This window comes from Epinephelus fuscoguttatus, linkage group LG6 (assembly GCF_011397635.1).
Source record: "Epinephelus fuscoguttatus linkage group LG6, E.fuscoguttatus.final_Chr_v1".
NCBI lineage: Eukaryota > Metazoa > Chordata > Actinopteri > Perciformes > Serranidae > Epinephelus > Epinephelus fuscoguttatus.
In genome coordinates, this window is record NC_064757.1 from 46,111,039 (window position 1) to 46,381,838 (window position 270,800).

Sequence of the window (270,800 nt, forward strand, 5' to 3'; positions counted from 1 at the left end):
TTCAGTTTTTCTTTCCTCCTCTGAGCTTCAGGCGGCGGCTCGCTGACTCCTCCAGCCGGCTCTGAGCTCTCCTCCAGCGGCTTCACCTCCGGCTCTCCCCCGCCGCGCTCCCCGGAGCTCCGTGCGTAACGGCTCCGTGCCAAACACGGAGGCTGCGCGCTTTTGTCCCGCGAGACAGAGGCGAAGAAAGGAGAGAAAATCCGGGAATAATGGCAGATTTGCAAATGTTTTTCAATTGATTTGACTCAATGAACGCTGGACTTTCTTTTCTCCGTCTCTTTCTTTCTCCAGCAGCGGAGTTTGGCTGCAGCCGCCGCGCACGCGGGCCGAGCGGGAGTTTATTAATGGAGAGGCGCGTCTTTATTGAAGGAGGACACGCTTTAATGAGCTTTGGACAACAATAAGCTCTCAGTGAGTGTGTCCCCCCCCGTCCCCCCTGTCCTCTATACCCCCCCCACAGCCAATAAGAATCCACTTTAACCCCGAAAACACGACGGGAAGTCAGAAGGAGGAGGGAGCGGCAGGTGACTGGCACGCGTAAAGACAAGAGGAGAGGAGAGGAGAGGAGAAAAAGTCAGGTGGATGAGCTGATGGAGAGGAGGTGAATGGTAAAGAAAGAAGTGAGGAGAAGGTGATGGAGGAGGAGGTGTAGGCAGAGGAGGAGGTGATGGAGGAGGAGGTGGAGGCAGAGGAGGAGGTGATGGAGGAGGAGGTGGAGGCAGAGGAGGAGGTGATGGTGCTGGGAATGGAGATGATAGAGGAGGTGCATGAGGTAGACGAGGAGGAGGAGATGATGGAGGAGGTGGTGGGAATGAGCCCAAATGGCGCGCTGATATTGTCCGCGTGACGTGATGAAGTCTCGCGCTGCGGCCTCATTAGTATTCATGTTAATAATCCTCCTTTAAAAAGGAAACACAGAAGCTGTCAGCTGCTCCGAGGACAAATCTAACCCTCCTCCTCCTCCTCCTCCTCCTCTTCTTCTCCTTCTTCTTGTTCATGGGTTCTTTTTTTTTTTATCAGCAGCCGTTTTCTCGCCACTCTTCATCATCATCATCATCATTATGTTTTAATTGGCCTGAGAAACTTCAGCTGCAGTTTGTTCTGAGACACGTTGATTTATTCATTTATTTAAATGCGCCACAGATACAGATCAGTAGTTTCTTATTTTTTTTAAAGAAATATTTTTTTCAACAAGAAAATTATTTTTTACAAGAACACTTTTTTTTTTTTTTTACAAAAAAGTTTCCTGTCTTCTTTTTTTGTTGTTGTTTTTACAAGTAAAGGTTTGTTAAAAATAGTTTTATATTTTACTAGAAAAAAACTAGAAATTTTTTACAAGGAAAAAAAATCTTCCTCTCAAGAAGCTTCCCGTGCTGTAACCTGACACTCATATTTTATGTTATTTGATTTTTACTTATTTTTATCTTTTTTCTGGTGTGGCATCAAAACGCTTCTGTAATATTTAATATTTATAAATGTGTGAAAACATCATGTTGTCTGAAATCTGTCGTTAAAACCTGAACTTGTTAACGACTGAATTAAAAACTAAATTCATATTTAAATCATCTGCATGTTGAAGGTTTATTCATACGAAGAATCTGCTGCACAACAGATCAGTTATTTTGTTTTTATAAAAATCCAGAGGAATTTAAATGAAGACAAAATGAAAGTGCAGGACGTCATAATTTAACCTTGTTTTTATGATCATGTGGAGTCAGTGATATAAATCAGTTCATGTGTGTTATATATTTCATTCAGACACGTTGTGATGTTTCTGTGTTAAACTGTTAATCAGACTGAGATCAGCTGATTAATGAGGAGTCTACTTAATGTGTGAGACAGGAAGTGATGACAGTGACACCAGTTACAGCTGATGTCAGTGTTAAATACCTGCTGACAGTCGGGGGTTTGACTGGGAGCTACTGGGAGCTACTGGTCTGTAAACTGGTCTGAGTGATGTGGATCAAATGCTCTGCATACAAATTATATTCAAAGTTAAATCTGTATGTTGTGACTTACTGAATTTAACTAAGAAAGTGTTCTGGACGGATGAACCTGGTCTGTCTGTTTTTAAATATTCCAGTTAATTAAATTCCTGACAAATTAAAAGTATTTCACCATAAATCACTTCTGATTATTGACCTCCAACGTTTTCAACACACAGAAACTAAAGGAAGACGAACTGAAAATATTCAGTGGTTAAAACACAGCTCTCAGAGAAATACATGAAATGGACACAAAATATTAACACTGCATTACAAGGTGGCTGGCACCAAATATGTTAAACTTTCATACTGACAACACAGAAACATCGGCAATGCGGAGTCAGCGAGGGCGGTTTGTTGTGGTGGACACACCGATGAAGTATGACCTTTGAACCTAAACCTGTTTTTGTTTCCCTAAACTGAACCAGACCACAACTGTTTCACACCCAAACTGTGGACGTACGTTATAAACTGTTTTCGTGCTGCTTACACGGACTATCATCACAGTTTGTGCCCACCACCACGTAATGTGTTGTTAAAAGGCAACGTATCCTCATAAAAACGTTTGTATATCCAACGAATTAACACCCAATGAACGGCCTCATTACGGTACTCACTTAACATACAGTTACATATTTAATGTAAATTCACAGAGGTCAGGTTTAGGCGAGTAAAGTTAAGGTAGGTTTAGGAAAATAAAGATAGTTAGGTGCTGTCACATTATGTGCTTTAACAAAGTTACGTAGGTTAGGTTCATGCACGTTAAGTTACGTAGGATAGATTTAGAAGACAAAACATGACCGAGCAGCATCACCTTACTTTAACGTGAGGTTTTGTAGGTTAGGTTTAGGAAAGTAAAGTTACGTAGGTTAGTTTTAGGAAAAGTAACATTATTGGGCGCTGTCATCTTACGTACTTAACATTAAGTTACGTAGGTTAGGTTTAGAAAAATAAACATGTGACGGTGTACCTTAAACTAACTCAAAGTTCCCTTGGTTTTCAACGGGACATGATCGCTGGTCGCCTGAGGTAAAGTCCTGTGTTTGTTTGACCGACCTCCTGATGCAGATTTTATTCTTCATACTACATCCTTCTTTACACGTTTCAGCATTCAGCATGTCGGTGAAGTGATCAAAACCTTCATGATAATGTGAATTATTTACGAATTACTGTCTCATGATTTTGTGGTTATACGAAGTCGGGTGGTGGCTAATATCCGGTGGGTAATGATGGTCTTTGGGGGCAACAGCTGGTTATGACTGGATGGTGGTTATTAGTTGGGAGATTTACACATTTTATTCTAACTAATTCTGACTCCTGAAAATAACATGTCTTTGTAACTAATTAGCATGAGTAAATATGTTTTGTATGAATGTAAATGTCACCAGGGTTACATCTCATTAACGCAACCAATGGACAAATCTGAGAACACATTTTAGTGTGTGTCCGTCACCATCTCCTGACAGCTGAACCCTGACTCAGAGCTCTGGTTTAAGGTTCAGAGAAGATGGTCTTTGGCTAAATGTTCAAGCACGAGACAGGAAGTGTTGACTTACTCTGTGCTGAAAGTCCGCCATCTTTTCTGAACCAAAGTGTTTGAGTATTGTAAAGATAACAGCACCTCTATAATATCCTGTGTACGTTAGCAAAGCATGTTTGTAACTATGAACAGGAAATGGGATTTTTCCCTCAATAATAAAAATGATTCGTCCTATGGAGAGCAGGAATATCCACCACAACTTTCCTGAAAATCAGCCTGGTAATTTTAAAGATTTTAACAAAACTGAAAGTAAAGAATGAGTGAATGTGTGAGTTGTGTCTCTCTGCTGTATGTCTGTTGTCATAGTGACAGCAGTGTGTTGTTGTACCTGGAGTCAGTTGACACACTCGACACAGCTCAGACGTCCCCTCTTCGTACAGGATGTAGCAGATCCGCAGACTGATGGGCGGGGCCATGGAGGACGTTATCTTGGAGCTCAGAGTCCGTCCATGAGTCCATGAGTCCATCACCTGGTCCAGTTCGTCCTGATGCAAGTACAAAAAGTCTTAATATATAAAGGAGATCATCCTCTGAGGAGCAGGAATGTAATCTGAACATCTGATGAAAAATAATCCGATAGTGCTAACCTGATAGTGGACAGTTCATCCTCTGACCCCGCTGGAATACAGTGACACGTAGCTACAAAACGCAGTGATTGGTGCCTGAAGTGTTCAAATCAAATCAAACACAAAAACAGCTTGTTGTGGCCCGCAAGCCTTTTATTTATTTATTCATTTATTTACCAAGATGTTGCTGTATCACAAGTTTTAGGCAGTAAATGTGAGTGTTTTGTAGCGACCTGCCGCTGTTCTTCCTGCCAGGATTGTCCCCCGAACAGTGTGTATTTTAAGCCAAAACATGATCTTATGCGAATTATAACCAAGAGGTATTTTTGCCTAAACCCAACCACACGTTACCCGGTGCTGATGAAACGTAAAATTACAAAGAATCCACTACATAACAATATTTAAACGTAATATCTCTGTGGTTTTGTATGAAATTCGTACGAAGTTTCAAACGACTATTAAAACATGTTTGTGATTTAAACCCTGAGAGCATCAGAGGAGGCTGTTAATGAACACAGAGTCACATCATGTGGTCAGCCGTCCACATACTTCTGTCCACGTGGTGCGGTTGATTGAGACGGACAGTTTATTGCTCCTGTTGGTCCCAGAGCATCATGGGAACATTTGGACTGGATCCAGATCGCCATCACTTTAATGTTTAATCAGCTCTGACACACACACACACACACACACACACAGTTCATCTGTACTTACAGAGCTGCTTCCTGTACTTTATCACCACCGCAACACACACACACACACACACACACACACACACACACACACACTGCCAGTAACTCTCTTCAGACTCTTTAGTTCTTGTTGCTTCCAGTCTGATTTCTGCATCAGTCATTATCTCCATCATTCCTCCATCTCATTCCTCCTCTCCTCCATTTCACCCATCTTTCACAATAAAAGTCCTTTTACCTCTCTGTCTCCATCAGCTGTCATTTTAATCTCTGTCCTTTCAAAATAAAAGTCCCCCAGTAGTAACTAACTCCTTCAACAGATTTCATCTGTCTGTAGTCAATAATGAAGTCTCAGCTGCTGTTTGAAATACGGTCAGTAAAAAAGGACGAAGACCAGTGACCAGCTTAATTTCACTTTAGCAGTTGCACAGAACCCCTTAAAAGGATTCCTTAGGTAAGGGAAAATCACTTACTGTGTTGAAAGAGATTTTACAGCAGTAACAGTTTCCATGGAGACTGTTTGTTTGTGACACCTGTTATCGTCTCACAGAGTCGTCTCACCGTTTGAAAGTGAAAAACTGTCCTAAGAAAAGAAGAAAACCAGACAGAGGAGGAGCAGATGAAACTGACGGAGGAATACAATCAGAGAAAAAACAAACTACAAAGTAAATCTGATCCTAAAATCAGGAATCAGAAACTGAATTCAGTCAAATCTAAAGTGTAAAATCAGAAGTGTATCCGTCAGGTTCTCCTGGTCTCAGAACTCTCTGCTCAGGGTGTGTTAGTGATTTATTTATCACCATAAACTCATGTTGCAGTTAAGACAGAGTCAGAGGGGCCTTAGGGTTTTTTTAACCTTGCTTTGGTTGCTAAGGCCTTTTGTGCAAGTCAAGGGATTCCTTAAGTATAAGACCAAGACAAGGAGGAAACCATAAATACTTAAGTGAACATTTTAAGGAAACCTGGAGGAGAAGACTTAAGGGTGTTCTGTGCAACTAACTTTGTTTTGAAGAAACCTTAACTAGGATTTTTAGGAAAACTTTTAACTTAAGGTGTTTTGTGCAACCAGCCCCAGAAGTCCTGACCTGCAGGTTCAGTCACAGCTGTTAGCAAGGTGCATCAGTAACTCATGATAAGTGTGGAGTCATGCTGGGCAACATGAATAGATGAAAATGAATGTGTGTAACGAGTTGAAATGTTTTAACTTTAGCAACAAATGAGTGCAGAGCTGATCGACACTGCGATCTGGTTGTGAGTCTCCTGAGAGAATCAAAAATGGAGGACAAATTATCGCAGCCTCAGGACACCCAGAGCATCATCAACTCAAGGTCAGGGTTTAGGCAACAAAAACATGTGGCTGGGTTTTGGAAAAAAAACAGGATTTGGCTTCACAATCATACGGAAAGCAAACACCGACCTCCCACCTGAAAGTCGGTGGTTGGTGCACCCTCCCACCCACCGTACCTGGGCCTCTGCCGCTTTAACTTGCATTGTTGTCCAGCCCTCCAGCCCTCCCGATTGACATCGATCTGAACATGTGACTCTGAGAGAAGAAGAGATACTGACTCAGGTGTGACACATTAACCTGAGTCAACACCAGGCTGAACTAACAGAAACCTTCAGGAGCTGCAGAAGAAGAGCTGCAGGCTGATAGCTCGTCTTCCTCCCTGTCTGCTGTTTCATTGATCCCCGGAGGTCAGTAGGTGTGTGTGTGTGTGTGATTACAGTAATGTCTTAATGACAGATGACATCACACCCTCAGTCAGACCATCTGTCTCCGCTCTGTGATTACAGTAATGTCTTAATGACAGATGACATCACACCCTCAGTCAGACCATCTGTCTCCGCTCTGGGAACATGAATAAATGATTAATCCCACTTTTCATGTAGGAGAGATGCTGCGATGGCAGCTCAGACACACTGACCCTGAGTCAGTCTGCGCACACGCGCACACACACACACACACACACACACACACCTCTATCTGGAGAGCTAACTCTTAACATGCTAACACTCGTCGGCCACAGTATCTCTGAGCTTCTCGGTGCTGCTCTCATCACTCCGTCACATTTTGTCCTCAGGATTGTTCTTCGTTTCATTAAAACCTCCTGTTTATACTCTTCATAAAGTTAAACTCATTAAATAAATAGAATTTTTTCATTTGCTCAGAGGTTGGCTGTGTCAGCACTCCGAGAGGCTCAGGGATGGAGATGGACGAAGCTGTCTGTTTGTTCTCTGTATTAATTACTTATCACTATTATTATTTTTAATAATAATAATAATAATAATAATAATAATAATTATTATTGCACATATTTGTGCACATTTTCTGAAAGCTTACGGATACAGACAAGACAGAGCAGAAGCACTGCAGATTGTGGAGGCAGTGTAGTGTAGTTCAGGCGAGATGCGACTGTAGGAGGTGACAAAGAAGTTTAAATAATGGCAGAGCAGAACAAATTGATGATATATATAGTAAAAACACTTTAAAAAAAATATCTGTCCACGTGCATGCATGGTGTGTCCATCCATGTTTGCCTTTCCCTGCTTTGCCAGAACTGCCAGTGAGCCTCTCTATCTCTCTAAAGCCATTCCCCTTCGCAAGTTAGCATGCTAAATGAGCTAGTTGTCAGTTAGCTAACACTCAATCTGGAAATCCATCGGTAAAAAAATTATTATTTTCGTCCTTTACCTCTGGAGGCGCAGCCCGGAGTTTTTCAACTAACAGAAGTGCAGGGGCCTCACGCCCTTCACTTCCGGCGGTGCCCCCAGGGAATCGCTGTGTTGTTTACAAATACTCTGGGTAGGAAACCAGCAGAGTTTAGCTATATATCACATTTTTCACGTCACTATATCACCGTGTAGACTAATCTGATGTTTGTAAAGTCTATTAACACAATGACTGAACAAACGTTACTATTTCCGTGTGCACATTTTGTAATTAACATGGTTATCGTAGAGTAGCTGTGCTCACTGTTAGCTGTTAACGTTAGCCGTTAGCTGTGTCTGTAATAACCATAGACTGTATAAATATAAGGTAATAACTCAATAAACAGTCCATGAATAAAATATTTTTCCAGCAGATATCTTAGTTACAACATGATTGAGCTAGCAAAGCAGTTTTGTGTTGCTATGTGTGGTATTTATTCAGTTTTGGGAAATCACGATGTCTAGAAAGCATCAGTGGCTGCAGCTGACAGGGACAGCTAACAGCAGCAGCAAAGCTAACATCAGGACGTCATCTGTTTAAAGCCTCCCATTGTCGGATACGACATGAAACTACTCCAGTTAGCCAGACATCCGCTGGAAATTTTTTTTTTTTTCACATTGACGAGACGGTGTTTTGGGTGGAGCGGTTGCTATGGACGCGGAGCTTGCTGTTTCTGTAGGTACACATTTCCTGGGGACACCTGCACGTCTCGGCCACGCCCCCTCCATTGTGATTGGCTAAAGCGCAGCATTGTTCAGACTCAAAGCCCCGCCCTCCCCCCTCTCTAGTCGCGTCTTTCACACAGGGCTGCCGACTGATTCTACAATGTAGATTGCAGAATCTGTCTTGAGAGATTAGCTAACACTATACAGGTGTGGAACGAGCCAAAATAATTTGTTAGCAGGGCTAAACAAGTATCTGTTAGCTGGGCTAAAGGACAGTGTGGGGGGCTAGTTAGCAAGCTAAAAAAGCTTGGATAGTGACGTCCTGGTTAAGGAGCTCACCCCCTGGTGGACCATTAAGGCGATAGCGAGAGTAGCTAACAGGTTTGATGAGGTTAAGTAAAGAAAGATTGAAGAAATGAGACTGTGTCTTTCTTCGTCTGCAACAGTAGATCTTGCGAGGACGTAACCTCCAACCATGTGTCATACCAACCAGAAGGGAACGCTCTGAGAGGCAGATTTCAATTAATGAATGCACTCTAATTATGATATTCACTTATAATAACATCTCATTTAGCCACTTGTTAGCAACTGCCTTTTTAAGACATATTAAAGTTACAATGTGTAATTTACGTGGTTGTTTATTAGCAAATATCAACTATTGCTTTCATAAATATATATTTACTAAAGTGTAATGCAATTCACACACAAATGGAAGCTTTCTCATAGGCTTAGAATGATTTCTCTATATATACACAGGCAGGGCGCGGCCTGCTGGAGGCTGCTTTCTTGCGTCGCCATATTTGAATACAGTGGCCGAAAGGGATATACGCGCTTCGCCTTTCGCGTTTACCTAGAACTTGATGTCACTGGGGACGGTTAAGGTGAAGATCAATCCGGGGCGCTTCTGCGTGAACCTGCTTTGTACTTTTATGATTCTGTCGCACTTTAAATGGAGGAGCACACACGTTTTGCCCCGTAAGAGGGAAACCACGCCACCAAATAAAAGAAAAAGATCAGATAAGCGAGGACGGGACAAAACGCGAGAGAATATCGGCGTTGGTTATTCCAGGTGGAAAGAACTCCTGAAGGAGAAGGATTTCACAAGGGATGCGGAGGTTGCCTGCTTTCTGCTAGACAGGTAATTCAATCTGATGTTTTAAACTCATTTTGGCTTCATGTTTGCAACTACTTTTCCCTCTCGTCTAAGTTTGAGTGACAGCTACATTTACGTGCTAACGTTATCCTACCCTATCCTACAGCCTAATCTGTTGATTCCTCTGGCGCTGCTGTGAAGGCTGCCACCCTCTCCTCCTCCTCTTCCCTCTGGGGAGCCGAGACACACCTCTTCGCCTGGCCGGTCCTGCACCGCCTCTACCCCCTCGCCCCCTTCCTCTCCCTGGTCTTCCTCATCTCCCTGTGTCCTGTGGAAAAACACTCTGGAGACGCATATATTATAATCGTACCAACCTATGTTTGCCGCACTGCGCCGTGACTATCACATAAAACGTGTTATTTTAGGATCACTGTGCTAATGTTTGTTTGTGTTACCAAAACAATTAGAAATAAAACACTCCTAACATGTATCTCACAGATAACCTATATCTCACTGGTAAGCTATAACATATCATAACATGGTTTAGATTCCTAAATAAATATTCACCTCGTCGCTAGATACTCATGAAAAACTCTGTCTGCGCAAGGCTTTTTGTCCTACGAGGCCACCGTCACTTACCCAACGGGAGGGGTGAGTGAGCGAACGCTGCAATCTAGAATTTGACCGCTGATGTCACTGTTAGTCACCATTTTTACACACTGAGGCTTTAAAGCTTCTAAATTCACAGTGGGGTGTTCACTGAGGAATTTTCTGTTGTAGAACAAAACTTCTCTTCAGCATCATTCTCTCTTAACAGGAAGTGCTCACATGCTAACTCTTTCCTGGGTTTTAGGACTCATAGAGTGCCGAAGTCACGCCCCTTCCCTTCAACAGTTTTACCACAAAGTATGACTTTCTTGACCTTAAAATTTATGTGTTAAATTCATTAACAACATATTTGGATTTCATGTCACAACTCAAACGGGACCAAAAGATAACATTTCTCTCCTCGTTCACTGCCATTCATATTTTTACCCATCTAAGGTCCCATGAGCTTCACCGGAAGGGGCGTGACTTCGGCACTCTATTCCTAAAGCGCTCTGTTGGGATTGGACCTCTGACTTAATGTAACGTCAGTAAGATGAAAACAGACATAGAAGTCAGAGACTTATAGACGTCTGGCTTCAGCTTACTGACTTTAAAATAACTACACAATTAAAAACATAATTTGTTTGTCTTCAGCTTTATGTCGTCCTCAAACAGAAGAAGCTTCTGTGGGGACACTGGATAGAAACAAGTTTAGGAATTCAAACAGTCATGTGATCATTTTGTTGCACATTAACAAGTTTTTCATTCTTCAGGCAACGTTAGCTAAACCCCAGAGCGTTTTATTTCCTATCTTCAGTGTTTCTGAATCTTTGGTGAAATGGATAAAAACACAGCCAGTCAGAAAGAATGAGCCTGTTTATTAGCCCTCATGTTAATCATCATCATCATCCATCTTCCTCTTCCTCGGCCACCGACAGTCTTGTGGCTCGGGTTCATACACAACTCTATCTGTCAATAGAATCTAATAGAAAAATCTGCAGGTTACAGTTAGGACGTCTGTCCATTAGAAAAACAACAGAAACCAAGAAACCAAAAAGCTCCCCGCCACCCCTGCAGGACGAGGGGTCGGGACTAGGAAGATCTAAACCAGAGTGGACAGGTGACGTCGTGTCCAGTCCTGGTTCTGGGACGTCTCAGAGGCTCGGTGTGATTGGTTTGGACCCAACGCGGGTTCAAACAGTCCACACTGAGCTTGACCTGGGGCTGGACACCAGGACACCGTCCACTCCAGTGATTTATAATTATTTTTCGGGGAGTAAAACCCCCTCACTACAGCTCTCCTCGTCTCGGAGCAGCCACGTTAACAAGCTGTGGGACTGTTCAACACGCCTGCGACGATAACGCTCAGCTGTAATCACATGGTCCGATTACAGACGTGTTGAAAAGTCGCCAACTTTTTAAATGTGGCGAATTCCGGACGCACGGAGACAGACGGACAAGAAGAGATAGAGACAGTTAGCCTAGCAGTCTTGAGAAAATAACACATACTCAGCTTCTCTTTGCAAATTGGTTAGACACAACATGTGAATTAAACAATATCATTTTTAACAAAGTACATGTTTAACTGGAGAGCACCCGCCAGAGAGTGGAAATTTACACAAACCATATTATCTTATCCACAAACTGAATATTCAAAACTGGATAAAGAGATTTAAATAGACCCCTGTACAGGAGAACTCATTATTATCGTCGTCATTATTATTATCATCATCATCATCACACATACAAGAAGAAGCAGAACCACTGATTCAATATTCAACTCAACAGCCGCCAGATCGCCCTCAACGCAAGACAAACCTCTCTGTGGTCCGACACAACGCTCAGATAACAAACACACAACTCTCAGATAACACACAATGCTCATTTAACGTACACACAACGCTCAGGTAACACACAACGCACAAACAACAAACGCACAATGCTCAGACAACAAACGCACAACGCTAAGATAACAAACACACAACACTCCGGTAACAAACACACAACGCTCAACTGATGCACAAAAAACACACCAGACATACGACCCACGATGCTAACATACATACATACATACAGCTCAGGCTGGATTACATCTCTACGAAGATACGAAAATGTCTCTGTGAATTTATGATGTTCTGGGTAACTGTATTCTAACTAGCAACTTTTACAAATTCTAAACATAAACAAGTTGATTCGTAGATTTACAAAAAATCCTGTTGGTAAGGAAAAGCTAAAAAATACTTTCACAGTCATACATGTAAAAAACAGCCACGAAAACATCTCCAAAATCACAAATGTGCATGTTCGCAAGTGTTACACGTTTTAAACAAGCTAACTGGTAAATCCAAAATCCCGTTCAGAGGTGGGTCCGATAAGGAAAAGCAAAAAATTCGTTTCCATTTGAATAAAAAATTACCATGACGTTTTCTTCGAGAATCTTGTCTAGCCTCGATGGACACAACATACAGCTAACATACACACCGTTTGGCTAACACACAAGTTTAGCTACAAGTTACCACACAAAATAGTCAAGCTAATGAACATGCACCATTTAGCTAACGCACATTCAGCACCATTAAGCTACTAAACACAGTTTTGCTAACGTGTAGTTTAGCTAGCCTGTTCTTATTGCCTGCACACTAGCTACTGAATATTCAGCTAATGCTGCATCGTGCCATGTGGGGAGAATCAGGGATCAAATTAAATTACTACAAGGTTGTTGCTCCCTTTGTTAGCCATTTAGTTACAGTAGGTAAATGGATAGAAGCCTAAATTTTCCTATTGTTTTACACTGTTACGACAGATTGTGTAAAATTAGATGCTATCACACAACTTAAAGTAGATTTTTGTTCAGAAAGTCAAAGAAACGAAAATTGATGTTTTGAAATCTTTTGTTTTTACAAGTATGTTTTGTTGTATTGCTGTGTTTTGTGAAAATTAATTATTACGCTATTATTCATTGTTTTGTTTCACTTAACATTTCACGTGTCTCGTTTTACTGACACCGTTTAATTTTAATTTTTATTGTTTTTGTGTGGTCCTCAGGACGACTGGCGACCATTTTGTGGAAGCTAAGAGGGATCCAATTACAAGAATAAATTCACGTTAATTGATTTTATTTAAATGTTAATGGTAGTGACGGTTCTTTGGAACAATAATTTAATGTTTCTCTTCTCTAATCAACATGTGGAATATCTTAGATGTACAAAATTCACAGTATCTCCAATCCAGAATTACAACTACGAGGCTGACATGAACACGCAATGTTGTAAAATGTCACAACTGTGGCAAATTTAGTGCACGTTTAGCTTACAGCGACACAACCAGCAGACTCTGCTAACAAAAGGAAACAGTTCAGCCTCTATTTTCATTCAGCAAACAAAAATCTGTAACGTGCATGTTCAGTAAAAGCTAACTTTCACCGCTAAGCTAACGCATACAGCTAACATTAACACATATTGTTCAGACGACACATCTTTTCACAAAGAGACACCTTTCAGCTAAAAAACACCGCTAACTGAAACAGTTCAACCACCACACATTCATCCAGCTAACAAACAGTTGAGGTAACGCACATCTTTTTGCTAACAAACATCGTTCCTTGAGCTAACTAGCGCGTTTAGCTAACACGCTAGTTTAGCCACTACATTGCTAATAGAATCAATAACTTCATTGTTCAGCTCCTAACACTTCTTCTACAAACTAATCAGCAAAGTAGAAATGCAGAACTAAGATACAACAACAATAATAAAGTTTCACTTTGTAAGAAAATAGTCTTTCCCCCAGTTTTTGTAATGAAAGTTGAGGCGGGGAAACGCGGTGTCGGCTGGAGGTTTAAATCCTGTGTAGGAGACAAACTGTTTGACCACAGAGAGATCTGGCTTTAGACAACGCAATATAAATCGTCATTTATTCATCATTACATCATAAAAACTAAAGAATCACTATAGAGATACAGGAATAAGAACTATCATCAAACCAAAAGAAAACAAACGCGTCATTGCACCTCCAAGATGGCGACTAAACAGGTAAAATTAGATAAAGAACAAACAGACCCAGCGAGCACAAATTTAGTACAAAAAACAGTTTTGTCTTTGACGGTAAAACATTGAATTTCCATCTGACGCTATTAAAATATTTCTATGCCAAAATAAAAAAAAATAATAACTGAGAGTCAACACACACAATCTGACGCATGCTTTAAAACATTATCATAAACAAAATAATAATAATAATATCTGATTTTCTTACTCAAGACTGCTAAGCCTTATACCGTTTTCTTATTGGAAAATAAACTAGACAAAATATAGATTATACTGGATTTTTTTTTGTTCAAAGCCACACTGATACATCTTTAAGTTCAAGTTTGATAAAAAATAAAACAAAAAGAAAAACCAGGTCTACACTGTGGAGAGACCAGAGGCTAGTCCAAAAAAATCTGCCCGACAAAATATCAACTTTGTAAGGTTAAAAAACAGAAAGAAAAGAGTTCGTGATTTTTCAGTTAATCCTTAGTTTTTCTCTACAAAAGGAAGGAGGAAGCGGCAGAGCGTTGCTAGGAAACCCCGATTCGGTTGCCGTCGACGACCATCCGATGAGGGAGGAGCCTCTAGTGATCCTGAAGAGATAGGAAATTACATCACTGTTACATGTAGAGTTGTTTACATGGTGCGAAAATGTCATCACACATTCTAAACATGATAAATATAACACTGAATTTATCGAAAATTTTTTGATGTGTGTTATTACAAACATAAATGCAAAATAAAAGTTAACACCAATTTCACTGGATTTTCATTTGACTCTAAAGAACATATTCAGACTCAAACTAATGAACACTGAAAATGAAATGAAGAATAATGTGTTTCTCTAAATTTAAGTGATACGTTTATCTAAATGATTTTTAAAAATGTATTATTTTAAAATATTTATTTAAATTCCTATTCTTGTTTTTTGTTTTTAAGTACATGTTTGCAAATTGTTTTATATGTCGATGCATTTCAGTAAAGATGGAAAAAAAGTGACGTTTGTGTTAAAATTCCGCCGATGGTGTCGGCAGAACTTTCTTCTGTATTTAACATTTTACAACACTGATCAAAACACACACAATAAAACAGGAGGAGAAAAATAGAAAAGAGTAATGCATAAGAAATAACAATAACAGCACAAAGAGACAAACCAGGGCCTGTACCAGGTGAGGTACAGGTGTGCTGCAGCTTCCTGTGTGTTACCTGTATCTGGGCGGGGTTCCACAGGTAGGGCTGCTGTCTGTAGTATTCTGCTAACGCTGCAGTGTAGTCTGGCACCGAACTCTGCTGAGACGACTGACCTGCAGACACATTCATGGACATGAGGACACGTCAGCGTCTCTGCTGGTGTTTTAATGAATAAAGCAATCTGTGAACACCTGAACACATCATCACCTTTAAGGTAACATGTCGAACATGTGATTTCACTGTTAATTTCCTCATCCAGCAGCTACAGATCAACATGATGATTCATCAGGACTCTGTGTTTGTGTCACCTGATGAATGTCAGTCCAATATTCTCTCTATTAGCTCTGAGTTTGGTCTCCACCAACTCCTCAGACAAATATCTGTTTATGTAGCTGCTGAAAGCTCCACCAGCTACAGCGTACCTGAGCAGGTAGAGTCTCTGTGAAGCTGAGGGGAGCAGTACAGCACATATATCAATTTGAAATAGCACTGGGCCTACGCTGGCTCAGAGGAAGAGCGGGTCACCCACTGATCAGCAGGCTGTTCCATCGGTGTGTGAGTTTGATAAATGCTGCCTTGTATGGCAGCCTTGGCCACCAGTGTGTGACTGTGTGTGTGTGTATGTGTGTGTGTGTGTGTGTGTGTGAAAAAAGTGCTTTGAGAAGTCAGATGACTAGAAAGGTGCTATACAAGTGCAGACAGACAGACAGACAGACACAGGTGTCGTACTCTGTTTCTTGTAGTAGTCCTCCCAGGCCTTACTGTAGTCTGTCATCAAGCTCTGCGGCTGGCTCTGCTGACCTGCAGACACACAAACACACAGACAGTGTTCATGTCCTGGACTGACTCCATTACCTCCCAGTTCATCCAGCTCCAAACCTCCAAACCAGTCACACCAGTCCATCACAAACAAACACGTCGGTCATTTCTGCCAGCCTGTTGGGACTACTGTGTGTGTGTGTGTGTGTGTGTGTGTGTGTGTGTGTGGACTTGCCTAGCTTCTTATAGTACTGCTCCCATGCTTTAGAGTAGTCCATCTGTCCTGTCTGAGCCACACTGTGACCTACACACACACACACACACACACACACACACACACACACAAAGAGAGTCTTAATTGTAGGACTCAAAACCAGTGTGTGTTTAAATATGTGTGTGTGTGCATGTATGTGTCTATGTACAGTCTACTGTGTGTGTATGTGTAGGTACACACCTCAGTACACACCGTGCAGCTCCTTTTATTGTATTCTTCTTATAGACACACTGACTGTCAGTAAACAGTGTGATGTTTGTTGGTGGGCGGGGCTTAGCTGGAGGCAAAACAGTTCTCCACAGACGTTAGCTAGCGCTAGCTAACAAGTTCTGTTGTCTTGTTTTAGACGATGGAGGAAGATGATGTGAGTGGTGCGTTCAGAAACACTCATTGTGAGTGTGGGAGCGCACTCTGACACAAACTGGAGCGTTGATAAATTGGGAGCGCTGTCTGAATGTAGCGTTGGGTTATCCAGAGCAGCGCACTCTCAGAGTGGCAGAGCGCACTCTGGACACTCTGTCTGTGGAGACGGAGCAGCAGAGCGCCGAGCGGAGTGAATGTGTGATTAACTTAACCGTTGGTTCATTCATGTAGAAATATAACGCTGCGTTTCTTCCACCAACAGGGCTCTCATTTTAGTGTAGAGCGTCAGACTGAATTTACCAACGCACCATGTCAGGTCACTCACTCTCCGGGACCGCCAGTGTTACTGGAATAAGTAAACACTGACCAACGGGACCAGACTGGCCGACCCGTATGCTCTCACTCAGTGGATGGATGATGTCACAGGAAGCCAATCTTACAAAGGAGGACCACACTTGTTTGTTTTGCTATGGAAGCTAACGTTAGCTAATGTGCTAAAAAGTTAGCGTTGCAGAGAAATCCAATCTTCCTCTTAATCCCTCCCCAGTTTCTGATGAGGTGGACATGATAACCCTTAATACACATAACCTTATTCATCCCTACAACAGGAAATACTTTTTCCCTAACCTGATATGAAGTGTGCGCTGCACATGTGAGCATTTTTGATGATGGCCTCCGTCCAGTCCTTTGGTCTTATCACATTTAACCATAGTTGTCTTTGTTTTTGTTGACGGGCAGTGGCGGCTGGTTTTGAGCCATGACTCCTTCTATTCTGGCTCCCAATAACACAACAAGACAAACACATTTTAACACTCCTATGGAGCCTACAGCCCTGTGGGGGAGAGGCAGCTGCACCTCCAGCTGATAACATGAGGTCACTGTGATGTCGGCCCTAAAGGGTCTATTTAATATTTATTATATATATATATTTTATATTAGGGTTGAATCTAATACTTGGATGAAGCCAGTATCCTGGACAGATAACAGACTTTCAAGTCAAGTACCATCTGAGTAGAATGACAGCAGCTGTGTTTAATGAAAAAATAATCTGAGGCTGATCTATAAATACTTTTCTCAGAGATAATACATATTGTAACTTCTCATTAGGCCCAACCCAGTTTCAGTTTAAACTCCACCCACTTCTGATTTAGACCCATCTGTTCTGAGTAGAGATACAGATAATGGTGTCCTCGCTCATCTCTAAATGTTCTTCGGCACAATGCATGATGGTTTAAAGAGCTTGGTTGGTGGTTGTACTTTGCACAGTGCATTGTGGGATACCTTGAGTACACGAGGGTATGATAACACTCACTATACATCAGAAAAGCACTAAACAAAATCAGGCGTTGGTTGCACAGAACACCTTAAGTTAAGATTTTCCTTTAAGTCCTAGTTTAAAATAATTTGGTTGAACACAAGTGTGTGTGTGTGTGTGTGTGTGTGTGTGTGTGTGTGTGTGTGTGTGTGTGTGTGTGTGAGAGAGAGAGAGATAATGTAAACAGGTGCTCTGATATTTATTTTGTAGCTGTGAGACTTTTTATCTGGACAGATGTGCACATGTTGATGATCAGCCTTGAGCGTGTTTCACCACTTTGACTACTGAGTGCTTCTGTTCTTATTCAGCTGTTGTTCAGACGGATCTTTGTCTCTTTGCATCAAATCATTGTTCAGCATTTTGTTCTCATTTTACTAAACTAAATAACATCTGTTAATGAAGACAAGTTTCTACTGAGCACATCAGAGAGCATTCAGACATCTGGACACATCTTGGACCACAGCAGCTCTGTGACATTATTCACTTTACAACAACTTACATATATAGATATGTGTGTGTGTGTGTGTGTGTGTGTGTGTGTGCGTGTGCGTGTGTGTGTTACCAGGGTCTTGTTGTCCAGGGTTCTGCCAGCTGGTCTGATAGGTGTTTCCCCAAACGCCAGTCAGGAAGGTCTGACCGCTGCCACAGCTACACACACACACAACATGACAAAACACACACATCAATAGAACACACTGCTCAGAGTACAGGTACTCACACACACTGCAGGATTAATATCCGGTGACTGCTGCTACAGACTACAAACCAACCAATCAGAACACAGCAGGAGGCGGAGAAGAACACACACAGTGATGAAACTTTAAAGACTTTGCCACTGAATCAAGTTTTAACAGAAAAATCTTCTGCAGTCAGATATTTCTGTTGAAGCCTCACAATTCAGCTGCATTCATCATCATCATCATCATCACATCTCAATCAGATCAGTATGAGACGTTGGATCTTACTTCTGGTGTGTGGCGGGGCCCTGGGTGAAGGGGCTGAAGCCAAACCCTCCGTTACTCATAATACCTGAACCCTGAAGAGGAGAAACAGGAAGTACAACTGATTAACACATTCCACCTTAAATCTGTCACCTCTCATCATCACATTAACATCAACTGTACCTCACTGTAACAGCTGTGAACTAGAGAGACCTTTTTATTTATTCATACAGACTGATGTTTGTTTTTGCTGATAAATCATCACTTAAACTGTCTGCTTTGTGGGTGGAGCTTCACACTCAGCTGAGCTGAAGGTGCTCGGGCCCTAATAATGAGGACACTAATAAAAACAATGCAGTCAAATTCATCACAGCGCTCAGAGGGTCTGCAGCTGTGAGGTGTTTCAGTCAGAGAGTTCAGGTTTCAGACTGAAGTCAGACTCAGCAAACATAAACCTGGATCATGATGAGGTCACACTGGGTTGATTTAGGACTCAGCTGCAGAGGTACTAGCTGAGTAGACAGTTTGAGATGCTGTCTCTGTGAGGAGGTGCGTTTGGGTTTGCGTACCCCGATCTTGTCGTCTATGAGCTGGCGGGCCAGGTCCATCTGCTGGGCGGTGCCTCTGATGGTGAAGACTCTGGTGTTGGGGTCGGTGGAGGGGGGCGGGTTCCTCTGCAGCTCCACGTGAGCTCCAGACTGCTGGTTAATACTCTTGATGGTTTCTCCACCTGCGGACAAACAGACAGGAACTCTTTATACACAGAGGAGGCGCTAGAGAGCCGCTACGATGTTCCTTCATGCTGCCTTTACATTTTTACACAAACAATGACATCATCATGTGGCTCCAGTGTGAAGTCAGACAGCAGGATGACATCACAGAATCAAACAAGGGGTGACATGTAACACAACAGCATCAGCCTCTAGTGTGACATATAACATATGTGTCAGCAGCACTTTATAAACAATAACAATGACATCACATGTCAATAACAATCATTTAGCGTCCCTGTTATATGGCGGCTGATCTCGTCCTCTGCTCGGAGGGTAAGGAGCTCCTGGACCTCATTGTTTAAGTTAGCTGCTAACAGCTGCTGTTCTTCTTCTCTGAGTTAGCTGCTAACTGCTAACAGCTGCCGATTAAATCTTCCGCAGTGGGTTGCACACGTAACACGTTGTCAAACGTCACACCCGTCCTGCCCATGATCCCGTCCTGGAGGCTGTCCCTCTAAACAGACATCATTTCAGTGCTGACGGCTTAAAAACGAGATAACTCCGCCCCCACATTCTGCGATCGGAGCTTTTACAAAGACCAATGAGGTGGAGTAATGGTGCAAAATTCTCACAAAGAAAATCTGCACTGTTTTCAGTCTTGAATTGTGCTCCTGTGTAGATGTGAAAGTCTCAGCTGGTCTGACTGAGATGAATCAGTGTTATGTTTAATGGCATGTTCTGTTTTTATGAACAGTTCTCACAGCGTCCCTGTGCTTTCTGGAATCAGGGTTGTTTATTAACTAATTTTTACTTTTAGCTCCAAGAACATTTTAGTTCATCTTTTAACTGAACCTGAGGCCATTGAGCACAACATATTTTAGGGTTAATGACACGTTTGAGATTTCTGTGAACACCTTAAACAGGCTGACCTGTAGAACAGTCTGAGGACAGATTCAGTGGGAGAGACTATTTTATGTCTCAGGAATATAATCTGAAGAAGTGTTAAAATACTTAACCTGCAAAGTGTCACAATGTTGAAAACATTTGATTGATATTTAAATAAAAAAAAAAGATTTAAGGAAACAATAGTTTGATCTGCAGCCCGAAAACTGGACGCTGAAACCTTTAAACCTGAGTCAGATGATGGTTGAACCAGTGAGTCTGAAACCAGGGCAACCATCACCACCTCCTCCTCCTCCTCCTGTTCCTGCTCCTCCTCCTCCTCCTCCTGCAGGTCAGCCGAATATCCTGCCATCATTAACTCTTTGTTAACCAAATGAGGAGACGTTAATGGACCTTTTATGAGGCAAGAAGCAGAGTGAGTCAGTGAGCAGGATATTTAAAGGTTTTTAGAATAAATCTCCTCATTGTTCAGACTTCATCTGTTTATATTTGTTCTGCTTTTAGTCCTTTAAATTTCAACAGATTTTATTTTCAGCACCAGTGTTTTACATTTTAGGTTCTGACTGTTGATTCGTTCTGAGTTTACAAAACACTGATGTGTCAATTTGAACAAACTTAAAGTCAGATTTTACCTGACTAAATTTCCATTTGTTCTAATTTCAGAATCTTATGTCCTTTTATATTGCATCACTTTTGCCTGAACACCGAATCACACATTTGATGATCGTTATATTCATGTGATTAAAAATCATGTTAAAATCATTTTTGTTGACGTGTTCAAAGTGTTTTAAACCGTTTGCCCTGTTTTCTTTTTTTGGTGTTGTTTTGTTTTGTTTTTTTGTTTTTGTGCTTTGTTGTATTTTAGGTAGTCCTGTGTAACATCTCAGCCGAGGGACGACAGATGAAGAAGAGCCATATGGCTAATTCTGGCATTTTTATACGTCTGTATTTATTAATTTGCCCTGTTCATTCTTAAATAAACTACACTAAACTTGTCATAAAAACTCTGAATACATGTATCTGATGTTTCTGTATGAGTACTATTCCAATGGATTGTCTACATAATTAAAGGACAAGTCAAATTTTACTTTAAAGATTTATAATTATTAAACTAATTCTTAGTTTAAGTTCCAGTTAAAATATTTGTCATATAATCCTTATTCTGTTTAATCTTACTTCAACACTGAATCTGATGCCTTTAAATCAAAAATCATTTGTTTAATTTAGTTTAAATGTGCTGTGAAAAGGCTGCAGTGTGTGTGTGTGTGTGTGTGTGTGTGTGTGTGTGTGTGTGTGCATGCAGACAGTAGGACATTCACAGGTCCAATAGAAAGTCCCAGTGAACAATGGGCCACCAGACGCACACACACAGACCATATGGTGTCTAAACATCGGGTACTTGACATTTCTTTTTTTTTCAGTTGCTTTTATTTTGGAAGCTGCTGCTCGACCCTCTTGACCTCCACACACACACACACACACACACACACTGATGAATGGTTGATGTTTCTAAATAGAGACGGAGCGAGGCTGATGGGGCTCGTTGTTCTTCGGTCATGTGACTTTGTTCTCAGCTGTTTTCAGAACACACTGAATCATCAGCTGGATCAGTACGACTGATTATTAATGAGGAAACTGCTGAACTGCACAGAAACAAAAAACAGTTAAACTACTGCCGAAATAATCACACAAATGTGTTTTTTTTTACAGCACTCTACTAATTCTTTACTTTTGTACTTTTGTCCTCTCTACTGTGTTTTTTACTCCACCGTACTGTGTTTTTTACTGCACTGTACTGTGTTTTTTACTGCACTGTACTGTGTGTTTTACTGCACTGTACTGTGTGTTTTACTGCAATGTACTATGTTTTTTACTGCACTGTACTGTGTTTTTTACTGCACTGTACTGTGTGTTTTACTGCACTGTACTGTGTTTTTTACTGCACTGTACTGTGTTTTTTACTGCACTGTACTGTGTTTTTTACTGCACTGTACTGTGTTTTTTACTGCACTGTACTGTGTGTTTTACTGCACTGTACTGTGTGTTTTACTGCAATGTACTATGTGTTTTACTGCACTGTACTGTGTGTTTTACTGCACTGTACTGTGTTTTTTTAATCCACGGTACTGTGTGTTTTACTGCACTGTACTGTGTTTTTTACTGCACTGTACTGTGTTTTTTACTGCACTGTACTGTGTGTTTTACTGCACTGTACTGTGTTTTTTACTGCACTGTACTGTGTGTTTTACTGCACTGTACTATGTTTTTTACTGCACTGTACTGTGTTTTACTGCACTGTACTATGTTTTTTACTGCACTGTACTGTGTGTTTTACTGCACTGTACTATGTTTTTTACTGCACTGTACTGTGTTTTTTACTGCACTGTACTGTGTGTTTTACTGCACTGTACTATGTTTTTTACTGCACTGTACTGTGTGTTTTACTGCACTGTACTGTGTGTTTTACTGCACTGTACTATGTTTTTTACTGCACTGTACTGTGTTTTTTACTGCACTGTACTGTGTTTTTTACTGCACTGTACTGTGTGTTTTACTGCACTGTACTATGTTTTTTACTGCACTGTACTGTGTTTTTTACTGCACTGTACTGTGTTTTTTACTGCACTGTACTGTGTTTTTTACTGCACTGTACTGTGTGTTTTACTGCACTGTACTATGTTTTTTAATGCACTGTACTGTGTTTTACTGCACTGTACTGTGTTTTTTACTGCACTGTACTGTGTGTTTTACTGCACTGTACTATGTTTTTTTACTGCACTGTACTGTGTTTTTATTTACTGCACTGTACTGTGTGTTTTACTGCACTGTACTATGTTTTTTTGACTGCACCGTACTGTGTTTATTAGTGCACCGTACTGTGTTTTTTACTGGACCATACTATGTTTTTTTTTACTGCACTGTACTGTGTGTTTTACCGCACTGTACTATGTTTTTTTACTGCACCGTACTATGTTTTTTTTACTGCACCGTACTGTGTTTTTTACTGCACCGTACTATGTTTTTTTTACTGCACCGTACTGTGTTTTTTACTGCACCGTACTGTTTTTTTTTACTGCACCGTACTGTGTTTTTTACTGCACCGTACTGTGTTTTTTACTGCACTGTACTATGTTTTTTTGACTGCACCGTACTGTGTTTTTTACTGCACCGTACTGTTTTTTTTTACTGCAATGTACTATGTTTTTTACTGCACCGTACTGTGTTTTTTACTGCAATGTACTATGTTTTTTACTGCACCGTACTGTGTTTTTTACTGCACTGTACTGTGTTTTTTACTGCACCGTACTATGTTTTTTACTGCACCGTACTGTTTTTTTTTACTGCAATGTACTATGTTTTTTACTGCACCGTACTGTGTTTTTTACTGCACTGTACTGTGTTTTTTACTTCCACCGTACTATGTTTTTTACTGCACTGTACTGTGTTTTTTTACTGCACTGTACTGTTTTTTACTGCACTGTACTGTGTTTTTTACTGCACTGTACTACGTTTTTTTTACTGCACCGTACTGTGTTTTTTACTGCACTGTACTGTGTTTTTTACTTCCACCGTACTATGTTTTTTACTGCACTGTACTGTGTTTTTTTACTGCACTGTACTGTTTTTTTTTTACTGCACTGTACTGTGTTTTTTACTTCCACCGTACTGTGTTTTTTACTGCACTGTACTGTTTTTTTTACTGCACTGTACTGTGTTTTTTACTGCACCGTACTGTGTTTTTTACTGCACTGTACTGTGTTTTTTACTTCCACCGTACTATGTTTTTTACTGCACTGTACTGTGTTTTTTACTGCACTGTACTGTTTTTTACTGCACCGTACTGTGTTTTTTACTGCACTGTACTGTGTTTTTTACTTCCACCGTACTATGTTTTTTACTGCACTGTACTGTGTTTTTTTACTGCACTGTACTGTTTTTTACTGCACTGTACTGTGTTTTTTACTGCACTGTACTACGTTTTTTTTACTGCACCGTACTGTGTTTTTTACTGCACTGTACTGTGTTTTTTACTTCCACCGTACTATGTTTTTTACTGCACTGTACTGTGTTTTTTTACTGCACTGTACTGTTTTTTTTACTGCACTGTACTGTGTTTTTTACTTCCACCGTACTATGTTTTTTACTGCACTGTACTGTTTTTTTTACTGCACTGTACTGTGTTTTTTACTGCACTGTACTGTGTTTTTTACTTCCACCGTACTATGTTTTTTACTGCACTGTACTGTGTTTTTTTACTGCACTGTACTGTTTTTTTTACTGCACCGTACTGTGTTTTTTACTGCACCGTACTGTGTTTTGTACTGCACTGTACTGTGTTTTGACTGCACACTGTTGCATGTATCTGTGCAGTACTGTTCCTTGACTATACTTACTCCATAGTTCTGTTTATGAGCATCATTTAACGAACTCAGTTTCCCATAAGCCCCAGACATTCCCCTGCTAAACATCAAGGCTCAACATGGAGGTGAGTCCAGAGTGTCTGTGGTCAGTTCTTGTTTATATAAACTTAACATTTCAACAGACTGAACATGTGACCTTTGTCTACACCATCATCACACAAACACACCCTGTAACACTGACACACACATTTCATTACACCCTGGTGCTGACAATGATAAACGCTCCTGTCGTCAAAGAGGTTTCCGAGATATCAGAAAACATGACCACATCAGGAACACGACACCAAAACAAGCCGTTAGCATGTTCTGTCAGACTTTAGTGGACAGAACACACAGACGAAGGTGTGACACTTTCAACAGCAGCACCTCGAGTTTTCTGATCGTGGTGAAGACAGATTTCTTCTCCTACCTTTGCCAATGACCAGGCCGCACTTGTCAGCAGGGATGGTGTAGGTCACTTCCTGTAGCGGACCTGGAGAGCCCATGGTCCAATCACCACGACCTCTGACCCTCCCACCCCGCAGGGCCGAGCCGAAACCATCACGCTCCTACGAAGACACAAACACACAGAATGAGGAGAGGACTGAGAACAGCATCACACCGAGACTTAGAGGCCGTTTACACGTTGCCGGCTATTTTCATAAACGGACATTTCACCGTCTCCGTCAAAAAGATCTTCGTTTACACTTACCCGTGTATATATACACAAGAGCATGCCACACCTGTAGGTGGCAGTGTAACGAGAAGCTCAAGCCTTCCATGTATCCATTGTCACCATAGCAACATAGGTCGCACTTTTAACACAGGCGCAAGTTACGGCGCATACTGTGACGTCGGCTGCCTATAACTCCGTTTATCTCCGTTTATCTCAGTTTCCATGCAAACGCGCAACCGGAGTTTTCCAAAATCTCCACTCTGGCCGGAGTTTTTAGAGAAACTCGTTTTCAGAGGAGAAATCTCCGTTTGCGTGTAAACGAAGGGCACAAACGAAGGAAGATGTCTCCGTTTATCAAAATCACTGTGTACGTGTAAACGGCCTCTTAGACTCATCTGTAGGTGTGTGTGTGTGTGTGTTACCTGTGCGGTCTGGATGAGCTCGTTAATGAGGTGGACAGCATGCTGACAGCGTTCTGGCTGACCCATCACCATGGCAACACGCTCTGGACTGATACCATCATCTGGACATAGAGAGAGGTCAGAGGTCAAATGGTGGTCAGGTCAACTTCCCTTAATGGTGTAAACTAATGTAAACGGACCTGCTTTAAACTGGATTCACTGGTGTAAACGGACCTGCTTTAAACTGGAATCATTGGTGTAAACAGACCTGCTTTAAACTGGAATCATTGGTGTAAACGGACCTGCTTTAAACTGGAATCATTGGTGTAAACGGACCTGCTTTAAACTGGAATCACTGGTGTAAATGGACCTGCTTTAAACTGGACTCACTGGTGTAAATGGACCTGCTTTAAACTGGACTCACTGGTGTAAATGGACCTGCTTTAAACTGGATTCACTGGTGTAAACGGACCTGCTTTAAACTGGACTCACTGGTGTAAACAGACCTGCTTTAAACTGGACTCACTGGTGTAAACGGACCTGCTTTAAACTGGACTCACTGGAATCACTGGTGTAAACAGACCTGCTTTAAACTGGACTCACTGGTGTAAATGGACCTGCTTTAAACTGGATTCACTGGTGTAAACGGACCTGCTTTAAACTGGACTCACTGGTGTAAACAGACCTCCTTTAAACTGGATTCACTGGTGTAAACGGACCTGCTTTAAACTGGATTCACTGGTTTAAACAGACCTGTTTTAAACTGGACTCACTGGAATCACTGGTGTAAACAGACCTGCTTTAAACTGGATTCACTGGTGTAAATGGACCTGCTTTAAACTGGACTCACTGGTGTAAATGGACCTGTTTTAAACTGGATTCACTGGTTTAAACAGACCTGCTTTAAACTGGATTCACTGGTGTAAATGGACCTGCTTTACACTGGACTCACTGGTGTGAACAGACCTGCTTTAAACTGGATTCACTGGTGTAAATGGACCTGCTTTACACTGGACTCACTGGTGTGAATGGACCTGCTTTAAACTGGATTCACTGGTTTAAACAGACCTGCTTTAAACTGGATTCACTGGTGTAAATGGACCTGCTTTACACTGGACTCACTGGTGTGAACAGACCTGCTTTAAACTGGATTCACTGGTGTAAATGGACCTGCTTTAAACTGGACTCACTGGTGTAAATGGACCTGCTTTAAACTGGATTCACTGGTGTAAATGGACCTGCTTTACACTGGACTCACTGGTGTAAATGGACCTGCTTTAAACTGGATTCACTGGTGTAAACGGACCTGCTTTAAACTGGATTCACTGGTATAAACAGACCTGCTTTAAACTGGACTCACTGGTGTAAACAGACCTGCTTTAAACTGGACTCACTGGTGTAAACAGACCTGTTTTAAACTGGACTCACTGGTGTAAACAGACCTGCTTTAAACTGGATTCGGACTCCTGCATCATTCTGGATCTTCTTGATCATCTCTCCGTTCCTGCCGATCACGATGCCGACAGCGAACCGGGGGACTGGGACCTGCAGAGAGACGGACTAGACATGAATGTACCGTTTAAAAGGGGATTCAGAGGACGCTCATACGTGCTAGCTGCTGCTAACGAATGCTAACAGTGTGCATTTGTTTGTGTTTGTCGTACGTCCAGACTGGTTCCTCCCAGGCGGGCGCTGAAGTCGTTGCGTCCCGACCTGAAATCTCCGTCCTTCTCTCTGATCACCTCCAACACCAACTCCCTCGCTGCCTGCAGGTGGAGAAGAGACAACGTCAGCGTTTAGATGAAGAAGGTTTGAGTGTTAGATTTAACTTAAGTTAAAGTATGTTTGTACTTTTGTCTCTGAAGGGACTCGTGAGTTTTAAACCTGGAGACTAAGGACATTTTTAAAGAGCTCTGATTGGTCCAGACTTGGTTTCAGGGTTTTGAATGACTGTAGGTTTAGGTTAGCGTTAGCTGCTACGATACTATGTCAGTGCTGGTGTTTCTTGATAGTGATACATGCACCTAGAACACAGAGAAGGTTTAGTCCAGAATACAAACTGTGTGTTTGTACCTGCACTTTGTACGGGTCCCCGGAGATGCGAAGAGGTTTGTCAGCGCCCGTCGGCATCGGACCGTCCTGGATCATCATCATCTTCACCCCCGCTCGCTCCTGACACACAACACACAACACACAACGGAGATATTAAAGACACACACACCTCAGCAGTCATAACCCCGCCCCCTGCTGCAGCTGTCAGTCACTCTACCTGCAGCTGTTTGATGGTGTCTCCTCCTCGGCCAATCACCAGCCCCACCTTACTGGCCGGGATCAGCATCTCCTGCACAGAGGCTCCGCCTTCACCATCGCCGTGGAAACCTGGACCATTTCTACAGCGATCCACGATCTGGACCAACAGCCGCTTTGCCTGCCTGGAAACACAAACACACACACACACACACACACACACACACACACACACACACACAGAGGAGGTGAGTGGCAGGTGGAGGTGAGCAGTGATGTCATCAGAGCAGGTGAAAGGTGAATGTTTAGAAACTCACTCGATGCTCTCTGGAGTTCCAGTCAGGGAACATGGCCGCTCCAGCAGACCTCCGCTGTCTGCACACGCACATGCACACAGACACACACACACACACACAGACGTTTGTAACTGTTTACTTGCAGTAAGTCAACATGTGTCCACACTGCCTGTTATCTGTCTCAAACACACCCGGCCGGTTGGTCGTTGTTCTGGAAGGCGTCTGAAGTTTAAGCATCAGTTTTTATTTTCAACAACTAACCAATCAGAGGAGAAGTCACTGAGGAGCAGAAGTCAAAGAGTCAAACACCAGACTCACCTGCAGCGATCTGGATCTTACAGCCAGACTCCAACTGGATCCTGGTGATCTGTTCACCTCCTCTTCCAATAACTGCAGAACAACCAGAGGACAGAAACATTACGTCACTGTTACAGAGCAACAAATTATACTTAAAGGTCCAGGTTTAGGTGTCTAGGTTCCGGTTAAAGGTTCTAGGTCAGAAAAAGAAGGTTCCAAATCAGCTAAAAGGTTCAAGGTTATAGAAAGATGCAGACTCACTTACAGGTTACTAGTTACAGGTTCCAGGTCTGGTAAAGGGTTCTGGATCAGGTTAAAGGTTCTAGCTCAAGTTAAATGTAGCTCAGTTGCAAAGGTTTAGGTTGGGTGACATGTTGTAGCTCGGACATAGGATCCAGGTCATCTTAAAAGGTTCAAGGTTGGTTTAAAGGTTCTAGGTCAGATAACAGGTTCTGGATCAGGTTAAACTTTCTAGGTCAAGTAAAGGTTCTGGCTCAGGTTTAAGTTTCTAAATCAGGTAGAAGGTTCCGACTTAAATTAGAGGTTCTAGGTCAGTATGAGAAAGGTTCCAAATCAGCCAAAAGGTTCAAGATGATAAAAAGATGCACGCTCAGAGTTACTGGGAAGCCAGGTGCAGGGATTTACATTACATGACAAGGTTCTATGTCTTATGCAAAGTTTAAGTCAGGTAAAAACGTTCTAGCTCAGGAGAGAAAAGGTTCTAGCTCAGCTTAAATGTAGCTCAGTTGCAAGGGTTTAGGTTAGGTGATATGTTCTAACTCTGACACAGGATTCAGGTCATCTTAAAAGGTTCAGGGTTGGTTTATAGGTTCTATGTCAGGCAAAGGGCTCTGGTCTGGGTTAAAAGTTCTGTCTTAAATTAAAGGTTATAGGTCAGGTAAAAGGTTCTGGCTCAGGTTAAAGCTAGGTCATTTGAAGACTTTAAGTCAGCCAGAAGATTCTTGATCTGTACAACAGCCGCTAGGCTTGTAGGATGACCCTTAGGTAGTAAAAAGACTGTACATCAGGTGAAAGTTCTAAATCAGGGAAAGGGTTCTAGGTAAAGTGGAGGGTTCTGGATAGTCTTAAATGTAGTGAGTCAGGTAAGAGGTCCTATATAAGCTCAAAATGCTCTGAGACAGGAAAGGTTCTGGGTCAGGTGTAAACATTTCTGATTTAGGTGAAGAGTTCTTGTTAAATGATCTAAGTCAAATGGAAACGTTCTAGGTCAGATTTAAAGGTTCTATGTGACATGATTGTTCTAGGTCAGCTGAAAAGGTTTCAGGTCATTGGAGAAGGCTCTCATTTCGGATAAAGAGTCTGCGCTCGGCGAATAGGTTCGTTTTTGGGTAAAAAAGTTCCATCTCAAGTGAAAATGTTCTAGCTCAGATGAGGAAAGGCTCTTGGTCAACTGACAATGTTCTAGCTTTGGTTAAATATCAAGAATAGGAACAAGGTTCTAGAGCAACTTAAAGGTACTAACACAACTGGTAAGACTAGTTCAGGTTAAATGTTCTAGCTCAGGTTAAAGGTTCTAGGTTAGGCAGACTGTAGGTTATGTGAAAAAGTATTACACCAGGTGAAAAGGCTCTAGTTCTGGATAAAGGTTCTAGGCTAGTCAAACACAAATACAGCTCGAGCTACAGGCTGTAGTTCAGATTAAGGGTTCTAGCTCAGGTAAAACGTCCTCCGTCAGGTTAAAGGTGTTAATTCAGATTAAAGGTAAACAGTTCTAGAACAGGTAAAAAGGTTCTGGATTAAAACATCAGAACTGACACATAAAGGATGACAATGATAAACAAAATAAGGTAAACTGAGAACTGGAACTCAGTTGGTCCAGACCTCAGATCAGCTGCTCTGTACAACTAAATCTGATTGGACGGCGGAACCTTCAGACACCCTACCAGCAGGAAGCACTGAGAGGTCGGAGGTCATACTCACTGAAGCCGACCATTCTGTCAGGGACCTTGTAATCCTCTGTGATTACCCTGCAACACAAACACACACATTAACATCCCAGTCACACAGAGTGTGTGTGTGTATATATATATATATATATATATATATATATGTGTGTGTGTGTGTGTGTGTGTGTGTGTGTGTGTGTGTGTGGATAAATGATTATGCTGATGCCGACTGCAGGAGAACAGATCTATAAACACTTATCTATGGTTACACTCTGACACACTGGTGTCTATTTGCAAACAGGAATATGATGCTGAACACACGTCAGTATGTGTGTGTCATTATCACCCTGCTGAGTGGGATCAATACGAGCTGCTGATCGTACCTTTGATGGCCCATGGCTGCTAGCTGGTTACCTACTGAGAGACAAAGACACGCATCAGACATGAGGACATTTGTTCAGTCCAGTTAAAGTCACCTAATGGAGACAAAACTAACAGACGTGTTTCTGCACCACAGAAGAAGAAACAAGAGCAAAGAACCTATCAGAGCCAGGCTGGTATTACTCTGTTTTTAACAACAACCCATAAAAACACCCAAACTAACAAAGTGTTGGTCCGTCTCTAAATACTGTCTGACTCCCACGAGCTCACTGGTTCCTACTGAAGACAAAAAAAAACATCTTTAAAAACACAAATATACAGTTTCATGTTTGGGGAAAAAAATCAATCGAGCACAGTGTCGTATCACTGCCTGTGGGAGTGTGTTGAGATCAAAACATTCTGTAGGTCGGTGCTGCAGTTTGGGTCTGAGATGACCAACTGAGCTCTGCTGGAACACTGTGTGTCGCCCCTCTCTGGGCCGTTGGTTGAAGGATTTAACAGCTCTTGAAAAACTCACCTATAAAGTGAGAAATAGAGCCTCTGAGTTTATTGATAATTGGGAAATGTTTTTGGAATTTGTAATAAATCGTGACATTGAAGATGCCTTGAAAAGGCAGTAGCGGGCGGCAGTGGCTCAGTCCATAGGGACTTGGTTTGGGAACCAGAGGGTCGCCTGTTCAAGTCCCCGTCCGGACCAAAATATGGAGCGTGGACTGGTGGCTGGAGAGGTGCCAGTTCACCTCCTGGGCATTGCCGAGGTGCCCCTGAGCAAGGCACCGAACCCCCAACCGCTTGGAGCGCCTGTCATGGGCAGCCCACTCTGACATCTCTCCACTTAGTGCATCTATAGGTCCAGTTTGTGCATGTGTGTGTTCAGACCTGTGTGTAATTAACAACAGAGTGAAAAAATTTAATTTCCCCTCAGGGATTAATAAAGTATATACAATTAAAAAAAAACAAACAAAAAAACCCTAATGCTTAGATAAAGCATGGAGGATAATGTGCTTGAACTGTGTTTTTTGATTTACTGTAGCATTATTATTATCGTTATCGTTATGTAGCTGTTTTATGATTTTACAATTATTATTATGATTATCATTTTAATAACTATTATTCCTTTTTATACGTAATGCCGTATGTTCATGTACGTTCGTGCATGTGTTAAATGTTTAAAATCAATAAACATACATTTACAAAAAAAATACAGCACAGTATTGCGATGTTTCGTGTGGCAATATTGTTTTGTTAGACAACAAATATGGATTTTTTACTTGTATAACTTAACTTTATCTTGAGCACTTTATCTTCTTTGATAACAGACGCTGTCAAAGTTTTTCTTTGGAGACTTAATTTCCAAGTGAAAAAGGTAAATACCATTATATGTTATCACAAAATGTTTAAAATCAGTGTTGTATTCTGATTTGTGATGATGTTGTATCATAGGTTCTCTGGTGATTCCCACCACTGGTAGTTTCCTAAAACAGCGGCCGATGTAGCCTGTAGCCCCCCAGGTCAACAGTTGTAGGTGAGATTAAAAGGTTGTATATCAGTGGATCAGGGGAAAAATGCTTTATCTTAGATTAAAGGTTTAAAATCAACTCAGGTTTGAGGTTCTTGGTCTGATGGGAGGTTCCTGGTCAGGTGAGACAAAGTTCTAGCTAAAGCTTGAGGTTCTAGGTCAGCTGAAAATATTTTTGACCAGGGGGAAATTTCAACCTTATGAAAAAAAGTAAAAATGAACCAGCTCCCATTGAAGGTTTTTTTATTTGTGCTAATTCCAACCTTAGCCAACCTAAAAGGTTCAAGATGAGGTGATATGGTTCCAGATTTTAGATCAGCCAGAAGGTTCTTGCTCTGGTTAAGATTCTTGGTCTGGTGAGAGGTTTCTAGTCAGGCTAAAAGATTCTATGATCAGGTGAGAACAAGCTCTTGATAAAGCCCAAGGTTCTAGGTCAGCTGAAAAATTTCTGGACCAGGTGGAAAGTTCAACCTTAGCTGGGGGGTTTAGGTTAGCCTAAAAGGTTCAAGATGAAAGATTCTAGCTCAGATGAAAGGTTTTAGATCAGGTGGAAGGCTCTTGTCTTGGTCTGGTGGGAGGTTTCTGGTCAGGTCGAAAGATTCTAAGACAGGTGAGAAAAGTTCTCGCTAAAGCTCAGGGTTCTGGGTCAGCTGAAAATGTTCTAGACCAGGTGGAAAGTTCAAACTTATTTGGAGGGGTTTAGGTTAGCCTTAAAGGTTCAAGATTAGGTGAATATTCTAGAACAGTTTGAACGTTGCTGCTCAGCTGGAGGGGTTTTAGTTGGCTGAAAGGGTTCTCAAAATACAATGAAAAGGTTCTAGCTCAGATATAAAGGTTTTAGATTAAGTGGAAGGTTCTTGGTCAGGTTTAAGATTTGTGGTCTACTGGAAGGTGCCTGGTCAAATGAGAAAAAGTCTGAGCTAAAGTTAAAGGTAGATGGTGGATCTGAACAAGGCTAAAAGGCTCTTGGTTGGGTAGAACCCTCACACCCTCCCTCCTTCTCCTCCTCCTCCTCACCTCCGTCCTCTCCTGGTCGTTTCTGCCCGGGGTAGTACAGCGAGGGCTCGACACTTCCTGAGGAGCTGTTGAGGTGAGACATTGCTTCTCCGCCCATCTTCCCCACCATCTGACAGACAGAAACAAACAGCTGTTAACACCTGTACCTATTAGAACAGGTAACGTCCTGACGGGAGGAGCAGCTCGGTGCCAACACAGGATGGAAACACGTAATGACCGAGCAGGTGCGGGTACTCGGTACTACAGGACTCGGATTGGGGCTAAAGACTTGATTAGAACGTTGATGATAAACACCACAGATGACATGTTTATCATATTTTTCGCTGTGTTTTGGTCTTTCGTCCATGCAAACTGTGTTTCCTGTCACTTGAAACAGATCTTTTGTAAAACTGTGTTTCTAATGATGACGTGCAGACAGGAAACATCTGAGCATGTGCCGTTATCTCCTCTGTGAGACTTCACAAAGGAGGTGACATTTTGTTCAGTGGTGGATGTGATGCTGGCTCTAACCTTGTTAAGAGCACTTTTTTACCTCTGCTGACACCACAGCCCCAAAGTGTAGTGACATTTTGGAGGAGGCTACGTGGTGGCAAAACCTCAGAGCTGACACACAACAACAGACACCACAGGTTGCCTGTTAATGCATGGTGTATAAATCCATCTTTAGTTTTGAACTAATCCAGGAAACCTCCAGGAAAAACAGACGTGATGTGTAAAGAGAAGCTGTTGAAGTAGATATCAGGGCTGCACAATTACATCCATTTTTAATCAGGATTTGGGCCTCCCACAATTACACGAATGCGATCAGCTGCAATGTTTAAAATGCTCATAGAAAACTGTGCTGCACATTAAATCAAGCGCTCCCTGAACTAACAGCTGACCGCTGCATGGTCACCCTGCAGCAGCAGCAGCAGCAGCAGCAGCAGCAGCAGCCTGTGACGGACAAAACAAAAATTATCCATCATCAGACATTGTTGAGGAATATTTTGGATTTAGGAGAGAACAAATCAAAGCCAAGAGTAAATGACATGTGTGTCTGCACCGCAGAGCAACACAACCAACCTGTTCAACCGCCTGAAAGAACGCCACAGCCTGCAGTACGATGAACACATGAAGGCTGAGGAGAATGTCGCTAACGTTACCTCCCTGGCCCTAACCAAGACATCCATGACAGCAGTGTCACAGTACTGTGACCGCTGTAAAATAAATAAATAAATACAGCAGCATTCATATCCATACGAGATGAACTGAATTCAGGTGATAAAAAATCTTATTTTAAATCTTATTGTGATGCAAAGATCAGTAAATTAGCAGGAAGGTAGCACAACATGAGGTGAACGCAGAGCTCTGTTGGTTTAAATGTGAAACTGCAATAAAATTATTTTGCCCCTGAAAACAAAGAATAATCCTGATCTCAACATCGATCAAAATAATGCTGATTGTCATTTTGTCCATAACGGTGCCGTCGTTACATAACAGTACAGCCCTGGTGGACGTCAGCGTGATGAGGACGGTGAAGACAGCCTTCAGTTTACAACTAAAGCTGAGATGCAACGACGTTCAAGAGACGATCTGATGTGTCATCAGACATTAATCTTCTATTAATGTCATCTTCTCCCTGTGAAGGACACTTATCAGGTTTACAAGTTTATCAGGTGATCAGCGTCTGGTCGCTGGATTCACTCCGAAATATGTCTGAGTCAACAGCTCCTTCACAGCTATCAGCTTCAAGCTGCGAGCTGACCTCACCTTGACTGACAACACAATGAAAAATACAGCCTGCCTACGCAGACACACACACACACACACACACACACACACGCACACACACGCACACACACACACGCACACACACACACGCACAGCGAGGTAACCTTGAGCGTCTTCATGATAAAGAGAAGAAGAAAAGAGCAGCAGAGTGAAGGAATCTGCTGCAGTCACACACTCACACAGGACAACCTAAATCAATGATACACCTGTACACACTCATACACACCTGTACACACCTGTACACACCTGAGCTGAATTATCCTGAGGAGTCTCCTCCTCTCCAAATCACACAGACGAGCTGATTTAAACCAGGAAAACACTGAATAAAGCAGTTTCATGTTATTATCTGTTTTTCTGACGCTGCTCGTCGTGAAGGAGCTGCTGACTACTGTGACCGCTGCAGAAACATGAATGTCTCTATCTAGAGTCAGTGTTTGGTTTGTCCCTTCTGGGCTACTGTAGAAACATGGCGGTGCAACATGGTGATCTCTGTAGACGAGGACCTGCTCCCTGTGGAGATATAAACGCGTCATTCTGAGGGAACCAGAACACAACCATTAGATCAGATTTAAACTGACACACTGGAGCTCTAACTCTAACACATGAAACACACCTCACATCTCTACTTCCTGGTGATTTAAAGAGTTACAGGATTCCCACACATCTTCACTATTAATTTTCGTAACTTTTCCACAATATTTTGCCCAACTTCCATGACGGTAAGTAGTTTACAGCAGCCTGCCTGAACACGCCTCTGACAACAGGTGATTTAAAGTAGGGCACATTTCCAAGCGTGCAGAGGTACGCTCTCTTTGTTACCCTACAATTACATTTGGACCCTGTCCTGCACCAAAACATCAGACGTCCTGTCACAGAGTGTCTGTCCAGTGTGGTGAGGGCCTCTCTCTGGAGCCATGAATTCAATTTGCCATTTGGAAGCCATACATTATTAAACACACACTTCCAGGTACTTACAGATAAGCACACTGCTAGCGCTATCTAACACCAGCTATCTGCACACACCAATGTGTATCACATGATACAGGTGACATTTCCACAGTCACACAGCACAGCACTTGATTTTAAATCAGTAATACAGGCAACATATTTCACATATTGTCAGGGTTTCCCACACGTTCAGTTATTTGTGGCGGCCCGCCACGATTAAAACTTCTGCTGCCACATTATTTGTTTCTATTTGTGGAGTTGAGCCGTTCATTAGGAGCTCTGCTGGAATATGTACAGTCTGGATATCACTGCTCTGCACTCAGCACAGAGCGACTCTGGGCACAGGCGGAGCAGCAGATCGTCACGGGCAGTGAAAGTGAAAGCTTAGTGTTCGTAGCGCTGGGTCAAAGTTTGCTTTCACTCACAAACAGCTGCTTCTCACTTCCATTGATCTGATCAGATCAGCTGTGACTGGATCGACTGATCAGTTATTTGACCCGGAAGTCCAATAGCATTAAATGTGTAAGAGAAGAAGAAGCCGGTAACAACATGGAGAAATCTACATCCAGAGCCGTGACTTTTTGGACGGACCAAATGTACAGAGCTGTAAAGTTGTCCACCATGGTAGCAGTTAGCTGCTAGCTAACCGTAGCTAACTTGTTTGTCCATTGTTTGGTCTGTGACGTAATAGGTCAACAGGAAAAAGGTCCAATACTAACAAGCTGAAAGGGGGCATATCTCCACCTATCGTAGAGGAGTCGCACATACTTGGCTCAATAAATGGATTCCCCTCCCGTGCTTGTATACTGGGACAAGGACAGTAGGCCAGTTAGATGTCCTCGTCCAGCTGGGACTGGAGCTCCACTTCACTGTGACTGGAGACACACTGAGTGACTGATACACAGGAGGCGGCAAGAAAAAGAAACGGAAAGTTGGTGGGCGCCCACCGCCTCCACCTCGTCTCCAGCTACCACCACACACAGGATCTAATTCTAATTCTAAGGTTTTGGGATATTTACAAACATATTTTCAAACAACAGCCAAAACAACTAATATTCAAAATGTCCCCCAACATTCTGTTAACTACAAACCATTTCCAGGCCTGGAAAACAGTTCTTCTCTTTTTATAACTTTTCCAGAGAATTCCATGACCGTGGGAACCCTGGAGTTACAAATATGTCATATGTTGGTGAGGGCTACGCTTCACACTTCAAACTGCAAATAACTGAACAGATATGAAAGTTTTAGATGCAGTTTTGTAAAATGGGTTCAGCTACTGTGGAGATATCAGTGTGCAAAGTCAAGAGCACTACAAATCTGAAGGTGCAGGTCTCAGTGAGCATAACGTCAGTTGGCTATAGACCTTTCTAGGGCTGACGTCACGATGACATCATGTTATCAGCTGGAGGTGCAGCTGCCTCTCCCCCACAGGGCTGTAGGCTCCACAGGAGTCTTAAAATGTGTTTGTCTTGTTGTGTTATTGGTAGGCTTGTCACGATACCACAATTTCAGTAGTTGATACCAGTACCAGTGAACTTCCACGATTCTCGATACTCATTCGATACCATGATAAAAATCAAATGACAGAACTCATGTATTTCTAAATTCACTACTTTATTAAAACTGTTTCAAACTTAAACTTTAACTCTAAGGCCTCATTTACACCGCAAGTGATGCAGCAGCACACGTGTATTCACACCAAAACTGAACAGACGCGTTGCGCAGCGGCCACTGCTGTCCCATCAAAATGCACCGTGTTTGCAAATCTCCAATAAACCCTAGAGAAGAAGAAGTGAGCTTGGACCCAAAGCCCAGGGTGGACAGGTTCGCGCACCAGTGATTATTCCAGCACTTGGAGAATTAATATTTAGCACTACAAATGGTTAAGTACATGAAACATGCGCCTGTCAGGTCTCGCTTGGTCAAGGGGGAGATGTCTACGGTGGCCGAGAGAGACTCGCGCAAAAAAAAAAAAATTAAAAAAAAAAAAATCGGTGTCTCTTCTATTTTCGAGCTTGCTTGCGAAGGCAGCGTGACTCGAGCAGAGCATAGAACGGATGTGGTGTGAATGCTCTAACCTGTTAACATGCTCGCTGAAATGAAAACAGAGACCGTTGGCAAGCGCTATGCAAACGCATCGCTTGCGGTGTAAATGAGGCCTAACCCTAACCCTCTCCACACACAACTCCTACTGCCTGGCTTTTTAACAAGCCGAGGTGTTGTGGCTCCAGCACAAAAGCCACTGTTTCTAGCAAAGACGATGGAGAACAGGCGTTCTTATTCGGCGCTCGTCCTCTGCACCGACTGACGCGCGTATACTGCCCCTGTCAGTTCCGACATGAATTGACACGGCCCGCTGAGGACAAAGTTGTATCCTGTACTTATGGTACCGAAAAAAAAAAAAAAAAAAAGGTACCAATGTATTTTTTGCGTGTTGGCATTGATTTGGTAACCAAGTAACGCTTCTCATGACAACCCTAGTTATTGGGAGCCAGAATAGAAGGAGTCATGGCTCAAAACCAGCCGCCACTGCCCGTCAACAAAAACAAAGACAACTATGGTTAAATGTGATAAGACCAAAGGACTGGACGGAGGCCATCATCAAAAATGCTCACATGTGCAGCGCACACTTCATATCAGGTTAGGGAAAAAGTATTTCCTGTTGTAGGGATGAATAAGGTTATGTGTATTAAGGGTTATCATGTCCACCTCATCAGAAACTGGGGAGGGATTAAGAGGAAGATTGGATTTCTCTGCAACGCTAACTTTTTAGCACATTAGCTAACGTTAGCTTCCATAGCAAAACAAACAAGTGTGGTCCTCCTTTGTAAGATTGGCTTCCTGTGACATCATCCATCCACTGAGTGAGAGCATACGGGTCGGCCAGTCTGGTCCCGTTGCTCAGTGTTTACTTATTCAAGTAACACTGGCGGTCCCGGAGAGTGAGTGACCTGACATGGTGCGTTGGTAAATTCAGTCTGCAGGAGGTTATAGGTGTCACGAGCCTGTTTGAATCCGTATAAAATGAAAAAAACCTTAATAGCTAAAGCTTCCTTTTTTTAGCAGCAGGAAGCTAAGGCTTCTGTCTTCTGTGTCATGATGTTGTACATCTTCATGGCGTCATTACATTATGTCACGTGCAGTGCAAAACTATGGAACGTGGTTCTAAATGTCTATTTTGATGTTGGTATTAATAATGAAATTTGTTTGCGCTCTAGGCGTTCAACTCAGAGAAGAAAATGCCCACGTCATTGCAGCTTTTTCCCCATTGTCCAGTGGAATGATGTGAGAGGCGGGGCTTCTGTGGTGGTCACGACAACAAGTTTACAGCTGGTAAACAATGGAGGAGAAACTGGTGGTAGTGGTTGCTGGATACCCAGAGCTATACGACTTTACAAAGCACAGTTAGCACCATCTGAATAGAAAACAGCAGATAAGTGCAGTACTGTAAACGTCCATGATGGAGGAGAAGCTCCTGGACCAACTGGTGGTACTCCCCATGATCCAGCCTCTTTTTTAGGGTCTCATGTACCCACACAGATCTCTGTTTATCTGCTGACAGCCTCTCTTTTTGCCTGTGGCATTAAATAATAAATGAGGTGCGCCTCACGTTTTGCAACCTGCAAAATGCTTCCTGTGTGATCGGGGCCTAAAAGTCCATTCTCACTGGGGGCGAATATCCGCACGGATTATTTTTGTGGAAAAATATAAAAGTTGATTTCATGGGTTTTATGGAAGTTTGCACACCGGGCGGAACTTTTGTGCGGTGAAAAAAGTTTCCGCCCAGACTTTGACCCCCCGCGGAATTCGCTGGCGAAACTTCACAGCTGGGCCAATGAAATTGTTTGTTTATAGTCGCGCAGACCCGGGAGAGTCCAAAATCCAGCCAGGCAGGACAGTATGGGAGAACCTCATTTCACAGCACCCTGTCCTTTTTGATAACAGACGGGATGATTTTATGAACAATGAATTAAAGGACAACGTCTGGCAGTCCATTGTCCAGCTTGGTGGCTGCGGTGAGAGTAGTAAGTGCTAAAGAAAGTTGATGTTGATGCTTGTTGAACGTTAGCTTGCTAGCTCGCTGCTGCTACTACTCTCGTCCATGTTCACCCACACCCGTTCACACTGCGCGGAATTGGAACACAACAATGCGAAATTCTGTGCTGCGCCTGTGTGTATGGTTTAAACGCGAAATCCGTCCCGCATTTCCGCATCGTGGCAGTGAGAATGAACCTTAAAGCTTCCATGTCATTGGCTGGTGTCAACATACTCGCCCCTTTGTGGCATAGCGACTGCGTTGGCCAATGTGATCTCCTGTTAGTGGGTGCGATTTCGCTACGTAACAATCACATTTTCCTACACAACTTTAATTTAGTATTTAGTATATGATGTGACACACCCCTATCACACAGTGTAGCTGCACTATGAGAGTACTAAAATCTGTTGGAGGCTTTAAACATGTAAACAGCTCAGTAGGAATATGATCTTTTCAGAATGAGGGCAAAACCAAGAATATTTAGTGCGTGTAAACGTCACCACCGACCAATCAGAGCAGACTGGACTTTTTCTTTTCCTGTCTGTCTCTGTGAGCTGAAACCATTTCCCTCAGTGGAAACAAAGCTTTGATTTACTTTAATTTCACAGGTAAGAAACAATAAACTGTGAAGACAATAAAGCCTCCACACACTGTGTGTGATTTATCCTGGCTGAAATATGAGCAGAGCAAATCTCTGCTAGCTGCTAGGCTAATTTATACAATGTAAAATGCCATAGGCTTGTGCTAATAACATTAGCATGTTGTATTTGTTTGGAAAACGTGTTTAGTATCAGACAGTTGTTTTGTCAGTGAACCTTGTGAGTTGTAATGGAGCTGAATTTTGTAACGTTACCTTTGTTAAATGTTGCTGTTGTCCCTGGCTTCATATGAGAAGAGAGAAGTCCGCTAGCCGCTAGGCTAATTTATACAATGCAAAACGCCATAGGCTTGTGCTAATAACTTATCGCTATCATTGTGAACGAGATGATGTGACACACGTCTATCACACAGTGTAGCTACACTATAAGATCACTATAATCTGACAGTCTGTGGGAGGCTTTAAACATGTCAACAGCTCAGGGAGAATACTGTCTGACAACTGAAATATCTAGTGTGTGTAAACGTAGCCACCGACCAATCAGAGCAGAGGAGGAGGGTTTAAAGATACAGCAGCTAAGACGCAGCGCTTCAGACAGACGGTGAATACATGAATATTCTTAAAGACGGTACGAGTTAAAATAAAGTGTTTTTGAACATTAACTGATGTAAACATGTCGTCATAGAAACCACAGATATAAGAATGAACCTGGAAATAAGTGTCATACGTGCTCATTGTCGCTGTGGGTGACAGTGTGACGTCAGTATGTCAACACATGGGCTCTTGGAAGATTAGCCAATGACTGAAAGAGACCCAAATAAAATAAAACCAACAAGTTCAAATATTATCACAATACGGTGCAAATTTTTCATATCATATTAAAAATGATGTCAGTGTTATCGTGAACGAAAGGTCAAAAAACAGAATGTGTAGTGCGTGTACACGTCGCCACCGACCAATCAGAGCAGACTGGACTTTTTCAAGAGGAGGGTTTGAAGGAGAGAGTTTCAAACAGACGGTGAGTACAGGAATATTCAAACAGACAGTACGAGGAAAAATAAAGTGTTTTTGGACATTAAATCGTGTAAACATGTTGTCATAGAAACCACAAATACAAGAATGAAGCTGGAAACAAGTGTAACATGGAGCTTTGAGAGGAAACAGTCTGTGTGACACAGATATGAGCTCATAATAACATCACACAGAGAGTGAGACACCTGCAGAGGTGCATCAGAGTCAAACCGTGCTGCTGGTTAAATGTCCTCCCTGTCTGTCTGTCTGCGTGTCTGTCTCACTACCTGTCTGTGTGTCTATAGGAAGCAGACACACCTCCAGCCGGCTGTATATGGCTGTGAGGCTGTTGCATAACGTCAGCCTAGTTTCTAACCAACTTACAGTAAACAGCAGCCTATAAGGGGAGGGGAGGAGGGGAGGAGGGGGGCAGCTCTCACTTTAACTGTTGCTCAGCGGAGAACTCTCCACCAACACCCGCATATGAGCGCTCTGGCCCCGGCCTGCCCGGGACACTGGCCCGGCTCCCCGGAGCAGCGCACAGAGGGGACTCGTTGTCCTCCTCGGTGGGTTTGCACCGTGTTTCTGTCCCGCAGCCCAACAGGTTGTCTGCCTGCCTCAGTGACACGTGTGGACAAACTTCTGTCCTGTCCTCCCCCACCTCCTGCACCTCCTCCCCCGGTCCCACTGCGCTCCCCTCCGGGTGACAGCTCCACAAACTCCCCCTAAACTAACTCCCGGACCGTGTCAGGCCGGACAAAGTGTCCCAAAGCGGCCACAAGTCCGACTCCGAACTGCTTTCTGAGCTAGTTAGCATGCTACTCTCTGAGTGTGTGTGTGTGTGTGAGAGTGTATGTGTGTGTGTGTGTGTGTGTGAGTGTTGACGGAGCGCATAAGTTAGGAGTTAGCAGCAGAGACAACACGGGCGAATCCGAATAAAAGTGCTTTGGCTCGATGGAAACGACCCGGAACGGAAGTGTGCGGAGCCCCAGTGTTGTTGTTACCTGCCGGGCCCTCTGTAAAACATCGGCCAGGCCGTCAGACTTCAGCCCCGGCTGGTTCATCGAGGCCTGTCCCTGCACCAGCTCCGCCATCATAGCGCCACTAGCTAGCCGTTAGCCGTTAGCTGTTAGCCCGGATTAGCTGGGGCTGCTAACTGTGCTCAGAGAGCGCAGAGAGCGGACAGAGGTCTCACTCTGACCACGTTTTCACACACCGGAGAGGAAGTGAGCTCTGACACTGGTTCCACTGGTTTGACCGGTCCCAGTATAACTCACACTGCTGCTGCACGTGGACACTGACTGAACTGGATTTAGTTTCATTTATACAGAACTTAAAAAACAGGTTTTGCACCAAAGTGCTGAACAACAACAGATATAAACATATACACGTGCACAGATGAGTTCAGCAAGATAAAAACAAAACAAGTTAAAACAAGTTGAAATTAATTAATTAAAAAACAGAGAATAAAAATGTGTCTTAAAAGCATCAACGGACTGAGCCTGACCTCATGACAGAAAAATATAAAATGACATAAAGATGAAATAAACATTAAACTTCAACACTGAGACCTCTGAGGACTGGTCACTGGTTATATCTTTAAATACATCACGTGCTTATGGGAAATGTGGCTTTTAGTTTCTTCAGAAACTCAAGAAAAGATGATATATATTTCAATAATTAACACAAATTTAAATACAAATTTTTAAATATTAAATTAATAATGATGCTGACAAAATTCCCACTGACAACACATTAAATGGAAATTAGGAGAAAACAGATTATTTAATTATAATTAGTTAATCGCAGGTAAAACTAACAACAACTTTCCTACACGTGATCATTAACTTCATGTTTCAAGCAAAAATGACAAATTCAGGCTGCAGCTTCTCAAATGTTCAGATTTCATCTGTTATATTAAGAATTAATTATCTTTGGATTTTGGACCTTGGTCAGATTAAACAAGACATCTGAAGAGGTCACCTCCACTGTGGCAGGATTTTATCACTGTTTTAATATCACATAAACCAAACAGTCTATAAATGAAGAACAGGTGTAACTGGCAGATTTATTGATAACTGATAATATAATAAATCTGCCTGCAGCTGAGAGTTATTAAAACATGATGACAGAGTTTATTGTAAAGAAACATTTAAGAATATTAATGCGCTTTAGGTTTTATTCACTTCATACTTTTCACACATTCTGTTACATACTGTGAACTTTTGGTCCTGCTTGGACGATATTCTGCACAAAACAGCCCAAACTGTAGTTCTTTTATTTATATTTACACATATTGCACAGATTTTATAATTCTTCATATTCTTTGTGATGATCTTCTGCTCTGAATTTATGTTTGCGAATTTTGTGATACGTACATTTGTTTTTTATTTCATTGTCTCTTCACATGTTCATGTTTTGCACCAAAGTAAAAAAACAAAAAAACATATTCAGATTCTGAGTCAATAAAATGAAATGGAACAAACAAACAGAGGTTTCAGTTGTTCACCATGGAAACAGTGTGACATATAGAGGTTATTCTGTCTAATATAATCTGCTGAGGTGGAATAGCTCTTTTACTTCTGCTGGTTTTTCTGCAGTAAAATCAGATCAGAGTTCTGATCCCTCCGTGTTTAACATCAGCTGTTTCTGCAGTTTGGCTCTGTGTCACTTTATAACCGCAGAGTGAGTCCTCCTGTTCATAGAGGATCTCCGCCGCTGCTCAGCTGTTGGCAACTCGCTGCTCTGTTTCCGCTTCCGCGTTCAGTCACGTGCTCCGACCAGCTCCACAGGTGGAGAGCGGAGTGAACTTTTACAAGGAGAGGAGGAGGAGGAGGAGGAGGAAGAGTTTGATGAGTGTGATCGATCAGTTATGAATCAGCTGATGTCCACTGTGACATCAGGGTGGTGTTTGTGTCAGTGACCTCTGACCTTTGACCTCTGTGTTGTTGAAGCTGCTCACAGTGACTCTGGGCTCAGTTAACACAGTTTGTTGTGTAACTCTGAGATCAAATAAAGTCACAGCTTTTATTTTCTTCATCTATTAATCTGCTGATCCTCTTTACTTTCTTTATTTATCACTTTATTAATCAAACACAGTGGTGGAATGTAACTAAGTACTTTTATTAAAGTACTGCACAGTCTGAGGTGCTTGTACCTCACCTGAGTGTGTCCTCACCTGAGTGTGTCCACAGCTGCTCCTCCACAGGTGTCAGACAGCTTCAGTTGATTTACAGAATTAAAACATATCAGTAGTTTATAGAATAAAACTGATTAGTGAGAAGCAGTTGATCAGAGAGCTGAAACTATCGGGCCAAAAATCAATCAGTGAAAAAAAGAAATGTGAAACTATCTTCATCCTGTAAAAATATTTCATGGTTCCATTTTCATAAACCTGTTCTGTGTTCAATGTTAATAATCAATAATGTCAATATTTGTAATGTATCAATAATAATGACTAACATATTGATCACTGTGTTAATCATCGTGATGTATCAGTGATAATGTTGACGTGATGTTGTGACTTTGGGCTCTGAACATTACTCACTATTTTTTTTTTTAACCATTTTCCAAACCAATCAATCGATTAACAGGAAAATCAATTCATAATGAAAATAATCATCATTTGAAAACGAGCTCCAGCTCAACAGTAAAATCCTGCTTTGACATTAATGAGTCAGAATCATGTGATGACATCACCGATATAAAACAGTGAAGAACTTCACACACAGTGAAGCTGAGGTCTGATTTAACCTGAAACATGGAGGATCAGTTCAACTCTGATGACCTGCAGTGACCTGTGACCTCACTGTGACCTCAGATGACCTCTGTCTCATGCTCACACACACCTGGCAGGTGGTGTCAGATGTTTCCTCCTCCTGACGGAGCTGAAAACACAAACGACTGTTTATCAGTCAGTCAGGACTTAAAGGAACATTACACTAATAATAATTTTATTTGTGTCAAACTGCTGCTGACGGTGATGTCACGTGATGTCACATGATGTCATGAAATAGCTTGACGTGTTTCTTCTTCTTCTGATGTAGTAACTGTTTTCAGTTTTAGTTCCTCAGACTCACAGACTCAGCGTCCACACTCATGGACTCACAGACATCCATCCGTCAGATCATAAACTACATGAGACTCACCTGTTCTCGCAGATATTTTGAGTCCTTCATGAACAGTCTGTATCTCTGCAGCCTGAGGGAATCACCCACAATTCATAGCTCTGTGACATCAGAACACTGCGTTACCACAGGAAGTGTTGAAGGATAAGCAGTACAGAGGGAGGACAGTGTGACGGGTGTTCAGCCTGGAATATTAACTGTGCACAGAAACATCAACATAAAGGCTCCTGTTGACCTGCGTGATATGGTGACAGTGTCTCACAGCTCAACTGTCACTGTTAGTTTCAGACCAACACAGTTAACGTCAACACGTCAATGTAACGTCAGAAACGTATGAATGAATGAATGAATGAATGAATGAGTGGCTATTTCGAACCAAAATAAAAAAAAACCTAATAAAAACAAACAAGACAAAGATAACAGTGTCTGAAAAGCAGCAGGTAGAAGTAAACGTATATGTCCCCGCCCCTTTCTTACATTTCTTATTTCAACAAATTCCCAAATTTATTTACAACTAATATTCAACTATCTACAGTCTGTTTACCAGAAAGACTCCAACGTTTATCCAGCAACAAGCTGCTCAAAAAAAAAAAAAAAAAATCAATGATGTTTGGTCAAAGTAACATTTAAAACACCTCAGATGATTACGACATATTTGACGTTTTGGTCTCCGTACATATAATGTATTCAGACGTTTGGAAGACGTTGGATTTTGGTCTCTTAACAATGCAACTTAAAACCAATAAAATATCGTCAGTCGTCAGTATTCGCGGTCAAACTGACGTTGGCATTAGACGTCCTGACGCTGAATTTTGGTCATCTGACATCATAACCTTTAAAATAGACAGACTTCTCTACAGCAGCCGCGATATAAAACACGCCATTAAATGATTTTATTTATCACTCACACAGCTCATAGTTCGGCCCCACCAGTGCTTACAGCCCTGACACACACACACACACACACACACACACACACACACACACACACACGTGATTTATACACTAACAGCTCCCAGTTTTCAACAGGTGACACTAATTCTGCCTCGACTGTTCAAAGTTAACAAAAGAACTCAGGTCTTTATGTGAATGAATGACTGATGAATGAATAATGTTGTGGACAGAGAAAAAACAGGGAGATTAATTTGCTCTAATGAGATTATCAGATGTACACTGAACAAAACGCAACACTTTTGTTTTTGCTCCCATTTTTCATGAGCTGGACTCAAAGATCTAAAACATTTTCTATGCACACAAAAGACCATTTCCCTCAAATATTGTTCACAAATCTTAGTTAGTGAGCACTTCTCCTTTGCCGAGATAATCCATCCCACCTCACAGGTGTGGCATATCAGGATGCTGATTAGACAGCATGATTATTGCACAGGTGTGCCTTAGGCTGGTCACAATAAAAGGCCACTCTGAAATGTGCAGTTTTATCACACAGCACAATGCCACAGGTGTCGCAAGTTTTGAGGGAGCGTGCAATTGGCATGCTGATTGCAGGAATGTCCACCAGAGCTGTTGCCCGTGAATTGAATGTTCATTTCTCTACCATAAGCCGTCTCCAAAGGCGTTTCAGACAGTTTGGCAGTACATCCAACCGGCCTCACAACCACAGACCACGTGTAACCACACCAGCCCAGGACCTCCACATCCAGCATGTTCACCTCCAAGATCGTCTGAGACCAGCCACCCGGACAGCTGCTGCAACAATCGGTTTGCATAACCAAAGAATTTCTGCACAAACTGTCAGAAACCGTCTCAGGGAAGCTGATCTGCATGCTCGTCGTCCTCATCGGGGTCTCGACCTGACTGCAGTTCGTTGTCGTAACCAACTCGAGTGGGCAAATGCTCACATTCGATGGCGTCTGGCACGTTGGAGAGGTGTTCTCTTCATGGATGAATCCCGGTTTTCACTGTTCAGGGCAGATGGCAGACAGCGAGTGTGGCGTCGTGTGGGGGGGCGGTTTGCTGATGTCACTGTTGTGGATCGAGTGGCCCATGGTGGCGGTGGGGTTATGGTATGGGCAGGCGTATGTTATGGACAGCGAACACAGGTGCATTTTATTGATGGCATTTTGAATGCACAGAGATACCGTGACGAGATCCTGAGGCCCATTGTTGTGCCATTCATCCACGACCATCACCTCATGTTGCAGCATGATAATGCACGGCCCCATGTTGCAAGGATCTGTACACAGTTCCTGGAAGCTGAAAACATCCCAGTTCTTGCATGGCCAGCATACTCACCGGACATGTCACCCATTGAGCATGTTTGGGATGCTCTGGATCGGCGTATACGACAGCGTGTTCCAGTTCCTGCCAATATCCAGCAACTTGGCACAGCCATTGAAGAGGAGTGGACCAACATTCCACAGGCCACAATCAACAACCTGATCAATTCTATGGGAAGGAGATGTGTTGCACTGCGTGAGGCAAATGGTGGTCACACCAGATACTGACTGGTTTTCTGACCCCCCCCCCCAATAAAGCAAAACTGCACATTTCAGAGTGGCCTTTTATTGTGGCCAGCCTAAGGCACACCTGTGCAATAATCATGCTGTCTAATCAGCATCTTGATATGCCACACCTGTGAGGTGGGATGGATTATCTCGGCAAAGGAGAAGTGCTCACTAACACAGATTTAGACAGATTTGTGAACAATATTTGAGGGAAATGGTCTTTTGTGTGTATAGAAAATGTTTTAGATCTTTGAGTCCAGCTCATGAAAAATGGGAGCAAAAACAAAAGTGTTGCGTTAATATATTTTTGTTCAGTGTATATATAATATATATACCTGAGAGCACAAAAGATTATTGGCAAACAGCTTCTGTTTTAAAATCCCACACCTGAAAAGAGACACAGAAAAGTACTTTGTAGTTATTGACACTCAGTTACAGGGTGTGAAATATTTTGGTATGAATGAAAATGTGGTTATTTCTGAGTCATCATTTATGAATCTTGATCCAGAACCTTCAAAGTGCTGATGTGGAGACATAACTGTGTTTATTTCAGGGACAGAACTCTGCTGATGTTAAAGGTCCAAGGTGGCTGGTCCAGGTCACGTCGTGGTCCTGATGTGGAAAACAACAACAAAACTTGGACAGAGAGACCTTTAATGTTGCAGAGCCGTTATGACCACACGATGTTACACAAGGATGTGTTGTCACACATGTCCAATAAATGACAGCTGAACACAACAAAGTACAGTATTTGGAATCCGTCCATCCTGGGCCACTGCCATGAGCCCAGGTGTTTCAGCAGGTGTTTCTGTACCTGGGAAACTGACCATGTTTAGTTTAGTTTAGTTTATTTAGTTTATCAAGGGACAGTGTGCAATAGCATTAATCATTTACAAGAGATGAGGAGATGGTTGCACCAGATTTAGCAATAACTGCTAATTTCCATCTGTAGTGCCAACATATAATTTACAATTTACACAGACCACAATCTAAAAAACAAAGAAACCTAAAATACAGATGAACAGAGGACAGCACAGAGACAATACAGTGTTACAGTGCAGGGAGGAACAACTTACAAAACACTAAAAGGCAGTCCAAGTAGCAGCTCCTGATATAAAGTGCAAGGCAGGAATGTGCACAGTTAAAGTGCTGGTGTTGTTCTTGGTTGTCGACAAAGTGCTCGTAGCAGCAAAAAAAGATTATGTGGATTATCTTTTACCTTTGAGCTGAGAATATGTCAAGTTGTTCCTGAGCGTGCTGCAGAATGAAAGGTAAAGTCCTGATAACTGCTCCAGCTGCACCTTCACCTGCAAACAAATCAATTAGTCTGTTTATATTCAATGAAAATAAAGTTCACGACCAAGGTAAAGAAAAAAATAAATAAATCAACATCTAAAAACGTTGGCCAGCTGGGAAATGTACCCATGCCCATCTGTGTGCTCATCTCGCAGGTGTGCAGGTCTTAAGATGAGGTGTGGTCAGGTGCATTGTTGGTGTGTTGCTATTCTAAGGCAACAGAAAGCAACTGATTCATTGACCAACAAAAACACAGTCTAAAGTCGGATCAGAGCTGTATTTTTCTATTTAAAGGACAAATTATTCAGAGTCAGATGCACCTCTGGAGGCAGGTTCACAACCCATCATATCCTGCTTGTTACACAGAGACGAGCGGATGGGTGAAATAATTCAACAATAAAGAGGAAAATCTGAACGACATTCTGTAAAATGTGAACGTAGCAGAGATCAGAGCAGAGCTGTCGTCTCCACACTAAAAGAGACACTGTGCACCTTAACGCACAAGGAGCAGCGTAACTTTATTATTTCAGAGGCTAAGTGTTTAGTTCTGTTTTCTCTGTCAAGTTTATAACTGCAGTTTTAGTTTTGATATTTGCTGCAGCGACATCAGCGCTCTGACTGCTGCACGCTCAGCAGGAAACTACTCACCGCTCCAATCTGCAGAATCCGTCATGTATGTGTGTGACACACCTGGGGCTCAATCTCAAAATGTTTTGCCACTGTTTTGCGGTGCGTTTTCTGATTTGGCGGGTGTGTCAGAGGTGTTAGCCAATCAGCAGCGCCTTGTTTATAAACCAGATTCTGGAAGGTCTTTTCTTACTGTACTTACAGTTTTGTTTTTATTTCACACTTGCTTTGGTGATGGAAACACAAGTTTCCTGTGCAGATAAAACCTCTTTGAGTAAAACTGAATGAAACACTGCTGTATCAAAAGGCCACAACATGATGTTTAAGGCTCCACGTCTTTGGTCAAATAAAGGTTTTGCCGCGTTTTGGCTGAACGCAGCCCTGCTTGGTAAAGGGAGTGGGAGATGACACTCTGAGCTGGTTATTGAATGATGCATAAATACAACCCCTCCGCTTCTTGTGTCTTACTTTGGTCAAGATTCTGCTCCGTTAGACCAGATACAGAGTTGGAGACCCCTAAATGATCTTTATGGGCCCAATGTTGAGTGAGTGCGGGCCCCGGGGTCGGCTGCTGTTACCTCTGACTCTTCATCATCTTCTGCTGCAGAGCGCAGCGACCTTCTGACAACCAAGATCAAACTCATGTCATCCAGTGCTGGAGACAGTGAACGCAGCATCTTCTCTGATGTTGCGTTCACTGTCTGTTAAGCTTTTCCACGTGACAGAGTTACAGGTCTCACAGATGCAGAGACTGAAATTTTCCTCCGTTCTTCTCGACAGTGAACTCATCACCATCGTGTTCAGTCTGGAGGAGAATCTGATAAATGTGTGTTCGTCGTGTTTCAGCGCGTCGAGTTCAGATTCTGACTCACTGACCTTCGTTAAGACCTGATGGTGATGATGATGATGATGATGGTGATGATGATGATGATGGTGATGTCAGGAAACACTGAAAAATCATCATATAAAGATGATTTATGTTCAAATACAGACGAAACATCTCTGTTCAGATTCTCTCTGCTACCTGCCTGTGTGTGTGTGTGTGTGTGCGCGTGTATTGTGTGTGTGTGTGTGTGTGTGTGTGTGTGTGTGTGTGTATAAAGAGCTCTGCAGAGTGGAAAATGATTGCTTGTGAAGAGGTTGTTGTTGGACGTCAACAGGAAACACTAACAGCCTTAAGTGGCATTAAGAGTTTGTGTGTGTGTGTGTGTGTGTGTGTGTGTGTGTGCGTTGTAATAATGGGGGTCCTGTTTGTTGGACCATCTGGGGCTTTTCTCTCACACACACATTAAAGCAACTTAATAGAAAATATAGGACTGTGTGTGTGTGTGTGTGTGTGTGTGTGTGTGTTGGAGCCAGAAGCAGATAACTATAAAAAAACATTTAAAGCTCCAGTGTTTCAGATCTAAAGTGAATCTGATCTAATGGTTGTGTTCTGGTTCCCTCAGAATGACACGTTTATATCTCCACAGGGAGCAGGTCCTCGTCTACAGAGATCACCATGTTGCACCGCCATGTTTCTACAGTAGCCCAGAACGGACAAACCAAACACTGACTCTAGATAGAGACATTCATGTGTTCACGTTGGACACTGTAGTGAGAAACCAGTTTAAATCAGCTGGTGTGTGTGTTTCTGAGAGGAAGAGACCTCTGAGGATAATTCAGCTCCTCAGCAATCAACACTGAAGGAATTCTAACCAGGAGCAGTTTCAGCTGGTTGTAATCTGTAATCTGTAATCTGTAATCCTCACTGATCAACGACACTGAATCCTCCTGAGTCTGACACACTGGACCTTTAAATTCTGAGCGTTTTTTTTTTGTTGTTTTTTTAATTTCAGTTTAGATTTGAGGACATTGTGACATGTAAAAAATATACATAAATTTAGGGCTAAATATATTTGCAACATTTGAGCAAAACTTGGGCAGAATTTGGAGCTATATATGTTTTATATTTATGCAAAATTTGGAGCTTTAAATGTGCTACATGTGGGCAAAATTTCAGGTCTCCTTCCAGAGTGATTACATAGACCTGGACGGTCTGGAAAAGAGTGGCATGGAGGAAAGGAGGAGCAGATGAGGCAGGTGAAGCTACACCTATACCATTACTTTCTCCTGTGTCTGTAGCTGTGTCTCAAATCACATTCTTCTGTTAGTACCCTTCCATGTAATATACTGTGTGCACTATGTGCTTATTGGCATAGCAGGCGAATTTCGACAGGGTAGTGTTGTCTCAAACCAAACACGGACGTTGTGCACTCATCGGAAATGACGACCGCAAATTAGCTAGTTAGCAAACTAGCATTAGCATTCACGTTATCATTTGTGGTACCAAATCATTACAGACTGAATTAACCCAGTAAACACACTGCTGGCTTATACCTGACAACAGTATAGTGGTGCTTAGTGCAAAACACATGTATTTGTACAATGCAGCAACGTTCACGGTCGCACAGTCCTCGGCCGCCATTTCCAGTTTGAATAGTGGCCCCTCCCCTTCTGCTACGTAGCCAAGATGGCGACCATTGAGGGCGAGAAGTGTCCATAGTTCCACACTCAACTTCTTGACCGTTTTGAGTGCACCATCCAGGTACTCATAGTGCACTGCATTTTCCATACTTCCCAGTGTGAACGCACTCATGCACTCAAAATATTAAGTGTAAGTACAGAAGTACGCGATTTGAGACACAGCATAAGATTAAAGTGACTGAATTAAAGTACACAGTGGGAAACATCTGGTTATAAAGATAAACCATAGCTCAGCTTTTGTTACAGAGAACCTCCTCATCAGACGAGGGGCTTCAGGCAGTGACGCTTGAGGTGTTGTTGGATATAAAAGTGTCATCAGCATACAGACTAATGTTGGGCTGTACAGAGGTCACTGATAGCTGCATGAAACAGCTCTGGACTACAGGAACACTGCTACTTTTGGAGATATATTTGTGCTCTTATGTCTATTTTTCCAAGAGTTGGTGGTGCTTTTTGTGGCTGGTGTTAGAGTTACATTTTATTTTACCATTAAAACACTTTGTGACCTCGGATCTAAACTCAGTGAGAAAAACCTTATAAGTGACGGTCGCAGCAGAGACAAGAGAATAAACCTGAATTATCCTTCAAATCATTTCAGTTCACTTCAGTGTCTCAGAGAACACACACACACACACACACACACACACACACCGAGGCTTTCAGTTCACGGACCATTTGACTTTAGTACTCCCTCCTCTTTATCTTTAACCCCTGCTGAGCTCAACTCGTCTGAGCTGCTGATGGAGACACACAGACACGTGGCCAAAAGTATGTGGACAGCTGACCATGTGTGTCCATCACTGTGCTGCTCTGACAGCAGAACGTCAGAGAGGTCCAACCGTGATGACAGTGATCAGCATCACAGTCTCTGCTCTGGTTCATCTCACAGAGGCTCAGATCAGGACTCTGTGCAGACCAGTAAACTTCCTCATCAACAAACTGGAAACCATTAAGATTCAGTCCAGACTCCAGAGTCCTCAGACGTGCGTGGACGAGGCTGAACTCAGACAGGCGGTGATCAGAGCGTCTGTATTACTGCAGGCTGCTGCTTTTAGACGACTCATTACTGCGACCTCCTGCAGACTGAATCCATCACACATCTAAATGTATGGAGCCTCAAACTTTCCTCCCTCAGTCCACTGAGCACGCTCACAACACAGTACACGCAGCGCTGCGAGGTGATGATGATGAAGGTTATCAGTCGACACAGAGACAGAAAAACATCTGCAGGTTTTCTGTTCAATGTCAAGACGACATCAGATTTAAAGATTAGCTTCACGTCTCAGGTGAACTCTCCAGAGTCACATGTCTCATGTCTGAGGACAAAGACACATCCAGGACACAGACAGACGTCATATTGATGATGGTGGTGATGATGATGAGGTCAGGTGTAACTTAACATGCAGCACTAACAGGAGACAGTCGGTGCTTCTCAAAGTCAAGGAAGAAACAGGTTAGAAAGTGTGAGGTGCACTGTGCTGACTGTTTTTAAAACAACTGAACGCCACCGGGAAAAAAAAACACTTTATTGTTGCCAGGCAACCACCCCATCACCTCCGTATCCTAACCTTCCCGTGTGATGAGTTGGACTTTTACCGTTTTTTACTTTTAACAACAGCAGCCAGCAGATGAGGTGGCCGAGTGGTTAAGGCGATGGACTGCTAATCCATTGTGCTCTGCACGCGTGGGTTCGAATCCCATCCTCGTCGCAGGTTCTTTAGTCTGTCCTGAATGTGAGATGTCAACAAGATAACATGCTCCATTATCAGTGAAACAATCAGCTCAGATCCTCCAGACCTCGTCCAAAGCAGCCATCTGATATCTAACATACAGTTTCCATGTGAAAACAACATGTGTCTACACCAGAGTTTACTGATGGCTGCACTAAACGCACCACACACACACAGGAGGTGGGCGGAGCTACATGAGACATTCATTCACAGGGGAATTAGCTCAAATGGTAGAGCGCTCGCTTAGCATGCGAGAGGTAGCGGGATCGATGCCCGCATTCTCCACAAGACTTTACTTTCTCCTGAGTTTGTGATTAAAGTGACTGAACTAAAGAACACAGTGGGTCAGTATATGAAGGTCTGATGTAGCTCCGCCCACCTCCTGTGTGTGTGTGTGTGTGTGTGTGTGTGTGTGTGGTGCGTTCAGTGACTCAGATGTGGTTCCAGTGAATGCCACAGCTACAGTAAAAGCTGTCTTGTCAGTCAGACGGCTGATCAGCTGTTCATGGTTCTCTCTGAAGAACTGTGATCACAACCAACACACAGCTGCAAGTTTCCCGTCCTGTCAGAATCAGAACACCTTTATTCTCACTGTATCATTAAAGAACACGACAGCATTAGGAGCGCTGCTGCTGTCAGGTGCTGACAGTTAAAACCTCTTCCTCTATACATTCAACCATCCAATCCATCTAATGAAGCAGGATGTGGAGTTACGAGGTAACTTCAGGGTTAACTCTGGGTTTCAGTTCTGTGAAGCTGGTTCTCTTTTTCCAGGGATAAATCACCATGGTAACAGATGCTGAACAGGTGATCTGATCACATCCTGTCAACATCCCGACCTCTGACCAATCAGATCACTGAAGACAAAAGTATCCATGGACAAAACTCTGCAGTCTCAGGTAACAGGGAGAAAGTAAAGTCGGGCATCGATCCTGCTACCTCTCACATGCTAAGCGAGTGCTCTACCATTTGAGCTAACTCCCCTGTGTGAAGATTAGCATCCATGCTACACACTTCCAGTCTGAAATCTCGATGCTTGCGATGCTTCACGTTACTAGCCAAGTTTGAACACTAGAATATTTTATGTTGATGCGTGTCACACACATTAATCGATGAATGAACTTCGTCCAGTACGTCCTCGGTGTCATACGTCCCCAGAGGATCTCAATGCTGATTGGCTATCGCGGTGCGAATTGGCGCTGAAGTTGAGATTTTTCAACTCCCACGAAAGCGTATGACTCAAAATTGTGCTACTCGCTTCATTTGCACTGCTCAATTTGCATATTTCACATAACTTGTGCTCATCACACCCTTCGCGCTGCCTGGCAGGAATTTGCGACTCATCACGTCGTTACAGTGACTTTACGTGTAATTCACTTACGGCAATTGTTTTATTTGCGCCTGGTGTGAACACGTAACATATGTCATTTTGTGAGTCGTTGGCAAACAAGCTATGTTGTGTTTTGTGCATGAGAACATGTCGACCTCCTGACACAGACGGGGTCGTATCAGACGACAGGAACAAATGTGGTCGTACAGGCTGAAGGTCTTGTTGACGGTTGTTGGTGTCAGTGTTGCTACAGAACAACAATTTGTTGTTTCCAGAATTAATTTCAGGTGTTTTATAGATTCTTTGTATTTTTATTTGTGTCTGTGAACGTGCTGAGTTTCAGTGAAAGTTTGACAGACTGTGAAGGAGTGTGAGAGCTGAGGGTGAACGTACAGACGGTATAATGTCAGACTGATGGAGGATGAAGACAGAGGGACGGAGGAGGAGGAGGAGGAGGTGACGAAGAGGACTCATGTTTATCTGATGGATGTCAGACTGAATACAAACAGCCTGATTTCACACAGAACCAACCATCAGCTCCTGTGTGTGTGATATTAAAGGAAAGTCTTTACCTCCTGCAGAGACCCCTCACATCATCACACGATGTCATCATGTCGCCGCTCTTTTTCAATCTCCTCCGTTTAAACGTTTCTGCTGCTGGCGAGAGACAGAAAATATAGATCTGAGACCGACAACAACAACAACAACATTATCGCAGCTCTCAGACACACTGCGGGGTCCTGTCCTCTCACTGCTGTCCTGTCTCTCATTCAAACTTCACTTCTCTGCAGCAGACGGACACACTCATCTTTATCTTTCTATCAGACACGTTCAGCGAGACAAATCTGAAACCTGAGACACAATTTAAGTTTGTCACATTGTTTTCTGAGTTTAAAGCTGCGTCAGTCATTTCTGAGCCCGCTGACATTTTATCATCTCAAACAGTATTTAATCTGCGTCCTCATCCAGCAGTTACAGACCAACATCACGACTCATCATCGTCTACAGCCTGCTTATTTTTCAGAATAAAACACAGTAAACAGATGTGCAGTTTCTGTGTGTAATATTCTGACAGTTCCTTTTATTTTAGGTGGCAGCCTGCATCGAGTTGAAGACACCCAAGGAGGATCCTTTGGAGGTTTGATGGTGGTGGAAGATGGGATTTAAAACTTTAATCACAGAGCCTCTCCTGATTTGATTTAGCTTTAATTTCGCTTAGACGGCCTTCAGTTTCCTCTGTGTTTATACACTGAACTGTTTTTTTTCCTAAAAAGAGAAACTTTGTGAGGCCCTGATCACACAGAGAGAGTTAGACTGAAGCTTTGTGCTCACTCCTATTTGTCTGTTTTATCTCCATTATATGTATTTTACACTGCCCTTATTGTAAAGACCTTTGTGCAGCATATCTTGTATGACAGGTGCTAATATACATCAAGTTCATTATCCTATACAAAATCCATTCGCAAGAGTTGGTATGATCTCCTACGAGTGACGTTACATCCTTAACTTACAGTTACAGAGAGTTACAGAGGTCAGGTTTAGGAGCAGAGACATGTTGAGGACGTTCCTTAAAAAGTGTGTGTCCCATCCTCCACCCGACCTGCCTCCTCACAGTCGCTCAGAGTTGCTTCCTTGTTTACTGCTGTCAGCTCAGTGGTCACCTGATCGCAGCCGTTCAAAATACGTGTGATACGTACGAATGTAAGCGCATTGCCTTCCATAGGAAAACATGAAAAATTAGTGAATGCACTGCACGCACTCCTTCCTGTTTTCCGCCGTCAGTGTTGGTTTCTTTAAACTAACTTTAACCAGCAGATTCTTACTGTAACCATGACGACAAAGCTCTCCTAACCTTTACCACAAAGTGTGTTTATCTGAAACCAACTTCCAATCACTCAAACCGAGTCGTAAAGCAACCAAACCTCATCAGAAAACAGTTGTATTGTTGCCACAGTGACTGAAGTTACTGATGAACGACGACAGAGTTTTATTTTGGAGAAAAAGCAACATGTTGGTGTGTGAAGATGTGGAGAGGGTGAGACCTGAGACAGACAGGCAGACAGGCAGGAGGCCGGCCGACAGGCAGCTCACCGCCTCCGTTCACTCACACACTTCATTTATTTCAAGTTTTAATCTAATTATGAAGTATTTTGGGGCGGCGGGCTCTTTGTGTCGCAGCAGGCCCGGTGCTGAGGGGGTGTCGCTGACAAAGCCCCCTGTCCAAAAACATTTAGTCCGATGTTTTGGTGTCATTTAAAGGTGCAGTGGGGGGGACGCAGGGGGACGCAGGGGGACGGCGGTCATGAATACGAGCAGCAGCAGCAGCAGATGGATGGCAGATTAGCACCACCCGTCACTACCCATTCTCCACACTCTCTGCCTTTCTTCTCCACAAAAGTTTCTCTCTTGTCTCCCTAAATCCACCCTCCGCCTCTCCCGACTCTTGTCACCCCTCGCCCGCCTCCCCCGCCCCCCCCGTCCCTCCCGTCACCTCCCTTAAGTCTCTTTTATTGCTCATTTCAGCGCGATAAAGACGAGGCAGCGCGCCTCCTCGGCCAGAAAGCAGCCGTAATGAATTCATGGGCTGTAAAGGCCTTGATCCTCCGCCGCCCCCCCACCACCGCCAGGGGAGGGGCGCTATTGTTTAGGAGTATATTGGCTTGTCTATTACCCACACACACACACACACACACACACACACAGCCGCTGAAAAGAGCCATTTGTTGCAAAAGAGCCATTTCATAGAGACAACCCGCCCCCGCCCCCCCACCCCTGCCCCCCCACCCCCCACCCCACTTAAAAACACACTTTCATTCATTCAAACACACACACACACACACACACACACACACACACACACACAGTTACAGAGCTTGACAACAGTAACAGAAGGTGGCGAGCCTGTGACAAAGACAGGCCATGAAATTCAATTAGCAGTTTTGAATCTGAGTTTGTGTGTGTGTGTGTGTGTGTGTGCGCTCAGCAGGTCTGGATCACTTGTCTCTCTAACAGCCTCACATCAGCTGTCATGTGTCTGCTAATGGGGCGAGCTGTTCTCAGACCGGCTGAAAAATATGTCGACCTTCTTCTCTTTTTAAATAATATTAATAATCATCATCATCATCATCATCATAATAATAATGGTTCCACTTCCTGAATGGCGGCCTTTCAGGGTCTCCGCCCGGCTCTGGAGGACAAAGTCAGTTCAACGGCGTCAGAAACATATTCTTCTTTCCTTTGTGTGTCGAGGCTGAAAATGAAACTCAGACGATGTCGGGGTGAAAACTGATGATTGAAAATGATTCTTTACAGATTAAATAAAGATCATGAAAGGATAATAAAAAGATTCAGTCGGAGAGAAGTCAAACTGAGACTGAGCATGTGCAGTTTGTCCTGATGGTGGCGCTGCAGGAAACATCATCAACATGTACAGAGCTGATCTTCAGGAGAGCAGGAGGCTGATTCAGGACGTGTTTGAAATATTTCTTGTTTAAAAAGTTTCTGGTGACTGAACAGATGCATCATGGGGTTTTCTAACTTCAGACAAACATCAAGTTTAAAAAATATTCTTTGTTTTTATCTGAAATCTTTTTGTTCTGTAAAGTTTGTTTCTGCAGACACAACAGGGACACGAACGCCTTGAACTTCACAGGATCCATTTCATGCATGTAGAGCATCGACTGTAGAATAATGTTTTCATGATTGATTCATCTGCACAATATTTTCTCCATTAATGGATGAATATTAATATGATGATGATATGATAATTTAAATGTCCAAGAGCGTTTGTTTCATCTGACAAACAGTTGAAAAATCCAAAACTGTTCTGTTTGTCATCAGGTATGAAAAGCCTCACATTTAAAGGGACACTTCGCAAATTTTCAACCAGGTCTGTGTCACAGCAGTGTGTGTGTGTGTGTGTGTGTGTGTGTGTGTTCCTCACAAGCCACCAAACGTTAGTCGACCGACCAGAGAGGTCATTAGTCAGCAAGATTTCATTGGTCGCTCAGTTGCAGAAACAACAAACAAACATGAAACTCTATGAGGAGCTGCGCCTTGTCAAAATAAATCCAAACCTATATGACTGGAGCATGTGTGACTTTACTTTGAAAGGACAGACACAGGAAGTGTCCACGCTCAGCAGTCAGACAGGAGTCAGGTTAATCTCCAGGGCTGGTACCTGCGGTTATTCCACAGGCTAGTTAATAACATGTCGGGCAGGAAATCCAAAGTGTGGGATCATTTTGAGAAGGTGAAGGACGAACCCAAGGTGATATGTAAACTCATCTTCATTGGTCGACTACAAACATGACGTATCATGTGAAACATGGAAGTAGCTACATGCCCATTAGCCCACAGCGTCATTAACAGGCGGCTCGCTCAGTGTGTGACGTGCACTTGGAGATAAAATATAGGCCTATATTAATGAAGGTTCATTAGTACGGTTTTGTCTGACAGACAGGTGGGGAGCTCTGAGACCTGCTGGCTCGGGGGAATATAAACCCCGCCCACAGAGTGGTGACACACCTGGTGGAAACATCGACTGTAAATGCAACGCATGCAGCCACCGTAGCCTTCAGCATTTCAGCCGTCACCATCTCGGTCTTCTGGGTGAGAGGGTGGAGTTGTGGAGGAGCACGGGTGGATCCACTGCTGCCCTGAGCGCACACAGGACGGGTGGCGCTGCACAAAGTCATTAAGATCTGAACTTCCTCCTCTGCATCAGCTTTGAATCATCTGCAGACAGATGCTGATCAAAAGTGATTTCTCTCCTCTGAGTGTGTTTGATAAATGTTTGTTAGAAGTTTGAGTCAACAAATAAATGACCTGCAGTCACCTCCTCCTCCTCTCTCCTCCTCCTCCTCCTCCTCTATGTCAGGAGGTGTCTAACATCACTGCAGGTACTGAGCACCAGCTGCTCTTTGTGCTGCTATAATACAGACTGTGTGTGCGTGCAGCCGTGTGTGTGTGTGTGTGTGTGTGTGTGTGTGAGAGAGAGATGCATTTAGGGTCACACTGTAAAAATGTGTGTGTGCAGTCTCAGTCTACAGCTGAGTCCTCAGAGGGGAGGAGTGTGTTGATGTCCACAGTCACATATGGATCAGTTATAACATGTCACTGGTTTCAGCTCCACAGCTCCCAGTGTGCTCCCAGTATGTTCCCAGTATTAATCAATCAATCAATCAATCAATTTTATTTATAAAGCCCAATATCACAAATCACAGTTTGCCTCACAGGGCTTTACAGCATACGACATCCCTCTGTCCTTATGACCCTCACAGCTGATCAGGAAAAACTCCCCAAAAAACCCTTTAACGGGGAAAAAATGGTAGAAACCTCAGGAAGAGCAACTGAGGAGGGATCCCTCTTCCAGGACGGACAGACGTGCAATAGATGTCGTACAGAACAGATCAGCATAACAAATTAACAGTAATCCGTGTGCTCCCAGTAAACCCAGTATCTCTGAGAGCACGTTAATGTTCACTGACTTGTGTTTAAAGGTTCACCCTCAGTCGTCACCTTGAACACACCCCAGCAGAGACGAGGTGGCCGAGTGGTTAAGGCGATGGACTGCTAATCCATTGTGCTCTGCACGCGTGGGTTCGAATCCCATCCTCGTCGCAGGTTCTTTAGTCTGTCCTGAATGTGACATGTCAACAAGAAGAGAACCATGAACAGCTGACTGACAAGACAGCTTTTACTGCAGCTGTGACATTCACTGGAACCACATCTGAGTCACTGAACGCACCACACACACACACACACAGGAGGTGGGCGGAGCTACATGAGACTTTCATTCACAGGGGAATTAGCTCAAATGGTAGAGCGCTTGCTTAGCATGTGAGAGGTAGCGGGATCGATGCCCGCATTCTCCACAAGACTTTACTTTCTCCTGAGTTTGTGATTAAAGTGACTGAACTAAAGAACACAGTGGGACTCCTCAGGGTCGTCTCAGTCGGGTTGAACTCATCTCATCTTCTGTTACGGTGTGAAAACCTCCTCATCAGCTGAGGGACTTCACTGTTGTTGGATATAAAAGTGTCATCAGCATACAGGCTCATGTTAGACTGTATGGAGCTGCTCTGGAACCTGCTGATGTCACTGTTTAGTTTCATCATCAGGGTCAGAGGTCAGAGGTCAGCTCACACCACCTGTATGTCAGTCTGTCTGATGTCTCTCTGTCTTTCACTCATTATCAACTGAGAATAAAGTCTGGTGGAGAATATGGGCATCGATACTCTGACAACAAAAGTCCAGTTAGAGTCAACAGTGTTTGCTTTTCATGACATCACGCTCAGTCATCACCTTGAACACACCCCAGCAGAGACGAGGTGGCCGAGTGGTTAAGGCGATGGACTGCTAATCCATTGTGCTCTGCGCGTGGGTTCGAATCCCATCCTTGCAGATCAACTTTACTTTCCTGCCGTAGCACAGGCCTCCATAGAAGACAAAAGGCGTTTATGCTCATTGTGTTGCTCGTTGCAGAACGCTATGAATGTCAGGTTGCTTACAAACAAAACCTTCTGTGGATGAGGAAGAAGTCAGCGAGTGTTACTGTGAGAACGTTACCAGAAAAACAGGCTGCCTGGCAACAGTAACCAGACTGTCAAACATGACATCTGTGTGCTGTAATTATCACGGCCTCTGACCTCCAAGTAGAAATGATCTCAAACCTCTTTGTTCCTGTGGGTCACCACTCTCTGCATCACGCTGTGTTCAGCTTTACATCAGTCTCTCATGTTCTTCCACAGCCTGCAGCTAAAAGCCTCTTCTTCTGACATCAGCAGGTTCCAGAGCAGCTCCATACAGTCTAACATGAGCCTGTATGCTGATGACACTTTTATATCCAACAACAGTGAAGTCCCTCAGCTGATGAGGAGGTTTTCACACCGTAACAGAAGATGAGATGAGTTCAACCCGACTGAGACGACCCTGAGGAGTCCCACTGTGTTCTTTAGTTCAGTCACTTTAATCACAAACTCAGGAGAAAGTAAAGTCTTGTGGAGAATGCGGGCATCGATCCCGCTACCTCTCACATGCTAAGCGAGCGCTCTACCATTTGAGCTAATTCCCCTGTGAATGAATGTCTCATGTAGCTCCGCCCACCTCCTCTGTGTGTGTGTGTGTGTGTGTGTGTGTGTGTGTGTGTGTGTGTGTGTGTGTGTGTGTGTGTGTGTGTGTGTGTGTGTGTGTGTGTGTGTGTGTGGTGCGTTCAGTGACTCAGATGTGGTTCCAGTGAATGTCACAGCTGCAGTAAAAGCTGTCTTGTCAGTCGGCTGATCAGCTGTTCATGGTTCTCTTCAAAGCTGTACTGTGGCTCTCTGGATCTGCCAGTAAGGCTCCATATCTCAACACCTGCCTGGAGCTGATTGGTTGGTTTCTGATCCCAGTTTAGTTTTGTAGCATGTTAACAGAGGATGAAGTTGAGATGTAGCAGTGTTCCTGTAGTTCAGAGCTCTTTAATGCAGCCATCACAGACACATGTTGTTTTCACATGGAAACTGTATGTTAGATATCAGATGGCTGCTTTGGACGAGGTCTGGAGGATCTGAGCTGATTGTTTCACTGATAATGGAGCATGTTATCTTGTTGACATGTCACATTCAGGACAGACTAAAGGAACCTGCGACGAGGATGGGATTCGAACCCACGCGTGCAGAGCACAATGGATTAGCAGTCCATCGCCTTAACCACTCGGCCACCTCGTCTGCTGGCTGCTGTTGTTCACAGTAAAACTCCAATCCAGGTCACCTTCCAGGCCTGGAAAGTCTGGAAATGTGTGGAATGTAGAGTATGTATGACCATGCAGCATGGTAACATGTCGAGCATCGTTAACTCAATTTTTGTCGCCATGGCAACACACAATCATACACAGGGGAATTAGCTCAAATGGTAGAGCGCTCGCTTAGCATGTGAGAGGTAGCGGGATCGATGCCCGCATTCTCCACAAGACTTTACTTTCTCCTGAGTTTGTGATTAAAGTGACTGAACTAAAGAACACAGTGGGACTGGTCAGTCACCTGTCCTCTCCACAGAGAGCAGTGTCAGAGAAACACCAGCATTGTTACTGGTTTAAATCAGCTGTTGTCTCATTAATAACTTGACAGGAGAATGTGTGCAGCTGTGAAGAAACTGACCCCTGCGTACAAACATGTAGGAGACAGCTGTACTGTCATTATATATTAAATATAATGAGGTTACAGGTGTCGCTCCGTTTGTGCTTTTAAAAACAGCTAAAAAAAGACAACCAGCTAAAACATGACAGACACACAGCTGTGTATAGCTGTAGATGATAAATCCCGTTGAGCTAGAGCACGCGCACACACACACACACACACACACACACACACCGTCATCTTCTGCAACCCAACCAAAGCTGAAGCCAAACTGTAGAAACCAAATGTGAGACATTATCTTTATAGTTGTGTCTCTCACACCTTTAATTTCACCTCACATCACACGTCACATTCACATTAGATCCAGTTCAAGACAAACACTTGATCCAGAGGTGTGGTCAGTGCTCGTGAGACACAACTTTTACAGAAACACCTTTCACTTGTAAAAATTAAAGCCAACTCATTATTTCACCATCACGTTGCCCCAGAGCTCAGAGAGCAGCTGACACTCGTGGTCAGCGGGAAACTGAGCATCAACAGTTTGATAATATCTTCCAACACTGTAAATACACATCTCCAAATATGATTTAAGTTCTCAGATAGTTTCTGTGTAAAATCACTGCAGTGAACACAACTGTGCTGTCAGATGCACAGAGCGTAGTGGAGACACCGCAGTGCTGCCACATGTTTCCTTCTCCAGTCACCTAACGTCCACCTGCACCAGCAGCACATGTGTTCTGGGTGAAAGAGTGAAGTCTCTCTCACAGCTCAAACTCCACGTCCTCATTTTGAATCCAAATCATAATGCAGGCTGAGATCCCCATAACAAACTTAGATAGATAAATAAATAAATAAACAAACTGTGTTCACGATCAACCTTTATCTTCAAATAATATCCCAGCGTCATTTTGCCGATGTGTGACTCAGTCTAAACTCTGCTCAGCTCATTTCTAACATATCAGTGCTCAACAGGTGTTTTATGACCAGTCATGGTTAAATGTGGGCGTGTACAGTGCAGGACATGAGGCGGATCCATGTGCGGACAATTCCTAATTGATTTGAGATTTACAAAAGGAAACTGTGTGCTGGCAGGCTTCTAATTACTCTATATTTTTTATATACTTTATATATTCTTTGTTATGCACCAATACACCAAGCCAGATTCCTTGTATGTGAAAACCTACTTGGCAATAAAACCGATTCTAATTCTGATATCGGCATCAGCCCAAACATCAAGTATCACTGAGGCTCTGATCTCTGAGGGCCTCTGAAGAGCTGAACTTATGAAGTTTACTTTACTGCCACAGCTCAGCCGACACCTGCAGGTGCTTTTGTTTTGCTTCCCAAAATCGCACAGGCTCAATTGACCTATGGCTAAGCCCCGCCCCCAAACGTGATGAGCCAATCACAGTGCGTATAGCCATTCCCATACACTGGGACATTCTCTGCCTGGACGTCCATTGAAATGCATTACAGAAAGTCAGTTTGTTGGGTTTTATGAGCTTTTTCTGAGATTTGAAGTTTAAAAATGGTCAAACGGTGTGCATGGGGTACATGCAACTCTGACACAAGGTATCCTGAGAGGCTGGGCGACCAGGTGTATTTTTACACTTTAAACCACATCTCAAGCGAGAAAAGTGTCTCCTTTGGATAAAGTTGTGTGGTAACGTTAGACCACAACATCAACTCAACGTGAATAAGATTAACAATGATGTCTACATCTGTTCTAAGGTAAGTCAACATTGTGTTTGAGGCAACATATTGTCACTTTGCTGGAAAGAAATATAAAGTTATCTTTAACATCTCTAGCTAACGTTAGCTAAAGTTAGCCTAACGTTAGCTCCTAGCTGCGTTGTTCATCATGTCACCTTGTTTGCTGGGAGTTCATTAGCCTATTTTGTTCTAGTTTTGTACTTTGGTGATGGTACATCATTGTTAGCTGTTGTCCAAAGGGCTCTAGTTAAGCTAACGTTAACTTCTGGAGCTTAGCTTCATTAACTTATCTGTAATGGCAGAGATAACAAAGGTTGGCAAACGTTATGCTGAATGATTCAGTGTAAATACTGTAGCACCAAACTAACGCAGAGACACTCTTGGTAAAGATGGTAAAAAGGCCGTTATCCTTTTCTCAGATTGAAGGATTAAAAAATTGCTATGTGAAGAACTAGAGGTGTAATTTCATCTGGAGTATAGCATGACCTCACACACCCTCTCTCTGTGTTGATCTCCAGCCCATTGTTTACAAGCCGGTCCGGCTGCGCGTTCATGTACGTTCATGTAAACTAAGTTTAGACATGGCGAGTGGGGGGGTGGAGAGCAGAGTAAGAGGGAGGTGTGGCTCATGACACACTTTGTTTTGGTCTGCAGGCAGTGCACAACAACGAACCTAGCGGTGAAACAATTTTGCTTATTGCCCCTTTAACTTGTTGTCTTTGATGGTGACGGCAACCAGATGCGGTTCACAAGCATACACTGTGACCTGTAAATGTTGGCTTGTAATTTAAGCTTTTCATCGACCTTCTCAACAATAAAATGATGAATATATCCCTCCAATGCGTAGTTTAGGCCCTTTTGGTTACTTCTCAATGACATCTGATCGTTATGTCTCCAAAAATCATCAGTTGCCTCCTGTGAAATGCCGTGTACTGTGACACCTGCCATAGCGCCACTCACTGAATGTTGATAGTTTGTCCAGGTGAGTGGAGGGGGCGTGGCTTAGCCATAGGTCAATTGTCGGGTCGTCCAACAGGACAACAGCAGTATTCATGTTGACACTGTACTTATGTTGATCTTTTCTAAGTTCTTATTATTTATTAGGAATAATCATATAAATGCATATCTTAAGCAGATGTCTGTAGCCCACTGAATAATAAAGTTAACTGCATATTTATATTTTACAATATAAATATTATATTTTACATCATCTTTAAACTGACTGTTATTGAACTGAACTGAAAGTTATTATATCATCAGCTGCTCCTCTTCACTGTAAACTAAACACGCCTTAAACACAATGTTACTGTCAGTTAAAATAATCACAGAAATATGCTGCGTTTAATGTCTGCAGTAATAAACTGTGAAAGGTGAAACAGTACAGATCCTGTAAGATGACGGCGTACTGCTGACGTCTGTGCTGTTAGTTTACTGTGAAATCATTTACAGTCTGCATGTTTAATTTGGGTGAAATGACCCTTTAAAGTGACAGACGGGTTCAGGTGATGTTCAGGTGCAGACACAACTTCATTTACAGACTGAAGTTCAATGTGTTCTCCTCCTCCTCCTCCTCCTCGTCTTGTCTTTTCTTTTTTCATCAGTGCACACACACACACACACCTGAGCTCTTTGTGTCCTTTGTCTGATGATGAAGATGATGATGATGCATTCAGTTGATGAAAAGACCCTGAGCAGCACAAACATCTGTCCTCTTTTCTTCTGTGAATCAAACAATCACAGCTGCGTGTGTGCGTGTGTGTGTGTGTGCGTGTGTTTGTGTGTGTGTGTGTGTGTGCTGTCATCAACATGTTTTGTGTCTCTTAATGACGAGTGTGTTTATCGCTCGTCCTCTGATTCTTCTTTTCATACATAATGACTGTTTGTCTTCGTCGTTCTTTGTGACTTCATCCTGATGAAGAGGAGCAAAGTAATTACTGGGAATGTTTCTGCGTCTCTTCTGTTGTGTCTCAGTCTGACTCTCAGCTCTCATGTTTTCAGTTCAGTTTAACATCATGAAGGTTTTTATTCTCCCGCATCACCAGATATTCACAGACCGCTCACCAGAGGAAGTGTCGCCATCATACGTGTCTGCAAACTGCTGCTGCTGCCATGTTATAATTGGATGTTTCATATGTATCAGTGTTTCTGAAGGGACGTAGTATCTGAGCTGACCTTGTCGTCAGGAGGTGGAGGTGATGGTGCAGACATACCTGTTCAACGCCAACAACTGAGCTGTTTGTGTTTCACCGAGCCGTCGCTGTGTTTCCAGATGCTTTTTGGCCAGACTGATAATTAGGGATGGGAATCGAGAACCGGTCCCTGTTAAGAACTGGTTCAGTTCATCGACGTCATTAGCCTTTATACTCGATGATTCCCTTATCGATTCTTTTCATTATGCCGAATCTTTACGTCACGCTCGTCAGTCAGCAGTACATTCAACGGAGGGTGGCTGGTTGATTTTTATTTCATTCATTTATTTTATTTTGATCCCCCCTATGTTAATCACTTATTGATGCTGGTTTTGAAGTATGAATAAGTCTATCAATCAATCAATTTTATTTATAAAGCCCAATATCACAAATCACAATTTGCCTCACAGGGCTTTACAGCATACGACATCCCTCTGTCCTTATGACCCTCACAGCGGATCAGGAAAAACTCCCCAAAAAACCCTTTAACGGGGAAAAAACGGTAGAAACCTCAGTAAGTAATTTATTCCATTGAAATATCATTGATGTATTATAGAAAAGTGATTTATCTGTGGTATCGTGACAACACTAACAGACTCTGTAACATTATTTGATGTAGATGAAACAAATGCTGTACAAATATTCTTTCATTTGCTCCATTTTAGATGATAGCAGTGGACCAATTTCATTTTGTTTACTTACTTAGCACTAATCTCTTGTTTAAAATAGAAACTCAATAAAATTTATGTTGTTGACACCAAAAACTTGTAAGGTCTAAAATTCACAGGAGGAATCGATAAGCAGAATCGATAATGGCATTGATATCAATAAAATCCTATCAATTCCTATCCCTATTTATAATGATCTGATTTTTTGTTAGATTGTTCTGTGATGTTTGGTTTTTAATATTTTCTTGTCTTACTGTTGTAACTGTCTTTGTGTTCAGTTGTTTGTGTCCTCCTTTAAACTGTGTCTGTGTGTTGCCGTGTGAAGCACTCAAAGGCGCTGTATTAATAAAGTTAGTGTGAGATCTGATCAGCTGTCAATACATTTAAACGTCCAGTATTTTTTTTAAATGACAGAATATATTTTATTCTCAGTATCTTAAATACTAGTGTTACAAAATGTGGCACAGTGTTCATTTATGTTTTATATTATTACTTATATTTACACACACGCGTTTCATGCTCTTATTCTTTCTCCTTATAGTTCATCAGATGAAAATATCAGGGGACAAAATGTCTGGTGGAAAATCTGCCAAATAAATAAATAAATTAAAATTATTTTAATTAGCCTGGTATTGTGTCATCTATCTGACATGTTGCAGAGAAAACTTAAATACAAACAGATTTTATACAGACCAGATTTGAGGGTTTTATTTCAGATGGATCTGTTTTTATCCGTCAGTCGTACACAGAGCTTTGGGCCATTAACGATGAAGGTGTTATAGCTTCAAATCACCTCAGTGAGCGCGCGTACACACACACACACACACACACACACACACACACGCACACACACAGGTCTGTGGTGTGACAGGTAGTGTTTTGGACCTCAGTGTTTAGCTCTGACAGCGAGCTCAGCGAGGGCTGTGATTGGTTGAAGAGCTGTCAGCTGTCAATCAGAGCAGGATGTGGAGAGAAGAGGGAGGGTCGGGATCATTTATAGCTCAGACACACACACACACACACACACACACACACACAGTCGAACATTCAGGTTTAAAGGAAATCAGAAGAAGAAACAGTAAAATGTTCCTCTACAAAAAGCAAAGCACCCAAACTCATACACATCTCATGTATTTTGAAAGGCTGCGATCATGTGACCAATGAGCTGACGGCTGTAACCAAGGAAACCGTCCTCAACAGCAAGTTATAACTTTGAGTAGTTTGAGTCGCAGGGTTAATAACTGATGATTGGATCCGATCAGAGCTGATCAGAGCTGATCAGATCAGGTGGACGAGAGGAGCAGCTGCTGCAGACGTGAGTGAACAAAAGCAATAAATGGTTCAGCTTCACTGAGCTGATGTTCTGCTGCTCCGTCTGTGCCCAGAGTCGCTCTGCACTGCGCTGGCTGCTGCAGTGAATCACTGGATCCTATAAAGTCTCCAACAGAGCTCCTGATGAACGGCTCAGCTCCAGAAATAAAAATGAATATGCTGTGTCAGATGCTGACATCATGGTGGGCCGCCATGAATAAATGAACATGGATCACCTGCAAATAATGCAGAGCTCTGTCTGTTCCTACAGTCTGTGTGTCACATCAGCTGATGGTAGAGTCATGAACACGTGCCGTGACCTGGCCGACAGACATGACACACTACATGCTGGTCCACGACCAATCACCAGTGGGCGGAGCTACATTTGAAGTACCACGTGACAACTATGACAGTCACTGAATCCTCCACAGGAAGTTCCTGCAAATGTTTCACAATAAAAGCCTTTTTTTAGAAAATACTGAAACGATGAGGGGCTTTTAATTTGAAACAGAAACAGGAAGTGCTGAGTGTGAGAACGGTGTAGTGATAAATAAATGTGGTGTGTTTGAGATGCAGCTGGTAGCCTCTGCAGCTGTGCTGAGTAAAGGCCCAGACACTATCTGTGAGTTTGATTCCTTTATATCCTCCATTATGAAGACAGAACATTGTTTGCTAGCTTGATGCTAATGGCAGTACTCAGCGGGTTGATAAAGTGCCTCTGCTGTTTCCTCTTTACTCTGTGTGCTAACGTCCCTACAGGAAATATCTGAAAGGCTGGGCTGTTGTTGTCCTACAGTTTCCATGGCAACAGATCGCTCTGTGTTCCTATTGGTCAAAGTGACGGCTGTGACGGGAGAAGTCGTGGAAGACAAAAAGGACATCAAACATGCTAGACTTCCTGTCGGGACGTCATGGGGTGTCTCAGACGTGGCGTCGGTTGTCGTCTACTATGACACACTACACCAGATGAAACCATGGATCATCACATACGATATTCGTTGCTGTTCACAATCGCGCCGACACCGTGCAGTGTGTCTGGAAACCTTAACTTGGATTTAAAGGTAAATCTTAACTGAAGGTGTTTTGTGGCTCCGACCACAGATCTGAAAACAAATCTGACCTGCCTGCAGTCTGAACGTAACCTGACTGACTCTCAGCTCTCGTGTTTGTCACGTGATAATTAAATACTGTTTGTTTTTATCCTGCAATTCAAATTTCTATATTCTAATCTCTTTAAATTATCTTGTTTCTTTTTTTAACCCTTTCTGTGTGAAACTCTGACCTGTTATTAAAAGCTGAGGAACAAATAAATCTGCTCATCAGACTCACTGGATATTTTCTTTACCTCCGTCTGCACACAGAATATAAATATAACAGACAGACAGACAGACAGACAGCAGTAATTTGGCTCTGTGGGGTTCGGTCATTTTAAACGGCCTCTTTATAAATGACACAGTAATGAATTCACAGCTACCTGCTCCATTAGAAACCCCTACTGAGACACACACACACACACACACACACACACACACACAGTGGTGTAGTGGATGTATTTCAGCTCTCAGGTCAATTAGCAGCTAATTGGTGGACGAGCGCTCATGTTTGATTGGATAATTCACCAATTAGAGCTGACAGGAAGTCACTGACCCTCCAGGTACCACACAGGTACACACCAACTACACACTGAGTACACAACAAGTTCAGACCAGGTACACAAAAGGTCTGCACTATGTAGAGAGCAGGTTCACTCTGGGTTTCCTCCTCTCCTCTCCTCTCCTCTCCTCCTCCTCTCCTCTCCTCTCCTCTCCTCTCCTCCTCTTCTCAGCAGTGTGTTAATTGCAGGGTAGCAGTGGAGGTGGAGGGAGCGTTGGATTTGCGGTGCGGGGCGTCCAGGAGGAGTCAACCCTGTCATTTAGCTCTCTGGCTCTGGGCTCAGACCGGCAGGGAAGCTGAAGATTTTCCCAGCATGCCGTGGGCCAGAGTGGACCGAGCCTCGCCACGGTGAGCGCCTAATGGCAGCGCGCGCGCACACACACACACACACACACACACACACAGTTACACACCACAGTGGGCCTTAATGACAGCTGCCTTTTAATGCTGCACTGAGAGGGAGGTTACCTCAGTGTGTGTGTGAGTGTGTATAATGTGTGTGTGAGATAATGTGTGTGTGAGTGTGTATAAAGAGTGTGTGCGGTGTGTGTGTGTGTGTGTGTGTGTGTGTGTGTGTGAGCCGCAGGGGTACTTGTCAGGCTGAAGGGGGATCATTTAGCGGCTGAATGTGAATGAATTCTTTGTGCTTCATTGGAGCAGCAGGTTGGAGGCTGACAGCGCTCCGTTTTACAGGAAACACTCAGAACAAGTGAATTACACCTTTTTGATCAAACCTGCTGCTGCCGCCACTTAACGGTGCGCTGAGCACGCTTCACACATCTGCACAGCGGCGCTCTGATGCGGAGCTTTATTACAGAGTGACATGTGATAAAGTGCTCTGGTTCACGTCTCTTAATGTGGATGTTGAACCTGTGGTCACATGACCGCGGGGTGAACGCTGAGAGCAGGCACACCTGAAGAGAGCGGCGACCACAGTCTGTGGAGGTGAGGAAAACGTTAGCCAATCAGCAGCATCAGAGCACAAAGCAGAGCTGTGATTTGTCCAGAGGGTCGTCGATGGTTCTCATCGATGATGTCTGACAGGTTGGTGACATCCTCAGCATCACATCCTGAACACATCCTATCCAGACTCCGCCCCCTCTTTATATAAACGTACTGTCATGAAGCATTACGACAAAAATGAATAAAGTTGTGACACCTGCTTGAGGAGGTCTGACATCGTCTTTAAAGAGAGAAACAGGATCTGGAAACACGTGACAGGAAATATGAAGCGGTTCCAAACGGCTCCGTCAGAATCGTTCACCTTTAGGTTATCGCTTCTTCTCACTGATGCCGACATATTTTCACTTCATGAAGAAAGATGACAGCAGACAGGTGAGCTGCAGACAGGTGAGCTGCAGTCAGGTGAGCTGCAGTCAGGTGGGCTGCAGTCAGGTGAGCTGCAGTCAGGTGGGCTGCAGTCAGGTGGGCTGCAGTCAGGTGAGCTGCAGTCAGGTGGGCTGCAGTCAGGTGGGCTGCAGTCAGGTGAGCTGCAGTCAGGTGAGCTGCAGACAGGTGAGCTGCAGTCAGGTGGGCTGCAGACAGGTGGGCTGCAGACAGGTGAGCTGCAGTCAGGTGGGCTGCAGACAGGTGGGCTGCAGTCAGGTGAGCTGCAGACAGGTGGGCTGCAGTCAGGTGAGCTGCAGACAGGTGGGCTGCAGTCAGGTGAGCTGCAGTCAGGTGAGCTGCAGTCAGGTGAGCTGCAGTCAGGAGGGCTGCAGTCAGGAGGGCTGCAGTCAGGTGGGCTGCAGTCAGGTGAGCTGCAGTCAGGTGGGCTGCAGACAGGTGGGCTGCAGTCAGGTGAGCTGCAGACAGGTGGGCTGCAGTCAGGTGAGCTGCAGACAGGTGGGCTGCAGTCAGGTGAGCTGCAGTCAGGTGGGCTGCAGTCAGGTGAGCTGCAGTCAGGTGAGCTGCAGTCAGGTGAGCTGCAGTCAGGTGAGCTGCAGTCAGGTGAGCTGCAGTCAGGTGGGCTGCAGTCAGGTGAGCTGCAGTCAGGTGGGCTGCAGTCAGGTGAGCTGCAGTCAGGTGAGCTGCAGTCAGGTGGGCTGCAGTCAGGTGGGCTGCAGTCAGGTGGGCTGCAATCAGGTGGGCTGCAGTCAGGTGGGCTGCAGTCAGGTGGGCTGCAGACAGGTGGGCTGCAGTCAGGTGAGCTGCAGTCAGGAGGGCTGCAATCAGGTGGGCTGCAGTCAGGTGGGCTGCAGTCAGGTGAGCTGCAGTCAGGTGGGCTGCAGTCAGGTGGGCTGCAGACAGGTGGGCTGCAGTCAGGTGAGCTGCAGACAGGTGGGCTGCAGTCAGGTGGGCTGCAGTCAGGTGGGCTGCAGTCAGGTGGGCTGCAATCAGGTGAGCTGCAGTCAGGTGAGCTGCAGTCAGGTGGGCTGCAGACAGGTGGGCTGCAGTCAGGTGAGCTGCAGTCAGGAGGGCTGCAGTCAGGAGGGCTGCAGTCAGGTGGGCTGCAGACAGGTGGGCTGCAGTCAGGTGAGCTGCAGTCAGGTGAGCTGCAGTCAGGAGGGCTGCAATCAGGTGGGCTGCAGTCAGGTGGGCTGCAGTCAGGTGGGCTGCAGTCAGGTGAGCTGCAGTCAGGTGGGCTGCAGACAGGTGGGCTGCAGTCAGGTGAGCTGCAGACAGGTGGGCTGCAGTCAGGTGAGCTGCAGACAGGTGGGCTGCAGTCAGGTGAGCTGCAGACAGGTGGGCTGCAGTCAGGTGAGCTGCAGTCAGGTGGGCTGCAGACAGGTGGGCTGCAGTCAGGTGAGCTGCAGACAGGTGGGCTGCAGTCAGGTGGGCTGCAGTCAGGTGGGCTGCAATCAGGTGAGCTGCAGTCAGGTGAGCTGCAGTCAGGTGGGCTGCAGACAGGTGGGCTGCAGTCAGGTGAGCTGCAGTCAGGAGGGCTGCAGTCAGGAGGGCTGCAGTCAGGTGGGCTGCAGACAGGTGGGCTGCAGTCAGGTGAGCTGCAGTCAGGTGAGCTGCAGTCAGGAGGGCTGCAATCAGGTGGGCTGCAGTCAGGTGGGCTGCAGTCAGGTGGGCTGCAGTCAGGTGAGCTGCAGTCAGGTGGGCTGCAGACAGGTGGGCTGCAGTCAGGTGAGCTGCAGACAGGTGGGCTGCAGTCAGGTGAGCTGCAGACAGGTGGGCTGCAGTCAGGTGAGCTGCAGACAGGTGGGCTGCAGTCAGGTGAGCTGCAGTCAGGTGGGCTGCAGTCAGGTGGGCTGCAGTCAGGTGGGCTGATATTGGCAGCTTTACACACTCTCCCATGACAGTGAACTAAAACCCTTTGGCGTGAGCATGAAACAAGACATTAGATGACGTAATTTTGGGTTTTGGGAGAGACAGACCGACATTTTTCAACATTTTAACACATTTTTTGATTAAATGATTAGTCGACTAATCGAAGAAATAATTGACAGATTAGTCGACAATGAAAATAACTGTTAGTGGCAGCTCTACATGACAGTCACACAGGACGTGATGTCATGACAGTCACACAGGACGTGATGTCATGACAGTCACACAGGACGTGATGTCATGACAGTCACACAGGATGTGATGTCATGACAGTCACACAGGATGTGATGTCATGACAGTCACACAGGACGTGATGTCGTGTTTGAAGATGAAGAGATGAAACGTGTCATCTCTGTGTGTTACAGTGACAGAAAACATGATGATGACCTGAAAGGAATCCTGGGAAATAAATTAACAACTGCTGCTGCTGAAACCTCCTCTCCTCTCCTCCTGTTTCCTCCTCTCCTCCTGTTTCCTCCTCTCCTCTCCCCTCCTCTCCTCCTGTTTCCTCCCCTCACCTCTCCCCTCCTCTCCTCTCCCCTCCTCTCCTCCTGTTTCCTCCCCTCCTCTCCTCCTGTTTCCTCCTCTCCTCTCCTCTCCTCCTGTTTCCTCCTCTCCTCTCCTCTCCTCTCCTCCTGTTTCCTCCTCTCCTCTCCTCTCCTCCTGTTCCCTCCTCTCCCCTCCTCTCCTCCTGTTCCCTCCTCTCCCCTCCTCTCCTCCTGTTTCCTCCCCTCCTCTCCTCCTGTTTCCTCCTCTCCCCTCCTCTCCTCCTGTTTCCTCCTCTCCCCTCCTCTCCTCCTGTTTCCTGCCCTCCTCTCCTCTCCCCTCCTCTCCTCCTGTTTTCTGCCCTCCTCTCCTCTCCCTTCCTCTCCTCGTTTCCTCCCCTCCTCTCCTCCTGTTTCCTCCTCTCCTCTCTTCACCTCTCCTCCTGTTTCCTCCCCTCCTCTCCTCCTGTTTCCTCCTCTCCTCTCTTCACCTCTCCTCCTGTTTCCTCCCCTCCTCTCCTCCTGTTTCCTGCCCTCCTCTCCCCTCCTCTCCTCCTGTTTCCTCCCCTCCTCTCCTCCTGTTTCCTCCTCTCCTCTCCTCCTCACTGACTCTCTGACTGACAGACTGACATTATAAAGCTGTTAGACTCTCAGTGGGTAGAAACTACAGACCAATTACACACACACACACACACACACACACACACACACACACACACCTATCAGCAGACAGGTATCAGAATAAAAGCTTCAACCCAGAATAAAACACAGAGATCAGACAGAGAGGTATTTAAAGAGAGGACAGGAACAGGAGGAGGGAGAGATGGAGGGAGCAGGAAGGAAGTAAAGGAGAAGAGAAAGATGGAGGAAAGGAAGGAAAGAAGGAAACTGAGGAAAGGGAAGAAAGGATGGAGCAAAAGTTGGGAGGAAGTGAAAATAAAGGAAGAGACACTTCAGGTTATTTTCAGACATTTTATTAATGATAATAATAATTAATAATTAATAACGTGCCCCTCTATGCTGAGCTCCACAGTTGGAGCAGTAATAACCGTGCAGCATCACTCAGTACGTGAAGCTGTTATGTCGTAGCCTGTGACATCACACATGAGGTCATAGTTTATCAGATCCACGTGTCAGAGTCGCTGCTCTAAACTTAGACTGACCAGAGCTGCAGGAGACATTACTGGGACAGTAACAGAGAAGTTGTGTTTCTTCTTCTCCTCCTCTGTTGGCACAATAAACTGATCCTGAGCAGCTCTGAAGGAATATTCACCGCTCAGACTCTGATGAAGGCCTAAAAGCTCCGACGCCGTTTTATAGAAACAAAGACGAGACGAGAGAAGTTCAACAACCGCCATTAAAGAGACAGAGCGGTGCAGACGTACAGAGCTCTGCTATTAGCATTAGGAGCTGCTGACAGGTTGCTCTCCATTATGAAGCAAAGTGACTCTGAAGGACGGGACCAACTGAATGTGTGTGTGTGTGTGTGTGTGTGTGTGTGTGTGTGTGTGTGAACTAAAAGGACCAGTGTGCATCACAAGGCCAACTCCTGCGGCCTTGTACATAATTGTTCGTCACTAATAATGACTTTCCCTGATTGAGCTCTTCATTTAGAAACAAACAAACACACACACACAGATGGAGTGTGTTCTGTACCTGACGGATACATTCAGATGCAGATAAAGAGAATTAAAAGCATCATTGAGAGCTCTCGGCTCTCGCTGGCCTTGTGTCGGAGCCTCAGCAGCAGGTGGATAAATGCTTTTATCTTCATCGCAGCGCCGAGCGGCAGGAGACGAGAGGAGACGCTCGCAGCAGGAGGAAACGCTTTAATGAAGATTTACTGAAGATAATAACACAGACTGACTCCTTCAGGCTGCCGCTTCACCCAAACCACACAATAACACAAACATGCTCTGGTTTAACACACACACTCACACAGAGGGCTGACTTAAAGAAGCACCAGTGACCCTCTACAAAAATAAACCTGTAGCTCCAGTCAGGAGTTCAGTCAGTGAACTATACACACAGGCACAGTCGTAAACAGTCAATGGATTGACATGGATTTTAAACAGTGTCCTGTATTTACAGTGTGAAGGATTCAAACTGACAGTGATCGGCCGCGTATCATGCCGACGTGAAAGGATGGCTTTTTCTGTCGGTGTCTGACACAGAAGTCTCTGCCCGAGCACCAGTGTTCAAAGACTTCTGAATGAGACCGGGTTGGTTATGTCTTTGCTATCGTTTATAAAAAGCTGCTGGCACATATGTTATATGTCACAGGCCAACGCTGTTGTGTTACAGCTCACGCCCTCTGTTGACATCAGCAGCAGGAGAGCTAGTTATCGTTAGCCATTAGCTGTTAGCTGTTAGCAACCGCTGGAACTAACAGCTCAACAATAAGCACAATTTAGGCCTTGTTTACAGATACCGATACAAATAAAAACAGATCCGGGTTTACTCGATCAGTTCTGAAAACAATATCTCTGTTTACACGAAAACGCAACAACAGCAGCTTTTTGCTGCAGTTAGCACGCCAGGCCAGCAGGTGGCAATTCGCCATATGTCAAACACCACAGAAGAACGTTCTGCACATGCACAGTGATTTGTTTTCCTCTTGGCGCTAGTGATAAAAACAATGATAAACTACATTTTAACCTTATGTAGCATAGTTAGCTGCTATGCACTGACTAATATTGGGCACAGCAGACGTCTTTGTGCGCCGATGTAGCGGTGATGTTGATGCAGCAGTGCTAAGTTCATTTGTAAGCTCGTAAGTAGTCCCAAAAGTGCTAACAAAACATAAACAACCCGGCATATATCAGCCATTGTTGTCGTAGTTCCCAGGAGCCTAATGGGCATGTGTGAACTGGGTTGCAACGTCATCGTTTTCCAAAATCTTCGTCCATCCTGTTTACACGTCTCCATAGAAACGGATATTTTTTAAAAACTTTCACTTTGGAAGCCGTTTTTGAAAATCTTCGTTTTCGCCGAGAAAAACACAGGTTACGTGTAAATGACAGGTGCAAACACAAAGACAAATACCCTTTTTCAGAAATTCACAGAACTGTAGAAACAGACAAAAAATGTAAGTATCTGCCTACTCAAAATACACTGTGCTGTCAGATTAACATGTTATTAATGTTCATTTAACATTACATCGCTGTCAGATGAAAAACACGTATCTCCACTTTTGACAATTTTGACTTTCTACAGTGCATGGAGTGTCCATAATATTCCCTAGCAACTGTTAGCATTGGGTATCCAAATGACCAATGGAAAGACGTTTTATTGCATCATCTATTCAACACGTATCTCCATTGGGTGTCAGAAGTGTCCATCAAAGCGCGTAAAAATTCAAAATCATCAAAAGTGGAGATACGTGTTTTTCATTGGACAACGACAAAATAACATTTTAATAAATAAAACACCAGATTTTTAAAGAGTTTTTAGACCTTCGCCTACGAACCAAACTGATAATGAGACAAATCAGGATCTGAGTTCACCACACTAACCGCCATGCTACAACATGCTAACCACTATGTGAAAACATGCTAACCACCGTGCTACAACATGCTAACTACTAGGGCTGAACCCAAATATTCGGATATTCGAATATTCGTTTCTATGGGTAGGTATTTGTTATGAAAATGTGGTATTCGATATTGTGGTGTTTTGAAAATGGCCGCGGACTGTCACCTGCTCAACGCATCAGTACCTTCGGATGCCATGACAGTAATAGCCAATAATGTCAAAATATCATTTACAGACCGATTTAACAGACGATCACTGCTGCCCGACCCGCAGGTCCATTTGCGGGTCCCGTGGGTTACGGGTCGACCCGCGCATCACTACTCAGCTCAGCCTATAAGGCTGTACACAACAGTAAGGCTATAGACATTATATTCTATTCAGGCCGGCAGAACCAGCAGCACATCGGCTCTACAGTGCACGGCACTGCTGATTAACCATTTTATTGCAGCACAGAGTGTCTGCCAGCAACCAGTTACTTGCAGAGGCTTCCTACAACTTGTTTCAACGGTTCCGATTTAATCAGAAGACAAATTAAACAGGATGACTAGCCAATGTGAAAATCAAAAGAAAGCATAGAATAATGTACTGAAGGAGACTGTTGTGCCATTACATTTATTTGTGGTTTGAGAGCAAAGATCTGGTCGCTGCTGTGCAAAACTCCGCAATACAATTACAGGGTTTATACAGAAATTATTAAGTTGAATTTAATACTTTTTAATACCTTTTTTAATACCGTCACAATATTTTTTAATACCAACACGACTTCAAGGTGCAACTGTAGTGGCAACCTTTCGAACTTCAGTGTTGGGGGTAACTAATTATAAAGTGACGGATTACTGTCATTTTCTTACTTAACTTTCTGAGTGAGTAAGTGCAATGCTTACAATTCAAATCAAGTACCTATTATTACAGTTACTAGATACTTTGTTACTTTTTTGCCTTAATAAAAACACTGACCTATACACAATTATTTGTTATTTTACTTTAACCCAAGACAAAAAGTTATTTCATTGTTATGTGTAGGAAGAGCACACACCACTTCTCCAGTGCTACACTCTTTCTTTCACCATCATTCTACCTCAATGAAGACAGAATGACAAATGAAAATCAGAAAAGGTTTAAAAAGTTAAAAACAGAAATGTCTAATTAAATGAATTCAACATTTAACACGTGCACAGTTCAAACAGAGAGAGAAAAACTGTCCAACACTGAGATAAAATCAGAGATGAATTAAAAGGGGGGGTAGTTGGGAGATTCCTGCACAGCTCCATAAAACTGAATGATGTTCTTGTGACTCAGGACACTGAGAATCTCAGCCTGGATGAGGAGACGAGGAAAGGAGAAACTAGAGGGTTATGAAGAGCTTCCTTAGCTGCCAGCTTAACACTTCGAATATCTGACACTGATGAGGAAACATGACCTTTGAGAAAATAATCATCCCTTATTGGATGTAAAGCTAAAATCTGTAGCCTTTGATTTAAACCTGACAGTGTCTCCAGGATGTCTGAACCTTTCTCATAGGACGAACCATTCACACTGCTGTGACAAACATGCTATTAATCTCAACTGACATATAGGTCATAACCTCTGCATAATGTGGAATCCGTAACTGTTGCCAAGCAACACAATAACTAACCATCAATTTGATAAAATTGTACAACAACTGCAATCAAACACCAAAAATATTAACAGAGTAACACAATTTTCTAACAGAAAAAAACCACAGAGGTCTCACTGAGTCCAATAAAAATAAATAAAAGTATTTCTATTTGTATTCGAATAAAATTCAAATTAGGTCTACAAATGCAGGTTTTTTGAGTAACACTTCTAATTAAGAATATGTCAGTGTAAAAATAAGTATTCTTTAATTAGCCATTATAAGAATTATGGATGTATATGCAATATTGGTTGATGTTTTTTCATAAATACAGCAATAAACATGTAACGAGGAACATCACTGAAAAGAAAATAACATACTAACAGCGATTACCTCATCAATGCTTAAACCAACAACTAATAAATTTCCTTTGAATGAATGGGGGTGAGGGGCTTTACTGTTGGTTCTCTCTCTCTCTGTCTCTCTCACTCACACACACACACACACACACACACACACACAGTCCCTTTACTGTCTTTCTGCTCGAGTGGGCTGCTTGTCTGTTCTTCTGAGCTCCCAGATGTGATGGATCTGTATGGGCTCGGTCCGAACCGAGAATTACATCGGGCCCGTCAAGTCTGGGCTTCAGTGCCCGTGTGACGGGCCGCGTCTGGTTTTAATCAATACGGGGATAAATATGGCACACGCGCTCAACAGCATAATTAATAATTATTAGAAAATATACTTACTTTGATGTGCTACAACAGCTCGTCTTGTCTTTGCCACACGCAAAGTTTTTTGCTATCTCTGAATCTGTAAACATGTTCCTGAAGAGCTCTCCTATCCCCTCATTGGAGCCATATGAGTGGTGTTTCGTTGCTGTTCCCAGGCACCACAGCACCTCAGCTCGCAATGTTGAAGTGGGGCATAGAGTTACGTCTGTCGTCGTAGGTCTACTCACGGTGCTACCGCTTGCAGTGGCTTGCAGGGGAGCGGTGGAGGTTTGCGGTGATGTAGCCGTCGCGCTAGTGCAAAACATGGAAATTGGCAGTTGCTCACTACGTCAGTGCATTCTTGATTGGTGGCCACTGGACTCCATGTGGGACCTGACAGCATTCACCCCCAACCAGGTGATATTTATTGTCTTTTTACAGACATGGCAATAAGCCTCTTGGCTGTTACCAACTACTGGCCTGAGCCAGTCTTTGAATTTCGCGTCCCCTAACCAGAGGTCCGAAAACTTACATTTCCCCATGATGACTGTTTTGGCAGCAATCTGCAACGGAGCATACTGTAGACTGACTGAGGCGCGAATTGTTTGTTTTGGGGGTTTTTTTCCTGACACTGACTGACATCACATCCTTGATATCACTCAGGTCCTACTCGCACATATAATTTATATAATAAATAAAATCACAGGATTTTTAGGATTTTTAGCCTGCACTTAACACAAATGGAAAAAAACTCATAGTTGGATCGTGGTTTGAAAATTTAATACCACCTCAGATGACATTTATTACCTTTTAATACTTTTTAATGGCCTTAATTTTGGTAAATTTCATTTACTACCTTTTAATACCTTTTACAACCCCGCGGATACCCTGAATTAGGTCCGAAAAAAACCCCGGAGGAGTGCTTCGCAAGGAGTCTTTGAAAGGAGCCGAGCCTGGTGTAAAACCGGAGAGAGCAGGCAGCACGGCCACAGGCCGACCTGTACTGTGTGCAGAGCAGTAAACTGAAGGGTAATGAAATTCACCTGTGGACGGACATGTGTAGCCGGGTTCACTACAAACAGACAAACTGAGGACACGTCGGGTCCTGACGCCACTGTTTCAGCTTCAGATTAAAACATCAGGTTTTCTTCAGTTGATATTTTCAGTTTGATTTTAACTGATAAACGACTTTAATGATTGCGTTTATTAATTATGTTTTGAAAACTGTTTTGTGATTTTATCTGACTGTCTCAGTGTCTGTCTCACTGTCTCTGTCTCTGTGTCAGTGTCTGTCCCCTCCTGTGGCTCTCTGATTGTCTTCCAGATGAACAGGTCTCTGTCTCTGTGTTGTCTCATTGTTTCCGGCTCACTGAAGAGATTGAATATCGACCGCCGCTGACCCCGGACCAGCCGGCTCCGCCCACTTATAGAGGTGGTGGCAGCCATGTTGGTGGTCCTGAGCTCCATCAACAGCTGTCTGTCTGTCTCAAACCTGTCTGTCTGTCTGTCTCATACCTGTCTGTCTGTCTGTCTGTCACTCCAGTAGCTCTGTAGCTGTTATAGACAAACTGCATCACCTCCTCTCTGAGTGGAACAACAAAGGCTGCTTTCCTCACCTGGAGATTTTACATATGGATAAAGTCAGATTACCCATATGACACGGTGGATCAGCTGTAGGTCAGGGTTAGGTTATCTGGACCAGCTGCTTTCTCAGATTCAGTTTAGAGCTCTGAGCCGTGCTGTGGTAAAAGGGTCAAATGAAAAAGCTGAGCGCTGACAGTGGTCGAGCATTAAACAGAGTTAAACAAGAAACCAGAGGAAATAAAATAATTATTAGTGTTCCCCTGAGACCTTCAGTGAGTGGGTGGAGGATTGATCATGTGACCTTGAGCAGGTGAAGGTCTCATCGGTCTCCAGACGTTAATTGTTTTTTTTTAATCCTGCCTGTGCTGTGTGTCAGAGACATGAGTTCTGTCTCTGTTAGCTATTTACCTGTGCAGGTGTTTGGTCACTAACTAAAGTATTGGACACATCAACATGTTGATGGGAACACCTGGGGCCTGTATCACGAAGCAGGATTAATGTCTTAGCGAGGTAACTTCAGGGTTAACCCTGGGTTTTCGGTCTCACGAAGCCGGTTCAGTTCTTATCGGGGTAGATCACCATGGTAACTTACTCTGAACGGCTATCCTGCTCCGGAGCAGGGTAAGTTCAGGGTTGAATCTGATCCTATAAAACGCACCACCCACTGGCCAATCAGCTGTTGATGGCTGACAGAAATGCAGCCCAGTCATGACGGGAAGTTTAATTCATTTGATTGATTTTGATTTGAAAGTTTATTTTGAACATTAAAAAGAAAAGAAAGCAACAACAACAGACAATGAAAAGATTGTTCAAAAAGGAGTGGAAAGAAGTGGAACTTTCATCCCAGCCCTTCATAAGAAAGAAACTGATCATTAGCGGACACTTAATAGCACCATTAATTAGTGCCAACATTTTGTTTTGTTGGAGGAAATGATCCCTGTTAAAGATAATGGGCCTAACTGACAGCTTTGCTGCTGGAAATGTGGAAAGTAGCCTATCATGTCTACACTTCATGGTGTTTGAGGATTTTCCTTTTGTTTCTTAAAGAGGGACACTAGGTATATTTCTGCACAGCTGTTAATTTCTAACACAGCTCAATATCAGGATGATTTTATTCAGACTATCAGTTTGGTGTTGATATGATTTAACTGTGGCGTCAGCTTTAAGCTTTATTGTAGCATATATAACGTTATGACAAAGAAGACCAGTTTATCAGACGCAATGATGTTAGACGATAATTGTAATACACGCAATTCATCTGCGCAGCATTGATTTCATGGGATTCAAGGGTGTGATCAGTGTCAGATGTACAGGTACAGGTACTGTAGCTACTTGAACCAGTGATGAGTCATTTAACCTACACATCATTTTATTTGCTGCCTTGTGTTGTCTTGATTTTTCCCTCTCTCCTCCTCTATTTCTTCTTTCCTCACCTGTTTCTTTTCTTCTCTATGATGTGATTTCATTGATGTTTTGACAGGGGAATTTCTTTGATAAGCTTTTAGTGGCTTCTAACCTCTCCGGCACTTTTCTTTTTTTAATCTTGTAAATGTTATACTGTCTGTTTTTAACATTATGTGCAAATAAACTAATCTAAACTAAAACTAAACATTATTCATCCCGTTATGCGTTGCCACGCATGTTTCCTCCTCCTGCAGCTGCCACGGTGTTGGCCTTTTCTCTAATGTTGCTTTTCTCCTCCTCATATTTTAGTAGAATTAATCTCTGATCCTCACATGAGAAATACTTTTTCCCCTCACATACGGCGCTCTGTGAGGACGCTCAGTGACGCTCAGTGACGCTGCGCTTCTCTCATGATTGTGATTGGTCCGCTGCGTGCGCGTTCACGGCTCTTGATAAAGCAACCCTGGGTTGAGATACCGAGTTGATATCCAGCGTCGTGATACCGATTATCCTGATTGCCATTGTTAGGGTTAGTCAACCCAGGATAGGTTGATCTCGCTTCGTGATACAGGCCCCTGGAGATGGAGACAGGTAACAAGTCAGAGCATCGATGAACCACATCTATCACTGTCCATCCAACAGGTGATGAGATGAGACAGTCTGGACCAAAGTGAGGGACAGACAGACAGAGAGACAGGGAGACAGGTGTGTCTGACTCACCTTACCTGCACTCCTCTGGTCCCTTCTCTCCTTCCTGGAGGTGAGCCTCCTCCTGACCTCTTTTGTTGTTGTGACGCCATTTTGTTTGTTTACTGACGGAACGCGTTTCCCGCCACTTAGAAAAACGGGCTAACTTCTTGTTTGACTGAAGCTAACTGTTCCCACTGTTTCACTTCGTATAATGAACTTTTCGACACTAACTTCTGTGTGACTCCACAGAGACACCGACCTCACCGAGTCCTGACCGGTAACAGCTCCAAACTGACGTCACCATCACCGGATCAAACCGATCGATCCGTGACGATCAGAGTTTAATCACCTCCACCTGTGCGCGCCTTCCTCCGGTCTACACTGGAGCTGCAGTACCGAGTCTGGCCTGTACAGAGCCGTTAGAGTCCAGAGGGGCGCTGTTTCACTCTCATACCAAGAGTCTCAGTGAAAACACGAGACAGAAGAAGAACCACTTTTAAATTAAATTAAATTAAATTAAATTAAACTAAATTAAATTAAATTAAATTAAATTAAATAATAACTTCCCTTCTGATGTAGATAAATATGAATTAGATAGATAGATAGATAGATAGACAGAGTATGCACATATTAAACAAATAGAGAAAATAACCTATATAAATGAAAAAATAAACCTTAGCATATTCTCTAAGGATAAAGAATATCTACTGAATATACAACACAAAGAATAAACAATAATACACTATAAATAGGCTATACAAAAATACAAATACTAAAATTAAATTTAAAAATTTGCAAGTTTTACATACTGTAACATATATACACATATAAGTAGATGAGTATTAAGTAAGGATAAATAAATATGCCAAGAAGTTCAGTAGAGTAAAGGAGTCTATAAATATATTTTAGAAAGTTAATAAATTGATTATCAATAAAAGATTATAAAAGCAATAATAAAAAATTACAGAGAATTTAAAAGAGAAATTGCAGACGGAGATTTTGAAAAAAAAAGGGGGGTTTGAAGCAGGTAAAATGTAGTGAGTGAGCAGATTTGTTAACTGCAAAATTTGGTCAAGTCCCTTTGAGTCACTCCTGTGATGTATACATATATATACAGTACAGGCCAAAAGTTTGGACACACCTTCTCATTCAATGCGTTTTCTTTATTTTCATGACATATTTACATTGTAGATTCTCACTGAAGGCATCAAAACTATGAATGAACACATGTGGAGTTATGTACTTAACAAAAAAAGGTGAAATAACTGAAAACATGTTTTATATTCTAGTTTCTTCAAAATAGCCACCCTTTGCTCTGATTACTGCTTTGCACACTCTTGGCATTCTCTCCATGAGCTTCAAGAGGTAGTCACCTGAAATGGTTTTCCAACAGTCTTGAAGGAGTTCCCAGAGGTGTTTAGCACTTGTTGGCCCCTTTGCCTTCACTCTGCGGTCCAGCTCACCCCAAACCATCTCCATTGGGTTCAGGTCCGGTGACTGTGGAGGCCAGGTCATCTGCCGCAGCACTCCATCACTCTCCTTCTTGGTCAAATAGCCCTTACACAGCCTGGAGGTGTGTTTGGGGTCATTGTCCTGTTGAAAAATAAATGATGGTCCAACTAAACGCAAACCGGATGGGATGGCATGTCGCTGCAGGATGCTGTGGTAGCCATGCTGGTTCAGTGTGCCTTCAATTTTGAATAAATCCCCAACAGTGTCACCAGCAAAACACCCCCACACCATCACACCTCCTCCTCCATGCTTCACAGTGGGAACCAGGCATGTGGAATCCATCCGTTCACCTTTTCTGCGTCTCACAAAGACACGGCGGTTGGAACCAAAGATCTCAAATTTGGACTCATCAGACCAAAGCACAGATTTCCACTGGTCTAATGTCCATTCCTTGTGTTTCTTGGCCCAAACAAATCTCTTCTGCTTGTTGCCTCTCCTTAGCAGTGGTTTCCTAGCAGCTATTTGACCATGAAGGCCTGACTCGCACAGTCTCCTCTTAACAGTTGTTCTAGAGATGGGTCTGCTGCTAGAACTCTGTGCGGCATTCATCTGGTCTCTGATCTGAGCTGCTGTTAACTTGTGATTTCTGAGGCTGGTGACTCGGATGAACTTATCCTCAGAAGCAGAGGTGACTCTTGGTCTTCCTTTCCTGGGTCGGTCCTCATGTGTGCCAGTTTCGTTGTAGCGCTTGATGGTTTTTGCGACTCCACTTGGGGACACATTTAAAGTTTTTGCAATTTTCCGGACTGACTGACCTTCATTTCTTAAAGTAATGATGGCCACTCACTTTTCTTTAGTTAGCTGATTGGTTCTTGCCATAATATGAATTTTAACAGTTGTCCAATAGGGCTGTCGGCTGTGTATTAACCTGACTTCTGCACAACACAACTGATGGTCCCAACCCCATTGATAAAGCAAGAAATTCCACTAATTAACCCTGATAAGGCACACCTGTGAAGTGGAAACCATTTCAGGTGACTACCTCTTGAAGCTCATGGAGAGAATGCCAAGAGTGTGCAAAGCAGTAATCAGAGCAAAGGGTGGCTATTTTGAAGAAACTAGAATATAAAACATGTTTTCAGTTATTTCACCTTTTTTTGTTAAGTACATAACTCCACATGTGTTCATTCATAGTTTCGATGCCTTCAGTGAGAATCTACAATGTAAATAGTCATGAAAATAAAGAAAATGCTTTGAATGAGAAGGTGTGTCCAAACTTTTGGCCTGTACTGTATATATATATATATATATGTATATATGTCTGTCACCCTAACACTTAGGGGATTAAAGCTTGTCATTATAGAAGATTAAACAATAAAAGAATAAAGTTAAATACAACGTTTGTAATGTTCAGGTGTAATATATCTCCACTAATGCCAAATAGATTATATGTATTTCTTTATTTAGACAGAAAGTTTTTTCTTTACAAATTTAGATTAATGTATATAAAATTTATCAAAATAAAATTCAGCAAATGAGCTCCATGAAACTGTGAGCAGAGATTCCTGTCATCATCAGTGAACCCAGGCAACGTGTTAAAGTAAATCAGTGGAGGTAGAAATCAATAAATCATGATTATTTCCTCCACAGGTGTTTTGTACGTGAGCGAGACAAAGACAAGTTCAGCAGCGTCTCTGTGAGCTCGCCAGTTTGTGGATAAAACCTGTGAAATATTTGAATGTCTTTGACTTTCTTTGTTCAAAAAAACTCCTGCAGCGTCCAATCAGCTCCGTCCCTGCTGTCAGAGACTCTGTGATGACATCATTAGCGAGTATTAGCTTCTACGCTACATGGTGATGGATAAAGAGCTCTGCCTTATCTGATACACACTCAGGTAACTCCCCAGGTGTGTGTGTGTGTGTGTGTGTGTGTGTGTGTGTGATGTTATCTCAGTTTCTGTGTGTGACCTCTGTCCTGACCCCTCCCACCTGTGCCATCATCAGGTAACTCACCTGAGCACCAGCAGGAGTCAAAGGTCAACTCACTACTTTCCCATGACCCCTGACCTTTGACCCCAACGACCTTTGGACCTGTGTGAGTCTAAATATGAGCAGAGCGCCACCTGCAGCAGTTTCCTGCCTGAACACACTCTGTTGTTGTTTAATTACTTCTCACAAACCTGAAAATGAATGAATCAAATGATCTGTTTATCACGGCGTGTGTTCTGGTGCTGTTCACAGAGAGACACAGGTTCAATAATATATTTATCAGTTTTCACACACAAAGCAAAATAAAACAGATCAATAGACACAGACAGCATGAAGCAGTCTGTCACATGATCACATTTCATCATCAGACAGTAAAGTGTTGCCTTCAGGTGCTGCAGGAAGTGTCTTGTTACGTGAGATGGAGTTTGGTGTGTGTGCATTTCCTGAAGGTCATTTAATTAGCTTTAATTATTGAATTACATTCATTCATTATTCCTTTACTTTATTTTCCATATGATTTAAATCGTTCTTTTTATCTGAACAAATATGAACATGTATAAGGCTCATCTGTCCAGTCGCTCCAGGAATTTGTGATGTTCTGATGATAACAACTGATGCAAATTCAACCAGTCTCTGTGAATTCTGCACGACTGTCCGATTTTGTCCAGTCATCGCAACTGATCGTCTATTCTGACCAGCCTCCTGTGAGTTCCACCAATCAATCAAACGTAATGGATGTATGTCACCAAATTCACTTCCTTGTTTATGGTATGAAGATGCAGACATGTGATTCTGGCGTCTCACAACACTACGTCAGTCAACAACAGTGACTGCTACACACTGTGCCAAACTGTTCCCTGATGTTCTTCATGAAAGGCAGAGCTAAACTGTTGTGCGTCCTGTGCAACACTGCGGTGGAACACAAACGCAAATCATAGAGTGACAAACACTTTTCTACCGTCAAACATATTTGGAGAATGAGTGAAACTAGCGGACCACAGACCGGACGTCCCACAGTGACTGAAGCTGCTGCATCCAATCTGTCTGAATGAGATTAAATATGAGTGGCTGGACGTAACGTGAGTTTATTACATTTACAATGTCAGAGAGGTGACCAAGAAAGCAGCTGCTGTTGTCTTTGTCACCTTCATTATAACATCAGTGACTTTACTTGCTCATAATCTCTGTGTGTTTCTTGTTTGGTGCTTCATCTTCATCTTTCCTCCACCTGCAGATAAAAACATCTCTCTGCTGCTCTTTTCCATGTCGCCCTGCACCCTGTCACATATAATCCATCCTTATGATCCAGCAGCATGTTGTTGATACACAAGCATACAGACGTCCTCCTTCATCCTCTTCACATTCATACTCCCTGTCTAAAGAGGAGGAGGAGAAGGAGGAGGAAGACATAAAGGAATGAAAGGAGCTGAAATAAAGCAAAGAGTCAAGGTCACATACGGTGTCAGAGGAAACTGTACAGCAGCTGCAGGTGTGATGCAGATTGTTGTCCATCATCATCCTCACTGTGACCTCGTCACATGTCCACGTTTGGTCGTGGACTTTCCACGTCCACATATGACGTCCAAGGTACCCTGGGTGTGTTGGTTGTTGACGTTCTGGGACGCCGTGTCAACTTCAGCCTGTTACATGCATTGTCTGTTTTCAAAATACACTTCTGTTTTCACAGGAAATGTACAGTTTGATACAGTCTCTTTCAAAATAAAAGCACTACGTCAGGACAACACCACCAACTGATGTTTTTTTCCTTCAACAACACACACGCACGGTTACATTTAGCCAACGCACATGTGGTTACGTTTAGCCAACACACACGCGCGGTTACGTTTAGCCAACACACATGTGGTTACGTTTAGCCAACACACACGCGCGGTTACGTTTAGCCAACGCACATGTGGTTACGTTTAGAAAAAAAGAACAGGGACACTAAACTATATAACTATAACATCAGCTGTGTATCACGCTGATGGTAAAGGACGCCTTTGTTCATTGGTTTCCAGTGCCACAGCTCACTGATCAAGAGCCAGATTTCACCGTCTTCAGATTGAGACCAGGCTCTGTCTACAGACCCTGAACACATGATCTATACAGAGAAACATCCCATAATGACCACATAAAAGTTTCACTGTCGATGAGACGCTTAAATTTATTTATCCAAACATTTGTAACATTTAGAATCAGCAGAGAGTTCATCTGCAGCTGTTTCAACTATCGGTTCATAGTTTTAGTTTTATGAACTGCAGCGTCTCATCTGATTGACTGATTTTTTTTGCAGCAAACTGCTTTTTTCATAATCAATAAATCTTCAGATTATTCTCTTGGTTGATCGATTGATCGTTTGGTTCATAAAACATCAGTAAACAGTTCAAAGATGTCAGAGAGACGTCTTCACACGTCTCCTGTTGTCTGTCCAACAGTCCAGAGAAACTCAGTGTGTGATCACGCAGAGAAAAGCAGCACACTGTCACATGCAGAGAGATTAAGATGAGCACCCATCGCTCTGTACCCAGCATGCCTTGCTTCACCTCTCACCGCCTCTTCAGCATGATTTCTGAGGATCAGTGGGAGCATCGATTGTCTGATTTCATCATCACGTCGACACCTTCGCAGATCGATGCAGCTGAGAGGGAGAGTGATCAGTGTCTAATGGAGACGCTCACGTCAATAATATGATGATTATCTCAGAGAGGGAGGACACACACTGTGGAAATACACACTGAAAACACACACTCACAGTACACACACACACACACACACACACACACACACACACATTCAGTGAGGCGAGATGAACTCTGAAGGAATCCAGCACAGCGACGCGACTGAGCAGAGTCCTGATGTTCTGATCACTGACTGTCACACACGTCACACACATTCAGACTCACAGTGTGATGAAGCCTCAGTCTGACAGCGCTGAGCTGATCCTGAGTCAGATTCATTCAGACTCAGCTCATGTGGAGAAGTGACAGAATAATTCCTCTGCACAGAGGAAAGTGAGGAGCTGCAGAAGGTTAAAGATGATGATGATTAAATACTGCTCATATCTCTCACTCAGATTTCTGACAGTTTTCAAATGTTATTAGATTTTTGTCTTAATGTGATGAAGTGCTCTGATTTGTCAGAAATGTCATTACAAAACGAATCCAACAGTCCTGTTCATTTTTTTCATTTATCAACTATTTATCGTGTCGGCTAAACGTAACCACGTGTGTGTGTGTGTGTGTGTGTGTGTGTGTGTGTGTGTTGGCCAAATGCAACCACATGTGATCAACAACCAACACACCCAGGGTACCTTGGATGTCATATGTGGACGTGGACAGTCCATGACCAAACGTGGACATGTGACGAGGTCACAGTGAGGATGATGATGGGGGACGACCTGCAGCTCTGTACAGTTTCCTCTGACACCATGTGTGACCTTCACATTTTAGTTTTCACGTTTCAGTCTCAGGTTTACTTTTAATATTAGTATGAGTCTTAGTTTTGGTTTTAGTATAAAACTGGGCCTCAGTGGTGTGTTGGAGGAAGATGGAGGTGATGATGATCAATCAATCAATCAGTTTTATTTATAAAGCCCAATATCACAAATCACAATTTGCCTCACAGGGCTTTACAGCATACGACATCCCTCTGTCCTTATGACCCTCACAGCTGATCAGGAAAAACTCCCCAAAAAACCCTTTAACAGGGAAAAAACGGTAGAAACCTCAGGAAGAGCAACTGAGGAGGGATCCCTCTTCCAGGACGGACAGACGTGCAATAGATGTCGTACAGAACAGATCAGCATGATAAATTAACAGTAATCCACATGACACAATGAGACAGAGAGAGAGAGAGAGAGAGAGAGAGAGAGAGAGAGAGAGATGCAGGTAATGACAGTATCTTACAACAACATTAATGAAAGTAATAATATTATAGTTATAGTTCTGGTTACTGTGGTACAATATGTTGAAAGTATGTATTAATACCTGGCAGTATACATGTGTGACAATAGTCATATGTGTATAATAACAGTAGAAGTATGACTAATGACTAATGATGGCAGCAGCAGCAGCAGGAGGCATCTGGCAGGACCACGGCAGCAGCACAACCACACACGTCACGCTGTCCAGGCACCGCTGTGATATGAGTTAATCTGAGAGACAGTGGAGCACAAAGGCTCCGGAGAAGAAGCCGAGTTAGTGACATCCAGAATGGCCAAGTTAGCAAGATGCAGTAATAGGATACGAGAGAGAGAGAGAGAGAGAGAGAGAGAGAGAGAAGGTGCCCGGTGTATTATAGGGGGGTCCTCCGGCAGACTAGGCCTAAGTCAGCCTAACTAGGGGCTGGTACAGGACAAGCCTGAGCCAGCCCTAACTATAAGCTTTATCAAAGAGGAAAGTCTTAAGTCTAGTCTTAAATGTGGAGACGGTGTCTGCCTCCCGGACCGTAACAGGAAGATGATTCCACAGGAGAGGAGCCTGATAGCTAAAGGCTCTGGCTCCTGATCTACTTTTGGAGACTTTAGGGACCACGAGTAACCCTGCGTTCTCAGAGCGCAGTGTTCTGGTGGGATAATATGGCACTATGAGCTCTCTAAGATATGACGGAGCTTGACCATTTAGAGCTTTATAAGTTAACAGTAGGATTTTAAATTCAGTTCTGGATTTTACAGGGAGCCAGTGCAGAGAAGCTAAAACAGGAGAAATATGATCTTGTTTCTTAGTTCCTGTTAGTACACGTGCTGCTGCATTCTGAATTAGCTGGAGAGTTTTTAAGGACTTACTAGAGCTACCTGATAATAGAGAGTTACAGTAATCCAGCCTTGAGGTAACAAAAGCGTGGACCAATTTTTCTGCATCTTTTCGGGTCAGGATAGGCCTAATTTTCACAATATTACGCAGATGAAAAAATGCAGTCCGTGAGGTTTGTTTTAAATGAGAATTAAAAGACAAATCTTGATCAAATATTACTCCGAGGTTTCTTACGGTAGTGCTAGAGGCCAGAGCAATGTCATCTAGAGAAACTATGTCATCAGATAAAGATGTTTGAGAGTTATACCAAGGAGCGAACTTTCTTTGCTTTGTTAACTTCTTTTTAAGAGGAGCTACAGAGTCGAGTGTTGTTTGCAGCGAGCCTACGGCGCTATTGACAAGATGATCAATTTGGGAGAGGTTAAAGTCGGTACGGGAAACCTCTGTTACTGAAGGACATAGTATTGAATTTAACGACGGAGGAATCATTTCCTTAAATTTAATGACGGTGATTCACAGTAAACAAACAGGAGACTGAAGACGAACACAAAGGCTGCTGGGAAATCAGAGTGGCTCGGGTTCCATCCTGAAAATTCACTGAAGCTTTTAACATTTCACCTCCACACACACACACACACACACACACACACTAATTGCTGTGAGTAATTAAGAAGAATTAAAGGCGTCCCTGAACCTGTCGACCTGAACACACTTTCTTCTTCTTTGATGTTAAATCTTAGAACAGAAATGATTTATGTATTTTCTATGGAGCGTTTTAGATGCAGGAGGTCAAATAAGGAGCTGCAGAACAGACTCAGACCGATTATTGATATAAATATGTATCAGTTCTGTGATCGGGGTCTATGAACATATTCTGCAGACACTGTTCAGTGATTGTGATAAAGTGTTGAATTATAGAGCTGTCAGTATTTACTGAGGATCAGATTCAGTGAGACAGAGATGCTGTTTGAGCTCGTCCACAGACTGAGACATAAAAGAGACAAAGACAAGACAAGGAAAATATCAAAACTGTGACAGACGACGGATGAAAAAAATATCAGACTGAAATCAATAAATCTGAATTAAATTTATGAGCAAAAAAAAGAAAAACAGAGATTTGCTGGTGTGGTGTTCAGGTGAAATATCTTCTTGTGTTGTACGGACGGTGACCAGAAACACATCCAGCATACGAAGATCTGACTGTGACACCAGCTGATCAGGGATGAGACAGAAACAACCTGTGTTTATTTCAGAGGCCGGTACACATCATTTTAACTGTTACTCTGAGACACAGCAGCAGCAGTGACACTGAAGTCAGTGTCATGTTGGAGACCAGAGAGTGTTGAGCTGCAGTCAGACGGTGCAGACCTCCCTCTGCTCGCTGTTTCTCAGAGGACACAAACTAATTGGTCAGCTGGTCAATAAAAAACAGACCTGATGAGTTTGGTCTGTGAGTGGCACAGTGGCATGGTGGCACAGTGGAACAGTGGCACAGTGGAACAGTGGCATGGTGGCACAGTGGAACAGTGGCATGGTGGCACAGTGGAACAGTGGCACAGTGGAACAGTGGCATGGTGGCACAGTGGCATGGTGGCACAGTGGAACAGTGGCACAGTGGAACAGTGGCATGGTGGCACAGTGGAACAGTGGCATGGTGGCACAGTGGAACAGTGGCACAGTGGAACAGTGGCATGGTGGCACAGTGGCACAGTGGAACAGTGGCACAGTGGAACAGTGGCATGGTGGCACAGTGGCATGGTGGCACAGTGGCACAGTGGAACAGTGGCATGGTGGCACAGTGGAACAGTGGCACGGTGGCACAGTGGAACAGTGGCACGGTGGCACAGTGGCATGGTGGCACTGTGGCACAGTGGCATGGTGGCACAGTGGAACAGTGGCATGGTGGCACAGTGGAACAGTGGCACAGTGGAACAGTGGCATGGTGGCACAGTGGCATGGTGGCACGGTGGTTAGCACTGTCACCTCTCAGCTGGAGGGATCAGGGTTCGACTTCACTGACCGTGTGTCAGCAGCAGTGTGATGTACTGAAACATGTCAGGTGGTCTGTAGCTGATCAGCTTCAGTGTTAAATAAAGGGAGTCTTTGCTGAAGACACCAGATCAAATCTCCTCAAACAAACTGAGTGTGAAATGTTTCCTCACATTTACTGAGCAGATTCTGCTGCTGTGTTTTCACACTGTATTCTCACTTTGATATCATGAGACATTATTTTGATTAACTGTCACTGTTTGAAGATCAGATTTACGTATGTTTATTTTGTCACACAATTTGCGTTCAAGGATCGTTGGACATTCAAAAATCCAACAATAATTCCAGTTCTACAGTTTCTGGCTGATAGATGCTGCAACTTTGGTGATTTTTGAAGAAAACATGCTGAAACTACTTCACAAAGATTTCTGAAAATCACTTAAATTGAGAAGGAATATTTTCTTTCTTTCATAAAATACCAAAATGTATCACCACATGTTATCGCCAACATTTGGAAAATTGCCAGAATTTGGGGTCATGTTTTCTTTCAGTGGTAAAATAAATACAAAATACAACCTTTTACAGTATAAAACAGTCCCTCTGCAGAGCTTAAAAAATCATTTGACATGCCCCCCCCATAAATAATGAACAGTCCCTAAATGTGAATCGTGTAAACTGAGCCTTGAGGAAAAATTCTGTCACTGTGGAGACCGTTTTCACATTCATCACCACAATCTGGAACATTTCCTTAAAAAATTGGCACAAAAATAAATAAAAATAAAACCATTTAAATCTGTGTCCTGAGCTTAGAAATGATTTCACATGTCTCCCCGTATAAATTACAAACAGTCCCAAATGGTAAAAACATTTTTACAGTCACCATATTCACACACACACACACACACACACACACACAGTGACTGCAGTGAAGATTATTAAGTGTACAAACAGACCGACGGACAAAAGAGAACAGAGCGTTTCTTTAAAAGGTCAAACAGAAAGAAAAACATTCAATAATACACACAGAGACCTTCACACACACACACACACACACACACTCACAGTGACCGGTGCATTTTGTCCAGGTCCTCTAATAACCTGCAGACTGCAGCCAAGGGCAGCACCTGAACACCACACACACACACACACACACACACACACACACACACTATAGAAACATACACACTGCAATTATGAGTTATTGATTTCTCCAAAAAGCAGCAGCTGTATCTGTGTGTGTGTGTGTGTGTGTGTGTGTGTGTGCGCGCGTGTGTGTGTGTATGTGTGACAGACTGGCACTGAAGCAGCTGCTGCAGGTAAACAGCTCCACCTGCTGGACAGTTTCAATAATCACCAGTGTGTCACACACAGCTGATCTAATGGTTGTGTTCTGGTTCCCTCAGAATGACGCGTTTATATCTCCACAGGGAGCAGGTCCTCGTCTACAGAGATCACCATGTTGCACCGCCACGTTTCTACAGTAGCCCAGAAGGGACAAACCAAACACTGACTCTAGATAGAGACATTCATGTGTTCATGATGGACACAGTCAGCAGTGAAGGTCTTTGCACACACAGTCAGTTTTTCTTGTCCACGCCTCTCAAAATAAATCCGACCTCACGTTGTGTCACGTTCACACACTGCGTCTGACATCACAGTTTCACATCATACAGGACTGTGTGTGTTTTCCTCCTCCATCACAGCCTTCACATACGTTTGACCGAGAATCAGTGAAGACGTGTGGCGATGGGACGAGACAGAGAGACGCATCGCACAGAATCATTTCATGACTCAGATAGTGATGTTCAGTATGATGATGAAGAGGAGGAGGAGGAGGAGGATGTAGAGGGTAGCTCCGCCCCTTCATGATGCCACAGTGCCAAGTGAAAGACAGGGAGGAAGTGATGTCAGTCAGATAAATAACATGAATGAGTGAGGCCTTCACACTGATCTGTGATGTAACGATGATTTATTTGTGTTTCTAAATCAGCTGTTCAGAGACAAAGAGACGTCTGAGGACCAGCCTGCTCAACGTCTGGATCTGATGTCATCAGAGGAAAAGGTGACGTAGTGTACAGTCGTCAGGACGGGCCCCAGTGGTCTTTGTTACGATGGGCCCCCGTGGTCTTTGTTACGATGGGCCCCAGGGCCAGATTTTGTCTTCAAACAGCTACTGTACATTCTATAGTATGGTCACATGATCAAATACAGACTCGACCCTGAACAACATGCAGGGGTGTAAATAAAGATAGTGTGGGCAGAGTGGTTGCTCTGGGGCCCCTGGGGTGGGGGGGCCTACAGGACACGTCTGTGTTAAAACAAGAACTCACGTTAAACTACACTTTCAGCTGCTGTGTGGGGCCCGTCACAGTCATGACCCCTGGGGCCCGTCTGAACCTGTGTACGTCACTGACGACACCAACACACACGTAACCAGTCGTCACTGCAGATCAGTGTCTGACACAAACACCAAATAAAGTCAGAATTTATTCATTAAGTGAATGTGTTAAAGTGTATTTATAGTTTCTATGTGTCTGTGAAATGAACATGTGACTGTGTGACAGCAGAGAAACAGTCAGAGGTGAGTTCAGCTTCTGGAGGACACACACAGCAGTTTGCGTTTTAACATGAGCTCTTCTTCTTTGAACACGACGATCGTCTGAGGTGGTGAATAAAAACTAAACTTTCTCCTGTGTCACAGGAACTGATCTGAGGTCAGACTGTCTACTGGAGCTCATCAGCCTGTCGTCACGTCATGTGGCGTCTGAATTTCACCACCAATATTCTCACCACGGCTCATCAGTGACAGTTAAACAGATTCTATCTTGGTTTTTATCACCAAGATCGATTTTTAGCTCGTCGACTTGTTTTGTCATGAAAAAAAAAAAATATATCGTTGACTAAAAATGTTCATCGTAGTTTTTGAGATTAACACTGTGATATTTTCTGAGCTGGTTATCGTATCATCGCATCACGTCAGAGTTACAGCACAAGTTCAGGATGTTTCTGAGTCTGATGACGTCAGTGAGTCACACTTCACTGGTTCTTTGGAGTCGTGTCATTTATCTGCAGGTATGTGATGTCATCTTACCTGAAGGTCAGCTGCAGCTCCTCCTCCTCACCTGTCTCTGTCTCTGATTCTCTACATGAACTCCTCTCAGAGAAACGCTGGCTACAAACACACACACACACACACACACACACACACACACACATCTCAGTGTTACAGGAGGAGAGTTGACCTGTGTGTGTTCAGCTGGGGTCGTTTGTTCATGTGAAGAACACACATCACTCTCTCACATTAACCCTCTGAGTGCAGTGGCTGCATCTCTGTAAACAACACATGAAGAAGACAGCGAGCTACGAAACACACGACTCAAAGAATGTCAAGAAGATTAGTAAAAAGATACAAGAGAGGAAACAAGGAGAGAGGAGACAAGGAAACAAGGGAGAGAGAATGAGAGGAAAAAGAGGAGGAGGGCAGTAGAGGAAGGAAACAAGAAAGAAAAAGAAATAAAAGGAAGTAAATGATCAAAAAAAAAAGGAGCAAGAAAATAGTAAAAAACAAAAACAAAGACAGAAAGAAGCTTAAATATCAAATAATTCTGTGACATGATTTTAAAATGTGATAATAAAGTTTTTCCTGTCTGCAGTTTGGATGGGCGGCTGCTCAGCAGGTCGCTCACTGACCTTTAACCTTATGTATTTATTTGAGCTTTACTGGACGGAGACGCAGCAGTTTATCAGCAGAGTGTGACCCTGAGGGGACACCGTCCCTACTGACCTTTGACCCTGAGGGGACACCGTCCCTACTGACCTTTGACCCTGAGGGGACACCGTCCCTACTGACCTTTGACCCTGAGAGGACACCGTCCCTACTGACCTTTGACATGTTGACCTCAAACGTTAGTTTATTTCAACCCTGACTGCAGCTGACGAGACACGTTTGTTAGAAAAACATGTTTTACTTTGAAGTACAGTGAATTTGTGGCCCAGAGCTTTTATTTTGAAGTTCTGTTGCCTGCTGTAGAGGAAGTGACTACTGGACAGACACCAGTATGATGCAGCCTGTGTCACACTGACTGAGGACAAGTGTGGACCCTGTGGGCGCCGCTGGTTTAAACACGTGTGAAAGGCGTCTGACATCATCAGGAGAACAGTGATGTCACTGCGGGATTCAAAGGGTTAAAGATGAACCAAACAGCAGCTTCACAATGCGACTGATTTATTAAACATCTCCTACAAAAACACATCATAGAAAATTATTTCACTTTGTCACAACTTTATAGATACTGAGAGACAAACACAGGAGCAGACGGCTCGTCACACTGACACGCAAATAAAACCAACAAACCAGAACACAGGAGAGTAAACAGCTCCACCTGCTGGACAGCCTCCGTCACTACAACTGGATTATTCAGACTGCTGATGGGAAGGATTTAAAAACACACACACACACACACACACACACACACACATATCATGTGACACGGAGAGAATCTCTGATTGGTCGCTCTGAAACTGAGGATGAGGAGGAGGGCGTGGCTCTGACCTGGACTCAGGTGTGTAAATGAAGCGCACACCTGTACGTGACCTCAGAGCAGCACACACACACAGGTTAACACACCTGCAGGTGGGAGGAGCCAGTCTGAACACCAGGGAAGCTATGACATCATTTGTTTACATGTTTACATGTTTATCTGATTGATGTTGTTTTAACCTGATTTTTAATAATTTGATGAATTTTCTCCTGTTGATGTTTGGCTGTGATGTCATCAATAATCAGCTGATGACTGATGATGACAACAGAGAAGCTGATGTGACATCATCACTAACAGGTGTGTGATGACATTAGACCTCCTCAACCACTCCTGGAGCCTCAGCTTCACCTCCTCCCTCCTCCTCCCTCCTCCTCCTCACCACTCCTTCTCTTTCGTCCCTGGAGCCTCAGCTTCACCTCCTCCCTCCTCCTCCCTCCTCCTCCTCCTCACCACTCCTTCTTCTTCTCGTCCATGGAGACCCCGCCGGGCCCCAGGGCCACGACCAGCAGGAGGCCCCCGATGACGGAGGTGGTCTGGAAGAAGTCGTACTTGAGGAAGTCGTGCATGGGTTTGTACGACGGGATGTTCCAGAAGGCGTTGAAGGTGAAGTTGATGACGAGCAGCCAGACGACCAGAGTCAGAGCGGCGAGCTTCGTCTTGAAGCCGACCGCCACCAGCACGATGAGCGCCGTGCCCACCAGGTTCTGCAGGATCTGGACACAGGGTCAGAGCGTTACCATGACGACACACACACACACACACACACACACACACACACACACACACACACACAGACGCTGACGGTCGCTCACTCAGAGAAGAGGAGGTGTGGACTCACGCTGAAGAGGCTGAGGTCAAAGTGCAGCAGCGTCATGAACATGAGGACGAGGAGCACTCTTCCTCCCAGCTGAAGGAGGTGCTTTGGAGAACTCTGATGGCCGAGGGACGGAACTCCTGCAAACACGCTGCGAGCCTCCCCGCGACACTCCGCCAGGAGGAGGAGCAGACCTCCACCCAACGCCAGGTTCCTACAGGAGGGAGGGAGGAGGGAAGGAAAGGAGACAGGGAGAGGAAACAAAGAGGGAAGAGGACACAAGGAGAGGGAAAAGGGAAGAAGAAAAGGAGGGATAGGAAACGGGAAAAAAGGAACAAGTAAAGGAGGGTGAGGAGAGGAGGTCAGCAGAGAGGAGGTCAGCAGAGAGGAGGTCAGCAGAGAGGAGGTCAGATTTAAAAAGTGACTTCCTGTTTGTTCGTCAGAGAAATAAAAAAATCATCCTGTCATTTATTATCAAAGGTCAAAGGTCACACACTCACCTCATCAGGAACTTTGGGTCCCACAGAATGCTGTAGGCCACTGTCTGCACAGAGGAGGAGGAGGAGGAGGAGGAAGAGGAGGAGGAGGAAGAGGAGGAGGAGGCATTAGAGGGTCATCCACATCAAGAACCAGAATTTAAATATATAGTTTTAAAACTGTCTGAGTGTCACCTGAGTGTGAGTGTCACCTGAGTGTCACCTGAGTGCGAGTGTCACCTGAGTGTCACCTGAGTGGGCACCTGAGTGTGAGTGTCACCTGAGTGGGCACCTGAGTGTGAGTGTCACCTGAGTGTCACCTGAGTGTGAGTGTCACCTGAGTGGCACCTGAGTGTCACCTGAGTGTGAGTGTCACCTGAGTGTCACCTGAGTGTCACCTGAGTGGCACCTGAGTGTCACCTGAGTGGGCACCTGAGTGTGAGTGTCACCTGAGTGTCACCTGAGTGTGAGTGTCACCTGAGTGGCACCTGAGTGTCACCTGAGTGTGAGCGGCACCTGAGTGTGAGTGTCACCTGAGTGTCACCTGAGTGCGAGTGTCACCTGAGTGTCACCTGAGTGGGCACCTGAGTGTGAGTGTCACCTGAGTGTGAGTGTCACCTGAGTGTGAGTGTCACCTGAGTGGCACCTGAGTGTCACCTGAGTGTGAGCGGCACCTGAGTGTGAGTGTCACCTGAGTGTCACCTGAGTGTGAGTGTCACCTGAGTGTCACCTGAGTGTGAGTGTCACCCGAGTGTCACCTGAGTGTGAGCGGCACCTGAGTGTGAGTGTCACCTGAGTGTGAGTGGCACCTGAGTGGCACCTGAGTGGCACCTGAGTGGCACCTGAGTGTGAGTGGCACCTGAGTGTGAGTGGCACCTGAGTGTGAGTGGCACCTGAGTGGCACCTGAGTGGCACCTGAGTGGCACCTGAGTGTGAGTGTCACCTGAGTGTGAGTGGCACCTGAGTGTGAGTGGCACCTGAGTGGCACCTGAGTGGCACCTGAGTGTGAGTGGCACCTGAGTGTGAGTGGCACCTGAGTGGCACCTGAGTGGCACCTGAGTGTGAGTGGCACCTGAGTGTCACCTGAGTGTGAGTGGCACCTGAGTGTGAGTGGCACCTGAGTGTGAGTGGCACCTGAGTGGCACCTGAGTGTGAGTGGCACCTGAGTGTGAGTGGCACCTGAGTGGCACCTGAGTGGCACCTGAGTGTGAGTGGCACCTGAGTGTGAGTGGCACCTGAGTGGCACCTGAGTGGCACCTGAGTGTGAGTGGCACCTGAGTGTCACCTGAGTGTGAGTGGCACCTGAGTGTGAGTGGCACCTGAGTGGCACCTGAGTGGCACCTGAGTGTGAGTGGCACCTGAGTGTGAGTGGCACCTGAGTGGCACCTGAGTGTGAGTGGCACCTGAGTGTGAGTGGCACCTGAGTGTCACCTGAGTGTGAGTGTCACCTGAGTGTGAGTGTCACCTGAGTGTGAGTGGCACCTGAGTGGCACCTGAGTGTGAGTGTCACCTGAGTGTGAGTGGCACCTGAGTGTGAGTGGCACCTGAGTGGCACCTGAGTGTGAGTGTCACCTGAGTGTGAGTGGCACCTGAGTGTGAGTGTCACCTGAGTGTGAGTGTCACCTGAGTGTCACCTGAGTGTGAGTGTCACCTGAGTGGCACCTGAGTGTCACCTGAGTGTGAGCAGCACCTGAGTGTGAGTGTCACCTGAGTGTCACCTGAGTGTGAGTGTCACCTGAGTGTGAGCGGCACCTGAGTGTGAGTGTCACCTGAGTGTGAGTGTCACCTGAGTGTGAGTGGCACCTGAGTGGCACCTGAGTGTGAGTGGCACCTGAGTGTGAGTGGCACCTGAGTGGCACCTGAGTGTGAGTGGCACCTGAGTGTGAGTGGCACCTGAGTGTCACCTGAGTGTGAGTGTCACCCGAGTGTCACCTGAGTGTGAGTGTCACCTGAGTGTGAGTGGCACCTGAGTGGCACCTGAGTGTGAGTGTCACCTGAGTGTGAGTGGCACCTGAGTGTGAGTGGCACCTGAGTGGCACCTGAGTGTGAGTGTCACCTGAGTGTGAGTGGCACCTGAGTGGCACCTGAGTGTGAGTGTCACCTGAGTGTGAGTGGCACCTGAGTGTGAGTGGCACCTGAGTGGCACCTGAGTGTGAGTGTCACCTGAGTGTGAGTGGCACCTGAGTGTGAGTGTCACCTGAGTGTGAGTGTCACCTGAGTGTGAGTGTCACCTGAGTGTGAGTGGCACCTGAGTGTGAGTGTCACCTGAGTGTGAGTGTCACCTGAGTGTCACCTGAGTGTGAGTGTCACCTGAGTGGCACCTGAGTGTCACCTGAGTGTGAGCAGCACCTGAGTGTGAGCCTGAGTGGCACCTGAGTGTGAGTGGCACCTGAGTGTGAGTGGCACCTGAGTGTCACCTGAGTGTCACCTGAGTGTGAGTGTCACCTGAGTGTGAGTGTCACCTGAGTGTGAGTTTCACCTGAGGGTGAGTGGCACATGAGTGTGAGTGTCACCTGAGTGTCACCTGAGGCACCTGAGTGTGAGTGTCACCTGAGTGTCACCTGAGTGGCACCTGAGTGTCACCTGAGTGTGAGTGGCACCTGAGTGTGAGTGTTACCTGAGTGGCACCTGAGTGCGAGTGTCACCTGAGTGTGAGTGTCACCTGAGTGTGAGTGTTACCTGAGTGGCACCTGAGTGCGAGTGTCACCTGAGTGTGAGTGTCACCTGAGTGGCACCTGAGTGTGAGTGTCACCTGAGTGTCACCTGAGTGTGAGTGTCACCTGAGTGTGAGCGGCACCTGAGTGTGAGTGTCACCTGAGTGTGAGTGTCACCTGAGTGTGAGTGGCACCTGAGTGGCACCTGAGTGTGAGTGGCACCTGAGTGTGAGTGTCACCTGAGTGTGAGTGGCACCTGAGTGTGAGTGTCACCTGAGTGTCACCTGAGTGTCACCTGAGTGTGAGTGTCACCTGAGTGTGAGCGGCACCTGAGTGTGAGTGTCACCTGAGTGTGAGTGTCACCTGAGTGTGAGTGGCACCTGAGTGGCACCTGAGTGTGAGTGGCACCTGAGTGTGAGTGTCACCTGAGTGTGAGTGGCACCTGAGTGTGAGTGTCACCTGAGTGTCACCTGAGTGGGCACCTGAGTGTGAGTGTCACCTGAGTGGCACCTGAGTGTCACCTGAGTGTGAGCGGCACCTGAGTGTGAGTGTCACCTGAGTGTGAGTGTCACCTGAGTGTGAGCGGCACCTGAGTGTGAGTGTCACCTGAGTGTGAGTGTCACCTGAGTGTGAGTGTCACCTGAGTGTGAGTGGCACCTGAGTGTCACCTGAGTGTGAGTGTCACCTGAGTGTCACCTGAGTGGGCACCTGAGTGTGAGTGTCACCTGAGTGTCACCTGAGTGGCACCTGAGTGTCACCTGAGTGTGAGTGGCACCTGAGTGTGAGTGTCACCTGAGTGTCACCTGAGTGGGCACCTGAGTGTGAGTGTCACCTGAGTGTCACCTGAGTGTGAGTGTCACCTGAGTGGCACCTGAGTGTCACCTGAGTGTGAGTGGCACCTGAGTGTGAGTGCCACCTGAGTGGCACCTGAGTGGCACCTGAGTGTGAGTGGCACCTGAGTGTGAGTGGCACCTGAGTGTCACCTGAGTGGCACCTGAGTGTGAGTGTCACCTGAGTGTCACCTGAGTGTGAGTGTCACCTGAGTGGCACCTGAGTGTCACCTGAGTGTGAGTGGCACCTGAGTGTGAGTGCCACCTGAGTGGCACCTGAGTGTGAGTGGCACCTGAGTGTGAGTGGCACCTGAGTGTCACCTGAGTGTCACCTGAGTGTGAGTGTCACCTGAGTGTGAGTGTCACCTGAGTGTGAGTGTCACCTGAGTGGGCACCTGAGTGTCACCTGAGTGTGAGTGTCACCTGAGTGTCACCTGAGTGGGCACCTGAGTGTGAGTGTCACCTGAGTGTCACCTGAGTGGCACCTGAGTGTCACCTGAGTGTGAGTGGCACCTGAGTGTGAGTGTTACCTGAGTGGCACCTGAGTGCGAGTGTCACCTGAGTGTGAGTGTCACCTGAGTGTGAGTGTTACCTGAGTGGCACCTGAGTGCGAGTGTCACCTGAGTGTGAGTGTCACCTGAGTGTGAGTGTTACCTGAGTGGCACCTGAGTGCGAGTGTCACCTGAGTGTGAGTGTCACCTGAGTGTGAGTGTCACCTGAGTGTCACCTGAGTGGGCACCTGAGTGTGAGTGTCACCTGAGTGTCACCTGAGTGTGAGTGTCACCTGAGTGGCACCTGAGTGTCACCTGAGTGTGAGTGGCACCTGAGTGTGAGTGCCACCTGAGTGGCACCTGAGTGGCACCTGAGTGTGAGTGGCACCTGAGTGTGAGTGGCACCTGAGTGTCACCTGAGTGGCACCTGAGTGTGAGTGTCACCTGAGTGTGAGTGTCACCTGAGTGTGAGTGTCACCTGAGTGGGCACCTGAGTGTCACCTGAGTGTGAGTGTCACCTGAGTGGCACCTGAGTGTCACCTGAGTGTGAGTGGCACCTGAGTGGCACCTGAGTGTGAGTGGCACCTGAGTGTGAGTGTCACCTGAGTGTGAGTGTCACCTGAGTGGCACCTGAGTGTCACCTGAGTGGCACCTGAGTGTGAGTGTCACCTGAGCGTGAGTGTCACCTGAGTGGCACCTGAGTGGCACCTGAGTGTCACCTGAGTGGCACCTGAGTGTGAGTGTCACCTGAGCGTGAGTGTCACCTGAGTGGCACCTGAGTGTCACCTGAGTGTGAGTGGCACCTGAGTGTCACCTGAGTGTGAGTGTCACCTGAGTGGCACCTGAGTGTGAGTGTCACCTGAGTGGCACCTGAGTGTGAGTGTCACCTGAGTGTGAGTGGCACCTGAGTGGACACTGGAGTTGTCACCACATCTGTTACCATGACAACTACATAACTGCAACAAAAACTATGAGTTTTGAGTGAGCAACAACAGAAACAGTGACGACCAATCAGAATCTGAGTTTTCTGAGCTGATGTCACATGAGTGTGAGTGTCACCTGAGTGTGAGTGGCACCTGAGTGGCACCTGAGTGTCACCACATCTGTTACCAGTGTGTGTGAACTAAAAGTTCCCTATGAGGACCAACATGAGCAACCTGCAGACAGACAGACAGACAGACAGAGAGTTGTTGAGTGTGTTTACATGTTCATTTCATGGCCAGAACTCAGAGCACTGACAGGCCCTGAAGGTCAGTGAACGCACCATCACATCAACCAGGAAACAATGTCTCAGGACAAAGTTCATATTTTACAGACTTCAGACAGTTTAATGTCTGTTTTCATCCTCACATCTGGGACCAACACACAGCCATCCTGCAGACATGACAGACAGACAGACAGACAGAAAATTGTTGAGTGTGGGAAATAACTGTTCATTTCATGGCCTGATGAACTCAGCAGCACTGATGAGCAGGCCCTGAAGGTCAGATGAAGAGCAGCAGTCCTGAGTCCTGATCAGTCCTGATGAAGAGCTGCAGTCCTGATGAAGAGCAGCAGTCCTGATGAAGAGCTACAATCCTGATGAAGAGCTGCAGTCTTGATGAAGAGCTGCAGTCCTGATGAAGAGCAGCAGTCCTGATGAAGAGCTGCAGTCCTGATGAAGAGCAGCAGTCCTGATGAAGGGCTGCAGTCCTGATGAAGAGCTACAGTCCTGATGAAGAGCAGCAGTCCTGATGAAGAGCTACAATCCTGATGAAGAGCAGCAGTCCTGATGAAGGGCTGCAGTCCTGATGAAGAGCTGCAGTCCTGATGAAGAGCAGCAGTCCTGATGAAGAGCTACAATCCTGATGAAGAGCAGCAGTCCTGATGAAGAGCAGCAGTCCTGATGAAGAGCTGCAGTCCTGATGAAGAGCTGCAGTCCTGATGAAGAGCTGCAGTCCTGATGAAGAGCTGCAGTCCTGATGAAGAGCAGCAGTCCTACAGTCTTGATGAAGAGCTACAGTCCTGATGAAGAGCTGCAGTCCTGATGAAGAGCAGCAGTCCTGATGAAGAGCAGCAGTCCTGATGAAGAGCTGCAGTCCTGATGAAGAGCAGCAGTCCTGATGAAGAGCTGCAGTCCTGATGAAGAGCTACAGTCCTGATGAAGAGCAGCAGTCCTGATGAAGAGCTGCAGTCCTGATGAAGAGCTACAGTCCTGATGAAGAGCAGCAGTCCTGATGAAGAGCTGCAGTCTTGATGAAGAGCTACAGTCCTGATGAAGAGCTGCAGTCCTGATGAAGAGCAGCAGTCCTGATGAAGAGCTACAGTCCTGATGAAGAGCTGCAGTCCTGATGAAGAGCTGCAGTCTTGATGAAGAGCTACAGTCCTGATGAAGAGCTGCAGTCCTGATGAAGAGCAGCAGTCCTGATGAAGAGCTACAGTCCTGATGAAGAGCTGCAGTCCTGATGAAGAGCAGCAGTCCTGATGAAGAGCTGCAGTCCTGATGAAGAGCTACAGTCCTGATGAAGAGCAGCAGTCCTGATGAAGAGCTACAATCCTGATGAAGAGCAGCAGTCCTGATGAAGAGCTACAATCCTGATGAAGAGCAGCAGTCCTGATGAAGGGCTGCAGTCCTGATGAAGAGCTGCAGTCCTGATGAAGAGCAGCAGTCCTGATGAAGAGCTACAATCCTGATGAAGAGCTGCAGTCCTGATGAAGAGCAGCAGTCCTGATGAAGAGCAGCAGTCCTGATGAAGAGCTGCAGTCCTGATGAAGAGCTGCAGTCCTGATGAAGAGCTACAGTCCTGATGAAGAGCTCTGTTTGAAGGGCTGCAGTCCTGATTGTTTCTTGTTTTTGTGCAGTCCTGATGATTGTTTCCTGTTGCAGTCCTGATGAAGAGCTGCAGTCCTGATGAAGAGCTACAGTCCTGATGAAGAGCAGTGTTGTTTCCTGTTGTTTCTTGTTGTTTCCCGTTGTTTCCTGTTGTTTTCATTTGTTTTCATTTGTTTCCTGTTGTTTCTTGTTGTTTCCTGTTGTTTCCTGTTGTTTCTTGTTGTTTCCTGTTGTTTCCTGTTGTTTCCCGTTGTTTCCTGTTGTTTTCATTTGTTTTCATTTGTTTCCTGTTGTTTCTTGTTGTTTCCTGTTGTTTCCTGTTGTTTCTTGTTGTTTCCTGTTGTTTCCTGTTGTTTCTTGTTGTTTCCTGTTGTTTTCATTTGTTTCCTGTTGTTTCCTGTTGTTTCTTGTTGTTTCTTGTTGTTTCCTGTTGTTTCCTGTTGTTTTCATTTGTTTTCTGTTGTTTCTTGTTGTTTCCTGTTGTTTTCATTTGTTTCCTGTTGTTTCCTGTTGTTTCTTGTTGTTTCTTGTTGTTTCCTGTTGTTTCTTGTTGTTTCCTGTTGTTTTCTGTTGTTTTCTATTGTTTCCTGTTGTTTCCTGTTGTTTCCTGTTGATTCCTGTTGATTCTTGTTGATTCTTGTTGTTTCTTGTTGTTTCCTGTTGTTTCTTGTTGTTTTCATTTGTTTCCTGTTGTTTCCTGTTGTTTTCTGTTGTTTCCTGTTGTTTCTTGTTGTTTCCTGTTGTTTTCTGTTGTTTTCTATTGTTTTCTATTGTTTCCTGTTGTTTCTTGTTGTTTCCTGTTGTTTCCTGTTGATTCTTGTTGATTCTTGTTGTTTCCTGTTGTTTCTTGTTGTTTCCTGTTGTTTCCTGTTGTTTCCTGTTGATTCTTGTTGTTTCCTGTTGTTTCCTGTTGTTTCTTGTTGTTTCCTGTTGTTTCCTGTTGTTTTCTGTTGTTTTCTGTTGTTTCCTGTTGTTTTCTGTTGTTTCTTGTTATTTCCTGTTGTTTTCTGTTGTTTCCTGTTGTTTCTTGTTGTTTCCTGTTGTTTTCTGTTGTTTCTTGTTGTTTCCTGTTGTTTTCTGTTGTTTCCTGTTGTTTCTTGTTGTTTCCTGTTGTTTCCTGTTGTTTCTTGTTGTTTCCTGTTGTTTCCTGTTGTTTCTTGTTGTTTCCTGTTGTTTCCTGTTGTTTTCTGTTGTTTCCTGTTGTTTCCTGTTGTTTCCTGTTGTTTCTTGTTGTTTTCTGTTGTTTCCTGTTGTTTCTTGTTGTTTCCTGTTGTTTCCTGTTGTTTCTTGTTGTTTCCTGTTGTTTTCTGTTGTTTCCTGTTGTTTCCTGTTGTTTCCTGTTCTCCATGAGCATCTGACACAAGGTTTTGATCTACGTGTGATTACACAGAGCGACCAGTCGTCTCTCTCTGTTCTTTAGGATGAAGGGTCATTGAAGTATGCAGTACCTCAACATGTACTGAAAACTACACAAAGACAAACCCAGTGTGTGTGTGTGTGTGTGTGTGTGTGTGTGTGTGTGTATGTGTGTATTACCCAGCTGCCCCAGCAGGTTGATTAGGACGAAGACGTTGGCGATGAAGTGTCCGCAGCTCCAGGTGGACTCGATGTACTCGCTCTGCTCCGCCCACTGGAACCACATCCTGACGCCGTCCTCCAGGAAGGTGCTGACCAGGCACAGCCGCGCCACGTGGGGGAGGTAGTGTTTGGTCACCCGCAGGAACTGACGCCGAAGACACAGACGCACTCACAATATGTCATCATACGTTAGGATATTATTGACATTTTAAATATACTGTGATGTGTATCATACCGTGCTGTGAGAAAATACACTGAGATTTATGATTTCATTCAACAGCTGCTCCAACCAGCTACAGTCACATGATCGATACAGCAGGTCAGCTTCATTACTGCAGAGTGGGAATTAATGAGGCGTTACCATGGAGACGCAGCAGTTTATTTACTACTGTGGAGGACATTTACTCGACTGTGAGACTGAGCCTGATTATTCATCTGATTCATAATGTTTGTGTCTGAGTTCACATCGTTAATCTGGTGTTAGAAAACATTCAGATCTACATTTCATCCAACAGGTGAGTTCTTAAAAAGCACAACCTGCAGGTGTTTGTTGGTGTTTCTGCTCCTGTCTCACTGCATCTGATTTATTGTGCGTCACATTAAAACTCTACACTGAAACGTTCAAACTGACCTCAGAGGTTAAAGCTCCAGTGTGTCAGATTGTTGTCGTCTGTCAGTGAGGATTACAGATTACAGATTACAGATTACAACCATCTGAAACTGCTCCTGGTTAGAATTCCTTCAGTGTTCAGGAGCTGAATTATCCTCAGAGGATAACGTACACTGAGTCGTATGTCACTTCCCACGCTGAGGCCGTGAGGGGAGGAACTCTCTGACCCACGCTGACCAACATTTTGAAGACAGGAAATTGGCGACACAGACGGTGACGTGGAGCCTGGTGGCAGAAACTCTCAAATATGTTTTGGCACATGCCATTTTTAGGTTTCATCCATTCCTACATTTTCAGTCTGGATCCTGCTCGTTGTTTCACACATGAGACCTCAGCTGATTGAGACAGGTACAAACACTGAACATGTTAACAAAAAAACAAAACTGTGTTTATCAGACGCTGCGTCACAGAGGAGCTGACGTGAACACATGAATGTCTCTATCTAGAGTCGGTGTTTGGTTTGTCCGTTCTGGGCTACTGTAGAAACATGGCGGTGCAACATGGTGATCTCTGTAGACGAGGACCTGCTCCCTGTGGAGATATAAACGTGTCATTCTGAGGGAACCAGAACACAACCATTAGATCAGATTCACTTTAGATCTGAAACACTGGAGCTTTAATCTGACGTTAACATGGACGTCATCACCTGTTCTCAAACGTCAGACACACCTGTGACATCATAACAACACCTGTAACATTATAACACCTGTGACATCATAACAACACCTGTAACATTATAACGACACCTGTGACACATAACGACACCCGTGACATCATAACACCTGTGACATTATAACGACACCTGTGACATTATAACGACACCCGTGACATCATAACAACACCCGCGACATCATAACACCTGTGACATTATAACGACACCTGTGACACACCCTTGACATCATAACGACACCTGTGACACATAACGACACCCGTGACATCATAACACCTGTGACATTATAACGACACCTGTGACATTATAACGACACCCGTGACATCATAACAACACCCGCGACATCATAACGACACCCGCGACATCATAACGACACCCGCGACATCATAACGACACCTGTGACATTATAACGACACCCATGACATCATAACAACACCTGTGACATCATAACAACACCTGTGACATTATAACGACACCCATGACATCATAACAACACCTGCGACATCATAACGACACCTGTGACATCATAACGACACCTGTGACATCATAACAACACCTGTGACATTATAACGACACCCATGACATCATAACAACACCTGCGACATCATAACGACACCTGTGACATCATAACAACACCCGTGACATCATAACGACACCTGCGACATCATAACAACACCTGTGACATCATAACGACACCTGTGACATCATAACGACACCTGTGAGGATCCAACCTGCTGAAGAACAGGTTAACTGCTGTATTCTGATGTTTCTCCAAAAGACTGCAAACACATTGTGACACAGTGACAGACGCTCCTGGACAAACTTTATCTTTACATGTCTGTGTGGTTTCACTGCTGCTGATTAACAGCTGACTGTCACAGAGCTGCAGGCTAACATCATCATCATCATCATCATCATCATCAGAGTGTGTATGTGGCAGCCAGTCAGCTTCAACATCCTCATCAAACTACTTCCTGTGTGAAGCTGCAGCACAGCCTGACTGTCCTCGAGCTCATTCAACACAAACTTGCTCAACACATTTCATTTCCGGTCCTGAGAGACAACACTACGACCTGACGCAAAACAAACCCGTGCTGATGATAATCAATGATCCATATTTACACTTCCGGTTCGTTTTTGCTTCATTCCATGACACAGAGTTACAGTCAACTACGGCAACTTTCGGTTCTTGTGACATAACAATCATTGCACCAGACGCAATTTAGAAATCTGACAATTTAACACATTATTCTGCTGTGCAGAGCGACACATCCGGGAACAAACATATAAACACCTCAGTTACATTAATAAGACTTATATTTAACTTTCGGCACACATGTAACTGACCGTGACGTCTTAAAATACCCACAAATGTGACTTTACTGTTGTTCAAACTCTTGTGCGGTACAGACTGTATGGATGTACTAAAGAAGTAAATTATAAACAACAGTAATAATTCTGTTGGTAATAATCTGAACGTGCTTTGAACTCAGCAACGAAGATGAACCACTTTACTTTTTTGCATCATGATCTCCGAGAGATCCAAAATCTGATTACTTCCGTCCTCACACATGAACACCGCACCAAACTCCGTTAAAAAAATCGGTGATTTTTTCAGTTCTCCTCAAAACCCGCCGACATTTGTACCGCTGGAAACACCCGAGGGCTGCAGAACATCACCAGGAGTCACTCTTTCCTTCGGCGCACAAATAATTCAGGTAAATCTTATTTTGGCGTTTCATCATAACTTAATTATACTTGCACAAGACTTTGAGGCTACACCCTTCCACACTGCACCGACTCACAGTCTCAACTTTAAAGAAAGTTGATCTTTATTACAACAAAGTTTTGGTTTGGTTCAATAATCTTTGCGCCGAGTTCACCGACAGTGAACTGTGACACACGGTGTGTGTGTGTGTGTGTGTGTGTGTGTGTGTGTGCGGAGCGCGCAGCTCCATAAAACCACCAGATTTCTGAATGGAATTCGGAAGCGGCGGCAGAGAGGTCCCAGCCCTGTCTGTGGCCGGCTCAGGGTGTGTGTTTCCCCGCAGAGAGGAGCTCACCTGGTCCGCCACATCCTCCGCCTGGCTCATCAGGTCTCCGTGTCCCATGGCTCCGCTCTTAAGGCACTTCAGCGGCTCCCGGCTCGGTACAGTCCGCTCACAAGAGTCCCGGTCCCGGCAGTGATGATGATGATGCTCCGCTGCTGCCTCCTCCGATCCCACAATCCTCTGCGCTGAGCGGGCACAGCGCCCCCTGTGGCCACAGCAGGGTGACGCATGCCACGTGGACTGGAAGCAGCTCCACAGTCAGAGGCTCGTTAAATAATTAAAGGAGATGATTTTAAAGTGAGGAGGTGCTCAGCAGGTCAGGGTCATTAAACCAAATATGACACAAGTATGTGGACACCCTGTCCCTTTCTTCTTCTTTACTTAATACAATTCAACTGATCAATCAATTCATACTTGATTAATTAAACTACATTAACAGCATTTCACAGAGAACTGAAACATTTACTGATCAACAAAAGATTATTCAATGATTACTTTGATACGATAATGTTTGTTTGTCTTTTTTTTTCTCTTTCTCCACTGTCTCGGATTTGTTTTCCTCTTTAAGACTTTGGACAGCAGGAAACTGTGATTTTTATACAGTGCACAGATAAAACAAATAATCGATATCCTTAAAAAAAACAAATCAGTGATAAAAACACGTGTACCATATATGTATATGTAAAATATAACCATCATTAACTTTGTTTCAGAGGCTTTATTTGAATTTGTATCATTTTATTTTATTGTCATTCATTTGTATTATTGCTGTTTTTATCATTTTAATTTTCATTACTATTATTTTTAGTATTTTTTGCCTTCCACATTTTTTTGTAAATTCATTTTGTAACATTTGAAAAACATAAAATAGAATATATTTTTGCACATACCTGACAAGTGCTTTCATTTTTATTTTATTTGTAATTATTTAACCAGAAAAACCTCCCGAGATTAAAAGTCTCCTTGTCAACAGTGTCCTGGCAGAGACACAGTGACGTGAAGTTACAAACACAGAACATAAATACTAAGTAAAAATATACAGCTCTGAAACAAACAATATGAAACACAAAATACACAAATATTGTTTTTGTAATTTTTTTCCTTTCTATTTTTATGTTTTTGTCTCTGCACCAAAACACTGAAGCAAATTCCTTCCATCTAAAAACCTGACTGAGTTAAAGCTGCAGTTCATCTGACGGCCACCAGGAGTCAGTACAGAGACACACCTCTGTCTGAGACGCGTCCCTGATGAGGACAGATGTGACCCTCTTCAATAAGATTACAGACACTGACGGAACAATCCAGCAGAGAACCATGACCTCAGACTGGGAGGAGCTGACCTCCACAGGTCATGATGGAGGTCACGGTGAGATGAAGCCAACAGAACCACATCATCTGCAAAGAGCAGAGACCAGACCCCTCCCCCCGGCTGCACCCTGAGATCCTGGCCACGAGTATCACAAACAGGATCAGAGACAAGAGACAGCACCCACTGAGGACGTGTCTGACACTGTGCCGAGTCTCACTTTGGTCCTTCAGGGACCGGACGGCTCGTAGTGACGACCCCACACACAGGACTCCTGACAGGACTCCCCGTGGGACACAGTCCTCTCCAACTCCACTAACACATGTAGCCTGGATGGACAAACTCCCACAACCCCTCCAGCAGCCCTGTGACAGTAAGGAGCTGCTCCACAGGTCCAGGTCCAGGACCAGGACCAGGTCCAGGACCAGGACCAGGATCCACATCATCCTCCTGAATCTGAATCTGAGGCTTGACACTCAGTCAGTTTCCTCTGCAGCTCCCTCAGATAAACTCTCTCATATTCAATGTGTGATACTTTATTATAAATCAAACTGATGTACTGAGCATCATCCTCACCTTCATCATCCTCACCTTCTTCATCCTCACCTTCATCATCCTCACCTACATCATCCTCACCTCAGAGATACTGTTGATTTCTTTTTGTTTACTGTCTGAATAATCTGTTCATAAATACAAAGTAAAAAACAAAATTCAGAGAGCAGGATGATGTCATCATCATCATCATCATCATCATCATCAGTCCATCAGCTGGATACACAGGTGCATTGTGGGACAAAGTGTGAGCAGGTCAGGTGAGAGCAGATCTGTCCTGGTCCTCGTGTGTCCTCTGAGCTCTGCGTCTCTGAAACACAAACAAACAACAAATATTACAACACGTGGGCAGCTGCAGACACAGAGAGGTGATGGAGCTGGTGGCTGGATATGTGCTGGATGAAATGTTGCTCCATGAGTGACTGTGCGCCTGTCAGACGGATCTCTGGGGACAGGAACGCTCACAGGTAACTGAAGACCTCCAGGTGAAAAGAAGCTAGCTAGCATTAGCTTCACTTAGCAGTGATCACTGTGACGTTCACACAGAGACACACAGGAACCAGTTTCATGAGGGGTAACGGAAAAGTAATATAACGAGTTACTGTGGGCAGGGAGTAATGAGTAAAGTAATGTTATTACTTTTAAAAAGGGTAACGAGTAATATATTACATTTTTAGAGTAACAACACTGCTGACAGGTAAAGCAAGACAGGTGTGTGTGTGTGTGTGTGTGTGTGTGTGTGTGCGTGTGTGTGTTACCTGCAGGTTGAGGTAGTGTGTGTGTGTCCGGCAGTGTGTGTGTCGTGCTGTCGTCTCTCTGTAGAAGAACTTGTTACACAGTCGACACAGGAAGCCAGAAACGGGAAGCACAAAACTACTTCCTGTAGAGACACACAGAGACGTACTCTTTATACATCATCGTCATTTCTGTCTCTTAGTTTGAATATTTATTATTGATTATTGTTCAGCTCATTGACGGGTTGATGATGATGATGATGATGATGATGATGGTGTGAAAACACACAAACAGGAATTCTGTCATGAAACAGATTCTGATTTAAATAAAAAACATAATTTTTCAGTGAACATTAAGTATAAAAATAATTTTAAAAAACGTGTTTACGGCGTCAGAGCCACACACACACACTTTGTATTTACTGTGTGTTTACTGAGTGAACTCAGACGTCAGTCGTCCACTGAGAGGCGACAAACCACCGTCAGACAGAACTAACAGTTACCATAGTAACCATAGGAACATACCATATATGGTGTGGGGGTCATACTGCTCACTGTCTGTTTCCTGTGTGTCAGCTGCCTGTAACACACACACACACACACACACACACACACACACATTATTGTGTTGTGTGAAAAATCATCATCATAAATTAAACCATGAAAAACTATTTAGAGCTTTCAGCTGTTAAACGATTATAATGTCATTTAACACAAACTCTGGTATTTTAAAATGTTACGTAATTATTATTATTTTGTTTGTTGTTATTTGTGTATGGATGGATATTCTGTAGAGGGTTAGAAAATATAAAATATAAAATGCACAGAAGTTTAGAGAATCAAAATTCTGACTTTGTTTTCTTAAAAACTCTGAAACTGTTATTGATCAGTTATTAATTAAACACTAATCATCGGCTGAAGAGCCTCGTGGAGCTGTGGAGACTCAGGTCGGACTGAAACTCACCAGCTGAACACGAAATGACCTTTTTTATTTCACCACCTTCACAACATGTTGAACATCATGTAAAATCACACGTGACAGAGAGTCGGATTGATGAAGCCAATCAGTGAGCACGAACATGAGGTCATGAGGTCATGTGACAACGCTGTCACCTGCTGCTCACCTCAGCGTCTGGTTGTTCCTCCATCACTTCCTTCTTTGCTTCTTCTTCTTCTACACCACCCTCCTCTTCTTCATCTGCTACATCTACCTCTTCTTCTTCATCCTCCTCCTCCTCTTCCTCCTCTCCCTCGAAGCAGCCGACAGCGTCCACAGTGATCAGCTCCTCCTCCTGAGCCTCCTGCAGGTGCACCTGGGAGGAGACAGACACAGAATCAAACTCACCCTGACTTTAATTAACGGGTCGTTCTGGTGCTGAGCTTTACAGGTGTGTGCCCGTGCAGGCTTCATCAAATGGACCCCCCCCCCCGGCTGTGCTCGGCGGCGCCCCCTGCTGACCTGCTCTTTGTGCTCCGCAGACTTCATGTGTTCCACGAACTTCCTGGGAGTCCTGAAGTGACGTTTACAGACGGGACAGAAGGGACGACTCAGCTGCTTACACGTCTGCAGACACACAAGAAGAAGAGACATTTATAAACCCGTACTTCCTGGAACCTCTTCACAATAAAAGCCTCCTGCTGATACACAGGTGGAAAGCTTTTAATGTGACGCAGCAACAGGAAGTGTTCAACCCTCTGACCAATGAAAAGCAGCAGCGTCCATGATGTCATCAGTGTTGTTTCCCACCTTGTGTTGTTTCGACCGTCGATGGACGATGACGTCGCCGCTGAAGTGAGTCTGACACGTGTCACACCAGCGCTGCGTATCAGGCCGACGCCCCCTGGAGGACACAGGAGGAACCAATCAGGACGAGTCCACTGTGCGCGCGTGTGTGTGTGTGTGTGTGTGTACCTGTCCTGCAGGGTGTGTGTGTTGAGGCAGATGGAGTGTGTCATCTCCTTCAGTTTCTTCAGGTGTTCTGATCCAGTCATGTGCTCCTGAAACACCTGGACACACACACACACACACACACACACACACACACACGGTCGTCTGTCATGAAGCAGAGGTCTGACCCCAGAGCAGCAGAGTGAAGAGGAGGCGTTACCATGGAGACGTGTCTCACCTGCAGGGAGCGACAGGTGAGGTTACAGACGTGACAGTGGAGTCCACCTGTCTGTCTGTCCGTCTGTCCGAACTCTCTGCTCTCACTGCTCTGCTGGATGGTGACCTTCAGTGACCTCACGCTCTGCAGCTGACACACAAACAGGAAGTGTTGCAACACTTACACTAATGAGTGACGTCATGAAGTGCAGATGACATCAGAGTGTTACATCATCACCTCGGCTGCTCTGCTGTCCTCACTGAGCTCTGCTGAGCCCTGCTGCTCTGGAGGAGGTCTGGAGGAGACATCTGAGGACACATGAGACACATGAGACATCTGAGGACACATGAGACACATGAGACATCTGAGGACACATGAGACATCTGAGACACGTCACAGCTCATTCTGTCTCTACTACTGATACACTGACTGACAGTGACATTAACCAATCAGGTCACTGACAGCAGGGCTGGGCGCCGGCGCTCTGTTGACTCCTCCCACTCAGGAGCAGACGGTGTGACTTGTGTGCTTCAAACTGAACTGCTCTAACTTTAAATAACGTTTCTTATTGGTCTGTGTCATCCTTTATAGAAGCAGATTCACACAGTCACAGTTGACAGAAGGACACAAGTTCCACCCTGGCCTCAGACTGAACTGTGACAAACACCATCATCACTGCTCCCAAATCTCTCTTCAGATCCAGCCACAGCTCCTCCTCTCCATCGACAGCTCCACTGTGCTCTCCTCCCCTCTGTAACCTCCACCTTTGATCAAACCCTCTCCTCTGACCAACACATCACACACATCACAGCCCTCCTCCACCTCAGAAACATCGCCCAGAGACTCGTTCACACATTCATCACCTCCAGACTGAGACGGGCTCCTCTACAGTGTGTCAGTCACAACACTCAAACTACACCCTGAGCTCTGCTGCTCATCTTCTCACACACTCCCACACCCTTGACCTTCATAACCTCCACTGGCTCCCTGTCCCCCAGCTTAACCACTTCACACTCCTCATCATCACTAATCAAGCCCTCCATGACCTGTCTGAGCTCGACCTGGAGGGACAGGGCCTCCTTCTCCACTGCTGCTCCCATCCTCTAGACATCCCTCCTTAAAGACACCAGAGACTCCCCGTCACGCTCCACCTTCAACAAATCCTTCAGAACACACCTTTTCAAAACTGCCTACAACTTCTGCACTCGCTACGCGTCAGGTGTTTCTGGCCTTTTTGCCAGAGCGCTCTGAACTCCTCGAGTTGACAACAAGTTTACAGTTGGTAACCAATGGAGGAGAAACTGGTGGTGGTGGTTGCTGGATACCCAGAGCTATACGACTTTACAAAGCACAGTTAGCACCATCTGAATAGAAAACAGCAGATAAGTGCAGTACTGTAAACGTCCATGATGGAGGAGAAGCTCCTGGACCAACTGGTGGTACTCCCCATGATCCAGCCTCTTTTTTAGGGTCTTATGTACCCACACAGATCTCTGTTTATCTGCTGACAGCCTCTCACCCTCAACCAGAGGCAGCTGTGAGGTCCAGTAATGAAACACACACACCTGCTGTGGAGCAGCTCTCACTTCCTGGTTGACCACATGACCCTGAGACTCTCTCTCTATTGGTCAGAGCGGCGGCCTCTTCACTTCTGAGAGAAAACAAGAAAAAAAATTGAGTTCAATAAAACGTCACACATTTAAACTTGTTTTTATTGTGATGTGTGTGGGTCACAACAACAACAACAACAACAGCAGCAGTAACAGTGTGTCAGGCAGCTGATGTTCCCCTCAGTGTCTGACGCTCTACAGTCACATGTCAAACTATAAAAACGTCCATCTTTAATATTCGTTCTAATTAATTTATTATTTACTGAATTACAAACAGTAAACAAGTGTTTGTTTCTGTCTCTGTGACGCAGCAGAGTGAACGAACGCAGCAGGTTTTCACTGTTAATATTTCTCAGTAAATAAAGATGAGACGCTGCAGTTCATGTGTCAGACTGAGGTCAAAACACTTAACACCACCAACAGCTACAGCTCTGACCATCATCACTAATCAATCAGTTATCAATCAGTCGTTTATTGATCACAGCTTCTTCAGCATGTTGATGATTTCTTTTCCACTACTGTTCATAGTGTGATGAAGACTGCGGCCTGTAGAGGGCGCTAACAGCACTGAGGTGAAACATCTGCAGTAAAATAAAACTATAAATAAAAAAATAAAAGAATAAATAAATAAATATGAATAAATAAAATAAGTAATAATAAATATAAAATAAAATTTACTTTAGAAATAAATAAAATAATAATATATCAAAAATAAATGAAATTAAAATAAAAAAAAGAAATAAAAATAAATCAAATAAAAAGTGTCTGACCCGTCCAATCTCGCCCTCTTCGTCCCTCCTCCTCCTCCTGCTATCTCTCCTCTCTCTTCTTCTGTGGTGGAGGAGCTGCAGCTTCCTGTCGCTGAACCCTGACAAATAAAACCACACACACAGTGAAACAGACGGGTGACAGCAGACACACAGCAGAGGGTGTGTTTGTTTCACTGACCTGCTGAGTCAGGAGGTGTTTCCTCTGTATAAGGCCGACGGGGAACTGAACCTGCGTCACGCTGTTACACCCCCCAGAGACAGGTACAAAACACCTGAGAGAGAAACCAGTCACACCAGTCAACAGCTCATCACAAGACCAGAAGCTCAAATAATTCATACATTATTCTGTCTGTAAAGAGTCAGGTGGAGGAAATATTATGGAATAATAATAATAATAATAATAATAATAATATCACAGTGTAGAAATAATCTGTGACTCCAACTCTTTCTGAAGTTAAAGTACAAAAGTATCAGAATCAAAATATACTTTAAGTACCAAAAGTACTGATTCTGCAGAGTAATAAATATCTGATGTTACTGACTCATTAATGTGTTAATCAGCTCATTTGAATGTCTTATATCCTGCTGGATTCATCTGTGATAACACATCAACATTTATTACTGATTATATTTTGTATCAATAATCTGAATCTGTAAAGGAACTAAAGCTGCCAGATAAATGTGCTGCAGTAAAAATATTTTACAGCTTCATTGATTATTTTACAGATTCATTATTTCGCCTGTAAAATCTCCAGAAACAGTCAAAAAATCATCTGTTATTATTTCCTTCAGTCCAAAGTGACGTCCTCATGTCTCGTTCTGTCCAGCCAACGGTTCAAAACCCAAAATTATTCACTTTACTTTCATGTTTGACAGAAACATTTACAAAATCACCACATGTGAGGAACTGGAAACAGATTCTGTTTGTTGTCTGCACTGTGAACACAAGCTGTCCCGTGTCACTGCACAGCATCTTTATGGATTCAAATATTGTCTTTATCTGTGTAGTTTTATTGAGTTAATGTCTCGTTAAAATGTCGTGTGAAAAACTGCACTGCAACTGTTGGAGGAAAAACATTTTGACATGTCTCCCTGTGTTTCAAAATAATTCACAGCTTGTTGCTGTTTCACCTACGTTTTACACAAAGTTTTGGAATCAGAGTTTTGAGGTGAGGAGAATGTTAAAGGGATAGTGCACCCAAAAATGTAAATGCAGCCATTATCTACTCACCCATATGCCGAGGGAGGCTCAGGTGAAGTTTTAGAGTCCTCACATCACTTGCAGAGATCCAAGGGGAGAGGAGGTAGCAACACAACTCCACCTAATGGAGGCTGACGGCGCCCCAGATTCAAACGTCCAAAAACACATCATTGAAACCACAAAATATCTCCATACTGCTCGTCCGTAGTGATCCAAGTGTCCTGAAGCCCAGACATAAAAAGTTGTTTGGAAAAACCTCATTTGAACTCTGTGTTTAGCCTCACTGTAGCCTGTAGCTCTGACTGCCTCTCTGTGCTCACGTGTGCGCACTCAGGGTGATCGGTGATGCACGGTCTCTGAAGAGCAGCAGTCTCGTCAGTACTGATGTCCAGATTCTCAAGTGCAGGTAGTCTGAGCAGCAAAGACTTTCCTCATCCGTTGGCACTGCTTTGCATTTGAAACAACTACACCACCAGGTTTCCAGTGCTCGACTCCGGTATTCTGCGGCTGGCTGAGGGTTAGGCTCATGAGCTGCGTGGCTGCTTCGTCCAGTAGCCTGAGTTCGTCCGTATACTCGGGCTCAAACAAATACGGCTCAACAAAGAAATGCTGTTCCTCCTCAGTTTCAAAGTCTTCAGACATGTTGGGCTGTCCTTTGCTAAAAGACCGTAGTGCAAATTATCTTTTAGCTACTGTGGTTACTGTTGTCTCCCCCTGCGGTGCACGTGTCACGTGATGTAAACACGGGTGAGCAAAGCTCATGCTTTCGCTGGTCTCGCGCAGGAGCACACACGTGAGCGCTCAGTGCCCAGAGAGGCAGTCAGAGCTACAGGCTACAATGAGGCTAAACACAGAGTTCAAATGAGGTTTTTCCAAACAACTTTTTATGTCGGGGCTTCAGGACACTTGGATCACTACGGACGAGCAGTATGGAGATATTTTGTGGTTTCAATGATGTGTTTTTGGACGTTTGAATCTGGGGCGCCGTCAGCCTCCATTAGGTGGAGTTGTGTTGCTACCTCCTCTCCCCTTGGATCTCTGCAAGTGATGTGAGGACTCTAAAACTTCACCTGAGCCTCCCTCGGCATATGGGTGAGTAGATAATGGCTGAGTTTTCATTTTTGGGTGTACTATCCCTTTAAGGTGTGTTTTAAATGATGATCTTACAGAGTAAACACACACACACACACACACACACACACACACACACACACACACACACAAGGTCGTGCTATGATTGATTTATTTAAAGGCGCTTTGAATTTCAGTTTGAGACTGACTGGTGTTGGTTTCTGGATTATTTTAATTGATAGTGGTGTGTGAGATCTTGTGTTTGATTATTAACCTTCATCTGATCTGAGTCTGTTTTAGGTTCAACATATAAAACTCTTTAACTGAAGGATGAAATGATGATTTGTCTTTTCCCTTCACTTTCTGTAGCAGAGGACATGAGCTATTCTCCTGTGTGACACCCAAATCATACCGTGTTCAACTGGGGATAAATCTACGCTACAAACTCACCTGTCTGACAGGTGACACTTTGATGTATATCTCTGTCTTGTAAATACTGATCTTTAACTTCAGTTTCTCAGATGACAGGAGACATTTGAGCCTCTGATCTGTTGTTAAATGTCTCAGTGTGACATTAACAGCAGAAACCAGTGAGCAGCCATTATAACCTGTCCTCACCTGTCTGATCTCCTCTGCTGTTTGACCATGTTGAAGACCAGATGACCTTTGACCTCTCTGCTCCGACACTCACCTGCACTGACAGTTTAATGATCAGTTAAATGAAGACGCTGATTAAGTTAAAATGACAAAGCCACACTGTGAACATTCAAATAAAAGCTGCAGCCGCCTGAACCTGTAAAATAAACAGAACTCTTATGGAGCAAAAACTACAATCTTTTCCTCTAAACGTCATAAACACGCGTCTCAGTAACGGACAAACTCCAGTAAATAACTCAAACTAATTAGTTAATATTAATGCTTCAGTCCAGTCTTCAGGTTAACATATGAATAAACACAGACTTAAATCAAACTTGATGAACACAGAGACACATTCCTCTTCATAAAGATCGCTTCTACTTTTCGTTTATACAGAACTCCGTTCAAATATTACGACATTTTAATGCGGAGATCATCATTGCTCCGCTGCAGAGGTCTCAGAAAACGACTTGATTCTCAGGTGAACTAAAAAGAAACAGTAGAAAAATAAAACCTGCTTTGAGCTCAGTGTGTAAGCCGAATATACAACTGACCTCTGCTGATTCCTAACATGTCTTACATAATTAGATATAAGACACTGTACTCGTAAAAAACACAGACAATCTTTAATTGTGTATATTTCTAATGGAAGTCTTGCACCGTTCGTGTTTGGCTAACATTAGCGACATTAAGTGGCTTCTCCGAACAAACAGAGCTAAACTTGAATGTTTAATATGTCTCTGATGTTTATCACAGTTTAACAGAAGCGTAAATACATGTTATTAACTTATTCACAATTAGATGAAGCTCAACTTACCGCTCAACAGAAGCTAAGGCTAAAGCTAGCTCCGCTACATGTAAACACAGCACGCTGACTCGGTGGTTGTTTCTGAGCCGCTCTGTCGCCCCCTGCAGGCCGGAGGCAGAACTGCAGCTGCGTCTTTGAAACACGTCTGACGTTATAAAATCACTGACACTGAAATGACGGAATATAAAATATAATTATATTTTATTTTATTCACTCTTTTATTTGTAATCTGTGTTTGTCAGATTATGTGTCTTCTGTAATGTGACTGTGTTCATAATGTTGTCACTGCCTGCATTCATCAACACAGTGTTGTGTTAATTACCTGCATTAGATGAGAATCTGAATCCAGACTGTGATGTTATATAGAATAGAAACACGATCCATTTCACAGTGAAGCTGATTAATGTCTCTGAATAACATAAAACAAGCCTGAGCAGAGGTGACGGCTGCAGCCTCATGACATCAGTGTTTATCTGTGTGGAACTGTTTATCTGTGAAATCAATCAATCAATAAATGTATTGTACGGAGTGTTTCCGGGCTGGAGGGGAGAGCTGTGATTGGCTGATGCGGGCTGGAAGTTATTTGCAGGTTGCAGTGAATCTGCTGGAATTTCCTGGATTCACTGAGCAGACGGAGACGCTGCAGACATGAGAGGAGGAACACACACACACACACACACACACACACACACACACGCACTACTAAACTCCTCTTTACTGCATATATATTAATTTATTACTTCTACTGTTTGTGTTTTTTTATGTTTTACTTTTTTTTTTTTAAATTTACTGTCTTTGGCTAAAATCAATTGTATAATTTGGTGATTTGAAGAAATGTTTTCTTGATTTTTATTTTTCAATTTTGCATATACTGTAGGGTTTTTTTTACTTTACAGTTTTTTGGCTGTGATAAATGGTTTAATTTTGTCAAGGCAGATTTGGAAGGCACGTTTTCTTTAAAATTTGTCAATATTTTTCAACATTTTTAATTTTTAAAAAATGTATTTTATTTTATATTTAAATCTACAGTTTCTTGCTGTGATAAATGTTCTAATCTCCATTTAAATAAATACCCCCCCCCCCCCCATAAGTCTCTGCCCAGTGCTCAAATAATCATTAGACCTGCCCCCGTCATAAATAGTGAACGCTCCCCACATGTTTCAAGAGACGTCTGACACAAACAGATAAACAGCTGTCATCTGATCTGTACAGTAAAAACTGTTTCCAGCCGCCTGGAATGTGACACACACACACACACACACACACACACACACAGTGTCTCTATATAAACTGGTGTCTGTTACTGATTTAACGTGTTTTCACAGTAAAATGTGTTTTTCATTCTGGATGTTAAAAAGTTTCTTCTGAGAAGAAAAAGTTCAGAAAATACAAAAACACTTTGTGGCCGAAAGTTTGTGGACGGCTGAACATATGTGACATGAGGTCGTTAGAAGGTTTACGTGTGTGTGTGTGTGTGTGTGTGTGTGTGTGTGTTCTCTGTCTGACAGCAGACGTGTGAATAAAAGCAGACACAGACTGAGGTGATGAAGATGAAGAGCTGAAAACATGAGCTGTGTGTGGAGTGATGATGAGGAGAATGTGACCTTCCTCACATTAACATGTTAAACATTTCCATCATGTTTGCTCCCACATGAGCTCTGTGAGTCTCCTCCTCTTCTCCCCATCTCCCCCTCCTCTCCCTCTCCTCCTCCTCTCCTCCTGCAGAGATTTATGACACCGCTGGTTTCAGCTGGTTTAATGCTTCACACAGCAGGAGAGGAACAAACGTGACAAGTTTCATGTTGTAACAAGAAACTTGTCCATAAAATAAAAAGTTATAAATAAACTATTTGCTGTGATGTTGAACGTTTCACGTGATAACAAGAAGAAAAGTTTCTTGTTATGAAACCTCTTGTCAAAATCTGAGACACGTCTGTGTCACATGATCACCTGATCAGTGTTGTTGTTGTTGTTGTTGTTGTTTTCTGGTGTGGCAGAGAAACCTCTCTGAGCCTCTGACACTTTATGATGAAAGGTGACAGTCTGGATCAGTCCAGAGTCTGCTGATAAAACATGGTGAGAGTTTCCAGTGTGACTCAGACAGACTGAAGAGACTGAGAGCTGCTGTGTTTCTGCTGGTTAACAGATCCTCCAGTTTAGAGTCTGGAGGTTCATCAGAGTGTTGAGATGTTGGAAACACACGTTGTGTTTGTGACCCTCCAGTTTAAACCCAGACACACACACACACACACACACACACACACACACACACACACACACACACACACAGAATGTTGAGCAAAGTTTGTGGCGGTTAATAGATTCTCCACATGTTTGTAGAGTTTCCTGTGGATGGAAACTCAGACAGATCTCCTGACGGCTGCAGCTCTCTGAGGAGTCTCCACTTCCTGCCGTCTGTCAGTGTGTCAGGACGGCTTCAGGAAGTCCTGCTGTCTGTCAGCTGATCAGGTTTCTGTCTTTAAACCGTGTCAGTGTTGGGTCCAGCAGACTCAGGGTCAGTGTGAGCGCACACTCCCAAAATATTCAGGAGGTTAAACTTTATTGATCCCTGCAGGAGGAAATGTCCTGATACCAACATCCTGCAGGAACACAGAGTCAGGGCGCCTCAGCTGCACAGACTGCTTCTTCTTCTTAAATGTGTACAACACATGTCTAAAATATGTTTATAAGCACTGTGTCAAATATATGTACAAATCATAGAATATTCAGATAAGGAAAAAATATATATATTAAACAATGTGAAGATGTATTAAATTAAAAATATATGAAAAATGTAGAAAAAATGTGAGAAAAACACAACATATATATAAAAATGTGTAAAATATATTAAAAATATAAAAAGTACAGTGGTGGAAAAAAGTTTTCGGACACCCTTAAAATTTTACACAATCTCAAATATTATCATGAAATATTTGTGGAAAAATCTTTTTTGTGTTTCAAAAGGTGTGGCTGCATTAGACAGATACAAACAAATACAAATTATATTTTTTTGTTTATTGTTTACAAGAAAAACTAACAAAACTAAATTCCTGACAGTTTCAATATGTCAGTTCTCAACATTGTCGGTATCAAAGTCAACAAATAACAGAGAATGTGTTCAAAACTGAACAAAAAATAAATAAACCATCACATCATCAAATTAATATTTAGTAGTCCTGCCACTGGCACGTAGTAGAGCTCTAATCCTGGCTGGCATGTTCCCCACGAGCCTTTCACACTGTTGAGGGGTAATCTTGTCCCATTCTTCTTGAATTACTGCTTTTAATTCTTCTCAATTCTTTGGTTTATGCTTTGAAACAGACCTTTTGATAATCCACCACAGATTTTCAATGGGGCTCATGTCCGGGGATTGAGCTGGCCACTCTAAGACCTGGATACTGTGCTCCTGCAGCCAAGTTCTACTGGCCTTGGATGTGTGGCAAGGGGCATTATCTTGTTGAAACATCCAGTTTTTACCTCGACGGAACAGTGCACGCGCAGAAGGGAGCATGTGGGTTTGGAGAATGGTCCAATACTTGGTAGAGTTCAATGTGCCATCACAGACAGTGAGATGACCAACACCAGCAGCACTCATGCATCCCCAAACCATGATCCTGCCTCCACCATGCTTGACAGTAGGTACTGTACATGCTGGAGATAATGCTTCGCCTGGCCTTCTCGTACCCTCACATTAGTAGGAGGAAGATAAAGCTGGAAACTGGACTCATCTGACCACAAAATCTTCTTCCAGTTCCTGGCTGTCCAGTTCTTGTGTGCCTGGGCCCAACGACGCCGGGCTAACCTCTGTCTCTCATTGATCAGGGGCTTCTTGATAGCCTTGTAGGACCTTAAGCCATGATCTAAAAGTGGCCACGTACAGTGCGGGTGGAACACTGGACACCAGTTTGGTTTGACCACTGCTGCTGAAGCTCCTGTGATGTCATTCGGCGGTTTTGCCTGCACATGCGGATCAGGATGCGGTCATTTCTTGCTGAAGAAACCCTTGGACGCCCAGATCTTGGTTTGTCTTCCAAGCTGTTGGTTCGTCTGTATTTCTGCAGAGTGTATGCAACTGCTGAAGGACTGCATCTGCACTTCCTGGCTATCTGGCGGCAGCTGTACCCTTCCTGGCTGAGAATCTTTATCTTCAGGCGTGTTTCCTGCGTTAGGTTCCTTGTTTTAGCCATTTTTGTGTCTGAAGAAGTTTCAAATGTGCTGGCTTTATGTAGACACGAAGCTTGGCAACAAAAATTGTGTCTGTTAATAAAAAGAACGACCTTCATCACTGGTACCAAAATGACCCAATACTCAAAATTTCTTATGTATTTTTATGGAACCAATCAATTTTAAGTTTTTAATGGCTTTTTTAGGATTTATTTAGTATTTTGGCTGTGACTGTACTAAAAGAAATTGCACTTGAAGACCTAAGAGTGATTCTTAATGCAATATTTCACAAATGCATGGGGTGTCCGAAAACTTTTTTCCACCACTGTATGTAGAATATAATAAAATATGTAAAATTCAGAAATATGTAAAATAAATATAAAAATTGTAAAATATAAAACATTTAAAAAGATATATGTATATATAAACTGTAAATAACTATAAAATAAAAAATATGATTTTTTTAATTAAATATGTAAGATATATATAAAAAACATGGAAAGACATATAAAGTTAAAAATGCAAAGATGTATAAAGAATTAAAAATATGAAAAATGTATTACAAAAATTAAGATTGAAAACATAGAAAATGTTAAGATGTATAAAATATAAAAAAGTTTAAAAACATAAAAAAATTGTAAAAAAAAATTAATATGTAAAATATATATAAAAATTAAAATATGAAAAAATGTGTTAAATATCTATACACACAAAGAATATGTTAAATATATAAAAATATGTAAAATATATATATTGAAATGTGCGCTGACATCACCGTGTCAGCAACATGACGCTGTGTATTTTCATGTCTTCCTGAACATGTGACGTGACGAGGCGACGCAGCCGCACAGAGAAGAAACACAAACTTTAGTTTATTATTTTATTAATAAGATAAAGTTTGTTTCACAGTGACGAGCCAACAGAAGACTCAGGCTCGAACCTGTGACATCATCAACACGTTCAACATGCTGAGCCTCCGTGTCTCCGCCCACTGTGGCGTCAGAGTAACGATAGCATACATCACTGAGATAATATTAATAATAAAATAACATGATCAATATTTGTCTGTGTCGTCCTTCAGTGTGATGTCATCATGTTTTAACTGTCTCTGCTGAAGGGAAGCCAAATGGCGTCAGACGGCAGGAAGTGACATCACACGTGCCTCAGTAAAAGTCCTGGTCGTAGTCTGTGGCGTCCATCAGCTGCTTCATCTCTGACACGCTGTTGGCCAGGTAGGACGACAGCTCCTCTGACGGAGGGACAGACAGGAAGACAAACAGACAGACAGGAAGACAAGTTATGAAACACAAAAGGATTTGTAAAATGTATGAAAAGTTGGAAAATATTCATATATCTGTACGATACATATATAAAAAATGTAAAAAAAAAAATTAAATATAAAATATCTAAAATGTGAGAAATGCAAAAATATTTAAAGAAAATGCTAAATAATCAAAAAAGTTTTATAATTTCTACAAAAGAATAAAAAAAAGATAATTTATGTAAAAGAGTTTAAAATAAATTCAAAGTATGTAAAAAAACAAAAAAACATGTAAACTTTATAATAAATGTTTAAAAACTGGGAAGACATATTTAGAATCTATGATTAAAGATGTGTAAATATACAAAGTATGTAAAATATACATCTGCATATATAAAGCTACACCTGCTTCTCCACTGATTTCCCTCCCTTCAGCTGCATTTTGAAAAGCTCGGTCAGCAAAGTTCACAGGATTGGTTCCTCAGGTTAGTGACATCACAAACCCAGGCTGACTGCTCATCTCAGTCACGATGCGTCTTGTAGCATAAACAATGAATAGAATAAATGCAGGCTGCGTGTGGACGAGTTCAAACCTTGATTTTAACTGCAGGACGTCTTTAATGAAAAATGTGATGAAATATTTATTAACGTTGAATTCTCATCCATGGGAGTGAAGGACTGAAAGGTCTGTATGGACTGAATTTCTGCATAAGAGGACTGCGATTTTTAGTTTCTTTCTTGTACATATGCAGAGAACGGCAAAATGGAAAACTGGAAAAGTGTGCTACAGTATGAAAAATTGTAGAAAATCTGTATGCTAAATTGTTGACTTTTCCAAATAAAAAAGATAATTGCAAAAAAAAGAAATATTTATTAACGACTTTTATTTTCCACGATGAAGACCAGACGACAGAGTCTCGGGGTCCCAGCCTGTCTCACCTGCTCCCAGTACTCCCAGTACAGCCGAGGCCGACACTGATCCCAAGTTGTTACGAGCGATGCAGCGATAGGTTCCTGAGTCCTCTAGCCCCGCCCCCTCGATCTGCAGCCAACTGGAGAGCTCGAACTTCAAAGGACCGCCCCGAGACTGTGGACAGAGAGACAGACAGGTGAAGAGACCGCAGGTGGTTTTTAAACGCTCTGATTGGCTGATGTGTGTGTGTGTGTGTGTGTGTGTGTGTCATCACCTGGACTGAGATGTGGGGGTCGTCTCCGGGCAGGACGACGTCTTGGCCCTCCTTCCTCCACTCCACCAGCGCCATCGGGAACGCAAAGACCTCACAGAGGAAGACCAGACTACTTCCTGTCCCGTTCACCTGGCTGTGAGGGGGGACCTTAATGATGGGGACTGAGGGACAGACACGCACACAGACAGATAGACAGACAGACAGACAGACAGACAGAGGACGTCAAAAACAAATGAAGACGTCTCTTGAATGTGGCGTCTCCTTCACGTCTCTCTCGTGTGTCATTAGTGTCCCCTGGAGACAGGAAGTGAACAACCAGCTTTTGTTTGTACAGGAGACATTAGCAGTGAGACAGGTTTGTCAAACAGCGTGTGAAGACAGCAGAAGACAGAAGGAGTCTCACTGCAGGGACAGTTTGAACAAACCCTTCAGACTAAAGAGAAAGAATTTAAATTCATCCTCCAGCAGCTGCGGCTCTTAACTTAATGTTGTCACAGCACATTGTGTGACACTGCTGCGTTTCCATTGGCTAACTAGCTGCCAAACTTCTTGGGGGAGGGGGGGGACTGGTTGATGTGCGCCCCCTGACCTGGGCCTGATGTTTGTGCCCCTGCAGCATGCATCAGACCTGTCAGTGAGAAATATGATTGATCCACATGGGCGAGGTTCTTCACCAGAGCAGCTGTCACCACACACGACACATCTGAAGCGTCTGCACCACTAACTCATCACAGTTCAGCGTCATCGAGGTCAAATTTCAGTCTTCATCATTTTTAAAGGTCATCTTCATTCACAGTGCTCATCGCTGATCACTGACAGGCTGCCACAGTGTACAGACATAATCATCAGTTAAACAACCTAAAAACACTGCTCTCAGGCTCCTCAATGACATTTAACCTCCTCCTCTTCATCACCTCTCCTGCAGCTATCTGAGCTGAAAGCATGTGACAGCTGATCTGAGGTCAGTGTGAGGCGTTCACTGTCTGTCTGTATAAATACCAGTTCATGTGTGGGAAAAGGCGAGCGCAGGGTTCTTGTGCGTACACATCATTCTTGGATCTGTCTGCAGGTATTTTAGGCACAAACATGATGTTTTTCTGACCACAACCAGACGTTAACCACAGTGCTGGTGAGACGTCGAGTGTCTCAACATAACGACGTACAAATGTCACGAATCTGAGGTTTGCAGAAACACACGATGAAAACATCTGCGAGCACGTTCTTAAAATGATTCTTATCTATTAGTTTTATCCATAAAACTACAGAAAATAACTGGGATAGTTTCTGAGAGACTGATGGTCAGAATCAGAGTTAGAAAACCTCCGTTCAGACCGACAGGAAACCAGGTTTATTCTGGGTCAGTGTGAACAGGAAGTGAAGAGGAAAAGAGAGCAGGGACGAAGGTGGAGCTGCTCTCACTGTGTTTCTCTTCTCTCCATTAAAACTGAGGAATGTGCTGAAAGAGCTTTTTGTTCACAGATCTGATGTTCTGAGTAATTACTGACACACACACACACACACACACACACTGTGAGGCTGTGAGGGAAACAATCTGTGGAGTCGTGATATTTTCAGAAATATTTACAAAACATAAAATGATAGAATAAAGTGTTCATAGTGGAGTATAAATAACGATCACAAACACACACCTGTCATCTAACCTACTCATTTAATTATTCCTCTAATTAAGTGATTCATTCATTTATTTTCTGTAACCACAGATGCTGTTGGGGGTCGCAGGGGGTGGAGCCTGTCCCAGCGCAGGTGTAAATATTCAACATGTCTGCTGCAGCATGTCACACACATTTCTCCTTTTATTAAGCTGCACAGATCTGCAGCACAATTTAGAATAACCTCTGTGAGTGTGAACACAGTTGGACAGATGGAAGACAGACAGCAGCAGAGGGGTGGAGGTGGAGGTGGAGTATAACAGTGTTGTAGTGTTGGTGTGAACAGAGCACAGAGGAGGGTGGAGCTGTGAGGCTGAACAGGAGGGTCACAGTCAGACCTGATCCTCCATCACGTCTCTGTTTATTCAGTAATGAGCAGAACTGATCCAGAGTCAGGGCTCTGTGAGTTCACAGAACTCTCCTCTGTCCCAGGACCCCTGAACTACACACCAGGCTCCTCTAAAGGTGCTTTCACACCTGTCCTGTTTGGTTCAGTTCAGTCTAACTCCAGCTGGTTTGCCCCCTCAGTGCGGTTCGTTTGTGCAGGTGTGAACACACCAAACCAACCGGACCGAGACCTTCTTGAAGAGGTGGTCTCAGTCCGGCTCCAAAGGAACTCTGGTGCGGTTGGTTTGTGGTGAGAAGGTGTTCCGACCTGGATGTGAAGCAACTGCAGTCACATGACACATTGTTTGGGTTAAACATGAGCATGTTACAGTCCTGGAGGATTATTAATGTGCACCTCCTCCTGTACTGCCTTAATATGCACATTCAGCACATCCAATGCATCAAAACATTGTTTTCTAGTTGGAGCCGCGTTTGCCTCGTTTTCAAACTGTATGCTTTGACTAAAATGAACAATGACAGCAATATAGTCCACGATGAGCAGCGCTAAAATCAACCTGCGTAGTTGTCCCTCCATTGTGACATTAGAAAGTGTCACATTTATCTTGCAAGTGTACTCTTCTTCAACGTTTGCTTTACTTCCTGGATTTTTCCCACATGGAAATTCTGACCAATCAAGAGCAGCTTTCTCACACAAGGCATTTGATCTGGTCCTCTTGTAAATGCTGCCGTGAGAACACCAACCAACTCTAGGCAATTATACAACTTTGGAACAACAGGAGTCCCTGATTCAGACCAGAGGAGACCACTCTAGGGCTGACAGCAGCCTCAGACACCTGATGACACATGATGAATATATACTGTCATCAGCTGCAGGTTAGAAGCACATGACCACATGAACAGGGTTTGGCTTAAGAATCTTACAGGAAGTGAACACTGTTCTCTCAGGTGAAAGTCGATGTTGGTTGGACCCATCCACCACACCTCCAGCCCGCCCCTGTTGGACTTTCGCCGCCTTAACTTTCGTCCATGTCCCATGTTTCCCTCTGACACCACCGGGCACCATTAAACGGCAACCAGCTGTGTATCATGCCGACATTAATGGACGCCATTTTCATTGGTTTCTAACACAGCAAGTCGCTGCCCAAGCTCCAGATTTCGACGACTGTGGAGTGAGACTGGGCTCGATAAATCAACTTACTGGAAACCAGTCAGTTCATTTTTTAGAAGTGCATATGTACGTGACACTTTCAAACGTGTGTCTGTCAGCTGCACACAGTTTCATCACTGTCACGCAGTGATTCACACAGACAGATTTTCATGGTGGTCTTCTCAGAAAGTAACTCATGACATCACTGATGACATCACTCACAAACTCCCTGTCAGCTCCTTTCAACAGCACATGTGGATTGATCAGTTCACATGTCGCCACATGTTGTGTTTGGACGCTTCACATCTGCTTCTTACTGAATGTTTGATGATTTATGACATCATAAGGAGAGGACTCTTCCCTCTGATGTTTCCTGATGTTTCTAATTTACAACAAATCCCTCTGCAGATCTGCTGACGGACGGGACGGGACAGGAGGGGACGGAGAGAGACGGGACGGGATGGAGAGAGACGCTTAGACACAGTTACAGTGAAGTGAGACATGCTCAGAGCAAAGGTTTCCTCTGCAGCAGCAGCAGAGGAAATGTAAATGAATAAAGTGAATGTTTCTCTCAGCTGGAGGGAAACACATGAAACTGATTGTTCCTCTTTAGTTTCTACTGAACGTCAGAAAAACAGCAGTTGAAAACAAAGAGACTCAGTTTAAAGTGATTCATGTGATGTTAAGGCACTACATGTATGAGCACTGTGGCCCCACGCAGCCTGATTTAACTCTACTTCAGTAAATGTACCAGTGCAACACTAATGAAATACTGTGTGACCAGTCAAAGTGCTGCAGCATCACAGCACAGTGTCTTTACAGTTAAAGTATTTGTTGCACAGAAAAATGTCCCTGTGAGTCTTATATGATACGATATCATTAGATTATCAGTTATTGATCAGCAACAGGTCAGTAGTTCAGTCCAGTGGTTCCCAACCTCAGGGTCGGGCCCCTCCAAAGGGTCACTGGGTAAATCTGAGGGGTCAGATGATTAATGGGAGAGAATAATCATCTCTATTATTATTTATGAAGTGCTTTTCCAAACAGAGTCACAAAGTTCTTTACATGTCAATAACTAAAACAGAAAAGACACGAAACCTACAACTTCCAGCAAACTGATAAAAACACTTTGGTTTATAAAAACTGAGGAAATAAAAACAGTTTAAAGTAAAATCGTTAAAGACTCTCTGATAAAAGTCTGTTTGAAGAAGGGACTTAAAATCAGAGATCACTGACTCGGCCGACCTGATTGTTCCAGAGCCCTCAGAGTTCACCTGGCGTGTGCAGTACGAAGAGGTCAGAGACACAGCTGGTAGAGAGACCACGAAGGGCCTTGAGTAAGATCTGTCCTGTAACACACTGGGAGCCATGTTAAGAGACTGAAACTGGAGTGATGTGTTCACGAGAAGAAGAAGAAGAAGAAGAAGAAGAAGAAGAAGAAGAAGAAGAAGAAGAAACTAAAGTTCCTGACACAGCAAGCTGACGGTCGGCCGTTGACCAAAGTCGGGTTGTCGGTGAGCGTCTGTCGGCCTAGTTTTTGCGGTGTGTCCCGCACCGTCGGCACTTTGGCGTCGGCGGCTTTTCGGCCGATTGAGCATGTTGAATCGGCGGCGGAGCTTGTCGGTGAGAGAGATCACTCTGATTGGCTGTTCAGGTTTTATTTCCTCGCCCCTGTAGTGAGTGAATCTGCCTGTAGTGAAACCGGGGCTAACCGGTGCTTCCTCCTCAGGCTCCACTTCACTCAGCTGCCCCACAGACCCGCTGCTTCTTCACACTTTAACCTGAATAACAAACCGGAGCTAGCTGGGAGCGGCTAGCGGAGCGTTAGCCGCAGCATGACCGGAGGGAAGCACAGCCAGTTAGCCTCCGCTAGTCTCTGAGCTAGCCCCGGCTCTCCGTGTGGATCCAACCGGAGCACCGAGCCCTGGTTTGTTATTCAGGTTAAAGTGGGAAGAAGCAGCGGGTTTATCGGGCAGCTGAGTGAAGTGGAGCCTGCGGAGGAAACACCGGGACCGTCTGGATGTAATAGTCCGTGGAGGTGCTGCGGTGCTCGGCTGCACAGATAGGAAACCCCTCGGCTGACAGGATGTACCACTCTCTCACTCCGCTCTCTCTCACGCAGGCGCAGAACGTACGTGCTACTTGGCCGTCGGATGTAGTCCGTGTAGTGTGTTCAAATGCAACTGACACAGGGCGACGTGAGGTGACGTAGACGACGCAACAGTTGGCTTTCATCACCGCTAGTTCTTTGATGTCGGTTTGGTGTGTCAGCACCTTGTGTTCTGATACACGATGTCTGTTTTCAGTGGACTTTAGCTGAGCATCGTATCCTCACACAACACCTCGTATGATATCTGAGTAATTAGTACCCTGGTCAGACTGTCCTGATGAGCAGGCCCGTTCTGAATCTGCAGCAGCAGCAGCAGCAGCGGCGGCGGCGGCCTCAGCAGGGTGAATGTGAATGAATTAAGTGAATATTTTTCTCAGCTGGAGGGAAACACATGAAACTGATTGTTGACTGTAGATCTGACATCTGCTCCTGTTTAGTTTCTACTGAACGTCAGAATACAGCAGTTTAAAACACACAGAGACTGAGAGGAGTTATTGATCAGCACATACCTTTAACAGTTATTGATTAATCTGATGGATTACATCACTGATGCTAAAGCAGTGTGTCGACACTGCAGCCTGATTTATCTCCACCATCATTGTTCAAGTTTATCACAGCATGTAAACGCACAGACAGGAAACACAGACGCAGACACACAGACTGAGGTGAAAAGTAACTAAGTACTATTTTAAGGTACTTGTATTTCACTTGAGTATTTGTATTTTCTGTAACTTAATATTTGTCTTTTACTGCTCCACATCTGTCTGACAGCTGTTCACGTGATCAACATTTACAATTATCCAAAAAGACAAAACCACAACAGGCGTTTCTCGTACACTGCTCGTACGTGTACCTGCGAAAAGTAACGCACAAGAATGCGATCACGTGACAAACATACTGACGAGAGTAAAGAAGGAAGTGTAAAAAGAGTGAAAGTCAGCGCTGAGCAGGGAGGTTGGGTTGATCAAACAAACACAGGACGTCACGCAGGAGAGCAGCGTCTGTGTCCCGCATGAAACCAGCTGAACTCTGAGTCATTTAAAGGTCTGTTGTTTCTTTTCATAAACTTTAGCTCTGTAACTTTATGTTCAACAGTAGGCAGTGATCGCCCGGGGCGATAACACGTCACGTCAGGCTCATAAATCCAGAAATTCTTTTGCCTGATTTGGTGAAAATAATGAAACACATGATTTCTTCTGGAGCTGATAATGAAAGCAGCCACGGGGTCAGGAGCTGCACATGCTCAGTGCGGACGACGAGAACTTTATGAGCTGAAGCACAAGCGAATGTTTCAGTCACCCTGGAAACAGGAGATGAGCTGAGTGTCATCAGAGCAGTGGTTCCCAACTGGTGGGTCTCTGTCCCAAAGTGGGCCATGGGTCCGTTCTGAATGACTCAGTGTGTGTGTGTGTGTGTGTGTGTGTGTCTCAAGTTTATATATAAAAGACTTTATTTTTAAGTGCAGTGAATTTTCAGCCTTCATTCATTCATCCCTCAACCTTCCTCCCTTCACTGTACATCCTATCATCCCTCCATCTCTCAGTCCTCATCCCTTCATTCTTCCAAACCCTCCATCCATCAAGATGAAGCATTATTTTGAAATCTGACGTGGTCTGTGTCTGTGACCTGTAAACAACTGTGTGACTCTGACATGAGAAGTGCAGACAGACAGGTATATAGACAGACAGGTATATAGACAGACAGGTGTGTGTGTGTGTGTGTGTGTGTGTGTGTGTGTGTGTGTGTGTGGTACCGGTCTTGCAGGGCCCCCTCCCTCTGGTCTGCAGCTCAGGTCTGGAGAACGCGGCCTCTCTGAACTGACACATGTTCATGTATGTGACTCCATCAGAGCCACACACCGCCTCCTGCTCCTCACACACACACACCTCCTCCTCCTCCTCCTCCTCTTCATCCTCCTCTACTCCTCCTGCGTGCCGAGGGTCCGCCCGACACCGCATCCCGGTCCCGCAGAGCCCGTAGTAGACGCTGCGGTCCCCCGGGTCGCAGGCCTGACCCTCCAGGTTCCCGCACTCCTTACAGCAGCCGCAGGAGTCCAGCACCAGGCCGGCCCGGCAGCTCCGGGTCTCCGGGCACAGGTCCGGCTCACACGGCCCGCAGCCCTCCTCCGTCCCGCCGCCGGTCCCGTTCCGCCCCCCGCCGCCGCCCAGCTCCTCATCCAGCCGGTCGTAGTCCAGCAGCGGGTCGGCGAAGGAGAAGTGTCCGGGCTGCGAGGCGCTCAGCTCGGGCAGCTTGTTGGGGAAGCCCCGGCATGTGTGGAGGTTCAGACACAGACTCAGGAGGACCAGTCCGCTCAGACCCGGCATTTTAAACCCGGGATGGGGGTTCCGTTTGGCTCCAAACACCGACACCGGGACCGGACGGGTGATGCCGGGTCGGTCCGGTTCTTTCTCCGGTTTAACGGCACAGATGGACCCAGAACAGGAACCGTGAATCTGACCGACTGTCAGCGACGTTACAACCCGACACTCACATTCCTCTGCGGGACAAACTCCGGAGCAAACACCGGGAGAAAGTCGGAGGAACACCGGGACAAACCGGGAGAAACTCCGGGACAATAAACCGGGATAACTAACGTTACCGGGACAAACACGGGACAATAAACTCCTCTCTGACTTCCGTTATAAACAAAGTAAACCGTGTCAGTGTGTCTCGGTGTGAACTCACCGAGGTTTGAACAGCTGAGCCGCTCGCGCTGCTCCGCCGCACACAGGCACGAGACTCTACCGTCAAGTCTGCCGCAATAAAACTCACAACATCCGGTCACAGCCTTCAAAATAAAAGCCTGACAAACGTGTTTTGGGGAGGACATCAGTCTAAAAGGAGAGGAGGACATTTAAAACAACACACATGTTGTTCCTCATTAAAGTTGGGAAGGTTACTGTAACTGGGAATGTAGGGACTGTTCATTATGTACGGGGGGTGCAAGAAGGAGGAGGCATGACAAATACATCTTTAAGAACTGAGGAGAGACTTTGGTTTTTTATTTTGGCTCAGGGGAGCGAAACAGCTGTGGTGAAGACACACAGGAGGCTGAGGAGGGTTAAAAGAAAAAGCTCAGTCTACACGTCTGACCAAAAAATAAACTGCTAACAAGGAGTTCAAAAAACAAACTCAACCGACAGGAAGTAGGCGACATCCTTACATCCAGAGCAGTTTTAAATATCCAGAGAGCGACAACAGGACGGAACAAAGACTATGTGGCACCTGGAGGGTTTATATACACACTATATACACACGGGGACAGGTGAGTCAGTGGCAGCAGGTGTGGTTGGTGAAAGGTGTGAAAACACAGGAAATGCAATGACACAAAATAAATAAAATAAAACAGGAAATAACATAACAAAATCCAGAGCTCCGTGTTCACATGTGGAAATAAACATGTTCAAAGCGTGTTCGGTCTCTGGAGATCAACTTTTATAGAACTCACCTGTTTACACTTAATTAAGGCTAAAAGTTACACATCGTTAAGGGGGCGGGGCTTCTTTGAGTGACAGGCTGTCTCTCCCTCGCTCCTCCACAGCTCCACCCTCTCGCCCATATATGGTCACTTCTGGCTCCAAAGAACCAAGATGGCGACAGCCGAAATGCTGAACTCAAGGCTTCAGAACAGGAGTCCACAAACCAACGGGTGACGTCACGGAAGCTACGTCCATTATTTTCACAGTCTGTGCTCAAAACCCACGGGAGCTTTGGAGGACGTGTTTTCCTACGATCATAAGTGGACTTACATTTTTTTACCTTCACTTTAGGGTCGTACAAACTTAAATGGTTGCATCTATATTTACTTTACCACTGATTTTTAAAGAAAACGTAACATTTTTGGTGCTAATTTTTACCAGCGACATGTTTTCCTCTGAGAAGAAGCCAAACCGTTGAAAACTTGCAGCGTGTTTTCTTTAAAAATCGGTGTCAAAATAAATACAAAATACCACGATGTAAATGTGTCCCTTTTTTTGCACCACTCCCTCATAAGTAACGGACAGTCCCTTACAGTGACGTCAGGAGGGGCGTGTCTGTTGTCAGTGAAGAGCTGAAGTGTGAAGTTAAAGTGAGACGTTGATCCAGAGGTCTGTAAATTAATTCTGTCCTTGAGTCATTTTCACTAAATGTGGACTCTGGTCAGCAGCAACACATCCTGGAAACAATCAGATGGAGAAAAACTGTTTTCTACAAATGATCTTTTATTGTTTTGATCTCCTGAACTCTGCTGGTTTCAGCATTCAAGACTCACATTTGATGAAAAAATACACTGGATGAAAGGGAGGAAAAAGTGCCACGTTCCAGCTTTTATTCTGAAGGCACGGGGCTTATTTCCGGTCTGGTTGTGTCTCACATGACGGTAGCGCGCGGCTGTCTGTTTGATGTGCTCCCTTCAGCACGCGCAGCAGCTGTGCTCCCCTCCCCCCGCGAGACCTGACAGCTGTTTAAGTCATCATCAGGTTTTTAAGGTCTGGAAAGGTTCCCAGGGTTCTCCAGGAGGGTCTAACAGGAAGGAGGGAGATCCAGGGTCTGTGAGGGGGTCCTGGACTCCAGACAGATTCCAGGGTTCTCCAGGAAATTCTTCAAGGTTCTGTAATGGGGAATCAGGCGTCATTGAGGCATCCTGGAATATCGTTAAGGAGCTTCCCTGGGGTCTGCAGGAGTTTATTCAGTGTTCAGTTTTGATGCTTGAATGAGCGTCAGTGATATTTTTATTTGTCCTTGAGTTCCAGAGTTCCACAGGAGAATTGTGAAGACCTTGAGGATCCTTGAAGAGGTCCCAGTGGTCTTTAGAAGGCTTCCTTGTGGTTCCAGGGCCTGAGAGGTCCTTGAAAGGGTTTCATTTCTTGCCAGAGAAGAATTATTGTTTGTCGTTGACTCCAGATGTGTCTGACTTCCTGTCTCGTAGATGCTCCTGGTCTGGCCTCCTCTGATTGGCTCTCACCCAGCTGATAGACAGGAAGCTGCTCACTGTTGATGTGACCTCACGGTGCTGCCAGTGTTGGTGGGCGGGGCCATGGAGGAACCATTGACCTTAAGGCCCCTGCTGTTGTGCCTGCGTGACCCCAGTGTTTCAGGTTTGTGTGATGAAGACTAAAACAGTGAAACCATCTTCCTCCTCCTCCTCCTCCTCTTCCTCTCCTGCTCTTTAATCTTTAAGCCGCCACTGATTTCAGTTTGTTTCCCTGTAAATCTGCTGCTTTGTCACTTTTATAGTTTCACCACTTCACAGTGAACGTCTGAAAATAAGTGGCGGCGGCTCAGTGACGCTGTCACACAGAAATAGAGCCGTAATGGCGGGTTTGTGGCGTCTGGTGTCACACTGGAGTTATTTAGTGGACTCTCACTGCTGGATGGGACTGCATGTCTGCTGTCAGACACACACACACACACACACACACACACACACACACACACACACACACAAACTGTAAAAACGGAAATTATCATTGGATTGATTTTCTGTCGGTCCTTGAACACATCGTGTGCGAGCAGTGCTTCTGTTGGAAAAAACCTCCAAACAAATCTGATCTCAAAACAACGATATTTCATCTCTTTTAAAATGTGTCCATGAAGAATATGATGATAATGAGTGAAGCTAACAGCAGCATCACAGACAGGACAGCTTGTATTAGTCTAATAAAACCACTCACAGCACACAGAGCAAAGACACAAGTGAAACAACAACAGCAACAAGATGAACTCTCAGGCCTGAGGTTTAATCCAGGAGCTGCACAGAGAGACAGACAGGCTCTGGTGTCTGCTGTGACCGTGAGCACACACAGCAGCAGGACGTGCAGCCATGTGATGAGGTCATCCACAGCACAGGAAGTCACAGGCAGCACAACAGGTAAACTCACAATGGAGAGCAGAGCGTCAGTCTCCCAGCACAGCTACAGGACACAGGTGGACAGACAGACACCAGGGACACAGAAGCAGAGCTGATGGTCGGGACAGAAGGCTGAGTGGTTTAACGGGGATCAGGTGAAGCAGGACAGTCAGAGACAAGGAAACAGTTCAGGAACACACACAGGAAACTCTCATGTTGAATGACATAGACAAAACTGCCAACGAGAGTCTGAAGCTGAAGTACTGATACTGACAGGAAGTGATGATCCACAGGTGAGAGGCGTCAAGGTGACATCACACAGTCCAGCTCCATCGCAGCTCACAAGGTTCACCGACAAAACATCTGTCTGATACTAAACACGTTTTCCCCACAAATACAACATGCTAGCGTTATTAGCACAAGCCTATGGCATTTTACATTGTATAAATGAGCCTAGCAGCTAGCAGAGATTTGCTCTGCTCATATTTCAGCCAGGATAAATCACACACAGTGTGTGGAGGCTTTATTGTCTTCATGATTGTTTCTTATCTGTGAAATTAAAGTAAATCAAAGCTTTGTTTCCACTGAGGGAAATGGTTTCAGCTCACAGAGACAGACAGGAGGTCTGCATCACTGTGACACTGTGCAGTTACATCTCTGGGGAGGTGTGCGTCAGGCTGCAGCATAGATTAAACACGTCAATTCAATCGTAGCTTGATGAGGAGGGTGTGGTGGACCAGCAGGACCAGGAGGTGTATGGACAGGTGATAGGCAGGCAGGTAGATGTGGTAGAGAGGCGGGGTCAGTATAAATTTACTGGGTAACTGAGAGAGTGGTGCTATGGCAGGTAAAAAGTGCCCACAGGTTTTTTTTCACAGGTTTGATTCTGTAAATTTTCATAATTTAATGACACATTCATAAAAACCTGAATTAAACTTTTATTCTGAAAATATAAAACCAGACAGGCAAAGTGATCGAGGAGCTTTTATTTTGTAAACACTTTTTTTTTTTTTACACTGGAGGAAAAATAACCCTGATGATGTCACAGTGATGTCATCAGTCTGCGTTGAAACCAAGGAACATTTTGCCTATTTTTATCTTTTTATATTCTTATTTTTATTTGACAGATTCCTTGGTTTCAACCCATTAAAACTTTTCAGAAATGTACAAAAAAAAACTATATCCAGGTGCATCATGGGAAATGTAGGAGCCAGTGTTTGTGGACAAAGAGTCAGGATGTCTCCACCTGCTGCTCAACAACAACGACTGCGGAGGAGAAACATCCAGATCATATTTTAATGTGGACAGTCCTCGTCTTCTCCCGTTAAATCATCTCTGTAAGACTTTATGTGGTTTTGTAGTTTTTGTAGTTTTGTAGTTTTTGTAGTTTTGAGTTTTTGTAGTTTTGTAGTTTTGAGTTTCTGTAAGTTTGTAGTTTTGTAGTTTTGAGTTTCTGTAGTTTTGTAGTTTTTGTAGTTTTGTAGTTTTTGTAGTTTTGAGTTTCTGTAAGTTTGTAGTTTTGTAGTTTTGTAGTTTTGAGTTTCTGTAGTTTTGTAGTTGTAAAATCTAAACTCTGACAAACTTTATCTTCTCTATCTGGTTTCTTCAGGACTGAGTCGGTTCAGACTGGTTCCAGGAGGTGTGAGCGGCGCCACCATCACTGCCACGTGGTCACGATGGTCCCTCCCTCCTTCCCCTCCTCCTGCTGCACCTCCTCCGGTGGGGAGCAGATGTTGGAGATGAACAGGCAGTGGTAGTTCCACAGCAGCAGCAGCAGCATCAGCAGCACACTGCAGAGCAGCGGGACGACCAGCAGGGGGAGACGCCGAGATGCCGGGCGAGAGGAGGGGACGCCACAGCTGACAGGGAGAGGAAGAGGAGGAGGAGGAGGGGGAGGGGAGGGTGAGGAGAAATGGTGGAGCCACAGACACAGATGTTTGGGTCCAGATGTGCTCTGAGACGACGACATGCTCAGGACAGATTGTGATAGATCCTGGAGGTCCTGGAAGTCCTGGAGGTGTTTGCTGTCCAGATGAACCTCAGCTGTCTCTGAAAATGAAACACAGAAACTGATGCTAAAACCAGTAGTTCCCAACCTGAGGGTCTGGACCCTGTGAGGGGCCACAGCACCCGTCTGAGGGGTCGTCACATTTAATCAGTCCCTCCAGGAGTTCACAGCTGTTTCTGAGCTCGTTCAAGTGTCTGATTGGGCGGCTTTTTTATATAATTCATTAAAAATGTAACTTCCAGTTCCAGTGAGAATAAAACTGCAGTCTGATACGGTGACATCACCGCTGAGCTGCATATTTAATCCAGCGACAGGTAAACTCACAGGAAGCTACGATTAGGGCCAAATCTTTGCAAAGGTCGCTGTGATTGGAAAAAACTGTGATGTCGCACAGAGCGCACAGGGATCAGCTGATCATCCTGCAGGGACTGATTTAAAGGAGCAGAAAACAGAGTGACGAGTGAATGGACTGAAAGGTCGAGGATAAACTCTCAAAGTTAAATATTAAACCAACGAAAATGTGATTTCAATAAATGACATGAATGTGTTTGATGTGACGACCTGCAGATGTCCCCACTGACACAGAGTCACCATATTTATATTTAAAGGCTGAATGAACATCTGACACACACACACACACACACACACACACACACACACACAGGTCATGAAGCAGATTTAAACCAGTTAAAGTTGAATTTTTTCACCTGAATCCAAAAAACACAGCAGGTGTGAAGAGAGGTCGCGTCACAGCTGCAGTTTATATGACCAAGACACAGAAATAAAAAGTTCATGAACACAGTTTACAGTCAGACGTGAGTTCAGGGTGAAGGTGTTGTTGGACTGACAGCGTGATGTGTGTGTGTTGTTTCTGACAGCCGACGCAACAAACAGGTTCAAACCAGCTGATCTCCTTCACATCATCCTGTCGTCACACACACGTTAATACAGCAGCTTGATCGGCATCATGGGAAACACGCCGGAGCAAGTGTGACATAAAGACACAAAAAATATACAAACAATCAGTAAAGATTTATTTATATCCACGCCGCTGCTGATTGGCTGACACCTCTGACACACCCACCAATCAGGGAAAACACTCCTCAGAGCCTGTTTCATGTCGTTCAACCTGAAACTGGAGCGAAACACTGCACGCTGATCTCAGACTGAATGTACTGCTGGAGCTCGATATGAGGAGGAGGAGGAGGAGGAGGATGGGGATGAGGAGGAGGTAGGGGTAGAGGAGGAGTAGGAGCAGCAGCAGGAGGTTGTAAGCACGGTGTGTACTCTCTCCTCTCCTCACTGCTCCGCTTCATTATCAGCTCTAAAAATACCGTGTGGTAACCCTGGCAACGGGCTGAGGGGCTTCGGAGTTACCGTGACGACCAGCGTAGAGGAGGAGGAGGAGAGAGGAGGAGACAGAGACTCCTCATGCAGCTGCAGACACTCTGACCATCTGATGATCAGGTGTGTGTTTAAATAAAGATTCAACAGGTGAGTTTTACCTGCTGGTTCACACGTGTCATCGACCTCTGACCTCTGATGACTGATCTACCTGAGCTTTATTAGTGAGACAAAATCAAGTTTTATTTATAATCTAATCTGAGAAATAGAAACAGGTTTTATTGTACATTAAAAACCTGTAACAGCACGTTAAGGATGTGATGTCATTGATGGGGCGCCATGTGTGAGAACATGTTTCAGACCGTTTAACACAAACATGAAACTCCAGTTTGAGACCTCGCCGCACACTGACTGTGTTTCTGTAATGACTCGTCTGTGCAGTGCATCCTGGGAGAATACTGTCACTTTACTGCACATTAAAGACCTGTGTGTGTGTGTGTGTGTGTGTGTGTGTGTGTGTGTGTGTGTGTGTTTCTCACCTCTCAGCTTTCTTCTTCGTTGGTTCCTTCCCTCCTTTTCCTTCTCTTCTTCTGTGGTGGAAACACCTGCAGCTCCACCTGCCTCAGCCAATCAGATCATCAGATCACCTGATCAGGAGAAGTCACGTCCATGAAGATGATCAATAATCAATAATCATTCATCAAAAACCTCCTCAGAGTTGATTCATATTTGATTACAATCAGGTTCAGTCGCTCACTTACTGGAGACTGGAGTAGAGGAGGTGAAGTGGTGAAGAGCAGCGGTGGAGGTGGATGAATGTGTGGAGGCGTCCTGTCTTCTATCAGGTCCTCTGGCAGGTGTTAGGGGGCGGAGCTACAGCTGCTGCGACCTTCAGACTGAGAGTCAACAACAGATACTGTTGAACACACACACACACACACACACACACACACACACACACACACACAACACACACACACACACACACACACATGGACTGATAGAGATCTACACAGGTCAGACTGAAACATGCGAAACATGAACACGTTTTTAACTTTTAAATTCATATGCTGAAATTATTTTCCTCTGCAAGCAGATACAGATCAGAATGTTGACTCATCAGAAGCCGGTGTGTTTGTGTCACCTGAGCAGGTAGAGGACAGAGTACCTGAGCAGGTAGAGGACAGTGTACCTGAGCAGGTAGAGGACAGAGTACCTGAGCAGGTAGAGGACAGTGTACCTGAGCAGGTAGAGTACAGTGTACCTGAGCAGGTAGAGGACAGTGTACCTGAGCAGGTAGAGGACAGAGTACCTGAGCAGGTAGAGGACAGAGTACCTGAGCAGGTAGAGGACAGTGTACCTGAGCAGGTAGAGGACAGTGTACCTGAGCAGGTAGAGGACAGTGTACCTGAGCAGGTAGAGGACAGAGTACCTGAGCAGGTAGAGGACAGAGTACCTGAGCAGGTAGAGGACAGTGTACCTGAGCAGGTAGAGGACAGTGTACCTGAGCAGGTAGAGGACAGAGTACCTGAGCAGGTAGAGGACAGTGTACCTGAGCAGGTAGAGGACAGAGTACCTGAGCAGGTAGAGGACAGAGTACCTGAGCACGTAGAGGACAGTGTACCTGAGCAGGTAGAGGACAGAGTACCTGAGCAGGTAGAGGACAGAGTACCTGAGCACGTAGAGGACAGTGTACCTGAGCAGGTAGAGGACAGAGTACCTGAGCAGGTAGAGGACAGAGTACCTGAGCAGGTAGAGGACAGTGTACCTGAGCAGGTAGAGGACAGAGTACCTGAGCAGGTAGAGGACAGTGTACCTGAGCAGGTAGAGGACAGTGTACCTGAGCAGGTAGAGGACAGAGTACCTGAGCAGGTAGAGTACAGAGTACCTGAGCAGGTAGAGGACAGAGTACCTGAGCAGGTAGAGTACAGAGTACCTGAGCAGGTAGAGGACAGAGTACCTGAGCAAGTAGAGTACAGAGTACCTGAGCAGGTAGAGGACAGTGTACCTGAGCAGGTAGAGGACAGTGTACCTGAGCAGGTAGAGGACAGTGTACCTGAGCAGGTAGAGTACAGAGTACCTGAGCAGGTAGAGGACAGAGTACCTGAGCAGGTAGAGTACAGTGTACCTGAGCAGGTAGAGGACAGTGTACCTGAGCAGGTAGAGGACAGAGTACCTGAGCAGGTAGAGGACAGAGTACCTGAGCAGGTAGAGGACAGAGTACCTGAGCAGGTAGAGGACAGTGTACCTGAGCAGGTAGAGGACAGTGTACCTGAGCAGGTAGAGGACAGTGTACCTGAGCAGGTAGAGGACAGAGTACCTGAGCAGGTAGAGGACAGTGGTCCTCCTGTGAAAAACACATATTTCCAAAAGTCTGTTTATTATGAGAACAATGTGCTCCATATTTATCGTGGTGATGAGGAACTTTTAAAGAATGTTTTTCCTTTTGTGAATAATTCATTGACCTTAAGGAGGATTTTTTTTCTAAATCCACAAATGAACCATTAAAAACCCTCAAATATGGAGATACATGTTTTTCACAGGACTCATGAATATGAAAGGTGGCGTAAAGAACAAACAGGAAACAGTTTAATCTGAAGTAAATATTTATTATTGGAAACTTGACTCTCAGTATATGTGATTTTCATATATGCTTAACACAAACGTCAGTTCAGCTGCACTAAACACTGACTTTATTATTAATCATAAATTATTTATAATAATCAGAAACAGATAATTTCATTTATTTCCTTGAACTTTCAGAGTCTCCTCAGCTGCGTCTCACTTCCTTCAGAGGACGTCTGTGGGACTCACTGGGACCAGTATGATCAGAGTTACTGGTTGGTCCTCAGAGGACAGTTCACAAAGAAGAAACCAAACAGAAAATGTCTTGTCGACTCTTGTGGAGGTCAAAGGTCGACTGTTCACATTCATGGACAAAGTGCTGCACAGAGGGAGGAAGAGGAAGAGGAGGAGGGAAACTTCTTCTTCTACAGTTTCAGTGTTTACCAGACAGGAAATAAAAATATCACAACTGACCTCCGATCAGTTTACACAGGGTTATAGATCCAATACAGACAGCAGTGAGACGACGCCATCATCATCATCATCATCATCATCATCATCATCATCATCATCATCATCATCATAATCATCTTCTGTACAACAGCAGGAAAAAAACTCCTCAAACAGGAAGTTGAATCGGTGCTTTACATCCAAAACAAATCAAATAAAAAAAATTTAAAAAAAATAAAAACAAATTTCATGACATCACAGCATGATGTCACATTATGACATCATAGTAAAAGCGCAGGGTGAGCTGCACGAACACGGATCAACTTTAACATGCTGACTGAAACGTTTTAATATAAAATCTACTGTTAAACTCTGGATTCATTAAATTCAGTCTTAAATCAACACGTTGACTCTACGTGGAAAACATTTAATACATTAAATGTGACGTGAATATATTCATGTGCCAAAGACGATGGACGCTGCAGTTTTCTGACTGTAAAACAAAGACGTCTCCTGCTGTGGTGTTAGTTCATAATTAGCTAACGACAGTTTTTATGATAATATTCGCCACTAGAAACTAAAATAATGAATAAAGCATCTGGTTGTCGTGGTAACAGCTGTTTGGGCGACCTCGGGCTCACCTGGTGGAGTGTGCGCCCCCTACAGGCTGAGTCCTTACAGTGGCCTTTGCTGCGTGTCACCACGCAGTTTGAGGAAAACCTGCTGTGGTTTGTTTCGAGGGAAAAATCAATTCAGCAAAGTATCTCAATATTTCTGTGAGGCAGAATCGTATCGTCACACTGTGCTAAGTATCGATTTGTTCTTTGTGGACAAAAAGGTAAAAAAGGTAATAAATCACAACATAATAATATCATGTTGATCCTCTGGTGAGTCACAGCCGCTTGGCTCCAGCTGTGAAGCAGCTCTTCAGGTTCTGATCCAGTTTAGTTTCAGAACCAGAGGAGAACAGAACCGGCTCCACGTGGGCGGAATAAAGAGGGAAACATGTTCCCAAAGCAGTGACAGCATGAATAAGAACATGACAATATATATACGCCTCTGCTGTAAATCACAAACACAGTGAAGTGAGTATTCAGTGTGAACAGGAAGCAGCTGTGTGATTCATGTTCCTGGGTGGAGGTCAGGTCATTGAACTCTGCAGGTTTGACTGTGAAATCAAAAACTGACGTGTCTTATAATAAACACAGTCCATAATAATAATGCAATATAATTCTGTATTTAATAACTGCTGTTATTGAGTGAGTGAATCCAGGTTTAAAGTGACGGCCGGCAGGTGCAGCTCACCTTTCTCTGACACATGAAACGAGCCGAGCGTCACTGAGAACAGAGTTTGTCTCCAGGACCCGCTGTGATCATTTACAACCACAGACCTTCAAACTTAGATCAATATTTGTTTTCCAGTAAATGTCGATGGCTCAGTCAGACCTTCACCTGAGGAGACCTGCTGAGTTTACCTCAGGTCAGACAGCCACTTCAGGTCAAACTCAGTCAGTCTGAAATGAAAGCGTCTCTCCTGAGAATCAGCCTGCAGAGACATGACGACGAGCACGCAGAGGAGAGCGCTCCAATAAACTGAAGAGACGTCTCCAGAGACACAGAGAGCTCTGGGGAGTTTGACTGCAGCAGGAAATATAATCTGATCTGAGAGCTGCACAGATGATTAAATGTGCCACGCTCATCTCAAAGGAAACAACACATTAAACTCAAACATCATTTCATTTCAGAATAAAAGTCCTCAGCTGGCATCACCCTTATTCACTGTCTAATTACTGTAAAGTTTGAATCTATCATTCATTTATGGAAAAAAAACCTTTCTCTATGACACTTTCTAACGCTGCTTTTAATGTGAAATCCACAGGAAGTGATTAATGTTAAACAGTGCTACTTTAAATATTACAAACTATTTTATTTAACTTGATTAGTGGAGACAAAGAAGAAAAACTTGTATTTTAATTAAAAGTAAAATTTGAATGTTCTTTGAAAAATAATCCTTAAAACTTTCTTATTGATTATCTTAAAGATAAGATATTAAGACATGTTTTTTTAGCCCTTATAAATTAAACCTCATCTTAATTAAAACTGAAATAATTCGTTGATACATTTTTAGTTTATTAACAGAAATTCTGCAAAAATTATTTTGTAAACAGACGTATTTCTGAACTGTGAAGAGAAACTGTTTCTTTGAACTTAGCGAGTGTTTGGGCTGCTGACTGATGACTTTAGCATTAGCATTAGCATTAGCATTAGCGCTGGTTTTTAATTTTCGTAATGCTAAACATAAGACCGACACATCTGTTGCTAAAGCTAATGTACCAAATAAGGCTAACAGGCTAGTGTCTGTATAAACTTACTAACTGTATTATTAGACACCAGCCTGTTAGCCTTATCTGGTTCTTTGGTCACAGTTTTATACACTAGCTTAGACTCATCTGGTTCACAGGATTAGCATGAAACATGAGGGTCTTTTTTTAATGTTTTTAAGTGCTGTTATCTCTGGAAAGACACAGCTGCAGCTAGCTTTAGCTGGTACATTAGCATTAGCTCATGTTCAGCAATCAAACTGCCATTTAGAGCTTCAACTAGCTTGTTAGCTTTTAGCTGCTATGTGAGTACTGTTAGCCAGTTGGTTTCAAGTCACATTCATGTCACACAAATGGCTAGCTTGTTAGCATTAGCTGCTATATGAGCATTAGCTACGCTGATCTTCAGTTTGTCTTTTTTTCCAATCAGATTTTTGAATGTTACAGTCTGTTCATAAACTGTCAATCATCCAGTGATGACGATGAACAAGCTTTAACAAACACAACTGTGACGTCTCAGGTCTCTGCAGGATCATTTTCATACAAAGAGAAGCTGAATTATTTCTGCACACTTACACTCTACATATTAGTTACAGTATTATTAATATATCTTAAATATTTGATTGTAATTGTTCTGTTTATGCTCTTGACCTCTGCAGCAGTTTAATTTCTATTTCCTCTTTAACATGTCTCAGCCTGCTGCACCAGACACCACTCACAGCTCCTCATATATGTTTATATGTTTATATATCTGGCAGTAAAAGTCTGTTGTTCTTCAACATGTGGTCGGTGTTCCTGAAGACGACTCAGTCTGAGGTTCTCTTGTTCCCAGCGACGCTCTCAGCTCTGGTTCGTCATATGTTACACACACACACACACACACACACACACACACACACACACACACACGCACGCACGCATACGTGTGTGTTTTTACACAACAACCTTATTAATATGAAAACCTTAAAGAGACGGCAGCTACATCGCTTCTGCAGCGTGAAAACCTCCTAACTCCAGCGGGCCTGTGTGTGCAGGCCTGAGAGGAGTTAGGAGGTTTTCACAGGACATCAGTTTCTGTTATTGGCAGATGGGCTGTGGAGGTAGACAGAGACTGACATCATCAGCAGAGACACAGTGGAGGTGGAGCAGTGACTACATGTCCCATCATGCCCTGGGGCTGTCAGGGGGACGGTGGGCGGAGCCTCTGGTTCAGGGAGGGTTTTGTTAACACTTGATTCTGATCATTGTAAACAGGACAGATCAATACTGATCGATCAGTCAAAAACAAAACTGTAAATTAATTGAAATATTTCTGTGACGATGGATCTGAAACATTAAACAACCACCGTGTGATAAAACAATAAATATACTGTGAAAAAATATATAAAAATCATTAAACCAAATGTATTTCTGAAATTGATAAAATACTGTTTCCTCTTCCCACCAAAATAAATGTGTCATTTCAGAACTAAAAAATAAAAGTATGATAAAAATAAGAAGTTTTAAAGTGATGATATTTCAGGTGTCTGATTCTGATGTTGAGCTGATTATAATTTCTCCATAAACACACAGCTGTGACCTCGTTACACTTTTATTATGCAACAGTTCACTGCTGGTTTAAAGTCTCAGGTTTAGCTGTGAATTCTGATTTCCTGGTCGTGGATAAGTGTTTGAGAGACGGACAGGTCGGAGGAGGAAGACCTGTTACTTTATTCTTTTGAACGTTAGGAATAAAACCTGTTACACCGCCATCTTGGAATGATTTGGTTCTTTCTGACATTTATTATATATTCTTACTCTGAGACAACCTACTGACATCAACATGGTGTTTATAGTTATTTTACGTTTTAGGACTTTTTTATTTAGAAAACAGAAACATTCTGTCTCCAAAATCAAATTCTAACAAACTGTAAAACTCAAATTAAACGTGTGTGCTCACACATTTAGGTTCTTCAGAGGTTGCTGGCTCCTCAGATTATGTGTCTGCTCCTGGATTATCCTGCAAGTTATTCATATTCACTCTGTAACTGTCGTCAGACCAAAGAGTTTAAAATAAAAATTAATCTGACAAACAAAACCCGCTGACGCCGTCATGGTCAGGTGTCACTGGATCATCTCTTATTCATTTCTAAAATAACAAACGAAACAAAACACAAACAGTTCCTTTGTTTTAAACCAAAAATGAAAAAAGGACATTTTTTGTGATAAGAATAAAAAACAAACAAAAACCTGAATACACCAAATTAAAACAACGGTCTCCGGTCTGCAGACTCCTGTTTCCTCCTGATGTGAAGAACTAAAGAACTGTGTTTGAGTTACAGATTACACACCTGACACCTGGGGACGGATCAGTACCAAGAGTTTACTGCTCATTAGTTTTAAACCATAAACTGAGAGTTGTGACAGAGTGTCTGTGTGTGTGTGTGTGTGTGTGTGTGTGTGTGTGTGTGTGTGTGTGAGATGAGTTATAATGAACTCTGAGACTTCTCACATTAAGACATTTTTTTTTTGTATCACAAGTTTTCTGAAATTAATGTTTAAATTTACAAATAAGTGATTATATAATTAAACATGTGGTGATTTGCATGAATTTCCAAACAGATAGCTGAACTAAAATAAACCTGAGTGTGTGCTGAACTGTTTCTTTGTACGAGGCCAAAAAACCTTTGGAAGCAATAAGAGCCCAAAGTCGTTTTCTTCTGACTGTCTTCAGTCACTAATGTTTTGTATGTTTTCCTACGAAAAGCAACGCACTGAAATTCGTACATGTCCTGTGTTTCCCTTCCTAACCCTGACCTATCGTAACTTCACGTTATTTACGTGACTGTACGTTGGGACGTAACGTTATTCGTTGAGCACAAACTCGCAGGATATCACATGACCTGCTCTGCGTGTTTCAGCTGAAGCGTCTCACCTTCATCTCTCATGAACGCTGAGGTTCAGGTGGGCGACAGAACACCTGTCACACACGTTCATGAGTCGAAGGTTCGTTTAACAGGAAGTAAACGCAGACATGTCAGAAATATCTGAATCAGCTGCTGATGAAAATAAATCTGATCTGTGATCAATACGTTGTTTTACAGCTGTGTGTTTATTTCATGTAGAAAGTGTTTTATAAAAGCTTCAACTGCTTCACACTGAAACTGTGACGAGAGCGATCAGCTGACTGACTTGTTTTCATGTCAAACAGAGAATTTCAACATGTTTCTGACATCAGTGTGAAAACACATCAACTCTGCAGTCAGGAAATATTATTAATTATTAATTATTATTATTATTATTATCATTATTATTATTATTATTAGTTTTGTCACATTGAGATGATGAAGTGTGTTCTGTGTGCATCTGAAACATCTCTCAGGACTTAATATTAAACCATAAAATCATAAATGTAGATTTTTAAATGTTTGAAAATAATGAAAATAATTTCTTAAATATTTAAAGGTGGGATCATTTCCTTTGTAATAATGTTTATTATTGATGAGCTGAACTTTAACCTCTCTGTTCAGCATTTATAAGCAGTATAACAGTTAATAAACAGTTTATAACACAGCAGATATAAAGGCTTCAGATCAGATGAGTCATATCTCTACAGCTGCTCCTCATCATCTTCATCACTTTGTTTATGAGGGTGAAGAATGTTTATAAATAAACACCTCATAAATAAAAACAATAAACAACAAAAAGTCGTCATATCTGCAGAAATCATTGTGTAATAATCTGTTTATTAACTCTTTATATACGTCTGATAAATGCTGACTGTTGGTTCAAACAAAGTTTCCTCCTGACTCACTGAACCAGGACTTCATTACCCATGAGCCTCAGCGCTGACGGCTCCCCACCGTCTGGCTCAGTGACGCAGGACGCGTTAAAGAAAACGCTTCCTGTCCCAGAGGCTCCGCCCACCCACCACGCTCTGAACCGTGATCTGGTCCCCGATCGACCGACGGGTTCCCCGATCGATCAACAAGTTCCTGATCGATCAATAGGTTCCCGATCGATCGGCAGGTGTGTTTGCGGGCTGGAGCTCGAGTTTCCGGCGAGAATCGGAGGATAGATGGGTCGGTGTGACGGACAGGAAACAGGAAACTGTACAACATCAAAGACATCAACCAAAATAAAACCTATCAGAGACAGTTCTTTCAAAATAAAAGACCCTCTGGGTGGATGAGGCTGACGGCTACAAGCAGAGCAAGGCGAGTGTGTGTGTGTGTGTGTGTGTGTGTGGAGGGTTGAGATGACAGATGGTGTGTGTGTGTGTGTGTGTGTGTGTGTGTTTGCACAGTATGATGCTTCCAAAGGTCCTGATGTCATCATATTCTACTTCCTGTCTCAGAGGACGCTCGGTCTGTCCATCTGTGTGTTTCATGTGTTTATATCATATGACGTGTGTGTGTTTATCCAGAGGGCCTGTGTGTCTGTGTGTGTGTGTGTGTGTGTGTGGCTCAGCAGCAGCAGTGTAGCTCTCTCTGGGTCGCTCTCAGACCACCGTGCTGACGGAGGGATCTGATAGGTTGAGCTGTCCGGTGATGTCAGTCGGGTACGGCTGCAGAGAGAGGGACACACAGAAAGAGAGAAAAGAGAGGAAACACACACATTAATTCAACACACACACACACACACACACACAGAGTGAAGCCGACCTCTGAGCCAAGATGGCCGACGTCTGATTCGACCTGATTTCACAGTTTCTCTGAAAATGTTTTATTTTATTAATTTATTATTTCATCACATTTTTTTTTCTTGAAACAGGCATGCTTATTTATTTATATATTATTTATTTATTCATTTATTTGTGGTTTTATTTATGATTTTATCTATTCATTGATTTATTTACTGATGTATTCGTGTGGATGTTTACATGTGAAACTAATGAGCAGGGTGGATGAAAGAAAGAAAGAAAATAAATATTATAAGATATTAATAAAATTCACACACATGTTTACGCTCTCTGTGACTGAGGGTCTGTGTCCACATTACGTCTTTTCTCTCAGCGCCAGCGTCTTTGTTCAGTCGTTCCCACTGAGAAGAGTTTGTCTGTGGCGTGTACAGAAGGAACGCCACGCTCAGGGCCTTTTTCAGAGCGCTCTGCCTTTTTTTGTGCGGCTGCTCTGAGCACTTCTAGTTTAAAATCTAGGCACTGGTGACATCACTACTGCGGCTTTAGCTACCGTCCATCCTGAGATGTTATGACATATTCTTGTAGAATGGTTTGGATGACATCCTAAGAATTTGTGCCCCACGAATAACGTCCTGAACGTACAGCTACGTAATTAACGTAAAGTTACTGAGGTTAGGAAAAGACACACGGTGAGGGCGACCCGTAAAATGGACTGCTTCCTTGTTCACTGCCGTCAGCTCATTGGTCACATGATCACAGCCTTTCAAAATATGTGGGATACGTACGAATTTGTGTGCATCGCTTTTCGTAGGAAAACATATGACGCATTTATGAGAACGGGAACTGCCCATTGTTCCGACCATATTAAACTCATTGTTCCGAAGTCCTGTTGTTCCGAAATCATCACGATGCCCTGTGGTTAAGGTCTGGTTAGGTTTAGGCACAAAAACCACTTGGTTAGGGTCAGGAAAAGATCATGGTGTGGGTTAAAATGAAAAAGAAAGTGGCAAACACATAAGCCGTGAGCCTGCTCCGCCTCAAGCCGGTCGCGGCGCACCATACGCCCGCCGCGAGCCGTTCAGCACCGCGGACAGTCGGACTAATGGGATGTCGAACCAATGACATGGACCCACGAGAACAGCCTGAACATTGTGACGTGCTGCTGTTTGTGTTGTTTTGCTCTCCGTAACTTAACAGCTAAATATTGTTATTCTATGTGAAGATGATGTCGGTATGAGACAGATGGAAAACCAATTAAAACCAACGACAAAACATCATCATCTCACGTCAGTATTTCACGTCGAATTGAAGTTGGCGTTAGACATCAGTGGTTGCTACGTGCTTTTGTTGCACGAGGAAATAAACGTAAAGAAGACTTGTTTTACTGACGCAAGTTTATTATGAAAAAGACTGTATGCATCTAACGGAGACGTATCGTTTCAGACACATTACGATGTAGCCTACAGGACACGCCCCTACAAACCACGCCCACTATGAGTACAAGACAAACTCACCAACGCCACGGCCCTCTGAGCCCTGACACACTGTGACACTGTGGTAAATGGTAAATGGACCTGCATTTGTATAGCGCCTTTCTAGTCATCTAGTGACCACTCAAAGCGCTTTTTACACTACGAGTCACGTTCACCCATTCACACACACATTCATACACTGGTGGCCGAGGCTACCATACAAGGTGCCACCTGCTACTCAGTTTTAACACACTCACACACCGATGGAACAGTCATCGGGAGCAATTTGGGGTTCAGTATCTTGCTCAAGGACACTTCGACATGCAGCCTGGAGGAGCCTGGGATCGAACCACTGATCTTTCGATTGGTGGACGACCCGCTCTACCTCTGAGCCTCTGAGCGTCTGAATAAATGAGACTGAATGTAACTCAAAATACACGAAGACGTCTGCACTCTGCACTGATTTCAGGTAAATAGGCGATGACTTGGCGCTGGTTATGGTTGCTTAGCAACCTCAGATGCAGCCTGCCGCCGTGCTCTTGAAAGTTGTCACTGAGCAGCACCCAGCGCCCGTCCCCGTGTTTCCCAGGCGGTTAAAGACGCAGCATGTTTACTGGCCTCAATTAACACTCTGATCATGTAGCGTCACGTTAGCTACCTAGCTAACGTCAATATTGTTGTTGTCATAGAAACGAAACCCATGAGTAGCGCGTCATTAAAAAAAATGCTGTGATTGCTTGTTATGCGGTGCTGAGATGAAGCGCAGCGCGGCGTCCTGCCGCCATGTGGACACAGAGCCTGAGACACTCATGTTACATTCATCGTTAATGTCATGTGAAGCACCAGTGACGTCGCTGTGACCAGGACACGCTGGAAGAAGAGATTTTTCTGGTTAAATAAAATGTGATCTGCCACATGAGATGTCTGTCTGTCTGAGCAGCATCAGGACGGACGGACTGACTGACGGAGGAGCAGTTTCATGTTGGTTCATGTGAGTGAGACGTCTTCAGTCTCTGTTCTGTCGGTGATGCGTCTTTGTTTGCTGCAGCTCTGTTGAACTTGTATTGATATTCTGTTGGTTACCATGGAAACAGATGTGGGAATAATTGAGCAGCATGTGGAGAACACTATGTTAATGTACAGTCTCTGAGCTGCAGAGGTTTTATAATCGTGTCTGGATGGAAACCATGTTGAAGAGTTCCTGCAGCTGGACCAGCTCTGTCCTGACCAAGCATGACTCATTTAGTGTTAGCGCACATTTGCTGGACCGGACGTTGAATCTCTGCTTTGAGTTATTTTCTAAAAGACTTTCTGACCAAACTTCATGAACAAATGTTTCAATTTCAGTCCTGTGAGGATCGTTCTGACTGATGATGACATCACCTCTGTGATACCGTGATATTTTCTGAGACGTTACCGTACCATGAAACTCTCGCCCTGTTGCAGCGCTCCACACTGACTGTGGGTCAGTGCATCATACAGCCTCGCTTCCAAAACTCTGAACTGTTCCTTTAACTTCAGTTTCCATCCAGAGTCATCCAGCCTGATGTGACAGCTCAGTGCTGCTGCTGGTTTTATGGGAGCTTTTTATTTTTGCAGCTCATCCTGACTGTATTCAGCTGTTGTTAGTGTTTACCTGTGTTTACCTGTTTGCTGTTGAGCTGTTCAGATAAGAAAACAACAACAAACTAATCCCTGACAACATCCTGTAAACAGCAGAGTCAGATCTCAGCAGGATGAGTCGTCCTGTGAGAGACCAAACCCTGAGCTCACTAACTGAACCTCAACAGAGGAGACACTGCACATTAGCCCTGGGCGGAGGGATACGCTGTTGTTCATCAGGAAATAGTTCCAGCATGGTTAAACATTTGTGTTTGTGTACGGAGGAACTTGATATTTAATCAGTCGCAGCTTCAGTTTGTTAGAGTCAGCTGATCGATGACAATCTCAGAAACATTTCAAAGATTAAAAGTTTTCTTGACACCAATAATCTGGAAACTGTTTTTGTTTTAGAACGACTCCTCTAAACTCCTGTAACTCTGCTCTCTCTGGCATCAGTGAAAACTCCTCTCCTGTCTAAACTCTGCTGCAGGGTTCTGACTCAGGTTCACAAACACTGATCCTGACTTCCTGTTGTGTTTAGAACAGATTCTGACGTATAACTGACGCCTGAAGTTCAGACCAAAGATTGTTGACGAGATGAAACTGTTTGAGAATGTCTCAGAGAAAAGTGTCAGCGGTGTGAACTGGCCGGTCTGAGCTCGACTCAAGCCGGCTGATGATGTCACCTGACACTCAGCTGGTCAAATGGCCGGCGGCTGGTTTTAAAGCATGTCACCTGTTTCAACAGCCAATCAGCTGTTAATGCCTAGCCTCGCCACCAGACAATCAGAGATCTCCGCCTTCTGATAGTCTGGGGACACTCCTTTCTAAAGTGTGTTTAACACACCGGCGAAAACGGCCGGCAACAAAGCAACGCCTCTTGCATTTTTGAAAAGGACACACCTTCTCGGAAATGTGCGTTCTCCCTTTTCTCGTCCGCAAGGAAACAAACACACAGAGAGCTTGAAAATGGATGCCGAGAGATTTAACTCCGTTTAATCAAACGTGTGCTCATCCATGAAGAAAATATTTTTTCCAGTGGATGTCTTAGTTACAACATGATTGAGCTAACTGGAGTAGTTTCATGTCGTATCCGACAACGGGAGGCTTTTAACAGATGACGTCCTGATGTTAGCTTTGCTGTTGCTGTTAGCTGTCCCTGTCAGCTGCAGCCACTGATGCTTTCTAGACATCGTGATTTCCCAAAACTGAATAAATACCACACATAGCAACACAAAACTGCTTTGCTAGCTCAATCATGTTGTAACTAAGATATCCGCTGGAAAAGATATTTTTTTCACGGACCGTTTAATGAGTTATTACCTATTACAGACACTGCTAACGGCTAACAGGGCTAACAGCTAACGGTTAGCCCAGCTAAACGTGCACACAGAAATAGTAATGTTTGTTCAATCATTGTGTTTATAGACTTTACAAACATCGGATTAGTCCAAACGGTGATACAGTGATGTGAAAAATGTGATATATAGGCTATATATAGAGCTAAAAGCTCTGCTGGTTTTCTACCTGGAAGTATTTGTAAACAACAAGGCGATTCCCTCTATAGTCCGGCCGGACGGATGAGTCATGGCCTTGTAAAAGATTATGTTTGTTTCTTTTAGTTGGCGAGAATGTGTCGCCGCAAACGCGACAAACATCCACTAACTTTGACGGCGTTTTCTGCGAGCACAGCTGAGCCATTTTGTACCGCTACACGTGTTTCTAGTCAGACTATGTTTATGAGCACAAGAGTTCAGCGAGCCACCGAAGGACCGCCCTGCAGATTTACTATTGGTTCTGCAACGTAGGGAGTTTTTTTAAACTCTGAAATTGTATCTGCCCATCTAAACACAAAATCAGGGAGAAAGTCATCAGTCTTTAGTTAAGCAAAGCGTCTAAAGACTGACTTGTGAGTCTAGTTAATGCCGTTCAGTGCAGTGTTGAAGGATCGTCTCTGTCAGCAGCTCTCTCTCTCTGTCATGTTAGCACGAGCTAACACAGCACAACATCATCTCGTCATGACTCGTCATATTTTGCTTCTTGGACAGAAACCTCACAGCAGCGGTTAACATCCACGTTAGCAGTGTGATGCTAACAGTCAGCCCTGTCACTGTGTGTGTGACCCTGTCCCAGGTGCAGCTGCAGACTCATGATGAACAGCAGCCACACAGAGGTGGCGCTATAGAGTCCTGTCTTTATGCCCACTTTGTGTTTTACACAGAACCAAAGCACGGCGGCATCATTTCGCTCCAGTGTGTGATGTCAGACAGCATGATGACATCACAGAGTCAAAAGAGGCATGACATGTAACACAACAGTGTTGGCCTCCAGTGTGACATATAACATACGTGTCAGCAGCTCTTTATAAACAATAACAATGACATCACATGTCATTGATGAGCTAGCTGCTAACTGCTAACAGCTGTTGTTATTCTTCTTTGAGCTAGCTGCTCACTGCTAACAGCTAATTAAATCTCCTGCAGTGGGTCACACAAGTAGCAGGTCATTAAAACATTACGCCTGTCCCGTCCTGCCGGCTGTTCTGTTTATACAGACACCATTTCAGCGCTGTTACGACCCTCCTGTGGTGGATTACAGGTGAGATGACTGTCCCTGCATTCCTCAGTCGTACCATATATACAGAACAACGAGGTGGAATAACGGTGCGATATATCTGCCCTGAACAGGAAGTGTAAAAGGCGCTACAGAGACAGAGAGCAGCTGGTTGACAATGTAAAGAGATCTTACCTGATCTAAAAAGTTAAATTTGCTGTAAAGTTGAAGGTGACTGGACAAAATTTCGAGGTTGTACAGAATTCATGGGGATTGGCTGAATTTACAGGAAGTGTTGTAATGACATCGTCCTGGAGGGGCTGAGTGTCGCCTTACATCCCCTCCGATGTGTCGCTCCTTATCGTCCACACAGCTGTTAGACTTTGGGATCAGGGACACAAACCTTGTCTCGTCTTTTAAATCATTTTGAAAAAATTTTTTTTTCATTTGCTTTTCAGTGATTTTACTGTTTTTTTTTAAAAAACATTTTGTTGTGAATTCTTCACGTTATAGACATTTTAGTTCAGAGGCTCTTATTCTGGAGTCGTACTTTTAAGTTAGAGACTCTTATTTTGAAATCTTAAATCTTTTGTTTTTATGTGTGTCCTACTCTTTCGGCGGTGCAATCATCTCGGGTGCTGAGGTCACTGATGATGTCACTTTAACGTTGCTGCTGTTTACATGGTGAAATTAAATTATTTCTCTGTAGTTTGTGTTTGTTTGTTTGTTTGTTTGTTTGTTTGTTTGTTTGTTGCAGTTATGAAGCTGTTTAAATATCAGCTTCATGTTGAGCTGACTGTCTGCATTATTATCACTGTGAATCTACTGTTTGTGTTTTCTGTGTGATGTCACTGTCCCAGTTAAGTTAATGTTGGTTATTGGTAACTAACCAATTATAATATAAATAATAATAATAATAATAACTCAGCCGTGTATATTTGTATGTTTCTGATTCGTTTCTACGCTGCAGCCTGTAAAGTTTCTCATTCTGCCAGTACAGAGTTTGATGAGTCTGATGACTGTTTGTTCTCTGACCAGAACTCTGTACTGGTCGATATCCCAGGTTCACCAGTTTAAAGGGTCGTTCCCAAAATTTTTAAATTTATCTTATCATGTTTCTACCGACACGTTCTCATCCCAACTCGTCACACACCGCCGCTCTGTTGGTGGACCGACATATAACACGTTAGATTTCCTCCTGTGTCAGTTTCAGACGTTACGCTCATCACGTGCAATTTGTCTTTTCAAAATAAACTTCCCTTTTCACAGGAAATGTCCAGTTTCTGCTCGTTAGATGCAAACAGTGGTGGTCAGATTTAGAAACAAACATCAAGTCTTAAAATTCAAGGCTCAAGGTGTCTTTATTTATTTATTTATTTACCTGAGAGTAAACGTGTTGTGCAAACTCACACAGGAAACAAACAGATGACAGTCTGGGCTTTGTTTGACCCGTCCACCTCAGTACACAGACTTTCTCCCTCTTTATAGAACAGCAGTTGACTGGTGCGTATCAAACCGCTGTGACAGATGCCTCGGTCTGTGTCAGGCGCTGACATCACTGACATGGAGGCGGAGTTTGTCGAGTTTGGAGTGAGAACGAGCTGTTTGACTGTGGCCCGGTGTCTGAATTCATTTCATTCTGTTTTTTATTGTGAAGCACTTTGAAAGAGAGATAAGGTTTAAATAAAGTTTATTGTTATTATCAGCTGACTGATTGTTGGAGCAAAGGTGATTCTTTATGTCTCAGTAAACTGGATGTTTTTGGGTTGTCGGTCACTCTGGACTCTTTTCACTGTTGCCATGAATAATTGAGTGGAGGTCAGCTGACAGCTGATTGGTTCCTGTGCTGGGCTGAACAGGAAGTGTGCGTTCAGTCTAAAGGTCGGTCGTGCTTGCAGAGGAGGACAGAGGCAGTGTGTGTGTAGTACAGCATGTAGTCTGGACACCATTCAAATCCACTGAGAGAGAAAAACACTCATATAGAAAATAAAGAAAGATGAGCACAAAGAGAAATGAGTTAGACCCCCCCCCCCCCCCAGCCCTGAGTGGTCACACAGCAGACTGTCTGCTGCTGCTGAACACTCTGACTGAGCTGCAACACAAATCTGTCTCCATGTTGACTACCAGCTGCCTGAGAAAAGACTCTTTGGACTCCCTGCTCCATTCAGACTCCCTTCACATTAAACCAACAGAGTGTCTGCAGGCAGAGGGGATGCAAAACAGTCGACAGCTGTGGAGTTCAAACACAAACACACAAGCTTGGTCACATTTCAGATCTCAGAGCTGCACTCTTACAAAAGACGTCATCACAGTCAAAGCGTCTCTGATTGAGGCCCAACAGCTTTTCTAAGAGTGCACGACAAACTCTGAGTTTGAAGAAACTAAATCACAAACAAACACAAGTTCTTCAAAGTGAAGCTGAAAAGAAGAAAGTGAAGCCAGAAGCATCGACAGTGACGAGCTCGACTCCGGCAGAGACTCCACTGCTGAAACAAGAGTCGTTTATTAGCCGCCGTTTAGGCCCAGAGGCATCATGGGCTCTGACAGCTTTAATTCACACGGCTCCTAAAACCGTCAGGACGCTGAAAACGAGACGAGTTAGAGGACAGGAACGAGTCTCTGCTGGACGACCTGCGAGGACGAGACAAGAATCAAAGACGCTTTGTTTCAGCGACAGTGACGGTGAGATGAAGGGACAGAGAGATGACAGGAGAGGAAGGACGAGAGGAAAAAGACAAGACCGAGACAAACAACAGGACACAAACAGAGACTGGACGAAGGACACAAACAGAGACAGGATGAAGGACACAAACAGAGACAGGACGAAGGGCACAAACAGAGACAGGACGAAGGACACAAACAGAAAGTAGAGACCACACAGTCTGACCCTCTTCACTTCTCCTTTGCAAGAGGACGACTCGCAGTGAAAAATAAAACCCTGACAGCAACAACAGGAACCCTGTCTGTCCATCTGTCTGTCTGTCTGTCTCACTGTCTGTCTGTCTGTCTGTCTCACTGTCTGTCTGTCTCACTGTCTGTCTGTCTGTCTGTCTGTCTGTCTCACTGTCTGTCTGTCTGTCTGTCTGTCTGTGGGACAGATGAGCTGATGGAGGCAAGAAGATAAAGAGAGCTGACTGACAGACGGGCGGCCTGATGAGTCAGCAAGGAGATGATGGAGCTGGGAAGGAAAGGAAACAAGTGAGGAGAGGAGATGAGGAAACAGGTGAGGAGAGGAGATGACGAGAATAAAGACATGGAAAAATTCATTTTGATGGAAGAAACAAAATGTGACGAAGAGAACTGAAATAAAAGGAGACAAACTGAAGAAATGAGGAGAGAGACACAAATATGAAAGTAAACTCAGGAAGATGAGGATGAAGAGGAGGATGAGAGGGAGGAGGAGGGGGAGGACAGGAGGAGGAGGAGTAGGAGGTCTTCATCTCCTTACCGTGGCGTCCCCGGAGGCCCTACGGCGTTTGAGGTCGGAGGTCGAAGTGATGGACCTAAAAGAGGGTTTGGACTCGGGCTCTGCTCTACTTTTCCTATCCTAAAATAAATGATACGATAGGTGCACACACACATTAACACACAGCTGCACACACACATCGCTACAGCCACACTCACACCTCTGTGTGCACTGTCATGTCATATCATGTCATATCATGTTGTATCATGTGGTATAATAAAATATTACTGTGCAGTGCAGCTAATAACTGAAGTTTCTAATGTAATAGTGTGTTAAGGGACTGTTCCTTATTTATTTGGGGGTGGGGGGTGGGGGTGTAAACACGGGGAGAGAATTGTGTTTTTTTATTTTGGTTGTATTTTGTATTTATTTTTCCACAGAAGTTTAAAGAAAAAATGAATAATCTACTAAAAACAAAATAATATAAGATTTTGTTTTTAGAATGTTTAAAGAGAACATGTGTCTGAACGTGTGGGCGGGTCACAAACATGTTCTCTTTAAAAAGTGCCAAACTTTATTTATGTTTATCAAAGCTAGGAACTGTTCATTTAAAAAGAAATTTAAAAATGTTTTGATGTTTGTTTTTTTTTTTTAAGGAAACGTGGCTTCAAAACACCAAAATCACCGAAACTGTATTAAAATAATAAAAATTCTCTTTTTTTGAAAAATGTGGAAACATTTTTTTAAAAAAATCTAAATTTTCAAAAAAAAGAAACGCCACCCCTAAATGATGTCATTTATCACAGCCAGGAACTGTAAATAAAAGAAAAAAAAATTTAAACAAAATTTTTTAAAAAGATTTTTTTTTTTTTAAAATAATAAAAACTTGCCCTCCGCTCCACAGGAAGCTTTTTTTTCTTGCCAAAATTACATAATTTATTACAGCCAAAACAACAAATTAAAAAAACAAACAAAAAAAAACGTGCCATCCAAACACGCAGGAATTTTTTTAAATATTTGCCAAAATTGCAAAATTAATCACAGCCAGAAATGTTAAATAAATAAATGTCTTCAAATCACCAAATTATAAACGATCAGCACAGCCAAAAACTTTACATTTAAAAAAACAAAACAAAACACTGAAAAAACAAAAGAAAATAATTTTAAATAAAACATTTCTTTCAAACTTGCACGTTTTCATTGAAAATCCCCAAAATGACCCCATCTATCAGTCAAACTGTAAAAACACAAATTATTGGATTTTCAAATATCCCACAGTCCTTTAACACATCGTGTGCGACAAACGCTTCCGTCAGGTAAAACAAACTGTGACCATGTGAGATCTTAAGATATTTCATAAAATCACTTTGTTCTGCGTCTCTTTTAATATTTGTCCAAAAATAAACTGTTTGTACGTTTACCTTTCAAACACCAAAGGGTCAGTTTTAAAATCTAATAACTCATTTAGATAAAGAACAGTCCCTGCTGTGGTCAGTGTGTCACTGTAACACTGATGCTACTGACTTCATTATTATATCAATGTTGACTCTGTGCGTGTGTGTGTGTGTGTGTGTGTGTGTGTGTGTGTGTGTGTTTCAGATGAGATGATGTTTCAGTAAAACAGCATCACTCTGTTTTACTGTCGACAGCCACAAACACACAAACACACACAGATCAACAACAACGTGAGGCTCAAACACAGAAACACAACAGGAAGTATGTCACAGGAAGCAGAGGGAGTGGGGGGGGACGACTGGGGGGCAAAGATGGCGGATGAGTGATGACGTGTCATCAGATCATTATAACAACAGTCTGCTGCTATAATGCCATCTCACCTGGAGTGTGTGTGTGTGTGTGTGTGTGTGTGTGTGTGTAACAGGAAACAGAGGGGGGGGATGAGGGGAGGGGGTTGGGGGGGGCAGCACGCGGATGATGGTGTTTCACCTCAAACATAAAAGACATCATCAGTTTGACCTTTGACCCGTCACAGTGAACAGGGTCACATCAGGGCTGGATATCTGAAATACTTTATTATTATTGTTCATTATTATTGTTGTTATCATAAAGTATACGGCTGATATTATTCTGTATTTTCTTCACTGTCAGCAGATCCCATGTTCAGACCAAAACCAGCCGCCACTGCCCGTCAACAAAAACAAAGACAACTATGGTTAAATGTGATAAGACCAAAGGACTGGACGGAGGCCATCATCAAAAATGCTCACATGTGCAGCGCACACTTCATATCAGGTTAGGGAGAAAGTAGTTCCTGTTGTAGGGATGAATAAGGTTATGTGTATTAAGGGTTATCATGTCCACCTCATCAGAAACTGGGGAGGGATTAAGAGGAAGATTGGATTTCTCTGCAACGCTAACTTTTTAGCACATTAGCTAACGTTAGCTTCCATAGCAAAACAAACAAGTGTGGTCCTCCTTTGTAAGATTGGCTTCCTGTGACATCATCCATCCACTGAGTGAGAGCATACGGGTCGGCCAGTCTGGTCCCGTTGCTCAGTGTTTACTTATTCAAGTAACACTGGCGGTCCCGGAGAGTGAGTGACCTGACATGGTGCGTTGGTAAATTCAGTCTGACGCTCTACACTAAAATGAGAGCCCTGTTGGTGGAAGAAATGCAGCGTTATATTTCTACATGAATGAACCAACGGTTAAGTTAATCACACATTCACTCCGCTCGGCGCTCTGCTGCTCCGTCTCCACAGACAGAGTGTCCAGAGTGCGCTCTGCCACTCTGAGAATTGGCGTTAATTGGATATAACTCATTAATGATATGTGCAATTATTATAACTCTTAGTAAATATATCTTCTGTACGTTTGATTATTATGATCATACGCTGACGGACTGCTGGTTTGAGTCGACACACGGGACCTGAAGACAAATACAGAATACTTTATATCAACACACATATTTAACCTGACTGAGTTTGTTCTAAATATCCAGCCCTGATTTGGATTCAGTTTGAAATGGAAAAAAAACAAAATCAATCAAACACATTGATCATGAACTCAGATTAAACAGATTTTAACATCTGTCAAAGATTAAAGTTCGTCAGAGACACAACAGTGGAAGACTTTGATCATTTAGTGAGAAATAAAAAATACACCATGAACACTGAAATATTATTCACATCTGCAGCTAGTATCAAATACCACCTTAAACTTCCAAGATACCACCTTAAACTTCCAAGATATCACCTTCACTCTGCAAAATATCACATTACCCCTCCAAGATACTGCCTTAATCCTTGCAACTCCACTTTAATCCTCAAAAATACCACTTCATCACTCCAAACCCTCCAAAGTACCACCTTAACCCTGTAGTTTACAGGTATTGATGACATGAACTCAAAGTCACAGTTATATTAGAATAAAAAAGAATAACACTAAAGACCAGTGTCAGACTGAAGCTCCAGCTGAGCAAGTCTGATAGCATCGCACTTATCAACACAAGGCGTGAGCTATGCTAACAGTAGCTGTGATATGCTAACAGTAGCTGACGAGCTAACAGATGATGCACACTTTGTATTCTGGTGGTTCACAGCTGTTAAATTAACCGTCCAATCACAGCTGAACTCAGTTTATAGCTTCTGTGGTCGAGTAGCTAAAGATAAAGAAACGCATTAAACTGTGTGTTGGTACGCTCTGACGTAAGCTGCTAATGTTAGCATGTCTAGCTAACTAGCTACAGCAGTAACAGGGCTTTACTTCTTTGTTGTATATATTTCCATTCAGTCAAAGTGATCTCCATTAAAGGCGCTGTATGTAAGAATGTGGCCAAAACGGTTACTGCACTCAAATTCAAAATACTGCCGCAAGTGGTGTGCGCCCCCCCTCCCCTGATTTGTTTGCCCACGGGCGGCTGCCGTGGCAGGGCTGCGTCGCCGCGTCCTTTATCTTCGGTTTTCCAGAGGACCGTTCGAGCAAGTCCAGCTTCTCTGCTGCTAACGCTGCTGCCGGGATACAGCTGAGGAGGAGCTGGCTGCTAATGCTATGTACCGGGACACTGCTAACGCTGCTGCCGGGATACAGCTGAGGAGGAGCCGGCTGCTAATGCTATGTACCGGGACACTGCTAATGCTGCTTGCCGTGCTGCTGTAGCTCAGTCGTAACTGTAACTGATGCTGAGACTCTACTGACTGTGTGACTGGTAGACAGCGGTGGGTGGCGCAACAGGCCAAAACACAAATTCAAAACATAAACATGATTTGCAGACTGTAAAAATGTTTTTAAATGTGAATATTCTGGCTGTACTATTGTTGTCGGTGAGATCAGTATGTTATATGAACATTATTCCTTAGTCTCTGTGACGTATTAGAAGGATTTTACGACTATTTGCTTTAGATTTCTTACATATAGCTCCTTTAAAGGTTGGATGAATCATCTGTTAGCAGCTCCATGTTCAGACACTGGATCACTGAGATCCTGAAGGAAACTTAAAAACACGATGACTCTCAGGTGAAGTTCTGTTTTTATTCTATCTGAGTGGATTTATGGACGTTTGTTTCTGATCAGTCAGACCTTTCTCCACAGCACTGTGTCAGCACGCTCTGCCTTGTTTTTGTTCCTCTAAACCAATCACAATCGTCCTGGGCGGAGCGAAGCCCAGAATGCATCGACTGCATCCCTGCAGAATACTGTCAGGCAGACACACAGTGACAGGGCTAACTGTTAGCATCAAATGGCTAACGTTACCTAATGGTTGTTAATGGTTGGTGTGAGTTTGTAACGCCTCAGTGTTGGATGTTAGCACTGCTGCTGTGTTAGCTTATGCTAACTGGGCAGACTCTGCAGGAGGAGAGCTGCTCCTTCCACAGCAGCAACAGAAAACTTGCTGATCTGGCGGAGAGTCCGAGATCAGAAGTCCGGAGCAAAAAGGATTTCATTGAGGTTTAGTTTGACTGGAGACGTTTGGAAAGACGTGGCAAATTATTTCCTCGACCGATGACGGATCAACATCAGACATGAGCGTCCTGTGAGACAGAGTCTGTGCTGCGTTCACAGGTTGTTTTATTCATTGTACAATTTACTGAAAGCAAAAAGCTGCATGTCTTAATTCATGATCCAAATCTTCTTCAAAACCTGTCACTCTGTGTGTGTGTGTGTGTGTGTGTGTGTGTGTGTGTGTGTGTGTGTGTGTGTGTGTGTGTGAGTGTGTGTGTGTGTATGTGTGTAGTGAAGGGAGAACTCCAAATGTATGTCAGACATCAGAGATAATGACGTCATCAAGAAGCTGACATCACACTGAGTGATGTCAACATGTGTTTGATATGTGTGTGTGTTCATATTTCAATGAATGATGAAGATCATGCAGCATCTCTGCCTCCTCTTTATCTCTCCGTCCTGATGAGGAGTTGGATTAAAGTGAAGGTTTCACCTCCGTCCTGTCTGACCGCAGCTTTGACCACCAGAACACAATCTGCTCATCATCCACAGATACACACTCGCTGGGTGACTGAACATTATTCTGTATCGTTCTGACAGGTCGTGGATCATAATCCATAAACAACGCTGCTCCTCCTCTGTCCCTGCTCCTGGAGGACCGAGGCCTCCTCCTGGAGGACCGAGGCCTCCTGCTGTATCTGTGGCTCCTCTCAGAGCTGCTCTGCTGACGTCTCGCCTCACGACGCAGCTGTTTGAAGTGCTAATCACCCTGCGCTAGCTGCTAGCCTTTAGCTGCTAACGTTTGAAGTGCTAATCCAGCAGAGAGATGATTATTAATGCGTTTCTGTCAGACAGGATGCAGCTGCTGACGAGACTGCGCAACATCTGGATACACACAGCAGCTTCCTGTGGAGGACAGAGGCTGCCAGCATCAATTAAACGACTCAATAATTAAATTAATATTCCATTTAATGTGCCAAAAATAATCTTAAAAATAAATGTAGACACACTTTGAATGACAGCCTCCTCATTTACATAATGAAACAGGAAAGAAAATAAAAAACTGAATAAATTATGTTGGAAATGCAAAGAAAAAATACATATACAAAAAATACATTAAAAAAAATGAATACATTAAAAAATATATTTCAATTAAATAAAAAATAACTAAAAATAAAAAACGGTGAAATTAAATATAAAAAATATACAAAACTAAAAACATAAAGAAGCAAATTAAACACATTTCATGACTTGATTAATGTCTACATTCATTTTGAATATTTTTGGTTCATTTAATGGAATATTTATTAATTTATTAATTTATTCATGGACTCATTTAAAGCTCCAGTGTTTCAGATTATAATCTGATCTAATGGTTGTGTTCTGGGTTACGTTTATATCTCCACAGGGAGCAGGTCCTCGTCTACAGAGATCACCATGCTGCACCGCCATGTTTCTACAGTAGCCCAGAAGGGACAAACCAAACACTGACTCTAGAGAGAGACATTCATGTGTTCACGTCAGCTCCTCTGTGACGCAGCGTCAGATAATTTCTGATTATTTTAATGTGAAACGTCTTCATTAAGGGTTTTTACTGGGTTAAGATCCCCCTTAAAGAGTTAAGGCTTTCTTAAAATAAAAAACACAACACCCTTAAGTCTTTTCCCTCAGGTTTTTGTAAACTGTTCACATAAGTATTTAAGGTTTTTGCCTTATTTTGGGTTTATACTTAAGAAATCCCTTAAACTGTTGCACAAAATCACAAGCACACATGGACACTAAAATCTGTCTCACTGCAGTAAATGCCTTCTTGTTTTTCCATAACTAAGGTAACATTTCAGGATATTCCCTTCAACACCTTTAAGTAAGTCCCTTAGATAAGGGGAAGTTAAGCCTCCCCTAAGTGTCATACTTAGGGAGAGCAGCTAAGGTGTTTGATGTGTGTGTTTCTGAGAGGAAGAGACCTCTGAGTATAATCCAGCTCCTGGACACTGAATGAATTCTAACCAGGAGAAGTTTCGTCATAAATCCTCTTAAATTTTGTTTTGATTCTGCAGCTCCTCCTCCAAAGGGTTATGTTCTATTTGTATGAAGCTGTTCAGTTCTTCAGACTTTAGCATCACATCTGTGTGTAAATGAGTGAACCTGCCGTCATTAAACAAACGACTCTCTGGTTTAAGATTTTCTTCTCTTAGATGTTTTATAACGTCCTCTCGTTGGGTCAGTGAAGAAGTTCTGTGTCTCCACATCACTTAAGGACTTTTCCCTCACAGTTAAGGGACACTGACCGACCCCCCCGCTCTGCTCTGCTCTGCTCTGGTCAGTGCTGCATTATGACCTCAGCATTCGGACGTCCTCCGTCTCTCTGAGACTTTAACAGCTGATTTAAAGTCAGTCTGTGTTTTTATTGGTCCATCTGCAGTATGATGTCATCAGCTCTGCAGCACTCTGCCGTCACCTCATTAATATTCAACAGGAAGCTGCTATAACTCACTTTAACCAAAGAGCTCTGTCATCGGTCCGTCTGTCCTCTCACCTTCTTCTTCTTCTTCCTCAGCGTCATGTTTCTGTAACGTGTGCGAGTGTCTCTGAGCGCTCACTCTGGTCACTTTATTAAAGTTTCTGTCACGTTATATTTCAGTCAGTCTCACTGCTCTGGTTCAGGAAGCTGCCGCTGAATAATGCAGTTAAAATATTGTTTCATTATTTTATAATGAATTATTATTGATGTCTTTATTATGACGACAGCAGCAGCAGCTCCACTCCAAACTCTCTGTGTGAGTTTAGTTTGTGTATATTTCCTGTGCTGAGCTGTGACGCTCTGTGTTTGTCTGCAGAGAACAATAAAGTTTGATTTAATCTTTATGAGCTCTGCAGCTTCTTTAACGACGCACTTATTTCTCAAGGAGACACGAGGTCGTCTGCCGCCAGCCATTAAAGTTATCGTCTGTGTTTCTGTGCAGATTAGGAGACGATGAGACGATGTCCACAGGAGACAGTTAGTGTCTCAGTTGTGACATCATGCAGGTGAAGCTGAACGTATTAAAGGGACAGTTCACCAGTTCTGACGCTGGACTGACGGAGCACGCTGAGTATCTGTGGTTCTTCCTGCATCCAGTGCCGTCGTTAGGGGCCGTACACACGCTGCGTCTTTAACCACCTGGGAAACATGAGGTCGGTGCAGGGCGCTACCTTTGTGCCTCTTCTGTTCCAGATCTCAAGAGCTTGGCGGCAGGTTGTGTCTGAGGTTGCTAAGCAACCATAACAAGCAAGGTATAGCCTGTTTACCTGAAACCCTGAGGTCAGAGCTGATCTACTTCCTGTGTGTGTGTGGGACAGACGTGATGCTCTGACAGCCCTGCACTAACATGATTAACTCCTCCTCCATATTCATCACACACTGATATTTACAGGACAGATATCTGAGGGCTGTGATTGGTTGGTCCTCGTCACATGACATGCAGTGTGTGCCATGTTCCAAAAGTTGAACTTAGTTTATCTCAGGGTGCAGCCATCACGCCCTGAAAAATACATGTACGCCGGCACAGCATCGCTCTGACGTTTGAGCTCGCCTGCTGCGCATCTTCATTGAAAGCAATGAATTTGAGGGCGCAAAAGACGCAGCATGTGTACGGCCCCTTAGACGTGTCAGAGACGTGTCAGAGACGTGCCAGAGACGTGTCAGAGACGTCGGATGCAGGAGGAGCTACAGGCTGATTTCACCTCCAGGTCACCAGGGGGCGCTCTGGATGCTGCTTGTTCTCTTCACTTAAAATTAAAACTAGCTTTGTTACCAGCAGTAAAAATGGCTTCCCAAAATATGAGAGCCTTATGTTACAGACGAGGACATGTTACGTTACAGAGTCTGAGGGGACGAGGGGCGGAGTCAGAGGTAACGACCACGTCTCTACTGTCCTGCTCTGTGTGTCGCTGAGTCGCGTACCACAGGGTGTACAGCGTCCTCTGGGTGTTGCCACTGATCTCAGAGCAGCCACCGACAGGAACACATTAAAGTTTGATCTGAAACATAGAAACGACTCTTCAGTCAGCAGACCTGAGATCAGTGTGACTCACAGCTTCACATCAATATTCATGAGGCACATATGTTGTGTTTATTTATCCTCATGTTACATGTCGGACAGTTTCTGATTCACTGACGAGCCGAGAGTCTCTGCACGTCTGATTTATTCATGTGACTGACTCACTATTATTCTCATATACACACACACACACACACACACACACACACACACACACACACACTGAAATTTAACTTAACTTTTATCCACTTTCATGTCTCAACATGTTGTTGTTTGTTGGATTGTTTGTATTTCCACATAGCGTTATTTTTCCTGAATATTTGTGCAGACTGGTTCAGATTTTACATTTTTAGACGCTGTTTTAATTTGATTATATTTCTGTATAAATTCAGCCTTAAATCATCGGTGGCTGTTTTTAGTCCTCAGAGACTTGTCTCTCTGTGTTGTTGTCAGATTTCTGGCAGACGGACGTATGATTTGATGAGCTGATATAAAAAGGCTCCGTCAGTAAACATGTGTTTTTGTCTCTGATGCGTTCATGTTCTTTTAGAAACGTCTCATTTCAGCTGCGTTTATTTAAGACAGACACAAACAACCTTTTATTTTATGACTTTGTGATGTTTCTCTGCTGCTGAGTCCAAACCTGCAGTCAGGGACGTTCATGTGTCCACACTTAAAGAGTTTGACAGCTGAAATAATGAACACATGAATATTTAAGAGAGCCCCTCGTCAGTAACTCCAGCGTTTGTCCTCAGAGCAGGAAGTCGTCCAGAAGCCTCTCGCAGCTCTTCATTTCTAGCATGTGTTGTCGTGATGACAGTGAGTCAGCTGACGGAGCGAACAGGAGGCTTGTGGACAGGAAGAGGAACCCCTGTGGACACCGAGCGTCCTGTAACTCGACAAGCAGTCTGGAAAAACGCCTCGTGTTGGTTTTGCCATCATGCTTCAGTGCTCGGCTCGCTGTGACGGCTCTGAACCGCAGTCTGGATGAAAACACGGCCGCTGCGTCTGAAGAGACGCTACAAACAACATCATGAATATTTCTGTGAGCAGACTCTGAGCCTGGTCTCATGAGACGGGACACACTGTGGTCTGTCAGATGTCAGACCTCTGACATCATTCAGCTTTTATTTCTTTTTATTGTAGGAAAATGATTTTGTGTCCAAAAAGGAAAGAGAGCTCAGATTTGTTCTGATTTATCTGAACTCCCACAGAGAGATTTAAAGTATTGTTGATAATTTTATTATCCCTGATTGAAACATTTGAAGCTTTATCTCTGTTAGTTTTATAACAGCGTCTCAGTGTTTAATAAATGAATTTATCTCAGTTAAACCTGTTATTATTCTTCCTCTTTAAAAGTGACAAGTTCTTCATCTTGTTTACATTCAGACTTGTTTTTTTTCTGAGACATTTCTCTGTGATTTATGGATCAGAGGAGATGATTTATTATTATTATTAAGACAGGACAAGGACAGACGCTGCCAAAATCAGAATTAAATGAACTAGAATCAGCGCCCTGCGGCTGTTTGCCTCCGCAGATTAGTCAAGTTGCACTTCCAATTTATATTCATGTCTGTGAAAACATGGATGCTTCACAAACATCTCACCCTTGGCAGCATGGCCAAAAACATGTTTTGTGCGGTTACACTGACCTTGACATTTGACCCTTGACCGCCAAATTCAAATCGTTTAATTCTTGAGTCCAAGTGGATGCTTGTGTCTAATTTGAGGAAAGTCCCTCATGAGAATTTTGAGATAGTGTGTTCTCGAGAATGAGACTCACGCAATGTCACAGTGACCTTTGACCACCAAAATCCGATATGTTTAATGTTTAATGCGAGGGGACGTTTGTGCTAAATTTGAATGAATTCCCTCAAGGCAATCTTAAGATTTATTCAAATTGGATGGCTGCAAGGTCACAGTGACATGTGACCACCATATTCTAATCAATTCATCGTTACCTGAAAACCTGAAAACATAATGGCTTCAGCCGTCAGTCGCCAACAGGCAAGACGTAAAGAATCAGATCCAGATATGTAAAGTCTTCTTCAGAGACACCTCCAAATCTATCGTCACAACATCAATCAAAACAAAAGCAAAAACACCAAACAGCTGCCAACAGTCCAGAGCATCAGAGCAACGATTCTCATTTCCCTAAACTCCACCCACACTATAGAGGCAAAACGTCAACAGATCAACAGATCAGCGTGTTGGACCGTTCCTTCATCTGGTTTTAGTTCATCGTCTCTGTTTGTCAACAACAAAAATGTGGCTACAAAGACTAAAGTCAGTCCTCTCCCTTCACTGATCCAACTAAACTCAAACAACATGACCTTCAACTCTCAGTTCCCCTCACCTCAACCTTTGACCTTTGACCTTTAGCCTTCAGCCTCATCCACTCCATGTTGAATATGAGCAGTTACAACAGGTTCATGGTGATAAACTCCCTGAAATATAAACTAATGACATTTAACAGGTTGTTATTACAGTCACAAACAGAAAGACCTTCATCCAGCGATAAACACAATCTAGAAAATATCATTGATTCAAACATTTTGTTCCTGCGAAGCAAAATAAAATAGAGTTCAATAAAATCATGTGAAGAGCAGCAGTACAGAGAGAGCAGAGCTGAACAGGTTAAATCAGTGAACACAGCAGAGACAGGAGAGGAGTGCAGTACAGCAGAGAACAGTTGCAGTACAGTTAGAGAACAGTGGAACAGGGTGTGGTACCTGCAGGTTCTTCCTCCAGACGTTCACAGCAGCGAAGGCCAGCTGCATCTGTTTCCTCCGAGCGTCTTTGTGACGTTTGTAAGCGATCTCGATAAAGATGAGGAAGATCCCGGCGACGATGCCCCCGGCAACCAGCATGAACACACCTGAAGAAGACAATCGGCATTTTACACGTTCATATAAAGCAACAAGCTACAGCTTTGATCAACTTAGACAAAGCTCTACATCAGGACGCTCCCACCTGTGTGAAGGCGTGTTTCCTACCTGCCATGTTCTCGAAGGTTAGGGTAGCGGGGGCGTTGCTCCTGGAGTCACACTCCTGGTATCGAACCCATGTCTTGTCTAGATCCTCCATGAAGCCATTCTCATGAGAGCTGATGAGGGACAATTAAGGTTAAATAAAGTATGAGGACATGAGGGGCAGGAGAGGGGTATCAACTGAGTATCAGTCAAGTATCAGTAGGGTATCACGTAGAGAATCAGAGGGGTAACCCTAACCCAAAGTACTGGGTATTATAAGGGTGTTACTAGGGTACTAAAAAGATATCAGTGGGGTATCAGTCAGGTCTCAGATGAGGCTGGTTTAAGTACGGCACCAACACAGTATCACAAGGGTATTAGTGGGGTATAACTGTTGGGCATCATCAGGTTATCAACATATCGATAGGTTGTCAGTGGGGTGTTAGTCAGATCTCAGATGAGGAGGGTATAAGTCGTGTGTCAGAAGGCTATCAGGGTGGTATAAGCTGGGTACCAGCAGGGTATCAGAAAGAAAACAATGGGCTATCTGAAGGGTATCAGTAAAATATTAGATAGACATCAGGATATCAGTGGGGTATCAAAGGGGCGTCACTAAGGTATCTGTGGGGTATCAGAACGATAACAGTGGGGTATCTGAAGGGTGCCAAAGAGGGGTCACTAGGGTATCCATAGGGAATTAAAGGGGTATAAGAGGGGTATCTGTGGGGTATCAGCAGAGTTTCAGTCGGGTCTCTGTAGGTCAACATTGGGGTATTTCATACCTGAGAATGGCCAAAGAAACGTTCTGCTTCCACGGACTGTCTTTCCTCATTCCAATCCCGAATCCGGAGCGAAAGAACAGCTCTCCTGTCGTCACTAGATCACACTTCTGTGACGCCTCGAACTCCAACACAGCGCTGTCCCAGATAAAGGCATGAAGTTTACTGCAGGAGGAGAACATCAGCAATTAGTCAGGACCACACCGGTCTACGGTGCAGGACAACTTACTGACTGAATGAAGGGCCTACTTGTCTCTGACGGCCTGAATGGCCTCAGCAGCGCTCTCATAGTTGTGTTTCTCCATGTGCCGGTACATGGTGCTCAGCTCCACCTGCCGTCTGAAGTAGATATCCACCGAACTCTGCTTCACTGTGGCGTAGATGAACTTATCTGATGGGTTACGCAGCTACAAACAACAGCACAAGACACAGAGTCAGAGGGGCAGGTCAGCTGATATCAAATATTCACTGTCAGAGTTATAAGCTCCTTTTAAACTGTCGGGTCAAGTCAAGAGTTTCACACCGTTACTCTCACCTCATGTTTGTACGTTTAAAATGTATGATCGGCTGCAGTGGAGGTGGTAACAGCGCCAAATCTTTGTAAAAGGGGACAGGACAGGTCTGACGTTTTGCGACATGTTCTGTGTGCAACTAACCGGCAGGAGATTTAAAAAGTAGTTGTTAGCAGTTAGCAGCTAACTAAAAGAGGAAGAACAGCAGCTGTTAGCAGTTAGCAGCTAACTTAAACAATGAGGTCCAGGAGCTCTTTACCCTCCGAGCAGAGGACGAGATCAGCCGCCATATAACAGGGACGCTAAATGATTGTTATTGACATGTGATGTCACTGTTATTGTTTATAAAGAGCTGCTGACACGTATGTTATATGTCACAAGTTGCTGTGTTTAACGTCATGTCTGTCATGCATCTTTTGCGTCCATGATGTCATCATGCCGTCTGTAGCCACATGACGCCGCTGTTGTTTCGGTTCTGTGTAAAAATACAAAGTAGGGACGTCGTAACGGCTCTTTGGCGCCATCTCTGTGTAAAAAGGTCTTAACTCTCCTTTGGGACACTGTAGGTGTTTTACTGGGTGATTGCTGCAGTGCATTCTGGGTAAGTAAAATGGAACAAATGCATCCTGACACCTCTTCTGTGTGGACGTGATGTGAATGGACGAACATACTGTTCAGGTGAAGATGTCCCACTCTGCTTCCTGCGTCAGTGAGCAGTCTCGGTGACATGCTGCTTGTTTGATAAACTGCTCGCCCTGGCTCTGTTTGTAAAGCTTTGTTCACCTCCGACCTGTTTTTTTTTTAAAGTGCGGTGTGAACACGTCCTACTGGACTAATGTGGGAACATCAGGGACACAAAGACGGAGCAGACGATGAGACTCTTCTCAAAGTTAGAACCTTAAAATAAAACAGCTTTGGGGTCATCAGTAACAAGTCAGGAAACAGTAAGAGTTATGGAGGACGTGATGGGCGGAGTCTCACCCTGGGGTCATTGATGCCAGTGATGCGCTCCTCAGGCCGGTCCAACACAAGGAAGGCTGCCAGGTTAGCAGTATACGATGCTACGATGATCATAGCGAAACCTGCCCACACCATACCCAGAATCCTCGCTGAGAAACTCCTGGGAGCTCCTGCACACACAGACAGACAGGTGACACTGAGGTGCAGCGGGGAGCACTGAGGGACAGGAAGTGACAGCTGAGGGGACGACTGACCTTCTCCTATCCCAGAGTTCAACAGTACTCCCCATGAGAACCACATGGCAGAGGACAGGGTGAGGGCGTCTTCTTCTTCTTCTTCACTGTTCACTTTAAACCTTCCAAACGGGCTGCAGAGGAGCACAGTCAGGGCCGGGTTATCAGACAGTGGGCCCCTGGGCTCCTGCCCCCCCCCCCCCAACGCTCACACAGAGGAACAAAACACACGTTATAGATGTTCAGCCTCGTTTGGTGTCTCTCTGAGGTGACTGAGGTAGACACAGGCCTGTCATGATGACTGCTTTCATTGGACGATATATTGTCCCAGACATTATTGCTATAAACTGCTCAAAATTATTTAAAATGATTAAATGATAATATAACAGCACAATAACACAAGAACACCCTTTCAAAGAGAATTCACTTCTAATTCCTAAGAATATTCAGACACTGGAATATGAGAAATGTTTTAACATATTTTTTGTAACACTAGTTAATCTAAGAAAGTTTGTATAAAGTTCGTGGCTGTACGACTCAGAATTACGTCAGTAAAATCAGATTTGGCTGTTCAATGTGAATTTTCTCCATATAAAGTTTTAAAGTTTGAACAGGGTTCAGTGTGACAGTGACATTCATGTAAAATAGTAAACAAGCTAACGGCGCTAACGATGGATCAGAGAGATGCGACAACATTTTTTTGTAGACAGACATCAAACAACAGCCACAGACTGTGTCGCATTAAGTTGCTGTGAGCTTCTGAGCAGAAGGCAGAAGATAACGTCAGCTCAGAGCCTGACTGGGTAAAGCTCCTCCAGACAGCGGCCTCTGTGTCTGCAGCTGCCTGCACCACACAGCAAAGTTAAAGCCAGGAGCGCTCACTCTGCAGCAAAATCTGGGGGCCAAAACTTTCCCAGGAGTACACTGCACAGCACAGTGACTAGCGATAACAAACACATAACCCCGACTGCTTGACTTTAAGAATCTCAGTTGACTGAGGGGTCTCCCACTTTCAGGGGGCACCTCTACTAAAACTGTCGTACCTTTATAGGTGCAGCCCAAAATGAATCAGTTTGAGAGTTTATACAAAATATGGCCAACAAAACAAAACTAAGTGATGCCTCTTGCGACTAATAAACAAGCTTAGTGACACTCTCTGTCCGGTGTGCTGCAGTCGTCTCCCGGGGACAGATGGACGGCCGGGGAGCCGGGCGGTTTAACGATGGATTTAAGGAGCAGAGGATGAAGCTGACGGAGGGTGGAACTACAAACAAAGGACTTTTTGTCTTGTTGTCAGATTGGCAAGGTAACGACTGTTAGGAGTGTCGCTCATCATCTCCAAAAGAGCAGCTGCAGGCTACAGGTGAGCTCTGAAGTGTGGTTTTATCTTGACTCAGACTGGTGCGGCCACGCTTTATAATGATCAGAAAACCTGCAGTTTATTCTGACATCATGGACTATAATTAAAATGTTGGTGACATTCTTATGTAAACTTAAAGGGATAGTGCACCCAAAAATGAAAATTCAGCCATTATCTACTCACCCATATGCCCATATTATTGTGAACTGTTAATTATTTTGCATCCCACTCTGCTGTGCTGTCATTGGTTGTGGTTGTTGCTGATGTGATGATGCTTGATTGTGGATGTTGGCTGTTTGTTGCAGCAAGCTGACTGTAGAAATAAATTGCTGTTTTGGGACTAATAAAGTATTCTGAATCTGAATCTGAATCTGAGGGAGGCTCAGGTGAAGTTTTAGAGTCCTCACATCACTTGCAGAGATCCAAGGGGAGAGGAGGTAGCAACACAACTCCACCTAATGGAGGCTGACGGCGCCCCAGATTCAAACGTCCAAAAACACATAATTGAAACCACAAAATATCTCCATACTGCTCGTCCGTAGTGATCCAAGTGTCCTGAAGCCCCGCACTTTTCCAAACAACTTTTTATGTCGGGGCTTCAGGACACTTGGATCACTACGGACGAGCAGTATGGAGATATTTTGTGGTTTCAATGATGTGTTTTTGGACGTTTGAATCTGGGGCGCCGTCAGCCTCCATTAGGTGGAGTTGTGTTGCTACCTCCTCTCCCCTTGGATCTCTGCAAGTGATGTGAGGACTCTAAAACTTCACCTGAGCCTCCCTCGGCATATGGGTGAGTAGATAATGGCTGAATTTACATTTTTGGATGCACTATCCCTTTAAAAGGGAACATCTGGGTCAGAGAAATGACTGAGCTAATATGTGTGCGTTGTACAATATGTCTGTAGTTATCATGACAGGCCTGTTACACACATTAAATGGTCATCTTTAAAAGTTATTCTGTCAGTTAAAAGGTCAGTGTGTCAGATTTCGGGGGATTTGGTGGCGTCCAGTGGTGAACTGCAGATTGCAACCTGCTAAAAACTTCTGCCGGACAGAATTCTTTGCAGAAGGAGCTGAATTATCCACAGAACAAACAGCTGATCTGAATCACTGACAACACTGAATGAATCAGTTTCTTGTTACAGATCAGTGGAACTCCACCGCTACACATTGCAGTTGGGCTGCTGACTGCAGCGGCCAATGCATAAACCTGAATGTCTCTATCTAGAGTCAGTGTTTGGTTTGTCTGTTCTGGGCTACTGTAGAAACATGGCGGTGCAACATGGTGATCTCTGTAGACAGGACCTGCTCCCTGTGGAGATATAAACGTGTCATTCTGAGGGAACCAGAACACAACCATTAGATCAGATTATATTTCTGACAGTATATCCCCCTCAATCCTCCACGCTGGACCTTTAAGATGAGCTGTGTTGTTTTGTGTCATATTGCACATTAGTGTGTCATATCGCATCACACCATGTTTCATATTGTGTCATATGACACAGTGTTTTATTGTGTTGAACAGTCTGATCACCTGAGGTGGTCCCACAGGTAACAATGTCACTACATGGACAGACAGACAGACTGTGTGTGTTGTGCTGCACGGTGTTGCAGTGTGATGTCATATGGAGCTCTGCTGTATCGTCTGACATGACGTCATGTGATTACCTGAACCGGTCTAATAGGTAAAGCATCACTGCCACCACGTGGACCGACAGACCGACTAACAGCCACAGTGTGCTCTGGAACGGCTGCATGAATGAATCCAGAGTGCTGCGAGGGATTTCCTAAACACACACACACACACACACACACACACACACACACACACGTTAATCATTAGGTTCAGTAATAACAGGGTTCATCAGCTGTGACTGAGCCTTTAAACACAGGGTAAACAGCTGCTCTCAGTTTATTGTTCTGACTCTGTGTATGCTCAGTTATTAATAATCTGGACTGTTCAGCTTCTGTTGTATCTGCTCTCTCTCTCCTTCTGTTACTCTGTGTCAGGTCCCCGTCAGCCTCATGAGCACCTTCGCTCAGGATAAATAAAGTCTGATCTCTGTGTTTGTGCAGAATAAATCCAGTGACAAAAATCTGTCCAATAAATAAGTCTGTGACTTTTCCACAGGCGACACGTTGACTTCCTGTCCAGACCTTTGAACGATCTCCTCACAGTTTAATCACTGTGTGTGTCCTGTGTGCTGGTCCTGAGGACAGAGTCAGTTTATCATACTGTATAAGCACCGCTGCAGAGCTGACCCTGGATCAGACGAGCCGAGGCTCAATGGAAAGTATCGACCTGCTGCTGTGATCTGGGTCAGTCTGACCTAAAACATCCCAAAATATCCTCCAGAGCAGCGGGACAGAGGCTGACGCTGTCACACTCTTCCTGCTGTGCTGGGATTACGCTGTGTTAAAGGGACAGTTCACCCAAAAATCTAAATGACACAGTTTCCTCTGATCTGTGGAGCTGGACATCAGTCAATGATCGGCGTCTTCTCTCCAACATGATGAAACTACTGGAAAACTCAACATCAGTGTCTCTGTCAGACACCCTGACCTGGTTTCTCAGCGTCATCCACAGATGATTGTTTCATGTAGGGACTGTTCTCTCTGAGGCTGTTCTCATAAACTGTTCGTATGTTTTCCTACAAAAAGCAACGCACCCAAATTCATATAAAGGTTTTCTAGAAAGCCTGTGACCAACGCACTGACTGAAGGAAACAAGGAAGCAGTCCCAGTGTTGTGAGGAGGCAGGTTGGGGTGGTGACTGAGGTCACAACAACACAGACTGTCCCCAGAGGACAGGTGTCTGAGACTGTGTGGACTCTGAGTCATTTCAAGGATCGTCCTCACCATGTTACTGTTCCTAAATCTGACCTCTGTAACTCTACGTCTACTTCACACTGAGGACGTAACTGTACATCAAGGACGTGACGTCATTCATGGGGCGGTAACTCGCAGCACATCAAACAAACTGTCAGGTGAGGATACGTCATTTCTTTTTACTGAACTACACCTGTAACTGTGTGAACGTGCAGACAGGTGAGGACCTGCACTTGTATGGCGCCTTTCTAGTCCTCTGATCACTCAAAGCCCTTTAGTCACATTCACACACACATGTTCACACACACATGATCGGAGGCTACCATACACACTCACACACCGATGGAAGCATCAGGAGCAGTTTGGGGTTCAGTATCTTGCTCTTGACTGGAGGAGCCGGGGATCGAATCGCTGATCTTCTAATTGGTGGACGACCTGCTCTGCCTCTGAGCCAGGCGCCATCATGACATCATGCAGACACTGGGTTTTGCTCTCCATAACTTATAGCTAAACATCAGTATTCTGCGTCAGGATGACGTTGGCGAGACGTTTGGAAGACGCTGGTTTTTGGTGACTTAACCAACACGACACATGAGGGAGCGCTGATGCACTTCATATAAGTGCGGCTGTGATTCAGTCGTCAGCACGAGGCCGCACATGTTCACAGCCCGTGTGATGATGCTTCTTTACAACACTTCCACATTTATCAACAGTAAAAAGTGTCAACAGGTTCTGATTTGTTTGTTTATTTAATTATTTATTCGGCTCCGCCCACCCAGATGTGGACCGGCAACTGGACCAGGAATGGACTGTTGCTAAGCAACACAAACACATTGCTCGTGTTAGTCGACACATCACCACAGAGCAGCTGCTGTGTGTCATGGAGGGACATCTGTGCGTCTGTTTATTCATCCACCAGCTGACAGTCGCTTTGGTGGAATAACGCGTGGCGCTGATGAGGTCATCAGCACATTGTGTCATCTTCTGATGTCATGTGATCACACCTGGAGATTTACAGTGAAGTATTCAGGCTTGTTTCAGTCACTTCATTATTGAACTCAAATGTTACCTGTGGTCACATGTTTCATTTAATGTTGGCTCATTAATAATTACGATCATTAACGGCTCAGATCACCTGAGTGAGTTAAAAGTCCCCGAGCTGTGACATCAGCACTCAGTGAACGACTCCTGCCCAATCAGATCGCTCTGTCGGAACTAACTGTTGTAGAATTAACACGACTTAAAACCAACAAAATATCAACGTCATGCGTCGTCAGGACTCCACGTCAAACTGAAGCTGGTGTTAAACATGTCACCCTGACACTGAATTTTGGACCAGATGTCGAAACCAAAATGAAACCAAACATAAATCTCTAACGGTGTCAGCGTCCAGCCGGGACTGTTTGTGTCTCATCTTCAATCAACTAAAGCTGCAGAGGAAGAGACCCCCCCCCCCCATCTCTGATCTGATGGAGGCCCAAAGCAAAATGTTGCCACATGGTTGAGTTCAGTGAATCAGAAGGATTTTCCACTTCTGTTGTTTCTGTGTTGTCTCCAACTCCGACAGCAGTGAACATGGTGTCTGCTAACGTTCAGCCGCAGGCGAACGCCACGCTACATCCTGTCCTCTGTGACGGGTTGTTTAAACTTTTGGACGGATGCAGGCGGGCAGGTGGAGACACGCATGAATACTGCGACAATCCTGCTTTAGATTTGGAAAGTTAAAATGATTCAGAACAGAAATCACTCCTGATTTGTAGTGATGCGTTCAGGGTCACTTGGATTCACTGTGTGTGAGAGGAAACACAACCAGGTGGAATAAAAACAAGGAGTTAAGCACAGACTGAGGTCAGAGCAGGTGACCTGAGGAGAGAGGAGGACGGAGGAGCTGAGTGTGAGAGTCAGCTGACCTTCTTGACGAGGATGGTGAGTCCCTGGTATTTGAAGGGTTTGGAGAACTCGATGTACTGAGCGCGCTCATTGTTGATGGTGAGGGGAGCGACGATCATGTCGGCCAGACCTCCCAGCAGCTCCCCCATCATCCCGTTCCACTCCTTCTTGTTACTGTTGTTGACCTGCAGGAGACGCAGGAGGAGCACAGGTCAGATACGTCAACCTAAAATCCTAATGATCCTATAACCCTGTGTGTGTGTGTGTGTGTGTGTGTGTGTGTGTGTGATCCTCAGGTGACACGTGTGATGCAGCAGGTTTATTCACAGCACAAGATTCAACTGATGAAGATTCACTCAGAAATATTAGTCAGCAGAAGGAGGAGGAGGAGAAAAAGCAAGAGGAAGAGGAGGAGGAGGAGGAGCCTGAGATCAGACGACTGCTTCGCTGTAACTGTTATGATCAACGATCAATAACTTCATCTGTCTGTGGTTTGATTTCATCTACACATCTGTCAGATTAATGAGTTATAAATACATCTGTGAGGAGGAGGAGGAGGAGGAGGAGGTGAGAGCAGGAGGAGAGCAGCAGCAGAGAGAGAAAGCAGAGGTGAAGAAAGGGTGTGTAAGAGTAAAGATGGAGGAGAGGAGGAGGAAGAGACAGGATTGGGAGGAGAGATGTGAGAGAATAAAGATGAAGGAGAGGAGGTGATGGAGGAGGTAGCAGCTAATCGAGCAGAAGAAACAGACAGAGGAGAGATGGAGGAGAGGAGGTGTAGCAGCAGGAGGAGGAGATGAAGGAGGAGGCAGCAGCTAAGCGAGCAGCAGCAGAGTAATGACTGAATGTCTCTCAGCTTCAACAAGGTCAGAGTGAGGGACGGAGCGGTGGTCTCCATGGTAACAAGCCTCTGTGATGAATCAGTAAACAGGTCAGAGTCACAGTGACATCATCGCTCGCCATCTTTCTTCTAGCTGTGACTCCTGAATATTAATACGTTATAAACAGCTGCTGTTAAAGCACCACAGAAGAAGAGGAGGAGGTCACAGAGCTCCAGCTAACGATGCTAACTCCTCAAACAGTGCTAACAACAGTGCTGACAGAGCTGACGGTGTTAACCACAGGGCGGGCGCTACGCTACTGTGACCACACCGTGCTGATGTCAGCGCTAACCGCCATTTGAGCTCAGTGCAGAGTGACGGCCATGAGCTAACCAGAGGGACACACACACGCACTGACACACACACACACACACACACAACAAACCACAGAGAAGCTCAGATGACATCACACACAGAGGAAGTGACATCATTCTCTAAACGGGATGACATCACTACACTGGATCTTTGCACAGACTACAGGTTTACTGCTGAGTTAATGATTTGTCTGTATCACACACACACACACACACACACACACACACACAAATACTTACTCGCTCCTGCGTGCCAAATTTCCCATCAGCCACCAGGTGAACCTCGTAGGTGAAGTTCATGCTCATCGCCAGCTTGATGAGCAGGTCGATGCAGAAACCATAGCAACACTGAGGGACGATGGGCTGACCTGCACACACACACACACACACACACACACAGTGTGAGTAGAGAGGAGGTGTGCACGTGTCAGTGTGCTTTTCTGTCTCTGTGAGGACCGTTCTGGAACTCAGGTCCTCATGATGTCATGGATGACGTCATCTTTTTCTAATAAAATCCAGTCCATTAGAGAGAGGTGACATCACCAACTCCCACGCACCAATCAGAGCTCAGCAGCAGCTGAATCTGATCTGATGACGGCTGGTTTGTCTCAGTCCGTCCTGATCAATGACTTTAACTCTGATTTGAATTCATTTTGAAATCAATACGTGAAATTACAGAGAAATACTAACAACAAAGTTTAATGTCAGTACGCACAAGTGTGTGTGTATATGGTACATAGTGAGGACCAAACATTGTATCTGAGCACCAAAGTGAGGACATTTTTGGAAAGTGAGGACACTGAGGCTGGTCCTCACTTCTTCAGAGGGTTAGACTTGGTTTAAGTGTTCAGGATACAGTCAGGGTTAGTGTAAGAGATTAAGGTTCAGCCCTCACAAAGACAGAAGTACAAGAACCTGTGTTAGTGTTGTTAAATATGTGTGTGTGTGTGTGTGTGTGTGTGTGTGTGTGTGTGTGTGTGTGTGTGTACCTGGTATGGTCCCGTTGGGTCCAGTACAGATCACCTTCTTGATTAAGACTCCATTGACGGTGTACTCTTCTTTACACGTCCCGTCAGTCTTTGTTGGCTTCACGTAAACAAACGGCTCCTGATGGATCGTCACAATCTGAACACACACACACACACACACACACACACACACACACACACACCCCTTAGTAAAAGTACCACAGTGTGAAAACACTCTAACACCATTTTTCCACCAAAATCAGGGCATTTCTGTGTTTGTTTTTTAATGCTCCAGTCTCCCCACAGGTCGCTCCGGTAAGTAAGCAGCTTAATTTGAGCCACAGAACCCCTTCAGCATTGTTAACTCATTGATAGCTCTGTTAGCACTGTTAGCAGCATGAGCACAGCTGGTGGAGCTAACAGCGCTAACAGAGCTAAAGAGGTTCAAATTAAGCGTCTTACTCACCAGAGCACTCTAAAGAGAGCCCAGAGGGTGGGCACAGTGTTTCTACAGCAACACTGTCCAACCACCCTGGGTTGGGACGGCGTTACCAGCAGTAAAAGCTCAGCGTTTACACACAGAGTGGCCAAGGCTAATGTTAGCCATCAAGCAGCTGCAAGCTGTCTGTCTGTCAGCAAAGCCAACAGAAACTAAACTAAAAGACTGACGTTAAAATCTGACCCAGTGTTGCCTACTGTTTTCCAATTAAAGCTAACTAGCATTAGCTCCAAAAGTCGCTAAAGGTTGGCAGATGATGTCATCTGCTTATTTGCACATTGATGACATCACAAGGGGGGGGGGGGAGGGGGGGGTTGAAATATTTTAATTACACTCGTGAAATAAAAGAGTGAATAAAACAGAAAATCCTCAGCGACACGTTTGAACGACACGAGAGCTGTGAGGTAGAATCAGTGTTTCTGTCGGAGGAGTCTGGTGCCTGTGGACGAGGGCAGCAGCAAAATGTATTTTAGACACATAAGAATAGGACCACCGAAAAAAATCAACACCAGATTAAGTGAATGTTATATTTAGAATGTTTTCATGACTTCATCTGGCTGTCAGACAGCTCTCTGCAACAGGAAGCTGACACTGTTACGCTATGATGTCCTCAGTCACCAGACTCCTCTGACAGAAACAGTCATTTATCTCCACAGAACACAGACTCTGCTCCTCTGCTCCTCGATCAGGTGGTTAGTTTGTGTTACTGTGTGACATTCAGAACAGACCTAACCGTGCTGCTCTCTTGTCTGCCTGTCCAAACTGGGAGTGTAAGATCAGTAACACACAATGAAGGCTCAGTAAGTGAGAACGCTCAGCGGCGTCCTCCCCGCTGCTCGTCCTGCTCCTGCCCCACACCCAGCTGGTGTCTGCACGGTGCTGCTTCACAAAGGAGAGAGGAGCAGAGAGTCATCAGAGGAGCCGTGGACTGTGACCCTGATGCTGCGAATAAGTCACTAAATTCATCACTAGTTGCTTTTTAGAAATAAAGTCACTGCGAGGGTCTGAAGTCTCTAAATCTAGTGAGAAAGTTGCCAAGTTAACAACACTAGTTTCACCTCCTCTAAACGAACAGCACTTTGAGGAGCAGGTCTAAAGCTCACTGGGTCAGCGCAGCGTCCAACTCTGTTTCACCTCATTGTGTTTTTGTTTAAAGTGCGTCAGACTATTGAAAGCTAACGTAACTGAAAGTGACATCCCTCCAGCTGCACATGTACAAACTGGAGCTTCTTTTATGACAAAACTCCAGATATATAAACTCTTCATATGTTCTGTTTAGTAAAGTAACTAAAGCTGTCAGACAAATGTAGTGGAGTAGAGCTTCAGTACTTCAGCAACACTGATGTCACAACTCATCCTCACTGTGACGTCGTCACATGTCCACGTTTGGTCATGGACTTTCCATGTCCACATGACGTCCGAGGTACCCTGGGTGTGTTGGTTGCGTGTGCTGCTGCTAAAACTGACTGAATGCGTCTTTACAGCGACAGCACTAACAGCGGTTTTATATGTACACAATCTGCTTGGTGTTAAAGTGGTTAAGTCATGAGAGAACTGCTGAGGGAAAATGGCAGGACTGACACTACTGTTGATGTCTAGCAGCCATCGCAGCTGACTATCTAATAGCTAGCAACAGGGTCACGTAACACAGGAAATGTAAAGACACAGTGACAGACGACAAAGATGAGGCTGCTGCTGTGTGACTAAAAGTACGATATATTTACCTACCATCCATCAAAAAATTAACTTTCATGGCCTCCACCATTTCTGTAAACATTATGTCACAACTCGTAAAGTCTGAGCTTTAGGAAAATTTCCACTGACGAGGTTGAATACATCAAGAGGAGGCGTTCATATGGACTCTTCTCATGACCACCGTAAACTGCTGGATACAAGAACTCCCCCTGGACATGAATACAGCATCCGTCTGTCTAAACACTCCCCCAACTGAAGACACTGACAGGGACGGGGACAGGGACACTGACAGGGACGAGGACAGGGACAGGGACAGTCGTACCTTCAATTTAGTCGACATCTGGTATCCGACTGGTTTCTCTGTCTCTCCTCCAGGCCAGATGATCTTCCTCTGAGGGTTCATCACAACCTGAACACACACACACACACACACACACACACACACACACACACACACACACACACACACACACAGGTTGTCATGTTGTTCCAGGTCTCACTGTGACAAGCTGAGTAAATGACAACATCAATACTGCATCTATACATCAATAGTTAACGAGGCAGGAGATTAACACACACACACACACACACACACACACACACTGCTGAAGATATTTAGTGCTGACATGAACTAAGTTAACCCTGTTAAACCCAAAATGTTGTTGAGTCACCACAGAATCCTGAAATCAGCCATGTCAGCTTCAGAGAGACTCTTCATGAGGTGGTGGAAGTTGTTGTTGTTGTGGAATTTAGACTAAATTAAAATCAGAATAGTTTACATCAGCAGAGGTGGAAATACCAGGTGTGTAATCAGATAGGTAACCAGACATTTAAGGAGGTGTGTAACCAGGTACACAACCAACTGGGACCAAGTGTGTGACCAGCTGTAACCAGGTGTATAACCAGGTGTAACCCGGTGTGAAACCACCTGTAACAAGGTGTATAACTAAGTGTGTAACAAGGCGTGTAACTCGGTGTGTAACTAGGTGTGTAACTAGGTGTGTAACCAGGTGTAACTAGGTGTGTAACTAGGTGTGTAACCAGGTGTGTAACTAGGTGTGTAACTAGGTGTGTAACCAGGTGTGTAACTAGGTGTAAAACCAGGTGTGTAACTAGGTGTGTAACTAGGTGTGTAACCAGGTGTAACTAGGTGTGTAACTAGGTGTGTAACCAGGTGTGTAACTAGGTGTGTAACTAGGTGTGTAACCAGGTGTGTAACTAGGTGTAAAACCAGGTGTGTAACTAGGTGTGTAACTAGGTGTGTAACCAGGTGTGTAACCAGGTGTGTAACCAGGTGTAACTAGGTGTGTAACCAGGTGTGTAACTAGGTGTGTAACCAGGTGTAACTAGGTGTGTAACTAGGTGTGTAACCAGGTGTGTAACTAGGTGTGTAACCAGGTGTGTAACTAGGTGTAAAACCAGGTGTGTAACTAGGTGTGTAACCAGGTGTGTAACCAGGTGTGTAACTAGGTGTGTAACTAGGTGTAAAACCAGGTGTGTAACTAGGCGTGTAATCAGGTATAACTCGGTGTGTAACTAGGTGTAAAACCAGGTGTAACTAGGTGTGTAACTAGGTGTGTAGCCAGGTGTAACCAGGTGTGTAACCAGGTGTGTAACTAGGTGTGTAACTAGGTGTAAAACCAGGTGTAACTAGGTGTGTAACTAGGTGTGTAACTAGGTGTGTAACTAGGTGTAAAACCAGGTGTAACTAGGTGTGTAACCAGGTGTGTAACCAGGTGTGTAACCACCATGTGTTACCAGGTGTACTGTACCTGTGATCCATTGAAGACTCCGACCTGGACGAGGCGACCTGGCTTCTGTTGGTAGTTTAGGATGCTGTAAGTGGCGAAGCGTCGGTCGCCGTCGTCGTTAAACTCGATCCGTCCTGTCAGACCGTCAGGGTACTTGGACGACATCAGCACTCTGGAGAGCCAATCAGAGAGCAGGAGCGTCAGGGTGGTAATGGTTTTACTTTGACTGTAGAGACGAGGATTTAAAGTAACAACAGGTCACATGACAGCGCTGCTGTGGGGCTGCCTGTGATGCTGATGGTGTATTTAGGTCACACAGAGAGGAGAGGAGCAGTGACAGCGAGGTTTATTATCCCAGTTGTGTCCGTCTATCTCGAAGCTGACTCCACATCAGATCAGTGAAGCGTCTCGGTTTGTTTCTGTGGCTGAAGGTGGAGGAGACGAGTCCGTCCTGATCTCAGTGGACAGCAGTGAGAGTCTTTTCAGCGCAGTGAGATCAGAGCCTGAGGGCGTCCACTGATGATGTCCAACACGAACACTGACTGAGACTGCAGGGACCCTCCACTCTCACATTACATATCTACATCAAATGATTAGCTTCATTCATATTTCATCAGAAACTCAACACTCTTCAGCTCTCAGAGGAACTGATAATAAAATAACAGTAATAATATATTTCCATGTTCTCATTATGAGTCCCAGTTGTTCTCTTTATATCTATCAAATATGTAAACAAATATGTTGTAAGTAAACAGAGGTGCTGATCAGCTGCAGGAACATCTCAGATAAAATCATCAACATAAACTACACTGAACTGAATCACTGTGATTTTATGAAGAGCAAACATCATGTTTGGCCCCGTGGCCTCTTTAGGTTCACTCAACACAGTCACAGGTGTGCTAAACATGCTCGGGTCACATGACTGATTATCAGTTATCTCACTTTTCTTTTTCAATAATTTTTCTTTCACATTCTTCAAAGACATATTTCAAAAGATAATTTACAATTCAGCCAAAAAGCAGAATGAATTTACACAAAATTACACAGATCAAAAAACAAACAAGATTCATATAAACTTAAAAGAATAAATCTGACTGAACCTCATCCCATTACGACGATGACTGAGACGAAGATCTTATACAGAAAGACAGACTGCAGGTCCTACGTTTCCCTCCTTTGTGATTACTTGCCCCGCCCTGATGTGTTTCACCTGTGTCTCAGTGTCTCTCTTGTCTGAGGCTGCTGTCAGCCCTAGAGTGTCTCCTCTGGTCTGAATCAGGGACTCATGTTGTTCCAAAGTTGTATAATTGCCTAGAGTTGGTTGGTGTTCTCACGGCAGCATTTACAAGAGGACCAGATCAAATGCCTTGTGTGAGAAAGCTGCTCTTGATTGGTCAGAATTTCCATGTGGGAAAAATCCAGGAAGTAAAGCAAACGTTGAAGAAGAGTACACTTGCAAGATAAATGTGACACTTTCTAATGTCACAATGGAGGGACAACTACGCAGGTTGATTTTAGCGCTGCTCATCGTGGACTATATTGCTGTCATTGTTCATTTTAGTCAAAGCATACAGTTTGAAAACGAGGCAAACGCGGCTCCAACTAGAAAACAATGTTTTGATGCATTGGATGTGCTGAATGTGCATATTAAGGCAGTACAGGAGGAGGTGCACATTAATAATCCTCCAGGACTGTAACATGCTCATGTTTAACCCAAACAATGTGTCATGTGACTGCAGTTGCTTCACATCCAGGTCGCAACACCTTCTCACCACAAACCAACCGCACCAGAGTTCCTTTGGAACCGGACTGAGACCACCTCTTCAAGAAGGTCTCGGTCCGGTTGGTTTGGTGTGTTCACACCTGCACAAACGAACCGCACTGAGGGGGCAAACACACCTGAGTTAGACTGAACCGAACCAAACAGGGCAGGTGTGAAAGCACCTTTAGTCTGTTTAAGTCTCTGTCTGCCTTTGTTGCCAGATCGTCTTTACTTCAGAGTGAGTTCCAGTGTTGTGTGTTTTGACCCTTTGCCTCTGTAACTGATCACCTGTGTTCCAACCTGAGCCTGATTTAAGACCTTTAACTTTTAAGTCTGTCAGTCTGCTTTGTGAGTCTGTCTCCAGTTTGTGCTGGACAGAAATGTACTGTCTAAATATAAACATTTACTGTCAGTAGATCACTTGGCAGAAAACACTCCTCTGTCTCCAGTGAATAAAGACAAAACTGCCCCCAAAAATACATGAAAACAAAATCCTTAAAGAGCAGAACAAACAGCTCTGTGAGCCGCAGACACTTTGAAGCAATCAAATCAAATCCCGCTACAGATTATAGAGATTATACTCTGCACACATTTTCATTTCACTCAAAACCACGTCACATTACAGACGCTCCGACTGCTGCTCAAACTGCTGTCTTATTTTTCCTGATCTGTAACGTCACAGTAGAACTACCACAGATTTTTCACCCTTTTTTACAACATAACAATTCACAGATGGGAAATACAGACAGAGACCTGTTAAATGTGATTACATCATCAGCACTGGTCCACAGTGACCTCTGACCCCAGGCGCTAGTAGCACTGACCGTTTAAAAAGCGGTCCGGTCCTCCAGATGTTGGTGTTTCCCACGCAGCCCCGCGGCGGCTCTGTGATGTTCTCCTTCTCAAACAGCTCCTGCAGAGACTGAGCCACCACCGCCACGGCGTCCGCGATGTGAGCCGACTCGTTCTTACCGTTAATCAGCTGGAGGCCCAGCAGGCCTGCACCACACACAACACACACACACACAACACACACACACACACACACACACACACACACACACACACACACACACACACACACACACACACACACAGGGGAGAGAGGTTACACACACACACAGCAGGAAGCTGAACAGGCTGCAGAGTGAAAACTGCCCTCATTCATTCAGTTAATTAGAAACTCACACACACTTTAATCAATCTTACAGATGTAACTACAGGAGTGCTTCAGTGTAACACACACTCACACACACTCACTCAGGGCTTCAGGCGTCAGGTCAGTGTTCAGTACCAAACTGCATGCTGGGAGTTCACTCTGAGAATCACAGCCGTTTGTCTCAGGACAGAAAAGCATCACTGAGACGTTACGAACTGTGTCTGGTGTTTTCCTTCAGCTGAAACTCGTCACACTGCGACGAAAAGTGTCTACATCTGCCCTCTGGCTAACTGACAACAGCTGGCTAACACTGTTAGCATTCCTCAAAGAAACTGTTGGAGACAGGTAGTTAATCTCCTACTGAACATACTAGCTAATGTTGTTAGCACTGTAGCTAGTTAGTATAGTTGAGTAAAGTTGGCTGCCACAGCTAGCTTCCCTCCTTAAACTTTGTGAGCAGATAATATAAAGAAAAAATAGAGCGCTAGCTAACATTTCTAACTGAAGGGTGTTTATGAAGCTCGACAGAGCAGTGATGAACCGTAATTCTGAAGCCCCAGTCATCTGGACCGAAAGTCCATTCGTCCGACAGCAGATATCTCAAAGTCAAATGTGCATAGCTCCAAAGAGACGATTTGGTTTTTTTTTTTCAATATCCAAACCAAAGCACAAATAAGGCTGATTATGATGCAGAATGACGTCACTGGACCCATGGTGAAGCCATTACCAACCCTGCTCTGTGTTTGATTGACTTACCCCGATATTCCCATACTGACCCTAAATAACCTCACTCCCCGTGTCATCATCTATCGGTATGATAACGATGAGCCTCTGGGGGCACCGACCAATATTTCAGGAGATCCGGTGTAGCAATCAGATATCTAAGACTTGTAATTACACACTGATGATTAGAGTCCACCTGTTTATCTAATCATAACTAATGAAGCAGAGCTTGTTATTTCCATAGAGGAATGCTAACGGTGTTAGCAGACTGTTGTTCCGTTAGCTGAGGCACCAAATGCAGAAACTTTTTCCTCATAATGTGACGAGTGTCTGGTGACGAGAAACAACATCAAAATCCATAATGTCACAGTACTGCTTCATCGGTTTCTTTTTAGGGAATCGTCTCAGCGTGACCCTACCACACTGTACAGATACATATACAGATATACACACAGATATATATACAGGGGTGGACTCAGTGACGGGAACACTTGCACCAGCTAATACAATCCAACACAACCTGCAGCACAGACTGAATCTGAGGAGACTTCAGTCGTCGTTCAGTCGTCGTTGGCTGATGGTCAATCTGTAGAGTCGTTGTTGTGTTTGGTTGTATTTTATCAGCTGCAGGTGTTCACGTTATTCTGTCCATCAGCTGTACACAATCAGATCTCCAAGAGTCTGTAAAGAAGTTCAGGAGGGTTTTCTGACCTGAAGTCTGGCAGAGCCACCACCTGGTTGTTTGTTTAAGAGCAGCAGCTGATCATGAAGGTAATGAACAGCTCACAGTTACGTCATCATGAAAAAAACTTCTTTGTGTCTTATTTTATCTTCCAAAGCTGTAGCAGTGTTAGTCGTTAGCTTTATATGAGAGGATAAAGTCTGAGCGCCTGCCGGTGTGTTTGAGGCTCGACTTAGAAACTTTCGGGATAATCTAAGTGCACAACTTAACAAAATAGATAACATGGGTCTGGACTTTTTTAGTTATTTTAACGTGGAAAAGTTTCACTTACATCTTTAAGTCAAGTGGACTTTGCAAAGCTGTGACTTGTTTATAGAAAATCATAATAACTCAAGCTATAACTCTCGTCGGTGAAGATTCTTAGTCATCCAGCTCATGGTTATCTTAGGTGCTATGTCGCAGGCAACTGGACTTGCTTGAGTTTCTTGAAGACGTTTCACCTCTCATCCAAGAAGCTCCTTCAGTTCTGGTGCAGAGTCGCAGGCTTTAAACTCTGTGTGTGTGTGTGTGTGTGTGTGTGTGTGTGTGTGTGTGTGTGAACAGGTCACATGACCACCATGTGTGTCGTTATGGTCAGGTGGGACCAGGTGTGAATGGACGTTAAGTCGTCTGTGGAGGGATTTCAGGACTGCATTGTAGGTGGGTGATAAGTGGTGTCGTAGGCCACCTCTTCTGTTTGATGATGGTCGTTCCAGTTTGACGTAGACGGCTTCTGTCACGCCTCTTAAATTCTTGTACGTGAGTAAAAATAAGCGCTGATGATCAGACTGAGGTGATGTTTGGTTTCTCTGCCTCCTCTGTTTCCTACAAATATTTTGTGTATAAACTTGGACTGGCAAAAACATCTTAACCCAACGTCCAGATCCCTCCCACAGCTTTCGGCCATATCTCCTGTTCTTCATCATTCTTCGGCAGGATGTGGCTGAAAGCTCTGCAGGAAATCCAGTAAGTGGACTTTGAGTTGAGATGTTTTTTTCTCTATGAAAGTCAAGAGTGGATCTTCCCGTTCAGTCTAGTGATGATTTATTGATATTTACAAAGGAACTAAAAATATAACGTCAGTCCTGATGGTGGCGCTACAGGAAGGATCTTCGTCATCTAGAGAGTCATCCTCTTTTAGAAATCTGAAGACAAAGCCTCCTGTTTGTAGAACTATTTTCAGGGTACTTCTCCTGACTGTTTGTTGTTGTCTCTGTGGATCAGAGATGAAATATGAATGTGATCCTGGACCCTGGACCCTGGACCCTGGATCCTGGATCCTGGACCCTGGATCCTGGATCCTGGATCCTGGACCCTGGATCCTGGATCCTGGATCCTGGATCCTGGATCCTGGATCCTGGACCCTGGATCCTGGAACCTGGATCCTGGAACCTGGTGGGTAAACGTCACAATGAAAAGAACTGAATCTGAGACACTTTCCCTAAAAAGAAACCTCAAATTTCTCCAGCAGAGACAAAGCAGCTGAGGATCATTTTCAGAGTGCAGTCCTGCTACACTTTTAAGAACATGATGGATAATTTTTTGACACATCTGGAGTTTGGGAGAGAGACAGGGATGTGTAGAAAAATAACACATCATTTTTAAGAGTGCAGCAGCTGGCTGGTGAGGATGTTTTCTGAGACAAAAAGCCACGGCAACAGAGCGGGGAGCCGATTACCCAGCAGCCAGAGAGATGGAGCCAGTGTCCGACACGATTACGTCTAACACAGGAAGTGTTCAGACTGAGCTGCAGGGAGCGTCAGCTGAGAGAAATTTAGGTTCACAGAGGATCTTACTGTCCAGTACAGGACCTGGTCTGTGACTCTGGAGCTGAGAAGAACTGCTGAGGCCAAACAGGAAATACACCCTGCACCACAACCAGAGGGCGTCCGCATACTTTTGGCTGTAAAGTGTAGCTCTGTTACATCACATAATCATCTGGCTGACTGAGTAATCAGCTGACTCAATAAACCCCGCCCCCTCCCTGGCAGGGCGGGCTCCATGTTGCAGTGGGCGAGGCCTCTATTGGCCAATGGCAAAGGGCAAAGCATCAAGCAGGAAACAGGAAGCAGCGGCGGCATCTTACCAGTGTTTGTTCAGACACACGTCACGGTAACCGTAGCGACACTAGCTGTTTATTAACCCCCCCTCCCCCATCGACCCCTCATAGAGCTTAACCCCGCCCCCCTTGTTATAGTGTACTGTGAGAACGGGCAGACGGGCGGGCGGACGACACACACTATAGAAATGAAACAAACAAAAAGATGTTAGACACATTTAAAGCCACACAGTTACAATGAGCCAGAAAAGAAAACAGCGGTTAGGAACCTTTAAACATGTCAGCCATTTTCTTTTTTTTCTTTTTTTGGATGTTTAAACGTTCAACCAGCAGTTAGAAGAAACCAGAGAGAGAAACACACCAGGACGCTGTGATGAGGATTAGCTTCCTTCATCAGAGACCTACAGCACTACAGACAGAGACAGAGAGAGCAGAGAAGGCAGCCATGTTTCCATCCAATCACTGTGTTCGTCTGTGACTCACCTGACCAACAGCTCTTTAACGTTACCTGGATCCACAAACACCTCTGGCCAAGTTCACACTACACTACTGTAGTCCTTATACTCTGCTCCAGATCAGAGGAGAATCAGCACTGGTTCGGTGCTTGTGAATCGGCACCTGAGCAACATGTGTGCAAAGACGCAGGCTGACAGGCTCATTGACGTATTGCAGCCGCTCCACAGATATATCAGGCTAAATATTTCACCTGTCGGTGAGAAACAGCTGATGAAAGTGCAGGACACAGGTTGAGGACCCTTTTTACACAGAGTGGCGACGACATCCACTCTTTATGCAACCTTTGCATTTTTTACACAGAACCAAACGACAGCAGCATCATGTGGCTCCAGTGTGTGATGTCAGACAGCGTGATGACATCACAGAATCAAAAAAAGCGTGACATGTAACACAACAGCATCAGCCTCTAGTGTGACATATAACATACGTGTCAGCAGCTCTTTATAAACAATAACAATGACATCACGTCAATAACAATCATTTAGTGTCCCTGTTATATGGCGGCTGATCTCGTCCTCTGCTCGGAGGGTAAGGAGCTCCTTGACCTCATTGTTTAAGTTAGCTGCTAACAGCTGCTGTTCTTCTTCTCTGAGTTAGCTGCTAACTGCTAACAGCTGCTGTTCTTCTTCTTTGAGCTAGCTGCTAACTGCTAACAGCTGCTGTTCTTCTTCTTTGAGCTAGCTGCTAACTGCTATTTGGTTCTGGGTCAAAGAAAGAACATGCAGGTCAGATCGCAGATGTAAGATGGTAAAAATATTAAAATAAAGTACTGATAATAATAATTTAATTGAATGTTTTACTGTTGTTAATAATTTCCTGAATTGTTTTGAAATCTAATATCTTAGTTTGATGAGTATGACGTGTCCAAAATCGTCACGTTAAACACGCTGCCTGAAGGTGCACAGTATTATAGGATTTGTGGTTTTGGGTCGGGGTGTGGATCTTGTATCGCCAGGTCGGGTTGGAGAAGTATTTGGTCGTACTGTGTGTGCGGGCGGCGGGGTGGGTGTAGAACTGCACGTCACAGTGCTGGTTCAGGAGCAGGTCTTGAAAACCAGACCTATAGACTGTATAGATATTAATAACTAACTCTGAACGCTGCTTAGTCACCTTTTGACTTTGATATTTTATAAGTAACCAGCTGCAAACGTGTTGCTGGGGAGAGGGATGTCTGGGGTGCTTAACTTGATCTGCCGACCCCACGACCTGGCTCCGGGTAAGCGGGTGAAAATGGATGGATGAATGGATGGATGGATGGATGGATGAATGGATGGATGGATAGATGGATGGATGGATGGATGAATGGATGGATGGACAGATGGACCCACCAATGCACAGGTCAACCTGCAGCGTGCTCTGGTTGTGGGTCAACCTGCGAGTCACATGACATACTGGTCATGGTGAGGGGTGTTTTAATGTCCGCGCAGTCCTGGTGTGCTGATTCTGATCTGACCAGTCAAACAGTCATGTAGTGTGAACTCTTCAGAGCTACCAGCTACCATAATAATGTGGTTGCTATGGCTTCAGCAGCTGGTTGCTAACCAGCTGCTGAAGCCATAGCAACCACATTATTATGCTTTTAAAGTGTTTACTGTAACAAAGCTTTAGCGGTGACCAATAACCCTCCTGATGATGGAGGAGCCTGCTAGCTGCTGTACCCTCAGCAGCTAGCAGGCTAACCCTGCACTTTACAGGGCTGGAGTTTGGTTTTGGAACGAGGTTGAAACACATATCTCCCTCCAACCTCACGACGAGCTCCAGACACAATGTTCAGATCCAAATCCACAAAACCAGCCTGAAAATGAAGGAAATGTGAAGCGACTGTGAGTCTGTGGAGCTCAGCTGTGACGCTGCTGGAGCTGATAGATGCTACGCTGTGATTGGCCAGTCTGTGTTTGAGGGGCAGGACTTAGCTCAACGTCAACGTCACTGCTGAGAATCCAGATCATTCATTCGTTTTTAGACGAATTTTAATATAATTTAGCGATTACACTGAAAATGAACCCCGGTGATGGAACATTCTGAGTCCAACATTTAAATAAAATAACAACTCTGCTTATTCCTTTGTTTCAGTCGCTTATTATCATCGTAACTGACTGCTGTAACTCCAGCGTTAAATGAAACCTCACACTCCCTGACACCCTCGCTGCACCAAACAGTTCACATGGCAACACCGTAAACACCACCCAGTCCTGTCGAGCCAACGTTCAAATCAAACACACTCAGTCTGTTTCCATGACGACAGAGAAAACTAAATCCCTGTAAACATGTCAGTGTGAGTGAAATGGTCCTGCAGTGAATGTGTCACAGTGGGACTAACACACCCAGATCATGTGACTCCTGCATGTATACAGTCAATCAGACCCAAACTGGCCGAGGCGCTCTGAGCATGCTCCACAGTTTCCGCCCCGGGCTTTGACCCGGAAGTCCAATAGCATTAAATGTGTAAGAGAAGAAGAAGCCGGTAACAACATGGAGAAATCTACATCCAGAGCCGTGACTTTTTGGACGGACCAAATGTACAGAGCTGTAAAGTTGTCCACCATGGTAGCAGTTAGCTGCTAGCTAACTGTAGCTAACTTGTTTGTCCATTGTTTGGTCTGTGACGTAATAGGTCAACAGGAAAAAGGTCCAATACTAACAAGCTGAAAGGAGGCATATCTCCACCTATCGTAGAGGAGTCGCACATACTTGGCTCAAGGACAGTAGGCCAGTTAGATGTCCTCGTCCAGCTGGGACTGTAGCTCCACTTCACTGTGACTGGAGACACACTGAGTGTGTCACATTCTTTTGAGGCTTTTAAAACTGCATCAGTCAGTTTTTGTGCTCTGATGTCATCAGGAGATCACAGCTGATTATTTCTGACTCTTTGGTGTTTATTTTGAGCATTAAATCAGATTTTACACAAATCAGTACTGTGTGATTTTAAAGACAGCATGTGTGGAGACAAACTCTGGTGTTGTTTCATTTGTACAGTTTCATGTGTTGTAGCTGTGCTTGATACCAGACGACTGTGTGAATCAGATGTTTATCTGAGCAGCTACATGCCGTCCTGATACGTCTGAGCTCAGTGTGTAAAGCTGCGTCTGGTACAAATATAGACAGAATAGAAAGAGTTGAGCAGCAGCTCCTGCAGACTGTGATCTGCTCTTCTCAGCAGGTGATGGGTTTATTTTCTGATGTGTGATGAGGCCGATATAACAACTTCATTAGTGCTAACTGCCTCCTGACGCCTGTTCCATCACACACAAAACGTCTGCTGAAACTTTGTTGGTGACAGTTGGATGGAAACAGAGCTGAGAGAGTCAGAGACAGAGAGAGGAAGAAGAGGATTGAGGAAGAGGAGAGGGGAGGAAGAGGAGGCTGATGTACCGTCTGGAGCTTCACTCAGCGCTTTGCCCGTCATCTCTCTCTCCCCGACCAGCCACACGTAACCAGAGCCGGTCATGTTGAGCTGCCGTGCCGCCTTATACACCGCCGCCGCTTCATCCTCGCTGTGAACACACAGAACACACACACAGGAATGTGAGGCTGCTGCTGACGACATTTACAGCACACACACACACACACACACACATATACGACTAACATCCAGTACACCCCGAGAACATCTCAGGATACCCAACAACACCCTAACAACCACCACAGGAACCATAGCAACCACATGACAACACTACAGCAAACACTACACAGCTAATTTGATAATTAATCGGTTTGAGTAACTAAAAAAAAAGAGACTAGAATCACCACCCTGTGGTTGTATGACTCCGCCCACCAGCCCACCCTGTGGTTGTATGACTCCTCCCACCAGTTCACCCTGTGGTTGTATGACTCCTCCCACCAGTCCACCCTGTGGTTGTATGACTCCTCCCACCAGTCCACCCTGTGGTTGTATGACTCCTCCCACCAGTCCACCCTGTGGTTGTATGACTCCTCCCACCAGTCTACCCTGTGGTTGTATGACTCCTCCCACCAGTCCACCCTGTGGTTGTATGACTCCTCCCACCAGTCCACCCTGTGGTTGTATGACTCCTCCCACCAGCCCACCCTGTGGTTGTATGTGTCTGGCACATAAGAGCAAGTAAATAACAACAGAAACAAACTAAACAACAACAGAAAAACAGATCAGTATCAACACAGAATTTCACCATATCATTTCCACAAACACAAGACATTTATTCAGCCGATGCTTTTATCTAAAGCCACTCATAAACACCAGCACTCGTCTCTCTACAGGTCTAATCTCTGAGTCTCTGTGAGGAGATGATGAAGGTCGTTCTTCATCTGACTGATACGCAGTCTGATTAATCAGGTCAGTATCAGAACTGATATTGATCCAACACATCCACAGCCCTGCAGCCGCACAGCTACACCACAACACAGCTCATACAGCCGAGCTACACTCAAACAAACACCTCAGAGCAGCAGTTACCACCCACACCACTCTTCTTCTTCTCTTACTGACCTGGCAGAGAGGATGATGACTCGGGCCTCCAGGTCTTTGGCCTCCAGCAGCAGAGCCGTCAGGTTGGTGTCTGGACTGAACAGCAGCACCTTCTCCGCCTGGAGGACCGCGGCGCAGGGCAACAGGTGACAGCGCAGGGCAACAGGTGAGGGCGCAGGGTGACAGGTGAGGGTGCAGGGCAACAGGTGAGGGTGCAGGGCGACAGTACAGGGCGACAGGTGTTGGTGCAGGGCGACAGGTCACATCGTGGGACATTTAGAAACACAGCAGAACAGAACACCACAGAACATCATAGGACAGGCATTATTAGCTGTGAACCGTCAGACTCCCCTCCCCCTCCCACCCCGACACCCTGCCCCCATGACCCCAGCCTCGACCATGCTCCCTCTCACCCACGCCACCACGGGGGGAGGGGGCGGGGCCAAAAGATGGAGACAAAAAGTGTTGAAGATCTGCTGAACTGAAAGGAAACTGAAAGTCGAAGCTTGAAGACAAAGAAGGAGGGGCAAAAAGTTGTGCGTGGTGTGGTGGCACATGCAAACTGAGGCGCTTTCAAGACTCCAACCAACCAACCAATCAGGGACGTGCATGTTAGAGAGCGCTGATGCAACCGCAAATTAAAAAAAAAAGTTCGAGTGGAGAGAAGGAGGAGGAGGAGGAGGAGGGAGGCAGGGAGCATAGGAGCAGCAGGAGGAGGAGGAGGAGGGGGAGGAGTAGGAAGTGGTTCATTTCCCAACAGAAAAAGAAAAGGAGGTTTGATGTTGCAGAGGAGTGAGAGGATCCTGGTGGGGCGGTGTTCCTCAGATCTGCAGACAGAACCAAGCCTCAGCCTGGCTGCATGCAACCCTTCACATGGAGGAGAACTCAGGGGGGAGGAGGGGAGGAGGGGAGGAGGAGGGGGAGGGGGAGGAAGAAGGGGAGAGGGAGGAAGAGGAAGGGCGTCTCTCCTGCGAGTGTGAACCCATCCCCAGTGTGCAGGAATTATGAAAAATCAAAAGAACGTAAAGAGATGGTGGAGAAAAGACGAGCCACCAGGATAAGAGTCTATCTCTGGATTGGATTCTGGGGGGCGGGGCGGACTGGTGTTTGGCTACTACCGGGCGAGCTCAGAGATTGGTTGGGCGGCGTGCATCATTTGACCATGCAAGTTTATACCTTGGGTGTTCTCCTGAAGTCAAAGTTCTGTTGGTCGAGGTTTTCATAGTTCCTGTTTTTAGTCTGATGGTAATGTGCACAGAGAAAATATGCAGACACAGAAGAAGATTATAGACAGTCAGAGGAAATGAAGAGGGCCAAAAGCATCCAACACATGATCTGCTTCAAGTGTGACGGCACGCCGGAGCACGCAAACACATCACTGACCGCCCACCTGTCTGCCCACCTGTCTGCCTACTTGTCTGTCTGGTTTTCATTCGAAAATCTTTTTGATATTTTACCTGAATTTCAATTTTATTATTTGAGGTAACACACTGACTGTGGATAAATACCTCACACAACCCCACTGCAACAAACCTGAACTGTCCCTTTAAGAGATAAACTTTTGTAAATGTGACACCAGTTCTCAAATGTCATTAACCCACATGTGCTTTGGTGTTTTTTTCCTTGTTGTTTTTGCAGGGACCGGTGTCTGTTGGGTGCAGATGAATTTATCACTTGCATATTAAATAATCAGCTGTGTTTTTAATCAACAGTTAAAACAATCTAATGGCACATTTCAAAATAGTTTTACAACCTAAAATGCTAAACGTCCAGTGATGAGAGGAAGTGCATGAGTATAGTTAAAAGACGGATAAAAATCCTCCGTATAAAAACCATTTGTGTCATAATCAGTTGACACGTCTGTCTCTTCAGGTGTATATTTAGTGTGGAGATAATTATAGATTTGGAGAGCTGCTGTGAACAGAGCTGCATTTTATTTTTAGAGCCGACGGAGAACAAAGAACCAAAGGATGTGTTTGAAAGAGGAATCAGGAAGCTGTCGACCTCCGTTCTCACCGACTCTTTACAGCTGATTCATCTACAAACAGCTTTTATATTAACATGTAAATCAGACAGACTCAGTCTGACATCAGTCAGCTGATAAAGTTCCAGCTGAACCAACCACAGCTGACTGAATGTGTGTCTTACTACAAGGTAAATTTGTGTGTGTGTGTGTGTGTGTGGGGGGGGGGGGGCTTACGTCTTATGGCACATGGAGTATTGTGTGACTGGTAAATCGTCGTCGGCGCTCATCAAGATCAAGTCAGCTCATCCTTTTATTGGTAATTTAGCAAAACTGTAACAATAAAAAGTGATTTATTGCCCTAATCTTTGCCTAAAGATTTGGTTAACTAAAACATGTTACTAGATCAGCTAAAGAACAAAACTGCTTTAATTGCCACTTAAAGAACAAACGGACATGTGGAGTTCCCAAGGCTCCATACTGGGGCCTCTTCTGTTTAACATCTATATATGTCCACTGGCTCAGATAATGTTATGTAATGTGCTGTATAACTAAACTTGCCTTGCCTTATAATGAAGTTTAAACCTGCAAGAGACCTCACATCTAACTGTAACTTCCAGCTGGAAAACTAAGTGGGACTCTCTGGCACAGAGTAAAATTGGCTTAATTCCCACTTAAAGGACAAAACTGACATGTGAGTTCCCCAAGGCTCCATACTGGGGCCTCTTCTGTTTAACATCTACAAACTCGCACTGGCTCAGATAACGTTAAAATGTGTTACTGTAATTATGCAGACGACTTAGAAAGACCTCACATCTAACAAATAAATCTGAAACATTTTTTGTCCTTTATTTCAAATGACCTGAAAATCTGATTAGCAAAAAGCCTACAAATATGGGTTATTAGAATATATATATATATGTACAGTACAGGCCAAAAGTTTGGACACACCTTCTCATTCAATGCGTTTTCTTTATTTTCATGACTATTTACATTGTAGATTCTCACTGAAGGCATCAAAACTATGAATGAACACATGTGGAGTTATGTACTTAACAAAAAAAGGTGAAATAACTGAAAACATGTTTTATATTCTAGTTTCTTCAAAATAGCCACCCTTTGCTCTGATTACTGCTTTGCACACTCTTGGCATTCTCTCCATGAGCTTCAAGAGGTAGTCACCTGAAATGGTTTTCCAACAGTCTTGAAGGAGTTCCCAGAGGTGTTTAGCACTTGTTGGCACCTTTGCCTTCACTCTGCGGTCCAGCTCACCCCAAACCATCTCCATTGGGTTCAGGTCCGGTGACTGTGGAGGCCAGGTCATCTGCCGCAGCACTCCATCACTCTCCTTCTTGGTCAAATAGCCCTTACACAGCCTGGAGGTGTGTTTGGGGTCATTGTCCTGTTGAAAAATAAATGATCGTCCAACTAAACGCAAACCGGATGGGATGGCATGTCGCTGCAGGATGCTGTGGTAGCCATGCTGGTTCAGTGTGCCTTCAATTTTGAATAAATCCCCAACAGTGTCACCAGCAAAACACCCCCACACCATCACACCTCCTCCTCCATGCTTCACAGTGGGAACCAGGCATGTGGAATCCATCCGTTCACCTTTTCTGCGTCTCACAAAGACACGGCGGTTGGAACCAAAGATCTCAAATTTGGACTCATCAGACCAAAGCACCGATTTCCATGGGTCTAATGTCCATTCCTTGTGTTTCTTGGCCCAAACAAATCTCTTCTGCTTGTTGCCTCTCCTTAGCAGTGGTTTCCTAGCAGCTATTTGACCATGAAGGCCTGATTCGCGCAGTCTCCTCTTAACAGTTGTTCTAGAGATGGGTCTGCTGCTAGAACTCTGTGTGGTATTCATCTGGTCTCTGATCTGAGCTGCTGTTAACTTGCCATTTCTGAGGCTGGTGACTCGGATGAACTTATCCTCAGAAGCAGAGGTGACTCTTGGTCTTCCTTTCCTGGCTCGGTCCTCATGTGTGCCAGTTTCGTTGTAGCGCTTGATGGTTTTTGCGACTCCACTTGGGGACACATTTAAAGTTTTGCAATTTTCGGACTGACTGACCTTCATTTCTTAAAGTAATGATGGCCACTGGTTTTTCTTTAGTTAGCTGATTGGTTCTTGCCATAATATGAATTTTAACAGTTGTCCAATAGGGCTGTCGGCTGTGTATTAACCTGACTTCTGCACAACACAACTGATGGTCCCAACCCCATTGATAAAGCAAGAAATTCCACTATTAACCCTGATAAGGCACACCTGTGAAGTGGAAACCATTTCAGGTGACTACCTCTTGAAGCTCATGGAGAGAATGCCAAGAGTGTGCAAAGCAGTAATCAGAGCAAAGGGTGGCTATTTTGAAGAAACTAGAATATAAAACATGTTTTCAGTTATTTCACCTTTTTTTGTTAAGTACATAACTCCACATGTGTTCATTCATAGTTTTGATGCCTTCAGTGAGAATCTACAATGTAAATAGTCATGAAAATAAAGAAAACGCATTGAATGAGAAGGTGTGTCCAAACTTTTGGCCTGTACTGTATGTATGTACATATGTGTATATATCATTAAATGCTCTTGAGTGACTGGAAACCTCTGGCGTCCTCCATCAGCTGTGCCCGTAACACGGTGCTACTGGCTTAAAAATACATGTGAAATTTGTGGATGTACGAGACGTAAATCTGAGTAGGGAAAAAAAAATTTTTCAGCAGATCTTCATCCTTAAGGCACACCCTCTCATGTAACACTGATTAATTCTCAAACGAATCATCATGATTTTATCCTGGAAAATACGTCCAACTCAACAGTGTTTAAACATCCTGACATTTTAATGGACTAAATTGTGTCCAACAACAGAAATCTACTCAGATGAAGGGTCTCAGTGTTCTGATATCAGCGTACTATCTGACATCATGTCCAGCCCAAACAGGTTGACAGGAAAGACTGTCAGTTTCCATGTATACAGGTGTAAACATAAATATACAGATTATAGGAAAACAAACAGTATATTCTGTACGTCTTCCGACATGTAGCGCGCATTATTCGGTCTAGTTTGCCTCATTTTCCAATCTTCAGAAATAAAACCAGCCCATACTTTGACACTCTTCACACAATCATCAAACCAACATTATTCAGGATTTCTGTTCTGGTGCAGCAGGGTTTAAAGTCTTCCTGTTCAGATGTTTATTCCTGTAATCAGATTGAACATTCGAACCACCGTTACAGAACACGTTGGGAGAAATACACGATACGCAGAAACAGAGACTTGTGTCTGAAACCAATGAGCTGTGGTCGAGGGTGATGAGAGCAGACGTGAGCGGCTCGGTGTGTGACCAGCTGTTCCTCCGTCTCGCTAAAGTTAGAGTCTATCAGACTGAAACTTCCTGTGATGTTGAGTCAGTGTGGCGGCGGAGCGTCCCATTAGTCCTCCACTCAATCCGCTCCAAATGTTAATCTCATTAAATTTACATCCTGAAGCAAAGTCCCTGAACTACACACACACGCACGCACGCACGCACGCACGCACGCACGCACAGAGTACCTTTATAAAGCCTTTTACTTGCTGTCTGTTTCTGATGCTGTTAATGTGTGAATGTTGTTGATGGACGCTGTCTGTCTGTCCCTCTGTCCGTCTGTGTGTGTGTGTGTGTGTGTGTGTCTGTCTGTCTGTCTGTCTGTGTGTGTGTCCGTCCCTCTGTCAAACAGTCACACAGGTTTAACATCATGTTCCTGACTTTACCTTCATGCTACCTGTTTACCTACAGACCACAGCTAATGTTTATATTTCTGTCTACCACAGTAGAACCTTTTTTGTTCTATTTCATTCCTACATTTTAAATTCTGCACTGTTTTGTGTTTTAAAAGTCTCACTTTTGTTTGCATGATTTTCCTGTCTACATATTTAATGAGCAGTGTCTGAGGGAGCCTGAGATCTGACGACTGCTGCTTTGAAACTCTGTAGAAACGAAGCTGGAGACCTAATTCAAAGCTTTATTTTCTTTGTGCGTGACACTAAACTGTTATTGTACTGATTCAGTTCTGAGGAAAAGGACGTTAGACTGAAGCCATCACTGGTCACCAGCAAACAGAGAGGCTACTGAAATATAATGTAACATAAGTGAGCGGGCACCTGGACAGAGAACACAAACACCAGACTGACTGTGATCATCATCATGTTGACTAAAGGCCAGAAAATAAATTATAATCACATTTATAATGATGTTACTCTCTGTAATGTAATTCGGACTGTGGGCTCCATGATACTCAGTAGTGTACTGTTTGTAAATGACTTTATGAGCTACGTTACAAAGCAACCAACAGCAGATCAATGTAGAGTGGCTAAGTTACAGCTAGCTGGCTAACATTAGCTCAGCGTACAACTAGCTTGTTGGTGGCACCTGCATCACTCTTGGCTAGTAGAAACATTTATTATTGGCTAAATCAACACTGTCGTAAAACATAAATTAGCATCGTGGATCATATTAGCTGGTGAAGTAATTTGGCAAGCTAGCCAACTAACATAGCAATAATATCAGCAAGCAAGCAAAAGTAAGCCAGCTAGCTGTAGCTAAGCTACGCTGCTTTGATCTTGTGTTGCTGCCTTGTAACACCAGCTGATTAACAGTCCAGCCCCTGGAGTCTGAATATTAGCTGACGTTGTCCACTCAGTATTTTGCTACTTTACCTAGCTAGCAATTTGTCTTGCATTAACAAGCAAGCTAACGTTAGCTAACATTATCCAGCTAAAACCACAATATCACAACATGTTTGACATCAGTGCTTCCTCTGAGATTTGTCTCGGCACCGGGGAAACTGAATTTAATGAATTTCCTGTTTATCAGACCACAAACAGAACACTGCAGGAATGCGTCTCAAAACCCAGAAATGAGTTAGCATGTTAGCATGTTAGCATTTCCTGTTCCCTGGTTTTGCAGTCAGTGTGTTTTTGGTTAGATGTGTGAAATCAGGTCTGTGGTTACCACCAGCTGAGGAGACCTTCACCTTCTGTTCTACATCAGTAAAAACCCCACTGTGAATGTAGAAGCTTTAAAAAAAAGACAGTTGCTAACAGGTGGCTAAATGAGACTACAGAACGTCATCATGTCGAACACAGCTGTGTTCATTAGTGAAGATTATCTGACTAAACTAAACCTGGAAGGATCAGAAACGTTTGTTTGTCACAGAATTTATTTTCCAATGGAAAAATCAGAATCCCTTCATTTGTTCATCTGTGCTCGGACCAATCCTATTTACTCTATATATGCTTCCTTTAGGTAACATCATTAGAAATCACTCTATAAATTTCCATTGTTATGCGGATGATACTCAGTTGTATTTATCGATGAAGCCAGAAGAAAGTAATCAATTAACTAAACTCCATAACTGCCTTAAAGACATAAAAACTTGGATGAGCACCAATTTCCTGATGTTAAATTCAGACAAAACTGAAGTTATTGTTCTTGGCCCCAAACAACTCAGAGACTCTTTATCTGATGACATAGTTTCTCTAGATGGCATTGCTCTGGCCCCTGCCACTACCATAAGAAACCTCGGAGTAATATTTGATCAAGATTTGTCTTTTAATTCTCATTTAAAACAAACCTCACGGACTGCATTTTTTCATCTGCGTAATATTGTGAAAATTAGGCCTATCCTGACCCGAAAAGATGCAGAAAAATTGGTCCACGCTTTTGTTACCTCAAGGCTGGATTACTGTAACTCTCTATTATCAGGTAGCTCTAGTAAGTCCTTAAAAACTCTCCAGCTAATTCAGAATGCAGCAGCACGTGTACTAACAGGAACTAATAAAGAGATCATATTTCTCCTGTTTTAGCTTCTCTGCACTGGCTCCCTGTAAAATCCAGAATTGAATTTAAAATCCTACTGTTAACTTATAAAGCTCTAAATGGTCAAGCTCCGTCATATCTTAGAGAGCTCATAGTGCCATATTATCCCACCAGAACACTGCGCTCTGAGAACGCAGGGTTACTCGTGGTCCCTAAAGTCTCCAAAGTAGATCAGGAGCCAGAGCCTTCAGCTATCAGGCTCCTCTCCTGTGGAATCATCTTCCTGTTACGGTCCGGGAGGCAGACACCGTCTCCACATTTAAGACTAGACTTAAGACTTTCCTCTTTGATAAAGCTTATAGTTAGGGCTGGCTCAGGCTTGTCCTGTACCAGCCCCTAGTTAGGCTGACTTAGGCCTAGTCTGCCGGAGGACCCCCCTATAATACACCGGGCACCTTCTCTCCTTCTCTCTCTCTCTCTCTCTCTCTCTCTCTCTCTCTCTCTCTCTCGTATCCTATTACTGCATCTTGCTAACTCGGCCATTCTGGATGTCACTAACTCGGCTTCTTCTCCGGAGCCTTTGTGCTCCACTGTCTCTCAGATTAACTCATATCACAGCGGTGCCTGGACAGCGTGACGTGTGTGGTTGTGCTGCTGCCGTGGTCCTGCCAGATGCCTCCTGCTGCTGCTGCCATCATTAGTCATTAGTCATACTTCTACTGTTATTATACACATATGACTATTGTCACACATGTATACTGTCAGATGCTAATATATTATTATTAATTATAATATTATTACTTTCATTAATGTTGTTGTAAGCTACTGTCATTACCTGCATCTCTCTCTCTCTCTCTCTCTCTCTCTCTCTCTCTCTGTCTCATTGTGTCATGTGGATTACTGTTAATTTATCATGCTGATCTGTTCTGTACGACATCTATTGCACGTCTGTCCGTCCTGGAAGAGGGATCCCTCCTCAGTTGCTCTTCCTGAGCTTTCTACCGTACAGTGCAGGCAATGGAACACACAGAGTCTTTAAATTCACTGGAAGGCTTTTACTGTGAAACATCTGTACAGGAAGTGTTGAGTTTTTGAGGCAGTAGTAATCATTGCAGTGGAAATGAACATTATACTGTTCACACAGTGGGTCTGTATCCTCTCAGTGTTTGACGTGTCCTCACAGCCTGTCTTTGAGCTGAGATGTTACGTCTCTGCAGAGACTGTCGGTCTATTGTCTCCGTACAGTATGTAACTGTGTGTGTGTGTGTGTGTGTGTGTGTGTGTGTGTGTGTACAGCAGCCTCTGTGATATTCATCAGTGTTACATTATGAATCAGATGTTTAATTCAGAGTCGCTGCACTTCACCTACTTCAACTAATGTGCTGTAATATTCATGTTTGTCCTCCAACATTCATGAGTCTCACTGTGAGACAGGAAGTCTGAACTTTAACTCATCTGGACTCTGAGGGGCTTTTATTTTTACCTCCACTCCACCTCAACCACACACACACACACACACACACACACACACACACACACACACACACACACACACACACACACACACACACTCAGCCTATTAGCTGTCACTGAGATTAGACCTCATTAGTGTGTTCGCATCAATAAATCATGTCCTCTAATTATTTCTCTTTACATATGAACAGTGGTGCTCAGTATTATGGGATGTAACCATACATATATTCATATTAAAGCACTCAGTACGAGGCTCATGGTTCAGTATGCATTATGTACTGAACGATTCGTAAACTATCCTGTAACTGTTAAATAAAATCTACAGTTTAAACTGTGTTTAATATGATGTTGTCAACATTCAGCTCACAGGACGAAACAAGAAACACGCTGTCTTAAAATACGGCGGACCCGTCAGGTCCAGTCCAGTTCTTAACTCTCTGAACCCTGGAGTGACATCACTGTTCTCGTGCTGCGTTCAGACGCCTATTCTATTCTATCTATTGAATTTCTGTACTTCCTAATATTGCCCCGAGAATCCAGCACCTGTCGTGCTCTCACAAACACAGGTGTTACTGACATATTTATCTGAAACATGTTGTGGTGTTCTCTAACAAGCTCATGTCAGACTGTGACTCCTGCTCTGAACTAAAGAACAAAAATGATGATGTTAGTTTTCAAACAGAATTAACTACAAAACTATATTTAATATTTCATAAGGAGCTGTTTTTGGTTTATAAGCTGTTCAGAAGACGTCCCAGAGGACGGGTCCCTCAGGTAAACATATTCTCATACAATGATTCGTATGATATCTCATGAATGACGATACTTCCTTAGGTGTAGGAAAAGAAATATGGTGAGGACGTGTAAGTGTGCCGTCTAAGTATCTGTATGAAAGAGTGAATCAGCTGAATGTGATCATGATGTGAACATGAACAGTGCCTTCTCTGTTGTGGTGTTTATCATACTGAGAATAAATGGATCAGCAAATCCAAAGACTGACAAGATGGTTTGTTAAAAGTTGTGGCACCCAGTGGTTTAGTGGAAGGTGTGACATATATGAAGGTAATGTCCCTGCCACAGCGGCTGCAGGTTCGATTCCAGCCTGAGGCCCTTTGCTGCACGTCATCCGTTCAAATAAAGGCAAAAAGCCAAAAGAAATTCTTTAAAAAAATCACGATACCACAAATTCAGTGAAGTGTTACACCTGTACTCATCAAATATAAACTGCAGCCAATCCACTCAGATCACTGAGATCAGGTCGGCTAGTTATATATAATAAATGTTATTCTTTTACTTTTGGTTCCTTAAAGTATATTTTGATGCTTCACAGAGTGAATCTGCTCTGTGGTGTGAGCACTTCCTCCTCTGAGCATAAACACTGTCAGACACTTCCTGTCTGCTGACGGCCTCATTGATGAGGTGATCACTGTGTCTCACTGAGACTCCTGAAACATCAGAGAGGGAACAAACCTGTCTGTCTGTCTGTCTGTCTGTCTGTGTCTCTGAGTGTGTCAGACAGACAGTCAGACAGACAGACAGTCGGGTCGACAGTGAGGCAGGTCGACAGCTGTGACAGAAGCAGCTGAGATGTGTTTGCACGACTCCGACTCCTTCAGCGTCGAGGAGATGAGACAACAGACAACAGACGGAGGTGAAGAACTGAAAGATGACGTGGACGGACAGAGAGGAGGAGAGAGGACAGAAAGAGACAGAGAGGACTGAAGAGAAGTAACTGAAGGTGTTAATTTAACTAAGGTGGAAAAAAGGAAGAAATAAAGTAAAACTCCACCAAGACGGCACAAAACTGATTTAATAACAGAAAACATTTGTAAATTAAGTTAATCTGTAAAATAGGATGGTCGTAAAAACATCATGGGACACATGAGAGAAGTTTGAGCTGAAGTTACATGAACACAGTGAAAATGTTCAAACTCAGACGGACAAAAGTCTCCCATATTTAACCTGCACACGGCTGTCCCAGTCTCATCACCTGAGCTCCAGGTGAGTCTCATCTTTATTCATACGTATCATTAATGGGTGGAGCCTGTCTCAGCCTCTCCGTCACCTCTCAGAGTCGAACTACTAACCAAACATTCTTGGTGGAGATAAAAAAGAAAAACAGAAAAGAAGAAGAAAGTGATGGAAGAGAAGCTGCACTGACGCCTCTGGCAGAAAGAATATAAAAGCCAGGAGGATGATGGAGGGATGATGGAGGGATAAACAGAAAGCAGTTTCACTTCTACACACATTTGTTGAGCAGATAATCTGACAAACTTCAGTCAGAGCCAAAGAACGACAAACGGAGGAGGAGATGTTTTAAGATTCAGACTCTGGTACACGTTCGTGGTGTGTCTGTGTCACTCTGCAGTTACATCTCCAAAACACTAGGTAGAGGTTTTTGTGAAGTGCTGTAAAGACTAGCTGATTCAAAACACACAAAAAAACACACATTCAACACACATTCAACACATAAAAAAACACATTCAACACATATTAAACAAACATTAAACTCACAAAAAACACATATTCAACACACATTAAACACACAAAAAACATATTCAACACACATTAAATACACAAAAACTCAAAAACACACATTAAACACAGATTAAATACACAAAAAACACACATTAAACACGAAAAACACAAATTCAACAAACATTAAACATACAAAAAACCCAAAAAACACATATTCAACACACAAAAAAAACATATTCAACACACATTTAATACACAAAAAAACACATATTCAACACACATTAAACACACAAAAACACACATTAAACACACATTAAACCTACAAAAACACACAAAGAACACACATTAGACAAACACAAACCCCCAAAAACACACATTCAACACACAAACCCCCCCCAAAACACACATTAAACACACAAAAAAACCCAAAAAACACACATTAAACACACAATAAAAACACAAAAAACACACATTAAACATACAGAAAAACAAAAAACACACATTCAACACACAAGAAACAAAAAACACCCATTAAACACACACAAAACCCAAAAAACACACATTCAACACACATTAAACACACAAAAAACACACACAAAACACATTCAACACACACACACACACACACACACACACACACACACACACACAGACACACATTTAACACACATTAAACACACAAAAAACATATTCAACACACATTAAACACACAAAAACTCAAAAACACACATTAAACACAGATTAAATACACAAAAAACACACATTAAACACGAAAAACACAAATTCAACACACATTAAACATACAAAAAAACAAAAAACACATATTCAACACACAAAAAAACACATATTCAACACACATTAAATACACAAAAAACCACATATTCAACACACATTAAACACACAAAAACACACAAAAAACACATATTCAACACACATTAAACACACAAAAACACACATTAAACACACATTAAACCTACAAAAACACATTAAACACACAAAAAACACACAAAAACACATATTCATCACACAAAAACCACAAAAACACACATTAGACAAACACAAACCCCCAAAAACACACATTCAACACACAAAAAACCCCCAAAAACACACATTAAACACACAAAAAACACACATTAAACATACAGAAAAACAAAAAACACACATTCAACACACAAGAAACAAAAAACACACATTCAACACACATATTAAACACACATTAAACACATTAAGCAAACACCACATTAAACACACACAAAACCCAAAAAACACACATTAAACACACAGAAAACAAAAAACACCCATTAAACACACAGAAAACACACACAAAACCCAAAAAACAAACATTCAACACACATTAAACACACAAAAACACACACTAAACACATATTAAACACACAAAAAACACACATTAAACACACAAAAAAACACAAAAACACACATTAAACACACATTAAACACACAAAAACACATATTCAACACACAAAACCCACAAAAACACACATTAAACACACAAAAAACCCCAAAAAACACACATTAAACACACAATAAAAACACAAAAAACACCCATTAAACACACAAAAAACACACATTAAACATACAGAAAAACAAAAAACACACATTCAACACACAAGAAACAAAAAACACCCATTAAACACACACAAAACCCAAAAAACACACATTCAACACACATTAAACACACAAAAACACACACAAAACACATATTAAACACACATTAAACACATTAAGCAAACACCACATTAAACACACACAAAACCCAAAAAACACACATTAAACACACAGAAAACAAAAAACACCCATTAAACACACACAAAACCCAAAAAACAAACATTCAACACACATTAAACACACAAAAACACACACTAAACACATATTAAACACACAAAAAACACACATTAAACACACACTTAACACATATTAAACACACAAAAACAAAAAAACACACATTAAACACACGCAAAACCCAAAAAACACACATTAAATACAAAAAACACCCATAAACAAACATTCAACGCACAAAAACACACACTAAACACATATTAAACACACAAAAAACACCCATTAAACACACACAAAACCCAAAAAACACACATTAAACACACAAAAAACACATTAAACACACAAAACACAAAAAACACACATTAAACACACATTAAACACAAAAAACACCCATTAAACAAACATTCAACACACATTAAACTCACAAAATACGCACACTAAACACATATTAAACATAGAAAAAACAAAAAACACACATTAAACACAAAAAACACCCATTAAACAAACATTCAACAACACACAAAAAACACACATTAAACACATATTAAACACACATTAAACACATTAAAAACAAGTTAAACACACACTAAACACACGTTAAACACACAAAAAACACACATTAAAAACACACACAAAAAACACACATTAAACACACTAAACACACAGTAAACACACACTAAACACACGTTAAACACACATTAAACACAGTAAACACACATTAAACACACATTAAACACACATTAAACATGGCTTAATAGAGACAGTGTCAAACACAAATCAGCTTCACTATAACTCACAGCATTCACAGACAAACACTTGTCTTTATCTGGACACATGTTCCCCACAAATACAACATGCTAACGTTATTAGCACAAGCCTATGGCATTTTACATTGTATAAACTAGCCTAGCAGCTAGCAGAGATTTGCTCTGCTCATATTTCAGCCAGGATAAATCACACACAGTGTGTGGAGGCTTTATTGTCTTCACAATTTATTGTTTCTTATCTGTGAAATTAAAGTAAATCAAAGCTTTGTTTCCACTGAGGGAAATGGTTTCAGCTCACAGAGACAGACAGGAGGTCTGCGTCACTGTGACACTGTGGAGTTACATTTCTGTGTATGTTACGCCAAAGCTTTGGCGTCGATTCAACGCATAAGTGTAAACTCCGTCTCATACAGATGTAATAAAAACATTAAAAACTGGTACTGAGGGACGTCAGTGTGAGACGCTCCGTATGTACACTCAGCTAATAGAAGTGAAACTGCAGTCTGATGATGGAGGAGTTATGACACACACACACACACACACACACGCACGCACACACGCACTCACACACACACAAACACACACAGCAGATCATTGTTTGTCATGCAGTGACCGGCATTCACACACACACACACACACACCCGGATTAGAACGAAGCACACACACATTGTTACATCAACACATGATGGTCAGCACACGCGTGTCCTCACAGTGTCAGTGTGTGTATAAACTGTATCGACACACAGTGTGTGTGTGTGTGTGTGTGTGTGTCCTGACCTTGGTCTCCCTCTCCTCCAGCAGCGTCTCCAGTCTCTTCTGAGCCGCTCGGCCTTCGTGGTCGTCGCTGACGATGAGGATGATGTGATTCCACCTGAACTCTCTCATCAGGTCGAACCAGACCTGAGCCTGGTGGGAGTACGGAGGCACCGTCCTCAGGAACGACAGGTGGATGCTCTGAGGAGGAGGAGGAGGAGGAGGAGGAGGAGGAGGAGGAGGAGGAGTGTTAGCCTGGTTTTTAATGATCTGAGCTCCATGTTGGGTGGACGCTGAGCCCACATACACAACATCATGTCATCCATTTTCCATATCAAGTACGGTGTGCCTTAAGGGTCAATCCTTGGTTCTATCTTGTTCTCATTATACATGCTCCCTTTGGGTGACGTCATCTGTCGTCATGGTGTCTCTGTCCACTGTTGACACTCAGCTGTTGAACCCACTGACCTCAGCGTGCTGACCTCTACAGGACTGTGTGATGTCACAAACTGGATGTTGTTGAACTTTCTTCAGCTCAATTCTAATAAAACAGAAATCCTTGTAAGTGGGTCACAAATACTGCCACCTACTGGTCACCTGTCACAACACATATAGCCTGCAGTAAGGAACCTTGGGGGCCTGTCATGTTTTTAATCACCTCAGACGCCTTGATTATTGCAGCCTTTATTTTTGTCTTCATCAAAAACCCTTTAAACGACTTCAGACAGTACAGAACTCATCTGCAAGTCTTTCACCAAAACCAAGATGCAGCTCTGATGATAAGACCCAAACAGGAAGTGAATGTGGCGTCACCATTTTCAAAAGTCGTGTGGACTCTGGGTGTAAACGTAGCTATGGTTGTGTGTTTTAAGAAGAAAGTGTATCAGTGTGGATGTAGCCTGAGGGTTCATGTTAACTGACACTGTGATGGATCATCAGGTATAAATCTGACAGGTGACAGGTGACAGGTGACAGGTAGGGCTGCAGCTGTTCACTGGTTTAAAGGTAAACCATGACTTGTAAGTTATTGTGTACATTTACTTATTTATGATACTGACAGAAATGCAGCTGGACGGAGCATTTGGATCATCATCAGTGAGTACAGATAAACCAAAGACAGAGAGCTGGTCACATCTCTTATAATGATGTGTGAGCGTATTTGAAAGCTGCATTAGGGATATTCACGTTTTAGTTAGCAGCTCCTCTGTGACGAGCAGCGTCAGATTAACGTCTTCCTTCAGAGTGTTTCCTGGTTTAAATCAGCTGGTGTGTGTGTGTTTCTGAGAGGAAGAGACCTCTGAGGATAATTCAGCTCCCCAACACTGAAGGAATTCTCACCAGGGGAAGTTTCAGATGGTTGTAATCTGTAATCTGTAATCTGTAATCCTCACTGATAGACGACACTAAATCCTCCTGAATCTGACACACTGGACCTTTAACTGATTCTCTGTCTGATGTTTTGTATTTTCTGAAACATGGATGTAAAGATGACGCGGCGTGAATCACAGGATCCAATAAGATATTATCAAGTTACAATATTATCCCTCTGAGACCTGAACTTTTGTTTGATATGCATTTTTAATTTCTCCTCGCTATGTGGGATCAGTTGGACCTGACGAGGATACAAAACTAAACATCAACAATAGTAAAGTCCTCAAACGAGCACTTCCTAATGAACAGCATCCTATCTTCTGTTCCTTTCTGTTACTAAAATTGGTCAAATTTGTTGCAAGAACAAGTGTCAAAAATAACATGTGATCAGGTCTTGTCTAAGGATCAGCTGCAGACTGACTCGGCAGAGATGGCTGCCATCTTGTTTTCACATGGATTAGTGTATTGTGCACTCACTACCACTAGATGGCACAAAAAAGTGTCCATGAGGGAGGACAACAGGTCTGAGTTAGACAGAAGGAAGTATGAAGTCAAGTAAACCCAAAATGTTACGTCCTCATATGAGGACACAGAGTCTCAGGACAATATTGCAATTTTCAATATGTTGCAACACGCTGAGTATCGTGATAAAATATATTGTGATTTATTACCTTTTTGTCAACTGTAAATTATGTACCTCAAGGAAAACTTTATCTTATTAGATCTTAATGATTATTGATAAATAAAAAATCGATACTTGGCACTGTATGACAATATGATATGGCCACACAAAAATATCTGGACACTATGCTGTGTCGATTATTAATGATATGTAGAATTCAAACTGTCTTCACATCACATGAGCGAGTACAGGGAGTGTGTTTTGGTTTGTAATTTGGGTGAACTGACCCTTTAAACGTATCATCTCTATATGGAATCTCAGTGAGGTGACTCTGCTGCTGCTGCTGCTGCTGCTGCTGGTGTTAAAATCAAACACACTGCACCTGAAACACTGACTGACAAACACCTGAATATTTCATCACTGTGGATCAACCTGCAGAGTGCTGTTCACTGGGAGTGCTGGGATACTCTGGGATATTCTGGGATATTCTGGGATGTTCTGGGACTGATGACACTCTGAATTATTTCATCAATATTGTAAAAGGTGAGAGAGACTCTGAGTGGTTTCCAGTTCAGTCACACATCTGAGAGAGACTCTCCAAACTGGGACAAACTGGACTAAATATTCTACAACCTGCACTTAATGGAGCCTGAAGGCAACACAGGAGAGTCTCAGCGAGCACCACTGAACTCTCTGAACCCTCTTTCACACACAGAACAAACACCTGGAACATGACGGGAACACACAGAGCTGAACACTAAGAACTAATATTCACTGTAATCACAAAATACTAAAACAGGATGAAGACAGAGACGGATTCACGACATATTCATGGTCTGATAACCGCCTCAGAAAACATCGCAGTGTTACAGTATTGATCTTCTCATCAGTCAGAACGATCCTCACAGGAATGAGGATTATTGTTGGTTGAACAAAGGTTTTATTACTGTAACTGAAACTTGAAACATTTAGTTTATGAAAGTTTGTGTAAAAAGTCTCCTCTTAAAAAAATAACTCAAAAAACAGAGAGATTCAACGTCCAGTGGGATTTTGTTTTTCAATATTGTAGATCAGCAAATGTACACGGTATGATAACCGTCAATTTTAATATCACAGTGTACCTTGACACCGGAGAATCATTGCAACCCTGATGCAAATAAAACAATTTGTGCATGAGAAGTTAATGTAAAGACACAGCAGGCAGCCTGATGGATGCAACGCAGATGACACAAAATACATGAATTAAGCCGTGTAAATGAAGTGAGTAGCGTGATGTTGCGTCATACGCTTATTTGCAACACTTGAAAAATCTGTGCTAATGTGAACGATTCGTTTCGCAGTAGCCAATCAGCACTGAGATCCTCCGGGGACGAATGATGCTGAGGATGTAACAGAGGAAGTTCATTCATTGATTCAGTGATTTCACACACATATGATGCGGAGTGACGTGGCATGACAATTTGCATGATGAGGAGATTCTGTAAAATAAATGATGATTGTATTTAGAGTAACGTTACACTCTGTAATGTTCCTGTATTTCATTCAGACTGTTGGCTCCATGATACTAAGAAGTTTACTGTTTTATACCACATGATGAGCTATAAAGACTGAAGTGATGTGATTACGTAGAAGAGGGTTTTATTGTGACAGAAGGTATGGTACTGTCTAATTTCTGACAATGAGCCTCACTGGAGGAACATTCAACATATGAGAGGACCCAGTATGGAGCCCTGAGGAACACTATGATGAAGAAACAAAGACATTAAATGCACCACAAAGTGTGACAAAAAACGTTTCATTTTAAAGCTCTGAACATTCAGGTTACCTTGTCAGAGTAGATGGACATGCGTGTTGTCAGGCCGACCACAGGGATCCGGTAGAAACCGGCGGTGTAGGAGACAGGTGTTGGAGTCAGGTGGTCGTTGGACTGAGGAGGGTGACTGACCAGGATCGCATACACCTGAAGAAGAAGACGAAAAATTATTTAATCAAAATGACATTGAAAGTTTGTTAAAACACATAATGTCTTGTGTCACTGCACACTGTGCAGTGGTTCACTCTTCGGCTTACTGGGCATGTGTGTTTTATGCTACTAGGTTAGCTGCTAATGAGAGTGTGTAGCAGCGCAGCAGCTTGTACTTCAACCTGTGTTACAGACAGTGTTTTGCAGGTAGAAAAACACGTGGTGCACCGCACTGCCTTTTGTTTTTTTGTTTTTTTTTCTTGAATGCCACTAGTAAAAAAACACTTGCTGCTCCTTTTTATTGTTGCCAGGCAACCAGCCCATCACCTCCTCACCCTAACCTTCCTGTGTGATCAATCTATCCTGCAGTAATCAGTGTGTAGCTGCTGCCATGTTGAGGCAGAGGGTGCTGTCTGTAGCTCTGGTTGAGGGTGAGAGGCTGTCAGCAGATAAACAGAGATCTGTGTGGGTACATGAGACCCTAAAAAAGAGGCTGGATCATGGGGAGTACCACCAGTTGGTCCAGGAGCTTCTCCTCCATCATGGACGTTTACAGTACTGCTGTTTTCTATTCAGATGGTGCTAACTGTGCTTTGTGAAGTCATATAGCTCTGGGTATCCAGCCTCTCAGCACAGAGCATAATGCTCATTGTTTCATGATTTTGAAACCTGATTTTACTTTTTTTTTTATCATTTAAATTTGTCAGGGTGGTTTATAACACTTTTTCTGTGGCGTGATGAACTCAATACACATATTTATATATTTTGCTTTAACATCAGGTCTGTTCTGATCATCATGAGGGATTGTAAATTATTTATTGTCATGTTCACAGAGCGGCGGTCGTTAGATCTCCGGCTCCTCCAACATGCTCATTAAATATGTAGAAACAGAAAAACATGTGAGTGGAAATGAGAATCAGAGACATGAACTGGTGCAGAGGTTGGAATGAAAGGATGCAGAATAAATAAACTGTAACGTTACGTGTTCTTAAATCTGAAACAGGGACAGAAATAAATCAGACAAACATGACATTAATGACACGGAATGAGACTGTTTGTCAAATCATGTCTACATCACACATGTACAGAGGCAGCCTGTGTGCGTGTGTGTGTGTGTGTGTGTGTGTGTGTGTGTGTGTGTGTGTGTGTGTGTGTGTGTGTTGCCGTCTCTATAATCCCTCCATCTCTCCGCTGGGAGGATGGACGGATTACATCTCTGTTTCTGCAGAGAGAGATAATGTTAATCTGACGTCCATCTCTCCGTCTCTCTCTGATTGTCTCTTTCTCTACAACAAAGCGTCCGTCCGACACGTCGACGCCATGTTGGCCTCATTTCCTCTACAAAGGAAACACGTTACTGAAGGATGTTGAATGTTCCTCTGCTCCTCTGTCTCTGTCTCTTTCTGTCTTCATCTATTCAACACAAATATGAAGATTTCAGTTCCGTTGTTTTCAGTTTATGATTTAAATCTTCTCACTGATTCATGAAACAATAAAACTCGACAGAAACACAAACTGCAGCTCCGTTTGTTCCTCTGACGACCTGACAGGGCGTGACATCACATTCAGTGACTATAATGATGACTGTTTACCTCAGTAATTCATCCAAACAGGTTTTACTTCAATGTCAAATGAAACTTGACATTTGTTCCCAGGGTCTCAGTGGGTTTGCCAGGCTCCAACCTTTGACCCCGCCCACTCCTCCGAGTCATTTGGCATCATGACATCACACAGCACCAGCTAACACTGCTGTCGAGGTGGAACCAGTAATAAAGCAGCAGCAGCCCTACAGACGAGACGACGCTGCCGTTCTGATCAAGCATGTTTTCTGAATGTCGCCCAACATCCCAGTTTGTTGCTGCGCTCTTCAAACACCAGCAGAACCAGATGGTTGGCATGGTAACTGATGTTGCTGGGAGAAGTTTGACTTCAGGGTTTTCTGGCAGAGCGCGCTCTCTGTTTAGGGACTGTTCTTTACTTATCAGTGCTAAATTATTATTTATTTTGACCAAGTATTTTCCCTGAGCCTCCCTCTGATGGAAGCACTCAGCACACATGATGCGTCCAAGCACCGTCGAAAATTGAAAATCCAGACAAAAGATAATTTCTGGTTTCACAGTTTCGGGCTGTGTGACGTGTCACAACAATGGATCGCTAAAAATTATCAGCAAAATCTGAAAATTAGCTAAATTTGGAGGTTTTCTTTTTAAAAAACTGCTAAAATGTGTCACCAAAAATTATCACCAAATTTGGAAAACACGTTTTCTATTTAAAAAAAGTAAAATTTATTACCAAAACCTATTGCCCAAATCTGGGAGGCAAATCACCAACATTAGGTAAGCATGTTTTCTTCTTTCTTCTTCTACGAATCAGACGTTAGATTCAGGTGGATTTTGGTCTCTTGTGATTGGTTCTGGAAAATGGAACGCGTCCCTCGTAGAAATCAGAGTGGATGTGATGTCAGATTAAAGATGGAAACAGAATGACGAGCTGACGACTGACTGATGTCAGGACATCAACAGGCTTTAATATGAACCGTCTCAAAGATGAAACAGTTTAACTCAGTTAAAAAATTTGGAGGACGTTTGATTTTGAATGATTATTAACACAACTTCAAACCAACAAAATATCAGCGTCATCTGTTGTCAGTATTCTACGTTAAGATGACATTGTTGGCATTAGACAATGTCCTGATGCTGAATTTTTGTCACCTGACGTCACAACCTTCAATCAAATATCAACGTGAAGACACAGTGACAGCTGAGATCATCCTGACTGCAACTCATGACTCATCATTTCCTGCTTTTTATTTATACGCCACTGTATCTTTACGCAGATTAGAGGTTTACTGCTGTATTAATGATCTGACTGTTGTATCGAGCTCCTTCAATGTTTCTGATGAAAGGTTTCTCTCAGGAAGTGAGTCAGCTGCACACACCTTTCACAATAAAAGCCCTCCAGAGGCTCCAAAAGGCAAAATGTCTGTTATTAGCAGAAGACTTTTAACAGATCAGAGCTGCAACTATCAGTTATTTTCATAATCAATTCATCTGCAGGTAATTTTCTTGATGAGATGATTAATCATTTGATCATTTGGGGCTGTAAACAGGTCAGGAGGATTGTGGGTAATGTAGTTCTTTGTCAGATGTCCTTTGTGAAGGTGAAACCTCAGCTCTCTGCTCTCACTCTGATTCAAACTGAAACATGTATTTATTGACGTGATCATAATTTGGCAAAATATGACCAGAGGTTGAATCAGGTGGCACAAAGTTTACAGTGAAGTAAAATAATTAGATTGTGATTAAAAATGTCCTGAATGAGGAAACTTTCTTCATCCTCCATTCCTCTGATTGACACAGAGATTCACCAACAATCAGTCGATCAGCTGATCATTAACTCCTTTGACTTTCAGTTCATTTGTAATTTTTAGGAAAAATGCCCCAAAAACCCTCAAACTGAATATGTCACAATATTTTCTTAGTTCTGTGACAGTCAAGCTTTGATTGTATAAAATAATGGACGTAGCTGTCACGACGTCACCCGCTGGTTTGTGGATTCCTGATTTAAAGCCTTAGTTTGAGGGTGGAGCTAACCCTAATGCTAGCTGCTAGCTTGGTTAGCATGACGCATTTACAGCTATGGTTAATTGTGACAACGTTAATACTAATTTTCAAATGTGAAAAACAGACCACAAAAAAAGTTCACAGGAAAAACTGTACATTAACACTTAAGATGAAAACAAAACGGTGCTGCCATGGCACGGTGCGTCATATGACGCACGTCAGGTCCCGCCCCTAGCACACACTGGAGGTGTCATGCTGCAGTTTGTTAACAAATGACCACACAAAGTCACTGTTACAGAAAGATCTGAACCTCTTCCACCTCTGCATTAGCTTAAAATCAAGCTGCCACGGGAGCAGAGAGGGAGAGCTGCCACAGGAGCAGAGGAAAAGAGCTGCCACAGGAGCAGAGAAGAAGAGCTGCTACAGGAGCAGAGAGGGAGAGCTGCTACAGGAGCAGAGAAGAAGAGCTGCCACGGGAGCAAAGAAGAAGAGCTGCTACAGGAGCAGAGAAGAAGAGCTGCCACGGGAGCAGAGAAAAAGAGCTGCCACAGGAGCAGAGAAGAAGAGCTGCCACAGGAGCAGAGAGGGAGAGCTGCTACAGGAGCAGAGAAGAAGAGCTGCCACAGGAGCAGAGAAGAAGAGCCGCCACAGGAGCAGAGAGGGAGAGCTGCTACAGGAGCCGAGAAGAAGAGCTGCCACAGGAGCAGAGAAGAAGAGCTACCACAGGAGCAGAGAAGAAGAGCTGCTACAGGAGCAGAGAAGAAGAGCGACCACAGGAGCAGAGAAGAAGAGCTGCTACAGGAGCAGAGAAGAAGAGCTGCCACAGGAGCAGAGAGGAAGAGCTGCCACAGGAGCAGAGAAGAAGAGCTGCTACAGGAGCAGAGAAGAAGAGTGACCACAGGAGCAGAGAGGAAGAGCTGCCCCAGGAGCAGAGAAGAAGAGCTGCCACAGGAGCAGAGAGGAAGAGCTGCCACAGGAGCAGAGAGGAAGAGCTGCCACAGGAGCAGAGAAGAAGAGCTGCCACAGGAGCAGAGAGGAAGAGCTGCCACAGGAGCAGAGAAGAAGAGCTGCCACAGGAGCAGAGAGGAAGAGCTGCCACAGGAGCAGAGAAAAAGAGCTACCACAGGAGCAGAGAAGAAGAGCTGCTACAGGAGCAGAGAGGAAGAGCTGCCCCAGGAGCAGAGAAGAAGAGCTGCCACAGGAGCAGATAGGAAGAGCTGCCACAGGAGCAGAGAGGAAGAGCTGCCCCAGGAGCAGAGAAGAAGAGTGACCACAGGAGCAGAGAGGAAGAGCTGCCCCAGGAGCAGAGAAGAAGAGCTGCCACAGGAGCAGAGAAGAAGAGCTGCCACAGGAGCAGAGAAGAAGAGCTGCCACAGGAGCAGAGAAGAAGAGCTGCCACAGGAGCAGAGAAGAAGAGTGACCACAGGAGCAGAGAGGAAGAGCTGCCCCAGGAGCAGAGAAGAAGAGCTGCTACAGGAGCAGAGAAGAAGATGAATTTAATTCAGGGGGCGGTGAGGCTGGAAATACAACAGTGACAAAAAGCACCACTGAGCGGCGTGTCGAGGAGCGTCGACGCACGTCTAATTGCTGCTGGTGTGGGGCTGTACATTGAAAATAATAGTGGCGTATTTTTCGACGTGTGCCGTTGTGTTTTGGCCTTCAGAAGTTCTTTAAATTCAACTAAACACTGAACAAAACTTTTTTAGAAAATGAAAATGTTACAGTTAACTTTCATGAACTGAAAACACTGAAACAGTGACAGCTACATCTACGTATAGACTCTGTGAATCTGAAGTTGCGCCATGGTTACGTTACCTAACCAACGCTGTCGGCGGCACCAGGAGGCCCCGCACTTAATTATGTGTAACTTTAAACAGGTGATTCAGATGCAGATCTAATCATTAGCTGAGTAAATATAGAAATCTGATCAGACTCAGATATCAGCAGATAATCAGTGTTTAAGGATCAGAGCCAAAAACAATCAGAGTGGGACGTCTACAGTGTCAGGCTGAATCACAGACTGTTTATAAAGATGGACGACACGTCTGTGCGTCCACTGTACAAAATGAAGACAAAATATTAAGGATACGACCAACGCCATCTTGTGCTGATGACGACATTTGGAGCCAGAGTCTGTCGTGATCTCTGCAGCATTGAGTTCCCACCCATACACCCATCTGACCAATCACAAGCAGCTCCTTTGATTCTTGATTTTTACTAATTCCATGACTTCATCAGGTTTTCCATGGCCATGGGAAACCTGGACATCATTAGGCGTCTCAGACGCAGCATCAGTTGTCGTCCACTATGACACAACACACAGTCGATTATCTCAGCAGACACCCATCGTCATTCCTGATCTGAGGCGACCAGTCTGATGTCATGACGTCTGAACCAGACTGAAGTCTCAGAGACAAACACCCGAGGATTTATTTACACGTTAAACTGTTCCTTTAAATCTCCTCCAACTGTAAACTGAACCTGAAGTTCAACATGTGACAGGATGAGTCATGTGACAGGATGAGTCATGTGACAGGATGAGGCCTCACCTGGTTGGAGATGAGGTCCTCGCAGACAGACAGAGCCATCTGGATGGCGTTGGGTTTGTGAGTGACGGAGATGGCGTTCATCTTGAACTTCTCCTTCCCGTACAGCGTGTTGGCCTGGCTCACCGCCTCCTTGAACACCTGCTCGTAGCGCTTCTGACTCAACACGGCGCCGATGTTCACCAGCCGAGGCTCACAGCCGCCACGGGCCACAGAACAGCACTGCAGCACGGTGAGGAGGAGCACGCCACGAAGGAGCTCCACTGAGGAGGAGGAGGAGGAAGGTTAGGAGTGAGTCTGCAGTGATGCTAACAGCTCTGTGTGGCTGCATGAAACTAAACTGCTAACATTAGCATGCTAACATGCTCATAATGCTAACAGGCTGATGTTTACTGTGGACACCAATTTTAGCATAGCATGTTAGCATGCTAACATTAGCTAATTAATATTAATAGTAATCTTTATTTGTACAGCACTTTAAAACACAGTTACACAGTGATTTATGGGACGGATGAAATATTTACACCATCACGATAAAAACAGCAACAACATACTTTAAAAAAAATATTAAACACAGGCTGAGACCAGATAATAAATAAATAATAAAATTGATCAAACAGGGATAGAAACTAGACATACGACGGATTTACTGTAAAAACAACCCTCCTGTGAACGTCTGTGTTGAGCAGAGTCTTAACTGCAGACACTGGGTCTGAGGAGCATCACAGCTCCTTGACAGAAAACACCTGGTGTCCTTTTGTAAGGAGTCGGGCTGTGGGAACAGTCCGGAGGGTCGTACCTGACGAGAGCAGGCAGCGTACACCTATAGTGTGTGTAGGAGCACGGCCATGTTGGGCTTTAAAGGTGATTAGTAAACGTTTAAAACCAGTTCTCTACCTCACAGGCAGCTGGTGTAGTGTTGACGGGCGGAGTTATGAGGTCTGGTCTCTTGGGTTTTAGTTAAAAGTCTGGCAGCTGAGTTTTGCTCTGTGATGAACATGATGTGACGCTCAGTTCTGAACAGACTGTTTTCAAAGGTACTAACTTTCTGATCAATCCATGTCAATTTCAGGCCATAAATAACAACATAGGCCCCTCCCTGTTCCGTTTAAACTCCACCCACATTTGACATAAGCCCCACCCACTCTGAGTACAGACACAGACAATGGTGTACTCGCTCATCCTATAAATAAAGTAAAATATTGGACTTATTGAAATGCGGTCACATTGTTTTTAGAGATGCATGATATTAGATTTTTTGCTGATATCCTTTATGTCAGTATTTAACAACTTATTTGACCAATAACCAGCGCTCGTTTATCAGGATCATAACATCATTTGATCCACACAGGCTGTCATGTGACGTCCCACCAGCAGATGGAGACATGAAACAGTGTTCAGTGTCTGTAACATTAAGTCAGTGTGATTAATGACAAAAAGCATGTCGGCTGATATTATCGTGCATGTCTAATTATTTCACAGGCTGTCAGTCACTTCTGTAAAGTGACATTAACACTGATGACAGACAGCTGCAGCTCAGTACAGTCAGTGGAGTTTATTATTTATTTCAGACGCTGGTGTCGGTCGCCATCAGCTCCTCTGTACATCACATTTTCTAACCCAATGACATTTGTTCATATGTTCACTGCCTGCAGGATGCTGTGATGTTTCCATGGCAACACTTAACGCTAATCCAGTCCCTGTGAATTCTGCACGATTTCACAACTTTATCCAATCACCAAAACTTTACCGGAAATCTGAAGATTTAGATCAGATACAGTTTCACTGTAGAGCTGCGTCATCATCAGACTGCTGCTGCGGGAGACGAGCTCAGAGTCACACAGTGACAGAGCTAACTGTTAGCATCACATGGCTAACGTTACCCAACAGGTTCAACAGCAGAGTCGAACCGTTTAATGTCGGCCTGAGACTGTTGGGACTGTTTTACCACTCGTCAGGGTCACAGTGATCTAAATACTATATATCACAGCTGACAGTTATCACACTGTGTACATTTGTTTATCTACGATACTGAGAAACAAAATCCATCTGGACATTTGTTCAACCAACAATAATCTTCATCATCATCATCATCATCATCATCTAACTGATGAGAAGATCAATTCTGTGAAACATCAGTTTCGTACCATAAAAATCTCACACTGCTGCAACCCTCCAACTCATTGTCAAGTGTTAGCCTCTGCTGCTGTGTTAGCTCATGCTAATGCTAACTGGACAGTGTTAGCCTCTGCTGCTGTGTTAGCTCATGCTAATGCTAACCGGACAGAGAGAGCAGGAGCAGAGACGGTAACGTGACTTCAGCAGTGTGTGGAACGGCAGCAACAGCTGATCATCAGCGATCAGCTGCCGCCTGCCCCCCCAAATGCATCACAAATGCAAACAAACAAACAAAAACAATAAACAACATTACAGCTTTTAAGAAAAACTGCCAAAAAAATCAGTCCTTTCAGGCCACACGTCGTCCTGCAGGGAAACTATGATGAACTTGTGATTTCTAGATCTTCAGCGGTTCAGATTTTCTGATGACGAGTGTATTATTACACATGATCAAACACAAAACAACAGATGGAATAAACAGAGTTTCTAAAGTCCACTTTGACTGGACGCCAAAACAACCTGCACACATGGAGCCTGTGTTCTACAACATTAAAGTCTTCTGAACAAATTTAAAAAGCTGAAGAGCAAACTCAGAGCAAACAATAAATTCAAGTGAGGACGAGCCTCGCCTGAACAAACCAGAAACACATGAGAGTGTTGCAGCTATTCAAGGGTCAGTGACAAACAAGGGTTGGCAAGATGAGCAATTCAGAAATATCTTCAAAAATAGTTTCAAAAGCATGCATCAGATTTGTCAAAATGTACATTCTGTATTTTTGTTGGTTTTATGTCATTTGCACCATTTTTTTTATCAAGAGTAGGACTGAATGTAACCGCTTACACCATGTGACATTTCATTTAAAATCAAATTTGACAGGCATTACCATGGACACCTGTGTAAGCACATGGCCTTAGTCTCAAGATTTCAAACATAATTTTTAAAGTAAATATTCATTTTTATGATTCTTATGAATTATTAATGTTTTTCTAGGGTCATACCATTTGACATTTAAACTTACCAAACCTGCCCAGAGTCTAAAAACATCATTTATGAGTTATTTTAAGAGATTCTAACCTTGTCATGCAGCAGTTGTGATCATCAGAGGTCCTTCTCTGTAACACCATTTCCTGTCACATGACCTTCTTTACAATATTAACAAAACGGCCTCTTAAATGGTGGTTACACCACATGACACTTCATGTAGTTTACTTGACTTTCATGATTCCCCAAATTAAATTTCATAATTACAACAATTGTATTCCATTACCTTTATTCAATATAAAAAAGTAATAATATAAGATCAAGCCAAACTAGCTGACATGCTGTTTTATTGAGAATTATAGTGTTTTTAATCAAGTTTAATTATTTGGTGCAAAGTTTTTATGGTTACACCACTTAGACGTTTTTGTCATAATCCTAAAGTCTGTAAATTAATCATACATACATCATACAAGTTAATCACGTCATCGACCCTCAAACTGGAGAAAAGACAAACTAACACAGGCTGAATCCAAATGTCATCCCTCGCTGACTTCAGTCGTACTGTGACGAGTTCAGTGAGAGCAGAGACCACCAGCTGCTGACAGACACACAGACAGACAGACAGACACAAAGACACACACACACACACACACAGACGGCCCTCGACACTGTTTACTCGTTGTTGAAATGTTCAAGCGATGATTACAGTCACTGTCATGTTCTGTGTGTCTCTGCAGATACAAGATATAAACCTCATGAACACGTGGTTTAGTAAGTAAACAAGATGCATGTCTGTAACATACAGACTGCACACGCTCAGACACAAACCAACCGCACCAGAGTTCCTTTGGAACCGGACTGAGACCACGTCTTCAAGAAGGTCTCAGTCCGGTTGTTTTGCTGCGTTCACACCTGCACAAACGAACCTGAGCTGGACCGAACAGAGCCGGTGTGACAGCCCCCTGAACTTAACGGGATTTGACCAGCTGAGAGTCATGTGACATCATCAGACCGGCCCGTTCACACCGCTGATGCTTTTCTCTGTGAGGTTCTTTCATCTCGTCGTGAATCTTTGGTCTGAACTGGACTCAAACCGAAACACGTTAACCACGGCGCCGTTTAAAGCTTCAAAGTGTCCGTGACATCATAACGTACAAATGTATCCATGGTTACAGAAACATACAGTGAACTGCACGAATGAGTGACAGCAGGATGGAGCCACGCCCACCACCTGCTGACCAATCCTGTAGTGTGGAATGTTGTTGGTGGGCGTGGCTTCAGTTTCTCAATTCAGGTCAGTTCAACAACCTTTACTGACACAATGTTTAATGTGATTAAAGGCAGTGAGTCAAATTACCATCTGATGACACAAATGACAACACAGAAACACACACACACACACACACACACACACACACACACACATCTCATTTATGTTTACATATAAACATGTTTTATGTGTTTGTGTGTGAAGACAAACAAACAAACAAACAAACAAGCTGCCCTGTGTGTCACTGATTGGCTCTTTAACTCTGTCATTCATAATTTCCTGGAACTTCAGTTCTGACTTTTACTTATATTTCTAGATGTAAAGATGAGGTCATGTTGATGTGGTGGGTCCCTGTGATGGTGCTGGAGCAGGTTATATAAGCAGCACTTAGTCTGAGTGTTAATGAAACAGAATAAAACCTTCAGAGGAGCCGAAACATGACGTGACATCAAGAGGACAACATCTGAAGGTTAAAGGAGAAAAAGAAGAAAGTGATGCAGAGGATGGAGATCTGTGTTGTCATTTATGTTTACATCCAGATTGTTTGTTTGTTTGTTTAAAATACAAACACGTTATGTTGAGAGGAGGTGATGACGAGGGGCTGAATATTTAATTAATCTGTTGAATTAATGATGTTGAAATATCGACAGAGACTCAGATGGAATCAAGTCTGACTCACTGTTTACAGACGGCTCAGATCCTGGTCCTGGTCCCGGTCCTGGTTCAGATCCTGGTCCTGGTCCTGGTCCTGCAGCAGGTCTCTGTCAGATCCAACCCAGTTCTCCGCCTCAGGGTCAGAATTCCGTTACAAACTGCGTCGTCGAGTCTCCTGTTGATTTCACCGTCTGTGATTTCTTCAGATCACGGTGATCTCTCCCAGTGCTCCCAGTGCTCCCAGTGTGGGCTCGGTCCCGTCAGCTGGTGCCGTGTCCGGTTCTGTCCGGTCCTCGGGTCCGTCAGGTTAAAGGTGGATGTTGTTGTTGTATTAATTACTAAGTGAAATATTGAAGCCCTCCGGTGCCGAGTGCTCGGTGCTGTGCGCCTCACCGTGCCACACCGGAGGATCCAGTCCCGGTTTCTTCTTCTGTGGTGGATCAAATGTTGGTGTTCATTGACAGTTTAACGGAACAAACCCCGCTGACATTGTTGAGACCGTCTCGCGCCTCGTCCTGTTGATTCACCGCGTCTCCATCGCAGCTCTCTCACACTGAACCAGTCTCTCCGTGTTCTCTCCTCATCTGATGTCTGTGTGTGTGTCGGTGTGTGTGTCGGTGTGTGTGTGTGTGTCGGTGTGTCGGTGTTGTCGGTCGCCTTTCTGTCGGTTGATGCTCGCGGACTTCCAGATGACCTGAAGCTCGCGAGCCCGCGGTCCGTCCTTGGATGCTGCGCGTTCATGGACAGGAGAGGAGAGGAGAGGAGAGGATGCGCGCGGCCGCTGGAGCGCGTGCACGAGTTTCTCTCTTGATGTGTGTTGAATTAATGAAGCGACACGTGCTCGTTCCCGCGCGCCAACAACCATACCTTCACAGTTAATGGTCACATTTATAACCCGTGTACGGCGGCCAGGGTTAGGGGCTGTTCGCTACTAATAGACTTTATGTTTATGTTACCTTCTTTATTACAGGACAAAATGATCTAAAAGAAAAAAAGCAAAATTGTTGTGAAATAAAATGTCATTTGTTAAAGAAAACATCTTGACGGGCACGTTTTCTTTAAAAAAAAAAAAAATTCTTCAAGATTTTTTCTTTAATTTTTTTTCAAGACTTTGACAAACAGTTCCTCTTCATCAGATAAGACTGATTAATCCAGGAGGAAACACTGTGCAGCTGCTGCAGGACAGAGTCAGAGACAGAGACAGAGTCAGACACAGAGTCAGAGTCAGAGACAGAGACAGACACAGAGTCAGAGTCAGAGACAGAGACAGAGACAGAGTCAGACACAGAGTCAGAGACAGAGACAGAGGCAGAGTCAGAGACAGAGACAGAGACAGAGACAGAGTCAGACACAGAGTCAGAGTCAGAGACAGAGGCAGAGTCAGAGACAGAGTCAGAGTCAGAGACAGAGGCAGAGACAGAGTCAGAGGCAGAGACAGAGTCAGAGACAGAGTCAGAGGCAGAGACAGAGACAGAGTCAGAGACAGAGTCAGAATCAGAGTCAGAGACAGAGTCAGAGACAGAGGCAGAGTCAGAGACAGAGTCAGAGGCAGAGACAGAGTCAGAGACAGAGTCAGAGACAGAGGCAGAGACAGAGACAGAGTCAGAGACAGAGTCAGAATCAGAGTCAGAGACAGAGTCAGACACAGAGTCAGAGTCAGAGACAGAGTCAGAGACAGAGGCAGAGTCAGAGGCAGAGACAGAGTCAGAGACAGAGGCAGAGTCAGAGTCAGAGACAGAGACAGAGTCAGAGACAGAGTCAGAGTCAGAGACAGAGTCAGAGACAGAGGCAGAGACAGAGATAGAAACAGAGACAGAGTCACAGACAGAGACAGAGACAGAGACAGAGTCAGAGACAGAGGCAGAGACAGAGACAGAGTCAGAGACAGAGTCAAAGTCAGAGTCAGAGACAGAGGCAGAGTCAGAGTCAGAGACAGAGATAGAGTCAGAGACAGAGTCAGAGACAGAGGCAGAGTCAGAGTCAGAGACAGAGTCAGAGTCAGAGACAGAGTCAGAGACAGAGTCAGAGTCAGAGACAGAGTCAGAGTCAGAGTCAGACACAGAGTCAGAGACAGAGGCAGAGTCAGAAACAGAGTCAGAGTCAGAGGCAGAGTCAGAGTCAGACACAGAGTCAGAGTCAGAGACAGAGGCAGAGTCAGAGACAGAGTCAGAGTCAGAGACAGAGGCAGAGTCAGAGACAGAGTCAGAGTCAGAGACAGAGGCAGAGTCAGAGTCAGACACAGAGTCAGAGTCAGAGACAGAGGCAGAGTCAGAGACAGAGTCAGAGTCAGAGACAGAGGCAGAGTCAGAGACAGAGTCAGAGGCAGAGACAGAGTCAGAGACAGAGTCAGAGACAGAGACAGAGTCAGAGGCAGAGACAGAGTCAGAGACAGAGTCAGAATCAGAGTCAGAGACAGAGTCAGACACAGAGTCAGAGACAGAGTCAGAGTCAGAGTCAGAGACAGAGACAGAGACAGAGTCAGAGACAGAGTCAGAGGCAGAGACAGAGACAGAGTCAGAGACAGAGGCAGAGTCAGAGTCAGAGACAGAGACAGAGACAGAGTCAGAGACAGAGACAGAGTCAGAGACAGAGGCAGAGACAGAGATAGAAACAGAGACAGAGTCAGGGGCAGACACAGAGACAGAGTCAGAGACAGAGGCAGAGACAGAGACAGAGTCAGAGACAGAGTCAAAGTCAGAGTCAGAGACAGAGGCAGAGTCAGAGACAGAGACAGAGTCAGAGACAGAGTCAGAGGCAGAGACAGAGACAGAGTCAGAGACAGAGTCAAAGTCAGAGTCAGAGACAGAGTCAGACACAGAGTCAGAGGCAGAGTCAGAGACAGAGTCAGAGGCAGAGTCAGAGACAGAGACAGAGTCAGAGACAGAGTCAGACACAGAGTCAGAGGCAGAGACAGAGTCAGAGACAGAGTCAGAATCAGAGTCAGAGTCAGAGTCAGAGACAGAGACAGAGATAGAGACAGAGTCAGAGTCAGAGACAGAGTCAGAGTCAGAGACAGAGTCAGAGACAGAAACAGAGTCAGAGTCAGAGACAGAGTCAGAGTCAGAGACAGAGTCAGAGTCAGAGACAGAGGCAGAGTCAGAGACAGAGACAGAGTCAGACACAGAGTCAGAGTCAGAGACAGAGGCAGAGTCAAAGACAGAGTCAGAGTCAGAGACAGAGGCACAGTCAGAGACAGAGTCAGAGGCAGAGACAGAGTCAGAGGCAGAGACAGAGTCAGAGACAGAGTCAGAGACAGAGTCAGAGGCAGAGACAGAGACAGAGTCAGAGACAGAGTCAGAATCAGAGTCAGAGACAGAGTCAGAGTCAGAGACAGAGGCAGAGTCAGAGACAGAGTCAGAGTCAGAGACAGAGGCACAGTCAGAGACAGAGTCAGAGGCAGAGACAGAGTCAGAGGCAGAGACAGAGTCAGAGACAGAGTCAGAGACAGAGTCAGAGGCAGAGACAGAGACAGAGTCAGAGACAGAGTCAGAATCAGAGTCAGAGACAGAGTCAGAGTCAGAGACAGAGGCAGAGTCAGAGACAGAGTCAGAGGCAGAGACAGAGTCAGAGACAGAGTCAGAGACAGAGTCAGAGGCAGAGACAGAGACAGAGTCAGAGACAGAGTCAGAATCAGAGTCAGAGACAGAGTCAGACACAGAGTCAGAGTCAGAGACAGAGACAGAGTCAGAGGCAGAGACAGAGTCAGAGACAGAGGCAGAGTCAGAGTCAGAGACAGAGACAGAGTCAGAGTCAGAGACAGAGTCAGAGTCAGAGACAGAGTCAGAGACAGAGGCAGAGACAGAGATAGAAACAGAGACAGAGTCAGGGGCAGACACAGAGACAGAGTCACAGACAGAGACAGAGACAGAGACAGAGTCAGAGACAGAGGCAGAGACAGAGACAGAGTCAGAGACAGAGTCAGAGTCAGAGACAGAGGCAGAGTCAGAGTCAGAGACAGAGATAGAGTCAGAGACAGAGTCAGAGTCAGAGACAGAGTCAGAGTCAGAGACAGAGGCAGAGTCAGAGTCAGACACAGAGTCAGAGTCAGAGACAGAGACAGAGGCAGAGTCAGAGACAGAGTCAGAGACAGAGGCAGAGGCAGAGACAGAGTCAGAGTCAGAGACAGAGTCAGAGACAGAGTCAGAGTCAGAGACAGAGTCAGAGACAGAGTCAGAATCAGAGTCAGAGACAGAGTCAGAGACAGAGTCAGAGTCAGAGACAGAGTCAGAGTCAGAGTCAGAGACAGAGACAGAGACAGAGTCAGAGACAGAGTCAGAGGCAGAGACAGAGACAGAGTCAGAGACAAAGACAGATTCAGAGACAGAGTCAGAAACAGAGACAGAGTCAGAGACAGAGTCAGAGTCAGAGTCAGAGACAGAGTCAGGGGCAGAGGCAGAGACAGAGTCAGAGTCAGAGTCAGAGACAGAGTCAGGGGCAGAGGCAGAGTCAGAGACAGAGTCAGAGTCAGAGTCAGAGACAGAGTCAGGGGCAGAGGCAGAGACAGAGACAGAGTCAGAGTCAGACACAGAGTCAGAGTCAGAGACAGAGGCAGAGTCAGAGACAGAGTCAGAGGCAGAGACAGAGTCAGAGACAGAGTCAGAGTCAGAGACAGAGTCAGAGGCAGAGACAGAGTCAGAGACAGAGTCAGAATCAGAGTCAGACACAGAGTCAGAGTCAGAGACAGAGTCAGAGGCAGAGACAGAGACAGAGTCAGAGACAGAGTCAAAGTCAGAGTCAGAGACAGAGTCAGACACAGAGTCAGAGGCAGAGTCAGAGACAGAGTCAGAGGCAGAGTCAGAGACAGAGACAGAGTCAGAGACAGAGTCAGACACAGAGTCAGAGGCAGAGACAGAGTCAGAGACAGAGTCAGAATCAGAGTCAGAGTCAGAGTCAGAGACAGAGACAGAGATAGAGACAGAGTCAGAGTCAGAGACTGAGTGAGTCAGAGACAGAGTCAGAGACAGAAACAGAGTCAGAGTCAGAGACAGAGTCAGAGTCAGAGACAGAGTCAGAGTCAGAGACAGAGGCAGAGTCAGAGACAGAGACAGAGTCAGACACAGAGTCAGAGTCAGAGACAGAGGCAGAGTCAAAGACAGAGTCAGAGTCAGAGACAGAGGCACAGTCAGAGACAGAGTCAGAGGCAGAGACAGAGTCAGAGGCAGAGACAGAGTCAGAGACAGAGTCAGAGACAGAGTCAGAGACAGAGTCAGAGGCAGAGACAGAGTCAGAGGCAGAGACAGAGTCAGAGACAGAGACAGAGTCAGAGTCAGACACAGAGTCAGAGTCAGACACAGAGGCAGAGTCAGAGACAGAGTCAGAGGCAGAGACAGAGTCAGAGACAGAGTCAGAGTCAGAGACAGAGTCAGAGGCAGAGACAGAGTCAGAGACAGAGTCAGAATCAGAGTCAGAGACAGAGTCAGAGACAGAGTCAGAGTCAGAGACAGAGTCAGAGTCAGAGTCAGAGTCAGAGACAGAGACAGAGTCAGAGACAGAGTCAGAGGCAGAGACAGAGACAGAGTCAGAGACAGAGGCAGAGTCAGAGTCAGAGACAAAGACAGAGACAGAGACAGAGTCAGAGTCAGAGACAGAGGCAGAGACAGAGATAGAAACAGAGACAGAGTCAGGGGCAGACACAGAGACAGAGTCACAGACAGAGACAGAGACAGAGACAGAGACAGAGTCAGAGACAGAGGCAGAGACAGAGACAGAGTCAGAGACAGAGACAGAGTCAAAGTCAGAGTCAGAGGCAGAGTCAGAGTCAGAGACAGAGATAGAGTCAGAGTCAGAGGAAGAGGCAGAGGCAGAGACAGAGTCAGAGACAGAGTCAGAGGCAGAGTCAGAGACAGAGACAGAGTCAGAGACAGAGTCAGAGGCAGAGACAGAGACAGAGTCAGAGACAGAGTCAAAGTCAGAGTCAGAGACAGAGTCAGACACAGAGTCAGAGGCAGAGTCAGAGACAGAGTCAGAGGCAGAGTCAGAGACAGAGACAGAGTCAGAGACAGAGTCAGACACAGAGTCAGAGGCAGAGACAGAGTCAGAGACAGAGTCAGAATCAGAGTCAGAGGCAGAGTCAGAGTCAGAGTCAGAGACAGAGACAGAAATAGAGACAGAGTCAGAGACAGAGACAGAGTCAGAGTCAGAGACAGAGGCAGAGACAGAAACAGAGTCAGAGTCAGAGTCAGAGACAGAGTCAGAGACAGAGACAGAGACAGAGTCAGAGTCAGAGGCAGAGGCAGAGACAGAGACAGAGTCAGAGTCAGAGGAAGAGGCAGAGGCAGAGACAGAGTCAGAGACAGAGTCAGAGGCAGAGGCAGAGACAGAGACAGAGTCAGAGTCAGAGGAAGAGGCAGAGGCAGAGACAGAGTCAGAGACAGAGTCAGAGGCAGAGTCAGAGACAGAGTCAGAGGCAGAGGCAGAGTCAGAGACAGAGTCAGAGTCAGAGACAGAGACAGAGACAGAGTCAGAGACAGAGACAGAGACAGAGTCAGACAACGAGACAGAGAGAGAGGCAGAGTGAGAGGCAGAGACAGAGTCAGAGACAGAGGCAGAGACAGAGTCAGAGTCAGAGACAGAGGCAGAGTCAGAGACAGAGTCAGAGTCAGAGTCAGAGGCAGAGTCAGAGTCAGAGACAGAGTCAGAGACAGAGTCAGAGTCAGAGTCAGAGTCAAAGTCAGAGACAGAGACAAAGACAGATTCAGAGACAGAGTCAGAGACAGAGTCAGAGTCAGAGACAGAGACAAAGACAGATTCAGAGACAGAGTCAGAAACAGAGACAGAGTCAGAGACAGAGTCAGAGTCAGAGTCAGAGACAGAGTCAGGGGCAGAGGCAGAGACAGAGTCAGAGTCAGAGACAGAGACAGAGTCAGAGTCAAAGTCACAGACAGAGACAAAGACAGAGTCAGAGACAGAGGCAGAGACAGAGGCAGAGGCAGAGTCAGAGACAGAGACAGAGTCAGAGGCAGAGGCAGAGACAGAGGCAGAGGCAGAGTCAGAGACAGAGACAGAGTCAGAGGCAGAGACAGAGTCAGAGACAGAGTCAGAATCAGAGTCAGAGGCAGAGTCAGAGTCAGAGTCAGAGTCAGAGACAGAGTCAGACACAGAGTCAGAGGCAGAGTCAGAGACAGAGTCAGAGGCAGAGTCAGAGACAGAGACAGAGTCAGAGTCAGAGACAGAGTCAGACACAGAGTCAGAGGCAGAGTCAGAGACAGAGTCAGAGGCAGAGTCAGAGACAGAGACAGAGTCAGAGACAGAGTCAGACACAGAGTCAGAGGCAGAGACAGAGTCAGAGACAGAGTCAGAGACAGAGACAGAGACAGAGTCAGAGTCAGAGACAGAGTCAGAGACAGAGACAGAGTCAGAGTCAGAGACAGAGACAGAGTCAGAGTCAGAGGAAGAGGCAGAGGCAGAGACAGAGTCAGAGACAGAGTCAGAGGCAGAGTCAGAGGCAGAGACAGAGTCAGAGTCAGAGACAGAGACAGAGACAGAGTCAGAGACAGAGACAGAGACAGAGTCAGACAACGAGACAGAGAGAGAGGCAGAGTGAGAGGCAGAGACAGAGTCAGAGACAGAGGCAGAGACAGAGTCAGAGTCAGAGACAGAGGCAGAGTCAGAGACAGAGTCAGAGTCAGAGTCAGAGGCAGAGTCAGAGTCAGAGACAGAGTCAGAGACAGAGTCAGAGTCAGAGTCAGAGTCAAAGTCAGAGACAGAGACAAAGACAGATTCAGAGACAGAGTCAGAGACAGAGTCAGAGTCAGAGACAGAGACAAAGACAGATTCAGAGACAGAGTCAGAAACAGAGACAGAGTCAGAGACAGAGTCAGAGTCAGAGTCAGAGACAGAGTCAGGGGCAGAGGCAGAGACAGAGTCAGAGTCAGAGACAGAGACAGAGTCAGAGTCAAAGTCACAGACAGAGACAAAGACAGAGTCAGAGACAGAGGCAGAGACAGAGGCAGAGGCAGAGTCAGAGACAGAGACAGAGTCAGAGGCAGAGGCAGAGACAGAGGCAGAGGCAGAGTCAGAGACAGAGACAGAGTCAGAGGCAGAGACAGAGTCAGAGACAGAGTCAGAATCAGAGTCAGAGGCAGAGTCAGAGTCAGAGTCAGAGACAGAGACAGAGATAGAGACAGAGTCAGAGACAGAGACAGAGTCAGAGTCAGAGACAGAGTCAGACACAGAGTCAGAGGCAGAGTCAGAGACAGAGTCAGAGGCAGAGTCAGAGACAGAGACAGAGTCAGAGACAGAGTCAGACACAGAGTCAGAGGCAGAGACAGAGTCAGAGACAGAGTCAGAATCAGAGTCAGAGGCAGAGTCAGAGGCAGAGTCAGAGACAGAGACAGAGATAGAGACAGAGTCAGAGACAGAGACAGAGTCAGAGTCAGAGTCAGAGACAGAGTCAGAGACAGAGACAGAGTCAGAGTCAGAGGCAGAGACAGAGACAGAGTCAGAGTCAGAGGAAGAGGCAGAGGCAGAGACAGAGTCAGAGACAGAGTCAGAGGCAGAGTCAGAGACAGAGTCAGAGACAGAGTCAGAGGCAGAGACAGAGTCAGAGACAGAGACAGAGGCAGAGGCAGAGGCAGAGTCAGAGTCATATGTACAGTCATATGAAATGTGCTGTTAAAATTAACAACATGGAAACAGATTTCTTCCCCCAGAGTAGAGGAGTAAAACAGGGCTGCAGTCTCAGTCCCACCCTCTTCAACATCTATATCGATGAATTGGCCAAATCACTAGAACTATCTGACATCCATGGTCTCACTCTGTCTGACACACAGGTTAAATGCCTACTGTTTGCAGATGATCTCATATTGCTGGCTCTATCACATGAAGCACTACAACAGCAACTGGATCACCTGCAAACCTTCTGTCAGACCTGGGCCCTGACAGTTAATCTGGACAAAACCAAAATTATGATATTCCAGAAACGACCCAGGGGTCAGGGAGACCAAACCAGGTTTTTCCTGGGCTCTCATGAGGTGGAGCACACACACGACTACACATACTTAGAACTACACATCACGTCCACGGAAACTTTAACCTGGCTGTTGATGATCTCAGAGAGAAGGGAAGAAGGGCTTTCTATGCTATAAAGAAATCTTCAAACATTAATATGCCCATTAGAATCTGGCTCAAAATATTCAAATCTATAATTGAACCAATTATTCTGTATGGTAGTGAGGTGTGGGGTCCTCTTGCAAATCAAGATTTTGAAAATGGGACAAACACCCCATCGAAATCCTGCATACAGAGATTTGCAAGAGCATCCTGAGAGTGCACAGGAACACCCAACAATGGGTGCCGAGCTGAGCTAGGCCAATTCTTTAATTAGAATTCAAAAAAGAGCCATCAAATTTTATAAACACCTTAAAACAAGTGACCCCAACTCCTACCACTACAAAGCTCTGCAATGCCAAGAGGAGAACATGGAGAAGAGCCCCCTCAGCCAGCTAGTCCTGAGGCTCAGCTCCTCTAACAACACAAGACCTCAGCACAGCCTCACACAATCTGGACCCACCAAATTATAGAGAAACAAAAGAACATTACATTAACTATTGGACATCGACCACAAAAACGCAAAGCAAACTTCAGTGTTATTTGGCTCTAAATAGACAGTACACGGTGGCAGAATATCTGAGCACCGTGACTGATGAGAAACTGAGGAAGACTTTGACCATGTACAGACTCAGTGACCACAGCTTGGCCATAGAGACGGGCAGACACAGGCAGACCTGGCTGCCCAGAGAGGACAGGTTGTGTGAGCTCTGTCCACACAGACAAGTGGAGACAGAGACACACTTCCTGTTGCACTGCAGCAAGTATGAACACATCAGAGCCGACTTCCTCTCAAAAATAAAACATAAAGTCACTGACTTTGATTCTCTGCCTGATCAAACTAAAATGCAACACATCCTTGGAGAGAACAGAGTCAGCAGCTTAGCAGCAGCAACATATGTCAGGTTATGCCACAGCCTGAGGGACAACCATCACAACACCTGACACACCTGTCTATATTTACAGTCCTTGTAACTCACAATCTACATTTTTCTTTATTCATTTTTTTTCTATATTATATATTGGTGTATTGTATTGTAGATTGGTGTATTTTGTATTATATATCATATATTTAATCTTTTTTTTATAGTTTTCTGACTTACTTTTATTATTGTACTTTATTTGTAAATTTTTAATGCCTTTGGCAATATTGTTAATCTACAGTCATGCCAATAAAGCTTATTGAATAGAACTGACAGAGTCAGAGTCAGAGTTAGAGTTTGAGTCTGTTTCAGAGATCAGAGAGCCGCTTCCACTCTGGGCACCGCCGCCATCTTGTATGTGTAGCATGCTACGCTAGTGACATATGTCACATGACATTACATGATGTCAGTAACACGCCTCCTTATTTTCTGCCCAAACATGGCAGTACATGTAAAAAATCAAAGTGTTTTACTGACGTTGTAAGGAAGCCCTGTTGGGACTTATGACATGACTTATGAAATGTGTCAGGTTACTAGTTACTGTTAATAAGTAACTGTTTCAATTACTTCATCAAAGTTGAGTAATGTATTACATTTGATGACTCTGAGTACTTTTCCAACAAGTGTTTTAAACTGAACAATAAAGCTGAAACAGTCACTTTCATGTTTTATTATAAACGTTATACTGAAAAGATGTTTGATATAACTCCTCTGTAATCACCAACATTTAGTAACTGTAGTTTAGTTACATAACTCTGTTACTCTTTGACAGTGGTTGTAAGTTTATTTTGAAAAAGACTGTATGCATGTAACAAGCAGAAACTGAACACTTCCCGTGAAGAGACGTTTATTTTGAAAAGACAGGAAACATCTAACGAGTGCAAACTGACACAGTCTTTATGTTTAACATGGATCTTATATGTCCAGTTTTAGTCAGACTGACACAATAAATCCATTTCTCTGCTACATGGAGACAGACTGAGTGTCTCAAAGCGTTCACACGTGACGCAGGAGGAAAGGTAACGCATCATATTTTGATGTTTAGCAGTATTTGATGAGAACGTGTTGCGTATTCACACAGCAGGAAATTAGAAAAATAATCTGTAAAAAAAGAAAAGAAAATCAGACTCGTGTTTCCTTACAGCCTTTCTAATGTCCCCACAACATGTGACCAAAACCAACCAATCAGAGGCAAGGAGTCTCTGACACAGCTGTCAATCATCCATATGACTGCTTGTGAATTTCAAACTGTCAGACACAGTGCTGATCAAATATGAATCCAGATTCTGTCACAGCGGCGCCTCTTTCTCTGCTCAGGTGTTCTCAGACATAAATTTCAGTGTTTAGCTGTAACATAAGGAAGTTTGAGAGCCGGCGGCCATGTTGGATCAGTTTAACAGAGCACCTGACCGACTTCCTCATTCAACATTTCACTGAGTCATCATCTGATAAATGCCATCAGTCTCACCTGAGGCTCAGTGAACATGTGTGTTAAACTTCACATCACGCTCAGAACTGTGGCTCCATTTCATCTGACAAATGTTCATCATCTTTGTTTGTGCAGGCTGAGCATCATGAATATGTCACACTGTGATCTGTGATCAATAATCAATAGTCAGTGTTCTGCCAAGATAAAAAAAAAAAAAAATCAAACAGGAGCAGCAGAAGAAGAACTCCACCACTCAGACTCAGCTCTTCTTCTTCTTCTTCTTCTTCTTCTTCTTCTTCTTCTATGGTTGTTTCCGTTTTTTAATCACATTCATCACTCCGTCCACTGCCAGCATGCAATGTTGCCACAGCAACGGGGATGCAGCCCCACATCCCTGGTTGCCACGGAAACAAGCATTCCTACCCCCCCATCCCCTCTGCTCGCCAGATATACCTCATAATTAACACACACACACACACACACACACACACACACACACACACACACACACACAGAGGGTGATGTCACATCTGACGTGTGTTCCAACACATTCACACGCTGAGTTAAAACCTGACCAGGTGAATTTCCTTCAGGTTCCACTCAGAACAGATTGACAGATGAACTCAACAGATGTTTTTCACTCTGACGTGGCATAAAGAACACGTATGTTACATTAATGACGGCTGCATTCCATTTAGAGGAGGCCTTGGTATCGCACACGCTGGCTGACTTTGACACTTAATGGAACAGAGCCATAGTTAAAGTGACCAGTGTCACCTGAGCTTTGTCCTCTGACAGGTCAAAATGTCCGCTGTGAAAAAACATCCATCAGGTCCACTGAATAATCGTCCAATCAGAGAGCTTCAGGCTCTGTTGCCGTGCTGGTGATGTTGTTGGAAGAACTCAGAGATTTCAAACATGTTTGATTAAACATGTATCACTGATGTCATAGCACAGGATGGAGTCATCTCCATAGCAACAGCCTCTGAGGCTCATGGGTACTGTAGTCTTTAGAGATATTCCAAACTGAGGAGAAAAGGGTGAAACAGATTTACCTGCCGACCAGAGACCTGAATCTTCTAGTCTGATTTAGTTACACATGAGAGCCTGAGGGACTGAGTCCACAAGGTTTTGTCTGTTAGCATCCGTCCGTTAGCTTCTGTCTGTTAGCTTCTGTCTGTTAGAAGCCAACAGCCAAAAATCTGTCTGTTAAATTTAGTCTGTTAGCATCTGTCCGTTAGCTTCTGTCTGTTAAATTTTGACTTTTACAAGGTAACGGACAAAAGCTAACAGACAGAAGCTAATGGCCAACATCTGTCTGCTAGCTTCTATCTGTTAGGGTCTGTTCGTTAGCTTCTGTCTGTTAAATGGGTCAAAGATGTGGCATGTCAATTCTGGTGTCCAAAGCATATTTATAATGTTAAAAATATATAAATATTTCAAAACACTGCATTATGTTACTCAACTCTCCCCTCTTTACTTACTCATATGAGTATTCACTATAAGAAATGAAAATTTAAGGAGCTATTGAGCTCAAAAGTACCAAACTGTCCTTCCTGGGTAACGTCCCTGCTTAAATCTAAGTACAAAAATGTTCCAAAAATGTCTTAATCTTAATAAAAGCATGAATTATCTACTGGGGCATAATTGTGTTAATGTTTGCAATGACATATGCAAATGTAGTAACAATGCTAAGCTTATTTACATTTTAACGCAAGAAATACTTTTGTCTCCAAATTTGGATTTCCATGATGTCCTTCCTGGGTAACAGACCATAGTGGCTATATATTACCATATTTGGACTTGGATAGTCATGTGACAGACTGTTGCATCAGCCAGAAGATTCTGCAGGACCCCCAAAACACATTACAAGGTCAGAAAGTCTCTCTTAAAATGTTGATATTTTGACCTTTTCGGTCACTGGTGCGATATGTCCTCAAATCATGTGTCTTTCTGGATAACGCTAATAAAACATTTATGATGTTTATATATTTAAAAACTACCTATTTCATGTGAAATATGACATTAATGTGTTGAAGTTTAAGTTATAGTCTTCCACAGTAGGCCTAGTTAAAGCCTGATTATGAAGGGAAAATTGTTTTTTTGTCCTCCCTGGATAACAAAAATCTTCTGTTACCCAGGACATGTCCTCTGTTATCCAGAGTGGACATGTTTATCAGTGCAGATTTATATTAGTGTCTATAGCTTTTTAGGCATTGACTTGATAGTGTTATATTATATTAATAACAATATTATGTATTTTTTTTTAACTTTCATGGCATTTGCTGTTATTTATCTTGAATTCATCTGATTCAATGAACACAGGCCATTATCATAGATTTTTGTGAAGTTATTGTCTAAAAATGAACCAATAATAATGCTATAATCTAATATTTATGTTTTTAATAAGGTTTTAGTATAGCTTTTGATGTTTCAGGGTCAGTTTTGTTCTTCCAGATGCTGCTGTCTGATAAAGAGAGGCAGAGACTATACAGGGCCAGGAAGAATGCTGATCCACAAGCTAGGGCTGAGTATCTTGAGGAAAAGAGAGCAAGTTATTGTGATTTAGTGAAGGCAGATCAGTAAAAAGGAAAAAAAATATATATCAAAATAGGTTTACACTCATTGCAAAAGGCTTAGATGTTTTAGTAAACCCTCCTGTTGTGTTGTGAGTCAAACTGACCCGTTTCAAAGTTTAAGAACACAGAAAACATGTTTTTATTAAGTTTTAGAGCATGGAACTGTTTCTGCTGGACTTCATTAGTGTAATGAACATGTAAATGTAAAATGACTACTGACACGGCAGTGATAATGGAAGAAGGGTAAAAATATCCCATTTCTTGCAAATCGAGTCACAAGAGAAGAGAATGACAGCCCAGGAGGCTCTGGAACATATCCTTGATCAGGATAGTGAAGCTGAGGAGGAACTGTCTGAAAATGAAAAGGATCTTGAGATCAGCTCTGATCATGATGATGAATTTTCAGACCAAGAGAAACATTCATATCAAAAAATGGCCAAATAGAATACTGAATGCCTCATTTTTGCCAGTGTACTAAAAGAAATCAGTTTGAAAGTTATTTTTTAATGAAAAACGAGTGAATTCTCATAAGTAAACGATGATTTGTAAACACCTGATTACATTAAATAATGATTACATTAATGTCAATTGAGCTAACGATAATGTTTATAGAGAAAAATATATTTACTTCCGCCAAGGAGGTTATGTTTCCGCTGGCGTTGTTCTGTTTGTCTGTTTTGATAAATGAGTTACACTGTTGCATGAAATGAAAGATTAAAAACCATCCTTTCAGATCTTTAACAGGTGTCAGTCTCTTAGTCTTATGTATGTTTGTTGAAATGATGTTCTGAGACAGCCTTTAATGATAATTACTTTGAAATCTTGCAGTATGTCATTCCTGGCTAACAGCATGTCATTCTGGGTAACAATGACACAGTCAAGTAATTTAACCCAGATTTTCATGTTACTTTACTTACTTTATTACTCAATCATGTTTCTTGAGTTGAAGATACAATAACAACCCTTTTACCTTTACTATAAAACATTTTAAGACATTTTCCATCTTTTTTCTCTTTTGGCTGTTAGCTTCTAGCTTCGGTTAAAGTTTGACCTTTAGAAGGTAACGGACACAAGCTAACATCCAAAATCTGTGTGTTAAGGTCCGAACATACTCGGGCGTACTATAAGCGGAGCGGTCTCCGCGAGGAATTTCCGCAGTCATTTGGGCTTCTGTAGTCGAGCACACTTCTGCATTGTAGTTTCCTGTAAAAAATGTCCATGAAACACACTACATTACCCACAATTCTTGCATGTCGATGTGAAAAATACATGCCGAGCAGTCACTGGTGGGCGGAGTGGAGTCTGCACGGTCGTAAAATCTGAGCTTTGCGCGCACAGGGCTTGCGGGCGTCTGCTTTTGGTCCAGATGGACTGCCGCGGAGTCCGTTCCGCTTTCCACCTGAGTATGTTCGGGCCTTTAGCTTCTGTCTGTTTAATTGTGTCTGTGAGCTTCTGTCTGTATATTTTGACTGTTAGAAGCTAACAGACAGAAGGTAACAGACAAAGGTTAACAGACAGAAGGTAACAGACAAAGGCTAACAGACAGAAGGTAATGTTAGCTAACAGAAACTAACAGACAGACGGTAACAAAGGCTAACAGACAGAAGGTAGCTAACAGACAGAAGCTAACAGAAAGAAGGTAGCTAACAGACAGAAGCTAACAGACAGAAGCCAACAGACAAAGGTTAACAGACAGAAGCTAACAGACAGAAGCCAACAGACAAAGGCTAACAGACACAAGGTAACGTTAGCTAACAGACAGAAACTAACAGACAGACGGTAACAAATGCTAACAGACAGAAACTAACAGACAGACGGTAACAAATGCTAACAGACAGAAGGTAGCTAACAGACAGAAGCTAACAGAAAGAAGGTAGCTAACAGACAGAAGGTAGCTAACAGACAGAAGTTAACAGAAAGAAGCTAACAGACAGAAGGTAGCTAACAGACAGAAGCTAACAGAAAGAAGGTAGCTAACAGACAGAAGGTAGCTAACAGACAGAAGTTAGCTAACAGACAGAAGTTAGCTAACAGACAGAAGGTAGCTAACAGACAGAAGGTAGCTAACAGACAGAAGTTAACAGACAGAAGGTAGCTAACAGACAGAAGGTAGCTAACAGACAGAAGCTAACAGAAAGAAGGTAGCTAACAGACAGAAGGTAGCTAACAGACAGAAGCTAACGGAAAGAAGGTAGCTAACAGACAGAAGCTAACAGACAGACGGCAACAAAGGCTAACAGACAGAAGGTAGCTAACAGACAGAAGCTAACAGAAAGAAGGTAGCTAACAGACAGAAGGTAGCTAACAGACAGAAGCTAACGGAAAGAAGGTAGCTAACAGACAGAAGCTAACAGACAGACGGCAACAAAGGCTAACAGACAGAAGGTAGCTAACAGACAGAAGCTAACAGAAAGAAGGTAGCTAACAGACAGAAGGTAGCTCACAGACAGAAGTTAACAGAAAGAAGGTAGCTAACAGACAGAAGGTAGCTAACAGACATAAGCTAACAGACAGAAGGTAGCTAACAGACATAAGCTAACAGAAAGAAGGTAGCTAACAGACAGAAGGTAGCTCACAGACAGAAGTTAACAGAAAGAAGGTAGCTAACAGACAGAAGGTAGCTAACAGACATAAGCTAACAGACAGAAGGTAGCTAACAGACAGAAGCTAACAGACAGAAGGTAGCTAACAGACAGAAGCTAACAGAAAGAAGGTAGCTAACAGACAGAAGCTAACAGACAGAAGGTAGCTCACAGACAGAAGCTAACAGACAAAATCTGTTAAATTTTGTCCATTAGCTTCTGTCTGTGATGAAGTGGTCACTGGTGCGACGTGTCGTTAGAAAGCTCAGATTCTTGTGATTCAATTGATGCAAATCATTTCCAGATCCAGACACTGCAGCAGGTTCAGTCATTGTCTCTGTCAGACCACCAACACACTAACAGTTAGAACTCACCCATGAAGCCTCATCATGATCCACCCATCAATAATATTTAGACAAAAACAGTCCTGTTACATTCACAAAAGCTCAGGTGATGTACCGTTATATCCAGAGAGATATTCAGTCCAAACACACTATCACACCCATAAACATCCACAGACTGCTGTCCATCACTTTAAATCTTAGGCTTTAATCTCTCCACATGTTGTCCATAATATCTCCAGATCCTATGTAAACACTGTTCATAACTTCAAATCAAAATGGCTGCTGCACTCTGACCTTCTGATTGGGCAGGGAGCCAGCCAGTAGCAAGAGGCTGTGCTTATGACTGATGCTTCTTAAAGCCAATCATATTTCCCATCTTTGCTGAGCAACAGTTTGTGTAAAAGCAAAGATGGTGGTTACAGCTTTGATCAACGAATATAATGGGACTTGGGATGTACGCCAAACGCTGGTTCCGTTATGCAGCAGATCCAGCTGTGCCGCCCATAGGTGCCGCCGTCACCAGAATAGGACGTCGCTTTACGTGACGCTTCAGAGTAAGGCCGTCTCATGTCTCTTAATCAGCAATCCTCACTCCTCACTCCTAACTCCTGACTCCTTACATGTTTTCCTAAGTGGGAGGGACTGAACAGTTAGTTAAGGTGGCTAGATAAGGTGGTTAGCAGTAATTTTAAGAGAATTGGGATGCAGCCCAAGACGGTCCACTGCGAGTCAGTTTCCTGTATCAGTGTCACGTGGGGTTTGCGACCACCACGTCCCTTTAGGAGACTAACAGCAGGTCCTGAGTCCATTGACTTCAGTGGGAGAAATGAATGTGATCATAGATTATGGCCGATTCTTTCGCCCCATAGTCACGGAAGCAGATATCACAAGCCACATATCTTCAGAACATTCTGACACCAAAATGGCAAATTTCAGACGGACAAATGAGGAGAAAGTTTACTTTGTTCAAGACCTGTCTCTGTCTCAACAACACCCTCTTGCGAGATCTGGCAACAGATATCTCCTCTCTGGTGCTGAAATCAGTGCAGTTTCACCAAAGATACTGGATTCCTAAAAATATTTTTTCCAGCGGATGTCTTAGTTACAACATGATTGAGCTAACTGGAGTAGTTTCATGTCGTATCCGACAACGGGAGGCTTTTAACAGATGACGTCCTGATGTTAGCTTAGCTGCTAGTGTTAGCTGTCCCTGTCAGCTGCAGCCACTGATGCTTTCTAGACATCGTGATTTCCCAAAACTGAATAAATACCACACATAGCAACACAAAACTGCTTTGCTAGCTCAATCATGTTGTAACTAAGATATGCACTGGAAAAAATATTTTTTCCAAGGATCGTTTATGGAGTTACTGAGTTATTACAGACACTGCTAACGGCTAACGGTTAGCCCATCTAATCTACGATAACCAAGCGAGACTGGGGATACTCGTCTTTGACTGGGCTACAGGGGACAACGCCTACTTAGGAGACCGGAAATGTATACCATTTCATACAATGGGGGTATATTGTAGGTGGGCCATCTTGAAGTAATACTGAAACGGGCGTGTTGGTGAACCCAAATGCAGTACCAGGCTCGCAGGAATAGTTGGTAATGACTTTTATTAGCACCACAGCAAACAGGGAATGCAGCAGGCAGAATAAACACAGGATAAAGTTCGTTCTTCGGGCAAGTTGCCCTAACACAGTCTCTGAAGCACAGATAAGGGGAAGAGAAGCGGCTGGGCTCAGTCACGGAACCGAGGGGAAGCTTCAGAGCCCCCGGTTCCACACAGTTCAAAACTCTTTCACAGAGAGGAGAAGAGATGTAGCTTACGGCAGCCGAAGGTGGCGAGGCAGGCGCTCCGTAGGCTGAAACGCCGGCTGATCGAGCTGAGAAGCCGACGAGGAGTGAGCTGAGGCGAGGTCGGGAGCCGGTGTGGGGGTCGTAGCCAGAAGAGCCGTCAGCGAAGGCAGAAGCACCGTTGAGGAGCAGGCAGGAGAGTTGACGAGGCCGGGCGGAGGAGTCGAGACCAGACGAGCAGGCAGAAACCAGAGACGCTGAAGCAAAGCACGAGGTCGGGGACAGAAGGCAGGTGAGTTTACCGGGAGGCAGACGAGGAGAGCAGGTCGGGGACAGGCAGAGTTGGCACCGGGAGATCAGGCAGGAGAAGAACGCTGGAGAGTCTCGCATAATGCAGAAGAACAATCTGGCAGTGAGTGAAGGTGCTGGAGTGGCTTATATGCAGGCCTGATTGCAATGAGCTGCAGCTGTGAGGCAGGTGAGCAGAGTGGCCTGATGAAGTGGGCGTGGCTGGCAGGTAGAGTGGAGCAGAGGGAGGGAGAGTGGAAAACTACTGCAGCAGTGTTGCAGGAGAGGACTGAGAGACAGGGATTGTGACAAATACAGTATCTTTGGTAAAAGGAATAAAAAAAAATAATCAATTTACTGCAGTTAAGAATTTAAACGATTAGAAATATATTACCAATGTATGTTTTGTGGAGCATTCCTCTAGAGCACAGGAGGGTGTAGCCTACGTCACCTCTGCAGGTCAGAGCAATCACTGCTGCAACCAAAGGAAGACGTGGAAAATGGAGAGGCAAAAACAGAGGGTATAATGTCATCCAGTGTGATGACATTATACTGTGAAACGCTCAGTGTAAATATATATCATATAATATATATCATACAGCTACAGTGCAATCAGTGTTGTGTCACCTGAAAACCAGCTTTGTGATGGATCATGTTGGTGTTCGCTACAGGTGGAAAAGTAAGGGGAAAAAAAAAGTTTATAAAGTGTTTATAAATATATCTGAAAATGATAACATAACATTTCATTCATTCATTCATTCATCTTCTAACCGCTTCATCCTCTTGAGGGTCGCGGGGGGCTGGAGCCTATCCCAGCTGACACTGGGTTCACCAGGGTTCACCCTGGACAGGTCGCCAGACTATCACAGGGCTGACACATAGAGACAGACAACCATTCACACTCACATTCACACCTACGGACAATTTAGAGTCACCAGTTAACCTGCATGTCTTTGGACTGTGGGAGGAAGCTGGAGCACCTGGAGGAAACCCACGCTGACACGGGGAGAACATGCAAACTCCGCACAGAAGGGCTCCCACGCCCGGGATCGAACCGGCAACCCTCTTGCTGTGAGGCGAGGCCACCACACCACTGTGCCGCCCCATAACATTTCGGATTCTTTTTTATTTTAAAGTCAGAAAAAAATATTGATAACATGTTCAAAATATATTATGAAATTGTATGAAAAAAATATTTTCTAAAAGTCAGAAAAAATGTTGATAAAATGTCAGAAAGATATTAATTGTGTGAATAAATGTTACTGAAATGGCCACAAAAATGTAAATAGATTTCCAAAAATATTATTAAAATGTCAGAAAATAACCAGCGTATCGTCGCACAGTGCCAAGTATAGTGTTTTATAATATAAGTTATTAACATTACAAATACAAATTAAACTTTAGGCAGCCTACCAGAATAATATAATCAATAGCTTTTTCAGTCCAACAGATCAATTTACTGCTGCAACAAGTTTCCTTTGGGGACAACATTTACAGGTGAAAAAAAGTAATAAATCACGATATATTTGATCACATTTCTCAGCATATCACAACATTTAAAATTGTAATGACAGTTTATCGTGACTTAAGTATGGTGATAATATTGTGTTGTGGATCCTGTGGTGATTCTCAGCCCTGGTGTCAGCCAGAAGAGGCTGCAGTGATGTATGTGAGGACAATAACTCAGAGGCTTTGTTTTCAGGTGGAAAAGGACATGAGGTCTGTAAACATGGTGGACAGTGAGGGATGTTACGAGCTACACTGACACACGCTACCACAGCTTTAATGACTGTCTGACAGTGTTCACTGCAGAGTCACATCACAGTTAAATGTCACCACATGGATGAAACGTGGTTTTGAAATCAGCAGTGCTGCTCTGACACACAGGGAGCTGTGACTCGGCTGCTACAGTCGTGGTGCTGCACCCTGGGGCCCAACATTCAGAGGCATCCAACAGTGCTTAAACAGAGGTTTAAAAAACGTGCTATGGGATGACCCCCCCCCCCACACACACACACACACACACACAAACACACACTCTTTCTGGATGTGAAGCCTGTTAACTGGTGAAAACAAACAGAACAATTCCCCAGGCTGGTCGAGTTGGCCGAGCAATATGTGTGGATCCCTGGGATATCAGCGCTGATATGACACTCCAGATGGTTTGTTACTCTGAACCATCTGAGACTCTGTCACTGGAAACTGCTTCAAACAAGGCGGGCGGGTGCTTTAAATAATTCTCAGCAGGTTATTGGATCAACCATCTGTCGATCAATGTCTGTCACGGGCCGGTTGGAGGATGAGCGAACTACCTGTCTGCATCACGACCTGTCTTTGGCAATGAAAAACTGAAATCCTGCTAAAACAAAAAGAGAAATGTTGTTTAATAATCTGATGAATTTAACTCACACTGAGAAAAAGACGTGTGTTTTGGATCTTATGTCACTTAAGTAGAATGCCACCTCTGTCTGTTAGCATCTGTCTGTTAGCATCTGTCTGTTGGTGTGAGCCTCCGAGTGGAAGCCTCTTGATGACATCACTGTCTCGTGCTCTGATCTCAGCTGCAAACCTGAAGTAGGACACGTATGACCTCACTGTTTTATGTCTCTGTGTTCAGGATCATGAGGAGAGTTTCCTTCAGCTTCCAGGCCACTGAGTCCACACACACACATACACACACACACACACACACACACACACACACACACACACACAGAGTGTTGCTCTTTTTGTTTCCAGCTGAGTGTGTTGTAAGGCGAACAGAGAGATGCATGCTGGGACGCCTTTGTAGCTCACTGATTCCCTGAGGGACAGTTTGTGTGTGTGTGTGTGTGTGTGTGTGTGTGTGTGTGTGTGTGTGTGTGTGTAGCTGGTTGCACAGGCACAGTGTCAGACAGCATCACAGTCAAACAGCCGCCTGCAGCGAAGAGACCAGAACAACCACACAGCTTTAATGTGGAGACACTCCGTACCAGTTTACTGAGACACTCCGTACCAGTTTACTGAGACGCTCCGTACCAGTTTACTGAGGCGCTCCGTACCAGTTTACTGAGAGGCTCCATACCAGTTTACTGAGAGGTTCTGTACCAGTTTACTGAGAGGCTCTACACCAGTTTACTGAGATACTCTGTACCAGTTTACTGAGACGATCTGTACCAGTTTACTGAGATACTCTGTACCAGTTTACTGAGACGATCTGTACCAGTTTACTGAGATACTCTGTACCAGTTTACTGAGATGCTCTATACCAGTTTACTGAGATGCTCTGAGATGCTCTGTACCAGTTTACTGAGATACTCTGTACCAGTTTACTGAGATGCTCTATACCAGTTTACTGAGATGCTCTGAGACGCTCTGTACCAGTTTACTGAGATACTCTGTACCATTTTACTGAGATGCTCTGAGACGCTCTGTACCAGTTTACTGAGATGCTATAAGACATGCCGTACCAGGAAAGGTAGGAAGGAAGAAAACATGATGGAAACATGAAGGAAACATGACGGAAAAATGGCGGAAACATGAAGGAAACATGATGGACACATCAAGGAAACCTGAAGGAAACATGAAAGAAACATGATGGACACATGAAGGAAACATGAAGGAAATGTGATGGAAATGTGAAGTAAACATTAAGGAAACATGGCGGAAACATGAAGGAAGCATGACGGAAACATGAAGGAAACATGATGGCAACATATGGGAAACATGAAGGAAACATAAAGTAAACATGAAGGACACATGATGGAAACAAGAAGGAAACGTGAGGGATGTCATGTCAACATGAAGGAAACATGACGGAAATGTGAAGGAAACATGGAGGAAACATGAAGGAAACATGACGGAAACATAAAGGAAACATGACAGAAATGTTAAGGAAACATGATGGAAACGTGACAGAAACGTGAAGGAAACATGACAGAAAGATGAAGGAAACATGACGGAAACATAAAGGAAACGTGACGGAAACATGACGGAAACATGAAGAAAACTTGATGGAAACATGAAGGAAATGTAAAGGAAACATGAAGGAAACATGACGGAAACATGACAGAAATGTTAAGGAAACATGATGGAAACGTGACAGAAACGTAACGGAAACGTGGCGGAAACGTGAAGGAAACGTGATGGAAACATGAAAGAAACATGAAGGAAACATGACGGAAACATGAAGGAAACATGGAGGAAACATGACGGAAAGATGACGGACACATGACAGAAACATAAAGGAAATGTAACGGAAACGTGGCGGAAACGTGATGGAAATGTGAGGGAAACATGAAGGAATCATGACGGAAACATGAAGGAAACATGGAGGAAACATGACGGAAACATAAAGGAAACATGAAGGAAACATGATGGAAACGTGATAGACGTGAAGGAAACCTGACAGAAACCTGAAGGAAACACGACGGAAACAGAAAGGAAACATGACAGAAACATAAAGGAAACATGACAGAAACATAAAGGAAACATGACAGAAACGTTAAGGAAACATAACGGAAACATGACAGAAACATGAAGGAAACATGACAGAAACATGAAGGAAACATGATGGAAACGTGACAGAAACATTAAGGAAACATGAAGCAAACATGACGAAAACATAAAGGAAACGTGACGGAAACGTGAAGGAAACATGGCGGAAACATGACAGAAACATGAAGGAAACATGACGGAAACGTGATGGAAACATGAAGGAAACATGACGGAAACCTGACAGAAACATGAAGGAAACATGACAGAAACATAAAGGAAACGTGATGGAAACATGAAGGAAACGTGATGGAAACATGAAGGAAATGTAAAGGAAACATGAAGGAAACATGACAGAAACGTTAAGGAAACATGACGGAAACATGAAGGAAACATGACGGACACATGACGGAAACATAAAGGAAACGTGACAGAAACATGAAGGAAACGTGATGGAAATGTGATGGAAAAGTGATGGAACCGTGAAGGAACCGTTGTTGTAAGTGATGGTGCCGCCATCTTGACCAGGACTCTGGAACGGAACAGATATTATATATATTATATATATATATATCCTTTATGAATTAATTAGGTTACATGAAGGAAACATGACGGAAACGTTAAGGAAACATGATGGAAACGTGACAGAAATGTGAAGGAAACATGACAGAAACCTGAAGAAAACATGAAGAAAACATGAAGGAAACCTGAATGAAACCTGAAGAAAACGTGAAGGAAACGTGACAGAAACGTGACGGAAACATAAAGGAAACATGAAGGAAACATGACGGAAACGTGACGGAAAGATGAAGGAAACATGATGAAAACATGAAGGAAACCTAATGGAAACCTGAAGAAAACGTGAAGGAAACGTGACAGAAACGTGACGGAAACATGACAGAAACATGAAGGTTACATGAAGGAAACATGACAGAAACATTAAGGAAACATGACGGAAACATGATGGAAACATGAAGGAAATGTAAAGGAAACATGAAGGAAACATGACAGAAACGTTAAGGAAACATGAAGGAAACATGACAGAAACATAAAGGAAACATGATGGAAACGTAACAGAAACGTGAAGGAAACATGACGGAAACATGAAGGAAACATGACGGACACATGATGGAAACATAAAGGAAACGTGACGGAAACATAAAGGAAACGTGGCGGAAACCTGACAGAAACATGAAGGAAACATGATGGACACATGACGGAAACATAAAGGAAACGTGACGGAAACGTGACGGAAACAGGAAGGAAACGTATTTGAAACATGAAGGAAATGTAAATAAACATGAAGGAAACATGAAGGAAACGTGACAGAAACATGAAGGAAACATAAAGGAAACGTGACGGAAACGTGACGGAAACATGAAGGAAATGTGATGGAAACATGGAGAAAATGTAAAGGAAACATGAAGGAAACATGACAGAAATGTTCAGGAAACATGATGGAAACGTGAAGTAAACATGACGGAAACATGAAGGAAACATGACGGAAACATAAGGGAAACAAGATGGACACATGACAGAAACATAAAGGAAACGTAACGGAAACGTGGCGGAAACGTGACGGAAACGTAACGGAAACGTGGCGGAAACGTGACGGAAACGTAATGGAAACGTGGAGGAAACGTGGCGGAAACGTGATGGAAACGTGAAGGAAACATGAAGGAAACATGACGGAAACATGGAGGAAACATGACGGAAACATGACGGAAAGATGAAGGAAACATGATGAAAACATGAAGGAAACATTAAAGAAACCTGAAGAATACGTGAAGGAAACATGACAGAAATGTGACGGAAATGTTGTGACAGAGTCACCTAATCATTAATTAAATGCAATTTAAGATATGGAGATATCTGGGAAACAACAGGTTACTTCGATTATGTAAAAAATAAATAAATAATTCCCTGTACATGTATAAGGGTTAGATGGGGTATCTGTTGTCGTGGGTGTAAATTTCTGTATGTGTAAAATGATAATTTACAAAAATGGACGAGATTATTTAGGGAGGAAGAGGCGGAGAAGACGAAAAAAAGAGGCGGAGAAGAAGGGACCGGGAAAAGGAACAATAGAGCTGGCGGACCTAAACGTTAGGACCTGAATATAAAGTAAACAAGTAACAAGCTGTGGACATTAAGTAAATTAAAAAGACCATTAAAAAGAAACCCATCAGTGGTTACCTTAAAGACCCGTCCTTTCACGGTATCCCAGCTGGACATCTCGACCTCAGAGGACGGAGCGTGTACCCAGGACCAAACTGATGGATTACTTTCCCTGATTGACTGCGCGGTCTCTGGGTGAGATCGTTTCTTTTATATATTTTTCCTGGTATACCAGAGGTACAGCGATCGATCGCATATTTTTGTTTTTTCACCGGTTTTTGCTGTGGGGATCTGTGCTATTTTTGTTTGACACGCCTGGATGAGTGACTGTTTCATTTGCGTGCGTCACGGACTCAAAAATAATCAAAAGACATTTAAAAGTTATTGAAAATGGACAGTATTGTATTTTTTGTTAGTTGGGACTGTGAGTTTATTTTGGGGATTGCATAGACTGAGATTGGTTTTGTGATGTGACCTTTTTTTTTATTCATTTAAACCTACGCATGACGTGCGTATAGGCGCTGGGGGGAGGAATTAATTAAACGTGTGTTATTTGAATTTATACACTCTGTTGAGAGTTTCATATATCTTTATTCCTTAATATTTGTTGTTGTTTTTTTTGGGGGGGGGATAAATATTTTTTATTTTTTTTTCCCAAAAGTTTTCTATTTTCCTGAAAAGAGCCCCCCTTGTATAGTTAACGCTTACTTGAGAAAAGGTAAAGTGTTACAACGTGTCGGAAACATGAAGGTTACATGAAGGAAACATGAAGGAAACATAAAGGAAACGTGATGGAAATGTGACGGAAAAGTGACACAACCGTGAAGGAAACATGACATTTTAACATGTGGCAGAGTTCATGTTGTTGTAAGTTATGGTGCCGCCATCTTGACCAGGACTCTGTGAAGGAACAGATATTATATATATTATATATATATCCTTTATGAATTAATTAGGTTTCAGAACTCTTACTGTCACACCTGCACACTTCCTGTTTACTCCAACAAACAAACAAACAAAAATCCTCCTGATCTCAGGCCAACATGTTTGTGACCCTGACACACGTCTGATCTCTGAGATATATTTTTGATCAAATTAAACCTGTGTTTGAAGTGAAGAAACATCAAAGCTGCAGATTTAATTGATCAGTTTAAAACACTTATTATAAAATAGTTACATTACATTTTTAACAAGGTAACTAGTAATCTGTAATCTATTACATTTGAGAAGTAACTGTCTCAAAACCGTTTACAGGTTCATAACAGTGACAGGAAGCTGACTATGAACCAGCCCGATCATGGCGGCAGCCTCTCGGCCCGCTGTGGCGCACGTTTGTGGTGTGATGCTGGTCTGGACTACACGTGTCACATGACTGATGTTCCAAAGGTCAAAGGTCGCAGCACTGGAGTTTAAATTAGTTATAGAGGAACATATTTCATGTAACCTTCAACATGTTTTAGGATGTTCATGAACACATTTTTAACACCAGTCAAAACTCATCTCCTGAACACTGGGTTTATATGTTCATGTCCCCTGATCAGCTTTATTAGCCCTGCTGTGTGTGTGTGTGTGTGTGTGTGTGTGTGTGTGTGTGTGTGTGTGTGTGTGTGTGTGTGAAGGTTTGATTGATCAGCACAGGTTCAAGTTTCAAGGATTTATTTCAGATTCACAGCTCAGAAACATCTGGACACAAAGTGAGAGGAGAAAACTGAACGATACACACTCACACACACACTGAATCCACACACTCTCTGGATACACACACACACACACACACACACACACTGAATCCACACACTCTCTGGATACACACACACACACACACACACACTGAATCCACACACTCTCTGGATACACACACACACACACACACACACACACACACACTGAATCCACACACTCTCTGGATACACACATACACACATACACACACACACACACACACACACACTGTATAAACACACACACAGTGGACACACACATTATAACAGAACTGATGTTTGAGCCTTACACTGTGAATCAACAGGATGAACTCAAAGAACAGAGTTCAGTCTGATGGTGATGATGATGATGATGATGACGGTGATGATGGTGATGATGATGATGGTGATGATGATGATGATGATGATGATGATGGTGATGATGATGATGATGATGGTGATGATGGCAGCTTACAGTCAGGTCTGTCCTGAGATGTTGTGAGCTCTGCTGCCCTCTGCAGGATGAAGCTGAAACCTTTTTATTCAAACATCTTCAGAAATGTTCACGTCATAAAAGATGGAATAAAAAACACACGTCATAATTCTGATGTATGTTATAAACATGTAAATAAATTTTGCTCAGAGTCGAGACCTTTTTCAACAGTGTCCACTTTGGTGCGTTTAAAGACACTCAGACATCTGACATCACTTCACTGACGACAAACCAAAGCAAACAGATTACTTATTGTTTTTTGTTTGTTTGTTTTTGTGATTGTTGTTCTCTGTTCAGTGACTGTTTGTGCTCACTGAGGTTCTTGTTATCTTTCATCATATTTTTCTAAATAACATTTAAATTTTTTTGTTCCTGTTTTTTTTTCTCCTGAAGCAGAGTATATATCTGTATCCGTGACATCAGTCTGATTTTGTCCTTTTCTATCTGGGTCTGTCTTATGTAGATTTATGTGCAAATTCAACTAACAGTTAAAAAAATAAATAAAAAGCAGGAGCACTGCGTCACTCTTCATGTCTCGTATTAACATGTTAAAGAATAACACGCCCACCAAACGAGAGAAAAGGCACCTCAAAGCCTGTTTCACCATGTTTCAAGGAAACACGTAGTTTAACCTGGAAACTGAAACAAAACTGTGCTCATCGTTTTGACTTTGAACGTCTGAAAAGATGTGAACACTGCTCAGGTGCAGATAAATGATAACGTCTATCAGGTGTTTGAGCCACAGCAGGTCGACTGTGTCGGCCCTCTGACTCCAAACTAAAGAAGAGTGATGGTTTGTTAGACATTAGTATTTTGATTCACATTAAGAGAATGATGAAATGTCTCCTCACTACGACAGCTGTGGAGTAAATAAATGTACAACTGAGTGTCACCTCAGATCTTCACTCTGACAACTGTCATCTGTGATGTTCAAAGAAATATTCAGCTAAAAGGGTTAATAAGTCGAGACTTTGATCTGTTCACACAGATTTTCCTGCAAAACTAAAGAAGCAAAATCAAAACTCCCAAGAGTTTGTGGTGAACAAGTGAACAAGTTAATACGTTAACAAGTTAATACATTAACAAGTTAATACGTTAACAAGTAAATACCTTAACAAGTTAATATGTTAACAAGTTAATACATTAACAAGTAAATACGTTCACAAGTTAATACGTTAACAAGTTAATACGTTAAATACTTTAACACCTTAATATGTTAACAAGTTAATAAGTTAACAAGTTAATACATTAACAAGTTAATATGTTAACAAGTTAATAGGTTAAATACATTAACAAGTTAATATGTTAACAAGTTAATACATTAACAAGTTAATACGTTAACAAGTTGATAGATTAACAAGTTAATAGGTTAACAAGTTAATAGGTTAAATACATTAACAAGGTAATATGTTAACAAGTTAATACATTAACAAGTTAATATGTTAACAAGTTAATAGGTTAAATACATTAACAAGGTAATATGTTAACAAGTTAATACATTAACAAGTTGATAGATTAACAAGTTAATACTTTAACAAGTTAATACATTAACAAGTTAATATGTCAACAAGTTAATATGTTAAATACATTAACAAGTTAATACCTTAAGTTAATACATTAACAAGTTAATACGTTAACAAGTTAATAGGTTAAATACATTAACAAGTTAATACATTAACAAGTTAATAGATTAACAAGTTAATATGTTAACAAGTTAATAGGTTAAATACTTTAACAAGGTAATATGTTAACAAGTTAATACATTAACAAGTTGATAAATTAACAACTTAATAGATTAACAAGTTAATACTTTAACAAGTTAATAGGTTAAATACATTAACAAGGTAATATGTTAACAAGTTAATATATTAACAAGTTGATAGATTAACAAGTTAATACATTAACAAGTTAATAGGTTAAATACATTAACAAATTAATACATTAACAAGTTAATAGGTTAAATACATTAACAAGTTAATACATTAACAAGTTGATAGATTAACAAGTTAATACGTTAACAAGTTAATAGGTTAAATACATTAACAAGGTAATATGTTAACAAGTTAATACATTAACAAGTTAATAGATTAACAAGTTAATATGTTAACAAGTTAATACATTAACAAGTTGATAGATTAACAAGTTAAGACTTTAACAAGTTAATAGATTAACAAGTTAATACGTTAACAAGTTAATAGGTTAAATACATTAACAAGGTAATATGTTAATAAGTTAATACATTAACAAGTTAATAGATTAACAAGTTAATACGTTAACAAGTTAAAAGGTTAAATACATTAACAAGTTAATACGTTAACAAGTTAATACATTAACAAGTTAATACGTTTACAAGTTAATACGTTAACAAGTTAATAGATTAACAAGTTAATACGTAAGAGAAGAAGAAGCCGGTAACAACATGGAGAAATCTACATCCAGAGCCGTGACTTTTTGGACGGACCAAATGTACAGAGCTGTAAAGTCGTCCACCATGGTAGCAGTTAGCTGCTAGCTAACCGTAGCTAACTTGTTTGTCCATTGTTTGGTCTGTGACGTAATAGGTCAACAGGAAAAAGGTCCAATACTAACAAGCTGAAAGGGGGCATATCTCCACCTATCGTAGAGGAGTCACACATACTTCCCAGCAAGCATTTTTTGGTTTCAAAAACGTCTAAGAGCCGTCTACATGAAGACCTGACGTCTAGGCAAATCACGGCTGAATTTGGGCTGCCAGTGAAAATTTGGTAGACGTCTAACCATAGCCAAAGTGTAGACGTTATCAATTATACGGCTATGTAGAGACCATGTCCAAAAAATGGAGATAAACATATTTTAATTAATGTTGACTCTCCATACGTGATTGAGTATCATACCGCACGCCATCTGCAATGGCGAAAATGACATTTAATCAGTTTCAGAATTAAATCGGCTCAATTTGGGTTACATGTAGCTAGACTAAATCGGAGCTAAATATAGCCAATACGTTTAAATCACGACTATTGCTTGCTGGGTTGGCTCAATAAATGGATTCCCCTCCAGTGCTTGTGTACTGGGACAAGGACAGTAGGCCAGTTAGATGTCCTCGTCCAGCTGGGACTGGAGCTCCACTTCACTGTGACTGGAGACAGACTGATTATAGACTGTGCGGCTGGGACTATTTCCTGGAGGCAGTGTGTACCAGCTGAGAATCAAACCAAAGCATCAGTAGAAAAGGATGTTTGTTCATGTTCATCAGCTGAGTGCACAGGTACGAGGTGCCAGGCACAACAATAAACTATGTTTAAGATTTATTTTTTATTATGTCCACAGTTAATAACAGATACAGTGTGTGTTACATCATGAGCTGCACAGAGAATGCCACTGTTCAAACCCACAGAGGGTTTCATGAAAATGTTGCAGTGAAAATAAGAGGAAATGAAAGAGAAGGCAGCAGGTGTGTTCATCACAGATCTGACTCAGTCATCATGTTCAAGAGCAACCATCAGACGGTCTGTGGGTCCAGGTCCTCCTGTGTCTCATACTGAGATGTGATCTGAGTCATTGAGGACATTTACATGAACAACATGTTTATGATGTGTTTGAACATGTTAACACCGTCTTCTGTTCATGAGAAACCAGAATGTGTTGGTTGGAGCGCTCCAACAGAAACCAGGATGAAAACAGGGAGTATGAATTCTATGTGTTTATGTAAACACCACATCTGAATATAATCATAACCTGGTTATTATTCTGGTGTAACCTGTCTGTCTGTCTGTCTGTCTGTGGGATCTCCGGACTGTGGATTAGAGACAAAGAGACGTTTGAGGATGTCACGGTGGACTCTGAGATACTGAGATGAAAGCTTTGGGCCCTCCTGATCAACACGTACTTTACTGAGCACGTTAAAGAACACGTGTCCCCAAATCCTCAGTGCTGTTGTCACGTTAGACTTTACTGACCTTTTGTTTGATGCGGCCGTCCTCGTCTCATGGTGCAACCAAGGCTATTCAAGAGAAGGCTGAGACACGGGGTCGAACATGGGGGGATTGCACATGCGCAGTAAAATTTGGTCTGCACTTCCTCAAAGGCTCAGTAGATGGCGTGAGACCGTGGAATAAGGGGGATGTGCATGCATGTCATTTTCACAGCTTATTACTGGACTGTCACTGGTGGCCTGCGTTGTGAGTGAGAATGACAGAGATGCAATTCTGACAACTTTAAGCAGCCGCCGTCCAAAAGTCCAAGCAGACCGCACCAAGCGCACTCCTTGATCGCCTGAGCGGATCCTGCGCTTTTTATCTAGCGCCCCTGCTGTCACCCTCCAGCATCGCAGCTCAAGTTACACTGCGCATGTGCAATCCCCCCAAGTTTGACCCCGTGTCTCAGCCTTCTCTTGAATAGCCTTGGGTGCAACCAGGAAGTTAACAGCTCTGGTCATGTGACAGTTTACACTGAACATGTGACACTGCACAGAATTGACTGAGACACTTTATTATTTAAATATTTGCTGAAAATGCATCAACACATCATTCAGTGACATTTTTAAGCCTTATAACTGAAAACTTGTTTTGCAGTCACTGTTGTGACCGGTGGGACTAAATGACTATGCTGCAGCCTGACGTGCACCTCCCCAGAGATGTAACTCCAGTCGGACATTTTATTGAGTGAAAACTGAAGGTGATGAAGGTTTCACAGCAGAAAAAAAAGAAAAAAGAAGAAGCTGGTTATTAATGCGAGCCGCTCGTTTTATTTCCAACATGTCTGATCAGTTTGATGTTGGTGTTTTCTATCTTTATGTTTCTGTCTCCATCTGAACTCAAACTCTTGTGATCGTCTAATTCGATGTCCTGAAATATTTTTGCTCCTGGTTGTAACTTTGTTTGAAACCTGTTGTATAAATAAAGTTTATTATTTTATATAAATGATCAGTCGATGATGAAAATAAAAGTTTGTAAAGAACATAAGTCAGCAGCAAACTGAAACATGATCATGAACAGAGAAGACGCTGACTGACGTCGTCGTCCAGAGACAAGGACGAGGACGAGGACGCTGCCGTGAAACGATGAGAGTAAAGATGGCGCTCTGAGCGAGCATCAGTGTTCGTCTCTGATTACTGATTAAATAATAAGCCTAACACATGTTAACGCTCACAGCTGCTTCCTGTCTCATCTACACCATCTTCACCATCACGTTGTTGTACGGTGAATCCTGCTGCTCCTCCCTCTGCTCCTCCTCTTCCTCCTCCCCCTGTGGCTCCTCCCTCCCTTCTTCTTCCTCTTCATCAGTGCTTTGTGCAACAGGAATCGCCCTCTTGGCTCGTTTGGGAACGGCGTAGTCGTCCACCCGAGGGTTGTATGGGTACTCATGACCTTTAGGGTCAGCAGGGGTACCCATAATCCTCCAGGCGTCTCCTCTCATCTCTTCGGGGTCGTCGTACAACGAGGTGGGAGGTTTCTCTGTGGCGGTGGGGATGGCGCAGCCTTCGGGCTCATCGTAGATGTGCTCAATCTTTCCGTATGTTGGCCCGGTGGCGGCGGTGGCAGTGGCATCACTTGTGAAGATGTTCCTGATCTTCATCTCATCGATGCTGTCGTAGAGCGGGTCGGCGCCGGACTCAGGTCTGTGAGCATGATGGGACTTCAGGATGTCGGCCATGGTGTTCACAGCGATGGTGTCGAAGGGGAGCGAATACTCCGGCTCCGGGTGGACAACAGGAGGGGTGCCGCCGCTCCTGTTGTCCCTCTTGGTGCCTCGCTCTGCAGCAGCTGGCAGGGTGATCTGGGAGTACATCTGGTCCAGTTTGGAGCCGGGGCCCAGGGCTGAGTGGGGGCCGGGCTCGGGGCCGGCGTGAGGCAGAGGACAGCTGGAGATCATCTTGACCTGGTTCTTACGCGGGATGGGGACGCCACGAGTGTCCAAGGTCAAACTCTTCACACCCGTCAGCACTTTGTCGACCGGAGGCTCCAGACGAGACTGAGGACAGAACACACAGAGCCGATCAGCAATCAATTATCTATCAATCATATCGATCAGTCACAGCTGTAGTCATCAGTCCTCAGAAAGAAATGTAATAACCCAAAGTGTCCAGCAGGTGGAGCTGTTGATTTATCACACCACATATTTAAGGTCAGTCTGAAGACCTGCTGACATCAACACTGTTCATCCGCCGCTGGAAATAGTCCCTGATAAAGTCCTGCTGATGGTTTGATATGAGCTCCAGTTCATGATTATTAAAGCTATAAACTTTTCTTATTAAAGATGGACCCATAAACATGGAGCTGAGAGACACAGACAGGAAGTGACAAGGACTAACACGAGTCTAAACATAAGAGTTTCTGTGTGTTGCAGTTTCAGTTTCTTACCATCTGGGGGCGCTGCTGCTGCTGTGAGGAAGAGGAGCTCTCTTTGTCTTTGTGATGAATCATCTGGTTGTTTGGAGTTTCAGTCACCATGCTGTACACGCCGTCGGCTGCCTGCTGACAGGAAACAGCCATCAGTCATCATCAGGAGGAGAACAGCACTCTGCTTCTCTAAGGTTCAAACCTACAGCGTCTCATCAGGCTTCATACAACTTCACATCACAGTCTGTGTCACAGCTGAGAGGAGGAAACAATCTTCACATCTAATCTAAAATAAAAAACGTACTAAAAAACGAATCTCGGGAGTCCTGCACACAAGGTTTTAGATTAAAATATAAAAATGTGAAATAATTTTTTACTGAGGTTTAACAGGGAACATTAAACAGCCTCAGAAATCAAAATCTTTTATTTTGAAAATCAACACTTTATTCTGAAAATTCAGGAATTTTGAAATTCTGTTCTTCAAGTCCTGATCCAATCTGACAACACAGAATTTATTTAATATGTATGAAAATCTTGAAAATACTCTGAAAATCTTGACTTTACTCCAACAATCCAAATTTTATCTTGAAAATCCCTAATTTATTTTAAAATCCCGACTCCCAGACACTGATGATCTAACTGTTTTCTGAAAAGTGTGACTTCATGCAGAAAATGTCCTGACTTTACTGTAAAAGTCTGGACATTACTCTGAAAGTCTTGATTTGATCAGACAATCCTGACTTTATTCTGAAAATCATGAGTTCATTCTGAAAATTATAAAATTTTAAATTTTGTTCTGAATGTGCCAATCTAATCTAACAACCCAGAATTTATTTTGAAAACCTTGAATTTATTCTGAAAATCCTGACTTTACTGTTACAATTCAGACTTAATGTAGAAAATCATGACTATATCTTTGAAATGCCCGACTTTATACTGACAATGTACTGACTTTATTCTGAAAATCACGACTTTATTCATAAAATTCTCACTTTATTTTGTAATCTTTTATTATGAAATTCATGACTTTATTCTGAAAATTCTCAAAATCTAAACATCTTATTATGACGGTCATGACATTAGTCTGAAAATTCAGACATTATTTGAGTCTTGATTTAATCTGACAATCAAGACTATTTCAAAAACCTGCCTTCATTTTGAAGAACCTGACTTTACTTAGACAATCCTGCCTTTATTTTGAAACCCTGCAGAGATGACCTGCACCGTGAGCTGACCTGAGCAGCAGGGGGATGTGGGACATGGCTGCGTGGCTGAGGCAGCGGTGGCGTCCTGCTCTGGGCCAGGGGCGGGTTGAGGGGCAGGGGGGGCAGGCTCATGTCCTGGGGGGTCTCTGGACTCAGCTGGCCCCCCCCGGACGTCTGCCTCTGGGGCAGGGAGATCCTCTGCAGGTTGATGGCGGCCTCCACCGCCTGAAACAGGAAGTTCCCCTGCTTGGTGTCGAACTCAAAGCTGCCCTCGCCGGAGTCGCACCGCCGGCCAGCCTCAAAGGAGAAGGTGGACTGAGGGACAGGAAACGCATCACAGTCAGGATCCAACCAGACGTCACGCGCGTGTGTGTGTGTGTGTGTGTGTGTGTGTGTGTTTGTGTGTTACCTTGTCTCGTCCAAAGCGGCGCAGGTATCTGTACGGCCAGGAGTACACCACGTCACCGCTCTTGTCCATCAGGAAGAGAGCGTCCACATCTGCTCGCAGGAACCCGTCTCCCTTCAGCCTGCAGCGATCGGACGCCTCCGTCCTCCGAACACACACTCTGAAGTCACGCACTACTGACACACACACACACACACACACACACACACACACACACACACACACAGGATCAATAGTTATTGATCTGTGATCAGTCAATAACACAAACAGTCTCTTCTCTCTGTCATAAACTGAATATTTTCAAACTGTTTTCAGACAGTTGATCAAATGTTCTTATTGATCAGTTCAGTGATTATTGATTATAGAATTTAAAAAGGCAGCGTGTCTGAAGCCTGAGACATTAACCCCTTCATCACCTTCATGTTGTCACTCTTTCACTCAAACATGTCGACATGCTTCAGATTTGATGTGTTGTTTTTGGCTTCACTGTAAAAACTTTATTGATCCTGCAGATGGAGGATCAATCAGACGCTCCTGCTGACCTTTACACAGGTTTAAAGCCTCCGAGGTGAATCATGATTCATCACACTGGGCTCATTAAATGAAATGGAGCCACTCTGAAGCAGCAGGAGCTCAACTTACAAAACTTCCTGGCACACAGAGCTCAGAGCTGCTGGTGACGAAATTCAAGAAAATTCTTAGAATTGTGATGTTATCTTAAAATTTCCCCTTAAAGTTAAGACGAGGTCCTGGTAAAGATAAGAGTCCTTCACAGAGCTCGTGTCTGCAGCAGCAGCAGCAGCAGCAGCAGCAGCAGCAGCAGCAGGAGGTTTAACAAGAGTCTCTGAGTCAGAGAAGAAAATGATGGAAACACAAGAAGCTCAGAGGAATCTTCACTGACTGACACTGAGCCAATCAAACACACTGTGACACTGTGCTTCTCTCCCTCACCTGCTCCTGGTAAATGTCCATTCACCCTGCTGGCTTCTCCAGCACACACACACACACACACACACACACACACACTCCAGACTGTCCAGCATTCATTCTCTGCTTGATTCCCAGTTACCGACCCTGCCTGCCTTTGACCCGTCGACATCGTCTGTAAACTCACCAGCCTTCAGTCCCCAACCACGAGTCCTGCCTCTGCGTCTTTGGTGTGTGTGTCTGCCAGTGGCTGTGTGGTGTTTTCCTGCTATGACGTCTAACTGAGTGTTTCCACCTGTCTGTCTGTTGCCTGCTGTGAGACGCCACATGCTGCCTTTTCTGATCTCTACTTTCCTGCAATTCATCATCATCCCTCATCTCTCATCATCTCTGTTGCTTGCTGGAGTGCTCCTCTGATCCCGGACCCTCCCCTTCTCATCCACGCCATCTGTAAGCCCCTCTTTCCCTGAACCCAGAGACTGTGTGTGCGCTCTTGGCCCAAAGAATCAACTATCACCTTCATGTGTTTGTCGGCTCAAGCTTCTGTTTATTTGTGCATAAATACAGGTCGTTACCACCTGTCACTGAGTGCTGCATTTAGGTTCAGTCACACCGCATGACACAGTACCCTCTGTGACACAGTGTCACTGTGACACAGTACCCTCTGTGACACAGTGACCAAAATGATCACAGCACTAAGTGTGAGTGTGTCTCGACCCTCCACAACACTCTCAGTCTCAGGCTGTTTTCACACTCGGTCATTTCAGCCCTCTGAACAGACTCAGAGTGGTGACTCAGCATTTTCTGGCATGTGTAAACACTCCAGCAGAATCCAGACCCCTCCAGGTTCACTTTGCTCTCTGCTGTTGGATTAAACCCTCTGATCACATGATGTTGACCTGGGACATTTGAGGAAACAGACAAAACCACAGCGGCCTGTAACGCTGAGAAGGACGCAGGACGAGGAGCAGTTTGGTCCACAGAAGACTCTGCACGTCTCCAGATGTGGAACTCAGGACACATGACACAGTCACAGCTCAGAGACACTCAGCGTCTCCTCAAAGTTTAAGGCCATCTGAAAGTGAGGAGCGTCGTGACCTCACTGCAGAGACACGTCACAGTGAAAACAATAAGCTATATGTATTATATATTATGCTGAGTCACCACTGTGTCCGCTCAGAGGGCTGAACAGGACCAAGTGTGAAAACACCCTCATATTGTGTTGCAGTTTGTTTAATGGCCACCAGGTGTCCTCAGCCTGCAGGCTCACTAAAGGACAACCAATCACATCTGTTGAAAGACTGAGTCACACCTGACAACGGGGTCGACTGCACCTCCTCACTGAGGTCAGCATTTGTGTCTCTTCATCACTCCTCGTTCAAGACTCTGGATATGAGCCATGATATGAACTGAGAACACGAATCTCCTTCTTCTTCGTCTTCATCCTCTATGCAGCAGTTGACATGTTGTCAGATGTGTGACACGGAGGAAACCACACACACAGATGAGGGTGTGTGTGTTGCAGGTGTGTGTGTGAGGATGTGGGGAACGGTAGCAGCGTCAGTAGCTGCACATCACAACCTCAATTAAACACTAAATGTTACAACTGTTTGTGATGCTATTTTTATCTACATGTGGATTCACTCGTCAGCACCGGGACTCGATCTCTTCTTTGTGTTTTTGCTCTAAGATGTTGCTGCTTTAATTATTTTACTTGATTCTCTTTCTTTTCTACAGTTTGCTCTCTGCACGACATGTTCATGTGCTCATGTCCAGAGACAAGACAAGTTTTATTTTATTGTTTATATCACTGTCTTTATTTATGACGCTTTTATTGGGTCAAATATATTTTGAATTCAGTTTGAGTCAGTGATGGAGCCAGAGAGCCGACTGAACGAGGCTGAGACAGAGACATGCATTAAGGAGGAAGAAGAAGAGCAACAGGCCGACGGCGGCGCTCGCCTGTGTGCGACGTCACGGAGCTCTTAGAGTCAAACTTCTGCTGCTTCTATTGGCTTCCTTCTCTCCTCTGTGTCACCACAGGGCAACAGTCAGAGCGAACATGTGACCAGACATGTGACTGCGCGACCTCGTTACAGCCGAGAGACGCAGTTATAGTTTGAAGTGCTCCTGTCTGTGTGCACGTGGCAAAGTTATCTTGTCTTAAGTCATGTCACTGGAGGACATGTCCACATGTCACTGGAGGACATGTCCACCACACACTGATTACTGCAGGATATAGACTGATCACACAGGAAGGTTAGGGTGAGGAGGTGATGGGGTGGTTGCCTGGCAACAGTAAAAAGGTGCAGCAAGTGTTTTGTTTTTTCTTACTAGTGGCATTCAGTTCCAAAAAGGCAGCGCAGAGCTCCTCGTGTTTTTCAACCTGCAGAACACTGTCTGTGTGATGGTGGCCTCACACTGACTCCACTGTGTCTGTGACTCTAAGACTTGTTTTAACAGACAGGAAGTGGATTTATAAGTGAAATCTGAACAGATGTTGTTAAAGATGTGATAAAGAATCAGCTGATATAAAAACATCCAGACAGAATCAATCACAGGAACTGAGACACTAAAATAACAAAGTCAGTTTCAGGTCTGACG

General features: G+C 43.8%; 6 protein-coding genes, 1 long non-coding RNA gene and 5 other non-coding genes across 20 annotated transcripts in view; 4 read left to right on the forward strand and 8 right to left on the reverse strand.

The window, feature by feature from the left end:
- Nucleotides 1-10,694: 10,694 nt before the first annotated feature.
- LOC125890871 (far upstream element-binding protein 3-like) lies at nt 10,695-42,980 on the reverse strand. 5 transcript variants are annotated; one of them, XM_049579746.1, is made up of 19 exons: nt 42,829-42,980; nt 33,462-33,570; nt 30,928-30,958; nt 30,579-30,625; nt 28,659-28,730; nt 28,362-28,419; nt 28,067-28,229; nt 27,871-27,969; nt 27,462-27,563; nt 27,240-27,357; nt 25,819-25,919; nt 25,151-25,289; nt 19,274-19,434; nt 18,729-18,799; nt 18,326-18,411; nt 16,047-16,115; nt 15,782-15,853; nt 15,068-15,165; nt 10,695-14,454 (listed from the first exon to the last, which is right to left on the reverse strand). In XM_049579746.1, the coding sequence occupies exons 1-19, from the start codon at nt 42,919-42,921 to the stop codon at nt 14,446-14,448; spliced, it is 1,698 nt and encodes a 565-aa protein (XP_049435703.1). In that variant the 5' UTR covers nt 42,922-42,980; the 3' UTR covers nt 10,695-14,445. The 5 variants fall into 5 exon arrangements, with proteins under 5 accessions (XP_049435703.1, XP_049435704.1, XP_049435701.1 ...); XM_049579747.1 differs by having other exon boundaries at nt 27,240-27,342; nt 30,928-30,961; XM_049579744.1 differs by having other exon boundaries at nt 30,928-30,961.
- Nucleotides 42,981-54,492: 11,512 nt separating this feature from the next.
- On the forward strand, nt 54,493-54,574 carry trnas-gcu (transfer RNA serine (anticodon GCU)). Its single transcript has one exon. It is a non-coding gene; the product is annotated as a tRNA-Ser (tRNA).
- Nucleotides 54,575-54,807: 233 nt separating this feature from the next.
- trnaa-agc (transfer RNA alanine (anticodon AGC)) lies at nt 54,808-54,880 on the forward strand. The gene has a single exon. It is a non-coding gene; the product is annotated as a tRNA-Ala (tRNA).
- Nucleotides 54,881-61,465: 6,585 nt separating this feature from the next.
- Nucleotides 61,466-61,547, forward strand: trnas-gcu (transfer RNA serine (anticodon GCU)). The gene has a single exon. It is a non-coding gene; the product is annotated as a tRNA-Ser (tRNA).
- A 704-nt stretch (nt 61,548-62,251) lies between these two features.
- Nucleotides 62,252-62,335, forward strand: trnas-gcu (transfer RNA serine (anticodon GCU)). The gene has a single exon. It is a non-coding gene; the product is annotated as a tRNA-Ser (tRNA).
- A 1,217-nt stretch (nt 62,336-63,552) lies between these two features.
- trnas-gcu (transfer RNA serine (anticodon GCU)) lies at nt 63,553-63,634 on the reverse strand. Its single transcript has one exon. It is a non-coding gene; the product is annotated as a tRNA-Ser (tRNA).
- Nucleotides 63,635-99,247: 35,613 nt separating this feature from the next.
- Nucleotides 99,248-112,873, reverse strand: surf4l (surfeit 4, like). The gene is made up of 5 exons (XM_049579793.1): nt 112,639-112,873; nt 109,089-109,380; nt 100,895-100,943; nt 100,419-100,608; nt 99,248-100,293 (listed from the first exon to the last, which is right to left on the reverse strand). Exons 1-5 carry the CDS (start codon nt 112,684-112,686, stop codon nt 100,027-100,029), a joined length of 846 nt encoding a protein of 281 aa, XP_049435750.1. The 5' UTR covers nt 112,687-112,873; the 3' UTR covers nt 99,248-100,026.
- Nucleotides 112,874-113,329: 456 nt separating this feature from the next.
- On the reverse strand, nt 113,330-123,499 carry ciz1b (cdkn1a interacting zinc finger protein 1b). Its single transcript, XM_049579773.1, has 14 exons — nt 123,429-123,499; nt 122,594-122,671; nt 119,882-119,975; nt 119,704-119,801; nt 118,889-118,974; nt 117,561-117,631; nt 117,345-117,473; nt 117,131-117,225; nt 116,966-117,059; nt 116,678-116,782; nt 116,343-116,531; nt 115,744-115,798; nt 115,243-115,364; nt 113,330-114,794 (listed from the first exon to the last, which is right to left on the reverse strand). Exons 2-14 carry the CDS (start codon nt 122,620-122,622, stop codon nt 114,741-114,743), a joined length of 1,221 nt encoding a protein of 406 aa, XP_049435730.1. The 5' UTR covers nt 122,623-122,671; nt 123,429-123,499; the 3' UTR covers nt 113,330-114,740.
- A 5,024-nt stretch (nt 123,500-128,523) lies between these two features.
- On the reverse strand, nt 128,524-137,938 carry LOC125890894 (kazal-type serine protease inhibitor domain-containing protein 1-like). The gene is made up of 4 exons (XM_049579786.1): nt 137,060-137,938; nt 130,032-130,192; nt 129,784-129,931; nt 128,524-128,832 (listed from the first exon to the last, which is right to left on the reverse strand). Exons 1-4 carry the CDS (start codon nt 137,628-137,630, stop codon nt 128,747-128,749), a joined length of 966 nt encoding a protein of 321 aa, XP_049435743.1. The 5' UTR covers nt 137,631-137,938; the 3' UTR covers nt 128,524-128,746.
- A 4,149-nt stretch (nt 137,939-142,087) lies between these two features.
- Nucleotides 142,088-145,327, reverse strand: LOC125890901 (uncharacterized). The gene is made up of 3 exons (XR_007449590.1): nt 145,250-145,327; nt 145,028-145,135; nt 142,088-143,185 (listed from the first exon to the last, which is right to left on the reverse strand). It is a non-coding gene; the product is annotated as an uncharacterized LOC125890901 (long non-coding RNA).
- Nucleotides 145,328-147,076: 1,749 nt separating this feature from the next.
- grin1b (glutamate receptor, ionotropic, N-methyl D-aspartate 1b) lies at nt 147,077-232,353 on the reverse strand. 3 transcript variants are annotated; one of them, XM_049579714.1, is made up of 22 exons: nt 231,586-232,353; nt 226,540-226,799; nt 220,290-220,424; nt 216,496-216,672; nt 202,621-202,683; nt 201,466-201,563; nt 200,373-200,494; nt 192,647-192,821; nt 190,082-190,232; nt 188,632-188,718; nt 186,137-186,272; nt 185,388-185,515; nt 183,976-184,140; nt 180,905-181,023; nt 177,895-178,007; nt 177,662-177,810; nt 176,418-176,575; nt 176,172-176,333; nt 175,414-175,523; nt 175,150-175,295; nt 163,521-163,619; nt 147,077-154,370 (listed from the first exon to the last, which is right to left on the reverse strand). In XM_049579714.1, coding segments are annotated over exons 1-22 (2,820 nt in total). In that variant the 5' UTR covers nt 231,587-232,353; the 3' UTR covers nt 147,077-154,304. The 3 variants fall into 3 exon arrangements, with proteins under 3 accessions (XP_049435671.1, XP_049435669.1, XP_049435670.1); XM_049579712.1 differs by lacking the exon at nt 163,521-163,619; XM_049579713.1 differs by lacking the exons at nt 163,521-163,619; nt 202,621-202,683.
- Nucleotides 232,354-262,645: 30,292 nt separating this feature from the next.
- dok2 (docking protein 2) overlaps nt 262,646-270,800 on the reverse strand; it is a 20,720-nt gene continuing 12,565 nt past the window's right edge. The window contains exons 1-5 of one of the 3 annotated variants that reach the window (XM_049579742.1): nt 268,384-269,102; nt 267,273-267,445; nt 266,894-267,178; nt 265,680-265,790; nt 262,646-265,290 (exon numbers count right to left, since the gene is read on the reverse strand). In XM_049579742.1, the coding sequence (XP_049435699.1) occupies nt 264,487-265,290; nt 265,680-265,790; nt 266,894-267,178; nt 267,273-267,445; nt 268,384-268,567 (1,557 nt within the window). In that variant the 5' untranslated portion in view covers nt 268,568-269,102 and the 3' untranslated portion in view covers nt 262,646-264,486. Of the gene's footprint in view, nt 265,291-265,679; nt 265,791-266,893; nt 267,179-267,272; nt 267,446-268,383; nt 269,103-270,800 lie in introns of those variants that run through there. The other 2 variants (XM_049579740.1, XM_049579741.1) reach the window with 2 other exon arrangements.

Coding starts and splice junctions, on each gene's coding strand:
- LOC125890871 (XM_049579744.1), bottom strand. CDS start 42,921: ATGATGGCGGAGCTGGTGCAGGGACAGGCCTCGATGAACCAGCCGGGG. Junction 33,571..42,828: donor TTTTACAGAGGGCCCGGCAG/GTAACAACAACA, acceptor TCTGTCTGTCAG/ATGGTGGGGAAGATGGGCGG. Junction 19,435..25,150: donor CGGCCTGGTCATTGGCAAAG/GTAGGAGAAGAA, acceptor GTTTGTCCGCAG/GTGGAGAAACCATCAAGAGT.
- surf4l (XM_049579793.1), bottom strand. CDS start 112,686: ATGGGACACGGAGACCTGATGAGCCAGGCGGAGGATGTGGCGGACCAG. Junction 109,381..112,638: donor CGGAGGATGTGGCGGACCAG/GTGAGCTCCTCT, acceptor CTTCGGCGTCAG/TTCCTGCGGGTGACCAAACA. Junction 100,609..100,894: donor GACCCAAAGTTCCTGATGAG/GTGAGTGTGTGA, acceptor TCCCTCCTGTAG/GAACCTGGCGTTGGGTGGAG.
- ciz1b (XM_049579773.1), bottom strand. CDS start 122,622: ATGGTCAAACAGCAGAGGAGATCAGACAG. Junction 117,226..117,344: donor TCACCTGTCGCTCCCTGCAG/GTGAGACACGTC, acceptor GTGTGTGTCCAG/GTGTTTCAGGAGCACATGAC. Junction 116,783..116,965: donor GACGGTCGAAACAACACAAG/GTGGGAAACAAC, acceptor GTGTGTCTGCAG/ACGTGTAAGCAGCTGAGTCG.
- LOC125890894 (XM_049579786.1), bottom strand. CDS start 137,630: ATGCCGGGTCTGAGCGGACTGGTCCTCCTGAGTCTGTGTCTGAACCTC. Junction 130,193..137,059: donor GAGGGGGCCCTGCAAGACCG/GTACCACACACA, acceptor TCTGTCCCTCAG/TCCCCATCATTAAGGTCCCC. Junction 129,932..130,031: donor ACCCCCACATCTCAGTCCAG/GTGATGACACAC, acceptor CTCTGTCCACAG/TCTCGGGGCGGTCCTTTGAA.
- grin1b (XM_049579714.1), bottom strand. Junction 186,273..188,631: donor AGATGTCGACTAAATTGAAG/GTACGACTGTCC, acceptor GTGTGTGTTCAG/ATTGTGACGATCCATCAGGA. Junction 181,024..183,975: donor TCACCATCCTCGTCAAGAAG/GTCAGCTGACTC, acceptor GTGTGTGTTTAG/GAAATCCCTCGCAGCACTCT.